We start from the raw sequence: 247,435 nt of genomic DNA on the forward strand, positions 1-247,435 counted from the left end.
TGTTACTGATGTGCAACACTTGGCCTTGTAGCTGAGCGCGGAGCAACGGGAACTGCCCAGCTGTTTCCCAGAACCGCCAGCAGCAGATGCTTAGCAGTGGAGAAAAAGGCCACACGCCGAATCATCTTGACTCGGTGTCTCCTCCCAGCTTCGGGAAATCAGCTGGGTAAGGGTTGGAACCCCAAAAGTTTCATCTAAGCTACTGTGTTTATTTGCTTTTGATCACACCGTCCCCCATGAATTTATTTAATGCCTTTAAAAATCCATTTTCTGACTGCCACAATGCGATTATGGATGGTATGAAAGAGTACTTCCTTTTGGGTGTGTTTGTTTTAAACCTGCTGCTTAATGACTTTGTTGGATGCCCCCTCAGCTTTTGTACCGTAAGAGAAAGTGAACAATTATTCTGTATTTACCTTCTCCATTCAGCATTTTAGAGACTATCATTTCCCTCTATAGTCATCTTTTTTTTTTCCCAACCTGAAGAGCTCTTATCTATTTAATTTCTTCTTGTAGTGAAGCTGTTCTGTGTATCAAAAAAGATAAATGTGGGCTTTTTATTACTCCTCCTCTTCTTTTTTCCTCTCAGACAAAAGTGTCAAGCAAACCTTATACAGGAATGCCATAGTTAAAAGGTTCTTTGGTGCCTCTTTGTGCCAATATAATTAGCTTTCAGCTCTTGGAAATTGCCAAAAGCTGCTGAAAGGAAGTGAAAACTTTGGGTTTTTAACCCTCTCCAGTTTGAGGTTGCATTCATTCCCAAAACTAGGTAAGAGCACGCAGCAAGTAAACAGAAGTGTCTGGATTTGAAGTTCTCCTTTGCGGCCAAAAAACCTTCAAACTTAATACAGAGAAGTGGAGTCAGTGCAAGGAAGTGACAAAATTGAGACCCGAGCAATCAGGAAGTTCAGTAACTCAGTCTGCACTGGGCAAGGTCAGCAGTGCTGAACAGGAACAAAGACACCAACTCCAGCGAGAGCGCAGTATTTTTTTTTACTACTTAGTCCAGAACAAGCACGGTATCTTCTATTACATGTAAATCTTCAGTGACAGAGGAGTAAAAGGGAGAGCATGTTTTTATTTTAAATGTGTGTTCCTATCTGGCATAAATACTCAGTTTGAGAGAGGCAAATGTCTTCAGATACAGGCGCAAGCATCTGCGGGGAACACCTTGCTGCCCTTCCAGTCCAGCAAAGTCACACAGCTCTTCCACCTCGTGTGCTTTTTTCCGCTCCTGTCATATTTGAGCTGACTCTTCAAGAGTCTTGCTTGCTGCTGTGTCTCAGTTCTCTGGATTTCCCATCTGGTCTGTGCTGCACTGTGCTATCTGCTCCTGCCATCTCCTTTGTTTTTATGCCACTACACAGAGAGCTGGTCTTGCAAGACGAGGTTGCATCCCTGCCTACGCTCTTCCTGGAAACTTGTTTCTTCAAAACACCTATGAGATACCTCAGGATATGAGTCTTTGCTTCCTCTTCCTCATTATTTATCTTAAAAAAAAAAAATACATATATTGAAGAAGGAAAGGATCTTTGTTTTATTCTCCTGTGCACTTGCTTTTTGCTGAGTTTCCTTCTAACCTCACCAGTGCTGCTTGGGCCTTTCACGCCTCTCCTGCCTTGCTGTCTTGTTACCACCCACTCATTAGATCATCTCTGAAATTAGCTTGCGAGAGCTACAGGGCAGGGTTGATTATCTTGCCTCTTTCATGAGTGCTTGGGACAGTTCTGAGTGGTTTTGAAAAAATAGTAAAACCAACAAAATAAGCCCTTGTGCAGCTGGGGAAACCAAGGCAGGCAGGTCAGGGACCCATGGAAGGTGCTGGTGAAGGTCTGTGGCAGAGCCAGCAAGAGAGAGCTCATGTGGCACCACAGCTTGAGCTCCAAGTAGATAATTCTGTCTACTTCTGTAACTGTCCTCAATGATGAACAGTCATTGCTGTGAAATGTTGGATTTCTTTGGGGTAAAAAAAAATACATATATATATATATATAGCAAGGAATGCTTGTGATAAAATGGAAAACTTTTATTGCACAGTGTTGTCTGTAGTAGCTTTGGGGTTTTTTTGGCAATTAAATCATGATAAATGTACTGATGCCGTGAAAGAATTCAGTTTCAATCAGGTGATGATGATTATCTGTTAAGGTGATGTCAGGAATGTTTATATTAATTCCTAAGTAATACATCAGATTTCCAGTTTGGGACCACAAACTCAATTTTAGATGCTCTCAGCACAGAGTTAACGTCCCACAGTGTATTGTCCCTCGATATTCTGGAGACTGCCCCTGACTTTTTTTTTTTGAGACACAAGTTGCCATGCCAGTGGGTAACAGCGGGTGTTCCCACTGGAGTGAAATGATGCTGAAGGATGAAAAGTGACTTGCAGAGTGGAAATCGGAGACGGTTGGGGTCTACGCAGGGGCTGAAGCTCCCTGAGGCTCGCAGCAGAGTCTGCTCTGCTTTGGGTCAGGCACAAGCAGGATGTGGAGTGCAGGGTCAGGTCAGGTAAACTTTCTCTGTGGGAGACACTTTGAACTCTGTAAGGGAGAATTTCTGTTACAGGCGAGACACGTATATAGTAAAAAAAATCATAACTAGGTTCTGTAATGAAACAGCCAAGCGTGGCTTTCCCTTTATGATGAATCCTGTCAGTTCCGAGCAGGTCCCCAGTCTACATGTGTATTCCTTGTCATAAAATAAATGCTAATACGTAATAGATGAAGCAATGTTCACTTCTGAATTGGCAGCACAAATCTATGTACCCTAGACTAGGAAAATGACTTTCCTAACCAGTCCCTGTTGGCTCCAGTCTATTTAAAAATGTGTGGTTTTAGGTGTCAACTCTGGTAATGACACACTGTGTTTATGACACACTTCCTCTCAGAAACCCAGGCAGAAGGATGTAGTTTTCCTCAGAAGAAGCAATTTTTTTAGTCTGTCTTTATATTTTACTTTGTAGAATGTAATAAACCCCAAATCCTGCTACGTTGCACATTCATTTAATTCGCATTGTTGCTTTCCACATGGGTAATACTCTATTTTTTTTTTTTATAATGCCTTTCATCCAAAGATCCCAAGCTGATTTGGCCTGATTCCCAGGTACAGCTTAGCAACACTTAGCATAAGACCAGTAAAAGGAAGTAACAGGGAATTTCACGCGGTTCTTGGCTGCCTGTCAATTCAAACACATCTACAGGTCGGAGCATCCCCAGCCTATGAGCCCCGCGGCTGTGACTGCCTGGCACACATGTCTCCTGTCTCGGCCAGAAATCCCACTCCTGTTCCATCCTCCTCCCCCCGAGAACAAGCTCTGCTGTCTCCCAGCATTTATAAGAGAAAGATGATAAATCTTTATATGGGGAGAACTCAGTGAGACATATAGGGTCTTGGAGCTGGGGGATCCACCCTATTAATCTGCAGCTTGATCACAAACATGCATGAAGCCAGAGCACACACTTTTGGTTTTGTATCTCCCTGCACAGGTATGTGCATGATTTTAATTTATTTTCCTCATCTTCACATTTAGAGTAATTCACTTCTCCAGTCTGCTAAATTTATTAAGAGGGTTTCAGTTTCTTTTTCAGTAGCCAGAATGTTTTTCAAACTTTTATTCTGAGTGTTGTTTCTTCTTTGGACAGACTCTTGGACTTTGAAACCAGCCCACATATAGAAAACCTTGCCTGTCTGGAAACTTGTTCCAGCTTGGTTTGCTGTTCAAAGTGCTGCTTCATGGATTCATTTTATGTCTCCTCTGAGACATTTTGTCAGGATTTTGCTTATCTACCATTATTGCAAAATGATCCACCATCTTAGGCAACCAGTCATTTCCTCATCCCCTTTTTGTCGGTCTTTAAATCAAAATGGAAATTAAACGGTTATGCAGGCTGCAGTGATCTGGCTTTCACCTTTGGACCATGGGCAGTATTAGCTGTGCTCGCATAAAAACCCTGCAGAAAGAGGAGAGGTACTTGGTACCATGCACAGCAAAGGGTTAACCCACGTGTTGGGGAGAGGGGGAGAAAATCATGATGGTTGGACTCTGCCTCTTTGCTAATAGGCCTCTTTTCCTAAAGTGCATGGAAGACAGATGAAAATCTCAGAGTTGCCTTGAATTATTTTCCTGAGCATACAGCTTTCTCTTTTTGTGGTTAAATATGACAGCTATAGTGCAGTATTTATGCACAGTCAATAAATCAGCAGAAAGCGTGCTGCAGTCAGGGCATGTGTCTGTAGTCTATTCCTTATACTTCAGCTGAAAATGGAATTTTTGGATTCGCTGAAGACTGTGAAAAGAAATTCAGGTGCATGTCTCCATGGGAGCCTTACACAAAGCCTGATGGCCCACAGTATGTGGGATTTGCACCTCAGCTTCCATTACCACCTCCAATCTGCAAACCCAGACTCCTGAAAGGCAGGTTTTGGATCAGACTCCCAAACTCTTCCTTGTCTTTAGTGGAATGATTGCAGAAAGGAGATGGAGCCAGTGAAAGGGGCAGAAATCTTCAAGGAGTGAGGTAGGATTTTGTGGAAGTTTGTAGTGTAGTTACAAAATAACAAACAAAACCCAAAACAAACAATCAAAACCAAAAATCTCCCCACCCAAACAAACAAAAAAAAATAAAGTGCTGCTGAGAATTATTCTGGGAAATACTGGTTTGCTTTTTTTTTTTTTTTTTTGAGAAGAGGTAGTGGGGCACTGGCAGAAGCAGGCTGGCCTTTTCTAGTGTCTGGCTTAAGAGCAGCTAACCACTGACGGGTGAGAATATTTAGCCCTGATACAACACACAATACCAAAGGATTTGATTTTTCTCAGCTTCTGCCATCTTTAATATAATTCTCTATTCTCACTGTGCTGTATAGTTACTGGAGCTGTGAAGGAGAAGTTATAATTTAGCACAATTTCTTACCTTTCATGCCGGAGTTGAGCTGTACAGAAATATTTTATAGGAGAATTCATCTTTCTGGAAGGGACAGTATAGATCTGTGGCAGGCTAAGAGCTAAACACTTCTGAATTCTCACTGTGGTACTGAAAATTGCATCTTCTGTGGTGCCAAACAAGTCCCTTAGCTCTGGTGGCAGCCACTTTTCTGTATGATGGGGATGATGCCTCCTAGCTCATGGGATGGATTAATCAGTATTTTTATAGTGATTTACCAGTGGGCATTTCTGCTCTGGCTTGAAGCCTTTGAAATCAAGCAGGAAAGTCACCAGGGCAGCTGTATTACAAGATGAAGGTAGGGAGCCACAGAAGCAGAGGGAGGTTTGAAGGGTTTAGCTGTTGATCCAGATTTTAAGTAGATGTTTTTCTGGCTAAGGTATCAAGTGTGCTCCAAATTCAGATGGCTTATTGGTGCCAAAGCTGGCCTCCTTCAGTGCCTGAAGGAGCATGGCTAGTGTCTCACAGGTATATTATTTCTTCTAGGGAAAAAAACCACACCTCCTCCCCCCAAAAAACCCCAAACAGATGAAGCAATACAAAAGCGTTAAGAAGGAAGATTGTTAGAGCTAAAATCCTGTTAGAGGCAACATTTTGGATGTTAAACTGTGTTAGGACAAGGAATAGAAAAATCATAACTTATCAGCCCAGTAGGGGAAAAATACCGCTAATTTCTTTGGTCAGAAACTGACTGAAATGATTCTTCCAGAATTATGTTCCTTTTTACTGTGGGACAGAAGGTCTATACAAGAACTGTTTCAAAATATTTAATTATAGGAGAGTTTAATCTGCAGTAGCTGTTCTGATTAATTTCCCCATAGAGACAATTTCTTTAATTGTTGCAGTTGAAGAAATGTAGCTGAGCATAATTTCAATTAAAAACCAAGAAAACTTTCAATTCTATTGATGTGGCAGACATCTGCCGCCATAGCTGCCAGGTGGGCAGCACTGCAAACACAAATGGTATGGAGGGGCAGTAAAGAACCACTCACTTGATCTGCGTTTATGCACATTAGCAACCATAGTATCTGTTATTTTCAGGAATAAAAAACTCTCATTAAACTAAATAAATCTCTTGCATTGTGCCCAGAAAACTGCTAGACTTCAGCTCTTGTGGTGTCCAGCAGGAGCAGGCTCCAAAAGCCAAAATCCTCAACAGAGAGGGAGAGTGTGTGAACCTTGCCTGCTGCTGCTGCCCTTGGAAAGGTCAATCTCGGAAACTGGAAACAAGAGTTTCATCTTGACCTTTTAAGTTTGGTTGTAAGAGAAGTAGCTTTTAAGTATCTGAAGTGGAGGGGAAAAAAAAAAAGTTGAGGGTATGAACTTGTGATTGTTTAGCATTTTGTGTAGTCTGGCTTGAGGACACTTCAGGACGCGGAGCCTCTAGGTTGCCAGTTGGAATTGGCTGAGGTCAGCTGGAGTCAAAAGTTAGTCTCTGACCTCATCGGGGTGGTGTGAGAGAAATGCATAGGTGGCCTCGTCAACTTCTTGGTACAGGGACCTCGTGGTATCACCTGGCATCTTCTACCAACATTTAGTTTCCATTCAGTCTTTAGCAAATCCATTCCTCTCCAGGAGCTGCCTTTGCAGACTAACATGAAGTGGGAGAAAAATATGGTATCTGCATTTTTCTCTTATCTATAGAGATTTAAATCACATTTATTTCAGTCTGGCTCCATTCATGTGTACTAATCGCTTGCACGAAAAATATTTGTCTGTTTATCCCTCCTGGCATTTCTGCTATGACTGCTAAGATCCAGAAAACTTGATCACAGTTGCACTTGCACATATGCAACTTAGGGAGAGGGCCTGGATAACAGAGTGGAGAGTCTCTAACTTTGACAGTATTTGTTTCCAAAATGAACTGTTTTCAACCATGAATTTATCAATGTATGGTTCACCAAAATTAAATACATTCATCATGTTATCTGAAAAATATTTGCAGAAGCTGAAATTTTTGAAAAAGCAAACCGCTTTCTAAAACCAGTATAGAGACTTGCCACTGTCCTGTATTCAGATGTTGTTTTGGTGTGTTTTTTTTGTGACAAAAGGAACAAGTACATCCCTGAATTAAATGGCTTTACATCTCTGAGTATTTTGATGGAGATGGGTAATGATATCTTCACAAACGTTCATATTTTGTAATGCTTTATGATGGGGATTTTAGAATTCACCTGTGGTGGTGTGAAATAACAGTATTGTCCAAATGCTTCACAGAAACAGTGAAAACTGAAACCAACTTTTTGCCTGTTCAAATGAATGGCAAAAAAAACTGCAGAAAAAGCCTTTGAATGTAAGTGTTGGAAAATATTATTAGTTACTTTATTTTAAAACTAAGATTCATGTTGACAGTGCTGCTTTTGTGTTTTTTGGACTCGATCCTGGAAGCAAACAAGCATTTATGAGCAGGCATAGTGCTAAATATTTTCCCAGTCTCATTGTGCTGCTCCAGTTACAGTGGGTAGTGGTTGCTGAGGCCTGTGTGCGCAGGGCCCAGCACGGCCGGCTCCAGGCCTGAGCCCTCCGGTTTTTTCCTCAGAGCAGGACACCTTGAGCCCTTCTTTTCAGGCTTTTTTCTTTCTTCACCAGTAGGAGCTAATGCAGGGTTTCACGTGTTTTCAGGTTTGCCACAGGTAATTTGTAGCCGCCCTGCCTTCACCCAGGTACGTGGGAGCGCGCTGGGACGGTGCGTGACACCTGCCCCCGGCTCTGCTGTTGGAAAATGGCCGTTACCTGACTGGAAAACCACTGCACATGCAGGGCTGGGGATTTAGTGCTCAAGCGAAACCTCTGAAGACCAGAAGCGCAACGATTGTGTGGCCGGGTGGTTAGCTGAGCTGCTGTGCTCGGTTCCCCGGGGCCAGCCTATTGCTCCCCTCAGTCGTCCCGGGCCGTGCGGGCACTGCGGCCGGGCCGCGCTCGGGGTAGGCCGCGGCGGGCAGGTGTGAGGCAGCGACTCGGCCCGGGGGGACCTGCGCGCCCCGCTGCCGTGTGGTGACTCAGCCGCGGGGAGAGGCCGCAGCGGCGGGACGCGCTCCGTGAGGCGGCTCCGCGGGGCGGGACGCGCTCCGTGAGGCGGCCCCGGGGCGGGGTGGCCCCTGGGGCGAGGGGCGGGGAACCCCGCGGCGGGGCGGAGCGGGACGACAGGTGCGGCGCGCGCGCGGAGGGGTCCGGCGGCGGCACCTCCCGCGTCCCCCCCTTCCACCATGAATATGCAAATATGGGTATAATTGGCAGCCAATGGCGTGCGCGCTGGTCACATGGTGCTGGTGGAGGCTCAGGGAAGAGAAGTTGAGTCTCGGCGAACACAGGCAGCTCAGTAACCAGCCGCAGCGGCCGGAGCGGGCGGACGGGCGGCCGGGCAGGGGGAGTGAGTGAGCCGCTCCCCCACCCTCCCTCCTCCCCGCAGGGTGCCCGGCGGGCCGGGGCTCTGCCTGGACCATGCCGATCCTCCTCTTCCTCATAGACACGTCCGCCTCCATGAACCAGCGGGCGTATCTAGGCACCAGCTACCTGGACATTGCCAAGGGCGCTGTGGAGATCTTCATGAAGGTGAGTGCGGGGCCCGGGGGGGCCGCCGCCCCGCCCGCCCCCTTCGCCCGCTCACGCCGCTTGTCTCCGCTCTCTCCGCAGCTGCGGGCCCGGGACCCGGCCAGCCGCGGCGACAGGTACATGCTGGTTACCTTCGACGAGCCGCCCTACTGCATCAAGGTAATAACCCCCCCCCGCGGCCGCCCCGGGCCCCCCGCGGCCGCCCCGGCTCCGCCGCGGGGCCGCCCTTGGCGTGGTGGCGGCGCAGCCCCGTCCGGCCCGGCGGCGGCAGCAGCAGCCTGTGAAGATGGCGGACATTTTGCTTTTGTATGGAGGAGAGAGGCTGAGGGCGCTGCTGAGATGGAGGAGGGGGGAGGAGGAGACGGTCGGGAGCGTGATTCACCGCCCCGGCGTGCCGAGGGGGGCGGGCGGCCGGCCGCGCTCCGCCTCCCGGCCCGTTGCTCGCCCGCCTCCCGTGAGGCGGCGGCTCCGGCGGGGGCTGCGCCTCGGCCTCAGCCCTCGGGCGCGGGTCCCGGCGCCTGTCGCTGCCGTTTTACCCCCCGTCAGCGGAGGTCGTGTCCCGGACGGGCTGCGGGAACACGGGGCTGGGGCGGCAGGCAGCGCCCGCCCGGCGGCGGGGGCAGGGGAGGCGGCGGAGCCCCCGGCAGCCTCCCCGCCGCCCCCAGCACGGCTGTGTTTTTTGGGACGGAGGCGCCGAGGGCTGTTACCCGCCTCTGCGAGGCAAGAAGAAGCAGCAAGTGTGGGTGTTGGGGGTTCCCCCCCACTCCTTTCTCCGTCTGTGCATTGTAACCCGCACCGGTTTTGAGTAAGGTGCCGGTCATTGCGACTCGGGTAGACATCTACATACAGGGCTGTGGTGAGCTGGACGTGGAGTCTGCCCGGCTGCCTCCTCTTGTCCCTCTTTTCACGTTCCTCAAGGTTGAGGCAAGTAGGGCCATGCCATTTATCATGTCGGCTGCACCACGAGGTTTTATGGCAAGAGGAAGAAAAATCGGGGCTCTGTGTCCCTTAAGCTGTAGCCTTCGACTTGCTAATAGAAAGGTCTAATTTAATTTAAAAATGTTCAAATGCAGCAGAAAACATCATTGCTATGGGAGCATTAGAATCCTCCTGAATAGTCCTGGATTAGGACGGTATCTGCAATGACTAATATAGTAGTTATCATAACTCTTGGGGCTTAGACCCATACTATAAAGGCCAAAAAGGTTCATATAAAAATTCGTTGCTGGTCATCCCACAGAAAAAGAGAGAGCCCTCTCTAGATCCCCCAACAGAAACTTTTTGAAGAGAAGTTGTAAAAATAATTGTGTTCACTGATGCTGTCTGCTCACATCTTTGATAATGAAGAAACCTAATCATCAAGAGCTATGAATCTTGGCTCCTTTCATCAGCTATACATTTACATAGCTAAAAAGTACAGCCTGCTTTGTGAAATGAGAGCAGTGATTTAGTGAGTCAGTATTTTTTGTTTGTTATTGCACCTTTCATTTCCTCGGAAGAAGGGGCAGAAGTCATCCTGTTTCAGTGAGTTGAAACCATCCTTTTTGAGTTACAGAAACCCATCCATGTTTGTTGCTGGATGCAAAAAACAGGTCTTTGTTATGCCACTGTTAACTGGAGATTTATTATGTTAAACGTTTTTTCTCCTAGTTGTGTGTCAGGTATTTTACAAGTAGACCTTTTAAGTTTGAGGAAGAAACCTTTCCACTGCAGTAGCAGTGAACATACTGGTGATTTAATAAAAAAAATGACTTTCCCGCTGGAGATCTGTGTGGTAATGCTACAGCTTATTACCACATATATACTCGGATGTGATGAAGAAGATCCTTATGTTTAATGAGCATCTCGTGTACATCCTAATGTGCTAATGAGTGTCTGATGTGTTCCCAGTTTTAGTAAACAGTAATTGAAATAAATGGGACTGTGTGATACCCATCGTAGTATTGAATTGTATTTGACGTACAATAAATAGCCAAGGAGAGGAAAAAAAAAAGTATTATTTGTGTAATGTGCTAATATATGTTCTTAGGAATTTATTTTTCTACCTTTAGCATACTGATTTTTAGATTGGACCTTTAAACAATCTTAAAATATTTTTTCAAAGCTTAGTAACTTATGTAGGAACAGGCTGCAGATCCAATAAATACATGTTTATAATAATTATGATCACAACTTTAACTACTACGTAAAGAATTCATGGCATAAATTAGTATGGTTAGGCTGTCATCCTGTCTCTTACTCGAGAAAACCTCACAGCAAGAACATGATTCTTCTCCCATCTGAAGACATTTTGTCAAGACCTTTTACTGGTATTTATGATGCCACTGTTGTGTTTTCTAACAACCATAGTTATGCCAGGAAAGCTTTCTGGCCTAGACCAGAAAGCTGTATGTCTTACAAAACATGCTTGTAAAAGAAATAAAATGTAGTTTCTTTGCTAGTGGTGCTGTAGTTAGATACTTTATATCTTTTGATTTAGAGAAGGAGAAACCGAAGTTTACAAGTAAATGTATTTCGCAAGTCTGCTGTCCGAGTATGCGCAGTAGTGATCGGTTTTGGTTAGTGGCTGCTCTATCTTGTTTCCTTTGCTTTACATTAATTAAATTCTATAATCTCACAGGTAGTTCTTAATGTTACCAGTGAAGCAATTGAGGGAAATAGTCTTGTGGAGTTGAGACCACCCAGGAGGTAGCGGCATTAGGGGAACTGCAGCTTGGAGTAGGGGTGACTGAGATGAGCACCTTTGGTTTGTTTGTTTCAGAATTTGTTTACCTGTAGCCTTAAAGTATTTTAAATCAACAGCGCTGGTTCACTGTTGATGAACAAAGCATACCTCAAGAAAACATCACACACACAGTGGTATTCTGCTAAGTGAAAAGATCCTGGTATTACACAAATGATTTGTTAAAATTTGTGAGAGATGTCGTTTTTGGAACTGTCTTCGGTATAGTTTTTGACATTTACAAGATGTGTGGCTCCTCTCCCTGTTGCTCCTGTTTTTAATTGTTCATAGCTCTGTGCTGCTTCTAAAAACAGGATTATTTAGTCTCAGAGTTTGTGTGGCTCTGCAACGGCATGTGTCTGAAGAGGAGGCAGGGGGCTGTCCTGGGAGGGGGGGACAGCAGGAACCTCAGCTCCTTTCCTGCAGAAAACGCCTCTCGAACCTTGTCAGCTGCTTGCTCCTGTTCCTTACGTAATGTATAGATGGTGATTTGTGACAGTAATTATGATGCAGCTGTTTACAACTCTTACTTCGCTTCCAAAATATTCTCCAATAAGAGACGAATATTTAATATTTTAAAAGCATGTTGTGAAATGTATAAACCTGTGTTGTCTGACAATGTCATCCTGTATAGGTCAATGGAACAATACTTGTAAGTTCTGTTGAATGTTGGGTCAGACTCTCATTTTATGGAGTAGGAAGGGAAAACCAGCATGTTACTTCATGAAGAATGAATGTTCAAGCTTATGTTTATAGTGTGCTTTTCCTCCGCTGTTTTTAGACTAAAATTGTAATAGGATGCTGTGAAGTGAGTCCGTCTCAGGTTAGTGGCATGTTAGCAACACTGAAGTGAGCCAGTCCATTCTGATTTGGGGTATTTGGCACGGTTGGGAAGCTGATGACATGTGTAGTAAACCCCCTTTGTAATCAGCAGCATGTGGCAGGTGTCTTATTACAATTAAAATGCTAGTGCTTAAATTTAGGTATTGAAAGAATTTACTCTCCCATTTCACCTGCTGTGTTCTTGTTTTGAAGACATTATATTAATGGGTTGTTAGAACTTGGGCCTTGCTCCATCCCAATCTGTGCTTTGACCTGGTGTTGCGGTACCTCCAAGACTTGTGGTTTTGTTTTTTCCTGAAGCAGTGGTGCTAGAGTAAGAATATGGGGAAAAGAGAGGAGTCCTCTCGCCTGTCCCCTTCTCCCAAGCATTTCCTTCTTTGCAGTGGTGCAGAAAAGAGAGAGGAAGGTTTCTGCAAGACCTACCTAGAGACTTCTCTGTAAATGGAGCTTGTAGCAAAGTCTCTACCTAAAAAAAAAAAAAAAAAAAAAAAAAGGCAAAGTTTAGCTCCTATTTTTTTTTTTTTTTTCCATTCTTGATTTTTGATAAGCCTCACATTCTGCAGTCTGTGGTCTACTTGTGGATTTGTTGAGGCCCAGAAAAAAAAACCAATGGTGGTTTTAGGTGAGGTTATTGATTAACTGGACTGCCCTATTCCCTTGTGACTGCTGCCTGGCTGCTGGCAGTGATGTGGCCTTTCATCAGTGCTTGAGGAATATTATTTGTGATAGGGTCATAGAAACATGGCTTTTGTTTTACATGCTCATGAGCCTCTGTAGTATGACCTTCATGAATGATCCGGTTACAAGAACTTATATTTACTCTGCCCAATCTGAAATGTATATTTTCCTCTTTCTGTTATGTGTTATACTGAATTCAAGAATCGGTGTGACTGCACTACAAAAATAGGCTTCCTGAATTAGAGTGCAGAAATATGTATGTAGCTGCCTGAGAAGTAGCTCAAAATCCTTAATACATACAATGTATGTGAAACGCTTTGCTGTTTGAGAAATGCAAACTGGGAGTGATAGACAGGATGCCGTCCAGTTCTGCTGCTGTTCCCTGCTGGTCTGAACGTGGTTTGGTGCTAAAGGACTCTCTTGTGGGAGCAGCGCTTGGCGATGGACTCTGAGCAACCTCTTCTTTTTCCCTGAAATTCTCGTAAGGGGTCGAGCTTGATGACCTTTGGTTTTTGTGTTGGATTGGGGTACCTTAGAGGCTGTAATAGGAATTTATAGAAGGCTCTTAAGTGTCTATCAAAGAGTACTCACTGTTTGTAAATAACGTGTTCATAAACTAAACTGTACTAAAATAGTGCTTCAAAACTGGGAGTTCATAAGGTCAGACTCAGAGAGACTAACTTCGCTATCTCATTTTTTCAATTGCACAAAAGTTTTTGCATGCATTTTAAAATTCTGCTTTCACATAGAAGCTGTGCTGGTGTAGAATGTAACCAAGAACCACTGACTCTGCAAAGGGGGGTGGCAAATGGAAAGGCTGTGCTGCAAAACAGAGATGTCAGATCTACTTGTCTGTTTCTGGAAGAAATGCAGTGAGAGCTCCTGACCCTGAGCTGCAAGGAGGAAGAGAAACCCAGCTGTGAAACCTGTCGGGTATGAGGCAAGTCTTCAAGAAAGCTGCCTGAGGTGATGGGAAACGCATTTGCTTGCATTTTAACTTCTGTCAAGGAAGAAAACCAGAGGAACACCTAGGAAGCTAACTTGTAGCAAATCCACAGAATAATCTTAAATTGAGTAGGCTTTTACGGGAACCTTGAGACACCAAAAGCCATCAGTTATACATGTTAAAGGTCTGTTTTCTGGCAAATGCAAGTACTTGGTGGTCTGACCTGCGCTGTGGAAAAAGATGTATTATATGAGCAGCTGGAAATACGGCTGGAGGTTTACAAGTTGGTAGTGAGGTCTGGAGGCAGAACTGCTTGGTGCAAGGCTGATAGCAGCTGCAGGGGCAGGGGGAAGCTGATACCGGAGGGATGCAAAAGGGAAAGAAAACTGAGCTAAATGGGAGAGGTCTATCTTTCTCTCCAGATATGCTGTAAATAATGTACGAACTTACTGAACCTACTAGCCAAGCATTATTGGAAGGGTAAAAAAAAATGCAGAATATAGTACTGAGGAACTAGATGAAATGTAGGTAGGATATGCAGTGTCTGCTCTTGGTAACTAATTCAGGAGACTATATTCTGTATTTGTCTGACAGAGATAGCCATTCATATTTTACCACCCTACACATTTTGAGTCAGTCATAGCAATATTGTTATTTCTGAACACCAACATCTTCCATTGCCTGTGAAGTACTAAGCAGAGCTCTCCTCTGGTCTTGTAATACATATTCCACTGTGCTTGCTTTGGGTCCTGTCATGGAATTTGTGTATTTTCAGAAGGCTGACTTTGAGCATAAGTGACTGGCAGGTTAAAGCCAACAATTGCCCTTCCTCTGTTAAACACAAAGAATTTAAGAAACAGAGGTCACTTAATTGTTTAAAGAGCACTCATGCTAATCCTGATTGTCTAGTTCTTTTTGAGGACAGAACAAAATCCACGTAATATTGTTTGAGAATCCCCTGCATCTTTCTATTTAACTGCCTTATCACTTAAGTCTTTGAATGAGGGATGTGATGTGTGCTCTGCGTGCATGCATGCAAAAAGGTACTTTTTTTTTTTAAATTAAGCATCTCTTTTGGAATTGGGCAAGTAAGCCCAAAGACAGTTAAAAGGTTCTTGTTGGTGCAACTGGTAGGGCTGTATTTTTTTTATACTGCACTGTGTGTGTCTCAAAATCTAAAAAAAAATTAAAAATCTAAAAATCTCTTTTACTAGAAACTTACAAATTATCAGTTGACATCTCTGTAGCAAGCATGCAATAAAGTATTGTTGCTCCTTTTAGCTTATAAAGGTACTAAATGGGTTTGAATAGAGAGCATCCTTTAAAAAGCACATTCCCTTTCTTGAGACACAACATTGAGTAGTGTAAAGCATGTTAAAATGCTTGTAAACGTGTGTAAGCGTGCTAGTCTTACTTCTTTCTCCCTGTCCTGAGTGACTGTTTCTTGCTGTCTGCCTTTTGTGAGTTGTAGTGAACATCTTTTGCAGGAACTGGTGTGACAAGGAGAAAGCACTATGCTAAGGAACTTTGTGCATAGTAATGTACTGTTGCCTTAAAAAACAAAACAAACAAAAGCAACAACAAACCACAAAACAAAAAAGCCCAAACAAAGCAGTAATAATCAATGTGATTAATTTTTCTAAAATAGGTTGGTCCATTCTGAAATTGAGGTCTCTTGTAAATGTTCAAGTTCATGCAAGAAGAAGGTGATTAAGTTTTTGAAAGGAATTGATTTTAAATGGAAGGGCAGTTCAGAAATAACTACTCCTTGGTAGATCTGATGGACTGAACTCTGCTTGGCTGTCATTTTTATAATTACTTTCGGAAGTTAGTTAAATACTTGAACTTGTGCTTTCAGCTGCTACCTGCTTTCACAGGAGGGGAGAGTCTGTGTTGCTAGGTTAATTCTTAATGAAAATATTTTAACCAGTTCTGTTTCTACAGGAATTTGCAAACTGAAAGCTTGCTTTTTTATCTGAAGTGGGTTGCTATTGAGGAGATGCCAGATGCTTTGAATGGAAACCAAAATCTGTTGTTCATAGCCACTGTAGCAATTTATTTTTTCCTCTTTTTATTTGGTTCTTTATTTGTTCTTGGACACATTCAAAGATGTAAGCCCTTAAGACTACAGGATAAACTAGACAAAAGTAGATATGTTTGCAGTAAGAGGCTTAACTCATCCTCAGTGCAAAGGTCACTTTTATTTTAAAAATAGAAGCCCAAAAAGTGTAATCAGACAGTTGAGTTGGATCTCTCTAGTTGTGCTTTTGTTGTGAGATCTGTGAGAAAAAAGGGCTTTGTGGGGTTGGTGGTTCCTGCCACGTGTAATCTTTGTCGGCTGCCTCCTCCCTTTTTGCGCTGTTAGTATTTGAGTTTCACATGTGAGGTTTCAAAAAATATTTCTTTTTTGTTGATACTTATAGAAGAACCTTGTAACATGGCTTTGTGGTGTACCTAAAAATATGCACAAAATACTTCCATGATATCTTGAAAATAGGCATTTGTTCTTTTTAGACTTAAAGAAAACCTAATGTGGTATTAAATGCTGATTCTCTCACACTGTAACAATAGAAAATGGTAATTAAGGTTGCAGACACTTCTACAATTCACCCTTGTATATTTTTCAAAAAAGCTTGCCAGAAAGAACTGTGGTTTGCAGCAATGGTGCAAGAATGATGTTCTGAACTTATTGTGAACACGAAAAGACAAAACTTAGTGCTCTCTCCTGCTGTGTTTTCGTATTTCAGACAGTTGGAATAAAATGGGGGGAAAAAGTAGTTTCTGTACCGTGCGACTTGTCTTATGGGGGAGCCATGTGAGTCTGAGGGCCCTGTGAGAAGATTCTGGATGTCTCCAGTCCTTAATGATTCTCTTCTTCACTTTCTATATTTTGAATGTTTCTATCACTGATTTTATTTAATAATGTAGGCTACAAAGCATCAATGGAAAGAACAATTGCTGCTGTTCTGAATTTTAAATGCAGATTGTTATTTAAGTAATTCAATTTTGTACATTTCGAGTCTTGGAATTTTTTCTTCCTTCTTAAACTTTATCCTTACAGTGTGACACTCAATAGGTAACTCTTTGTGCTTCTATCCCCCTGTCTCCAAAAAAAGTATAGCATGTAGTAATTTAAAGGAATCTTTTTGCTTTGCATTTTCCTTGCTAATTTTGGAAAAGTCATAAAGTAGTTGTGTAGTAATCTACTTCAGCTGTAAGCTGCATATTTTAGGGTTAAGGTTTTAGTCAGGTGCCTGTGAAAAAGTACATTCTTGTAATGAGACTTGATTATCGTGCAGATCAGAATCTGCCCATAGACTTGTATTGATCTGTGTATTCACGCTGCATAGTATTTGAAAGACAAGGTTTCTTTTGGTGTAAGATCTGGCATTTACAAGTATCTCTGAAACTTAAACTACTTGTTACCAGATAAGTAAGTTTCTTCCACTCCCCCCACCATCCCTGCCCTGTATTATTTTCTAACTAAAGGGCCAATCTCACATTTTACCCAGTTACAGTGATTCTTTGCTTGGGCTCCTAGGCAAGCTCTCCAGGAAAAGCAGCACTAGATATGTTAAATGTTGTTCTGGGCTACCAAGCAGATGCTTCAGAACTCCTTGATCTTGCTTTTTGAAGTGGAAGATGATTGTTGATTTGACTGTCTTTTCAAAGATGCTTTTAAACTCTTAAAAGTGTAAAAATAGTATTAAAAAACCTACAAATCTTCATAAGATGGATGTTGCTGAACAACTAAATTGACTGAAAACAGATCTATGGCATGGTTAAGCTGGTGTTGCTATGCTCTGCTTATAAGTGAGAATAATGCATTAGTATTGGTCTTCATAGCATGTTAGTGGTAGAGCTAGTAGGTTTTTAGGGCGGGGTGTGGGGGGGAGAAGTTCAACTCTGCATTGTGGGAAAATCCGCATCTGTTGAGGCAGAACACTTGGTGCCTTTAGCTGCTGCCAGGCATCCTGAGGGTGCGGGCTGGGGAGGGCTGGGAATGATCTGCTGGGCATGACCTGCTGGGCACTGGGATCCTCAGCGGGATGCCGGGCAAGGCGCAGGGTGCTGCGAGACAGCCAGTGTCTCAGGTTAGTCACTAAAGCTGGACCTGAGATGGTGTCGTGGTTTGATTGCGGGGTGACAATAAACTGTGGCAGATGTATTGTTAACCTCCTCTCCCCCGCTTTCTCCTTCAGCCCCTCCCTCTCCCCCCTTCCCACTAAGGACAGGCGATTGGGAGGGAAAGAAGGACAGAGAGAAGAGAGTTGGAAAAAATGAAAAATGTTTTACTAATGATACTAATAAAAATAGAGAAAATAATACAAAATATACAAAACCAATCTTGAAAGTCCCGGCAGCTGCTCTGGCAGATGTGGGGCCGGCACCCGAAGTCCTGGACTGGACTCTGCAGCCAACTGGAACTGGATTCAGTCTGTCACTAGGCCTCAGTTCGCAGGGACAACTCGCAAGGTCCTCTCCCAATGTCGGCCATAAGGAAAGAGGGACGAGATCCTCGTGATCTCCCACTTTTATATGAAGTATGACGTGAATGGGTTGGAATACTTTAGTTGGTCAATTTACAGTTCACCTCCTGCTTGCACATCTCGCGGGATGCATCGTTATCAATGACCTTGCATTCCATTGCTATGTCTACCAAAACATGTACCTAACTTTCAGGAAAACTGCAGTAGTAAGATGACTTTAGCTGACAGGGAAATTCACTGAAAGAGAAACTTGTTTTTAACAAAACCAGGACAGATGGTTACTTTGAATTGCAGGGCTTGAGAGGAAAGCTGGGACTTACTCTCCTCTAAAATAAAAATTACAGCAAAAAATAATTTTTTTAATGAGACTTGAAGTTGACATTATTTGCTAGACTAGTTAGTTGAAGTTTATCAATTTATCTTCCTTCAGTAAGTATATTAATTTAATTTTGATCTAAAGTACTCTGTTTTCCCCAGCAATCCCTTGGATAGCATTTCAGATGTGAAAAGAGTTGTTGATTAGAAGACCTCCTCTGGATTTGTTCCCTTCCTGAGACTCAAAGTAAACTTGCAATACATGTAGTGCCCTGGTGTGCTGGGCGAGTTCTGTGACGTGCTGTTGGAAGGAGAGGGGAGGAACGTGACAGTTCTCAAAATAAGCATCGTGTTGTGTTGTCTCACCTCTGGGCTGTCAACCTAGAGGATCATCAGTAATTTTCTTCCACTTGATTTCCAAAAAGGTGCCATGAAGAATCCCTTGAAGGACTGATTACACACACTCTGCAAACCTCTTAGCTATTCCCTTTATTCCTTGTGACTTTTCCAGCCATGCTAGGGGCAGGAAGGGCCAGGAGGTCAGAGCTGGGGGCTGACTGGCATTGAAGGTGTGTTCGATAGTCTGGAAGAGCAATGGGTGCTATGGGTAAATGTAGATTTGTGATTGAAACCTCCATGTTTCAGCTGTTGCCCTCTCTACAATGTTTGTTTTAAATGCACCTATAATGGTATTTCTAAAATGACTGCTATGCTGCTGAACAGAAGCACATAGCCTCTTGTTTAGCTTACTGTACTAGAGCTGCAAATAGTATGATTACATCTGTGTTTCCTCTCCATTAAGCTATTGTGTGAAACGCAGGTCTAGTTCAACTCTGTGCTGAAATAGCCTAGCTGATGGAGTGTTTTTTCAGAAATACTCCTTTTTTAACTGGATAATGTTCCTTTATTTAAATAACAGTGCTTTTTTAAACAAGGTGATACTATGATCTCTCTGGTTTTTATGCTTTCCTTTCTTCATGTGTAGTCTTTTCATCCTTGTGCAGCAAAAAGTGTCACGAGTGTAACTGTCAAAACACATGAAATATTGTTGACCAAAAAGCTAAATCCAGAGATGAATTAAAGCAGGAGCAGCAGGTAATAAATAAAAGGTAGTGTAGGCTTTTAATTTTTTTCTTGGCATTATTATTATCCCTTGATTCCAAGAATAATTTCAGCTTTGAGCATCTCTGTTTGACATTTCTAACAGGTGAAGGTGCTGCTAAATGCCCACATTAACAGAAGGCCCCAGTACTCATTTTGTAACTGGAGCCTAAGAGCCTCTCTATTAGTGTTTTCCATGGATACTATGGTTAAATATTAATACGAGTTGTTCTATAAACATCTTGAATTCTTGTTGATGGAAAAGCATTTCTAGATCTTGTTTAATGTTGAAGTCATCTTAAAAGGACAATGAACCACATGACATGTTCTTCCTTGCACTAAAGCCGTTTCTAGTTGTGTACGAAAAAATAATTTGAGTGAGGGGAAGAGAAACTGTTTTTTATCAAAGTGCATAGTCTGTCCCAGAGCTGGAGAGAAGAGAAGGATGGTGGTGCCTGGAAATGGATGGAGATGGAGGCCAAGCAGAGTGACAGTTTCTGGTAAAAAAATCTGGTGTCAAAATGTCTCAGTTGAGTGGGATTAAAGGAATCATCTACTCCAGTGTCTTTTTTTTTTTTTTTCCTAAAGATGTATTTTTTCCTAAAGAGGTATTAAAGCAGTTTATGCTTCTCCATTGTTCTCTTTGAGATGTTTTACCTATATTAAACTTCTATGACTATATTTTTATTTGACTGGGACTTGAACAAGTGTTCTTTAAAAAAATAAAGTGTATGAAAGGACACTGGATTTAAAGAAGTACGTGACTCCTAGGTTTTGGTTTGAGTGTCCTACAAAACCAGCAGAAATAACCTGACAGGAAGAAACAATTGGCTCACTATTCACAACACTTTAGCCTTAAAACGCTAACCTGCTGCGCACTAGCTCTAATATAAGGAGGACCAAGTGATGCTCTCGCAGAGTCTTCGTTGTACTTTAATACTCTGGGCTTATTGAGGAAGTAGTTTAAACTTGTGAATTTACTATCCATTAAAATATTCCTCAGATGAGAACTGAGAAGGTGGGTTTTTGTTAGGCTGGTCTTGGTAAACAGCGATGTATACCTGCTTGAGCAACCCAGCCTTGCTTCTCTTGTGCCTGCAGTAGCATCATGTCTAAGCTTTACCCTGGAATTCTGTTCCCTGTTCTGCTTTGCAAAACCAGATTTACATGTAAAAAGCTAAAGATAGGCTCCCGTGGCTTGTTAACCGAGATGTATTTGTCTTCTCATCCATCCTTGCCCTAGAATCTTACTTTGTTACAGCAAAGGATAAGGGGTAGCAGCTGTGTTTCAAACCCTTATCTAAGGCAAGGGGAGACTGGAAGAGCAACGAATAAAAATAATAAATGATTTACTGTGTGCTGGAGAGCCTAACACAGTGATAGCAATTGCACACAGCTGGCTTGGTCCCATCAAACCTTCCTCCTCTCCCCATGAGCTTTGCGTGAGAGCAGGAAGATGTGCTGATGTACCTCCAGCAGCACTCGCTGCTCCTCCAGGTCCAGGCCAGCAGAGCTTGGACCCACGCTGGCTCATTGTGTTCAGCCCTGCCCTGATGATAAGCTGATTTCAGGCCTGCATGCCAGTATCATTCTGTGCTGGAGGGATGCTAATCTCGTATCCAAGAGGTGGGTGTTGTGATGCTGTCCTGTGCCAAGAACAGAAAAGAATTGATCTTGTGAGTTTCTTCACTAAGGGCTGTTTGATATTGTGCAGTGACAGCACTGGGATGTTGCATAAAAGTAACTAGAGCACACAGGTACTGAAATGAGAGAGGAGTTATTCTGCTGCCAAGGTACAGATAGAACCTGAGAGCTCTGTTGCCTCAAAAATGGCATTCATGAGAGTTTGGAGGGGAGTCAATGTCTGTAAGCGTCTCTTAGAGCTGTTCTTTCTGCCCCATTTGCACAGTGCAGAGAAACCCTTGTGAGGATGAAATTAGGAGGTGATGCAGGTTGTGTGGTGTTGACTTATTTTAGGACTTTTAAATGTTAAATAAAAATATGTACAATGTTTATAGCGTAGTCAGTACCTTTCTTCTACTGTGCACTGTTTCTAGGTAGTACATCCCTGAACATCAAATAAAAACTGGGGGCGGGGGTAGTGTAGGCATTGACTCTTCTGTACCGAGAAGCAGCGTTAGGGCACATGCTACCAGGACCTTTTCTCCTCTCCCCCTTTGCTAAGTTTTCTCATAGCAAAACTGGGTTGACCAACATTAGTCTCTCTGCTAGAATTTCTATTCCAGAGTTGCTGAAGCTGGGGCAGGGAAGCTCTTGGTTACAGGGGAGGATATTCAATGCTGCAGAACCCACTGAGAAATGCTGGGGCTGTGTTCAGGAGATGACAAAAAGGCGAAGATAATTTGGTATTTGAGAAGCAGCCTCTGGCACTATAGAGTGTTCAAAAGAAATATCTGCTCCGTTCTCAGACATGAACAGATTTGAATGGTGATCACGTGTACAGTTACCAGTGAACAGAAAGGTAACTTAAAAATTAACCATTCTGATGGTTTGGAAGTCAAAATGCTCTGTTGGTTTCACTGTCTTCAGACAGTACTCATAAATTCCACAGCAGGAACGGTTTCAGATTTCAACAGCTGGATTTTTTTCTTACCTTATTTTTTCCAAACGGATGTCACTGACAACCCAATATGCCACATGCATGTTATCCTGAGCTAGTCTCTGTTTTCCTAAGGTGGATGCATTTAATGATAGCTTGAATTATTGAGAAACCTAAATACTTCAAACAAGTTGTAATATCTAAAAATCCAATTCTTCTTTCTAGGGAAACATTAGCAAAGCTCTAAAAATCTGTATGTTTAAATAAATATTGAGTGCTTACTCTAACACAGACTGTTGTGATTGGCGTACTAGGTTGCAAATGGTCTTTTTACTTGGAAGATTATTTTTAGTTATGTTAAATTTTTGAGTCAGATCTGAAAGCAATCCAGTGAACAATAAACTCTCCAGTTCTGTCTTTTGGCATGGCCTGTAGAAGCACTAAAGATGAAGACTTGCAGCCTCAAAAGCACCGGCTCCCTGGATTTCATGGGGCTGGCGAGATGGGGAGGGATTGCTTTGGAGCTGCAATTGTGCTCTTATGCCCAGTCTCTGGGTCTGCCCCTGTAGGCTGACTAAATGGGGCTAAAAATAATTGAAAGCAACCATGCTGCCTAAAAATGTTGTTTAAGAAAAAAAAAATACAGTAAATGTGACAGGCCAGTGTAGCTGAGATTACAACACATATGTGTACACATATTCAAAACTTGGTAATGTTTTACTTGTACTTTGATATTTCTGTCTTTTGTGTGATAAAGGTAGTGTGTGTGGGGGGTTTGAAATTTTTTTTTTCCTTTTTTTTTTTTTTCCTCCACTAGAGCATTTTACAAGATTTTCTTTCTGGCCTCTTGCAACTGGAATGTCCTTCTGTTGCTTCTCTTAAGTCTTGAAGGTCTTTTTAAGCTACTGATTCTGAACGAGATTTTCTTTTGCTGCTCAACTCAGTTCCTTTTGATCTTCAGTTAGTTCTGGTTGGTGTAAATAAGACCTTCTCTTCTCCACTAGGTTTTTCACCTTGGCATTTGTCTGAATTCTAGATCATCTGGGCCTGTCTACTGCCAAAATAATCTATTTTGACCTTACCCGCTTCTTGAAGCAGCTGAAATGCTTCTCTAGTTTTATGGTGAAATAGAGCAGGGCATGGATTTGTCCCAAAACTAAGTCATCAGAAAAACATGTTACTTTCTAAGTACGTTATTTTTTGTGTGTGTGATTTACTTGCAAAGGCTGAAGCCAGGAGCTGGAAGGTGGGATGCTGCTTCCAAAGCTCAGGGTTTTGTAGGATGATATCCAAAGCTTGCAGTTGTCAACACAACCGCCTAAATGACACTGCAGTTTTGCCTGTTCTTGGCATCAGCAAGGTGAAATTTTTTGCTTATAGTACTTCTTTTTTCTCCCCAGCTATCTTTGAAAGTCTTTTGGTACGTGTGTACAGGCTAAAATTTTTTGTTCAGGTAAATTATCAAAGGAGAAGCTGGTAACATAGTGGCAAGGTAAAGGCTGCTCAGATTGCTATTAATAAATTCTGCACATAAAAGCAGGAATGTAACATTGAAGATGATGAGGAATTCCTCTCAGTGTTAGGACTGGCTCGTAAACAACTAAAATAATGTTTAGTTTTGACTTCATAATTACTGACTTAGAGAGAATACAGATTTTTTTGTCAAATATGTTTGTGTTTGACACTCTAATGTTGTGGGGGTTTGGTTTTTTGGTTGGTGGTTTTTTGGTCTTAGTGTTTCTGCTGGCAAATGGAAGTAGTGCTACATAAAAGCAGTACTTTTTCTAAGCAGCATTAGTTTGCAGTATTTTGAATTTAGGAAGGATTATTATTTAATCGCTTTAAAGTGCTTTGTTGAACTCATTATGCATATGCTGTGTGTTACGTACTTGACTCTTTTATTGCCCTGAGAATGATCTTGCTGTATATATGGAGAGGAGAATATGCAGATTTCTTTGGTGCTTGAGTTTCTGTCCCTGAAATACATTTTTAATTATATACATTGGCTTGAGTTTTTCTGGAAAAAACATTTTACAGAAGTAGACCTTGTTATTAATTCTGGTGGTTTTGATTCAGGAAGCTTGTTTTGAAGTAGATAAGGTAGAGAATGTGGTACATTAACTAATCAGACATTTATTTAAAATTGGATATGGAATTAGGAAATCTTGCATTTGCTGCCCTTGTTCTCTTAATGAGAAGTTCTTCGGTATTACTCTTTTTATTTAAAAGATCCTGTGAGAGGCTGTAAGATGAAAAATAATTTTCTTAGAAGGCAAACCAGTGGTGATCAGCTGCTCCTTGTACCTTCAGATTATTTGGTTATGCATGGGGAAAAAAGGCATTTTGTATATTTTGTATTTGTATTTCATATTTTTGTATTTTGTAGGCAGTTGACCACATTACAGCTGCATCAAACACAGTAGGAGTTGAAAGCCAAGCAAACGTTTTCAGAATGGGAAAACAGCAGCATCTCCAAATATCAGTGAAGAATGTTACTGTTTATTTTACAAAGAAATACTCTTAAATTCATTAGAGCTCAAATCAAGAGTTGTAATCTGAGAATAGTGTTTCCTTTGTAAATGTTTTATTCCCACATGTGCTTTTGCAACAAAGTAACTCAAAGAGCAGTCTTTGGAAAACACTTTCTCAACTACAGCCTGGCAGTTCCCGAGGAGCTGGACTCAGTTTGACAGGTGTTTTTACCAGACAAAATGAAGCAGTTTCACCGACATCTGAGGTTTCATAGGATTCATGTAAAAAGATTTTTATAATTGTTCACTTAAATCGTTTTAAGACAAACTTTTTTTAGGATAACGCAGATCTTCTTGTAGGGATTTGGTGTTCTCTTACTCAGAAAAAAATGATCATTAACTAAGTCACTCTTCCTCCAAAGCAGTGACCCCGTGATTGCACTTTATTCCTGCCTTGGGCTGCGAGTATGTGTGAGGAATTGCTGTGGCTGAGCCGATGAGATGCTGTATTTTAAGCTGTGGTTAGGAGTGGGTGTTGATGGTGTTTTATTGAGAATTACCCAGCTGATCCAACTGGACTGTTCCTTTGAGCTTCAAGTGCGGTTTGATGATAAAGCTGGGCCAGTTTGGCTGAAAGTCTGTTCTTTCTTTGCTTGATTGCAAGGTTTTCTGTCTCCCATGTACTTCTCTAAAGCTTGAAGAACTGGTTCAGGGAGCTAAACTTGACCAAAAAGTGTTTTTGTTGTATCTCCGTATGATAATTCCTCATTCGGAAAGGAAACCCTCTTAACTTAGGCCTGAGAACTCAGCAGAGATACAATCTCATTTTTTCCAAGGCCTCCAAAATTTCAGGTGGTGATACTGAACAGTGATTTGGTTCTGTGTTCTGTGGGATGTTTGCAGCTGCTCCATGGAAAGCTGTATGTTGGGCAGTAAAGGACAGAAGAGGGTAGTTAGAGGGCTGGCATGAAGTACCAAGGAGGGCTTTGTAATGCAGCAGTAACAGAGGGTGCTTGATAGTTTAATAAAAGGCATGAACTGAGCTGGGGAGGGCTGGGCTGGGAGGAAGTACAAGAAAAATGGAAAAGTTGAGCAAGAGTCATGTACTATTAAAAATAGCTGATTATGGTATATTTTTTTTTTCCCCCTACTAAATTGATATGCTTGCATGCTTCCTGCTTGGGGCAATTGTGAGAAGGGGAGGTTATGACCAGGGAGCAAAGATGGTAGTCACTCTTACTATTGCATCTTTATTTTTCTTCTTTTTAACTGTTGCTGCTAGGTTTTTAACTGCTGTGTTAGTACACGTTGCAAGTGCATCCTTTCTTTCCTTCCAGTCTCAGTTTATGGAGGGGAATGGGTATAGGTCAGAAGAAGCAGTACCATTATGCTGCTTGTATCTTGATTTTATTATTGCTGTTACTTTGGCAGCTGCATTTCTGATTTCTAAATTTGACAGTTTTGTCTAATAAAATATTCACATGCTAAATCCAAATCCTTCTATTAATTGCATCATGTCTACAGCAGTTTTTATGATAAGCGATGGGTATTTGCAAATTTTTTTCAAATGCTGGACAGTGTGTTTTGTGAGTCTCCTGTTGTCGGCTTAACGGTATGTTTCACATCAAGTTGTGCCTACATGGATTAGGTGTGTGTAGCATGTAAGTGATGCAGTGTATCTATTGATCAGGAATATAATGTAATTTTTGGTGAGAAGAGATCAATGACAACTTACAGTCGATTGCAGATTCTTGCTAAAATAACTAATAAGCTTTTTTTGTTTTATGTAACAGGCTGGATGGAAGGAAAACCATGCAACGTTTATGAATGAACTGAAAAATCTTCAGGCTTCAGGACTAACAACCCTTGGTCAGGCACTCAGGTCATCGTTTGACTTGTTAAATCTCAATAGATTAGTGTCTGGAATAGACAACTATGGACAGGTAACAAATCTGTTTATAGTCTTCTCTCTTTTATTTTTCTGTGTCTTTTGAAACTATAGGGAGGGATTTTGGTGGTTCAGGTTTGGTTTTGTGGTTTTTTTTCCTGTTTTTTTCAAATGTTGGATAGCTGTGTGTTAAAAATCGAACTGTGAAATTTTTTTTGTCTTTCTTATTACGTGTACTGAACATACCCTGGAATATACTAGCACTTTTTCCCTTATTGGGCTACAAAGGAAGCAGTCCTATGAACGACCCTGACCATAGACACACAGTTGCTGTATGGGAGTATATACGATGGATGGCAGCGAATCTGCTTTGCAGTTTTGTGGTGTCTGTAGTGAGCATCCTGACTTCCCCTCTTCCACATTTGAAGGACCCAGTTAAAAGCACTCTGTTTCTTGCCCTGCTGTTGTCATGAAATTCTGAATTTTTTGTATTATTACCAATTTACGTACTGCTTTTGTGGGCTAGAGGGGTTTTGCACCATTACTGGAGGAAAAAAGACTAGTAATTCTAAAAATGTTTTTAGGGTGTGTGTGAATGCCCAGAGTAGCGTACCTTGTGTGGTTCTGTATGGCTCCACACCTACTGAAAGAAAATGACAGGATTATTTTGAAAGATTGCTCATCTTGCTGTTTATTTTATAATGACAAAAATATAAGCCTGTAACTGAGTGTTAAGGTTACTCTTGGCGTTCCTGTGCTTTTGTTTCTAGGGAAGGAATCCATTCTTTTTGGAGCCATCTATTTTGATTACTATCACAGACGGAAACAAACTGACAAATACCGCTGGAGTTCAAGAGGAGGTAAACTTGCAATAAATTCTTTCAAGTTATGATCTTGCAAGTTGATGCTATGCTGAAATAAAGATGTTTTTTTCCTGCTAATAGTACTTCTGCTTCATTAACCTGTTTTATAGAGAACAGAAACTAGCTATACTGTCATTGCCCTACCCCTAAATTCATAGCCTATATATGGGTTTTCAGACTATAAATTAGTGGATAGGAGAGAAATGGGGTCCTTTGCAGAGTTGCGAATGAATTTGGATATTATGTTTTTAGATGGTTTGTCAAATACTTGAAGATGTTCTTAAATCTTTTTTGACTAGCTTCATCTTCCTTTGAATTCTCCTTTGCCTGGAAGTGAACTAACCAAAGAACCATTTCGTTGGGATCAAAGGCTGTTCGCTCTGGTGCTGCGTTTGCCAGGAGCTGCAGCTGCTGAGCCAGAGCAGCTCGGGAGTGTGCCCACTGATGAATCCGCCATCACACAGATGTGTGAAGTTACAGGAGGTAACTGGATGTTACTGATGGGTTCACATTTGGCATTTGCCTTAAAATATTTCTTTTCCTTTTGATTCAACTTCACCTCTTGCTTTTTTCTCCATCTGAATTGGGGTGTGTGTGTGAATCTGTGTGGTGCTTTTTGTGCTTAAAATATTTCTTTTCCTTTTGATTCAACTTCACCTCTTGCTTTTTTCTCCATCTGAATTGGTGTGTGTGTTTGAATCTGTGGGGTGCTTTTTGTGCTGAAGGAAAACTTCAGAATAAAACAATATTCCTATTTCAGATCTTGAAGGTGGAAAGCATGTTCTTAATACACCAGTAAGATGGATTGAAAAATTTCTTAGATTGTCCTTCCAGAGGTTCGCTTTGCTCAGTCATGAGATTTTTTTTTTTTTTTTTTTTTAAATTTAAATGTTGAATTGAGTAGGACAGGTAGTTAGTTCTACTGCAGGGCTAATAAGCTAAATGGAATCTTAAAAGAACTAATTCTGAAGCCTGTCCTGTGGGATGTTGATCAGAACTTTTTTGTTTAATTTTTGAAAAAAGTGTTGTGTGGGAGGGCGAAGTTCAGGTGTGTACAGGAGTTGGTAAGGTTTGGGTAGACAAAAGCAGATAAACTACATTGTTTTGGTGAAATCAAACGTTCTCAAGGGCCTTTATGAACTTGGACCAGCCTGATTTAGCCTTAATGGCTTTTTTTACTAACGAGTAAAAGCTCAGCAGATTGGTGTGGTGTTTTGTTTAGGTTTTTGATGGGGTTTTTTTGTTTGTTTTGTTTGGTTTTGGTTTTTTGTATTGCATTTGAGAAGTATTTTTCTTTTTACATAAACTTGTACAAAGTTTGGTGTTTTGAATAAGACCGGAAGATTTGGCAGTGTGACTTAAGTAATAAAACACCTTTGATAATTAAGATTACTCCAAACTTGCTCTCATATTTTCCCTGTGTGATTTATCTCTTGAATAGGTCGTTCTTACTGCGTTCGGACACAAAGAATGTTGAATCAATGTTTAGAATCTCTAGTTCAAAAAGTCCAAAGTGGAGTTGTTATTAACTTTGAAAAGTCAGGACCAGATCCAGCTCCTATTGGAGAAGGTACAGTAACTGTTGTGTTTTTCCCCCCCCCCAATATTCAAGAAGAAATGTTTTGTATGCATGCAAATGTCTTTAAGTGTCTTTGGTGTTCTTGCCAGCTTTTCACTGTGGTGTACAGGATGCATTGAGTGCCTAATATATTCTAACAAAACAAGCTGTAAAGCTTATGTGCTTCAGTGATGGTGCTCTAGTATCTGTTTAAATGCCCCAAATCATAACAGGTGTGCTGTTCATAGCTTTCGAGTAGTTTTATGTTTATGATCAGTCTTTGTTGTATTTTTACAAGTGGTAGTTTGCACATATTTGTATGGATGATCTGCCTGCTTGCTAGCTCTGCCTTTTTGGGGGGCTGAGGAAAGTGAATGTTTGCAGGAAGTAGTGAAGTTTGAATTAGTGTTGTCAAAACTTGGTTTTAAAATAATTAAATCCAGGACTAGTTTATTTAAACACTTCAACCTCTCTAATCTCAATGCTTAATCGTCTGTACATTTTCATTCTGCTAATTGATGACAACACAGGAAGTTTCAGTTGGACGTTCTCAGGTGTAAGTGAAAAATTGTGTGCAAAGAACAAGGAATTGTTTTGCTAGCTGTAAGTGCATAACAGGGAAGATGCACTCTTGATGTGGAGCAGTTTTTCACATTTGCCGAAATTCATGGCTGAAAGGAAGGGGAGAGAGCTGATCAGTTCATATTTAGGAAATGAGGATGTTCCCGGACTGTCAGAAACATAATAGCTTTTAGGTTCCTCTGAGCATCCCAGCATAGCCAGCTTCATTCCTCCTTTCATTTTTGAATCGCCTTTTTCTTGCTGTCTTTATTTTCTTCTCCTTTTGCTTATTTAAATGTAATTTTATTGGAAGGCTTTGCTATAATGCTGCGCAGGACAGCACCTCAACAAATTCCTGTGTCTCTGTTGGCCCAGATGTTCTCCTGTGTGGCAGAAAGACGGGTGAAATTTGTGTGCTTGGTTGGTTTGTTTTTTAGTTTTATTTTATAAAGACTGGAAATGCAAATTATCAGTCTTTACAGGTGCAGCGGAACTAAAAATATTAGGCTTGCTGTTGTCTATCAGTTCTGTGTCAAAGTACTAAGCTTAAGCAAATAGTGTTTTCCATAGTATGTGAGTATTCCTTGGAGGACAAATTATCTAATGGCCGTGCCACAGGAGTAGAAAGGTAGATGTAGGAAAATGGAAAGTGTTAGCATTGTTTCTCAGATGATGCTGTTCTACATTTTAATATATAGGTTTTATCAACTGCTGAGGTAAAGATCTGTTTGTCTTGGAAACAATTGTAATGAAACATCGTATTGGTTGCTAGTACTTAAATTCTTCTAGGAGAAAAATGCGTGCATGTAGCTTTTTATTTTCTTTTTTTTGTTGTTATTTTGCTTTGTTTAAATTTTAGATGGACTTGTTGATTCATCCAGGCCCATCAATTCATTTGCTTCTCAGCCGTGGCATAGTTGTCATAAACTCATTTATGTCCGGCCTAACCCTAAAACGGGTGTTCCTGTTGGGCATTGGCCAATCCCAGAATCTTTTTGGCCTGATCAGAATTCACCAACACTGGTAAGTAAAGTAAGAACTGAAAAAAGGATTCTACACCTAATTAAACAGACTAAAAATGAATGCTACTGTAGTTTTTTACCTTGTTCATTGATGGGATCTGACTTTGATTTAAAAGGGTAATTAAAGCTGTTTTTAGCGCAGAATGGTATAATCTGATGTAGATACTGTATGCTGTGATGTTTTTTGCATCTGGAAGGTTTATTTCCGTATAATTAATTTGGTAAATGGATTTTAAAAGATCATAAAATTTAACTATAAATTACTTCACACACCACAAATCATAGTGAGCTAATTAAATTTTAATCAAAGATTTATAAAATGCATTTACATGGAAAAAAAGAGTATTTGGTTTTGATAGATCAGCCATGTTTTCTCTGCTAAGTATTAGTTTGTATATGGACTCTTCCTTCACTAGCAGGAAGAATTAAAACTGAAACACAAGAGCTACCCCATCCAGAAAATTAGGAGCAAACAGCATTAATTTCTCCTTTTCTTAGTGAAATGATCATACATTTGGCGTGCCTTACTGGGCCTTTCTAAGCATCTCTTTTGTTAGGCACATTCTGTTTCTGTACTTTGTAAGTGCTCAAGGTACAGTCCGTCCGTTCCCCAAACCCTCAATCCAAGATGGGGCAGGGGGGGAATCAGACTTGCAGGGAATATCTTGTGATATCCTTTGAAGTGAGTGCAGTTTCACATTTGTAATTCTGGGAGCATCAAGCTGGGAAGCCGAGTTGAAGTTTTCTTTAAACTTATCTGTGTTGTTATAGCTTGACATATAGGCGTTTAAATGTCAGTAGAAATAGTTGAATATTAAGTGTTTTTTCTCTCAATGGGAAGAATGTGTGTATCAGTGTGTGGCCTTTTTTCAAGTTAAAGAAATATTTAGTTAAGCTATATTGTGGGAGCTCGTATCTTTTCTCTTTAAAAGGAAATTGTGGAAACTGAGAGTTTAAGCCTATGGGATGGTAAAATATCTGCTTATGAGTCATCTTAATAGAATTAATTTGTTTACCATAAATGCCAGACAATTGATATGCTTTTCCCCCTTCCTTTTAGCCTCCGCGCACAGCTCACCCTGTCGTGAGGTTCTCCTGTGTTGATTGTGAGCCAATGGTGATAGACAAGCTTCCTTTTGACAAGTATGAGCTTGAGCCTTCACCCTTAACACAGTACATCTTGGAACGAAAGTCTCCCCATACCTGCTGGCAGGTATTTGCCCTTTATTTGATTCTAGAAATGTAACGGTGATCCTAAGGTACTTCAGTCTTGGTAAGCCTGGAGAATTGGGGTCTGGTTGCAGCCTCTGCAGTTGGTGAGAAGAAACATACCAAGGTTTCAGTTACCTCCTTTCTAACAGAATTATCAGGAGTCAGAGTGAGTGATCCCTCCACAGGCTCATTTAATTCTGTTTCTAGGTTCATCCCATTTTGCTAAGAAATGTGTCCCACAGGTTCCATTCTTGGCTAAATCAAAATTCTCTGTAGGCTTCCATTTGCTTACAGGGAAAGCCTAGCACTGGTTTCCATCATTTTACCTAATCAACAACTGCAAATAATTTCCACTAGATGGCTGAAACTGCTAATGGGAATTGGATGGAAGCTGTTGATATTGTTGACTAGACTGGCCTTGAAGAGGTCAAAGTTCTGTTGCTGAAATCCTTTTTCACGTGCTCCTTTTGTGATTTTTGGATAAGTGACTTGTTTTTGTATCCTCTATAAAATAAGGCTTGTAATTCCCTTCTCAATGGTGCTCTTGTAAAGAATAGCTTAATATGTACACCAGCAGTCTGCTTAATATGATACTTTAGCTGGAAAGATGGGTTTGGACATGTCCGTTTCATTCCCCTAATAAATATTACAACTTAACTGAAAATACAACACACATATTCAGCATAAAAATTGAAGTTACTTTTAATAAGCTAATTTCAAAAATGTCCTTTTAAGCAGTCATAGGTACATTATTTGCCTAAGTTATTAAACTACTCTGCTGTTTTTCAAAAATTGCTTTTCTTCCAGCTATATATGAGACACTTACAAACTAGATAAGTAGGCTCATTGTCATAGAAACTATGTAGCAAACCCTGTTCCTTATGCTCTATTTCTTTTTTACTGCAAGGTTTACTCTTTTTTTTAGGAAAACTGATTGGTTAGTTATAGGTTATTTTGACTGTCTCATTAAGGATATGTGCCATCTTTATCCTGTTGAAATAGTTATTTGCATGTATTGCTTTTCAAAGTTAATATCCTCATATGTATACTTTAAAAAAGAAAGAGTCAATGCTAAGAATGTTGGCGCTTGGCATAATTAGAAGATGTTTCTTGAATACTTGTTTGTTTTGCTTAACTCTTCTGCTTAAAAAGCTTCAGTTTTCTTTTATCAGTGTTGTAAATTTTAGTCATGGTATTTCATGAGTCAGAAGACTAATTTCACATTGGTTGTTTTTTAGCATACCTTCAACAAATGTCTCCTATCCTATTTTAAACAATTTCAAAAACTTCAGAGTATCACTTCAAAGGAGTTTCACTAAAGAACTAAGGATTATACTGCGAAGAGCATGTGCACACTGAGGCATGCGTTAAATGCATGTCACAGTTTTGTGACTGGGGAATGTTAAGTGTGTGTACATCCTGATGTGTGCACCCCCAAACTTGGCTCTTCTTGATAACTCGTTGTCTTAATGCAGTTGGATTCAGAGTGATTTTAATTTTGAAATGCCCCATGCTTAATATTCGTCTTATTCTTCTAACACAATATCTCTTATTATTTATCAGGTATTTGTGAGTAGCAGTGGAAAATACAGCGAACTTGGCCATCCGTTTGGGTATTTAAAAGCAAGCACTACTTTAACCTGTGTAAACCTCTTTGTGATGCCTTACAACTATCCTGTTTTACTTCCGTTGTTAGGTAGGTAACACATTTACATTGGACGGCCAATGCAGCTACTTCAGAGTAAAAGAAAAACAATAATGGTTGGTGTTCTGCCTTAGTTTGAGACATTATAAAATAATGGAGATCAGAGAGTAGAGAATGTTGCAAACTCTTTAACATAATTTGGGAGGAGAGGATTTTCATACCCCCTCTCCCTTTTTTTCTCTCCAGCAGAGGAGGAGAGCTACCTGCTTCCAGTGCATGTTTGATGCTGTTCACCTCCTAGACACGTAGCCTCTTCCTTAACCTGGAGTAAGCTTCAACCTCCATTCTTTTCCCTCATTTAGGGTGTGGTGTATCCAGGTTTTGCAGTTGCTCTTGTAGCAGCTGATTTTTTACTGGAAGATCTGATGCAGTGTTTGTCATGGGTGTTGGGAAGAGGGAATTCCCTGACGCAGTTTAGAGCAGTAAGAAGGAATTGAGTGGTGAAACAGTCTACATTTCTTCCTTGCCCAAAGGACCAGTGTTTGGTTTTGTTTTGTTTTGTTTTTCACTCTCACAATTTAAATTACTTGCTACAGGAAAGATGGTATGAAAAGGTGCTGTGTCAATAGCTGCCATAACAATTGTGGCCATTGGGGTTCTGATGTAAAGGTAATGGCAGAGAGAAGAGTTTCCTGGGGTGCTACAAACCCTTTCAGTTGCAGATGCTGTAAGGCTTTTTTGGTTTTGGTTTTTGTGGGTGTGTTTAGTGATAGAAAATAACAGTGGAGATCAAGAGAATTAACATTGACTCTTACTGTCTTACACAGCATTTTTATGTTAATTTCTAGAAAAAACCCCACAGTTCAGGAATGCTTTTTCATGATCCTGGTTATTAAAAAAAAAAAAAAAAAAAAGAAGAAGAAATTTGGGCTTGCTGATAATTTAAATGTCATATAGTCATCTGTGTAGCCTAATAATTGTCCTAACGTGTGAAAGTAGGATACTTCTAGACTAATTTAGAGTTTCTGTGAGTTTGCGTGTACTGAATTACTGCATCAGGTCCACTAGCTGAAAAGCCATCACTGATGCTAAATTGATTTCCCTCTTCATTTTGATGTTGACATCTGCAGTTCTGCTGTGTCTTCCCTCGCAGCTCGTCTTCCCCCTACGTTTTTTTGCACGGGCATAAAGCTCTTCCTACTCTTTTGAGAAAGCCATTTTTTGGTCTATGTAGTTCTGTTCTGCAGTTTACTCACCTGGTATGCCACATCTTAAATTTCTGAAGGCTCTTTAAAGGAAAATGCAGAGCTTCCATGTTGCCTGAGCTGTAAAGCAGATGTTTTCTCTAGAACACAAATTCCATACTGTTAATACACATACACAAAGTGTTACATCCAGATCTTGTACCAGGACTTTGTTTATCCTTGGTCTTTAAGGCATGGTGGAATGAAGTTTTGTGGAATATACATAAAACAGGAAAGCAGATCTGGCCCGTTTTCTACTTAGCAGTACAGAAAATGGCTAAGATGATAAGCAGCATTTGTAGGTGTTTTTAAAAAAAAATTGAGTCTGTGTTAGTCTCTGTGGTAGGTAGAGGTTGTTTCTAACCCTTCCTCATGTCTGTCTTAGTGCATACCAACAGTGGATACTGATGGTTCAGCAGAGAGCTGATTTGCCTGTGTAAAACCAATCTTTCGTTGCTCTCACCCAGATTATAAAGGATGTGAGAACACCCAAACCCAGAAATCTGCTCTGTTCAGCCACTACTACCCGTACTGGTGCATCAGTGAGGTTCTAGTGGCTGCTGCCCGATGGTAGAACATTGTGTTGGAGGACAGGACTTGTGTTGGGGCAGTACTGCAGATAATCTCTCTCCCTTCCTTCTAGTGACTCTTGGAGACAAATCCAAAGCCACTTTACAACTGTATTATTTGTAATCACTTGTCAAGTGGCTTATGTGTGTTCAGCTTTGTAAACAGATAGCGAGATGGTTAAGAAATTTTTTTCTTGCATTTTTGTGTTTCTTCTGCATTTTTGAGCAGGGGAAGTTTTAATTCTGTGACTGGAAAATAATGTAAGAGACAGGTAAGATAGGCATGCGTGAGGAAGCTTGCAGAGCAAACTGAAACAAGTTGTAATGGTGTGTGACTGAAGAAGGTAAATTGTACCACATCCTGTAGATTGGGTGATTTATATCTTGGTTTCTGCAATAATGGATTTGGCAATGATGTAGCCTCTCCTAGCTTGTAACATAATGGGTCTGCTTTTAGAACGTGCAGCTTTGTAAGGAAAGGAGCCAGTTACTGAGACTTCATAAAACAGTGAAACCGCACAGTCCATGTATTAGCCTGACCCACATGCTATGGTAAACTGGTTGTCTGACAAAATTCCTGGTCTCTAGATGTTTTGCAGAGGTGAGACAGACCATGTGGGATGTGCTGCTGCAGCTGAGCAGCTCCCTATTGCTCTCGCGGGAAAGGCTGGGGAGGCATCAGGACCAGCTGGGGTTGGTGGGCTGCAGTTCTGGTCCTTTTGGTCAGTGGGAGGCAGGCTTCTGGAGACAGAACTTTACACAGATACTGACAGACTTTGGTGCTGAATATGTTTGGCCCATGGATTATAGAAATTTCCTCTTGAAGGGCTGTTGGCTTTATCTGATGCTAGCAAAGCTATTGTGCTTCAGACATTCTTCTATTTAGAAAAAATTGTACAGCCACGTTCATAAAGTAGATGTCAAACGAGGGGTCAGAGCGAGAGCTTAATACCCTTTCTCTGTGAGTCTAAATATGCAGAAGGATGAGCATTTAGAAAACATCTGTCCGTGAAGGACTGCAGCATGGATGGTCTCCTTTGCTTTTACAGGCTCCTTGAGAGAACCTGAAAGTAATGATTTTATGTACTGGAAACCAAAAGCTGCCTTTCTTACAGATGTGGACACAGCAAGCTGTGGCACTGGGAGGGAGAGCCAGACATTTTGCATCAGTAGAAAACCATCACCACAATAGCTTTTTTTAATGGTGGACACTATTTTGCATTGTAGTGCCGTATTTTTGGCGAGGTTGTTTGCAGGGAAGGATACTGCTTTCCATGAAGTAACATCCTGAGTCTCAACTGCTTACAACAAAGGGCTGTCTCTATTAGTGCAGAGAAATTAGAAAGCTCAGAGAATTACAGGAGTCAGCAGGGAATGGTGGTGTACCTACTCAGGTGGAATTTATTGTGAGTGGTGATTTAAACAAAAAAAAAAAAAAAAAATCTTAAGTTTTTACTCCGGGTTACATGGTGCAAGTTATCGCAACTAGACTGTTGCATGAATGGTTCGTCTAATTAGGCTCCAGATGAATTACTAAAATTACCTGCTGACCATTCTCTCTCTCATGCTCTTTTTTTTTTTTTCCATATACTTTTCATCGAGCTTGAAAGTGCATCAAGCTCCCGTACATGGTACTGGCTGTTAAAGATGTATATTGGTATCCTGTTTGTCACAATTTGGTTGTTGTGTACGTTAATCTGAAGTGGATAAAGACTTTGCAACACGGTTTTAAATTAACTGGTCTGTCTGTAGTTTTACCTGATCTCTTGAATTGTTGCAGCTTGCGGCCCTTTCCTAGTGGTTTTTAGTACCATGTTCCCAATTATCCAGCGCTTTTAGCTTCCTCTGAGTTTAGAATCAAAAAGAATTTTGCATTAAATGGACTGTACAGAGAGTAGTATCTGAAAATGAATAGATTAAATTAAATCTCCAAAAGTTTGGGACTTAATCTGTGAAAGACATAGTTAACTGGGTTACTGTCTGGTTGCTTATTTACATAAATGATTGATGATGTGCAGCCCAGGGCACAGTGGAGAAAGTACATTTCAAGTGCCTGTGTTGCAATCTGCTGACCATGTGTCTCAAAACTCTTGTGACAGAGGCAGGTAAGATGTTGACGCTGATGTTCTCTCTCAAACTTGTGGCTGTACCACCACAACCGTCTCCCTTTTAGAGGGTCGAGTTCCTCCAGCGAGTTTGTGCTGTGGGGAGGCTGTCGTTTTAAATAGACAAATCTTTGAAGATCTACTTAGATTTGAGAAGTTCTTACTTGGATAGTGAAGATCAGGGAGTGGTTCTGCATTCGAATTCTCAGACTACAGCTCTGCTGTGGATTAAGAATCGTAACTAGGTGAGCGTTTTGAAGGTCTGTGCCATTCAAGAGTGGCCGTGCAGTTGAACTGTAGGGGTTATAAACTGGTGCAGCCTTCCCAGTGCAAGAGCTGAGACAGTAATAAAGTGCTGATAAGTGGTTTAAGGTTCAAGCTGTACTCATAACCAACTCTTTAAAATATTAGAACGTACTATAATACCAAACATTTTCCTTTTTTTTGTTTTGTTTTGAATTTTGGGAGAGTGGTATAGTTTAACTTCTATTTTGCTGCAAAAAGCTAATAGGCCTATAAGATAAGAACTGTTCTTATTTTATATTTGCCGTATGTCATGATATCATCACGGGTTCTTTTGGATAATAGTGCTAAGTGTGTGGTATATTGAGATTTTAAATGGAGCTCTAACTTGTCCTCTCAAACTCCCCCCACTTCCTTCAGGCCATGAAAGAGAACAATTAGCATCTGTAGTGTGGATTTTGTGTGATACAGATTTCATTTAGATTGGAAAATACCTGTAATTAAGTGTCATTTGACTATGAGAACTTGGAAAACCCCATCTTAACATCTGTCCAATTTGTGCAGAATACCACGCAAGTCAAATTTTCTTCTCCAAATACATATTCCTGAAAGCTCAATCTGGAGAAAACAATTTTCTTGCTGCATCTGTCTTTCGCACACCCTCTTCTGTGCACCTCTGTCTCTTGCAGCTTTCCTCAGTTAATTTTTGGACATCCCTTTCCCCAATCCTGCAAATCCTTCTCTTAGCCTCGTTTTGCCAGCATGCTACAGCCTTGCTAAGGAGAAACTTGATCTAAACTGGTAATTCATAATTTAAAATGACAAATTGCAGGATATTGTGTTCATTTTTGATGTTTAGAGATCACTGTCACAGTTTATAGCATGCATGGCAAATAGGTACATGCTTCAACTCGGTGGTTCCTAAACGGCCGTATGCACAACTGTAGTGCGAGCAAGGGGTTTCTAAAACAGTGTCCAAAGGAAATAATCTGTCTGGTTGCCCCTCTCTTAAACAGCAGCAGTTTTTGTAGCTAATGACTGTCTCTTGTTTCTGCCTGTGCGAGAATTTGTTGCTCTGGCAGGAGGCAGCCAGGGCTGTTGTCAGCGCAGTCCAGCAAAGCTCACCAGAAGGGTTCCCTGCTCTGATTTTTTTTTTTTTTTTTTTTTTTCCCCTTTGTTGCCCAAGAATGTGTTCATTGGAGACCAGAATTCATCATACAGCCTAAACAAAAAATGGAAATAAAAACGAATGAATGTTGTTGGTTTGATCAGATACAGGGAGTCCCTGATGATGCAAGAGAGAGGCGAGGGGGGTGAAACTCTTACCAGGTGGATCTGTTGCACCTTCCATGCTGCTAATAGTTGCGTGCGGTATTTGTCTGGTGTATCTTGTAAGTTTGTCTCTGATGAGGACTTGTTCTGGATTGTCTACTGCAGCTAGGACTGGGGATTCACAATCCTTCAAACCTGAGGTTAAGCACAGTTTTTATGGGGAAGCCCCACTGGGAGATGGGTGGAGGGAGATGAAAAGTGGGGGGAAACTCGGCACATTTTGGATAATGCTGGTGGTCTGGGACTATATAATTGAAACCTCCTTTTGTTGTTTTCCTTGTTGCAGATGACTTGTTTAAGGTTCACAAACTTAAGCCAAATCTGAAGTGGCGACAGGCTTTTGACAACTACTTAAAAACAATGCCTCCCTACTACTTACTGGTATGTTCCTTTTCTCATTCCATCCTGCTGGGCATAATGGCTGGTGTGACCAGAGTCCTGTGCATCATACCTCTTCCTAGTACATTTTGTTTACTTAATTATGATGATGTTTTAGGTAGCAAACATTTTGCTTTGCAGAGGTATGTAGATCAGGTCAAGAGTTTTTAAGAAATAAATAAATTTCTAGTAATACTGAGTAATAGTAACTTTATTAAGATATTAAATGTGTTTTCTGTTCATTAAATATTAAATAAGCTTTGATCTAAAGTACTTTAGAGTCTTCAGAGAAAGTGAAATTGGCATTATGTTTGTAACTTGATAAAGAAAATGCATATTTGTCTGTTTACTAATGTGGGGTGAAGTGCTAGAACTTGGGAAGCTGATGCTAAGAGAGCTGGCTGGGCCAAACAAAGGAGGGGGGAGGCACCATGTCACCTCTTACATGTAGCTTGGACAATGCACCTCAATATGGACTTGCATCATCCCGGCTATTCTGGTACTGAGCCTTTGAGTGGAAATTGCCAGCGGCACCACACTGCGTGGTGTCGTGGGAATGTGGCAAAATGTCCATTGCGAGCTAGTTAGACTGCCAAACTCATGTCACACGTTATCTAAATAGACTTGAATTTTAGTGGCCAAAAGTGGAAAAGCTAGAGCACTAATCTATGTGCCTTAGCTTCCTGTAATTGATCTTATAAATTTTTTTTTAAAGACTTATTCTCTTACTATTGTGTATTTTGTTTTCCTTATAGCCATTAAAGAAAGCCCTAAGGATGATGGGAGCTCCAAATCTGATATCAGATAATTTAGATTGTGGACTTAGTTACAGTGTTATCTCTTACCTTAAAAAACTCAGCCAACAGGTAGTATTGATAAAACCTTTGCCATTAGAAGTGCGTTGCTATTTAGTTTGTGGTAATCTCATTACAAAGCAGTTAATCCCTGTGGGAGTACATATGGGTGTACAGCGTAATTGAAGATTGAGCATTTCCACCACGAATATGGATGAATCCAGAGTGGTTCTGTAGCCAGTGATTGTGCCTTCTGTAAGTGGAGGGGAGTGCAAAGGAGACCTCTTCAGCTATATTTTAAGTATCTGCTAGACCTTTAAACTCTAAAGTTTATCACTAATTGGATGTATGACTACTCTTGCCATTGTTCTTCCCAGCTGAAGGCAGAGGCTTGCTCTCAGTCTCGTGTTTGTTTCCATGTGTGCCTCGGCAATGTGTATGTTCCCCCAAAAAGCGTATGTTCTCATTCATGGGGAACTAAATCATAGTTCAAGCTTTCTATCTGAGCGTCCTTTTTCCTTCAGGTCAAATCCATTCCATGTGTTAAGAGTGACCTGGTGGGAAATAGCCCTAGATACCTTTTTCTCTTTGTCAAGACTGCCGTTTCAGGTGTAACTGTCTGAAAGCCGTGCCTCCGTAGCACGAATGGTTCTTAAAACAGTAGCTTAATATCTGGAAGTCAGTGGGGAAGCAGTGCAGCCTTTAAAATTACCAAGAAAAAAATCCTCTTCCTTAAAGAATGCACAAAATAAATTCCAAAAGCCCCTGAATGGCCGAGCATCTATCTGGCCATAAAACTTCCTGTGGTATTTCGGTAACTTAATGATATGCAAATTCATATTATTTATCTGCAATATGGACTTAGAATCGCTTGAGATGGCTACTGTGGTTTTCACAGACATTCTCGGCACGTAAAACGTTGTAAATGTGTTGGATGCATTAATAGCTCCTGTATTAGGGACGAGCAATTCCAGAGTTCCGCTGTGTTCCTGCCGTCCTTAAATTCGGGGTTTCCCACGGATCATGAAGCAAACTCTGCAGAGGATGAGATCTGGGGAAAGTGGGTTGCAGTCACGTGGGGGTTGGTTGGGGTTTTTTTGGAGGTATTGCAAGTGTGTGAAAAATCTTACTTTGAATACAGTTAAAGCTTAATACAGTGAAATTATCTGTAGCTATAATAAGAAGTCTGTGCTAATGACAGAAGTAATGTGTTTTTGGAAACTTGCTGATGAAGTGAATTTCTTTTCTTTCACAACTTCTTGTTGCAAACATATACTGCAAACCTTAGTTCATAGGTTGTTTCAAAAATAAAATCTGGAATTATGTTACTGTATCTAAATAATACTGTTGTTATAGATGCAACTTTACAGTAACCTAAGGCATCCCACCTTCCATTTCTTATTTTTTTTCCCTTTAAAGATTATTTTTCAGGGGCACAAAAGAGTCGCAGACCTGCAGCAAAATCAGGGCTGTTCACAGACCTCCTACTGGCATATAAATTTAGATACACTGGCTAAATATTTTTTCCATATGCTAGCACTTTAGGATTTCTTTCTTGAGATTTAATCTATGTAATCAAATATATCCCTGGGTAGGTAGTTCTCCCATTTGTTAGGTAGCTGGGAACTAAATTTGTGGTTTTATTCTGTTAATGTACTGTGTGTTTTGTACTGGAAATCTGCAATGCCTGCTGATTCTTTAACTTGTGGTGTGATTCCATTTTAGACAAAGATAGAGTCGGAACGGATAATAGGTTCAGTGGGTAAGAAAGTTCCACAAGAAATTGGAATAAAAGTGAAAAATCACTCCAGTGGCCTCTCCTTGGTACACAGTAGGGATTTTAAGCAACTGCTGCAAGGGATCACTGGGGAATCTCCACTGAGACTGGCGGAAATGAATGTAAAAGAATTTGCTGGCTTCCACATAGGACTTTTGAACAAGGTAAACAACGTAGTGATCTTGTATGATTAAGCAGTCAATCTCATCTATTTTAAATGGGTAACTTTTATGGACTTCATGTAGAAGAAGGAGGTACCTTCACGCTGAACCGTGAAGAGTGCAGCATAGGCATGAACAGTAAGAAGAATAATTGCAAGTTTTTTGCGCTTGATTTTGGGACACTGTTTGAAAATCCCATGGTAGTAAACAAAGGTTACTGCGTTTTAAGTGACAATCTCTGCAAAAGACAGTGGTGTTCGTCCAGGAATTAACATGCTTAGTCTTAACGGAGCTTAAAGCACTAATGCCGAATAAGGTCTCGTTGAGAAGACAGTTACTCAGTCTGCTGTATCCAGTTACAGAGCTCTGAAGTTACTTCAGAATAATTTTCTTTTAATAGTTAAAATTATTGCAGTTCGTAAAGGAATTTCTCTGTGCATGAGAACTGATGGGTTAACTGAAAGTTATTTGTTTTGTTATAAAACTAGGATTTGAAGCCACAGGCATTCAGAAATGCGTATGATATTCCTCGTCGCAGTCTTCTAGACCAGCTAACTAGAATGAGAACCAATCTTCTGAAAACACACAGGTTTATCTTGGGGCAGGATGAAGGTAAGGAGCCACTGTTCTTCATCAACAGTTTGGAGAGAGTACAGCTATTTTTGTTATTCCCTGAAGTAGTATTTTTCTGTCCTAGATGTGGGAGCAGAATGGGACATTGCATCAGTTGTTGAGTCAGTCAGTGTCATTTTCTTGACTCTGAAGGGGAAAGAAGGAAATTTTTGCCTTCTGTCGTGCAAAATGTCAGACTTGCTTTGAATTTTAAAAATAAGTTTCATGGGAGACCTTTCCCATCCATTGAGGTTCAGTTGATATGGTTTTCATAGCGATACTGGCTTAAAGCAGAGAGGGGGCTTATTTTATTTTACCCTTGTTAGGTGCTGGTGGTGTAAAGATACAGTCGTTAGCATAGAGATTAAACTTGCTTATTTTTCATTCTTCTTCTGCCAATTAAGCTCAGCTCTTGCCAGCCTTATTTCCAAAATCGTAGTCTTCGGCTCTTCCTCTGTGGTGAAAAGAAATAATTATTTCTAGTTCTTAGATGCTAACACTTGTAACTGAGATGTGCAAACTTTGTATTGCCTTAGTTTTAAGGTAGACTAAATTAGATCTCTTGCTGTGTTGCAGACAGCCTTCATAGTGTTCCTGTTGCTCAAATGGGAAATTACCAGGAATACCTGAAAATGATGCCTTCACCCCTTCGGGAGATTGACCCAGATCAACCAAAAAGACTTCATACATTTGGCAATCCATTTAAACAGGATAAGAAGGTAGGAAGAGCCATGCTGTCTGCTGTGTCTTTATGTTTAGCATGGCTTGAAATAATTTGTGAGTACAATTTCTCTCCCACAACTGCAGTACGTTACTGACCTGTGTAGCTCTTCTGTCACGTGTGGAAAGGAGCTCTATCTTCCACGTGGTCCAAGAGAAACATGTAAAGAATCCTGCTGATGTACAGAGTGGCACTGGTCCGCCTCTGCTTACAGTGTACATTAGGTATCTCTGTTCTGAGAGCTGTGAAGTTGAGAGCCACCTGAATTTTAACACAGAGGGACTTGCTCCATCAATGAATTGATGAAACAATTTCTATTTTGTACTGTTTTGGTTTTGTTTTGTTTTTAAAAAGTGTTTTCTTTTCAGGGTATGATGATAGATGAAGCAGATGAATTTGTCGCTGGGCCTCAGAATAAGATTAAGCGTCCTGGAGAGCTCAATACTCCAGCATCACTGAAGAGGAGGCGTAGCATGTCGCCACTGTTGAGACGGCCCCAGTCACCGCCGGTCGTGACAAATCACGTTGGTGGGAAAGGGCCACCATCCGCTTCTGGATCCCCATCGTATCTGAACCTCAAAGGTGTCCCAGCAAATAAAGGTATAACAAGTTGTAGTACAGCAGCCTGCGTGGTCACAAGCGGGAATATCTGTGTAAAACAACAACAGCAAAACAAAAACACACCAAAGAAAAGCTTCTCTGTGCTTTACAAGTTGATTCAAAAGGGTGTATCATGACGTACATATGCTTTATGTAGGACTGAATTTCTTTTGCTGGCCTAGATAAACAGGCTGCTGCTATAGCTAATGAAGTCTGGAATAAAAAGTAATTTTGAACTGTTTTAAAAAAAAAACAAAACTGAAACCTATCACCAGGACGGTTTTGGAGGAAGCAGGGATTTCAGATCAGCTTTTAGTTCTCATTTGTGTGTTCTGTGGTGGGGAAGGAAAGTTACAATATGGTTGTTTTCATTTCCCACAAATACTAATTTTCTCACGTGCCTATTGTAGCAAATGGAGTCAGAAGAAAACTCTGTTAGCTGGAATTGGGGGAAGGAAGGAAAACATTAGTTTACTTAGAAGTCATAACACTGCAATAGGAATACAGGAAATGGTGACTTGATGATAGTGAAACGGGATGGTAACAGTCCAAGGTATTGCCTTGGTCACATCAAAGGAGAGTTGTTCAGCACTGTCGTATTGCTAAACGGTACTTCAAACAAGGAAGCTAACGGAACTATTTCTGTTTGGCTTTTTGATACTGCAGTTATGCACTAGTAAGATACATATTTTTAATTTGTAGATATCAATAACAGTATTGTCCAAGATGGTAATGGAGAGAAGAAAGCAGAAGATGGTCAGTCACTGGAAAAGCAAATTGATGGCTTGCCTGTGCAAATGGCTTCTTCGGTTCCAGCTGCTTTGGGAGAGGATGAAATGTTACCGAATGACTTGGACTCTCTACCTGTTGAATTCAATTGTTTAAGTGAAGATGGGTTGGATCATAAACCTGATACCAACGCACTTGTTCGAGGGCCTCTAAATTACGGTGTGGCTGGAGATGACCCAAAACGAGTGATGGAGTCTACTTCTGAATCTGTGCCAAATTCATTTAAAATAACACCTACGATGCTGGAGGGAAACAATGCTGATATCAAAATTAAGGTGATGAAAGAGGTTCGCAAACCTGGAAGAAGTAAGTTGTGTGTTGGTTTTTTTTAAATTATTATTAGTATATTGTACACAGTGCTAGAGAGGAGACTTTTCCTTGAAGTAAAGAGCTATTTTCAATACATGTACAACGTTAGATTTTGAGTAATTGAATAATTTCTGATTGCTTACATATGAACAATAGAGGGTCAAAAAAAGGAAGAAAGTTTTTACATGCTGGGCAGGTGAGTTGAAGTTTAGACAGCAGTATTTAGGAAGCTGAGTGTCAAGTGTCCTTGTTTGCCCTTTAAGACAGGTTAACTGCTATAAGAGGTACCCTGTGAAAGCACCTTTCAGAGGTTTTGTCTTTGTAGCTCTACAAAGGTGTTACGAATGATCTGATGACTCCAGATAGACTTTGCCTTATACTGCGCTGCTCCATGCAGAATACCACATCATCAGTATCAATTCAAATTATTTGCGTCACCTCCTCTCTGTGCATAAAGCTAATAAGTGTGAAACTCTGGGCTTTGTTTTTTCTTTTGGCTGTTAAGTCTTATTCAAAATGCATTTGCAAGACTTATTTTTAATATATAGGGTTTTTTATCTTTTTTTTAGATTATGAAAAAATTTTCTCTCTTCTTGAGGAGGTGCAAGGACCTATGGAAATTCAGAAGTATTTCATTGAATTTGCTATCAAGGAAGCAGCAAGGTTTGTATAGATATAAGCGATGCAGAGTCATAAATGTTACTTTAGAATTATGATAGTAAATCACAAAATTTTCCAGTACTAGTATTTTCTGTTTTCCTTTTTGACATATTTCAATTACTATGGTTGGTTTAGTGGTCAAACTACCATTACATTTTTATGGAATTTAAAAGTAAAATTGGAAGACAGGTCATTATTGAAGACCAACCCAAAATTTGGGTGGGTTGGGGAAGGGTGGCTGTATTAGATTTTTCTGGTCATTCTAATGCTAGAAATAAAGCAAACCCTTCCATATCGGAAACAGAGAGCACTGGTGATGTGATTTATAATGGCTGAATAGTTTTGAGTTGTTGAAGTTTATTTTTGGAAGAAAGAAATTAAGTTATGTGCTCTCTCTCTTCCTTAGGTTTAAAAAACGGGTCTTAATACAACACTTAGAGAGAATACTAGAGGAACTAGAGTTCAACAGCCTACCCAACAGAGTTAATCATGTCAACAGCAGATAATAATGTACCGGCCAGACGAATACGGACCAGGAACGAGTTTGCTGTGCCACAGAAGAGTGGAAGAGGACGTAGCTGCTGCCCTCACCATCTTGGCAGCCAAGCGATTTTACTGTCACAGTCTGAGAAGAAGCAGTGGAGCTTTAACTTTAAGAACCTCTATCGGCAGAAGCTGGGCTATAACCTTAAGGATTTGCTATGAAAGGTGTGGCTTTTTTCCTGTGGAGGGTGCTATTTGCTCAACAGGCTGAAGAAAATAAGCATTGCTGCCCCTCCTGCAGGTGATGAGAATTTACTCAGTTGAACGCTGTCGTTAGACATTTACGTGCTATAGGCAGCAGGTTGCACTAAAATGGGGCACTGTCAAATGCACACACTGTCTGCATCGTGGAGAGAGCCCGTGTGTTCCCAAAAATAAAAAAAAAAAAACCCTCCCAGAAACACCCGCACTGGTAAAATTGCATGTGGCCACCACAGAGACAAGGGTCTCGTTCCCGAGAACTGCTAGCCATGCCTTTAAACTTGAGATTCAGTGTAGATTGAGAGTAAAGAAACTGCTATTGTGTTAATGAAAGCTAAAGACAGCCCTGTGACTGTTACCCACCCGATGGTCACTAAACAATCTACCTCAGACTCTCTTCTGTTTTGTCTGCAGACATTATGAAAGTGCACCTGAGGCTTCCCAGGTCCCCGACTTCAGTTCTCTTTCATCCTGTGAGGAGGACGGAGATTCTTCAGGTGGCCTTGGCACACGCTGTGCTTTGGAAGCACTAAAAGGAAACGCTTTTAAAAACGTGTATTTTAATGTTCATACAAAAGAGATTATTTTGAACAGTATTGTTACCAGATCACTAATTTGATATTTTAACTGTATAAATTTTTTTGGAACATATGTATATATAAAATAAACCATTTTATTAATTTTTAATAAGTGCTAATCTGAGGAGTCTGTAGCGGGCAGCACTGAGTTCCTCCAATTGTCTGTTACCAACAGACCGTTGATATTTTTGTAAAACCAGTGAGTGGTGGAGCTGTACTGCAGCAGCACCTGATCTGCACGGCCTCAGACACAGCTCGTGGTGGTAGTTGCAGAATGTGTTTCTACCCTGGAGCACCTGCCCCATCCCTCAGCTCAGCCTGTGTGGGGTGCACGTTTTTACTCAGTATTAAAGGCACAAAGTTCCAATTTACCAAACCCTTGGTTACCTGAGCTGGTATCCTGTTCTCCGTTCCTCTTGCTATATTTTGTCCAAAGGTAACTTTATATTTCACAAAACATACAAAGAAGACTGAAGCACCTGCATGTAATTTTTTTTCCTTTAAAGCAGTACTAATAATGTGCCAGTCGCAAGCAGCTCTTCTGATAATTGTGTATTTTCAGTTGTTCACACGTAACATACTCTGATCCTCTAACAGCTTTCTTCTGAAAACAGGTTGAAGTTGTGCTCGTGTTAACTAGCTCTTTACCTCGTACTGCAAATATCCTTGTGATTCTGATTCACCAGCCAACGCGTAAGAGGCAGGGAAACATTTTAGCTGGTGAGCCTGTACTTCTCTGTTCCTACTGGTATTTTTAGTACTAGCCAGCCTGTGAGACATCCTTTCCATCTGCCCTGAAGCAGTGGCCTTGTCTTTCTGGAAGATGCAGTTTGATCATTAGAATTACACCAGCGAAATTCAAGAAGGAAATAAAATCCAGCAACAGCAAATCTCCATCACAGTATTAAATGAATGAAGTGGCAGGGGGAAAGGCATTACTATAAATGTGTCCTAATTCTTTTCTTGGAAGTAACTTCTATTCGTCTGTATGGTTGAGCATTTAAAAAAAAATCCAGAAATACCTTGGAATGATACAAAAGGGGGATTCACTCCTTTGAAATTGTTACATGAAGCTGTGAGTCACCATGATGGACCTCCCATGCCTAATATTGGACTCTTAAAGGGGAAATTATTTACAGAAGGTCAGATATATCGTGCATACCTTGTTTTAAAATGGCCTGGTTGCATGCATCAAGTTGCATGTAATGTGCTATTTCTGAAGTCGCAGGTGGTAAGAGGAGACAGCTCTCTTCTATCTAATTAATGGTTATTTAATTTTCTTTCCTGGTTCCAGAGGCAGTGACTTGATCATAATGTGTCTGAGCAGGGGCTGAGTTTGTAACTCGTGACCTTGTTAGTGTGTAAACCCACTCTTTTGATGTGACGCGATTGGCTGCCAAATGAGCTACAGGAACCTGGTGACTTAAGGTGGCCTCCTTAGAGTTAAACCTGGCGAGAGGGGTCAAGGACAACAGGAAGAGGTTCTTCAAATACATGGCAGATAAAACTAACACCAGAGGCAATGTAGGCCCACTGATGAACGGGGTGGGTGCCCTGGTGACAGAAGATACAGAGAAGGCAGAATTACTGAATGCCTTCTTTGTCTCTGTCTACTCTGCCGGAGGCTGTCCTGAGGAGCCCCGTACCCCTGAGGCCCCAGAGGAAGGCAGGGCAATGGAGGAGTCTGCCTCAGTTGATGAGGACTGGGTTAGGGAGCAATTAAGCAATCTGGACATCCATAAATCCATGGGTCCAGATGGGATGCACCCGCGGGTGCTGAGGGAGCTGGCTGAAGTCATTGCTGGACCGCTCTCCATCATCTTTGCCAAGTCTTGGGAAACGGGAGAGGTGCCTGAGGACTGGAGGAAAGCAAATGTCACTCCGGTCTTCAAAAAGGGCAAGAAGGAGGACCCAGGCAACTATAGACCGGTCAGCCTCACCTCCATCCCTGGGAAAGTGATGGAACACCTTATCCTTGGTGCCATCTTAAGACATATCAAGGATAAGAGGGTCATCAGGGACAGTCAACATGGCTTCACCAAGGGGAAGTCGTGTTTGACCAACCTCATAGCCTTTTATGAAGACGTAACAAGGTGGATTGACGATGGCAGAGCAGTGGATGTGGTCTACCTTGACTTCAGCAAAGCATTTGACACCGTCTCCCACAGCATCCTCACGGCAAAACTGAGGAAGTGTGGACTGGACGATCGGGTAGTGAGGTGGACTGCAAACTGGCTGAAGGAGAGAAGCCAGAGAGTTGTGATCAATGGGGCGGAGTCTGGTTGGAGGCCTGTATCTAGTGGAGTGCCTCAAGGGTCAGTTCTGGGACCAATACTGTTCAATATATTCATCAATGACTTGGATGAGGGAATTGAGTGTACTATCAGCAAGTTTGCTGATGACACCAAGCTGGGAGGAGTGGCTGACACGCCAGAAGGCTGTGCTGCCATCCAGCGAGATCTGGACAGGCTAGAGAGTTGGGCGGGGAAAAATTTAATGAAATATAACAAGGGGAAATGTAGAGTCTTGCATCTGGGCAGGAACAACCCCAGGTTCCAGTACAGGTTGGGGAATGACCTATTAGAGAGCAGTGTAGGGGAAAGAGACCTGGGGGTCCTGGTGGACAGCAGGATGACCATGAGCCAGCACTGTGCCCTTGTGGCCAAGAAGGCCAATGGCATCCTGGGGTGTATTAGAAGGGGGGTGGTTAGTAGGTCCAGAGAGGTTCTCCTTCCCCTCTACTCTGCCCTGGTGAGACCTCATCTGGAATATTGTGTCCAGTTCTGGGCCCCTCAGTTCAAGAAGGACAGGGAACTGCTGGAGAGAGTCCAGCGCAGGGCCACAAAGATGATTAAGGGAGTGGAGCATCTCCCTTATGAGGAAAGGCTGAGGGAGCTGGGTCTCTTTAGCTTGCAAAAGAGGAGACTGAGGGGTGACCTCATTAATGTTTATAAATATATAAAGGGCGGGTGTCACGAGGATGGAGCTAGGCTCTTCTCAGTGACAACCAACAGTAAGACAAGGGGTAATGGGTTCAAGCTGGAACACAAGAGGTTCCACTTAAATGTGAGAAGAAACTTCTTCTCAGTGAGGGTGACAGAGCACTGGAACAGGCTGCCCAGGGAGGTTGTGGATTCTCCTTCTCTGGAGACATTCAAAACCCGCCTGGACGCCTTCCTGTGTAACCTCACCTAAGTTTTCCTGCTCTGGCAGGGGGATTGGACTAGATGATCTTTTGAGGTCCCTTCCAATCCCTAACATTCTGTGATTCTGTGATTCTGTGACTTTCATTCACTTTTGGAATCTTACACCTCAGAAAATGCACAGGAAAGACAAAATAGCCCAAGTTCAAGCAGTGAAAATTTTCCCTCACCTCACTGTTATTTTATCTGAATAAACTGACTTTGGATCAGAATATTAGAGGGGAACTAGACTTGAGTCTTCATAGGACGGAAGATGTACCATCCTCGCAGGTCCCCGTCAGTGAAGAGGTGAAGAACAAGGAGCGACAGTAACCCAGCTGAGAGCGCGCAGCCCTGCGTCCCAAACGGAGCACAAAATGTACGTTGCTTCCTTTGGAAACAGTAAACGCTCCGTGACTGTGTTAAGGAGAATCTTAACGGAGATAACTCGCCGTGAGACAAACAACCATGCTGGATGCAGGTGGAACCTGCACGGAACAAACACAGGTTTTGAATGTCACGCCTCACTTTGGCAGCAACTGGGACAGCCCGGAGCGTCGCGCCGGTGTCCAGCCTGCCCTTCCCTGGGCAGAGACCGTGAGCCCAGCAGCAGCGGCTGTGTTACCGAGAGCGCGGCTGTGTTACCGAGAGCACGGCTGTTGTGTGTGCCGGAGGAGGCTCCGCACAGCGGGACTGTGCCCGGGCAGCGGCTCGGGAGACAGCGCAGGTCTGTAAATCCATGTGGATGGAATCGGGAAAGCTGGCCGTGCTTTGCTCCAGCTTGTGTTCCTGAGGCCTTATCTAAGGTTGAAATAATGTGGCACAGTTAAACTGCGATGTTTAGAAATTGGGAAGGGGGAAAAGATCTGGCTTGCTGTGGTTCCTGTAAGGAGCATTTTTTAACAATCTGAATTAACAAATTAAGCGCTTCTCTTTCTGCCTTGGGTAGCAGAGCTGTGTGGTACTTTGGATACCTGAATCCCTTCCACCTCTTCCATTTCCTGGACATCTCTTAACCAGGCATCCTCTTTGGTTTTTTTCCCTTGTAAACACCAAGGAATGTTCCTAAAATGGGCCCATGGCCACGCGGGTCCCAGTCCAGTCCCGGCCAGCAGGCATGTGCGGGGCGCTGCTGCCCGCAGTTTGTGCACACAGCGCTTTCATGATGGGCAAGTGTTTTCTTGCCCGGGTCTAACTAGCATTAGAAAGCGATTGTCATCTTCCAAAATAAAAGCAGCAGAGGCTGTAACTGTGCTATGCTTGACATTGCAGTGGTATCTCCCTTTACAGGAAACTATAAAAAACCACTCAAATGCTATTTTTTTTTCCTGTTTTTCTTTTCCTGGTAATTTTCTCCAGATTCTGCCTCTAAACTGGCTGGCTAAAATGGCAGCAATGTAGGGTGTTGAGCTTGTTTTCTTTTGTTCTGTTATTTAATATTTACTAAGAAGCTTCTGATGGAAAAATAGAAGTGGAAATGCATTGGCTAACAAAACCAATGCTAAACAACAGTGTTTGATACCAGCGACACGGCGACCTTAGCAAATGGACTCTAGAGCACTTGTCTTGAAGAATATGCAACCTAGATAAGCTGAAAACAAGGCCAAAGACACTAAAATCTGGCAGAAACGAGGTTTGGCAGAGATCTGAAGGAAGGATGTTAGTCACTGGATTTAAAAGGAGCTGCTGCTTTCAGGTCTGCAAAAACAAACTGGAGTCTGTCTAAAGCAGAAAAGGAAGAAACTGGAGAAGGATAATGCCTTGGGATTTAGGAAAAATCTTGTGGCCTGGAGGAATCATTAAGCTTCACTTCTAAATTCGAATCTTGTGATCATTTTGGGGAGGTAGGACTAAACCAAGAAGGCTGGACTTGTCTGCTTTTCTCCATTCCTGTTCAGCTGCAACCTTGTGTGTTGTTTCATCCTTGAAAGCAGACTGTTGGCTTGGCTTTAGCATTGGTGTTTTTCTTCTCTCGTTCTGCGTTGACAGTGTTTGCAACTGTCTCTTGGTAGTGGCTAGAAGCCCATGGCAGTTTTTTGGGAACCCTGGTGTTGTCCTGAAGCAGGGAGCGTGGGCAGGGGCTGTGAAAGCTCCTTCATCTGTTCCATTTCAGAGCCTGCGTGAGATGCTTCTCAGGGCTGGTAGTGCAAATCTCGTCGCTTCTGCAGCTGATTACTCAGAGTTCAGAAGAAGAAAGCACCAAGGAAGGAGTTAAACCGTCGGTACAGCCTCATGCTAAACTCACCGGAGGGTATTTTCATATGTGATGGAAGAAAATAGAAGAACATAGCTGCCCTGAGGTGGCAGCCACGCGGGTTTGCCAGGAATGGTGACTGCTGGTACCGCGTAAAGAACATGAAATCACCCTTTCCTGTGAGTTGGGAAGCTATCAAAGAAGCCACATATTTCTTCAGATTTTTGGATTGGGCTAAAGCTCTTAAGCAATTTATGGTGAAGTCCAAAAGAACAATTTGGCCTGGGAAAGGCAGTGGGAGTGGAAAACCCTGATTGGATTTTTGCTGGAGATTTTTTTTGAGAGCTTGGGGAAGTTCATGTTCACATCTGCAATGGGAATTTCATGGCTGTTTCCTAGTCCTGGATCAGCTCCAGCAGCACTGGAAGTAGCCGGATCCTTGGCATTTATATATGCTTGCTGTCATCTTGATCACTGTCACTCCCCTAATCCAAGCAGTCTTGCATAACATCCCTTAAAATACTGGGCACCTCTGGCAATTTGCTGTATCCCAGCGCTCTGCTTGCCGCTGCTGAGCAGCTGGTAGGAGGGACAGAGCTATTTGCAAAGCGTCCTCACGGTGCCTGCCCGTTTGCAAAATGCTCACAGCGTTGCGGTGTGCTGAAACGGGAGGAGAGGTTTATAAAGCATTTTTGGTAGTCAGAAAGACAAAGCTCTGTTTGCATGGTCAGCCTGTTTCTCATCATTTTCTCCAAAGTACACAGGTATTTTAATGTTACATTTGATTTGTAAATATTTGATAGGTAGAATATATCAAAGAGAGGTTCAGCCTTTTGTAAAGGATGGAGGGGAAAGGCCTGCTTTCTTTCTGAATGGTTGCTGGGTTTGTGGAAATGCACATCATGTTTCTTGAGGTGGTGGTAGTGGTGTGAGCAGTTACTGTCTGAGCGCCGTATTTCAAGCTTAGGAACCTGTTGGTAGATTTGGGGTTCGTTTGTAGACGCTTGAAGGTGTTTTGATCAATCTGCGCTGCTGTAGTGGCTGCCTGGTGTCTGGGTTGTGGGTGCCTCAGGATTCAAGGAGTGCTTTCCTAAGTAGGACAGAAATAAAAATGAGCCCTCTTCCCCAAGACTAAAATGTGATTTAAAAAAAAAAAAAAAAAGCTTTTTGCTGATTGCAGATGATTATAATGCAGCTGCTCGACAGTGACATCCCAGCCATGGAAAAATAACATTGGTTCTTTGAGCTGTTTTCCAGTCTGTGCAGTGTATTAAAATCCTTCATGCACAGCTGGCACATTTAACTTTGATTACGTTGTTGAAGTGACTGATCTGAGAGCAGCCTGGATCCCAGTTGCTTGCAGAATTCAAAAATAAGGTTGTTCCAATTCATCTGCAGTTGGTTATTTTGGAAGAGAGACAAACTATCTCGAGTACTTTTAGGGCTGCTAATTAAAGTCTTGTGGCACTACTCTGAGAGTGTCTTTAAAGATGGATGGAGGGACTTACCCAAGGTCGTGTAGTGTGTCGCTAACAAAGATCATTACAAAATCCATGCCCTAATTTGGTCTTGTACACCGAATTATTTCCCTGGTGTTGAAAATCCCACTGCAAAACAGCCCTCTGGCTGCTGGGCCGTCGTGTCGATGGCTCTGGCCCGGGGAGCCGGGGCTGGGATGGGACACGCTGAAGTGGGTGCGTTTTGCTGGATTTGCGCTTCTGGGGCTGGAAAAAATCAGGAGCTTGGAAAGAGGGACGTAGGAGAAGCTGCCCAAGCCCGTAGGTGCTTGTGGTGGTACTGGCCCTGCTTTAAAGTCGAGTTCTGGCTTCTGACCTGAGCTGCTCTGATGCCTTTTCTTTCTCAGCCACGTAAAAGTGTATTTTTAAATTCTGTTGGCATCCCTGGCTTCAGCACTCCTCCCTCTGCACGTGAGCAGCCCGGGCACGGGAACCGCTGTGCACAGTGGTTACTGGAAGAGGCGGCGGTGGGGGCCTGGTGAGCTCTGGAAGAAGCTGTTTCAAGTGCATCACAACCAGCAAATCCTCCCGCGGGAGCGTAGTCAGAGAGCAGGAGCACAAGTGTGTGGTGCCGGCTGCGGGCAGGACGTGCCGGGGCTGGGCACGGGGAAGGCCGCTCGCCAAGCGGCCACCCGGCGGTGGGTGAAACGGGGTGAGACCGACCGCTGGGAACCGGCCCTGAGTTCCCCTGGGGAAAGACGGTTTTTTCACGGCCTGGGCTGTGGTGGGAAGCGCTGGATAACAGGCTGAGCCGCGGCTGGTTGAGGGATGGCTCGTTCCAGAAGCGCACGCAACAGGACCCCGAGGTGGCTCTGACCTCGCGGGGTGGCCGAAAGCTGTCCCTTGTCTGTCTGATGACTAAATCCTGCGTTCCTGCAGGGGTATAGAGCAGGTTCTGCTTCCCAGGGTCTGCCTGCACCCCTGGGCTCGGCGTGCCTGCACTGTCAAGGTGAGGAGGAGCTGTGAAAGCGTGAAAATAAGAGGGGCTGCTCTCGTTGTGACAAAAAAAACCAGCCAGAGGTTGAAAATACCAATGAAAGCCTTGTCCTGTTCATCCCCTGGCACAGATGTGTGGATGGGGAGCTCCTCAGAAGTCAGAAAGCTGCACCAAGACGGAGTTTTGGGGGAGGCTGTCAGCGTTTGGCCGGGGTCGGTGCCTCGCGAGCGGGTGTCGCGGTGCCGGCCGTCTGCTCCGCGCCTGAGCCGCCTCTGGCGTGACTCGCCTCTCTCCTTCCATCCTCCTGCCCGAGCTTGTGCGTTAGCCGATGTCTGCTGAGCATCCCATTGCTCCGCTCCCCAGAACGCGGTGGGGCTGAGCCTCGTTTCTGGCCCTTTCGAGCTCTGCAGTTCCTGCTCGAGCAGCGAAGGCAGAGCGCGGCGTGTGCCTTGCACAGCCCCTGAGCGCCGTCCGCACCGTGCCGGGTGGGGAGGGGGCTCAGCCCGTCCCTGCCAGACGTTGTCCTCTCCTCGCAGCCCTGGCCAACCCAAGCATGGCTGGACTTGCAGCAGACCTGAGGTTTATTAACCAGCCCCGGGCAGAGATCTGTATGTGATGGGGGGGGTGCAAACCAGGTGCAGCGCGGTGGTTTTGGAGAAGGAGGGAGGATTGTTTGGTCCAGGCCTGTGGGTGCCTTGGAGGGTCTGGTCATATTCTGGGGAGCAACAGCTTTGTGTGGACATGGGGAAGCGAGCTGCTCTTTGGAGCGCCTGCTGAACAGGCTCCTCCAAAACTGCTTTTTGATGCAATTGTCTTGTTTTTTGTACTTCTGCAACCAGGACAGGGGAGTAAATCGCTGCTTCAGCATTTGCTGTGCACACCGGGCACTGTTCCCGCGTCCTGTGCTGCCACAGAGACTTCCCAGGGATGGGATGCTGGGGCAGCCAGGGGCTCGGAGGACATCGCTGCTGGCCCTGAACTGCTCTAAATATACAGCAGAAACACCTTGAGGGGAGAAGGGACAATTTTATCCTCCTTTCCTCCTCCTCTTTTTTTTTTTTTAATCCCAAGTGAAGTCCTCGTGCAGCACGGCATGCCGCCGGCTTGTCCCCAGGAAACCGGTTCAGCCAGCACTGGTGCGGGCAGGGAGGGCGCTGCCAGCGCCGGCTGCTCCGCTCGGGGTGCGACCTGGGAGCAAATAGGCACGTCTGTCTGCGTGTGGGTCTGTGGGTTCCCCGGGACCACTACCATAGAATGAGCTGTTGGTTTGAGAATCCAAATGTTACTTTTTTTTTTTTTTTTTTTTTTTCCTCTCTCCCATTTCCTTTTGAAAGGGCCTGGTAAGCCCTGACACCGCACGGCCTGGGCTCCCGCCAGAGAGCCCTGGGGCTTGTGTTCCTGCTCGCGCTGCCAGGCTCCCGGCTGCCTCGTGAACTCCCGTTTGCCTTTCTTGGCTGGAAAAAGGATTAAGTTGGCAGGACAGGAAAATTAATCAGCTGCCATTTTAAGGATGTAGGTTTTGTTGCAGTCCAAAGTGTTTTGAAATGACATTCTATCACCGAGACCAACCTGGGGCTGATTAAAAGGCTTTTTACCTGCCGGAATACCAGATTTATTTCCGCCGTGGTGCTCCGCCAGGTGATTACAGCTTCAAGGTGAACCTCAAGGCCAAATGAAAGGAGTGTTTTACCTTCACTGCTAGTGGGAAAGCTGGTACCAAATTTTTATTTTCTGCTTGTTTAACGTTCAAAATCGCCTTTCTTTGCCCTTCCCCTCTGCGCAGGCAGCCTGCCAGCTTGGCACGGGCACTGCTGGGAACGGCAAAGTGAGCTGGGGTGGGCGATGGGGGAGCTCGGGGCAGCGCCGTGACCCCCGGGTGCTGCGGGGTGAGCCTCAGCCTTCCTGAATCATCTGGTGGAAAATTGTTGCCTTTTGGTGCAGGTGACCCCCAAAAAGGAGCAGTAACGGTGCTGCTCTTGGAGTGGGGGGTGCCGGATCCATCTGGAGCATGTCCCTGTACATAATGTCCTTGCTGAAGGTGCTGGAGATGGAGAAGGGCGGCTCTGCCACAGCACAGGGAAGAGTGAGGGAACCCGAAGCATGGGAATAAGGAATAAGTGATAAGGAAGCAAAAAAACCATTTTGGAGCAGAAAGTAATTGCCATTCCCTGCTGTCTCCAGGGACGGTGCTGTGTTGGTGCTGCAGAGCTCTGGGAAGCAGCCATTAGCCACCAGCTTTCCCCAGAAAGCTTTAATCCAGCTGAACTGGGAATACTGGGCACACCAGCCTCACCCCGTACTGGTCCCCCAGCTGCACTTGGCTTCCCAGCACCTCAGCGATGGCTCCAGCACGGGGGGGTGGCACAAAACTCCTCTGCCGCTGTCAGACACGTGTGAGCTGGAGTTATTTTCACAAGTGATGCTATGGGTCAGCCCTTGCTGAGCTCTCCCCAGGAAAACAAGATTTCTGCCAGGTGTGCTTCCAGTCCAGCCTCTGACACGGGAAGGGCAGCAGCAGTGAACCATCTCCAACACAAACCGTGGGTGCCGTGTCCTCACCTTGTGAGGGTCTAAATGATTCCTGCCCCCCACCTCAACCAGCTTGAAACAAACAAAAACTTCCCACTGAACTCTCACTGGCTGGTGAGGAAGTGTAGAAAAAAAAAACAACAGCGAAATTAATACAGATTAAATTTGCTATGCCAGCAACAAATGCAAATTATCAGCATTTTTTTTTTGGTAGTATTCAACACAGTAGAAACATCACATCCTGTAGCCAAAGCAATTCACGGCATTGGTGGCAGCAAACGCACGCTGGGCGAGGCTGGGGGATCTTTGCTCTAATCCAGGAAGCTCTCGGCACAACTTTTGTTTTGAAGAAGCGAAGCTCACCTGTGATGCCTGCACATTGCAAGGTAGGCACAAGGTGGCTTTGGGAGCTGGTTAAGGTGCCCCTTCCTTAAAGTGCTGATTATCGTTTGTTTTACACCCCCCTGTTCAGTGCTATAGGCAGCCGAAGGGCGAGCCTGCTGCTCGCTGGTGCAATCACAACAGATGCTGGAGTTAAGCAAACTCCTCCAGTTCTTTGCTAACACTTCAGATGCCCCCAACAGAAAAGCAGAACAGGGCGCGAGGGGTGACTCTTGCTCGAGTCCAAGATTTTGACTATCTTTCTCCAGCCCTGCGAGCCAGCCGAGCGTTTCCCCCAGCAGCTATTGCAACACCAGACCCGGGGGCTGGCAGGGGATCAACACATGGTACAAAAGCCTTTACTGTGGTTAAACAGAAGACAAGAAAATATGTTGGAGCAGCCAGATAAGCTGAACAGGAATCTCAAAGGCAGGCAGACCCCCAGGCTAGTAATTTTTCCATCCTAAACATTTTGCTTAGCTACTTGGAGTGTGCTATTTTGATTCTGATCTTATAGTCAGGAAGACCAGGCCAGGTAGGCACTTTCTCACAGAACTGCTGTAATTAAGGCAAGATCACTTCTTGTCGATACAGGGCAGTCACTTGTAAATATTCAATCATCAGGGATTTACTGCAGCAGGCTCCAGGGTGGTCAGAAATAAACATATAAACTCCCAAACACTTCAAGGATATCAATTTTTATTGGACATTGCGAGATCAATAAGAAAAAATAAGTTGTACAGCTTTTTGATATAACCATTGCTGCTGAAGAGTAAGGCTACCTGTCACGAGAAGACCCGATGCAGCCAACAACGTGTTTCTAGCAGGACCCGCTTGGAGCAGCGGGCGATGTTCTCCGCTCACCCCATCCTGCAGCAGCACCTTCTGCCTCGGGAAGGTCCATGTAGCCTTACAGTAGCACAAATGAGGCTTCTTAGCCATGAGGGGTGAGCAGCCCCGCTCTAAGAGACCCTCACCGCCAACCACACCGCAGGATCAGCCTGGCGCGGCGGTTACCGACCTTCTGCCTCCCCCAGTTCTGTCCTGTGCCTCACGAGTTCACCTGGCTGACGTTCGGCTGCGTCCCCTGTGCAGTGGCTGCCGCGCAGCAGCCCCGTTCCGCAAGGAAACAGCTCTGTCTGCAGTGGAGCTGACCTGATACTTGCTATTTTTGAGGCCTTTGGTGACAGCAGCTGGCGTGAGCTGATTTGTGACACCAGCTAGGGGGGAACCAGGACACTTGAGGAAGTAATCCAGCAGCTCAGGCGCTTTCAGCTGGCAGAGTAAGCCTTTCCAACCAAACCCAGACGCTTACGAGTGATTGTGGAGCAGCAGCTACGGATATTGCTCTAGCACTGGGGCACCCACTCCATAGGACGGGCAGAGCTAGAAAAAGAGGCTTCGGTTTACACAGTATTTTTGCTAAGCTTTTTGCCTTCGACAGTTCTCAGCAGTTTAAAAAAAAAAACCCCACAAAACAAACAAAACAGGTGCTAGGACAAAATGGCAGCCGTTAGACATCTTCAGATCAGGCAAAATTCTAGTTGGCCCCATCAGTATCTCGAACTACCCCCCTTTGCTATGGCAGGTAGGTGAAATGCCAGACCGAGAGAAATTTTAGCATCAACTCAGACCCTAAGGGGAGGCCAGAATTTAGACGTCAGTGAGAGTTAAGGACCGTATCATCTGTCCTAATACATGAAATCAAGACAGTAATCTTGAATCAACTGAGGGCTCAGCTGACAAAAAAAGAAATCAAGTTGAAAGGCTGTGTTGGCAGAAAAGGGGGTGGTTGTACCGCACCCGGGTGACAACCTGTACTGTCCCAGTGCCAGCAAACAGACCTGGCTGCTGCACCCGACCCCTGGACCGCGGACAGAACGGGTATTTCTTATTGACACTTAAATACTTCTCATAGGAGATGACTCAGGAACTTGTATCTGGTGCCATTTGGAGGTACCAACACAGTGTTCAGCCGCCTGATGAACATTCCCGTATTCGCAACCAAAGAGAACAGAAATACAGTGGGTGAAGGAGCTGAGCGTGCTAAATTATCTATGTGATCAGACCTGAGCTGCCTCCCACCACAGGCACCACAACCTGGGGCAACACAGGACAGTTTACATTTAAACGAAGGAGGGCAACAAGGAAATAATGTGATAACGAAAAAGTAGGAGAAAAAAACAAAACAAAACTAAACCCTTCACACAACTATTTTTCAGCATTGTAAAAAAATAAAAATGAAAGCAACCTTTGTGACTTCCCGTGCCTACACCCTGCAGGTCTCCTCAGCGTTCCAGGAACAGGAGACGCTGCCCCTTTTTCTACTGTTAAGTGATGCAGTGCACACAGTATTTCTGAAGGAGTTCCACAAACTGTAGTGCAAGCAAACTGAGAAAATAAATAGCACTCAAACATTCCCTCTTGTCAAAGAACATTAATTGCAGTAAAAACTAGCTTGCTTTTTGTTTTAACTGAAGTTAAGTCAGCTGCAACTTGTTTTAATATATGAAAATTTGAAGATGTGTTTCAGAGCATAACTGTAGAATAATTTACACTGTGTTGCCAATTCACAATTCATTTTCATTAACGGTGTACAAAGAAGGTCCTTAGTTTATATATATATACTTTATAAAGTCTGGAAGATCAATATAAATACTGCTCCAGAAATTAAAAAAGTGTTTACATCCCCGACTTGAATATTACATCTCAGTGTCCTGGATTATTATTATAATCTGTAAAAGTCTTAGCGGCGCAGAGGTTCAAGTTTTCGAAATTTCAGTGATGAGCTGGATGACAAAGCATCTTGGTTTGAAGAAGAATTCACTGTGTCTGGGGACTGGAACAATACTCTACCACGATGATTAAATACATAAAAAGACGGATGGTTCCTTAATGTGTCAAACGTCCTTCAAAATAAATGTAAAAAGTCAACATTAATACTGCTTTAGAACAGTTTAGAAGAGTCAGTCTAGGGACAGCAACTTTTACAAACGTGGAAATACAATTTTTGAATCCAGAACTCTTCCTAAACCAAAATATGGAGGAAATACAAAGCCAAGCGTTAAAAATATTGACTGCTCAACAGGACGAGGCTTCCACCCCCCAGCCAAACCTCACTCAGGGGCAGGCCCGGGGGTCACTGCACACACACCTACCTGACATGCCAGCCTTAGTTCGGCTCTCACTTGTGTTAATGCCTTGATGCTGTTTACTGTCAGCTTTCCGTCCCTTTCTGTGCCTGAAGCTCAGGGGTTTAGGTAAATGCTATGAAGTATAACAGCATCAACTTGTTCACTTCCCATACTGCCCTGTGTTTTGGGGAATGGCTGGAGAAGCCATGTCTGCCCATCCAACTTCATCTCATTTTCAAAATGTCAATTCAAAAATCCCTTATTTTATTAAAATCTTTCAGATATTCTGTCTTGAATATTCAAATAATTCAGACTCTTGTAAAGAAGCAATGCGAAACAGAGGGTGGTGAGCCCCACATACTGCCCTGTCGTCTGTGAGACCATCTCACAACAGCAGTTTGTGAATGATCACAGAGCTCACACAGACATCTCATTCCTCTACCAACTCTGCACAGCAGAATTTTGGATGAGGAAAAGAAAGAAGCCTGTCTAATTTGTTCCAGTTATCTGTCTTTCTCTGAAATTCAAGACATTGCTGGCTTTCCCAGGTGTGACTGTTCCTCTCAGAGTTACTGTCTACAACACACATTTACAAAGACCCGAGCTATCCCAGTTTGTAGAGAGAGTAGCAGATACATGTTTATGAAAAGAAAAAAAACATACTTATTTTTTAGTTCTGAAGTGGCATCCATGTCTCTAAACTCTCCTGCGATGTGTACTATCCCATAGCAGGTAACCGCAAAGGCTAACAGAGTCTGAAGAACTATCTGTAACAGATGGAAGCACAATGCAACATACACGTTACTGAATATTCTTAATATTTTTTTAAAAAAATATCGCCTCTCGAACAGTGTCTCTTGCACTTTTCATTCAGTAAGTGCTTTACAGATGTGGGCAACTCAACAGCAGGGAAACTGAGGCACGGGAAGATTAAATACCCCGCCTATTTAGCACGGCAGAATGGTGGCAGAGCTGAGAAGAGCTTCAGCTGCCCGACATCGGTCTGCGTTGCATAAATTGAATCGATTCACAAGGCTCCTCAGCAAGATCCTTAGAACAAAACACTGTGTTCTTGTGCACTTAAGGATCTAGTTCTCCCTCTGAGAAACAAGTTGGCTGCCAACACACGCTGTGCAGCGGTGGCAGCTGCAGCTCGGTCCTAATGCCATGCCTGGTCGTCATGGGTATTTGATCTCCTTCCCTTCCTGATTAAGCAGAAATGGAACAAATAATAATTGAAGTGGAATTTAAAACCCAAGCAAATAGAACAAATAAAAGAAAACTCCTCCTGAAGCAGGTCGTGCTGAGATCAAACGGGCACGCAGCCAGACTGGATAAACGAATGTCAGCCAACAAAAGCCAGAGGGAGGAGGATGTTTATGCTGCAAAGGAGGAGGTGAACACAAAAGCTCTCTGAGCTACGTTCAGGGGATTCCTGGACAAGGTGCTTCGGGGTAGCTCTAAAGGGGAGGGAGGGCTGGACCTGGGGTTTGCTCTCTCTGATAGATGTAACACACCGCAGGAAGTTGGGATAGAAAATATGGTTCTTTTTGATGGAAGGAACTCGAAAGAAAGTGCAATTTAAAACCTACTTTACCCTTTATTCTTGCTTAGAGCATTAACAAAACAAAAAAGCAAAAAAAAAACCCCACCAACCAAAACCCAAACAAACTAAAAGCAACTGAGACTAAAATATCCACACAGCACCAAACCTTCCAAACTTTGCAAAAAGTTAAACTTACATCTATGGGCAACGTTTCATCTTCCTTTTCTGTTAACCTCATATAAGAACGATCTACAAAACAGAAACACACACACGCATCAAACCCTCCGCACAAGCAAACGAACGCAGGAGCGACACAAACCCCCCGGCGATTCGCTGCGGGGACGTGTCGGTCCCGCAGCCACGGCCGGTCCGGCCCGGGCAGCCCCCGGGGAACGGCGGCGGGAACGGCGCGGCTGAGGAGCGAACCCGCGACCCGGCGGCCTCGTCCGTCCGTCCGTCCGTCCGTCCGTCCGTCCCGGGGCTGCGGCGCCGCCCGGGCCGAGCCCCGCGTTCCTCCCGGGGCGCTCCCGCTCCGCTCCCCGGTCCGCAAGGGCAAGGCCGCCGCGGGGATGGTGCCGGCGATGCCGCCGCGGCCCGGTCCCCGCCCCGGGAGCTCCTCCGGCGGGGCTGACCGGGCCCGCCGGGCCTCCCCGCTCCGCAACGCCGCCTTAGGCGGCGGCGGCGGCGGCGGCGGCGCCGGGCCGGGCTCCCCTCCTCCCCCCGCCGCCCGCTCACTCACGCTGCGCCGCCGAGAAGGCCGCGTGTGCCAGGGCGAACAGGCCGAGCCCCACCAGCCCCTTCCACACCGAGGCGGCCGCCATCGCCGCTCGTCCCGCCGCCAGGGGCGCCCGCCGCCGCCCCCCGGCGCTCGCTGATGGCGTCACGCAGGGGGCGGTGCCAGGCGGCGCCCGGGGAGGGGCGTGGCTTGCCCGGCGGGGGCGTGGCCGCGGGGCCGCTTTCCCACGCGGGAGCGAGGCCATTGAGAAAATCCGACAGGTCGGGGCGGGACCCCGGGAGACGGGTTTGTCCCCTTGCGGGGGACAGCTGAGGTAGGAACGAACCGCAGCGGGCCAGGCTGGTTCCCTCCCTGCAGAAAGCAGAGTGTGGGGCCACTAGGAGCCTGGGGTAATTACCACTTTGCATGTGTTTACACTCAAAACTTGAGGAGGAACCCGTGCAAAGAAAAATGGTGTCGAGAGATCCACAGCGTCTGCAGGGACAGACACCCCAACCTCTGGCCAAGCAAGGCGTGGGGCAAAGCAAGGAAAATCCCCGACTGTTTTGCAGGGCCAAACCTCCCTCCATTCACCTCCCTGCATCCTGAGGCTTCCATGTCCCCAAGGCACAAAGATGAAGGGCGCAGAAGCAATTCTTGAGGGTGTTTTCTGTAAATCAAGCTGATCGCTGTGGCATTTATTGCAGCCTTCACCCCACCAGCTGCACAAAACCACCCTATTTCTTGGTAAACAGGGTGGGAGGTTTATTCTGATCCCAATTCAGGGCTGACTGCAGCTCCCGGCCCCAGCCGCACACCTTGGCACGGTGTGAAGGCACCATCTCCCTCCAGGTTTGCCCCGGCTCTGGGGAGCAGCGTGGGCAGGTGCTGTCCCCACGCGCAGGGCCGTGTCCCCCCAGCAGCCTGGGCGGGCTGCAGCACAGCCCCCCGAGCACCCCACGCACAACCCCCGGCAGCCCCAGCCACTCCCGTGCGCCGCTGTGCAGAGCCATGGCCTGTGCAAAACTTCTTCCTTGCAGCAAGTCTGCTTGGGGAATTTCTGTTCCTCTTGCAAACCTCCCTGCATTCTGGAAACCTTTTCCCTTAGAACCCACTTTTGCAATCTGCTTTTTCCCTTGCAACCCCTTTCCCAGCACTCCTGCAAGCCTTCCCTTGCAGCCCTCTGTCCCTTACATCCCCGCGACCTTTGCAACTCGCACCTCCCTTCACAACCAGCCGACCTTTCCTCTTGCAAACCTTCCTCTACTCGCTTGCAACACGTTCGCGAGATTCCGCCTCACCTCCACCCCAACCCGCCCCCCTCCGGCTCTTCGCCTTCAGTGGTTTAAAAAATGAAGTAAACGCCCTTTTTCCCCGCGGCGGGGCTCCCCGCAGCCCGGCAGCGCCGCGCTCCCGCCCCAGCGCCGTCCCTATCCGGGCTCCCGGCAGCGCTGTCCCCGCCCCGCAGCGCCTGCGCCCAGCGCCGCTTCCTGGTGGTGGCGCCGGGGCCGGGGCCGGGGCCGGTGCCGGGGCGATGGCGGGGCCGGTGCTGGCGGCGGCGGCGGGGCTGTGGGCGCGGGGGGCGGCGGGCGGGGAGGTGTTGGCGGCGCGTCCCGGGGCGCTGGAGGAGGAGATCGTGTCGGAGAAGGCGGCGGAGGAAAGCCACCGGCAGGACAGCCTCAACCTGCTCGTCTTCATCCTGCTGCTCACCCTCACCATCCTCACCATCTGGCTCTTCAAGCACCGCCGCGCCCGCTTCCTCCACGAAACCGGCCTGGCCATGATCTACGGTGAGGGGCGCGGGGACCCCCACGCACCCCCCTGCCCCGTCACCCACCCGCCCCTGTCCGTGGGACACCCGTGTGGGGAGGGATGAGCCTTGCCCTGAGCACTGGGAGCCCCGTCCAAACCGGTCCCGGGGCTGCGCTGGGCCGGCTGGAGCGCCTGGGTTGGTGCCCAGCCACCCGCTGCCATGGCACCACCAGCCGGGACCAGCAGCCCCATCGCTCCCTTCTTCCGTCCCTGGTGGCCCCGTGGTCAGGGGCTGCGGCAGGGCTTGTTCTGTGGGTGTCCCCGTGGGTGTGCGGATGGGGGGGACACACCGTGCCCCCTCCCAAAGGCTCCTCTCTCGCTGGCACAGCCGGGCTGCACGCCCTGTCCTGGCTTGCTCTGTGCCGAGCGTTATCAGAGTGTTGCTGGAGGGAAGGTTGGTTGCTCTCCAAACCTGAGATATCAAGGGCTCTTGAGGACAGTGTCACTCCAAAATCGCCAGCCGTGAGGAGCTGGTTGGGTTTTCCCAGGCTGGTTTTCACCCAGCACGAGTGAGGCTGGCGGGGTCGGGGGCTACCGTGTGCCAAGCGAGCTCGAAACCATGCCACCGAGCACCGGCAAGTCCTCCCCTGCTCCAGGGCTGGGACTGGGGACACTGGTCTGCGTAGACAGGCTTTGTGCTGGTCAGGACCCTTATGTCCCACACACTGAGGCCAGAGGTTGTGTCTCCACCCCATGTTTAGAGCACCTGAATTTCCATAAGCTGTCTGAGAAGAGTGGAGAGGCCATATGGGGAGATGCTCCCACCCTTTGCCATGCTCAGGGGCCCGGGGGACCAACAGCCATATGTCCCGCTGCTCGGGGACCTCAGGGACAAGCTCCTACTTTTGGGGTTCCTCCTCCTGCTGTGACAGGACCTCTTGGTGAGATGCCCCATATGTGTTACGACAAGAAGTGGAGTGAGACTGTTGGGTCAGGGGAACAGGTCCCTAGCTGGTTGGATTTTAACGGTGGCCTGTGATTTAGTGAGGTGACATGGAACATGAAGTGGCCTGAACTATAGTATGGAGGTGCCATACGTGGCTCTGCCCGGGTTATCTAGTATGACTTGGAGTTCAACCAAAGTAGGACTGGGAGTTCTGCTCAGGGAGTGATTAACGCAGCCGTGGATCTTTATCTAGAAAAGACTTGTTGAGTTTGGGATTAAAGTGTCTTCTGCTGTGGGTAGTGTCTCTTCTCTGTGCTGTCCTTGCTCGTGCTGGTTGTGGGTGATGTGTGACCAAGCGACGCGGCCGAGTCCCCCACCCAGCAGAAAGCTTTGCTCTGAAGGGTCTGGCTTGAGCCATTCACTCCCGTTGGCTTTCGTGATCCTAAGTTTCAGTTAATTGGAAGTGTCCTTCCAAATGAAGGGGTGGAGACACCCGCGTCAGCCCAGAGGCACAAAAATACTGCTCTGCCTTTTCGGATTCCTGCAAGCCACGGGGAGGTGCAGGCGTTGCTGGGTTGCTGGCCTGGCAGGGGTGCTCACCTCCCCGGGACGGGAGCTGTGCTGTGGGAGCACATGCTTCCAGCACGGGAGGTTGTCCTTCTCCTGCCCTGGAGCTCGCCAGCACGTGGACTTGCTATTCCTTTCGTGCTTTCCAACTTGCTCTCAACCTTGTTCTTCTTCTCCTGGAGTTTTCTTCGTCTTGGTGCTCCATTCTCCCTGACCCACCTGAGTGCTCCCCTTGTTCTCAGAGGATGACCCGGGTCGTTTTTCACCTCCTGCCAATCTGTGAACTGCATCTTTTCTGTCTGCTCTTTTGCTCGTAGGGAGTTGTTGGCGAAATCCATAACATCACCCGTCTGGTCGTGCAGAAAATCAGAGTTTTTCCCGCTGTTGAGGTGTTCGGCATTTGCTTCTCAGGTTGTGGGAGCTGCCGTAGGAAAAGGGATGTGTAGTTTCCCAAGGAGTGGTGAGATGCTGTTGTTTTACAGCGACAAAAGCTGCAGGGAGCAAAGCAGGTACCACTTCTACTTGGCTCTTGCCAGACCCCTGCGATGCTTTCAGCCCTGGGGAAGTCTGCTGAAAATGTGGAAGGGCTGTGGCAGGCAGGCTGCAAAACAAACCCTGAAATCTGGGCAAGAGAAGCAATTCGTAAAAGCTTGTCTTTTTCTAATTTAAAAAACCCCAACAACTAAGTCAGATAAATCTTTTGCATACATCTCTTCTTCCTGAAATACATCCGAGTTTCCTTGGTGTCTGTGTTTTTACTGTAAGTTATAAGCTCTTGCTCCGGGTGGATTTATATCTTACAAATCACACTGTCAGCTCAGAGTTGATGTTCAAGAGCGAGATGCGGGCTGGAGTCATTTCATGGTGTTTAGTAGCCCCTAAACTTAATTTCAATGTTTAAAATGAGGTTCCCGCACCCAAGGCATTCAACATATAGGACGATTAATTAAATAGTCTTGTTTCAGTTCTTCTCGAGGTCTGATGGTGGTTGTGGCAGGAGCTTCTCTAAAAGTTTAGTTTCCTTGTACTTGTTCCCCCTTGGCCCCTGGATTGCGTATGTGTAAATTGCTTGTTGTCAGGATGTCTTCACTTGCCTACTACATTTTTCTTTCCTTTTGGTGTCCAGATTAATGCTCGCCTGGGGATCCTGTGTGCTTCCATTGTTGTTAAGTGCTCGAATGGTAATATATTAGTCTTCATTTAAAACCTTACCTCGGAAATGTTCAACAGCACCTAAAAAAAAAAAAAGCCCATGGGCTTTTGTTCTTTTTAATGAAGTTGGGAGAAATGCAATGAGAATAATCTCTTGCACTTTGCATAAAATAGCTCAATTAATTTACTGGCTTTGCCTTTAGCTTCTCTACTCCTTGCAGCTTTTGGCTGGCAGCTCCCTTGGTGTCAGGTTCCTTCTGCTCTGCTCCCTCCCAGGGCTCAGTTTTGTAAAACTTTGGGCTGCCAAAGCATGTCGATACTGGCAGAGCTGCTCGTGGGTTGCTGCTAGGATGGCCCTTCGAGTGCCAAGAGAGTTTGAACCATTTCCTACGAGAGCTTCAGAACCAGGAGGACCTACATGGTCCTCTGGACTTGGTCCAGGTAGCCTGAGCCCAGGACTGGGTGTTGGTGTCTGAAAAAACTTGCTGTCCGAGTCGGGTTTGTCCCAGGTGCCTCCAGCGAGCATTGTGAGGTGAGGGGGGTTGATTTAGGGATCCAGTGTTGGGCAGGGGGGTCAGTGGGGGTGTCATCTCAATGTTGGCAGAGGAATTGGCTTTAAGCAGAGCAGCAGCACAGTTTGCCCGTCAGTGACTCCGATGGTGTCTCCGCGTCAGGGACATTGCTGGCAGGTTCTCGCTCGGTGCCCGGAGCTCTGTGTGCGGGTGTTTGTTTGCATGGGGGCATCTTTTCCAACCCTGGTCCATAGAGCTCTGGGAGCCTCCCAGGCAGCGTGTTACAGGGCAGGATAAAAGGGCTGATTTTTGAAGCCCCAAGCGCAGTGGCCTTGGCAGATATTGTAGGTTTATACGTCCTTTTTCCCTTATCTCATTCCTGACCAGAGTGGGAATTTGGCTGCAGCCGGAGTGTGGGGCCGGGAATAGCTGCCCGGGTAAGTGAGACAGCGAGGACGAGCCGGGGGGTTATCAGATGTAGCGCTGCTTTGGGACGGGGATTAAGAGCCGAGAGGTGGGTGAGTCAGGATCCCTTCTGAATTCGCAGCAGCGACGTCCGTCTGTCCCTCCTTCCTCCTGCAAAGCCGCCCACCTCAAAGCACCGAGCGTGGGCATCTAAAGGGCTCGCTGGGTGGGTTTCCAGCTGAGGAAAGCCAGGCAGCTCCTGCTGCTGGAGGTTTCTGACCCTCACATGAAACTCTAAAATAAACTTTTTTTTTTTTTTTTTTTAAATAGTTTTTAAAAGCCAGCTCAGGTCGCTCTGGAGGGCTGCAGAGCGCGGTGTACCTGGTGCTGCCTGCTCCGTAGAGTGGAGGAGCAGTTGTGAGGATGGATGAGCTCTCCAGTCTGGCTCACCTCCCTTCCATCTGAATTCTCACTGTAACTGTTTAAAGCTGCTTAATAGAATCATAGAATCATTTTGGTTGGAAAAGATCCTTAAGATCATTGATCCCAACCATAACCATGACCATGAGCCAGCACTGGGCCCTTGTGGCCAGGAAGGCCAATGGGACCTGGGGGGGATTAGAAGGGGGTGGTCAGTAGGTCAGAGAGGTTCTCCTGCCCCTCTACTCTGCCCTGGTGAGACCTCATCTGGAATATTGTGTCCAGTTCTGGGCCCCTCAGTTCCAGCAGGACAGGGAACTGCTGGAGACAGTCCAGCGCAGGGCAACGAAGATGTTGAAGGGAGTGGAGCATCTCCTGTGTGAGGAAAGGCTGAGGAGCTGGGGCTCTTTAGCCTGGAGAAGAGGAGACTGAGGGGTGACCTCATTAATGGTTATAAATATATAAAGGCTGAGTGTCACGAGGATGGAGCCAGGCTCTTCTCAGTGACAACCAACGGTAAGGCAAGGGGTAATGGGTTCAAGCTGGAACACAAGAGGTTCCACTTAAATTTGAGAAGAAACTTCTTCTCAGTCAGGGTGACAGAGCCTGGAACAGGCTGCCCAGGGGGGTTGTGGAGTCTCCTTCTCTGCAGACATTCCAACCCGCCTGGACACCGTCCTGTGTAACCTCATCTGGGTGTTCCTGCTCCGGCGGGGGGATTGCACTGGATGAGCTTTTGAGGTCCCTTCCAATCCCTGACATTCTGTGATTAACCTAATTCTGGCACTAAACCATGGCCCTAAGAACCTCATCTGCATGTCATTTAAACCCCTCCAGGGATGGTGACTCCACCACTGCCCTGGGCAGATGGAAATGACTCTCTGAAGCTCGTTGTATCCCAGTGAAGAGTTTCGTTTGTCTCCTGTGGTACCTCAGGGGTCATCATCTTTGGGGTGAAAGGGGGCCTGGGTGTTTTGTCCCCGTGCTGCGGTGCCATGCATCCCCCACCACATGCTCACGTAAGGACGTGCTGTGGCATCTCAGTGTTCTTGACATCCTTGTCTTCGTTTCCATACTTTTATTTCCAGAGCACTGGAAGATCACAGGAGCTAGGAGGCTAGCAGAAAAGTGAGCCAAAGGATTTGTGTGTCCTCTGTTAGCCATGCTGGTGTGAAAGCAGCTCTCAGATGCTCTGCACAGTGTGGCATTCCCTGAAGCACCTTGCTGGAGCTGAGCGTGCCTGGTTGTGCACCGAGAGACCTTTTCTGTTGCTGTCAGGGCAATTCTGCATCAGTGGTGCAGTGCAGGATAAAGCCCCAAGAAGACAGTGAGCCCAGTTGACTGTGCAGGGCTTAAAACCATCAGTAGCTCTGTGAGAGCAGCTCAGCTGCGCTGCAGAAGTGCTGCATTTGACCAGGGGCTGGGTTTTGGGTGCTGCTCAGGGATCTGTCAGGCTGGTCCCTGAGATGGGACATCAGTGTCACTGGTGTGATGAGTTAGCAGCGGTGAGTCTCTGCAGCCGACTCTTCTGCCTCTGCTCATGGCCTGGATGCGTGCTTGGGTGGCCCTGCTCTGCATGGCATCCCCTGGGATGGGAGGTGGGGGCTTTTCTTCAGAACGAGCAAATCTCATCCTGGAAAACAGCTGTCAAAGGAAGAGAAGGCAAAAAGCGGGCAGCAGATCGGGAGCTCGCTGCAGGAGATGCTGGATGTGCTGGGACCCCGCCGTGTCCTGCCCAGGCTCTGCTGCCATGAGATGGCAGCGGAGGAGGAGTTTGGTGTTCCCTTCGGTCAGGGTTGTGCCCTGCCTGTAGGAAAGCTCAGAGCAAGATCTTAATTAAGGCAACAGCAAAGAAGTGGTAGCGTCCTGGGAGACAAACGGAGAAGCCTTCCAAGTGTTGCGGTCTCTGTTTTAGTTCCCACGTGTCTGAAAGCTTTTCATGAATGTGTGGTTCAGAGATGGGTTTAAGATCCCAGATTTCTGTGGCGGCTCAGCGCTGCCTTAATCAAGGAGTTTCCAAACCCTTTTGTGCTGAAGGCTACGTGGAAAGCTGTTTTGTGGGACACCCCTCCTCCCCAGCCTGCAGATGTCGAAAAGCTCTGCCCAGAGAGTGCTTGGCACACCCTGCGGGTGAGCAGGAGCTGGAGGAGCCTGCACCGTGTGAATGCCGCTAATTTGGGTGCAAGACCTCGGAACGCAGCTCGTCAGCTGTGTTGCAAACGAAAAGTGGCGTATAAACTGCTGACTTGCAAATTAACCCCACGATACTCCCGTGCAGGAGCGGAGCCGGAGGCAGCGTTGGCTGCCCGGGGCTGCCCTGGGGCTGCTGCTCCTGGTGCAGAGCTGGAGCTTGCAGGGGGTGAGGGGCAGACCCGGGTGGTCGGCCTGCATTGGGAAACTTCCACGTTTTTTATAAAATGAGGGTCGCTGCTATGCGCTGACAAGGTTCCCAGGTGTGGGAGAAGGCTGTATGGTGCTGCAGCATCTTAGGAAGAATGCTTGCTGTCCTCAGAATGTTGGTGACGGTTGCTTGGTACCTTTTTTGATCCCCTATGAAAACGAAGGGTTTAATGTATTTCTGTAGTGGCAAAACGTGATGCCATCAGGTTTCCAGGTGTAACTTACATAGTTCAGGCATGTGAGCAGCGCCTTGCCCAGGTCCGCAGCTGTGTGCCAGCAATGCCAGTGTGCTCACCATCAGAAAACCAGTGTGCCCTTGATGTCAGCCGTTTGCTGCACTAGGGTGAGGGTCTGACTGATGGCTGAGTAATTAAAACCTTCAGGACAAGTCCATGCCTGGTGGTAGAAAGTCAGCATGAGCACAGAGCGTTTCCATGGCTCACGAGAGGATGAGGATGTTTTAATATTGCGTGGGCAATTATTTGGATGGTGGTTGTGCTCAGCAGCTGAGCAGAGGGTCAGGATGCTGGAGTGCCTGATGCCACATCCGTGCTCAAGGAGATTGTCCCGGGAGTTTGCTGTGGCTCATCTCACCGATGTGTCTCTCCCCAGGGGTCCTGGTTGGTGTGGTCCTGCGCTACGGCATCCACGTCCCCAGCGACGTCAACAACGTGACGATGAGCTGCCAAGTGCAGACCAGCCCTGCCACGTTGCTGGTGAACGTCAGCGGGAAGTACTACGAGTACACCCTGAAGGGGGAAATCAGCGCCCAGGAGCTCAATAACGTCCAGGATAATGAGATGCTGAGAAAGGTAAGGGGGTTGGTGACTAGAGAGGCAAGTGATGCTCCCCGCTCCTGCCATGGGGACGGGTCCTGTATCTGCTGCATTATGTGATTTTAATTTTTAACTTTGGTCAGATTGTAATCAGTTATAAATTACAAGCTGAACACAACATAATGGAACTCTAGTTTCAGCTGAACTTCATTTGAACTGCGTAGACTCTGGGCTGTGTCTCCAAAAGATCCCAGGCACATCCCATTGTTCACCCGACAGCATTTCATCTGGCCAGGGTACAGGGTTTCCTCCATATATTTTATATAACATTCTTCTTTGTGTTTTGTCTTGCAAGGTCTTAACAAACCATTTTACTATTGTATTTTTTTTTTCTTCTTAACAGGTGACTTTTGATCCTGAAGTATTTTTCAACATTTTGCTTCCTCCAATTATATTTTATGCAGGCTACAGCTTGAAAAGGGTACGTGCCTTTACAGCACCTACGATTTTAGTTCCTCTGCCTGCAGAGCATTTTTAATACTTGACAGTGCTTTAATGCTTGCTCAGCAGGCCAGGGCGGCGGAGCTGGATACACTTTTCCCCAGTACATGTGGGATTGTAGGAAACAGGGCTGAGAGTGTCCCAGTCCATCTGGTCCATCCCCCTGCCCCAGGAAGGGTCAGAGACTTCAACCATTTCCAGCATGGGTTTGCACAGGGGTTTTTGGGGTCAGCTGGGCCATTCCGGGCATCATTACTTTCCAAACACATGGGAGGGTGGGAAGTTTTTAGAAAGCTGCAGCTCTCTGAAATGCTGATTTCAAAGGAGAGGGAAATGATCCTGTTTAGCTTGTGGGAGAAGGAAGGAGGAATGCTGCTGGGTTAGGACATCGGTTCCCAGGACCTTGTTAAATACACGGGTACAAGAAAATTATATATTCATGTTTATTAATGCTGCATGAACATCAGTTTACACCGTTGTGGTGGGCACTGTTCAGCCATGCATGTCCAGCTTGTGGTGTCTGAGCTAAGGTCCAATTCATGACGGACACTCTGTGGGTGCTTGTGCGGGCTTGAAAGAAATTGTTAGCAAAATATAATTCAGCATGGTTTTTTTTAATCTCCTCTTCCTAGAGGCACTTCTTCAGAAACTTGGGATCCATCCTAGCATACGCCTTTCTCGGCACTGCGATTTCCTGCCTGGTGATCGGGTGAGTAGCTGGAGCCCGCCTGGTTCTTCTGTGGGGATTTAAGCCGTGCTGGGAGGCAGCGCTCTGAGCCCGGAGCTTCAGCTGCTAATCCCAGCCCTGAAAGATCACACGGGCTCTCTGCACCTCTGCTTGGCAGCAGCAAATAATACCATTTACTGTCCAAACTTTCGCTGGGTGGACGGGGCGATTGCTGTCTAATTGCATAGTGCTTTCTCAGCATCCCATACAGAATATTTATGTACGTGCCAAGGAAAGTTTCACACTTCTCTGAAAATTGTCTTGAAAAAACAGACAGTAGCTTGAAGTTATTAAAAGCACAGCTTGGACAAGCATGAGACACAGGAGGGGCAGGATCGTAAATGCATGTCCTGTCCTTACTTGCTGGAAGCAGGTGCCCAGCGAGCACAGATTATGTTTCAAATTATTTATCCCTCTGTGCAGAGGGAACGAGATGATTCCTGCTCTGAATAGCAGCATGCAGGCTGGCGTAGGGTGTTTTCCACTGGAGAGTCCGGTGGATTCAAGCAAATTCAGCATCCGCATTATCTGTTCCTCGCTGAAAGTTTCAGCTGTTTCAAAGTCAGGCCAAGGTCATCCCACTGAAATGTGTTAATGTGAAACACTGCAAAGCCTGGCTGCTGCTTTTCTTTAGCTGTGTTATGCTCGTGGAGGAGTTTCGGTCCTGGTTCCTCACCAGCACCGTGTTTGTGGTCTGCTGTGGTGGGTGCTTTGGTGTGCGTGGTCCTGGGGTTCACCAGGCACAGCTCACACGGTGCAGTTCTTCCGTGTTCCTGCGTTTGGGTAACTTTAGGGGTTAATCTGGCAAATTCAGGGGAATCGAGCCCAATGGAATGTCGTTTTAATGCACTGCAGAGATGAGTAATTGCCTCTTCTAATCACCAGCTCTGTCGTGTATGGCTGTGTGGCGCTGATGAAAGTCACTGGGCAGCTCGGGGGAGACTTCTACTTCACTGACTGCCTCCTGTTTGGTGCCATTGTATCGGCTACTGACCCAGGTATGTTCGATGGTTATTTTTTTCCCCTCATTTTACCTACATTTTGATCTGGTTTGGGTTGTGGTGAAAGGGTGAAGAAGGTCTGAACCCCCTGCAAGTTTCCGCCTGAATTTTGGAGTTTAATTTATTTGTGACATCCTTAGAGGTGAAGTTTGTCTCCATGCCTTTTTATTTCCTTCCAGTTACATGTGATACACCTTCCAAACCTCTGCTTTCCTGAATCCTTGTTTGCAGTTTTTCTAGGCAGTTTCTCTCTCAACTTGGCTGGGTTTGGGGACAGGTTCACTGTGTCTGCCATCCTGTGCCAACAGCTGATGCAGAACAAGATGTGTAATGTGGGGTTCAGCTGATAGTTTTAGTTAGTTTAGCGATTTCCTTCAGCTTCCATTTGGGTCGGATTTTGAAAGGTACTAATCTAATTTAAAGTTGATCTTACTGAGCAGTACTGAGGACAGTCGTGACATCTTGGTCTACTGATGCACTTTATAAATCAAAACTATTGAAAACATGCCCTGTCCAATGGAATTTTACTTAATTCACGATTGCTTTTACACGGTAGCTTTTTATTTGCATGTTCCAACTTCTAAAAACAAAGGACCTCAAAAAGACCTCTCTTTCCTCCTGCCCTTGCTGAACAGGGCTTAAATTTCTTCTTTTGCAGCCTGGCTACTATTTGAGACCAGTGTGGTGGGGCTGCGGGGTGGCAGCATCGCCCACCTCCCGATGTTACGGGAGCTTTGGAGGATCTTTTTAAATGCAGATATTGGTCAGTTTTGCTTGGAAGGGAGAGATTGCACACCTGGATAAGCCAAGTCTTCTGCCCTTTTCGAACAAGTGCCAGGGGCTGTCGTTTCCAGATGAACTAGGACTTTCACCTGTTCATCTTAACAATGAGTGATTTCTGTTTTTAAAGGCAAAATGAGGAGCATTGTATGTATATGCATATATGCAAGAATAACGCTGCAGAACATAACCTGCAGCATAACGTGGCAATAGCCACATCTGTCTGCCAGGTGGAGATGCAAGATGTGTGTTTCCCATGGATTTTTAATAATTTATTTTTTTATGTTTCCCTAAGATTTGCCAGGTAGTGGTGTGGTTATTACTGCTGACATTCTTACTAAAAAAACCCCAAAACTCTTTAAAAATAAGCTAAAATTATTTTGCAGCTTTTCCGAGCGTATCTTGGGTGGGTGTGTGTTCAGGCCACAGGTTCCTTTAGTGAGGAGTTGTTCCCATGTGGCTGTGAGGTCGAGCATCCTCCCTGTAACTTGCTGGGGTGTCCACATCGAGAAGGGGAACATATTTGCAAAGCGGGGAGCACCTCCGAGATGTGCTGACGGTGTGGTAGATCTGGTGGCAGGTGGACAGAGGCCAGGCAGGGACCGTAGATGGAAGTGATGCTTAAAAACGCTGCGGATGAGCCGTTGGCATCGCGCCCCTTCTTCAGGCTTTGAAATAGGAACAAGAAGATTTCACAGGAGAAAACGGAGCATTTCCCTGTGCGTAAATGGATTAAACCCCCGTCAGTGTGTACAGATGAGTCCCTGAATGCTGTTTTACATGACTTGCAGAGTTTATTGGAATAAGCTCAGCCCTCCGCAGCAGCCTGAGCTGTGCATGATGCACCATGTGTTACATCTTGCTTGCTTTAGATGTTGTGATGTTTTTGCAAGGCTGATACACAAAACCTGCTGCATTTTTATTATTAATGTCTTCTTGGAGCCACTGGATCGCAGAAGGGCTTGAGGGTACTCTGATCTCTGCCACGTGGCCGTAAATCACAAGAATCCCCCAGCTGGAGGTGAGCCGGTGCCTGGCTTTCTCCAGTTAGGTCTGAAACATTAACACATCTGTGCTGGCATTTCCAGTGTGTCAACCTGTGTTGAATCCAAGTGTTTCTCTCAGAGTATCAGGGATGGAAGGAAAAGACAGCTGTTGTCTTGGACAAGGCTGCATCCTCCTGGCCTTCTGCAGGTGGAGGAAGGCTCTCCCCAATGCTCCAAGCTAACAGCATCCCAAAAGCTCGTGTCAGCGTGGTACTTGTGGTCCAGCCCCTGAGCTCAGACCCTCAGGAAGCTCAGAGCAGAGTTTGCTCATGATTCAATAGAGCTAAAGCCCAGGATGGGTTTTTGGAAAAGGAGGCAAATGATAAAGTAAATCCAAATCTCAAAAGGCAGAAGGAAGAGTGCCAAAGGGATCACAGGGGGCGGCTGACACCATCACAGCAGAGTGGCACTGACATGCGGGAAGGCAGCTTTCTAAAAAGGGGCATTTTGTCTTTGATTACACCAAAATAACAGCACCTTTTTGAATGTCTCTCTATTTTTCTATTTGTCAGTGACTGTTCTTGCCATATTCCATGAACTCCAGGTTGATGTTGAGCTGTATGCCCTTCTCTTTGGCGAAAGCGTCCTCAATGATGCCGTTGCCATAGTGCTGTCTTCGTAAGTGTGTTCTGTTTTTATTTTTAACTGTTGTATATGTTACATGTCAGGTGTTGGGGGGCACCACCTGGCCTTTCTTCTGTAAAATAGGAGCATTGATGTTTGCAAGTGCAGATTTATATATTAAGTGTCCCGAAAAGCTGTAGTGACCTTCTGATGCATCTCCTCATTGCAAACCACAGCCTGGGATTGTGGGTTGTCCTTACAGCTTTCTCCTGCATGATGGATAGTTTTGTTTTGCTTTTATGGCCAGCTCACCCAGCCAGAAGGAGGTTTTTTATGTCCCTCTGAAATGGGAAAAGCACCATGTCTGCTTTTCAGCCACAGGATTCCACTGAAATCCCTTGCTGATGGCTTTGCTCTTACCTGCCTTCCCATCCACAAATGGCTGCTTTTGTTTAGGTGGAAATAGTTGGTAAAGCAGCTGTTTCCTTTCTCTCCACACTTTCTGTGCATCAAGAACATGGTATTTCTTACAGCTCGAGTTAATACCCTGGATTGAACACATGGGAAACTTGCTGGCTTTCCAAAGAATCTTTTATATTCTTAAATATTTTATGTCCTCTGCATCTAGGACGTACTTTATCTGCGTTTTCACTGTGTTGTCATCACGGGAATTCGTTTGGCAATATATAATATCTGCAATGGTGACAGGTTAACATATAGCTAAGACTCATGCAGAAAATATTTCTGGAAGACTTGTCACTCCGGCGTGCTGGTTGCGTGGGTTTTACTAAGGTGGAGGCAGCAAGTAACATATTGTGAGCTGTGTATCTACCCGCATGAGTTGTATTTACCAAACTGAATGTTTCTGTTGAGGTTTCTGGAACTGTTTGTGTTGCTCGCTCTGGCTTTTATGCTGGATTTGTCACTGCTGGCGCGAGAACAAATGCTGCACATCCAGGTCGGGTTTAAGAAATGATCCAGAGTGAGGAAGGGATGGGATGGGATCTTCCAGCCTGTGCTGGGAGGTTCCGGGTGGGAGTGGGTGGGTTCAGCGTCAGAGTAATGAAATTTGTGATGGATCTCCTCACACGTGGGTGACTGCACCATTCACGGTGATTTGCCTCTTGCGCTGTTTCAGTACCAGCTTTGTAGCTCTGATTTCCTGCCTTCCTCTTTTCTCAGGCTGAGTTCTATCCATTCCCCTGCCCTGAAATAGGATAATTTGCACCAAAACAGCAGCCCCGAGCTGCAGGCAGCAGTTATTTTGCCACAAGGCTTTTGTGCATGCCAGCCCGGCAGCATGCTGACTTCCCAAGGGCTTCTCCGCAGTTAACCCGAACCAGTTTTAAAGCTTGTCGTGGTCTTTGTCCTCACGGTCACTGTCAGCGGCATCAGGCAGCCCCGGTCGGCACAGCGGGTATCGCTCAGTGCAGGTGTCTCAAGGGCAACCTCAAGTCACCCGGACACAAGACATCTTGGGTGCAAGGAGGAGGTGAAGGCCTCGTGCTCCAGGGACGAGAGCTCCTCCAGGAGCAGCCCAGAACTCCTACTTATGGTTCCTCTTTTTAAATTTAGTTTGGTGTTTGCTGCTTACACAGTGGGGGAACTGTGTGGGGATGGATCTGCTCCCGCAGTCAGAAGACCTGCTCCCTGGTGTAGGAGGTGCAGATGGGTTGGAAGATGGAGAATCGGGGGTTTCTGGGCAGATGGGCTGTGTTGATGGAGGAGCTGGTGGTGGGTCCCACCTCATCCCGGAGGTGAAGAGGGGCTCCAGCCGCAGCCGGCTGAGCGCGCGGGTTTGGCGGTTGCCCTGAGAAGAACCATCAGCTCCTTGCACGTGGCGAGGGCGAGCGCTGCGGGCACCGTCCCCGCGCCAGGGGAGGATGAGGAGCTGGGACTCCTCTGTGCTTCCTGCTGGGAGCTGGGTGCCCCGAGGCTCCTCTCCTCCCTGCTTTCAGTCACAGAATCATAGAATCATTTTGGTTGGAAGAGACCCTCAAGATCATCAAGTCCAACTGTTAACCTAATACTGGCCCTAAACCATGTCCCTAGGAACCTCATCTACGCATCTTTTAAACCCCTCCAGGGACGGTGATTCCACCACTGCCCTGGGCAGCCTGTTCCAATGCCTGACAGCCCTTTCTGGAAAGAAATTTTTCCCAATATCCAACCTAAACTTCCCCTGGTGCAACTCGAGGCCGTTTCCTCTCGTCCTATTGCTTGTTACTTGGGAGCAGAGACCACCCCCCTCCATGCTCCAAGCTCCTTTCAGGCAGTTGCAGACAGCGATCAGGTCTCCCCTCAGCCTCCTTGAGGCTCCCCGAGTCCCGCACAAGCGTCCATCCCCGTGCTTGGGGCGCAGGTTTGTGCCATTCTGCTCCTGCCTCGTGCTGGCCTGGCTGGGCTCGGGGCAGGGAGCTGGTTGTAGGATGAAGGGGAATTGAACCCAGAACCGAAACCGGCGGTGGACAGCGAGGTGCCGGGGCTGCGGTTTGGGAACGTTTACCCTAGCAGAACCTGTACTTGCTTCTTCTGAAGGGAGGTTTCACGGGGGCTAAAGGCCCTGGGGAGCCCCGTGGGCAGGGAGAGGGAAATAAACCACACAAAGGGCAGCTGGTAATAATGTCTGATTAGTGATGCAAAAATCAAAACCGGAAGAAAAACTGTAAGAAGTTAAAACGTAAAACCAGCATCCAAACAGTCAGGTATAGAGGGGAAACAAAACCAGGATGGGTTTAAAATAAACCAAACCTCCAAACCCCAGAATAAGAACACATCGGGGAATGGGAAGTAGAGGATGGGACTGACGAAAGAAATTAAACCACAGGTAGAAATTTGCAGCTTGCAGTGTAAAAGGTGATGCCGAAAGATGAAATGTATTAAAAACAGGGAAGTTTAGCAAGGGAAGTGACCCGTGATGTGTTGGAAAGGGGAGGACTGTCACTCATGTTGCAGAAGAATGTTGGTGTGTAGTTAGGGGAGGAAGCTGTGGGATTTGTGCACGAGGCAGAACCTTTCCATTCCAGCATAACTCAGGAGGTTAAACAGCAACTGTTTGAAGTTCACATCCAAGAGTTTTATCAGAGGGACTGCTAACTAGGAAGTTAATGTTTTCGGTAAGTTTACACGGAGGAAAGCTAATAAGGAGTTTATATTAAAATGGGGTTTAGGAGGTAGATAGGGAACCCCTGTATCTCATGCTTTCTGAGTAAATCAGTGGAATGTCTGATGCAAGGCTTGGGAGTGAGGAGGGAGCAGATTCAGAGGTGGGATCAGTGTGGCAAAATGATTTACCATCTCATCCCAAAGATCTGCTAGAGTTTGATGGACAAAGATAAGCAAAGATAACAGCATTGTTGTTGTGAGCTGGCACCGTGCCATTTGACTTGCTACCCTGTGGTATGTCACTTCAGAACTCATGGCAGTGCACATTCAACGTGGTGCACATTAAATGTGGTAAAAAGGCATCACTTACAGTTCTCCAGGGGATATTTCACGGCAGCTGCCTCTGTGGAGTCCACGGAGAAATGTAGGCTGCCCACTCGAACGCTCTGTGGTCCCAGAGTGCCCAACTGTATAGAGAGCTGATGCCAAACCCCCAGAATACCATCACAAAAGCTGAACTGTCACCTAGCACATGCATTTGCAGGAGATAATGCAGGAGAGGGCTTTTGGTCTGATGCTCTAATGTCCAGAAGGAGCAGATGCAGAGCTGTGCCGAGGAGAGGGGGCTGAGCTGCAGAAAGCCGGTCAGGGGCGAAGGGGACCCCAAACTCCCCAGGACAGGACAGACGCGCTGCTGCTGTGACCACGGGGAGGGTTGCAGTGTGACACTTGGGTTTTGTCTCCCTGATTTCTCAGGCTCGGTGTTTGCAGCCATCGTAGTGCTTTGCAAAGCTCACGTAGCACCGTGGAGATGCCTCTCCCTCCAGACTAAGCATTGTTTTTTTCATGTCTGTGCTTTTCCTCCCTCTTTCAGGTCAATTGTTGCGTACCAGCCAGCGGGTGACAATAGCCACACGTTTGATGTCACAGCGATGTTCAAGTCTATTGGGATCTTCCTGGGGATATTCAGTGGATCTTTTGCAATGGGAGCAGCTACTGGAGTTGTGACAGCTTTAATATCCTTTTTGTTGATTTTTTCCAAGTGCTTCTTTTTTTGTCTGCACCCAGACCTAGTGTTTCATGATTTTTTTAGCCTAAATTAATGAAAGTCAATGTGATAGCCTTTTTAAGGGCAAGCTATGTAGTGTTGCTGCGACACACAACTGGATTTGATATCCTCTTAGCCTACAGCTTCTCTCCAAACTGTCCTTAACCATCTGCAACGTCACCAAGTTCACCAAACTTCGGGAGTTCCCATTGCTGGAGACCGGCTTGTTCTTCCTGATGTCCTGGAGCACGTTCCTGCTGGCCGAGGCGTGTGGCTTTACAGGCAAGCTCCAGCACAGCCCAGTGTCCGGGATGGAAACCGGCAGGGGTGATGAGCCGGTTGAGTTTTCCTTCTCCCAGTATCGATTGCAGCTGGGGCTTTCCCTCTGCTTTCTGAATTTTAATTATTCTGGGGTTATCGCATTAAGTCTTCTACAGTATTGAGGTGCAGCTCAACTCCCTTTTCATGCCCAGGAGTCTAACGTGATGCTCTGCTCCCCAGGTGTGGTGGCCGTGCTCTTCTGCGGGATCACGCAGGCCCATTATACCTACAACAACTTATCTACAGAGTCCCAACACAGAACTAAGCAGGTGAGAACTCCTCAGCCTCCTTCAGCCTCTCTGAATTTCAAATTCAATATTTTTTCCTTCCCTCTAGCCGGAATTAGGTGCATCTGTCTTTCTACAGATGGATTTTACTAGGGTTGCTTCTGCAGAAGTATTTATTGTGTGATGGATAGGCTAACATGTTTTTCTTCTTAAACCTCTGTTATGTCTAACTCACTTTTAATTTGTTTTTCTCTTTCAGTTATTTGAGCTTCTGAATTTCTTGGCAGAAAACTTCATCTTCTCCTACATGGGACTTGCACTGTTCACCTTCCAGAACCACGTCTTTAACCCAACCTTTGTGGTGGGGGCTTTCGTATCCTTTGGAGCCCATTTTATAAAACAAGACAAGAAAGGGAGAGGTGCCTCTTTCCTAAGTTATGTTTTTCATTCAAATGTGTGGGGCTTTTTCCAGTCAGTCTAGCTTTATTTTTAAATGGAGATTTCTCCCATGTGGTGATGCCTTTGCTAGTTATTTCAGGAAGATGGAGATTCTCTTCTCAGCTTTTCTGTTTGGTGGTTGATGGGGTTTTTTTGTTTTGTTTTTCCTGCCTTGTCTCCTTTTGTGGACACTTGAAATAGCTGCTGCAGGGACTTGGTGTTCGATGCGAACATGGTGTTGAAGCACCTGGCTTCGTCACATGCCAGCGTGGCACCTGGAGTGGCTTTGCAAACGGGAACTACCTGGTACAGCTGTTTATTTCCTCTTTTCTCTGCTATTCCATTTGGTTGACCCTGAAAAAAAGCTTTTTTTTGGTCAAATAGCACAGTTAAAGCTACAGTAGATGCCTCTGAATGATGTCACGAGAAAGGATTTCCCCTTCCGCAGGCTGATGCTAACGGAAACAAGCTATCGGCCCTGGTGTGTCTCAGAAAAACAAAGATTTTTAAGATATTTTTTTCATATCACAGGGAAACCAGTTCATATGTGCAGAATTTTTTTCACCCTGTGCACTGAAGCAGGTTTATATGGTTAAATAAAACACCGTTATCTTTGTCATTGCTGGCACATGGGTTTGCCCCAGGGTCTGCTGAATTCCTCCAATGACCTTTTGCAGGGTTGCAGTGGGGTAAAGGGAGTGAAGAGCAAGGAAATGCCATTTGGGTCATTTAGATTGAAATTTTGGGATGTGCCTCTTTGGTAGGAACTTGGTAACTCGCTGATGAAATAGCTCATTCATGAGAGAGTTCATGAAATACGTCTCTTATGCAAATTCGTGGTGTTCAGGAAAGAACATAAAAGCTGGAAGCATTTTCCATATTATTCAAGGCTGCGCTGCATACTGGCTCCAAGATTATTTTTGCCATCTGGGTGCTGACATTAAAAGACACAGCTTCAAAGATAAAAGCAATATGAAGGGGCTGGTGATTCTTGTATCTCGCAGGCTATGAAAACAGGAGTATTTAATTTTTTTTTTTTCCTTCTCAACTGGCACCACTTTCATTTTGCTGAATAATCTCTGGGAACGGGACTTGGCTCAGAGCTTCAAATTCAGCTGTGAAGTGTGGTGTGCCGGGGAATATCAGAGTGGTTGTGGTAGCTGTGATAACTTGAGCTTTGCAGAGGGCAAATCATTCTTGGGGTGGAAAATGAGCCTGGCAAGGGAGAGCATACAGTGGGAAATAGTGTTTTTTCTCTCCTCTCACTTGTCTAACCTGCCCTCTCATCATTTCTCTTGTTTATTTGCGCTTGCCTCTCTGTGATATTCCCGAATCATAGTACGTGCTTTGCTTCAGTGAGACATTAGTGTGCTCTTCCTGTGCTGCTGTAGCACTCAGAGCTGGGTTGTTGTTATTATTATTATCATCATCAACATCATCTCACCCGTAGGACTGGTGTTTCTGAGGCTCCCCAACATTTCCGTCAGGCAGTAGAAATTTACTCTGTGTGTGCAGAGGTGGGATGTGAGGAGAGACATAGGAAGAGCAATTTCCTTAACGTCTGCAAATACAGCTTGCTATCTTTCTAGGAAGAGCTGCCAATATTTACCCACTGTCATTTTTACTGAATTTGGGAAGAAGAAATAAGATCGGAACAAATTTACAGCATATGATGATGTTTGCTGGTATGTTATCGCATCCTTGCTTCCGACCATGTGGTCCATCTGCACTTCCTCACCCCTGAGCACCTGGAAATATTCCTTATTCAACTCTAAAACTTCTTTCGGGCAATGTCTGGAGAAGGGGCTGGGCAGGAAAGCGATCCCTTGGGCTCGCCTGTGTGTGTGCCCCAGGTCTGAGACGTAGCAGTGAGCTCCTCCTGCCCTGCGCTTGGGTGCATGCCATGGGGCTGGAGGAGGGTTTGCCTTTCTGGGCTGGGAAAGAGCATTGATAATTTCAGCTTTCACCGCATATGCTTATGCTTAAATAATCACTGTTAAAGCCCCGTGGTCTCCACCGGTGGTGGCTGTCAAATAAACCTTGTTCAAGGCCAGGCTGGACGGGGCTCTGAGCGACCTGATCTGGGTGAAGATGTCCCTGCCCATGGCAGGGGTTGGACTAGATGAGCTTTGAAGGTCCCTTCCAGCCCAAAATATTCTATGATTCTGTGCCCCATCAGAGGGACAGGACCGCATGTGGGGCAGTGTGATGTCCATCCTGGGTGGGGGCAGCTACCTGTGCCGGGGGGTAACGCAGCATCTCCGCCGTCCCTTCCCCGCAGGGCTGCGAGGAGCCATGGCGTTTGCCTTGGCCATCCGTGACACGGCCACCTACGCCCGGCAGATGATGTTCAGCACGACGCTCCTCATCGTCTTCTTTACAGTGTGGGTTTTCGGCGGAGGCACCACGGCCATGCTGTCCTGCCTGAATATCCGGTGAGCGCGGCACATGTGGGCACAGCACGTCCTCTCCCTTGTTCTGCTCTTACGATAAGGTGCTCGGTTTTAAGAGACGAGAGGAGATCATGTGCTTCTCCTCCAGACTGCAGCACCTTTGGTGAAGGGTTTAGAGGGGAAGCCGTATGAGGAGCTGCTAAAGTCACTCAGTTTGTTCAGTCTGGAGAAGAGGACACTGAAGGGAGACCTCATCGTGTCTACAGCTTCCTCACAAGGGGAACGGAAGGGGCAGGAGCTCATCTGTTCTCTCTGGTGACCAATGATAGAATCCGAGGGAATGGCAGGAAGATGTGCCAGGGGAGGTTTAGGTTGGACATTAGGAAAAGGTTCTTCACCCAAAGGGTGCTGGACACTGGAACAGGCTCCCCAGGGAGGTGTCACGGCCCCAAGCCTGACAGTGTTCAAGAAGAGACTGGACAACACCCTCAGAAACACGGTGTGAACTGTGGGGTGTCCTGTGCAGGGACAGGAGTTGGACTCGATGATCCTTGTGGGTCCCTTCCAATTCAGGACATTCGGTGATTCTATGACCTACCCACCTGGCATTGCTTGTGCTAACCCTGTGCTTGTTTTCTCCTCTGCAGAGTTGGTGTGGACGCAGATCAGGAGAATGTGGTGAGTTCAGCAGCCTCTGCAGAGGAATTTGCATTTGTCTGTGCCGAGGTTACATCGAGACCCTGTGAATGCCCCTCTGTGCTCTGCTCCCTTCCAGCCGTAGGAGGGTTTTTAGCTCCTCTGGTGAATGAGTTTGCACTCAGTGGGAGTTGTGGCTTTTCTGTGCCCTCTGTGGCAGTCATGAGGCTTGCTTTTATTCAGTTTGAAAGAAGGGCATAGAAGTAATGCTGGACTGTTTAGTCAGTCCACATTACTGCTGCGATAGAGTCCATCTCTCCCTTGCTGGATCTGAAATAAATATCAAAATGTGCATGACATGGAGACTTTCTGCCTCTTCCCAGCATCCAGGGAAGTACAGAAATGCTATTTACTGGCCTATTTTGTGTAGCATCTTCCTTCCCGCTTTTACTCGTTGGTACTGTCGACCTTTCTTTTGCCCCCCAGTTTCCTTTGGGTTGTTATGTGACAGCCCAGGAACCACTGACTGTGCTGAGATAAATGCTGGAGCCCCGTGGCGCTGGGGGTTTTCCTGCCCGGGAGCTCCGAGCTGTCTCGCTTGTGTGTCTGCCTCGGTTGTGCTGTTGCTGCGGCTTGAATTGATTTCAGGATGGGTTCCGCACCTTGGAGGTTCATTTTATTCAGAACTATTTTCTGGGATATTCACCTTCTGAAGAGAAAGTGTCAAAGGCTAAAGGCTGCCCAGAGCCATAAATCTGAAAGCCAAATTTCTGTGAAATATGTAATTGTATTCATAGTTCCCTCCAAACCAAACAGTTTTATGTTTTTTCTCTGACAAAAAGGAAGCGAGGAGTCCCCTAACACGTGATTATTTGCACACAAAAATCTCAGGCGAGACTTGATGGAGGTTGGACCTGTCAGCCACTATTAAATGTGGTGTCTAGATGCAGCCACTGGCTCTGAGGCACTTTAAACCTTGGGGCCAGAAACTGGAAGGCTGTAGCAGAAAAATGGTCACCCTGTGCTTTGGTACCACCTCCCTAAGGCTGTCATACGCTGCTAAATGCAGAGTGTGGTGCTGGCAGCACCTTCACCCTGTCATGGCGTGAATGTCCTTATACTCAGTGCAACCCAAAGGTTTCTTCTGAAGAGGCTGTGGGAAGGTTTCTCTCTTCTTACGTCCCCATGGGGATAACCAGGTGCCCCAATGGGCACTCATGGTCCTGAGGAAGGTCTCGGCACGTTGTCCTGCTGCTGTTTAACATTTTGCTCTCCCGCAGGGTGTCCCAGAGAGCGAGAGGAGGAGTACGAAGGCAGAAAGCGCCTGGCTCTTCCGCATGTGGTACAACTTCGATCACAAGTATCCTTGGCTGGTGGTCAGATCGTGCCGGGCCAAATCCCGCCTGCCCGAGCAGCTCCATTTCCTCAGACCGTGGCTTGCTCCCTGCTTAGCAGAGGAGCCAGTGTTTGCTTTCCCATCACACTGCTGGTTTTTGATTTTCACCTCCTTGTGGCTGTGGCTGTCAGAAATGGCCATTTCCACCCACTGTTAGCTGGGCATACAGCGGCAGCTGAGTTCAAAGCTGGGCTCTCCAAGGCTGGAAGCCTGGGGGGTCCTCGATCCCGGTGGCAGGTGGGCAGAAAGGGCAGAGCATCTTCTCATTTGTAGCCCACTTGCTGGACCTGTGCCCCTCCTGCCTTGCAAATACTTTGCCGTGAATCAGTGGTGGAGCAGTTTGCCAGGAGAGGCGCAGGGTGACGGGACGGGTGATGCTGCTGAGTTTTTTCTTAGCTGGACCAAGTCCTGCTCCACTCATGTCCCGCTGTGTTTGGTTGAATTAAAATTGCTCATCCCTGTAATATTTTGTGCTTCTAGGGACTTGAGTTTCTATCCTTCCCTTGACTTCCTTGAGACACGAAGTCCCTCGCCGCTGCCTCTGCATCCCACCCCTCGACTTACTGACATGGCCCTGTTCCTCTTTCTTCCTTAACCCTCTCCGTAGCTATCTGAAACCTCTGCTGACGCACAGTGGTCCTCCTCTGACCACCACGCTCCCGGGGTGCTGTGGGCCCATTGCCCGCTGCCTGACGAGCCCGCAGGCGTACGAAGTGAGTCCATTGGTGTCTTTTCTGTCACAGTGTTGCTGGAGTTTGACCTGTTTACATTTCTGCGTAGCTTTTGGATGCTGCTCTGCAGCATTGAGCTGGGAGCCTGTGGGGAGATCAGATAGTGGGGCTGATGGGTGAGCTAATTCCCGTGACCGTTTTGGTTTTCCAGCTGACTGTTTGGTCATGAAGGGATTTGTGCTGTATTCAAGGTGGTTCCTCAGTGAGTGGCTCAATGAAGCTGTCATGTTTTCATTCCCCAGGCCCTGCGGGGAGGACACCATTTCCCTGTCCCGTGCTTCTTTGCAGCCTTGCAGCTGAACCATTTCTGCAGCCCCTTCAGCTGCATTCATTGCAGCCAAAAAGGATGTCAGCATCGGTTGGATTTGATGATCTTGAGGGTCTCTTCCAACCAAAACGATTCTGTGGTTCTATAGGAAACGGCCTCAAGTTGTGCCAGGGGAGATTTAGATTGGATGTTAGGAAAAAATTCTTCATGGAAAGGGTTGTCGGGAGTTGGAACAGGCTGCCCAGGGAAGTGGCTGAGTCACCATCCCTGGAGATGTTTAAAAGACGCATGGATGTGGTTCTTAGGGATATGGTTTAGTGCAGAGTTAGGTTATGTTTGGCCTTGATGACCTTGAGGGTCTCTTCCAACCAAAATGATTCTCAGCATTAAGTTCCCTGCACAAAACAAAGATGGCTCTGGTGGGTCAGCAATGCGATTCCTATGGTCGTGGGTGTTTTGGTCCTGTTAAAGCTACTCAAAATTGTGTTCCCCACGTATCTGGTTGTGGCATCACAAAGAAGAGCTGAAAGAGCCTTTTCAGGCAGAGGAGTTAGTGCATCGCACGAGTCTCCTGGGCTCGGAGGTGTGTGTGGCACACGTGGTTATGGTCATGGTGCAGGAGAGTCTGCGATACTGTGCTGCGATCTGTTTGTTCACCGCCACTGTGTGATTGCAAACATAGCTATTCAGACAGAGTTAAACAACATTTTCCTCCTGTTTGTTGCCCAGAATCAAGAGCAGCTGAAGGATGATGACTCTGACCTAATTCTGAACGATGGGGACATCAGTCTAACCTACGGGGATTCCACCGTCAACACCGACTCGGTGGCATCCAGCGGCACGTCGCGGCGGTTCGTGGGAAACAGCTCTGAAGATGCGCTCGATCGGGAGCTGGCTTTTGGGGACCATGAACTCGTAATCCGGGGAACGCGTCTGGTCCTTCCCATGGACGATTCGGAGCCGCCGTCAAATGTCCTGGATAACGCAAGACATGGTCCAGCATAAGGTTGCTCAGTTTAATTGACAGTAATATTTGCATATATGATCAAGAAATATGTACTACCTAAAGTCTAATGCATGTCTCAAAAATGTCTAAGCTGTATAAATATTATTTATATGGTGTCGGAAGAATATAAATATTCTCTGCCAAGCACTTGTAAAGAACAAGCTGCAAATTTAAGTTAAAAACTGTGTTGACTGCACTGTGTAGGTTGGAACTGTTTTAGCGTAAAAGTCTTTTGCACACAGTGAGCTTCTTTAATGTGTGATTTGACAATGGGTTTAGTTCCCAGTGGCGTAAGTAAAGGAGCTGCCTCTCTGTTCATCTTTTGAACCTGGGAGAGGAGGGTAGGGAGGTGCTGGCAAGCGGTGGAAGTCGCTTTCTAGTCAGATGAGGATTGTTGGTTTTTTTTCTTTTTTCTTTTTTTTTTTTTTTTTTTTGTCTTTGATGTCTGGATAGTCACGTTTGAAACATCAGTGAAAAATCTGCCCTCAGACCCTCTTGCCAGGCAGCGGCCGGTGATAAAACTTGTTTGCTTTGTGGTAACCTGAGCTGGGATCTGGAGATTTTCCACTTTTTAGTGACCCTCTGCCCAAGCCCAGCTTTAGCGGGGTAACGGCAGGTGCCGGCCAGAGCCGATGGCAGGGACTGCGTGTCTGGCTGCTTGGATGGGAGCAGGAGCGATGGTTTGTGTCTGTAGTCACGTTTAGAAGGAAGCGATCCCACAGAAGCTACACCAGGCGTGCACAGATTTTTAGGGCTGAGTCCATCTTTCGGTTGTGGCCCAAGCAGCTTTCTAGACCCAGCCGTCAGATCCTCAATGGGCGACTAAGTTTCACGTCTGGGAAGTGACCGTGTCTTTGTGCGAGCGAATCTCTTCTCCTGCAGTCGCAGACGCGGCTGAGATGTGCAGAGCTCCCGCAGTCGCAGGTGGGGCCGCGGAGCCCGGCCGACCTGGAGCACAAGCTTTATGGTGACAGACTGACACGGTACCTGCCGACCTCTGCGGAGGTGTTGGCACCCGATGGTACTGAAGGGGAGTTGTCCGTCCGTCCTCCTGTATAGTCAAAAACCATTGCACTTTGTTTAATAACTCCTTAGCATGCTGTGTGTCTGTAATCCCCACCCCATCTCTCTCATGTCTTTTACCATTTAATGAGAAACGTTTGTGAGTTGATTTTTTTGGTTTTTTAAATTTTTATTTTTCTTTTCCAAGGAAGAGCACAGAACAACTTGCCATTTCACACTAGTGTTAAAGGATTTACTCTGTAGTTGTGGGAATGGCTCAAGATGCAGTGAAGTTGTTAACCCTGACATCCTTCTTTTTCTCCTGAAAAGGGGGAATCACAGAAATTTACTGTATGTAGTTTTATTGTCTATTTTAGCTGCAGTTTTGCTGTACAAACCTTTCAGGGTTACCGGTGCACTACAGGCCCATTCTGGAGTTAACCCTCTCCAGAGGGCTTAAACAGGAGTGTTTAAAAAGAGAATATATGAAAAAGAGCCAGGTGAGTCGGAGCACTTACAGCTCCCATTAGCTTTCCTTGGAACAAACTGCATCTCTCAGGATCCGAACTTGAGACCTCAGAGCAGTTTCCCCACAGCTGTTTTGCTCAGCACCACCTGACAGCTGGAGGAGACAGAAATACTGAATTTTTGCGTGTATATGTATAGTTGAGAAAATAAATTTAAACTTTTTTTTTCTTTTTTCATTTTCTCAGGTCTAAGTAACATTGCCTTAAATTTACGGATGTGAAACAAATTATTTTGGCAGTTTATCCCCAAGAAAATGCTTTCTGAACAAAATGTGGAAGTGTTGCCATAGGACTCCCCTAGAAGGGGGTAACACTCTGTTTATATTTACATAGGGCATCTTCCTTGCACCGGTAAATGGCAGTCTCGCTGTTAACGTAGCTGTTGGATTAGCGCTAGCCTCTTTGTTTCCTGCTATGCAGGAATTCCATTAAGTGTGCATTTTATATGATGTCTGTAACTTAACTTCATGTGTTTAAAAAAAAAAAAAAATAGGTACCTGTCAATTTTAGGTTTACTGCATCACTTCTACACCCTGTTTTTTGTTTGTTTTGCCTTTTTGAAGATAATAAGATGATAAATAACTGCCTCTTGTTTTTTCCTGTATAACCGGACTATGAATTCAATTTACAATGCTCACGTTGGTGCGGTCGGAGGTGCAGAATGGTTCTGCGCCCCTCGAGAGCCCCCGGTCCCATCAGCCGGCCCCGTGCACCGGTGCAGCGCAAGGGCAGCACAGGGCAAATTCCTGTGAGGTAGCCGAAGCGAAACACTGTACCGTAGCCTCGGTAGCGTTCCTCTCTTTCTCTGACCCTTCAACGTCAATAATAATTTATCCGCTCTCTTTAGGCTTGCCAACAGATAACCGTCAGCCTCGGCTTTTGACACCAGTGACAGTTCGGTTAGTACATTAAAGAGAAAAAAAAAAAGTTAACAAATGATGATTTTATGGGTTACCTGTGAACTCTTAAGATCCATACATAATATAACCAGGAATGCTTTCAATAGTCTTGGTGAATGAATGAATCTAAGCTGAAATTCAGGAGTGATTTAATAAATGACTCTGATTCATCCTCAGCTGATAATTCTCTTTGTCCTGCTGCAGCAGAGAATACATGAGTGCCTGTTATCCAGACGCAGAGCCCTGATGGCTTGTGTGCACATGAAGTTAAGGGTACCTGGGAGAATCAGGCCCCAAGACCTTTTGCCAAATAGATATGACAGCCCCGAGGAGGCAGTTTAAAACTCCCACAAAGATTTAGAGAAGGTGCCCTTCTTCTGTAAATTGAATTTTCGTGGGTTTTGCACATGAAAAAGCATTGCAGGTGAGGTTATGATTTTTACTAGTACTGTCAATTTGTGTGGTAATGGCATTAACTCCGTAGTTGTGGTGTTCGTGCAGCTGATCTGTGATAGCCGATGATCACTATTGGACCTTCTGTTTACACTGACTAAATCCTTTACTGTTGCGTTGTACTGTGAAAGAAGGATTATGGGCCTATAAAAGATTTTTTTTTTTTTTTCTGAAATTGTGTGTACCGTTTCATTGATTCACACGGAAATAAATCTGTAGCAAAGTGACGATGTGCCACTTGACCTTCTCAGACCAGTTTTGTTCACGGCCTTTGGCCAACAGGTGCAGGTGCTGAACCCCGAGGGCTGGGGGGCAGCCAGGCTGGGGGACACACTCCTGCCCGTGTCCCCGCTCTTGAGACACAGCCCTGGGGCCACCCTCCCGTGTGGGAACAGGCGCTGGGGAGCGGAGAGACGCTGATGTCTGCTGAAAGCCGCTGCAGCTCCTGGGCTTCTCTGCAAGCAGCAAAACCCAGAGGCATCGCTACTGGATGTTTGCAAAAATCGAGCCTCCTAAGCTTTTGTGGGCTTTTCTTTCTCGTGGTTTTGTTGAATTTGGGCTCGTGGCGACGGCTCTGCCATCCTTTGGAGGTGATTGTGCCCTCTGTTTGCTGTCTGTACCCTAGTTTTGGTGCTATGGGCTGTCGGAGCAGCTGAAGAGGTTTGTTGTTTAAATGCTTTATGATTCTTCAGTACAGAGGGCACCTCCAAAACTTCAGGAATCTGTTTTTGAAGGCTTTGACTCACAAAGGAGAACCTTCATCTTTTGAATGGAAGAAGGGACGAGGCAGATCGCTGCATTCTCTGGGGAGGGGACTTGCACCACAGGTAGGTGTGCAGAGCCACCGCTTGCTGAATAGTCCCCATTTTATTCTGTTCAGTTCAAGCTGATGAGATACAGCTTTCAGTCAAGCTACCGTACCACCTGGCCACGCTCATGTGGGGATCAGTAAAGTGCTGGGAAATGGGCCAATGCTGGGTATCTACAGCCTAAAAAAGAAAATAAAATAAAAATAAATTCACAGGACTGTTTTCAGAGGAATCCTGTATTCTCATACCCAAGGCACAGACAGCCCCACACACTTGGTCTTCCAGCTCCATATCATGCTGGGGAAGCGTTTATGTGAGGTGAAAGTTAAAAAGTAGCAAGCTTTTGATTCTTCTTGCTTTCTCATTGCGGCCTGCAAGAAGCTCTTGTCCTCCCTGGGTCCTCTAGATGGCAATATTGGGAAGGACAGTCATTGTCCATCACCGCCGTGTCCCTGCAGGTCCAGGCCGCGCAGAGGTTGCCAGCCCACCCCTGCTCCAGGGACCCTCTCCAGCCCCTGCCATGCTCACCAGCCCTGACACACGACCCAGCTCAAGCTTTTATCTGCAGAAAGGAGAAGAGACCCTGTTGCAACACCAACTGGTCTCACACCCTGCGTCCCTTCGCAGAAGCCACCACCTTCTCAAACACCCAGGAGCCTGGAGGCAGCTGAGGTGATCTTCTGCTCAGAGACTGTACATCTGCCCTGCATCTTGCTTTCCACTTTAAGACCAGCTGCTTGTTGGCTTTTCTCTTTTTAATTTTTTTTTCTTTTCCCCTATTAGGCTTTCAGGATCAGGAGTTTAAGGCCTAGTGGTCACAGGCTGGTTGCAGAATCATTTTTAGCCCCTCAGAGAGGAGCTACAGCCCTTGCTGGAGCTGCTAACAAGAATCAGAGGTGGTTCAAACCCCCCCACAGCATCAAGCCTGCAAGAGCACATTCTTCCATGGTGCTCCTTGTTCCAGGCTCCCCAGCTCAGGCATCACCCGGGCTTTAAGCCGTTCCTAGCACTGGAAGCTGCTGTCATCTGCAGCCAATTTGTGGTCACGATGGCTGTTTGCACTGTTGCAAGAGGACTTTTCTCTCTGCTTGGCACCTGCTCGTCACAGCCCCAAAACAGTGTTTGTCACCAGATGTGGGGAGTGTTCTGGAGAAAATATCTTGGCGAGATTAAGAAAGAAGGTGGGCGTGGAGGTGCCTTGTGGATGCTAGTGAGCCCAAATATAGTCTTATAATACTAAATTGCAAAAAGTCTTTTGGCCACATGTGTCTGTGATTGGAGACTAATTGGAAGACGAAGCAAGTAAAAGACAAATAAAGAACTGGTGTCCTTGCTGACAATCATAACAAAATCTGCCAACCCAATGAGAGAACCCAGAGGCCATGGGGAGTATTTGTGTACTGTGTCCAGTGCAAGCGTAGCAACACTGCCCAGTGCAAACACTGCGTGCCCGCCGCTTTCCATCTCTTCTGCTCTCTGCTGAGCTGGGGGTGATGTGGGTGTCAATATAAAGGCATTTATAACTCACCTGGTGCCTTCAGCCACATTAACATCAGAAGCTACTTTGCACCTTGCTGGGAGGAGCAGCACTGGGGACAATCTGGCTCCCAGTACCCTGATTGCTCTACCATGGCTAAAAGGAGAGCAGCACAGCAACGCGGTGGGACTGATGCCTCTGGAGGCTCCTGGCCTTCGGAAAAGCCTGGTAAGTAGTAAGGCAAAGCCTTGGTGTGTTGGCCACTGCAGAGGTGAGATGTCAGGGGTGAGTCTGTGACTGGAGAGCCCAAAGCTGGGGAAAAGCAGAATTTCAGCCCGTCACTGTTCAGTGTTGCAGGATGGTACCAAAGGTGTGCCAAGGTCTCAGAGTGGAGCAGAGTGCGCTCTGGAGTTGGCTCTGGAGCATGTTACTTCGGGACATGCAGCCCTCACAGTGCCCATATTGGTGCTTTTCCTTACTCCAGCCCATGCTGGGCACTTTAAGCCTGGGTCAGAGGCTATAAGATCCCTTAAAGACTGCAGGAGACTCTGTACGGTTCAGGGCTCTGGGGTAGTAGAGCCTTGAATTTGTTGTCCAATATTTAGACATGCATATATACAAAAGGATTTGGTCTTTATTAATTGGCCTTTCCTAGGAAATTCCAGCAGCTGTCCTTCTCCAAGGGGTGCCAGCGATGCTCCAGCCCCAAGGAGTCCATATAAGGTTGCAATCTCCTAACCCCGTGTGTTTCGCAGAATAGTGTGGTCATAGCTACTTTTAAGGATACGTGTGAACATTGCTGCCCTTCGTGTATGCATAAGCTCCCAGGAATGCAGACAAAGATAAAAAGTGTATAAATTAAAGCTGTCGGCTTCATGCAGCATGTCTGCTCTTCTACCCGCAGCAACAAGGTTAGTTAGTCTAGCCTAACCACTGTGCTGAGCTGGGAAGGCACCACGGTGCAAAGGATGCTTTGGGAATAGGAAAATACCAACTAGCCGAGCATCAAAGCATTTTGCAGTGTAGATGTACCTAGGCTGGGTGAGCAGCAGAAATATTTTCCCTTCCCCTTCTTCCTCCCATAAGCAAAGCTAAACTACAGCCCAGAGCTGCAGGTACCCAGCAGCTGCCTCTGAGTTCTTTTTGTTCGTAAGGGACTTCTGTGTCCTGCATTCTGCCTGATTCTTCTGCCAGGGACATCTTCCCCCTCCTCCTCCTCTTCTCTGTTTTTGTGGTGTGGTGTCCCCTGCCCATGACTGGCTCCTGCTCTGTTCATTCTCCAGACACAGCAAGAGGAGTTTTTGACCCCCTCAGTGCTGATAGCAGTTAATGTCCTATAACCCACTGACCTCTTCCCCCATGCCAGCTGCAACCCTTTTGCCTGATTTAGGATGAGCTCATCACGGAAAATTAGTGATGGGAGCCACAGTAGAGTAGGCATGTTCTGCACCTGCATCCCACCTACAGCATCTCCCTTACCTGCCCTGTGGCACTGGCCTGTACCAAAATCCACCTTTTCTGCTTAGTACCTTCCTGGGCATAACTCTAAAGACAGCTAAGGACAGTATGTCTCCTACATCCCTGCAGCATCCTCATTCTCCGCTGTGCCTTGAAGTGTCTCGTTTGATGATGGATGGCTAAATCTGCTCTTCTGTGATACGGCTTCCGCCTAAAGCTCCCAGAGGTACAAGAGGCAGGAGAACAACAGATGCAGCATTGCTTTCTTTTCCCAGGTGGTTAATATTAATCACTAGTCTTTTGGATGTGTTGTGTGAATTCTTCCAGCCTCTGAAGCTTTTGAGATCTGTAATAAGAGGGAATTGGAAATGCCTCTGGATCTCAGTGACAGAAGGGCCAGATTTAATACAAACTTCTTCCCTTCTCTAGATACTCTGTCATATTGTTTAGTTTTGGAATAGACATGGATATTTGAAAGCTGTTTAGCTAAATTGCATCTCGTTGAGTGGTGTCAGGTGACTACTTGCATTGGTCCCAAATTCTGAAGGTGGAAAATCAAGGATTCCTGTGACGAGGCACATCAAGTGATACAACACTGCAGATGCACAAGGTATGTCTGGGTTATGTTTCCCACCCTGAAACTCCAGAGCTGTATCTGCTGCTCACATGAGAATGTCCAAACTGTTACAAAAGGCAAACGAATTTCCCTTGTGACTTCGTTTCTGCTCTGTATGGTCTGGTTCACCAGCTGGAGATTTGTTGCTGAGATATTTGCTGTCGATAAAATGCCTTAGCGCTGGGTCAGATGCCTTAAAGGGCTGAATGCTATTGTCCTGCTAGAGAGAAGCCAGCACCATTTGGCACAGTTACATGGCTAAACTCAGCTCCCATCAGTGACTCGTTGCTTCAGCTGGAATCTTGTCTGTGCTCTGATGGCAGAGCTGATAATGGACCGATGGCACTCGTGACAAGGGTGTAGGGGTTGAGAGAAAAAAAAAAAAATCCCTGGAAAAAATGCATCATCCTGGCTTTACAGATATTTAATTTGAGCTTCCATAGCCAGCACCGAGCCTCAGCGATGCTTGCAAGGCTGGATTTCGCTGCCCTAAGGAGGAGATCCCAGGTGGGGGTCAGGCTGTCATGCCCAGGGGCATCGCAGCAGTTGCGTTTGCAGCAGCGCAGAGCTGGACGGGGTGCCAGGCTCTGCTGATCCAGGGAGTGACACGGCAAATCTAACACTGCAGGGGCACCAAGATCGGAGAAGGATGCATTCGCACCCTTGAGCCGGGAAGAGGAGTAACCACTGGCTTCCCTGCAAGTGGATCCGACCTCAGACACTGAGAAGTTGGGGATTATGATCCAGATGAAAGTCCTGGGCCACAACAAGTGGGACAGTTAATACCTGGACTTCTGTGGCTGGCTGTGCCCCTGATGCAGCAGAATGAGTAAAGCCGAGGTGCGGTGTGTAAATATTTATAACCCAGTTACCAGGTTTCGCGTTTGGCCGGTCCCTCTTGGCTCCTGCTGCTTGATGTTTGTGGCTCTGAGTTGCCAAGGACACTCGCAGGGTTGCTCAAGGGGCAGAAACCTCTCTGAAGGGAGCCAGGGACGTTGCTGCGGCTCTTCTACAAGGCAACAGGGCCAGCGTGGCAGCGCCCGGAGCACCAGCCGACTGGTTTTGGCAGTGAGATCTGGCTCTGGCTGCTGTCCCACCACAGCAGCACCCACTGCACCCACCCAGCCCCTGCGTCCCAGCAGCTCTGGGAAGGGACACAAGGCACTGAAGAGCCCCCAAAACTCAGTCTGGCACCGTTTTCCTCGTGGGGAATGGCTCCGTCAGCCCTCACTGCAGTGTGTTGCTCTCCTGAGAGAGCTTCGGTCATCAAAATCTAAACAGCCTCTGCAGAACTCTCACATTCTTCCTCAGATCCAGCATCTTTAATGTCAAATATTTTTTCCCCGCAGTTGGTTCAGTTGCTTCTTCTGTTCCCAATCCTCACTTGAGCTGCTGAGAGGAAAAAAAATCTCAATCTCTTTTTACTGAGGATATTTATTTCAGTTTGGAAGTGGCAGGAAGACAGCTTCTCTATATCCATGCATATATCCGAGATCTTTCTCTTGGGTCTCTTTCAGCTTTGACTTCAAACCATCTTTAAATCACTTTTCTTCAGCAGAATTCAGCAAAGAAGTGAGCGCTCTCATTTTCGTGTAAGAAATGATTCCCAGAAAACTTGGTTTGAACCAAAGAGAACACATCCGTGCTCCCTTTGTGCCAACTGAACTGAATCAGCTGCAAATCCCATCTGAACGGGAAGGAGAGCAAAAGTCCAGCAGAGTCGAATCTCCTCCAGAGCCGGGTATCATGTCTAAAATCTTATGGTAGAGAAAGCTGCCCGACAGCTATTTACTGCAGCTCCTTCAGCACACTGAGCTCAGGAAATTGCATTCATAATTTCCTTAGTGCCAAACAGTTTGTAATTTTCCCATGACTATTGCTTTTTTTGTTGTTTGTGAAACAAAGCCTTGGAAAAGCACACACAGATTTACTTTTTGCCTAACTATGAAGCTAACACGAAGTGTATAGTTTAAGGGGATACTGTTCACTTGATTTGTTTGACATAGGAAATTAAAAAATTGTTTGGCATAGGGAATTAAAAAATCCCAACCTTATATGTCACTAAGCCTTCTGTAAATAGCTGTGTAATTTTAATACAAGCTTTTTTAGCAAAGGGAAAATTGCTCTTACAGATAAAGTAAAAATGCTCCTATAGCCAGTTCTGCCAGACACCAGGAGCAAACAGAAAAAGCAGAAAGGTGTGATCTGGCTGTTCTGTGTTATCGTCAGCGTGGGCATGAGTCGTAAGTATTAATATGATTCCCAGTGTGTTTATATACAAGGAAAGGACTTGACTCTGTCTTAGCCAGAGGCACTTGGGTCTGGTGAGCTGGATCCGTGGTCACATCCGTGTCCTTGGACAAGCTGCTTCATTCTCCACTTTGCCCCTGGGGCAGCCATGGGCGCCATGGGGGACGGTATAGGTTGGTACCAAATTTAAGCCTCTGCATAACTTCAGATACCATTAGCTATCTTAGTAAATAAGACTTTCACCAGCATTAATTGTGAGTCACACCAAATCACTAGGCAAAGAGCCAGCAGAATGTTTATTAAGACTCCCCAGCTTGAGGCTTTTCATTCAAAGGGATGTGGCCACGCTGAGAGCGGGGGGTGGAGGGGCTGGGGTGCGACCCCCGTGTCCCATTCCATGTCTGAGCAGGGCTGTGGTGGCAGAGGAGGTTTGGAGGCATTCTTTGCCGTGATGCCACGTCTCCAGCTCTGCTTTTTGAACCTGAATCTTCTCTACAGGGAGCTTTTATGTCTGAAAGCTTATCCTCTTTCTACCTGTCTGCTGTCGTGGCAAAGCTTGCATTTTAAACAGAATTCATGCCACTCAGAGACTTTGATAACACACCTCCCTAGGAAACATGTGGAAAGAAGAAAATTGCTATTATATCTTTTTGTACAGATGTGAACCCGAGGCACTGTGAGACAGGTGAACCCCTCCAGCCTGGCGATGTGGACAGGGCGAAGTCAGCCCCAAACCAGCCCAGCAAGGGGCTGCAGGCGCCCAGCACAAATGCTCCTTTCTGGAGTATGTGCCCAGCATAGCCAGCAGCCCCAGAGCCGGGCAGGTAGCGCCTGAGGGATCAGTGTTACGTGATTCAGCCAAAGTCAAACAAGAATCTTGTACCAGGATGAAGAATTTAATTTTGGTTCCCTGAGCTGTAGGCTGATGCTGTAAGTCCCAGCCCATCCTCCGCCTATCACTTCTCATGTTCATTGCAAACATCTAATCTGCTTGCATGTGTTTCTTCATGGTCCTCAGCTTTCTAATTGATTTGATTTTAGCTGCAGACTCAAGCAAAATTAAATTTGTCATGCTTCAAAAACCTCCTCTGCTATTAAACCACTTATTTTACTTATGTTACCCTGTGGGTACGTTGAATTATTTTTTTTTTCCTGAGACTAAAATCTAAAGCTAAAATTAATAAAGGAGTCTAATTTCAGTCTGATGCCTGGAAGCCATCTTTTAAATCTGGAATATGAAAATCCTGGTGAGTCTGACACCAACGAAAAAGACCACTGTTAGGGTAATTATGTATAGTAAGATAAATATGTTTTAGGTGTCCATAACACATAGCTTCACAAATTCCCTTGCTATGTTAAAAGTAAAACCTTATATTATACCATCACTTTGCCTCACTGCTATTAGTATCCTTTGCTTAATGTCTTTGGATATGTATCTACCCGGTAACTGATAACTGATAAAGACCAAGCTGAGCAGCAAATAAAGACCAAGAACCAAACCTTGTCTCATATTTTATCTTTTTTACTTATGCAAATACTCAAATATTTGAAGGATTTCAGTTTTGTTAAACGGCTGGAAGGGCCAAAGTCTGGAGACACTTAAGCAAGTTGTGACCCAGCAGTTGTTGAAATCAATGGAAACTTGATTTCAGCAGACAGTGGCTGAAAAATTTTAGTCATAGCAGGAGTACAGCAGGAGCAAAGTGATTTGTTTGCCCAGACTATTCCCCATGCTTCAGTTTGTGGGCTCAGCTCAGGATTAGACAGGGTTTACACAAACCATGAGACCAGACGGGGCTTCAGCAGGCAGCGGGAATGGCAGTGGCACCCAGCGTACGAATGCGGACGGAAATGCCGGGGTTCAAATGACCGTGGAGCAGAAAACCTCAAGTCCTACCCTTGGCAGAAAACTCGGTGTGTTTGAATAACCCCCTGCGGACTGCAGATAAAGAGCTGTGACCGCTGCCAGCATTCCTTGAAAACTGATATTGTCGCTGGAAAGATGGTTGGAAACCTTAGTTTCTGTTGCCTTTTCAAAATGTAGCCTTGCTGGGGCCGGAGACTCAACAGATGGGTGCATTTTTGCGGGGCCCTGGTACATCATATTTATAAATGGGAGTCACCTTTGTAATTTTCCATGCACGGGAGGAGCAACTTGTACCAGCAGAAGCATTTTGGCCTCTGCCAAAGGACACCAGGAGGGCTGACGCGGCTGCTCCTCTTGATCTGATAGCTGAGCCATCCCTGCAGCTGCTTTTTAAAGGTGGGAACAGTCTCTAGCTCAATCCTCTCTCAGTATGTGGATTCCAGTGTCACTCAGGAAAAGCCGAGTAGCAGTGATGCCTCGAATAACCCAGTCACTGTAATTGCTCATGGGCTTATTTGATAGCAGACTTTCAGCAGGTGATCGTCCAGTTTTTGGAAATCTCTTTTGATCTGTTGATCCAGGTTTGCTGATGGTATCATAGGGCTATGCTACAGACATATTTTGACACTAAATGGTAGAAAGCTGAGTAGCTTTATGCATGTCATCCAATACAACCACAGCCCTCTGTTGTGTGTCTCTGTTTTGCCCACTAAATCCAGGAGAACTTCCTATTTCATCCTTTGCTGGTTTACACAGCCACCAGTGAAGACAGATCCACTGATGCCGCTCAGCAGCAATTTAACCCCTCACTCCCATGCGTGTGTATGATTTCAAAACCACACTGATAGGAAGAATTACAGTGGATGCAAAGACGGAGAGCTGACTGATGCCTGTTTTTTGCAGAGGTGTGCTTGGCAGCCTGGCTGCTCCCCACTGAGCATCACAGCTCCCCTGCAGTACACCGCCGACAGATTGTGATGCTCTCGTTTGCATCAACTTGGAAAGCAGCACCTCCTGTGTTTAAACTCCATGGAAAAAGGGTTTACATCACTAATGTTTTAACCACACCATTATAAACCCCCCCCCAGCCCCACCCTCACTTACTCCCCATGAGGAATGACTCTGACAGTTTCAGCTTTTCTGTTACTTTGCCTGCCTGGAGACTTTTTGCTAATGGCCTACGAGGTAATTAACCACTCGCAGATGAGCCCCAGCTGCCTGCAGGGTGGGGGTTTGTTTTGGCCACAAGTTATCCCTCCAGGCAACAAAATGGTGGGATGATTCAGAGGGCTGGAGATTTGCTGTATGTCTTTCCTTGTTTTTCTTTCTTTTTCCCACCCCTACTTTTCTCTTGGAACACCTCACTGCAGGACACTCTGTCTCCCTCCCTGCCTCTGGGGCTAAAAACAGCCTTCAGAGAACACAGAGGATGGCTTGAGGAGTGAGGGATCAGCTTTGCAACACAACTCTTTTCCTTCCAGTTTTTCATCCAGGAGCCCTGTGTGGGTCATGGGTGCTTTATATGCCATTGGGAAAACAACCAGCCCAAGACAGGGCATGATTCTGGCTTCCACATGGAGTCATGGACAGTCAAATAGACACTGTGGGAGCAGCATGGGAGCACCCAGCACGCGTGGCTGCCTCTGCCAGGAAGGTTTCCCATTCTTGGAGGCTGGTGGGAGGGGGTGGTTGTGTCTATACAAAGTCTATCAATTAGGCAAATAATGTGGCAGCGACCTCAGGGAATCGGTGCGGATGAAGGGTGATAAGGTTCATGATGGTGCCTTGTCCCCAGAATGGCTGTGTCCCTCAGACTGCAGTCCTGGAAGGAAAGAAAGAGCCCATCCTGGCTGTTTTGGACAAAGGGGCAATGTTACTTGTGGGAAAGGAGGTGTGAGCGGAGGGGGTTAATGAGGGCGAGTGGTAATTGCCCTCACCTGGAGCTGAGGAGGGATGGGGCAGCTTTGTGCATGGGGGAGAGAGCAGGGGGGCTCCGAAGGGCTGTGTGGGGAGGTTGTCCCTGCTGGTGTGGAGAGCAGCTGTGGCTCTTTGTGGTCATGATGTCCCACAGACCACAGGTGAGTGTCATGTCCCCTCACATGGGCTGGTCGATACCACTGTCAGACCTGGCCTGGGCACACCATGTGTGGGGTGGAAATGGCATGTGGAAACCAGGAGGGCAGCCAAGCCCACCCAAGGGGCACCTGAACCTCATTTTGCATGAACTCACCCTGAAAAATGCGCATGGCTTCCTTCTACAGAGCATCAACTTGCAAAACTGGGCTCCGCTGTGTGGAAGACTTTCCTCCTCCTGTGACTGCAGAGTGATTTAATGAAAACAGCGTGGAGGCCTGAAGGATCGTGCAAAACACGTCTCTTCTCACCGGTATGGACAAGCCCATGCTCTGAGGTGAGCCCTTTGCTTTGGGGTAGTGTCCTGCCCCGTGGGGCTTCTTGCAGAGTGCTTGGCTGCAGAGTAGCCTCCCTGCACAGCTCTACAAGCTCCACTGTTTCCAAATAAAGTTTCCTAGCCCTTATATTTGAGTGAGTAATTCAGCTGACTTGGTTTTAAGTGCTTCTGCTCATAGTTCATTTTGTTTGCATAACTAGTCAAGGATATATCGGACATCGGAGTCCTTTATTTTTGCTTTTAAATTTATTGTGTTTGCCAAAAATCAATGTGCACAGTAACTGATTATATTCCTAAGCAAGCAATGGTGATAGCATGGGGTTGACTCAGGGTTGTCTCAATGCTTTGAAATGAGTTGTGTCATTCTTGAAGTTTATTCTTGTTTAATCCAATGCTTTGGCAGAAGTTTTTATAGCGCTATATTGTATCTGTAATATGGCAATGCCCGAGTGCCTTTTCCTTGACTCTAGTTGCGTGCTGTCCTTGCTCTCTAAATCATAGCCTGTTCTTTTCCAAACAGAATAAAGCTGCTGTTGTATGAGGTTAAGGGTGCTTAAATTCTTCTCTGTCAGGTACACTGGTCACTTTAAGTCTGCAGATTTAAGTCCAATCCTGCAAACACTCACTTGCTGTTAGGAGCAGCAATACTGAAGATGGGGTAGCATAGTTGCTCTGTGCCGTGTGCCTTTGCAGAACTTTATTTTGTGGATTTTTCTGGACGTGACTTTGTGCCCATGGGACTGGCTGAGGAAGCCAAAGGGGATCTGGAGGATGGAGCAAGTGTAGGATCAGGCCTTGAGCTACAATCCAAGTAGAGCAATGAGTTGCTCAAGTAACAACTCACTCTGCTGTAATCAGTGAGAGGCATATTAAATAGATCAATTTGTTATGTAGCTGCTACACTATTCAGCCGACAGACATTGCCTTAGAGTTGTTTTTGATGGTAGCTGGTGTTTGGGATTTAGCAGTGAAAACTCGAGTTTGTATGTAGAAGGCATCTAATATTTTAAACAAGAGGCAGAGGATCATGACGGTAGCCTGATGATGCTTCCTGCAGATATAGGATGCTTGTTATGCTGCTGGTGACCTGCAGGTACCTGCCATTGGGCTTATTGGCTTACTAGGGCACTCATGCTTCTCCAGGATGTACAACAAAGTCGTGCTCCTCCAAGATCCATCTGTGTAGATGAGGTTCTCAGGGACATGGTTTAGAGGTGGACTTGGCAGTGTTGGGTTAATGGTTGGACTTAGTGATCTTTAAAGCTCTTTTCCAACCAAAATGATTCTATGCATTAGGGACAGTCCTCAAATACTCCTGTGGTGGCGGGGGCACCGACTGGTCTCTTGTGAAGGGGCATTAACTAAGCTCCACCAGTACAGGTGCTCCTGGACCCTTGTTAATCCCATGTATTCCTGCTTACTGCCAGAAGAAGGAAGGTTCCTTCCGTTGAAGGAACAAACCCTGCAAGAGGCGGCTGCAGAGTAACTTGCCCCAGTGACATTTTCCTACAGCTGTGCAACGCCTGTTTTGTCTTTATATCCCAGCACTCTACGGTTCGTGCTTCTCCTGGAGCTCTCAGCTTGATTTATCTAATTGGAAATGTTCTGTCTGAATGTTCCCATTCTTGAGAGGGTTTGGCCTCTGTGATTTCATATGAGTCCTGGAGCTTTGCAGCTGCAGTCACACAAGCAATATCATACTTTGGGAGCGGGGGGCTTTTGCTAATGTGCTTGTTGGTCTGATTGCTGGTTACAGACAGCTATGAGAGAAAAGCTGTTTCTGAGGATAACTAAGTTTTATGCTTCTTGGGAGAGCTGTTGGAAAAAGAAGCTGGAAATGGGTATTTGGATTCCTTTGAAAAACAAATGTAAACTTCAGTCCATAATGATAAATAATGTTGGTCTTTCACATCTGTATTTTAGGCATGCCTAAAGTTGCTCTTGGCAAGTGGTGACAGTCTGAGCCTTGAACCTTAAGGCAACCCAATGTTCTCATCCCTGCTAGGAATGTTGTTAATATGGACGATGGGGTGTTGGAAGAATCTGTGGGATTTACCTGTTGGAAGAACGGAGGTACACAGAAATACAATTGTATTTGTAAAGAGAGTGTTTGCTCTCATGCAATGTTTTTGTTTTACTAAACAAACACAAATTCCTTGGTCCAAGTATAATGATGTGCTTTCCAGGGAAGCTGGTGATGTATCCAGCATCCCCACCAGGATGTGCAGCCTCTCCCACCATTAGTCAGAAGCTCTGTGCATCTCCAAGGCATCACAAAAGCCTATTTTAGTGCAAAAGATCCAACCCAAGCACCTTCTGTTAAAACCCAAACTAGCGTACTTGCCGGACCACATATCCAATAGCAGAAGCATGGAAGAAAGTGGGACAAACTTGGAAGATGAAAGAGCAGAAAAAAAAAATGGGACAAGGGATGGAGAAAGGAGGCGGGGGGGTGGGGGGTGGGAGGGAGAACAGACTTGAATGTTCTCAGATTTGCCTGGTGTAGTGCAGCACAGATTTGTTTAAAAATAGGAACAACTTGCTACCTGAATAGTCCTTTTTCTCATGTCTGCTTTGAAGAAAGTACTCTTCTTTTCGCATAATTTTTGCTGTGCTCTCTTCAGCTGGGTTCCTTCCTTCCCTGCAGGCTGCTAACCTGAAACACACCCCTTCTGTTTGTTTTCTGTCCTGGAAATTCTGTCTATGAACAACAGAGCCGCCCAGAAAAGCTTTAGCTTCGGGACAGGGCAGCTTGGACAGGACGGGAGGCTGACAACAAATCCCCCCACAAACAGCTTTTGTTTGTGCCACACTTGTCTTGCATGAAACGGTCTGGTAGTGCAGCTCCAAGCACTTTGGGGGTAGCAGGGCTTGGCTCAGCCCGCTGAGTCCCATGGGTCCCAGTAACAGCGCTTTGCAATTGGGGGGACGCAGGGCAACAGGTCTGCTGGAGAAGTGCTGCCTCCAGTTGGGTTTTCCCCCCATGGACTGTGTGGGGACCCTGGGAGGAGCAGGCTGTCCCCCCTTCCAGCTGCTCCCTGGGCAGGAACCGTGCTATTGGCTGGACTAATTTTTTTTTTTTTTTCTTTTGAAACGCGCCTCCCTGCTATAAGTGGCAAAGCAGCCGCTGTCCTGCCAGCTGGACACCCCAGCCCAGCCACACTGCCCCTGGACCGACGTTCGCCCACATCCGTCCCACCAACGCGGAGGTGCCGAGCGGAGCTGGGTCCATCCCTTCCCTCCTCCCGGCAGCAGCTCCCGGGCTCTCCGGCAGCCAGTAAGCACATTCCGCTGTCTCTCGCGCTCGAGCATCCCCTTGCCAGGCAGGGCAGGGATCATTTCAGCATCCCGTGCTTTGCAGATCTTCGGATTTTTAGGGCTGGGTCTTTTCTCTGCCTTGTGACTGCTCTGCTGGGGAAGGGTTTGTGAGTGCGGGGCTGGGGAAACGGGAAGCCTGTGGGTGTACGATGTACTTCTAAACCAGTCTCTCTAGCAAGCAGTTTCCTTGTGGATCACTGAGTTAAAAGAGGTAGTTTCTGAGGTTATAGGGTGTTTTGCAGGTGGGATTTACTTAAATTCTTGCTTCTGATTTCTCTTGCATCCTCTTCTTCTGATACACGTGTTTTCTTCTGGAAAGTGGTGGCTTTTAAAGTACGGGCAGCCACTGGGGTATAAATACAGGTATAAATTTATCTTTGCTTTGCAGCCAAGGGGGTGTTTGGGGAGTGTTTGCAGTGGTACAGAGCCGTGTAAGAACTGGCAGCCGTGTGTTTTCCTGGGCAGGTGATCAGAAGTGCTTGTTTGAATTTCTTAATGACAGCTGGGGAGGAAATAGCTAAAGCAGTGGCTGTTTTTTGTGGGCTCTCAGGTGATGTGATGCTCTTGGAAAGTGGGGATTGATACCCTCTGAATTGTGGGAGCCGGCTGGCAGTAACAGAATCGGGAATAGGGAAATGCAAGCTTGTACCTAATAGTTATTACATCTTCCTCTTTAATTCTGTATTACGGAATACCGGGCAGTTGCAGAGTGTCTGACAAGCCACACTTGCAGCTCTCCCCATGTGAATGCAAACACCTTTATCTTCATACAAATACTGCACTCCATATCTATCTAGATTTGTGGAATCACTTGCATGAGTGAAAACTAGTCACACATGTGTTTGCAAGACGGGTGTTTCTGTCATTGATATTTTCTTTAGTAACTGGTCGAAAGATAAGTTAATGTGTGTGACTCTGGTCCAGTTCGTGTTGTGTAAGCATGAGCTAATCTGTGGTTTAGAAATTGATTTGTCTGCTTTTTAAATCACTGAAATCTAGCACTTGAAAGGGGGGGAAATGATTAAAACAATCCACATAACAATTAGTCTTTTACCTTGTTTTGAGAGGAAGAGTGGGGTTTTTTTTTTTGAAAAAAACAACAAAAAGCTTCCAAAAGGAAACTGATTAAATTCTTAAGCCATGACGTACAAAGCAAATCACTGATCAAGCAACCAAATATGGCTTAAAATTTAAACTTTATTTTTTAATGATAAAAGCATTCACATAGTTCACTTCAGTGACAACACCCTCCTGTTTTCTCACCTCCCTCTCACTGCAGCATTCTGGAGTACAAACCAGTTCTTAATTTCTCCTTAAAGAGTTCAGTATAAAAAAAAAAATCTTTCTTGAATAATACCTGCTAGAAAAATGTGGGTTAAGTGTTTTGAGCCTAATACCACAAGTGCAAAAAAATTGCTCAGATTTTGGACTGAGGCTCTGAGGAACCTGTTCTGGGCTGGGATTTTACAGCTGGTTTCTGACTTGCGCTGTTTTTGGGGAATTCTGGCTGGGGGAGGTTTGCGGGACTGGGGTCTTGAAGTGTTTCAGACAGGAGAAGTTATTCCCTGCTGTGAGCGATGGCTTGCCTCCATGTATGCTGGTATGATTCTCTGCCTGGATGTAAATAATGGCAGCTATTCAAAGGAGGCAACATTTGGGGTACTCAAACACTTGAAAATAAACACTCCCTGGCCCATCTTGGCTGGCCTTTATTTCAGAAACAACCTTTCCATCGAACTGTACCATGAATGGAAAATACAGACATATGGTACGAAGCAGCTGGTGGGAGCCCTGTCAGGTCCCTGTTTGTTGTCCTTGAACAGGGGAACGATGCTGTAGGATGCACTTCATCTCTGATCTAAACCCACATCACATAACGTGACTTACAGTCCACACCCATTGCACTAGGAAATAACAAATCTTTCGGTAACTGCCCTCCAAGAAGCAACGTGCTTTCTTTTGTGTAATACTTATGTGAAAAGAAGGTTGTTGCATGTTGTAGAATATGCCACAGCCCTTTCTGTGCTGTGTGCATGCTGGTGGAAACTTGTGCTCCTTTGATGCAGTTCTTGGGTACCACGGCTGTGATGATTTTCCTCATCATCTTGGGAACACACACTTGCTGTCAGTATATGCAGGTCCTAGCCCTGGTTGGGAGCTGGGACATGGCTGAGACTTCTAGTGCTTCAGTGGAGACAACTAATGATGTAAGCCAGCAATAATACTGTCCCCTCAGCAGCAGTCTGTGTGAATTATGTCCTTTTAAGCTTACTCCCTGTCCAGCAGATACACTGGAGGGTTTAGGTGTCAATTCCTTAAAGAACCTTGGAAAATTCCTCTGATCTTTGCTGATGAGTCCACCCTATGTTTATCACTTTCCCTTTTTGTGGTGCTGCTTAGACCTGGAGTCCCAGTGGCATTACATGCAGCAAGGTAAACATCGCCACCAGCAGCACGCAAAGTTTGCTCAGGCTTTGGGGATGCTCCTATTAATAAATCAGAGCAGCTTCCTGGAGAGCAATGGGCAGGTTCTGGCTGGTGCCCGGCTTCCCCTGGGGCCACACCGAGATGCAGGTGTCACCAGCAGATGTGTGGAGGGCTGAGCCGGTGTCAGCCTCTCATCCTTGTGGTCCTCAGCTATCACCATCTTGTGACCTGCATGTGGGAGTGCAATAATGTCTGTACAATAAACCATTCTAAATCTGATCTGTGATTTTATTATAAAAAATGCATTGTAAGTACTTCAGCTTGACTCACTGGGATCTTTTTTCTTTTTTCTTTTTTTTTTTTTTCTTTGTTACAAAAGATGCAGACAGGAAGAGTAACAAAGCAGAAGTGTTTGAGATCAGACACTTCATGTCTGATTTTGGCAGAGGGAGTGTGGGAGGAAGAGAAGAGACCTCATGTTTCATTTAGATACTCTGGTTTGGAGAGGATTTGTAAGCAGATGGCTCTTGAGACACTGGGACTCTAAAGGCTTAAATGCTATTTATCTAAACGCATGCTTCCACTTCTGCAGCATGGCCTCAGAAGGACCGCGCCATATATTCTGGTTTCAGTTCTTCTACCCCAGAGTCCAGGCAAAACTCTGTCTGCAGCCGGGTGTAGGAGCAGAGGCGCTGGGGCTTCCCCGGGATTCAGCGGCAGGATGCAGCCCAATGTGTTTTGACTCCCTGCGGTGCTTTAACTGGGGCTTTTTGTAGATGGGCAGCGCAGAGCCAGCTGTGGGGATGTCACCCCAGCTGGCTTCTGCAGGGATGAATCAGAGCCAAGATGCTGAGGCTGGTCTGTGGTGAGCGTTTCTCCCTCCAAGCCCTCCGCCTGTGTCCAAAGGGAATGCGCAGGCTGAGCAATAATACTGAAGAAATTTGGGCTCTGAAATGATGTGCAATTTGGTGGGGTAAAGTCCCTTAAAGAAGGATTATGGTGCAGGGCACTAGTCCTGTGGTGTCTAGAGTCGGTCACAAAGTTGGATTAAGATGAGTTCTGCATGCTGGGTGGGTGCCGCTGAGCCTGGGGGTGGCTGCCAGGAAAACAGAGCCCTGTCCCAGCTTCTTGCCCTCGGTCACAGGGGATGTGGGTGCTGTGCATATCATGTGCTCACCCTGCCCAAGCCCGTAGCCGAAAAACCTCTTCTCCTACCAGAGACTGTCCCATTTGCTTCTCTAAGTATTTCCCACAAAGACTTTGCTCCAAGCTGCCATGTGGAAAGCCACACAAAAGCGTTCTCGGCGGGGCGGCGTTCACCCTCCCCACGTGTCCCTGCAGTGTGTGCTGAAGCAGAATTTGGCCCTTGATGCTTTCAGAACCGTTCAGGTGTGTGTGGTGCCAAGAATGCTGCCAGAGCAAATTGCTGCTGTCAGAGCAAGAGAAAGCGGTGTCGTCTGGGGAAGGGACGGGTGGATGCTCTTGTGCTTCTCCAGCTTTTTCATCTCCCTCTGAGGAAACAGCTTCTTCCCTCCTGGCAAATAGGGCTCATGTCCTGTGGCAGGATAGGGCTAAAATGACAGTTTAGGGCTCTGGAGCTATTCAAAAGCAAGGCAAGGATTGTGTTATAGCCACATGGGAATGGGATACACAGGGTCCTGAGGAAGCACTCTTTCAAAAAAGACCAAGTTAGAGTGCCTTGGAAAAAGCTGGAGAGCCAGGACAGGGTTCCTGACAGCAAGGGAGCTGCAGCCCAGGGTGCAAAGCCTGGTATTTTGCTGTGCGCCTGGCTGGAAACCTTAAGGCAGAAGTTACGCTATTGGTTTGGATGGTGTTGCATTATTTTTGTAAACAGGAAATTCAAAACCTCTTGACTTCATGTTGGTGTTTTCGGAAGACCCACTCGTTCCATGGTTGTGTCAGATCTTTTTTGTGTTTCTTGAGGTGAGCCTGGCAACTAATTTGGGATGTGTCTCTATCTTCTGCCTGCTTGGCAGAGCTGGCTATTTGGCACATGAGGAGACAGTCAGCAGCCATTAACTGTGAGGGACTAGAAGTGCTTGGATTTGGCTGCATTTGTGATCTGTTGGGATCAAATGCAGAATACCAGTTGCCACCCAGACCTCTCATGAAGAAAAGGAAAAAAACTTGTTTCAGGCAGTTGACTCCCTGCTGGGAACAAGAACTGCAGGGTGGCCTTTTGGCTTCCTTGTTTCTAGCAGCTTTCCACCCCTGGAAAGGGGAAACCAAACCAGAGTGGAAAAGAAGATACAAAATTTGCCCACAGGAGGCTGAATGACAGGTATAATAATTTGAACCAAAGGCTTCAGAGCCAGTTTACTCGTTGACCTGCAGAGCTACAGTGAAATGAGTCTGTTCTGGTGTCCCTACTGGGATGTAGATGGGAGGAAAACCGGGAGAAATAGGGGTTTGTTTGTTTGTGTGTGTGTGTTTGTTTGTTTTGTTGGTTTTGTTGTTGCTGTTGTGGTGGTGCCTTTTTTTTTTTTTTTTAAGATAAAAGCTTTCCCTCCTGGAAAATCCTCCCACTTGTCTTTAAGACATCGGAGACCTTAATGCTTTATGATGCTTTGAGATAGAGGGAGCTTCAAATCAAATGATGTCTGGCTCCAGTGGTGTCTATCTGCTGAAATGATGGGTTTAAGAGACCCGCTGTTAACAAGCAATTGTGTGTGCTAGACGAACTGAGTGACTCCTGTGGGGAGGCATGGTTGGTACAGACCTCTATGATACACTGATTTTGCTTCAAGCCAGCTTTAATACCAAAGTAGCTGCCCCAGCATGTGAGGGTTCATGTCTTACACCAGTGTTTAAGAAGCAGAGGACTTCAGAGCTTCTGGCTGAGCAAGAATTGCTCTCCACTGTTTTGCTTGGCCAGAGACAGTGAAAAATCCAGTCAGTCCTCCAGAACTCTGACTTACGAGCCAGTGTGCTGGATGTGCCTTTCTTCCTTTGCTGAGAAAAATAAAGTGGTTCATCACATAAAGTGGGTCCAACCCACAGTGGTTGTTAGTTGGTTTTCCTGCGGGGAATTGGCTCCCAGCTCTTCCTCAATGCCTTCATTGGGGAATATTCAGTTTTCACATGCTTCCAGTGGTCTCTGACCAAAGATGTCCTTAAGAGTAACTACAAAACCACCCTAAATATAGCTCCCCCATTGCTGATAGGATGCTGGGGTGGGAGAAAATACTGTACTTTCTTTTAAAGAAATGCCCCAAGTTGTGGGAACCATTCTGACTTGGCAGGCTACTTGCAAGGCATTTGCTATTTGTTTAACTTGGGACTGGCTGCCCCTGGCAGTTGTTACCATCAGCCACCTTTCTTATCTGCTCTTTTCTATAATAAACATTGGAGCAAAGGTTTGGAATTAGTCACTTCTGAGGCACTGTCTGCCTTTCCAGCTTCTGTCTTACAATCTCATTTTTGGACTCTTGTGCCTTTTCCACTTCATTCTGTGCCTCTTGTCCCCCTTCTCGTTGCACTGACATAGCAAAGAGCTCTTTAAAATACCCCATAGGTGTGACATACCCCATAGGTGTGACATCCCCAGGACTATCTGCATCCCAGACATGCTGCCCTGGGACAGCTCTGTGCACTCATGCTGCTGCTGGGTACTACAGAGATTTTTCCAGCATGACTTACCTAATCCTGTGGATGGGCCGGATGAGTTGTTCTGGCTGACATCTCTTCAGACAAACACCCCGCGGAGGCAGCATCAAGATCCTGAGTGCATCCTGAAGGCCTGGCACCGTGTCCTGCTCTTTGGTACAGCATTAACCACGGGGCAGTAGGTGGTTTGAGGGAATGCAAAGGCAGACAGCATCTCCAGAAACACAGGGCTCTGTGGTCCTTGTTCAGAAATCTGAGTAATTCTGATTTGCTTCCACTTTAAAATTCCCCGGTCATCTCTAAGTGTCGTCTTCACCTGGTCTTGCCTCTGACAGTACTGTAGGAGAGGCAGTAATGAGCAGTCCAGGCTGCAAGAATCTCTCTCTGTCTCTGGTCTCCTCTCGCTTTAAAAATACACAGAGCTATATATTTCACTCAACACATGCAAATACTGTTTCCTATCTACCCTTGCTCTGCCGACTGAAAGCCAGTCACGCTTCCCTCCGGGACAGCCTGCCAGGTAAATGCCACTTGCTGTATAATGAATTTCAGTGCTGCCTCTGGAAACGGCCTGGGTGGCAGCATCGGAGCAGGACGGGAGAGGCACAAAGGCACTCGGTGGGGATGCAAATCTGTTCGGTTCTGTCCGAATTTGATTTGTTGGATGCACAAGCATGCCGTCCACCTCTTGCTGTAATCTTCCCAACTATCTTATATCAGTATCGCCATAATGATTTTTAGCTCAAAGTGGAAACTGACTCTGGATCTGTCTGTGTGGTGGGATGGGATACCTGTTTCAGCGGAAGATTGATTTGTGGCTGGAGAGGACTGCAGTGTCCCTCTGGTTATTCTGATGTGCTGGGGGAGGGTGACACCCATCCGGTGTCTGGGATGGCAGGAGGGTGCCATGCAGGGGCATCCCTGGTGTGTGTAAGCAAAGACCGTGCCTCACCACCCCCTTCTCGCAGTTTCACAATGTGGGAGTCTGGCCCAAAGTCAGCTTTCCCTCTGCCCTCCAGTGCCAACACAGCCCATCTCCATAGCAAAGCCCGTAAATACCATCCCCTGCGTGCTCGTACCCCAGGCTGTGTTGGTGCCATAATGTGGTAAAGCTCTCTGTGTACTTCACTAGCCACTGAAACAAACAACCAATAAATCTGTTATAAAGCAATGAGTAATTTGTTTTGGTTACCAGGGAGATCGCCAAGTGCAAATTCAACCTGAAATAGCGATGAGCTCATCCTCGCTGGAGCAGCCGGATGGAAAAGGAGCCAGCGCCAGAAATGCTGTCTGCTCCACCGACATTTGGATGCTGCGCGAGCCGTTGTGCCAGAGAGATTTTTGCCTTGCAAACAAGATTGAGCAGGGGATGGTGTGTGAAGCTGGTTGCTGATCCCAGTGTTTTGTAATTCCTGGAAGCATGATGGTGATGTTCCTGGTGGGCTGGGGAGCCCTGGAGGTGTGTTAAGGTGCTGTGGACACGGTCTCCTCTGCTGTCTCGCACCTCTTAGAAGCCCTTCCTGATGCAAGCAAGGATTGTGGGGAAAACCCAGATGCTTGACTTGTAGATAAGGACTAGTTTTACACAGCTGGTTAGATGGGTGTTTCTGGTGGGCAGAGCCTCTCCCCTGCTGCTGCTCCAGGGGCTGGAGCAAGGACTTGGAAAAACCTCACCCTCTTCTGCAACATACTTGGGGCAGGAGCTCAAAAATTTGTGCTCTGCTATTATTTCACCCAGAAGTGTTCCAAATTTAAACAAATCAAGGCTTGACTTTTGAAGGGCTGATGCTATGGGAGGATTCGGCAGCTTTGTCTGTCTGTCTGTCCATCCCTCCAGTTTCTCCCAGGAACAAGCCCACAGGTGACACTGGGTGACAGGAGGACCTGTGCTTGGACAGCCACTGCGGTCACCTCCTGCCCGGGCACAGCGAGCAGTGTGAGAGCAGCCACTGCAAGCAGAGAAATGGACTTTTTGTGCTCTGCCTGGGACGTGGAGGCTGGACTGGAAGGAGCTGGCATGGGGCTGCTGGCTGTGCCATGCTTGGTCTTTTTGGCAGCCTGGCCAAAAGGGGTCCAGGCAAAGCTCTGGGAGCATCCTGTACCTTTCTCTGCTAACGTGGAGATGTTTCCAGGTGTACTTGCATTGCATGAATTCATATTTTCTGAAGAAATAAAGTTTTTAACTACCGAAGTCTATCTGTAGGAGGAAGCACTGCCTGTCCCTCTGCACCAAGGTGCTACAGGGGGAGGCTCACAAAGGTGTGGCAGTGGTCTCTGCTTCTCCCTTTTCTTGGTTTTTGCTCCCCGTTGCTGAGTTATCAAATACATGAAATGATGTAGAAATAAATCACTGTATTGCCTGGCAGCTATCTTGACGAAGCAATGCATAAGCCACCTCCCAGTGGCCCACTGATGGATTTCACCAAATCTTTCAAGACATAGTTACCAGTGGGAAAAAAGCAGATAACAATTATCAGCAGCACAAATGCAGACAAAAGCAGAGCCCCTGAAATGTAATCCATGAACCTGCTCACATGACGTAAAAACACTTTTTAAAAAAAATCTATTAACATCTTGGCTTTCTGGAACAAGGGATGAAGGTTACATCTATAAAAAGGGCATTGGTTTCAGCAGGGTTATTTTTGTATTTTGGAAGTTTTTTATTATAATTTTACGAGGGTGGAGTGATTTGTCTCTATGTTCTTGCAAGTCCCTTCTAGGCCTGTGGGTGGATTTCTTCCAGCTCCTCTCCGGAGCCACTTGGGAAATGCTTTGGTGACACGACCGAGTCCCATCAATTCAGCCATCAGCGCTAGGGAAGGGCTTTATGAAACCTAATAGCTGGAGCGGTTTGGCATTTGAAAGAAGGCGATTTTAATGTGAAGAGTTATTACTGAGTGAGATTTTGGCAAAAGAGCCATGAGTTAACCTACATGTGTCTGCCTTTTAGAGCTGGCAGAGGGTCGGTAGTGTGCTCCGCGGTGTGCCTGGACCGTCCCAGTGCCTGGTTTTGAGTTGTGTGACTGCTGCACATCACAGCCCTGTGTCCTGCACCCACGCTGTCCGTAACCGAGCTGGCAGGCAGCTAACAAACCTACAAATGCCACCATGGCATTTTATCTTTTGCTTTCAGCAGCTCTTTGGAGATGAGGCATGGCACGTCTGACATGCGTCTGAACGATTTGCAAGTGATGTTGGATATTCCTGTGTCGCCTCTTTTCTGTGGGGTGGAGCAGTGCGTGTCAGTGTTTGGGGTTGGGACAGGCACCCCTGCAGGTCTGCGCTTACTCTGTTCCCCATGTCCTCCGCCAGCAGCATGTCCCCACCCCAGTGTTTCACCTCCTTCAAGGCATGTTTGCTTTTTGGCTGTTTCTGGGCAACAAAAACACTGCTGTGCTCTGCAGATCCTGGATTTGGCCAGGACCAAATCTAATCTTGCACAACCCTGGTACAAAGCAGGCAAGGCTTGCTACTGGGCTTGCTCTAGCGCAGCTGAGAAGAGAATTTGGCTCGAGAGGTGTAACTTTATCAAAGGGACAGCAGAGTCCCTGCTCTTGTAGGAAAAGTCCTCGGTGATTTGGAAGCCTCACCCTTTCCCCATTGTCCCGCAGCATTCCCAGCGGGACACGGGTGCTTGTGGGCTCTCATGCAATGCAGCTGCACAAGCTGGTTTCAAAAGAAAGCAAACCACTGTTTCACATCTGCTTTAGCTTTTTGACAGTTTTCTCTGGCACTCGTGTGCAATTAGCACTGCTTTTTTGTGACATAGAGCCGATCCTCTAATAGTTTTATTTGGACAGTAGTTTGACAGCTAGCAGGAATTGTATTGAGAGTAACTGTTTCTCTCTGCAGACTGTGTTACTCGTTGTCCCTGAATTTATTGTCTCACTGCTACTTGAAAAAGAAAACAAAATCATTTTCAGGCTTGGATCCAGCCACGGCGCGGAGGATGGCTTAATCAAACACATAAGTGATCGTACCAACTCCAGTTGGTTTATTTCCGTGTTTAAAATCAAGCACTCTTCTAAGTACCTTATTTTTCTTATTCCAATGTTTGTGGTTAATAAATGTAACAGGCCATAGACTTTGCCTGTTACTCCAACAGTGAGCACTGATAGAAGTGCTGTAATGTTCAGTGCTGCCGTGAGACCGTGGGTGGGAGCATGGGAGAGGAGAGGGGACCTCCTCTTGCCTCCGAACACCCCAGCCTGTCCCTGTGGATGTGGGGGATGAAGGTATTTGCTGTTTCAGCAAATGGGAGGCAAATTAAATTCAGCAGCATAAATAACATCACCTCCCTGTACTGCTTTGAGATGAACTGTCTCTTGCCGAGTATTAGTCTACTGATCTTAATATTTCCAAAGACAACAAAGCAACTGAAATTTTGCTAGGTTACCTGAAAACTAGAGTGGGAGGGTGTTGAGGGGAGGTGAATTCCTCTGCCTTGCTTTTTTACCTTCCCTTCTGAAAGAGCCTCCATCCTGCAGATGAGGACACTCAGCTGGGATGTGGCAAACCAGGGCAGGGCTCCAGCCTGCAGGCAGAGCACCATTCTGGGCTGGGTCTCTCTGGTTTTGACTGAAATTGAATCCTAACCCTGATGAAAGATTTAAAGATATTTGTTGTGGTGGTGAGGTGTGTGTTTGTTTGGTGTTTTGTTTTGGTTTTGTTTGTTTGTTTGTTTGTTTGTTTTTTAAAATTTGAATCAGTGTTTTCTAACCGACCCCCATGGAGAATGCTTTTTATGTAGTCCTTGCCCAGCTCTGACTTAACATGATTTCCAGGGAGACCCAGGATCCTTATCACTTTATGAAAAATGAGATTTACATTCCTGTATCATATAGGCACTTTGAAAATATTATCCCAGAGTCTAGAGAAATGGCTCATACATTTTAATGCTGTTATTAGAAACTGAATTGACAACACTTATCCTCAGTGGAAATGGCTGTGCACCTTGGGGGGAAAAAATGCAGAAAGCACTGGTGGAGACTTCAGAGAGCTCTCATCACCCTGAGACGTGTGTGGTTTTGGTGCAGTGTTTCTGCTGAATGAAAAGAGCAAGGTTTGATATATGCCAGAGAAAGGGGAAAGCACAAGTGTGTGAGACAGCAGTGGGGCTCAAAGCAGCAAAACAGCTTCTGGGCTGAAATGCAGAGTGCACCCAGGCCTTGCATGGTGGTGAGGAAACGTGGGCTGCTCTGGGCTTGTGTGTCGCAGAGTGTTGTGGAGATGTTGCACACAGGTGCTTTATTTGTTGTCTTAATAAGCGCAGAGGAATCAAGCTGCATGAGTGCTGGCTTAATCTGGCATAGGAGCAAAGAGCTGTTGAGGTGCTGAGACTGGTAAAGGATGCCCTTGGGAGGAGAAGCAGCAAGGAACTGCAAGAAAAAAAATCAGGTTCCTTTTAAAAGATTATTTATTTTGTGGTAAACGAACTTGAAAGAACCAGCTGATGTCTGCTCCTCTCAGGGCAGCTAGCCACCGAGGAGGACTTCACATTTGGCTGCAGCGCATTGAGGTTCTGGAGCTGTTGAGCTGGGAGTCTCTCGCTCTTGAGCATGGAGGGAGGAAGAGGATCATGGCTGGCAAAAGAATACTTTATCAGGGCTCCATGGTCTTCTGGAAGTCTGGCTGACTTCTCTGGTTTTGTCTGAGTCCTTAGTCTCTTGGAAGTCAGTTTGGGAAAGAGCAGCCAAGGCAAGTTCAGTAGCATCGGTGTGAATGGCCTCCTACTCTGGCAAGGGCTCCAACTTCCCTGCAAAAGCAGAGCCTGGCTGAGCAGGGTGATGGGGGTTGTTAAATGAACTGGGCTTTAACAGAGACTTGATGGGATGTTTTGCAAAATGTTAGTGTGTATGGCAAATGGCGGCTGAAGTCAACTCCGGCCACAATCTAAGCCTGAGCAAAGGAGAAAGTTAAACGGTGTCTGTTTCAGCAGAGGAAATGTGTGATGATGCGGGACCCATGCAAGGCGTCTTAGGCTGCACCACGGCTCCATCGGACAAGTGGGTGGGTGCTTGTGGGCCTCCTCCCCTCCCTCTGGTGGGTGTCTTCTCCTTGGCTTGTCCCGGAGGACATCCCCAGGCTGTCCTGGAGCATGTCCCCTGGCATGGCCAGCAAGTGCCCCTGTGATCTGGTGCCAAAAAAGCAGCTGTGAATTTGAAGCCGCTCCAAGGGGGAGGGTTTTCACTTCTCCTGCCCTTGTTGTTGTTGGTGCAACGTGGCCCAGCCTGGATGAGCCTTCGTTGTAAGTGTGGGCGCCTTCCTCCATTTTAAAGCACACTGAAGTTGGAAATGAAATCAAACCCTCTCAAAGCAGAGGTTTCTGAGAATAACTTCTGTGACTAATCCAACCCTGTCGGCCTCACTGGAGGAGACTTTGCAGCTTTGTTTTTCCTTGTGAAGAATGCTCAGCATATGTCCTGACAATTAGTCAGAGTGCCCAAAAATACCCATCAGCCCTGCAAGCTGATCTCCCTCGGCTCTCGGAGCCAAGACAGACACCGGATTATGCACTCTGGGGCTTTGGGGAAGGTTATTTTTAAAACGGCCACATAACAAGGGTGATTTGGTCCTTTCAGCCACCAGCACTAACAACTGAAGGTGTCGATGGCCAAATGCTAATCTTGCTCCAGGCGACTGTCCTGTGCCCAGGGTAATGGGCTGGTTGTCCTGCTAAACACATATGCTGGCTCCTGTCAGCTCTAAATCAGGACTCGGGGCCTGTGCCAAGTCTGGGCAGTGCTTTGATGGTGTGCTGGGTGCCAGGGAACCTTCCCAACCGGTATGCCACCGCTTGGAAGGACACGTCCTTCTCGTTGAAGCGGTGGTCTGTCTTCACCCTTGGCTAGTCAGCGTGCTTCTGCCCAGCCTTTTCCTGAGAAGCATTTGCTTTACCCATCTCTGACCGCCTGAGCTGAAGTTTTCTATCCTCAGTGCTGAGTTTCTGGAGGGTATTTTGGCAGAATCACAGCCCGCCCACAAATAGCCCTTTTTTTCTCCTCTCCTGAAAATGAAGCTCTTTAAGGGGAAACACCCAAGCTCCTTGGTCTTGTAGAGCATCACTTGTGTGGGCTTTTGGCTTGGCCCACTGTGCTGTGGCGGCAGAAGCAGCAGGTCTGCAGAGCCACCTGCCCAGCAGCGTCCTGGGAACATGATGTTTTGGTGGAAAACATTGCACTGAAAGCGTTCCCAGCCTTCAGAGGAAGAGCTCAGGCATCGCCTGCAGCACCTGTCTTGTGAGTCCTTCTTGCAGCCAGGTGCTGTTGAACGAACACCGGAGGATGGCAGGGCTGCTGGAAACCTGTGTGTGGGATGCTGGAGAGCTCAGGTCGTGTAGCCGATGTCTGGGTAGCTGCTAATTTCTGACTTGTTGTGGGTAGATTTGCAGGGAAGGTGAATGACCCGGCTTTCAAGCAGTGATGCAAGCTAATAGTTGAACTTCCTTCTGCACTCTCTCCACAGTGAGCTGTTTAACTTCACCAGGGGCGAACATCGCTCAGCCAGCTGCTGTGCCTATGAAAAGCATAATTGAAAGCAATTAGGAGTGCAGAGAACATAATGCAGGTTATGAAATACTGTTTCAGTGGTGGCTCACTGACAACTTGGTGAAGCCCTGACGTGAGCATTTGTTGTGTGGGTATGGTAGGATTATGCTGCTGTGAGTGTTCATCAGACCTCATCCTTCCTGGAAAAGACTGCCTGGCTGGGATCAGTGTGGTATTTATTTGACAGGGACCTAAGTTACTTTTCTCAGCTCTGAAGCCAGGGTGAAGCCATGGGGGAAGAGGTGAATGCTGTGTTTGAGGCTTTTTAGCCCAGTTATGCACTTCATGCTCTTACAGAGCATCTGAATCAAACCAGTCTTGGCAGTACATGTGAATCTTTCTCCCAGGAAGAGCAAAGGACATCTTTGTGTCCCCCTAGGGTTGGCCAATGCCCAGGCGCATTCAGACCTGTTGTTTCTACCTTGCAGCTCATGCAAGGGGGTTGCGGGCAGCCTGCCGAGCCTCCCAGCCCGCTGCCTGCACACTCACAGCTCCACGGACTGAGTTGAGGCAGAAGGACATGGGAGTCAGAGCTGGAAAGAGAAACACGGCCCATGTTTAACCTCATGCATTCAAGACAAATACTTTTGTCTTTCTAAGAGACTAAAAAAAAAAAACTCTGCAGCCTTTTGGGACTGACTGTCCCTTTATGATCTTGTACTGAATGTCTAAATCAAACCGTAGGGACCACAGCAGGCACTCCTTGCTGCTGGGAGGTGTAGATTTGGCATCTTCTCAATAATATAACCATGAGCCACAGGGAGAAGGGAGCAGGGATTAGATGAATTGGACTTTCTTGGTGCAGGTGATTCAAAGCCACCCCTAATCCTGCTGCAGCATCTCCTCACCCCAGTTCTCACCAGTGCCTGTATGCCCTGGGGCTGCTGCTGTGGGTCTTTACTGGTTCCCTGGGCCCCACTGTGCTGCAGCTCCTGTTCTCCAACCCCAGCATAGCCAGGAGGGGGGATCAGGAGCTGAACAAGGCTTTGGGTCCACAAACCAGCTCTTGATTTATGCACAGACGTTCCCCCCCAAGCCTCGGTGTCACTTGGCTTTCAGCAGCAGCCAGAGGCTGCCATGTCAGCAACAGGTGATGGGAAGAAGTGCCAGTCGGGAGCGTGTGTGAAGGGGACCCGCAGAGCAGATGGCAGCAGGGAAATAAATTTGGAGCTGCCATGGGAATAGTCCTGGAAACAGTCCAGCCTGTGCATAGAGGCAGCTGGGAAAAACTCAGTTTATATCTCTTCCCAGTTTTGCTATTTTTCAGATGCTTTATTTCCAGCTCTGCTATCTCAGGGCCATTCTTTCCTGTCTGTTAGTACACCCTCATCCTTGTTTTTTTCGCTCTTTTTATCTTTCTGTCATTTCCCGCTTTTGTTCTACGCATGTTATATCTGAGTTCATAGAGGGTTACTCAGTCTGTGTCTGCCTCTTTATGCATTTATTCCCAATTCTTCTATCACTACCTCCACAGCTGATCCTAAAAGCTTCCCCTGGCACTGCAAAAGGCTCAGCACACAGATCTGACCCAGCTGTGGGCTGGAGTTCAGTGAGGAAGAAAGGAAAACACCCTGTGTGCCTTCACCATGTGCTTTCCTTCTCCATCGTCCCCTCTGAGCTGGTTGCCTGGGGCCTGGAGTGTTTGTCCCCTCTGTCACTGCAGTGATGTCCTGGCTGGTTTTGCTCTGGATGTGAGGACATCCGATGTGAACCAGGGTGTGTGTCTCTGTCCTGTGTTCGCCTGAGCACCTGCAGGATGCTTCAGGGGTGTGGAGTCACATCCTTGTGTGCAGAATGGGGAAAATGAGCTAGCTTTGAGTCTTTTGAAGTGTTTTTGTGATACTGAACTGTGTGTGTGTGTGCCTTTTTTTTTTTTTTCTCCTGCTGTTTGAAAAAACTAGGTGGGAACCCTCCGTTTGGGTTCAGGTGTGGTTGGGGGTGGCACGCAGGGTCCCTGGCTGGGGGGTGAGCAGGGACCATCCCCTGGCAGCCCTCTCAGGTCGGTCTGCAGTCACAGCCCTGCTGTGCCTCTCACCAGTGCTGGGTGCAGGAAGCACACAGGACGCTGAGTGCTGGGAGAGCTGGATCAGCCCCAAGGTGTCAGTACCAGTCCCCAAACCTGCCCAAAATTTCAGTGGCAGTGAGGCTGCTGCCTCCTCCATCCCACTCATGGACCAGCCACAAGTGCAAAGGCAGGTTCTTTCTTAGAGAAAACTCTATTTGTGTTCTCTCCTCTTAAGCCCAACTCCTTTCTTGGTTGGTTTTCTACAAACTCTGTCTTTATATTAAAAAAAAAAAAAGTTTTACAAAATTATTTTGTTTAGTTTCTGCCTCAGAAAAGCCAAGTGATGTTTAACTGGAATTTGCAATAGGTTGGGCAGAAGGAATGCTCTCTGCCGTGGGAGAACATGCATTGCAGGCAACCTAGGGTAGATTTTAGATTAAAAAAAACCCCAAAACCACAACACCTGAATCTGCTGTACTGTTACTTGAAAAGAAGCAGAAGGTGCAGCATTACCCTAAGAGGTGGGCACGTGCTCCCCTCTTGCTTGTACTTACTGCTGCCTCCTTCTTTCTTTGATGACGGTGACTAATAGTTCACCAATGCCTGGGTTATACCAACTTTATTTAGGACTTTCTGCCTGCTGAGTGACAGCAGGATGTGTGGGCAACCCGAGACACTCAGACCTTTTCTGGCAGGGTTGTTAGGGCAAGAAAATACTCTGGAAACCACAATGTGAATCATTTGTCTATCCGAGTGGATGACACTATGGCCCAGCCACGCCACTTCGCAGTCAGACCTGTGTGGTGGGCTCAGTGTGTCCAGACCAGCTCCCTGGAGTCCTGCAAACCTACAGGACAGGTTTAATGTTAAAAACATGAAAACCCAAGCCTGCGTGCCCTGTGCACTCACCGACATGTCTGTAGCACTCTTTGCTCTGCGATCCGTGGGTGCACGGTGTCTGGCTGGCAGAGAAGTGCTCAGACGATGTTGGCACATCTCCTTTCTGGGGCACCTTCTCCTTCCTGGGGGTTTCTGCTCCCTGCCATGTTTCACAGGGCAACAATATCCCTCCCTGGCACTTGCGCTACACCTTGCACCACCAGCGTGTGTAATCACCTGGGCTTGTGACGATGAAGAGGGGCTTGGGGAAGAGATGTGAATTGCCCAAAGTCATATGCCTAAAACCAGCCAAGAAACCAAGGGCAGCCCTGTCCTCTTACCAAGGGCTGTTCCCCAGCCCATCCCTGCTGTGCTGGCCCAGGAGGCCACAAATTCAAACAAAATGGCCTTTTTATTACAGACTTGCTCTGGGGAATCATCAGAGGCTTTGCAGAGTGAGCTGTGCCATGAAATGCTGGTCTGGGGAGTTTCATGGTGACTCTTCATGGACATCGGCAGGCCTGGAACTTCCTCATGTTTTTTGGCCATGCTTTCCTACTCCCACCTCCTCCAGCCCATGCCCGTTGTCATGCTGTAAACGGACTTGCATTTGTGCACGTGAAACATTTTGATGGCCAAGTGTCCGTCCCAACTCTCTGCATGCCTCTGCAATGCTGTCAAACCGCTGCTGAATTGCAGCCGCCCCCGGGTTGGGACGTGGCAGCTGCCGACGTTGCGCAGCAGTGCTATTCCGCCTTTTAGGACAGGGAGCAAAGGTTACCATTTCTAATTGAAATACGAGGGTATTCTGGGGGAATAGGAAATGCCTGCTGGGTGGGAGGGTGACAGTGCTTTGTGCAGAGAGCTAGAAAGGAATGAGAATGGTTAATGGTGCAAACTCTACATGCATTGCCAAAAATGAACTCATGTCTGTAAATATTACACTGTGCACAGCAAGATTAGCACAGGAAAATACCAGTTGTTAGGGTTCCTGTTACCATCTGAATTATGCAAACAATTTGCTTGAGTTTATAGATGAGCTGGGGCAGAATAACGTTGGGTTTTTCCTAGCCAAAGTGTTTCAGAGCGCTAGTATTTTAGCACATTTCCCAGCCTCAATCTGCTACACAAGTGGATCCATGCTGTGCTCTTTTGGGATGGCATGCTGCCTAGTGTGGACTTTTCCAGGATGTGTTGGAAACTTGGAGATGTTGGGATGCTGGTGAGGTGTTGACCAGGCATTTATGTTACCCAGGGGCACTAAGACAGGGGTGAAGGCTCCAGGGGGTCACCAAACCTGGGGCTGGGGCTGGATGTTGTGCGTTCCCTGCCATGTGCGTGCGATCGAGGGGCTCTTGGGACCTCTGCAAGTGGGAGGTGGAGATGTTCCCAGATCCTGGCTGTATCAGGGCCACTCGAGCTGAAGATGTTGACTGCTGTTTGGAGGCCAGACACCACCGAGATGGGCTCCCTGGAAGGAATGATAAACATTGGCTCTTCCCAGTGGCCGTCAGGGAGGTTCACTGACTTTCCCACGGCCGCGCAGTGAGTCAGTGTCGAGGCAGGATTAGCAGCTGGGTGTCCCTGGCCCCTGGCCCTGAGCGTGCACCGACAACGACCGCATGACCTGGAGCGAGCGTGCGGCCATGGAGCTGCCGCAGACTGCGCGTCCCTGCGGGAGCGAGCCCTGGGCCAGAGCTCCCTCTGCTCCCCGTCCTGACCTGGGTGGGAACAGGTCAGAGCGGGGGCCTTCCAGGGAGCTTTGTGGACACCTGAGTAAAGAGGACAGAGACACGAGCCTGTGCTCTCTGTAAGCCACGTGCTGAGGAATGGGCCCAGCCATAGTGTTAGATGCTGGAAAAGCCCCATAATCATGAAAGCCAGCTTTCTAAGTGCTGCTCTTCAGGGACTTGCTCCCTTTGGATGGTTAATGCCTTGAGCTTCCTCAGGGTAAAAGCTGGAGGAGGACCAGTAGTTTTACTGGCAATAAAACTTCAGCATGACCCCCATGTTGAAGGCAAGTCTAACCACCTCCATCAAGGCATCTTCTGGTACTTCTGAGGGCTCTCAGCTGGGTCCCCAGGGGTATAACCCATGGCATTTATGGGCCCCACAGCCAGGGGACAGCCCCTTGCTGGTTCCTAGGACCGCAACCCCCCCTGGCTCTCGTGGGGCTGTGTTCCACCTCTTTCCTTCAGCAACAGCAGTGCAGAATTAATGTCAGGTCTGTAATTTAGCTCAGGACTGTTATGAGACACAATCTACCTCTAAAGCCAAGGCCAAATAGTACTAGCCTGGGGTCAAGTTCCTGAGGCACACTCTGCCTTTGGGACTAATTTGGGTGCTGAGTAGCCAGGCAGGTATTTACACGTTGCCTACAGAGACCTAGAGATCTCTGGATCCTATTCTTCTCCCTTGGATCACCTAAAATGGTAAGAATTTTCCAAGGGGGATTAAGGTTGTGATCTCTGGGGAGGGGAGTGGACATCTGGTAGGAGTCCCATCCATATTAATAGCCTCCGTTTAAATGTATGTTATCAAACGGGGCAGCTCCTAATCAGCCAAGAGACTGTGAACTCTGTCACCTAAGGGGCTGCTGGTGACTTTGGGCTGCTGACCATGGCTTTCCACAGGCACACAGGTAAAGTGGATGTGCTGCCAGGAGTTGTGGGAAAAGCCCTGTGTGTGCAATGCCTGGTAAATGGGGAGGAAGGTTTTGCTAACAGGCTCCTGCTACCCTTTGAATGCGATCTTAAGCCTCAGCAACCTGCAGCTGTAACTGACGATAGCAAACGAGCTTATAACCAGTGGTGCTGGGAGCACGGCAGTGGTGGCGGCCTCGTCTATTTTGTAAAATGCACTGGATTGCTTTTGTATCCGCTGCTGTGGGGAGGCTGGGGCTCAGCTGTTACTTGAGGAAGACTGGGTGAAAACGGGGGATGATGCTATGGCAGTTGTGCAGTGAGCAGGGCAAACCCGGGCTGTAAACCCAGGTGGTTTGCCCTGCTCTGGTGGGAGGTTCCTGCTTGCTCCCTCCTCTTTGTTTTTGTCTTGTAGATGAAATGGGCTGACCCTGGCCAGTAATAAGAAAATGTTAACTTTTCCTTCCCATTAACACTGACAGGAATCTTGAGAGAGTGTTTTGTGTGTCCCCTGTGGTATGCAAGATTTATTGTGTCTTCCCATCTGTGACTAATCTCCTCTAGCCCTCCAGTTGCAGACCCATCAAAAGCTCTTCAGGATTTTTAAAAGCTTATCTGATTCTTAGAAGCTAACCATGTCTGTGTGCATCCAGCATGTATTTACAGCCCTAAATCACAATTAACCGTGGCAGAACCATCGTATCTCTTGATGAAACGTAGCCAAGGGGTGGATGTTTTAGGGAGTTTGGCAAGTTTGGGGCACAGCTCCTGTGGGCATCAAACCGAGCTGCCGTGCACCAGGAGCCAGGGGACAGTGGTGCTCAAAAGACTTGGTTGGGAACACGGAGCCTCTTCAGAACTGGGGAGGAAAGTCAGGGCATGCTGTTTGACTTCACGCTCAGCCTCCCAGGACGAGGCACGAGCGTGAGGCTCCTTGTATGGCATGTAACTGCTTAGGATTCGCTTGTGTGACACAGATACATGTAAGGCAAGGTACCTTCCTGGGTAGAATCTCACTTCTGTGGTGTCATTTTGAAACATCTCAAAGGTGTTCAAAAAAAGCAATACATTGAATTAAAATGTAGGAAGACATTTAACTTCAGCCCACGAGACTGTCTGATCTTGCAGCACCCTTTCTTTATACTTCCAGCTGTATCTTTCTTTTCTTTCTCATCTTCCTCAGGGTGGGTGTTCTCTGGGGCAAGGACCCATGGATTTGATTTCGTGCTGTAATATAAAATTCCGAAGTGTCTTCTAGCAGACGCTGTGGTTGGAGTGCTGCCACCAACAAGTTACAGCACAGTGTCTGCCCCCACGCCCCACGGGGAGCCCCACTCTCCATGATGGCTGCAGTGGGGTGCAGTGGGGTACAGCAGTGCCTGCCCCGGGGTGTGAATTCCCTGCAGCAGGAGAAAGGCTCATGTTTGGCTCTTCGGGGCACCTGGGCTTGAGAAGGGCATCCAGCTACCGAGGTGGGGGCAGATCTGTGCATAGCTGGGAACACATTTGAGGAGTTTCAAAGGTCAAAGCTTAAGGCAGCCACAGTGTGAGTTACCTACTGAACAGGACACTCTCTTAGCCAGTTTGGGGTGTTTGGAAAGGTTTGAACTTCACTGCTTAAACTCCGTCCAAGTGCTCAGACTTGACTCTAAGCAGTGGTGCTTTGCACACTGGGAGCCTTCTCAGCCTTAGCTGAGCTCAGTGTTAGGTGCAAAAGCAAGGCTGGGGGAAGTGTTTGCAGGGCTGGAGCGGTGTGTTTTTTAATAGCACATCTCTGCTTCACTGGGGAACTGTGAAGATTTAATAATGATTGGGATGTGCTCAGACGTGGTGGCAATAAGACCGCAGGGAATGTTTTTGGCAACTGCCTGAGGAACTTGGAGCTGTTCTTGTTCTAAATAAAGCAGCTTCCATTTTATCAACAGACTAATTTTTGAATTATAGAGTATGAGACTCGCACGTGCTCCAGGCCAGCAATGGGAAAGCACAGCTCTCCAGTCGTTACTGCCAGTTCTCCCAGCAGAAATGACCTGCAAGTGATTTCTTTCTCTCCTTGGTGTCCAGGGCAGTGTGCCAGTGACCTTGAGGTGCAGTCCTGAGCGTCGCTTCACATTTCGGATTAACGGGACCCTTCTTTTAAGGGTATTCCCTGGTATTTATAGCAAACCATGTGACATTGCACAGAGAAATGCTGAGAATAGTAGCTCAGGTGACACACCAGGGGATGCCAGGTCCTGAGCTGAAATCGGCAGGTGTAGCCAATGCCTGGCAGTACGGGGGCTGTGTGTGCTCAGTCTGCTGAGAAAAATAAAACTAAAAATAAACTGAAAAAAAGAAAAGCAATTGCACTTTTCCTTCCATATTGCCATTCAGCACGCAGCTGTGTGTAGCATAGAGGGTTAACACCTTCAGCCTCGTCTTATTTCCTATGTAGCAGAATAGTCTGTAAGGTTTAAGTACAGTTTCCCTGGTTGTTTATAGAGCCCACACTTCAATTTCTTCCTTGGTGGTTTATCACATTTAAACATATTCCCCAGAGACATTAGCACACATCCTGTGCTAAGTGCTTTGCTTATCAGCTATGCTTGAGCTCCCTGTGCAGAGTGCTTGGGTTTCATTTGTTGTGCACGCCCCTGAGATGCTGCCTTGCCGTTGCCTGAACCAGCCGAGGGACCATGGGAGACAGGAACCAGACGGGAGAGGCAAGGGGTTGCGTTAATGCAATAGCTTTTGTGGGGTGGCATGTCTTAGGTCTGTACCCTCCTTTCCATCCTAAAGCTTGCCATGCTGCAGGGTGCAGATGCAGCCCTGATTGTGCCCGCTGGCAGGGACAGCCCTGGGACTGCTCCACAGCATGATGTCAGCATGACTTAAGGTGCTGGTGGAAGCTGGTGGAATCCAAACATTTGAGACCTTTGCAAGGTGGAAGGCACGGTTGTCCAAGGGCTGAGGGGCTGGCTTTGAAAAGCAGCAGATGCTCTTCGGGGGCAAATGGCTAACTGGCACCTCTGTGGTCAGGTAAATGTTAGGGTTGAATTCCAGTGAGTCTTCATGCCAAATACCCTGATACTCGATAAGGCCACTGGTCTGGCCAGCTGCCCTCGAGCTGTGGCCAGATCCATCAGGGAGCTACATTTAGACAGCACCCTACCAGGGCTGGTGAAAGAGGAACACCTTGCTTAAAGGCAGGTTCATTTCTAGAAGTATTGCTGGATTCTGGAGCTCTTATTTTTATTGAGGGTCCTCTAGGCTATGTAAGGATGGGCATGTACTGCACTTACCCCTCTCCTTGGCATCCTGTGCTCTCTCTTCTCACCTGCTTCTCTCCAGCAGATCTCTGCATGGACATCAGCCTGGGCCAGAGAATAGTTCCAGTCTGTCCATACTTTTCCTCTGTTTTTAAACACCATTGTGTGGACCCAGAGTCAAGCTGAAACAGGGTTTGGATCAGTGTATATCCTCCGGGTATGTGATTCTTCTGGGGCTAAACAGGAGACACTTGACCAGGCTGTCAGCTTGGAGATGCTGCAGTCTGGTGGAAAGGTGCCGCCAAAGAAACTGTGTTAAAATAACTTCCAAGCTAAACCAGCTGCATGTACTGCTGTCATTTTAAGCCTACCGCTGTGAAAAAGAAGCACGAATATTCCGTGCTTACAGTTTCAGTGGTTAGTTCGGCGAGTGGCCACCCTGAGCACAGTTTTGTGTCTGTGTAGCATGTTCGTACCCCTGGTGTGAATCCCCGCCGTGTGCTCAACGGCACCTGCGCAGCTTGCACAGGGAAGCTCTGCAGCCTGCGCTGAAATAAAGGCCCCAAGGAAGAGCGAGGAGGAGTCCTGGTTTTTCCATATACCCAGTGTGTCCTTAGTTTCATTACTCGCCTATTTTCCAGACAGCAAAACATGGTGGGGTTGATATATCTGGAAGATCTGGAAAGTTAAGCTGTGGGGATGTGGTGTAGCTGGAGGATGAACAGGTTACTTAGGAATTAAACATCTCCAAACCCATGATCTGCTGCCAACCAGGCTTTAGAAGATGTATTTATTCGTTTACAGAGCACGTAAGCGATCTGGTAGTTCCAGCACAGCTGCTACTGGTGCAGGGCCTCACTTTGGCACAGATCAGTGGCTTTTGGGGGGGCTGTAGGAGATGGTCTGGCTGACGTGGGCTCTCAGCATGGCGTGGGCGAGCAGAGGCCATGAGCAGCCAGCACGTCTGCTGGGACAATGTGTTCGGTGCATCTTCATTGCAGGCAAGGGGATAGAGGTGCCTTTCCTGGGTCTGGAGCAGGGATGATACTGCTGGGGGCAGAAAGCTCCTGGAAAAGCTGGATGCAAAGTCATGCCCTGGCTTATGTATGAGAGGGGCTTTTTGGCCCCCGAGATGGCACAAGGCAGACAGAAGCTGTCCTGTCTGCGTGTACAGCCAGGCCCAGCGTTAACTTGTCTGTGGAGCTCCAAAGCCGCTGTGATAAATGTGTCTCACGTTAGCACATGATGCGATACACAGGAACACAGGATTATGTTACTCCCTGAGCCATATGCTCACGATTACGTGTCCTCCTTGAAAGCAACCCTAAACCTGAGATCAGGAACGTTTCGATACCATTTGCCCTGGACTCTGTGCAATTGCATTTCTTCTAAATAAAACCCGCTCGCTTGATAAAGCTCCGCAGAGCTGGCGGTGCCTCACATAGTTTCCACATTTCCCAGCTGTTTATTTGTTTCATTTACTTGAACCGGCACAAACGCAACCCTTGGTGTGGTTGTCAGCAGGACAGGGCTGTCTCCTGACCTTGGCAAGGCAGCGTTTCCAGACCTCAGTCCCCATAGAGAGCAACTCCTGCCAGCTCAGTCTCTGGCCTCTTGTAAATTTTAGGTGAAGGGTGTGGATTGGATTTTAAAAGCTGCGAAGTAACAGCGTGAGTCCTGTCTCTTGCCCCAGCATCTCTCACTGCCCACCCAGCAGCTTCCCGAGCCCAGAGATGAGGCAGAAGAGCTCTGAAATAATGGCAAAATGTTCATCTGCACCGGGACCTCTGCTGCACAGCCCCGCTCCTCACCGGAGCCTGAAAGCTCCCGCGCCAGGGTGGGCATTTCTCACGCTGGCAGGTTGGGCCTCGCAGTTGGTGGCACATCCAGAATTACTGGGATGCGCGAACATCCACAAAAAAAAAAAAAAAAAAAAAGCTGTGTAAACAGGTCCTCGTGCTGTAACAACACGGCGAGGACTGCGGGTGAGCCCGATGGGGTCTCGCTGACCCTCCCTTGCTATGAGGGCACAGCCCGGAATGCCGTCCCCTCTCTCCATCCCGTACCCCAAGCCCTGTTTCAGTTTATGAAGCTGCTGTGCTGGGGCTTGGAGCAGCACGGCTGGAACAGGCGGCCCGTGGTGGGGTGGTCTGAGGTGATGGAGATGCTAACGCCTCCCTCGCCCTGCCTCACGGCAGGACGCAGCAGCAATTTATATTGCCTGACCGCCTCCTCTCCCTTTCTTGCTCTGTGCTGGTGCTGCAGGTCTATCAGGAAAAGAATAATTAAATTTCCTCTTGGCAGCCCCGTTGCCGGACTGCTGCCGCATCTCCTGTCCAGTGGCGGATGGTGCAGGAGGTTCAAGGCTGCGTCCCGGGTTGTCGGCCGTGCAGGGGACGCGGGGGCTCAGCAGTTGCGGGGGCTGCGGGGCCATGAGCAGCCGGGACAGGGATGGAGCTGCGTTTCTGGGACTGCACGGGCTCGTGTAACCTCGTTAGAGCTCTTGCAGCCCCGTCGCAGGAGTGTTGCTCTGAGGAAGGGCGTAGGGAAATGGAGGCGTTAGCAGGAGTGGTCTAGGAGGCCGAGACCGGCCGTGCAGGCTGGGGCGGGTGTCTGGGGGAAAGCGTGAGTGTGCACCTCCGGCCAAAGTGGAAAATCCTCTGGTCAAGAGCCCCCGCACCCGCTGATGTGCTGGCTCCTGGCCATCATGCCTTGGCAGAGCACTGCGGGCATGAACTACGAGGTATCTTTACATGTAGGGAAATATTTTCTTGTTGTGTTTTGTTTTTTTTTTTCCTTATGACTTTATATGTGAAAGCCCGGTGAAAAGAGGCAGCTGGAAGCTGCACAACTATCCAGCACAAAAGGCCTCGGAGGGCCGCAGCTGGCTGCGGGCTTGGGCTGGAAACATGGAAACTATTCTGCTCTGCTTGTGGTTGGCGGCGCTTTCCGCGCACAAATTATGTGGTGCCTCAGCCAGGACCTCGCTGAGGTCTGCAGCGGGCCTGGCCCCAATGAACTCGGTGGCTCTCAGTGAGTGATTGGGTATCATTATCCTTGCTTGACGTGAAATATGTAAATAAAACAGTCTAGTCTCCTTCCTCTTAAGAAGGTGATGGGGAGAGGCTGGGGTGGGACTCTGCCCTCCTGGCCAGCAGCTGCGCTCCCTGAGCGAGCAAACCTTGCAGCACTGCGCTGGCAGCAGGGTGCACCCCGCGAGGCAGAAATCTGCCTTTCTGTGCTTGGCCAGAGCCCATCCTGCCTCTCTGCAGGCAGAAATCAGCATTCGTATCTTGGATGGCTATTAAGGGAACTGAAAATATTTGCATTACTAATGCATTCTTATGCTGACTGCAGCGGTTGAGCACAGAACAGCCAGGAGCCAGCCCATGTGGTCTTACTCGGTAGCCCACATTTTTCTGGGACTTCATGGCTCCTTCTCTCTCTGCATCCTAAAATACAATTCCTGACCTGGGAGGGGACATCCAAGCTGCCTTCTGTAGCAGGTGTATGAGTTGGTGATTGCTGTGACCAAACCCAGGTGGTCTACTGGGGGTGGACCAGATGACGTTTGAAGGTCCCTTCCAAGCCAAACTGTTCAATGATTCTATGATATTTCACCAGCCACCCTGAGCGTGATGGTTCTTTAGCCCAACCCAGACCCTGAAGGCAAAGCTGGAGGCACCTGGAAAATGCTAGTGCAGTTGGTAGAGATCTATTGTTTTGTTTGATGGTGATTTTTTTGTTTTTGTTATTGTTGTTGTTCCATTTTGGTGGGTTTTGTTTTGTTTTGTTTTAAATAAACCACTGAGCTGCCTGATAGAAACATTGCTGACACCAAAGCTCTCTACCTTGAGGAGCACGATACCGCTGCCTACTCATTGCTGAGCCATCCTGATACCTCTCATTTGCACAGACCCAAGAAGCTGAAGCAGTTCCCAGGTCTTCGGTGCTCTAATTTCACCCTCGTTCCTTTAGGAGGGCCTGGCAGTTACACGGTGGGCACCATGTCGGAGCGCTTTGACTGCCACTACTGCCGTGACCCGCTCCAAGGGAAGAAGTATGTGCAGAAAGAGGGCCGCCACTGCTGCGTCAAGTGCTTCGAGAAGTTCTGCGCCAACACCTGCACCGAGTGCAAGAAACCCATCGGAGCCGACTCCAAGGTGAGCGCTGAGCAGTTAAATGGGTGATGAGGCAGATGCTGATTTCCCTCCCATTTGTTTTCCCGGCCCTGGTGTGTGAGGTTCTGTGTGAAAACAAGTTCTTGTGTGAGTCCTGTGGCTGGTGGGGCATGTTCTCCTTGGGCGAAGAGCCAGAGGCTGTGGGGCGCTGCTGCAGGGATGCTCGCGATGGGCTGCTTGTGCACAGGAGCTCATTTCAGGATCTAGATTCAGCCACACGAACTGCTGCAAATGCTGAATTGTCCCGAAGAGAGCACTGCAGGTTCTCCAGCCTGTGTAGGGCGTGCAGAACTCTCATCTTCTGGCCAAAGAACTCGGGAACCTAGGGACTAATTTTTGTCAGCTTGTGAAATGCTTATTGCTTCATGTTTACAGCATTAATAATATACACCTGACCTAGGGGGAGCTTGACAACCAGAGAAGCCCTTGCTTAAAGAACTTCAAAGCTGCTGCAGCACTTTCTGCTACTCCAAAGGTCCGAAACGAATGTGATTTTAAATAATCCCCTTGTTCCAGCGAGTTTGGTTAAATGTTCTTCCCTTAACTGCTTGCAGATGAGCTGCACCTCCAACCACTGAATGCGGACAGGCTTAGGAACTAACAAATCTATTCTTTACTGCCCAGGCTGCTGGGATAGTAGCTTGGTTTTAGTGCTGCTCAGCAGGAGAGAAGGGCTTATTGCTCACCCCATCTCCGTTCATTCCAGGAGCTGCATTTCAAGAACCGTTACTGGCACGACAACTGCTTCCGCTGCTTCAAGTGCTACACGTCCTTGGTCAATGAGCCCTTCATGCTAAGGGAGAACAACAAGGTTTGGTGTAGCACCTGCACGGCCACTGCGGATGCGCCCAGGTGTAAGGGCTGCTTCAAGCCTATTATTGCAGGTACTGGTGCCAGGGATATGGGTACGACAGCCGAATTCTGCTCCAGGGCAAAACCACGGTGATTTATCAAGCCATGGAGGCTGCAGATGGGGGTAGGGGCTGGAGCACCACAAAATGGTGCAAGTTTTGACTTGCTCTCACCTGTCCATTTTATTGAAGTGCTTAAATGCTGCTTTGCAGTTAATCCTCATGTGGGTAGTTCACTTTAGTAGTTAGTCTCCAATCCTTTCTACCAAAAGCTTTGCTCTGTAAATCAAGGTCTTCTCAGAAAGGCTCAGGCACCTGACAAATATTTTAAGAAAATCTAGAAGGCCCTGGCTAAAGTCAGATACAGAAATTAACAGCTCAACCCTTGTCCACATTACAACTGAGTCTCGGACATAGCTATAGACAGGTCTTGCCTATAGGTGTGTTACATTGTGGGGGGTGGGGAGTTTGTCACAAGCCCCAAATCCCACGTAACGAGTTATTTCTGTCCATTGTAGGAGACCAAAATGTTGAGTACAAGAAGATGGTTTGGCATAAGGACTGTTTCACTTGCAGCCAGTGCAAGCAAGTGATTGGATCTGGGAGCTTCTTCCCCAAGGGTGATGACTTCTACTGTGTCTCCTGCCACGAGCACAAGTTTGCCAAGACCTGCACGAAATGCAAGAATGTAAGTCCCTCTGCTTTGCCAAGGTGGCTTCCAGGGCCAGCCCTCACATGTCTTCCAGAAGCTGGGAGAGTAAACCAGGAGTCAGATCATGCTGGAGCTGTACTGATGCTCACGTTCTTTCCTTGAGATAGCAGTGCAGCCAGCTGATGGTGTGTGACAGAGCTCACGGTTCTGCACATCACCGCATCCGAGCGGGAACTGCAGGCTTGTCTGACGGCAGCTCTGCTGAAACCAAGTGGGCACTGGCCTTGCACTTGCTTTGGGGATGGTTTAAGCTCCATAGTATTCAAGCAGTGTATTCAAGCAGTAACACAATGTTTTGTAAAATAGCTAGTTTGCAACTTTTGCAACTGATTAGTGTAGAATTGCAGGGTCACTGCAGGTAAAATAAGCTATTATGAAAGCTCCAGGCATGCAGGATCTCAGGCTATACGAACTGAAGTGTGCTGCGCTATTTAACTCCATGACAAAACCCTCCTACCCTACACCCCAGACCCGCATCACCTCTCTTCCTCCTCACCCATTCTGAAACACATCTCTGCCCTTTGCCTCCCAGCCCATCACTTCTGGAGGCCTCACCTACCAGGAAAAGCCTTGGCATTCCGAGTGTTTCATCTGCTCCAACTGCAAGAAGCCACTGGGCGGGAAGCGCTTCACAGCTGTGGAGGATGAGTTTTACTGTGTCGAATGCTACAAGGAGTGCGTTGCCAAGAAGTGCGCTGGCTGCAAGAATCCTATTACAGGTATGTTGGATTAAATGCAGCTTTTGAGGGCGGTGGGTCCCCAAAGACGTGCAGCTCAGAGGCCGCTAACGCCAGTAGCAGGTTTAGTGTACCCCAAGCCAAATCCTAGTAATTTATACATGATTTAATTATAAACCATGTGCTCTTGCTGGATGGAGCCTGAGTTAGTAATGGAGCTCTTCACCCTTTGCACACCTCAAATTCACTTCCCTCAAAACTTCCCAACTAGAACTGTTCCCACCTCTATCTTAGTCTAGGAACCTTAAGTCTAAAAAGAGCAGCGTTTTATTGCCCCAAAGTGACGTTTGCTTCGTTTCTGATGTATTTTACATGTAATGGTTACTGGATTACAAAGCTCAGTCCTGAAATGTGGGCGGTCTGCTGCCAGTCCCATGAGACTTGCATTTCATTCCGCATTTTTGAGCGCAGATCCGAGCCCCTAACAACCAGGCAGGGCTTTTACCCAACCTGTTCTTGCTCTACCCCTTGATCTTTCCTTCAGCTTGACTCCTGGAAAAAGAGATCCAAGCGAGAAAGCTTGTTCCAGACAAGCCACACAAGCCTTATGCTAAGCTGCCTGTTCTCTAAGCACAGTAGTACTGAGCAGCAAACAACATGGTTCAATTGCAATTTTTGACTAATATTTTAGGCACATGAATACAGTCTGCAAGAGTACAGAAGCACAGGAGGCAGTAAGAACAGGATCTGCTGTTGGGTGGGCTAACCCAGCCATGGGAAAAGCTACTATCGCCGTCCTATAATTGTTTTCTCTCCTAGCAGGATTTGGAAGAGGAACCAGTGTGGTTAACTACGAAGATGAATCCTGGCATGATTATTGTTTCAAATGCACAAAGTGTGCCCGTGGTCTGGCCAACAAGCGCTTTGTTTGCCATAATGGAAAAATTTACTGTGCCGATTGTCCTCAACGGCTGTAAGGAGCAGACAGCAACTGCTGTAAAATGGATTTTAGAGCCCTGCTTTCCAAAACAGCCCTGGTAAAGAGCAGGTTTTTGCATGTTAAGAATTCTAACTTTTTTCCATTTCAGCATAAAAACTAAAGTAGCCTCAATATACTGGGTTTGATTTTGAAGCTTCTGCAGTACAAAAGCATGTAGCCTTGCAAAAATCTAACTTTGCTTCCAAGTAACTCTTAGTGTAAAGGCTTGAAGTGCCATTAGATTTAGCATTAGACATCCACATCCTACATAATCTACGTGTGGCTTAAACTAAAACAAAGCTAGTTTTAAACTTGTCTGGTATATGTTTAAGCTTGGCACTTAAGTAGGCTTGACAAGGCATGCACCTTGAAAACGGAGATGCAAACATTGCACCCGGGATCAGAGAGATCCAGTGCTATGCTTTTACCAGTATAGGTACCTTACACACATCACACCATTAATTGCAACAAGTGTACGGAATGGCTTCATCTTACATATAACGATGTTTTGGCAGTATGATTTAGCTTTAGTTAAGTTTCCATAAACTTGTTTTAGACTTGATTTCCGCATGGTTTGCCCAGAAGTTTTGCTCATCAGCTTTTTTTACATAATTGTTTAAATGAGGCTGTCTATAAAAAATTATTAATCCATTAACAAGAAGTAAATCTTTCAACAATGAGAAAATGCACATGCATTTAGAAGTGCCTTAAAAACAGCTCAGACAATGATAGCTCTCCTATCATGTCAGTGTATGTTTTATGATGTAATAAAAATGAGACTAGTGCCTGCTTGGAGTCCCACAGTCTGGAAAGTTGTTTCTTTTTCCTTTCATTTTGCCATCGTACATGACTGACATCTCTTAGAGCTGAGCTACTAAAATCAAGTCTGATACATTGATACTGGCAAGGTAGAGTCAGCTGTTCTGCCATAGTGCCCTTAAGTATCTGAGGGCCAAAGCAACAATTTGCATAAACTAATTATTTTTTTTCTTAATATATGACTGACACCAGACCATCTGCCAAGAACACCCTGTGTGAAAAAGCCCTTTAGAGAACACATGTGTAGCCACCATCCATACACAGCTCTACTATTACCATCAGCAACTTGAACACTGGTTTAAGGTGGCTTATTCTTTTTTTTTTCCACAGCAGTGGTTGATGATAACATACAGAAATATTTATCAACTGGATGCTGCTCCAGCCATTCCCTTTTGTTCATAAGCACCTACCAGAAACAAAGAAACCTCACACAAAAAACCAAGACAGCATCTTGCTGTATTCTCAACAGCCTGGTTCCACTGCTCGACTCGCTGTTAGAACAGAAAGGTGCTGGTGCTACAAGGCAAAGGCTTAGAGTGAAAAGCAAGTTAGAGAATTCAACAGTTACCAACACATCATCAGCATGTACAAACACAGCCAGAGCTGAAGGTGTTACTAACAGACACCTTCCCAAACACACAAACGCCGTCGCCAAAGAGGCTCCTGGTTTTGGGAACGTGCAGTGTGGAGCAGCTGGAGCAGCACCGGGGGCATCTCAAGGCAGGTTGGCACAGCCAGGGCTTGGAGACCCCTCCTAAGGGAAGGTTTAGCATTAGAGAAATAAAGCATTGTTGAAATGCAAAGTTTATTTAATGGTGTGCACATATTTACATAGAGCTGTAACAGAACATTCAACAAATAGTATGAGCACAGGAAAAAAAAAAAAACAACGGCATATTTTTCGTTAGAATGATTGTCTCTGCCAGAACGAAACCGCTATCATACAAAAATACATTTTTCCTTTTACCTAAGGCACTGCTCTAAAGTCTAAAACAGTTCTACTGTATTCTGAATAGCAAACAGTGAGAGTAAGAAGGCGGAGGGTTTCTGCGATAACTGCGATGTTGAGAAAAGAACACATTTGGATCCAGCAAAACCATTTGCATTTAACCACTGAAAACACAGCTGCTGTTTGGGCGATTCATCCAAACTGAAGTATCAGCCAATGGTTTACAGCAGGATTTGAACCGGCTATTCTGTACAGTAATCACTTACCCAGTATATCTGTTACAGGAGACAGAAGAACAAGACTGCATTAGTACTTTTAGTAGCAATTTGCAGAAGATGCTTAGTTAATCTCTTCACACTGTAAAAAGCAGGCAAGTTTAGGTTAGAGAAATTACTTAATGCAGGCTTTAGGGGAAGGAAAATATATATGCAGCTTGCAGATGCTGTTATAAAGCCAGAACAGGAACACACAGAATAATTAACATGAAAAAACATGACTTCAGTGGTCTAATATTGTTATGTACACAATAAAATAATACTTCCATGAGTGTAGATAAATAATTCAAAATGAAAACATATTTAAAAGCATGACGAGTTAAACTGCACTATGACAGACACACCTAGGTACTCAACATTTTTGTAATACATTAGTGCATATGCTGTAAAATGTTTTGATGTTTTCCAACAGATTAAAACATATTAGCGATGGTACAATAACGCATTTTGAAACTGCCAATATTTTCATGTCAGAAAACATGAAATTTTTCTTCTCCATTCAAAGATATTCAATTTTGTGTTTTTAAATAGCATGTGAACCAAAAACTAACAGCATTTTTCTAGAACATAACAAAGGGAGTTCAGCTTCAACACACACTGAATGAATCTTTCATTTCATCAAGTGCCATTTTAGGAATATGCAAAACCTGGCCAGTAGCTAACTGGGGACCCTCCAGTGGCACATGGCTGTACAAGATACCGATACGAAAACTTTTTTTAAAAAAAAGACTCAAACAGGTTACTGTAAAGACTGTAAAAGGGAAACGAGTGATATTTAAACAATGAAATCTTATCTAACGATTAGCTAAACGAATGGAAAAGAAACATCAGCACAACAGCTTCCCTGAAATGTTTCAAGGTGCAAATCTAGAAGTTTGTCATCCCTCCCCTGCTGTTTTGTTTTCTTTTTTTTTTTTTTCAAATTTGAAGATGGATAAAGGTAAACAAGCAGCTTTTCAAAACAAGGCCTTCGGTACTTGATAAAACACTGGATTACTGAAGTGCAATCAGATTATTTCCAGGTCTCTAGTGTTCACAGTTCTGTCCAAAGAGAAGAAAACATTTAACCATCATAACTGGGTGTATTCCACATACATCTGCCATCACTTGTCAGAGTCTACATCCAGGGAGCGAGCAAGGAATGGTCCAAAATCAGCGCAGTAGCTTTTCTTTTTTTTTTTTACATATGAATATTAGTTTCCCAAGTTATGTACGGAATTCTTAAACCATACTATGTCTAAACATTTTCAAGTTCAAAATTAAAAGGCAACAAGCTAATGATTTTGACCAGAGCAATATGTGATCAGCAGTATCACATTAAATTTCAAGGAAAGACTCCATAAGGCTGTGTCCATGGGACTAAAATTCATGAGACGCAGAGTGACAGAGGAGACTCGGGAAACAGTTCAGTCTAGAAAAGTGCTACACTTTAATTAAAAAAAAAAAAAAAAATGCTACACATCACTTAAAGAAAACTTGGAGGCAAGTCTTGGTTTTTTTTCCACTACCATTCCTTTCAAGTGTTCACGCAGTCATTTATCTCACGGAAAGAGATCTCCTGCTGTGAGTACGTCCATTTGGGGCTTAGCTCCAAACCAGAGAAGTTTAATCTTTACATAAACTAGCTTGCTGAAGCCTCTCTGACACACTACGTTGTGCTGCATAAGGTTTTGGCTTCTCAAGTATATGTGGTTTCAGACAGAGCCCTGCTTCCTTCAGAAAATTCATAATATCGTGTGTGAAGCTTTATTACTCCTCCCAAAATGTAACACAACCATCTGTGGAATTTAAAGTTGGTGTTGCCCCACTCCGTGAAGCGAAAGACTATTCTACAGTAAGCAGAGAGGAGAGCTAACACCTTGCCGGAGCCTGGAGAGACCTTGTAAGACCATGCAGGCCAGGATCAAAACGTTACAGAACATGCCTACGAGTGGAAAGGTCTTGTCTGCAGAGTTACATCAGACACCTTTTGAACTGTTAGTATCTTCAAAAGTAACATGTGCCATTTAGGACATCTTAGAATAAGCCTAAAAATACAACACATGGGCCTGAGTGTTGGTGGGAGAGACAGGAGCTTCACAGGGGCTCAGCTGTGTCTTTGGAAGAGCCTTAACGTTGGGCCTTCGCTGCTGCCTAGAGCAAGGCCCTAGAAAGGCATCGGTTGGTGACTCCTCTTGACAGAACGCAACTTAGAACCACTACCAGAAAGAGGTTTTCCTCCGGCCTACGCAATGGAAAAAGTGCCTTGAAAATAAGAAGCTGAAGTTAAGGCAAGGAGAGTAAAATGCAAGGAAGTTAATTATCTAGCCAGAGGAAGAGACAGAGAGGGAAATCAGCTTAGATTACCTGATGAAGCATCTATAGGTTTGGTCAATGAATTCACTGCACCATCTTCCTCAAAAGCCAGTTTGGGACTAGAAGGTATTGTAGCAGCATCATTCAAGTTTTGGTTACGGTTATCAGCAGAGATGCTGTCTGAGCTCAGTCTGGTTGACTTGGAATGGACTCCAACGTCAATAAACTCCTCAAAAGTCCATGAACCAGATTTTCCGTTCAGATTCTGATTAAGTCCAATCGTATGATCAGCTTCACGAACACCAAACTTCACTGAGTCATCAATAACCATTTCTTTTGCAGGATGGCTAGGAAAAAAAAAAAAAGAATGGATACTTATATTACAATTTCTGGATGTTTAACCTTTAGACTGATTACAGGCCAGCCAATTAACAGCCTGTGTTCTCTGCAAAGCACTGAGTATCCTGAAGGGAATTCCCAGACAAGCTCCTCCAGCTGCCACATGGATCCCTCCTCCAAGAACCAACGTGGACGAACAACTCACCAACATATAGACACTTTTTACTGTACTAATAGCTCTCAGGTAAGGTCCGGGGACAGAAATTTGATATAAGAAACCAACAAGTTTAAAGCTCCGCACCATTAAAACCCTATTTTAGTAGTATGCATTTCTCCTTTTTAGTTCAGTTAGGTCTTTCTACTGAGCCTCAGAAGACTAGTGATACTTAAAATGGATTCAAAATCTAACCCCAAATCAGAGTGATCAATTTTCATTCATTCTTAAGAAAATCATGAAAATGTCTTCATGTTCCATCACTGGAGGGATAAAACAAATTTGTCATCACATTAAAAAGAAGAGTTCACAATGTCATTTCTAAATCATTAGCATTTAGATGAGCAAATGGAACAGCAACAGAGGACAGATTTTCCAGTAGTAGATGGAAATACTTTATGTTCAGAAAGATAAAATTTGAAATACTAAAAAAAATTCGCACAAAGGGATGCTTTTGTGTTGTAGTCGGTGCTTCAGTGCAACTGAAACTGTTCTAGAGCTTTCTGCAGGTTATTCTTCCTTTTCAGTGTTGTCCCTCTCCTTTTTGTTTAATGTTTTGTTAACGAGAAGAACTGCTAACCACTTCAAGGGAAGAGGTTTCAAGCCAATGCTGTTCTTTATGAGTAACGCTGCCACAATGCTGGCTGCGCGTCTCACTTTGCAGCAAAGCCAGTACCGTTAACATGGTGCCATCTAAACAAACAATTATCCTGAACTAACAGCCTCTGCATGAAGCAGTAAACTGACATCAGGGTAAACTGACATCGGGCACACGCCACGTGCCTGGAGCAAGCCAGACAAATACCACAGAGCTAGCAGGGCGCAAAAATTTGATGGAACGCTCCATACAGCACTGAATTTAATTTAATCACAGAGAGGGGTTTCTCCTGTAATGGATAACTGCTCTGATGGTAAAGCAGCCACCTACACAGACTCACCTGGAATCCTTTAATTCAGTAGGAAGCAGAGTCTCCTCGTCACTTTTCAAATCGCCTCCATTCATAAACACTTCGTTGGCCTTCGACTCTGACACATCTTGTTCTTCAGGTTCTGTAGAGATTGAGCTATGCGCAATCTCTAAAAAACCCTCTGCCTCTCCCTTCACCTCCTGGGGTAAGTCAATGCCATTTAGCTTTCCTAAAAGTGGGGTGAAAAAAAGAAAGAAAAAAAAGCTTCAGCAACAGAATCGCTATTCTAAATGAATAAAATCCGAGTCCCAAAATGACCTTTCCTAGCCAAAACTCAAGGCACTTGGCTTCAATACATTCGTTTGCAGACAAGCTGCCTATAACAACATGAAATTTGTTTTCTATCTTTAAAAATATACTTGTAAAATTAAAGCATGCTGTCTGCATTTCACTCCCAAATCTTTTTGCATTTAATCATTTTGGCAGTCTCCTGTGGTATGGAACAGTCAATGATCTACTCTGTGTTCACGCAGAGAGCCTCCCTGGCATTTCAGGGACTTGTGTCTCAGACCATCACAGTGTTATTAAGTGATTGACATTTTTAACAATGCTTAAACATCCCTGAGACACTGACTGCCACTTAAACCTGACTCATCAAGTTTCCTTACCTGGCTGATCGGTCTTCTCAAGACCCAACTCTTCGTCCTCTTCAATCTCCTCTCCCTCCACAGCCTCTGCCGCAGACTTCCCTTCGCTCTGCAACTGAATTCCAGGGCGTTACTCACAACAGCTCACTACCACGCAGCGTTTCACAACGGGTTCAATCCCAGCTCCCATGCAGGACTGTTCTTGGCCCAGCTGTAAAGCCACACAGGTCCAGAGGCTAACGGGCAATCAGGTCACCCAGTAACACGTGCTGTGCTGAGCCACAGCCTGGGAAGGAACCTGTGGGATGCACTTCCATCTCCTACCTACAAACTATTCCTGAGCTCCTTTTCCCCTCATTTCTCCAAGGTGTCTGCTAAACACTTACTGATTTTCAGCTATATGAAGACTCAGTCTCTGAATGTTCAGAGAAGAACAAACACTCCTCAATATAATACATGTAATTTGCCACAAACCTTAGGTCATTACATTAACAAAAATACATCCAGTTTACTGTACCAATCCAAGGAGCGTCCAAGATTTGCCTTTAGGAAACAGATGAAGCCAGGAATTTAAGTTTGCTGGGGAAAAATAGCCCGAGAAGAATGCATACAGTTTAATAAAAAAATCCATTACTAAGCACTGCTTTTTTTAACCAATCTGTAAGCAATAGCACTACATCACATTGCTTCTATATGCCTTGAACAAAAATGCATCAAAGGCTTTTTGGCGAGAACAAGCAAAGTAGAAAAACGTGTGCGATGGGAAGCTACTGAAATTTCTTCTGGTGCAGCAGAACTTTGCACTTCATGTGGAAGCTTGTCTGTGTGACGAGAGCAGAGGAAGACACGATCCAAGGCAAAGCCTTCTCTGAGAAGGGCCTGTTCTGTCATTATACAGATCCAAACAAGTACCTTGGATTCGTTTTGATCCGATTTTCGCGTTCTTTTCATTATTTCTTCGATTCTCTGTTAAAACAGGGAAAATATTTGCAACGATGCACAGAGCTTTATATTTCAGCATTTTGGTTTAAATTTTAATAAATCATAATATATTTTCATTTTTTATAAATTTACTACGTTTTTTACCGTTTTAAAGCTCACAAGCCAGAGCTGGCTTTTTAATAAAACACACTACTTCTATTTAAATGCATCCGAGACTGTTTGCCTGTTTAGTTCAACACTTCAACTGCTATTCTAGGCTGAGAAAATTCTCTGCTTTCAAAACAGCATACCTTTTTTCTTTCAAGCCTTTCCTGCATATTTTGCTGCATAATTCTCTCTCTTTCCAGCCGCTGTCTTTCAGCCTCTTCTTGAGCTTTTGCTTCTGCTTCTTCTCTCTGAAAATAAAACAAGAAAAGAGAGCACCCAGTGCACAACTCATTCCCAAAAATCAAAAGCAGAGCTGTTACAGAGATTCTGGTTCAACACAGACAGGAACATCAGACAATCGCTATTTAATATTAACATACATTGCAGCTAGATGCCAATTAACCAGCTACCGACATGAAATATATATTACTACGACATTCAGAAACTGATCTGCAAATAAAAACAATGTGCATAGCTATATTGTCATTATGCAAATGTTCTGGATGTTGTTGAGCTCCTCAGAGTTCAAACTATTCTTCAGGACAATGATTTGTCTAAGAAGGATAATTTATAAAGTAACAACACAGCAATTAAATTCTATATGTGGCAACGTTAACTTAAAAATCTTGGCAGTCAGGTATTACTACCAAGCTACTTTGTGCTGAGCATCTTCTGCTCCTTCTACACTGGAAAATCTTTTCCAGTATGACTGGAAAGAAGGCAGAAGCATAGTTAACACTGAGTAATTGTTAAAAACCTCAACAAGCTTTTAAAGAAATGTTCAGACATATGTCAATGTGATCCACGATACTGCTCTTCAAACACAAAGTTCGTTGTAAAACTACTTTAATTTTCAAGGTTAGACTCATTTAAAGAAAATCCACTTTCTGCAAAACAGTTCCCTTCAGTTAGAAGGATTCATTTGTAAAGGTACACAGATATTTGCTGCGCAGGACTATTTAGCAACCAGAAAAGCAGACTTGGAGACACTATCAATGTTTCAGAGCAAGCCAGATGACCTTCCAGACAGACCATCTCCTTGTCATCCACAGCAGTAAGCTGGTAAAGTGGGCTCAGTACAAACATTTTATGTATGCAAAACAGCATCCCAGATGGCTAAAAAAAACCAAATACATCTGCTTCTGCCCCACACTTGAATTTATCAAATGTTGGGGAAAAAATAAATAAATAAATCACAGACTAGAGCAAGGAGAGGACTTCAAGGAATTCTCAAATCCATCTTGGACAGGGTGAATTCTGCTTTACATCATTCCTGACGGATTTGTCAAAAACATTCTGTGAAAGCAAACCAAAGACAAGCCCCTGGGAAACACATCAGCCAGTTGTGCAAGGAACACAGGTGGAGCCTACAGATAAGCGGACCTGGTGCTGAAGCTCTGCAAGTTTTTCCTGCTCCTCCTGTTCTCGGCGGATCCTCTCCTCTTCTGCTTGTCTTTGCTGTTCTTCATAAGCCAATCGCTTTTCTTCCTCCTGCTTGCGGAGCTCCTCCTCCTGCTGTGCTTTTTCCTCAACTGCTCTCTTGGCCGCTTCTTCTTCTCTGATTCTAGTGTTTCCAAGATACAGATTACCAACTGGATATTTATTTCTTTAAAAGTGTGCATGCACATGAGACAGGCTAGGAAAGCAAGGAAAGTTCTAAGGTATCCAATCACAGAATAACTGTGTAAAGATATTTTATGGTGCAGATTTACAAATGCCACCATCCAGACTCGTCAAAGGAAAAAGTAGAGTAACCTGTAAGAAACTATCTATGTGTACATAAATGTTCTTTGCTGATGAAGTCAAGGCCAAGTCAGGTTGCTCCAGAAATTGAATGTTTGATAGAGAACTGGATTAAGTGACAACTATTTAATAAATACCACCTGCATCCATGACATGAAGCTTTCAATCACTGTCAAACATAAATTCAGTTAGATTTTCTAAGAAAACCTGTTTCTTCTATAGTACAAATTCCAGATATATGGGAGGTGTACACTGTCAAATCATGCAGATGTACACAACAGATCTGATGACATCATATTTCTGATAAAACACCTGCAGCAGACTGTATGTAAGTTTATGACACCTTTATACCCTTGAGTGGAAAAAAGACAAAATCTAATGCTCTGTAATGTTCACAGAAGCACAGAGAGGTGAACCCTCATCAGGAATAAAGTTAGTCAGCACAAAGCTAGCATTTTTTTTTTAGCAACTTCTATGCAGTGAACCAAATGTACACTGATTTATCACCTTGAATTACTTGGCTGCAACATTTCTGATCCAGATTTATGTACCATCAAACCACTGCCTGAGTACATCGCAGGAAAGTTTAATAGAGAGAGAGGTTAACTATTTCAAGACAACAAAACAAATACAAGTGGTGCAAAAGGCACATTCTAATTTTTAAATAAAAGCACCAGTGGTGACTGGAAGGAAAAAGCAGCAGTGATTTGCACAGGGCCCATGCATTACATTTATACTGAAATAGAGGTTAATGATATACACAGCAACCTGGCCCATCTCGAACGGTGCTAATGCCTGTCCCTGCTGCAGGAAACTGCATTAAGATTTACAGGATCTTACATTAATGCTTAAAGAAAACACATACAGCTGAAGTGTCCGCTCTAACCACACCCCACCACCGAATCATCCCTTCCTTCTCCTGAACTGTTACCTTTCCTCTTCCTGTCGCTGAATTCTTTCTTGGTCTTCACGCTCTCTTTGCTCCCGTGCTAGACGTCGTTTCTCTGCCAAGATTTTAGCAGCTTCTTCAGCCGTGGTGGTCCCTGCTACTGTTTTGCTCCCTGATTCTGCAAAGGTTAAAAGAAACTGCTGTTAAAAAGCCCCAGTAACTTAAAATTAAGAAAGACGTTATTACTGTGAGATAAGATTTTTCTTCTGGCCAACTGGCCCGCTATCTTTTCAATCGGTGCCCGTCACTCATCACTCAGCAAGTAAATGCTGTTATCTACAGGCCCACAGGAGCCCAAGGAGAGTCCTAAAGAGCTGCAGAGCCACAATATCTCACTGACGCTGAAATAACAACTCATTTCAATTACACCGACCCAGCCATATTCCAGATGATACAGTTAAAGATATTCTCCAATTACCATAGTACTTAACGTATTTCTAAAAAGACACTTTTATTCTGTAACACTTGAAAGAAAACTGTAAAAATCCTGCTTTACGAAATACACAACTTCCTTCTAATAAAACTGAACATATGTGACCCTAAAGAGGAAATATTTTTTAAAATGTCTCTCATTTCATAATGTTTATATTAATGTCTTTATATTTATGGAGTATCTTAAGGTGGAAATAATCACAATGTTATCTGGCCCAGAAGGCACATACTAATGACTTCAGTAATATAATATTTCTACACATTTTAGCAACAGATCCATTTCCAGGTTTCATGGAGATGAAAACAGCTCCAACCACCAGGTTACCAGATATTCGTACAGTCCTGTAGTTTATGTTTCTTCATGTCCTGCCTGGTGCTATGATCAGAGATATTATAAATTATAGATATTTGTCATTGTTATTTATATAAATTATTAATTAACATTAGGGAAAAAAGACCCTTGCTATCCAGTTGCTCTCAATATATATCGAAAGAACTCTGATTTTTTTCAGTTATTCCCACTCTCTAGAAATATTACTGTTTCAATGCGGCTAAAGAACCGATAATCTGAAAATTCAGAGAATTAGCTCTTGGTGTCAGTAGAGCAATAGCATCATAATGTAGGTGAGGACCTGCCTTTCGTCAATATTTCACAAATCAGCACATATATGTTTGCTTAACATTTATAAAGCCTTCAAGCCAAGGTAATTTCAATGACCAATGACACTGGGGTTTCATCAGTTATTTTGCTTCAGACCTGAAGACAAATCATTCAAAACGCAATGTCACCATTAGGAACTTTAATACTTGAAAAGCTGCTTAAGCCCCATGGACATGTAATCACTTGCTGTAGCCAGAGGGTGTAATTACACAGAGCACATCCAGTGCAGCTGAATTATGGCAGCGGTTTGTGCATAAAAATTGTTCTTGCAGTCCTAGGAAAAGCATTCCCACATGGAGGGCAGTCACCAAGAAGTTTTCTAGAATTTAGATTTATCCAATGCTGAAAAAGCAGCACAGCCCCAGGACGTTCATTGCCTCTGATTTGGGTAAAAATGCAGTCATATCGGTATAAACAAGGATCAGCCACGAAAGTTCCAAATTTGAACTCAGTCAAAAGCGGTTCGTTCTCCTCCTCCTCATCCCTGAGCAGGACATATCAGCCCTTTGCAGTTCTAAGAACCACCAGCAGGATCTGCCTACTCGAGACTTGCATGTACCACGCGCTTTTCTTCCTACATTCTGCAACGTTTTTTTTTTTAATTTAAAGAAAAGGTGGGAGGTTTCATTTACTGTTGCCAGTATACAACCACGAAGAAATCAAAATGCCTCCCTTCTCCTCTACCATTTGAATGTCTCGCCAGTTTAGACTGGTCACTTTTCACAGCAGAGGCCACGTTCTAATGTGCACTTGCACAGCAACCAATGCAGCAGTGCTATTTTAACGCTACTGGAATTTCAGTCGTATCAAAACCGTTTGACATTTTATGTCGGGTTTAACCTATTTCCCCCCTCAAAACTGAACCTAAATAAGACAATCCTCAGCAAGAAGCCTAAAGGTTTTAGGCTTTTAGGTTTCAGGTTTTAGGGCTGAAGCTTGAAATACGATGAATGTCTGGTATAAAAAACGATAGAAGAAAATTAGTCATAATGATTCAGAACACCACAGATATGGAAACAGCAGCGGGCAGAAAAATAAAAGAGAGGGTAGGAGATCTCAAGACTATGGGGGATCTTCCCTCATTGCATTTTGACTTCTGAAGCTTTACTGATGTTTTCCATATGGTTACATCAATAGTGGTTTCATCTCCATGCAGCCCTTGTGCAGTCACTTTCCACAGGGCAGGACATGGGACTTCCCAACACGACTGCTAACATGCCTTAAGAAGATTCTGCCAGCATTCCATGCCGAGCTCCATTTTCCTTGTACTCCCACCGTCATTCCTGATAAGAACTGTCTTTTTCTCAAACGACTTTTTTGTGATGGAAGGGGAAAGAGGGAAAAATGCAAGAGAAATGTCTCGGAACAATTGTAAAATGCATCTACAGGACTGACAGCTGAGCCTTTGGCCTTATTTAATTCCAGCCTGTGGTTTAAGAGCAAAGAGGCACTATCAAGACACTTGCAGCCCTCAGGAATACAGGCTGCCTTCAGGCCGTTCCTCTCTCACAATGTTTGGTTGCCAACTGAGTAGGAAGGACGCAGAAGATCTGTACCTTGTGGAGAGGTGGAAGTTGAACCTCCTCCTTTTCTTCCACTAATCTATGATTTTTATTTTAGAAGATACCGAAGAATATTACACAGACCTGCTATGTGAGGAAAAGCTGGTGTCAGTTCCTCACTGGACTGTTATTTTCCAGTTTGACAGCAAGAACACAAACATGCTTGTGTTGTATTATTAGTTGGATGGAGGGAAGATTCTAACACATTTCAAGGAAAGTAATTTATTCACAATTAATCTAGGAATCACATTCCAAAGCCTTCACTACCCAGATACAAAAAAGTGAGGCTCTGTGACAGTTTATTACCTATCATCACGCATAAGGTGAGAGCTCATGAAGGAGCACTTCCTATGCTTTAAGTTGAAACGAGCCTTTTAACTCTCAGAGAAGCTGCGAAAGGCTGCTGCCAGAAATGACAACTGCTCCAAGGCACTGAAAAATAAAAAATGTTTTACTGCAGAACAGTATACTTTAGCAGGAAGACAAAAAAACCCCAAGACAAAAGCTTGATTGTTGTCTATCAGCAACAGGCAATCAAGTTCAGTTTGAAGGAGAAGAGATGGTATGAAGATATAAGCACATGAAGCTGAAATTAGGTTGAACCTACAAGACCTAAAGGCTGATCTGCCACATGCCATTCACTGGTGTGTTTTGACTTCAGAAGCTGTCTGGAATATAGTATTGCACCAACCAACAGGGTGAACAGACGTGTAAAATGAAAATTGCCTTGAAAATTAAACGCAACTTTTTCTTTTTAAGAACAAAGATTTTGCCTCACTTTGCAATATTACAGTGTACCAAAACATTTAAAGAGATATATGAAATAATCTCTAGGTTGAAGAACACGGCCACTACTTCCTTATCTTACATGTGTCAAAGAAAAAGAGTTTCACCTAGCCCCATTATGAACCACTAAAAACGTTACTAGTGTGGAGATTACCAATAAAATAAAATGGAAACAGATAATCTGAGTTAATACAGTTCCAGAAGTCGGTGTAGAGAGGAGACAGGTGGAGCATTCTAGGAACAAGGAATTGTGTTCTTGTTCCAGAACTACTGGAAGATACAGAAATAGGACACGTTATGGAGGTTTCAACCAACTGATGCCATTGATTACAATTGATTACGCTCCCTTTGAGGCATGCAAGACATTTATCACAGTAATACAGCACGTTCTGAAGGACAGACATTCTGGCTGCAAAGATGAATGACGTGACACTGCAGATGGACCAGCAGCTTCATACAAACATCCACATTTGACTACAACATCCAGGCTTCCTTCTAGAGGAACATCCACTGAAAGAACTGTACCACAGGTGAATTCTTCAGCTGACTGTTTCACATCCAACATCGAGCAGTGTAAGGAAGAGCCTCAGACATCACAGACAAGTGCAGCAGCTGAGGAGTGCACAACAGGAACCGCACATGCAGCATGTATATGTTCCTACTTACCTTGTGTCTGAAGGATTTTCACCCCCAGTACTGCCCACTGGCTGCAGATCAAACTCAAGAGATCCCTCCTTTTCCTGGGAAGTCTCCCCTAAGTCCCTCTCCACAGAGAATTGCCCACCAGACCTCACCAGAAGGCTCTCCCAGATTTTGGAGCTGGCAGATGACATTCTCCCAGTGAGAGGGACATGATGGAAAGGACTAGGAGACTAATTGCTTACCCAGTATACGGTTCTCCTTAATCTACCAAGATAACTTCTCAGTGTGACCTGTGCACTGCCCATTTCTTCCTGAGACAGCAATGATTATATATTCACTGGAATTGAGACTCCTAGCTTTGTGAAAACTGGCTTTCAGACTGTGATGCGCTAACAGCTGATTTCTTCCCCCGAGCAGGTCTCTACACAACCAGTTTTAAGAACTAACAACTGGACTGAAAGACCTTTGTGGAGTTTAACTATTGACTTTGCAAACCTAAGCTAGTAGATTCTTCAGCTAGCATGGCTGAAGTCCAAAAGGCAAACAGGATTTCTGCTTTGCTTAACATTATAGTACAAGCAATAACATTGAAAGCTATTGACTTAAATCTCCAAGTCAAATAAACTGACTACTGCACTAAAATCCACAACCAAAAGTCATACCATGTAAAATTATTGTATAAATAATCAGCAAGGAACAACTTCTGCCTTAAAGTGTCCCACCCCCCAGTGGTCTGCCTCACAATGAATTATTTCGCCAGTCCCAGCACACACCAGAGATATCTTCAATAAGAGTGTGTCAGTCCCTGAGAAACACTCACCTTCTTTGGTCTTTGTGCTAGCTGCTACCGCATCCCTGTCCAAGGCCAGTGAAGCACCTTGTTCTTGTCCTATTCCTTCTGTGCTCTTATCCTTTGGTTTGCTCTCTGCTTCAGTTTTCTTTTTGGTAATGTTTATAACACCTGGTGTGAGAGGTGGACGTTGGATGGGTGCCGGTTTAGAGACTGGAGTAGGAGATGGTGGCCTTCGTTTCGACACGCTAGGCGAAGGTGGGCGAGTCTTTTGCCTGTTGAAATAAAGAATATTTTTCATGGTTGACACTGAAAACCTCAAACAGACAACTGAGGACAGTCTACTTTGGTTAGTTTACATGACGTACCTCACTTTTAAAAATAAATATACGCACAAACTACTGTTGTCTTCCTCAGAAAACTCAAATAGAGGACTCCAAAATAGCCTGGGCACCTGGACTCGCTACTTGTGGGCTAACATCAAAACAGGTCTGCTAGCCCTCACTTCCATCTACTCCACATCAAGGATGAACCCTGTGATTCCAACCCAAGAAACTTCCTACACTAATACACGCAGGTCAGCTTATTCAGAAGCTCGCAGGCTTCCTGCGGGTTTTAGTGCACAGACTGTACAGAAAACCAGGGTGGTTTTTGTCTGCACAAGAGACAAACGTTCAAGTAAGAGCTGCATCCCTACTGTGGAAAAGAGAAATTGAACCAAAAATGAAATCCTTATGGGTATAAACATGGCATAGCATAGGTCATCCAAATTCTAATGGCACAGCTGCCTTGAGACTGGAAGCATCCTTCATTTTGTTCTCAATAAAAGAAGACATTTACCCTGGGCGCATACCTAACTGTAGAAGGTGATGGAGGACGCTTCACCAAATTAGCAGGAGAAGGGGATCTTCTACGGGCAGACACAGATGGCGAGGGAGGGCGTCTTAGCCCAGAGCCTGGGGATGGTTTTTCCATCTCTGATTTCTAAGAAGATACATAAAACCAAAATAAAGCTTAGTCTCTAGAAGATATTATGGCAGAGGAGCTACTACCACAACACACACATAACTTCCCAACGAGATGTACTTTACATTTCCTTTATGTTCCAAAACATAGACCCAGTCAATATGCTACCTAGATTAAATTTTGGGAACCATAAGCAAATGATGTATCTTTAAGATACCATGGAGATCAAGGACCATAACATCCCAATTCGATTTCAATACTGTGTTTTTTAAGCAAAAGCTATTACACATTTCAATAAGCAAGCAAATTGTTGAAACAGGATCCCAGCCCGAGCCGTTCCAAACCCCCAGACTAATACAAACCTAATTGCTGTGGATTTTCAACAAACCTGGGTTAGATCTGGTGAACTTGCATCTGATGAAGACACAGAGGACTTCAATCTGTCGATGCTACGACTGCGCATGGGCACTTTAGGAGCTGGGACTGGGGAGCTGATGGAACTGGCTGAAGCTGAACGAGGACAGAGGTGAGATTCTATAAAAGTTAGGAATTTGACAAGACAAAACGAGAACCAAGTGCACAGCATAAGAACAGGAGAAAAAGAAGAGGGAGAAAGAGAGAAAGATTGTGTGTGTTAGAAACCGTACAGAGCAACACCACAGGCAGTGCACATTGCAATGGGTCACGGACACAGACACCACCACCACACGATTAGTACTTTGGAAGCAACAGCACCAAGAATAAAACCATTTTGAAAGGAGCAGTCTGGAGCAGATAAAAATAAAATGCTTTTCCAAAAAAACCATCAAAATTTGCAACACACCAGTGTTACTTTAATTTTAGTCAAGCTGCATCTAATCACAAATACATCTGTTTTCATGGCTTAGCATCTTTTTTTACAAGTTCTTCACGACAGGTTCAGATTCTAAGCCTCTTTCCCCCATATTCAAGGAGGAAATATTTTTTCTTTCCAAAGAGATAAAGCAGCGTTACTTCACAAGCTTTTGTTGTGAAATAAGCATTGGTGCAACATTATTTTACTCTACTTTTCTCCTCTGACCCCTTTATTACTGTATATGTGTGCCCTTTATCCACATTAACAAATCAAAATAGGTGGTGTAAAAGAAAACTATCAAGAGAAAAAGCTCAACTGTTAAACTAAAATACCATTCCTACCTGAAGTGTCAATCTCTTCACACATAACATATTGAAAGAAACTGTATCTTCTAATTACTTTTTTCACTAACATCATCATAGATGGATAAGCATACATACATAGATGTAAAAATCTACTTCTGAATCTAGATGTTGGATTTTTCTATAGTCTGAATAAATTGTGACAGATGCCAGCAGTCAATTTTGTAACTTTATGGAAAATACATTTTATTTTTATATTTACAGCTTTTGTGCAAGGAGAACTGCATTCTGTTTGTGCATAGTTTGTACCAAAGCACAGGTACTTTTCTATGAAATGAAGAAAGTAATTTTAAGTAAACTGATAAAAATGTAAAAGTTATCTTTAATTCGGCAACAGTGAATGTCACATGCTGTCAGTAATGGTGAAAAGGATGGTATTTCCCCACATGACATGAACTGAAAGATTCATGGTAAAATAAAAGTGGCACATACATAGGTGTGCAAAAATATGACCACTGACTACAAACCAAAAAAGTAAAAACTGATTTTTACACAAGGCAAAAAGTGTAGAAATGTCACCATTACCAACAAGGACCAAGTTAAGTGGCATAAGATCAAAAATAAAGATGGAAGAACATATTTAAAAGGAAACAAGCAAAACTGGGAATGCAAGTTGTAAGGAAGAGAGGAGAAAAGACGCCACATTGGTTCCAGATATGCATTTACTGGGCCATTCTTATAACCACTAACAATTGTAAGACATGTGGGATGCAGCTGACGATGTAGAGATTCTTGTGCCAGTACTAAGCTGAGCCACAGTGTGGGCTTATCAGCTCAGTCTGGACCAGTATGAAAGTGCTTGAGCGAGCCAGGGTTTCTCTACAATGTCTTCTCCTTCTAGTATACCTCTACCATCAGTTTGAGTGAAGCCAGCTCAGGGCTCCTTGCACTCAATATGAAGATAATCCCTTTGTCATGTTTCCACAACAGTTTCTCCCCCTAAAGAAATTTAGGCTTTGCACTTATTCCTTTCAGCCTCCTTTGAAATTCTGTTTGTCTGGGTTTTTCCCCTTCCATTGCCTAGAACTGTTCTCTGAGCAATAAGTCTCAGATTCATTCGAGGGTACACCCAAATACAGATCCCTGTCAGTTAAAAAAAACACAACAAAACAAAAACACAAGCCCCAAAATGAACACCAGCATCTGGTTCCCTGCAGAGCAAGTCAACTGGCACTGGAGTTTAAAAGCCAGTATTACTCTATGGTTTTGTAAAGTAAACAAGCAACATTGCATATGATTGGTTATTACTGAACAAAGAAAACAGTATATAAGTATTATTATGCATAAACATGTATTAACTGTCTGATTCATACTTCAGTGTAGCACAGTTAGTGACTACCATGTAAGTTCTTGCTTGAAGAGCAACTGCACAAAACTTTCAGGCTTTGCTGCCCTCCGGTTACCTGAAGGATCTTGTCCATCAGCCGACAATGCAGCAGCACTTTTACTCCTAGCTAAGGAGGCCTGCGTAGGGGCGAGGAGGCGACTGATTACACTACTGTCCAGAGGACTGAGCTGGGAGCGACGAGCTAAACGATGGGGAACAAATCAAAAAAGGATCCAACATGAAATCACACAATGAAAAAGACAAGCGCTACTAAGCAAAGGAAGATAGTGAGCATCGTTGCAAATCTTAACAGTTTTGGAAGAAACATACTCAATTCGTGGAGAGGGAAATCCAGACTAATGGCACAGAAGGGTTAAACGCTGCAATCTCTTATAATGTCCTTGGTTTGATGTGCAAAGACTGGCACGCGTACAACAGAGATGAGTGCTGAAGTCAGTCAAAATACGAAGTTTTTGACCCAGCTCTTCAGAGCTACATCCTCTAGATTGCAGGAAAGGCTGTTCTGACATAACGAACAGCAGACTTGTGAGTCAAATCAAATGGTTCTCATCAGGCAACATTTGCGCATACAAATTCACACAGACAGCACCCATCACCCTCCCATACAGGAAAGATTCTGAAGCAGAGTATCATTTCCACTGCTGGCGACAGCTGCTGAATAGGAAAGTTTCAGAATTGTTAACTCAAAGGGAAAAACATGTTAGAGAAGTTGCTAGTCTTCAGGTTTAGGAAGAGTTCCTAGAAAAGAGGTTATTTGTAACCTAGTGGGAAATACACAGACCAAAAGAGACTGAAGTGACAACAGGTTTCCTCCTTCATTTGCATGCACAATGTTTAGGCCAGCAGCAGGAACAGAGAAGTTGCTTTTAAACAGAATAATGAAAGAGAGCTTAAAAGGCAAAGGTAAGATTTAACTAAGAAATGAACATATCAGTGACTTTTTAAACTATATTTTACATTTAAACCTACCAGCTTTCAAATACTTCCCTCTCTCAAGTAGAGACATTTTGCTTTCTGCTTATGGTGCCATTTAACAAAGTCACAGTCTTTCTTGGGGGATTTCTTTTTTGTCCAAAGGGAGAAGTTTAATCTCTACCATTTACAATTTTATCTTTGCCACTGAATAACTAAAAAGCCATTGAAAAGTCCTAAAAACTCAAGAACCAAGGAAACTAGTGAAAGTAAGCCTATCCAAACTTTACTATGAATGGCTTTAAACAGAAATATTCAGCTTTATGAAACAACCACCTGTTTTTTCTTCCTTTTTCACTTTTTCTAGTTCTTGAGAGGGATGGGGTTTACTAGTCATTCTACTCAAAGATGTGCTCCTCTTCTTTTCCGTTCCTCCTAGAGACCAAGTGTAAGGAAGATTATTTTTAACAAGATATTTCCATATATTATTTTCTAAACTGCCATCCCCACGCTTTGCTTTTGCCCAGAAATCAGCTAAAACCACCAGACTATCATTACAAAGCACTATTTTCTCATGAGCTAAATGGTCTGGCTACCATCTGTCTACTCACCCCCACCCTTTCACATTTCAGAGGAGTAAGTCTGGTTTATAGACACAGCTACCCATATCTGGCATTGCAATGTGTGCGGCAATATTTATGCCACAGCGCACAGACGACATGCACAGCAGTGAAAGCCTGAGTAAAAACTTTTATAATGAAACTGGGATGTGGTTTAAAGTCAACTTCAAATAACCCATTTACTGTCTCCCAATTCTCAAAAGCAACTGTTTTCTAGCACCTTTCTGTTCCACCTGCGAACCTTTGAGGGCTGACTGCTGAGAATGTAGAGGAACTTTGTTATTCAGTCTGTTTAATGAGGCACTTCTCTTTGTGGTACCTGGAAGTGAAAGCGCATGGATTAATAACGTGGAAAAGCCTAAAACTCCCCTCCAACACCAGCCCCACTTCCCTAAGATATAGAAGAGTAATTAAGTTACTTTATATAGTGTGAATCCCTCAGAAGCAGGAAAACTGGATCAGGGAAGAATTACTCAATGTAAAGCATTATTTCTTATATTCCTGTTTGTTACTGATCACAGCAGCAGGATGCCGGTCTTAGCAGACCTCGTTTGAACTACCGCGGCCATCCTTGTACGCTTTTAAAAATAAATGATTAAAAAAGGCCATTGCTTATATTCTGTATGAGTAAAAGTGAGAAACAAAGTGCTCAGCTCAGAATTAACAAAGAACACAGCTGATTAAATACTCCACTGATCCAGGGAGAAGCGTCTTTCTCTCAGTTCCACATTCTGCTCCTCCACCTTCCCAGGCACATACATACAGCAGCAAACTGCTGAATTCTGTGACTGTAATGTTTGAATTTAGCCATCATTTACCAAACAGCTGTTTCTTTTTGAGTGACAGATGAAGAGCACAGCACGGCTCCAGCTTGCTGGGGTGAATCTAAACCAGTCAGTCGACCTCTGTATCACTGGAGTCCTGTTCAAATTCCTTGTATTTCAGGCCACCTGAGAATTTTTCCTCCAAAGCGAACAAGGATTCACAAAGGGTTTTCAAAGTACGACACTAAATTTGAAAGCAATCCCAATTAGTTGATAATTAACGGCTTCCTTTGTTAGCGGCTTAATTTGTAATTTCCAGCCCTGTTTCCGACTCATACCCAGAGCTGAACCCTGCAGACACATTCTATATAAATATCATTTTAAATCACAAGCAGCCTCCAGTGACTCAGAGCCCCTGCAGCTATGCCACGATGGATATAGTCACCGATCCCCTAGCAGGCACACAGCATACGAGTTTTTCTGCTGCATCACCTTCAAACATGAACCAGCAAAATCACTCTTAGCCATGTCCATCTTAGGGATTCTTCTAGCACAGCTCATTTGATTAAGGTTGTAGATTGACAGAACACTACAGTGTAGAACTATTTGAACTTGTTTTCATATTAAGCGGCTCTCAGCTTATTAATGCTTTTCATCATTTTCAGAAAAAAATACAACATTTGGCATAAAGCAAGCTCCTATGAAAGATTGGGAAGATTCCCCACAAAGAAATCTCAGGCTAAAACAAGCTGATGTGTGCTCATGCAAATATTTTTTTTTAACAAGCAGATTAGGGCAATTCCTTGTGTTTCATCTTTTTTTTTTTTTGATTTGGAGAAGGGAGATTGCCATGATTTACAGAATGATCATAAAGTAACATTCTATAAAGTCTGTTTCACATTTCCTCTCTGTGAGTAATTTACGTGTATTGGGATGGGGCAGTGAGGAGGAGGCAAAGACTCACACATACAGGTTTTACCAGAGAGTGGGAAAACCAGAGACTCAGCCCATCCTCTACAACCCTGTCAAGACTAGTTGGGTGATGCACGTTTTAAACACGACACGCTGCAGTCAGGAGCTTCGTCCACCCTGAAGTTGCAATTCAAAATGAGACTGAAAACCACAGATACTGGTGGAGGATCTCTAGAGTGCAAAAACCCTCAGAAAACCTTAAAAAATAGACAAATCAAAGAAATAGCTGGCTTTCAGGCCGTTTCTGTTCCTTGATGGGCACTGGCACAGCAGGTAACCCAGAATGCTTGCAAGCAGTTTGAAAAATGCATAATCTGAATATCAGTATCAACCTTACACTACTTTACCGAGCTAGAAAATGATGTCAGAGTTGCACATTATGGCTATAATAAATCTAGAACTCGAGGTGAAAACAAAACAACCTCCTGCCACGCAAAACACTCCCATAGATTTCAAGAATTTTTCATGCATCTTTCTCTACTTGGTTAAGGCAGAATTCTAATATTAAAAACAAAGTATGTGTCTGTAGAGTACAGGACTAGCACAACCAAAAGATGTCAAAACTACATTGATTTTTCCTTCCCACGGTCAATCAAATGACTGAAGCCGTCTAACAGAACAAGGCAAACTTTATTTTTGTACGATTTTTATTTTGCTGAAATTTTAGGGTGTGATTTAAGGCATGCATACTCACAAAGATGATGTGAAATGATTTCTGAATCATCATTCCCCAAGATTCGACTTTAGTAAAACAATTACGGAAATAAAATTCAAAAAACCAGCAATCTTTACCGTTCCTCTTCTCCTCTAACAGAGATCACATGAACTGGGTCAAAGCCCTGAACAGTCCAGCTGGATTAACAAATCGCATGAAATGCATTTGAGATCAAAATATGAAGTGAGTTACAGAGCAAGGGAGGAAGAGGAGTATCATTCCACCTCCTGTCTCCTCCCAAGTAACAGCTGAGCAACACACCTGCTCCCAGCGGACACACAAACACTTACTTCGATCAGAAGCATTTAAAAGCGCTGCAGATGACGACAACCGTTTATTCATGGCAGGTTCTGCCTGTTTGAGGTTTGCTGTGGAGGTAGACCGCTTGCTGGCTGTGTAAAGAAGCCATTTAGAATTTTAGAATTCACCGTCACATCCCAGGAAGAACCTTTCACATGTCGCTGTGAGCTCACTTTGGAAGTGTTGCATCCTGAAAGCTGTCCCCACTTTTGCTTAATGAGGAACAGAGATATTGTTTTTTCACCTTTGAACAGACTTGATACAATTAGCACTGGTTGTAATGTGCACAGAAACATGCATTTCATTTTAGTGGAGCGATGCCAAGATTTTAGGCATATGTGTGCAAACAGGTGATTTTTTAAAGCCTGCGCTCTTGATGTGTAAAGACAAAAGCTGCTGAGGGTTGTGTGTTGTTACCAGACTGGCAAGACAGAGAAAGTAACAACAAAACCTGAATAAGAACAATTTCTTTCTTTGTTCCTTCCACATTGGTATGTCAAACCATTTTTCAATCACTAGTTAACAAAAACAACACGAATGCTTTTGGAGGGATAAAAGCAAGTCCTGAGGAAAGGCAAGAAAGCATTCCTATTTCCAATTACTTCCCAAGGGTTGCTTTGACTATTTTAGAAATTTCAGGCTTTTTTTTTTTCAAAAAAGCTATTCCTTAAATTCATGTTTCCTTCTAGTTTTCTAACTCTTCTGAAAAAAACTGCCACAAGAAGCATTATTTGTTGTAGGTGTATACACACGCATATGTATAAAAATCACATCTTATACATGGCAAAAATACAAGTTTACAACAAGCCAGATAAATACTTGTTTTGTAATTTCAAATATTGTACTTCCAGGATGAACACTACTCCAGAGTGTGAAAGCCTTGGAAAAGCATGTACCTGTTGCTATGGAAACTCAATAAGCAAAAAACCAGTAATGCACACAAAGTAGTGCAGACTACCATAATAAACACCAGAAATTCTATACATCAAACACAAGTAATCAATTTTGCTTGCATAGTGGACAACAAAGATGATTAATGTGAACTCATTAGTGCATAAGTAGCACAGGAAAAAGTAGCACAGGAAAAAGCAGCACTACTCACCACAGAGGCAGCATCTTTTCCCTTTGGCCAGCATACTATAGCGGCTCCTTATAGCAAGAGCCAAGACACAAGGATTCCTATGGACAGTCCTGCATCTGACTTTTGATAGATGTACCCAACCCAGGCTTCCCGAGCCAGGGGCCTCCCGCAAAACCATGGCAAGGGAAAACCAGATTTTGGAGCTGAAGGTATTGAATCTAATTAAAAAATGAAGATCTGAGCTTAGTAGACACTTTCCCAACACAACAAAGAAAACCCCCAAGCAAACAAAAAAGCATTTTATGAATGAAGCCTGACTACTGGGATAACTAAAACAGCCTTGAGAGGTTTTATATACAAAAGTCAGGAAACTCATAATTCATGTATTTGGGTGTTTTCAAAGGTAAAGACTACCCTCTAGCGTCTGCTCTTAAAAAGAAAGCCTGGCTGCTGCCGGAGCTCAAGCATGCGAGTCAAAGGCTTTCAAATATCGTGGAAATGCTTCATACACATTTCTCTTGGTTCAAATTAGCACTTTCACGAAATCTGAGATTTGTTCTATCACCTAAGACCCAGAGAGCAGAAAATTAAATCTTGCCTTGAGGAAAACTCCACTGAGCAAAGCAATTGTTTTCCAGCAAGTTTACAAGTTCTGGAGGTGGGCTGTGCTGTTTAGTAAAGAGACAAGTGATGGAACTTCTACTTGAAGATTCAACAGAAAAAAACGACAGTCTATATATGACTGTTCAGACAAAAAACCAATATCAGTTCCTATTCTACAGGGAAACAGCAGTGCTGAGGGCATGAGCTAATATCTAACTGATGCCTTGACTGAAAGAAATCTTATTGGTAAATGGTATTCTTATGGGTATTTGAATTTTCTTTTTCCAGAAAATTTTAAGATCTTAAGAAGTCAACGGTTTTTTGATCAATACATTTGCAAGTACACGATCAGATGGCCTCAACTTTTCCCCTACCTCAATCACAAGACAGCTTCTGCAAACCTGAAAGCTTTGAACTATTCACTAGGGAAAAAGCTCTACAAGACAGACAGGATACCCTTGAGTAAGGTAGTCTGGTTACATAGGTAAATTACTCTGGTATTTTGGGGGGGAAAGTTAAATTACTTACATCAAGGGATTCTAAATGGAAGAAGTGCAGAGCATAGTATCACTCAATATCAATCGTCTGTATTGTTTTTACTAGAAGGGGGAAAACAAACCAAAGCAGCAAAGCCAAACACAGCGTATGGCCGCCAGGCAGCGAGGCTGGCAATGGGGTACGGAGCTGGGAAACACGGTTATCTTAAGAAAATAATCATTAAAGAGCAACTCTCAACCCAGCTTCTGAGTTTCACTGAGAGAGGGAGCTGGAGCACTGCTTATCTCAGGCTGGATAAAATTAGGCTAAATAAAATAAGATTACCTGTCTCTTAGTTCCTTCCAAAAATTTCTACTAGGACAAGAAAGCTCTTCATTTAGAAAGGAGAGACTCTGGCAGCCCAGTTCTACTCTGATAGCACGTCTCCACTACAGATGCACCTGAACGTCTAGTTTTGCTTCACAGTCATCACTAAACCTCCCTCATTTCCAAGGACTCTGCCATCGGGGACACTTTATCACCCAGCCTTGCCATTTTTCTGGGCAGACCCACCCCCGCACTGACAGCAACGCCATTCATATCACATTGGACGCGGGGGCTTTTATCAATTTTTAAATTTCAGGCCATTAGCAGGGTATTTGGTGCAGTCTCAATGAGTCCCATTCTGTCCTTGATGTAGAATGGCTGATGGTTGGTGAAATGTTGCCTTTTTTTATTTTTTACTTTCCAGAGCACACTACCTCACCCACAAATGCTGTTTTACCATTTGATATTCCTAAATATTACTGCTGACACAGCTGGTTCATGGAAGATCATGTCTGGTTCTGTATGTTTTTCGCACAGCAATATAATAGAAAAAGAAAAGCCTTTAGTCCTAAAATAACACAAAGAATATTTGAAATTTGTTCCCCTAATGGTCTTCATTTTAAGAAATGGAACCTTTAATCCCAAATCTGCCACAGCATCCGATGGTGGAGAAATGGCATTTTACTGAAACTTGCTCTAGACATGCTGTTAGAGAAGGTGCAGTTCTCGGCCACAATGATGTCGTGTAGCAGAGGTCAAGTGGTGCCATTTTTCAGAGTAAAAAAAAAAAAAGGTCATGGTTGTCTTTCCAGCAGCTATGCAAATATAAGGTCAAATGGACCAAATGAGGATTTTTTTCTAGAAAGTCAGCTGGACCTTGGCATCCTGCATGGTTTGGTTAGAATTTAAATTACAATTATGTGAGGAGCTCCCACAAAGAAAAAAAGCTAAGAATGATCCTGAAATAGGAATAAATAAGTGAAGTGTGAATTCAACCCTGATTCCACATTATCCAGCCCAGGCAAGACATTGGTAGGTTTGAAACCCCAACATAAAATCAAACAAATTTAAAACAGTGTGGATGCACAAGTGTCTTAGTTGAACACTACATTATCTGTTTATCTCCACAGTCAATTTTTTCAAAATTGGTGCCAAGTTATCCAAATTGATCTACTGTAGCCAAACATATCTGCTCCTCCTTGTAATGTACAAGGTACAACTGAAGTGCCCATTTTTATATCAGGAGCATATTTGTTGGAAGAAACTTTATTTTTAATGAGCACTGAAGATCTTCCTCCACAATCAAAGGACAGACAAGACTCATTCCCTCACATAAATTAGGAAAGCACAAAGGATAGTATTTTGTTATGAAGTTCAGCTTTAGATTAGGTAAGGTAGAAAAGAATGGAGGAGGAAAAAAATAGTGCCTTCTTAAACATGTAAAGCAAATGTGACTTCCAAATGCCATTTAACCATGAAACTAGGTAATGTGGAATACAGTAATTGGATTTATATATGTATCCAAGAAACACATGTTAAACAGGTAAACCAATCCAGTCAAACTGGCTAATTTTGAAGAAAATTAGGGATTCATGCTGTGCAGAGAAGGGGAAGAGAGAAGTTAAATAAAATACACATGGTTCTGCTGTGTTGCCAGAATAAGCCACAGTAGTTAAATCATACTCCATCAGACTTCGATTGCATTTTCAACTCTCATATTGTTAGCGTTATGAGGCAGCTGTATTGAATTAGTAATGCCCTGAGCATGCACAGATTTTCAGAATTCAGATTTAGCTGGGTCTCAGCTGAGAGCTATCATCTTAAACTAGCTACAAGAAATAGTTCTGCTTATTAAACATATAGCCTTGACAAATGTGTCAGTGATCCAAAGCATTTCTATGAATGGCTCAGTCTGCGCACTGACAAGTGCCAGAAATCCATTGAAAACACATTTAATATATAGAATTGTGTTCAGATAATTGGACAGATCTGATTTTGCAAAACCTTTCATGGAAAAAGCACGAAACTGCACAAAGGACCCATTCCCTTTCACAGAGTTTCAGCAAAATATTTGATTTTGCGAATGTTACTTCAACTGCTGGTAAAGCAAAGCAAAAAGAAAACAAACCAAGCCCTAGCATGTACTTTTTGCAAATTAGGAAACAATGAAAGAGTTTGAAACTGCCCTAAAAAAAACCAACCGAGCAAACAAAAAACCTCTTAGACTACTGAACCAATTCATATTCAAATACATACCACTAAGAATTTATCTTCTCCCCCGTACTGTATCCAGACATCTTTGAAAACCCAAATGCACATATCCTTTCCCTGAAAATTCCCTTGGGATGCCATGACTTAAGCTGAAGTTTAATTAGCTGGGAGGGATAGTTAAAATGTAGGGGACTGCTTTCTACTTAGGAATTGCATTTGTTGCACAGCTGGCCAAGATCCAGGAAAAGATCGCTCAGAAGACGGTTTTCCTTAGTTTCAGAGAAACAAGAACTCAAGTTTAAAAAGTTAGTAGTGAGTGTAAAACAACAGAAAAATAACATTTTAGAAATCAATACCACCAGTTCCACCTTCATCTGCAGCCTGTTGTTCTGTAGAAGAAGAAGGTTTGTAAGCTAAGTCACAAGGTCAAATAGCAAACAATGCAAGTTCACCAAAAAATGGAGATAATGGATATCATAATGATAATTTATAACAAAGCACTTTCAAACATGTTATAAATAAACATTTAAAAGTCAATGCTCAAGCTGACAGAAGAAGACACTACTAAAACACACTTAGTATTAATTCCACCAATTCAGAAGATAGGTTGAATTGAAGCAATTTTGTTTTATTTTATTCCTGGACAATAATTTATATGAAGTTTCTTATTGGCAGGGTCTTCCAGTTAGGTAGTGGATGAAAGGATCCCCTCCACTGCAATCCTGATTTGCTGGTCTGATTTCAGAATGTTTACAAGCAGAAGCAGTTAATTGTGTGAAACAGTCTGAGCTCAAATTAAAGTGTTAAAATGCATCATCTAATCTAGAATAGAATCATAGAATCATTTCAGTTGGAAGAGACCCTCAGGATCATCGAGTCCAACCATAACCTAACTCTAGCACCAAACCATGTCCCTAAGAACCTCGTCTAAACACCTTTTAAACCCCTCCAGGGATGGTGACTCCACCACTGCCCTGGGCAGCCTGTTCCAATGCCTGACAGCCCTTTCCGTGAAGAATTTTTTCCTAATATCCAATCTGAACCTTCCCTGGTGCAACTGGAGGCCATTTCCTCTTGTCCTATCACTTGCTACTTGGGAGAAGAGACCAACCCCCTCCATGCCCCAACCTCCTTTCAGGCAGTTGCAGACAGCGATAAGGTCTCCCCTCAGCTCCTGTTCTCCAGGCTGAACCCCCAGCTCCCTCAGCTGCTCCTCATCAGACTTGTGCTCCAGCCCCTCACCAGCTTCATTGCCTCCTCTGCACTCTCTCTAGTATTTCAATGTCCTTCTTATGATGAGGGGCCCAAAACTGAACATGGGATTCAAGGTGGGGCCTCACCAGTGCCAAGTACAGTGGCACAATCGCTTCCCTAGCCCTGCTGGCCACACTATTCCTGATACAAGCCAGGATGCTGTTGGCCTTTTTGGCCACCTGGGCACACTGCTGGCTCATGTTCAGCCGGCTGTCACCAACATCCCCAGATCCCTCTCTGCCAGGCACTTTCCAGCCGCTCTTCCCTGAGCCTGTAGCGCTGCCTGGGGTTGTTGTGACCCAAGTGCAGGACCTGGCACTTGGCCTTGTTGAACCTCATACAACTGGCCTCAGCCCAATGAGAACCTGTTCTCTGAGGAGCTCAGACACTGTCCACTTCATCTCCTTACCCATTACAGGTCATTCAAATAACCAGTTAGCATTCTGTAACTCTAAGCGTGTGTTTGAAACATGTTACACAGAATACTACAGCACAACTGGGTTTTTTCATTCTGTTTATCGTCAGTCTTAGCACACCATTACATGTACTGCATCTGAAGGACTCTGAATTATTTTCTCGTTACAATTACCCTTATCTGATGGTTGGGGGCTGGCAATGCGATGCTGCCAGGTGTTGTATTTCCATGTGGCTCTTCCCAAAGTCAAAAATGGCTCTGAGCAGCATTTCACGGCAAGTATGGATATGAATCTTTCCCTAAGAGCTAACCGTAACTCCCGTTGTAAGATCCAAGATAGGAGAGGATGCCCAGGTCCCTGTGAACAGTGCTGCACCTGCCAGTGTTCATACATAATATTCTGTGATTTTAGCCATGCTAGAAAAGGTGCTGCTTACCTGTTTTGCTCTCTGAATCTGGAGTTACAGACCCTCCCCATGACCATCTCTTCTGTCGTGTTTCCAGTCGCTGATTCCGTTCCAAGGTACGATTCATAACTGCTTCGTATCGCTCCTATCATCAAACAACACCTCTATGAAGTTGTATAACTATAAAGCACATCTATGCCAGAAGACAAAATATAGATTTTTTTTTTCCCAATATGATTTAAAATCTGTTTTACCTGTACTGCCTGATAACAAGCTTTTTTACAAAAACTATTATGCAAAGCATGCTAAGGGCAATTAATGGTTTCAAAACGCTGCAGACATGATTAGGTTGAGCTAAAGCACAGATAATCTATTCTACTCTTTACTTAAAATAGCCGCCAAACAGATTTCCTGTCCAGTAACCAGCACTACTTATTTTCTAAATAGAGATGAACCCCAAACTGAGCAAAAATAATTGCTTGCCCTTAAAAATACTTATATGCTGAAGTTATTTCTAAAAAGTGCTAAAAATTCTCCACTATAAAATACCAAGTATAAGGTTACTTGTATTTTCAGAGAACTATATGAACACTGACCCAAGTCTTAACGGATACCGGCATTAATACAGATAACGATGAAACCAGAAATAGCAAGAAGTTAAGCCATAAAAGACCTATCAACTCCAGACCCCAACTTCTGACAGGACAAAGAGGACTAAAAGCAGCTTTTTCTTCCATCTCGAAGACTAGTAACTGCTAATGGGGGAACTTGAGCTCTTGTGCATAAAAATGAACTGTAACCACGCTAGATTGCTTCTTCTCCATAACCAGCCCGGTTTCCACACGTGTCAACAACAGATTTCTCTTCTGGAATAGTCATATCCCCAGCGATCTTTTGAAGCAGTATTTACTGCTGATACATTGCAGTAAGATGCCAAGGGGACTCATTATCCAAACATTTCTCCCTCATGAGGACACAAGAGTTTCACCTTCTTTCAACATCATTTCACAACACAAACTAAAAAAGCCGTGGTATGTAACAAAGTATACTTGGAAGAAAGGGAGGAAGGATTCTGTTCATTAAAAAAAAAGATTAAAGTTTTTGTTTGAAATACAAAGCTTAGCTTCCCCTCTGTTAAAGAAACCTGAACTAGACTTTACCTAAGGTGCCAGAGTACCCAGACATTATGTAATCTGCAGATGGTATTTCCATGGAGGTATCTGCAGTGCGGTAATTCTTCAAAGTCATAGTAAAGACATAGGTTTCACTTTACAAACAACAGAAAATCAGTTATCAACTCAAGACATCAATATAATATGTTGCACAGCTGTACAAAATAATTGAGTAACTGTGAGCAGACCAGTAGCTCATCCTTAGCCGTGGCTATGTCTTCAAGACTCTCTTAGGCAGAGAACCATTTCTTTTTCCACAGTATTTGCTATGGTGCTGCTTCTTCTACTTTATCTAAGGAAGGTGATTAAATGAGACTTGGCTGAAGTATCAAACAAGAGTGTTGAAGACTGTGTTTTTATGCACTTCTGTCTACTAAATTTACAAGTGTAGGTGGTATCTTGCTGGCAAATGTTGCCCGAAGATAGCTTAGCTTCTTTAAAAGTGATTATTTTCTAATTTCAGAGTACAGAAATCAAGATCCATTTTCACTTTCTGGTTGAAAGCAAGGTTTACAGGTCAAGTGCACACTATTTTCCCAACTGCTGGATTCTTCATGTATAACTCTCTACGTACAAAGTCATCTTCCTCCAGGGACCAAGTAAAAGACAAGATTAACACCAACCAAACACTCATTGGCTAATTCTTGTCTTCCTTGATTATTCATCCCAGTGGCCACTTAAAACATATCCACCATCCTCAAAATTACGTGAATAAATGTACTATAGGCTTAGGGGCAACATTTCTTGAAGCATAAAGGATGCTTTTTGCTTAAAGTAGTTGCTTAAAGAGGTGATGCTGCACTGGACCACAGTCGAGGCCCACCCAGACATTTCTGCTTGTTCTTCAGCAATGTAAACTATTCCATGAAGTTCAAACAGATTATCAATCTGAACACACCCAGAAGCCAATTACAGATGACCAAACACCAGTGTGGAATACTGTCAGCCAAAAAGGGTAAAAAAAGATGTATGGCTAGAACAACGTAATGATGGCTGGACTCCAAGGGAACAGCCAGCCAGGCTTACAGGCTCTTCATCAATGACCCACAGCAAGTTCTTAAAACTAGCTTACAAAAACACATGTGCATGTCATGTTTTTACTGCTGACACCCTGGAAAAGAACGCGTTCAGAACTTGCATCACATTTAATACACACTAGCAGATCTACTCTTCAAAGGGGATGACGTAACTTCATGTATTTATTTCTACTCTCAGCTTCTATCAATCTTGCAACGAACTCCACAACTCAAGTACTGCTCTGCTGGTCCACAAGCAGTCAAAGCAAAGGCAAGGAGTCAAGCGAGAACAGTCAATACACAGCTCAAAGCAGCAAATGGTAACTACACAGATAACATTATCAGCTGCACAACATATAGTAACAAATTGTAATTTAGAAGAACTGAAAGAATGTGAGCCTCTTAGGCCACAGTGGGGCTCCCAGGAACCAAAACACAGAATTAAGAAAAGTCTAAGCTCTGTCACTCACACTGCTTCGCAAACAGAATCTACAAAGATCACTGAAAGGAATCAAAAAATCTAGGAATATGGCGTGAATTGGTTGCTCATGTGAAAAATAACCAGTGGCCAAACAGCAGCCACAGCTCCTGATGGCCTGGGTGCCTCAGGTATAGCTAAAGCTATGCCTGGGATGGGGATGGAGGACCTGTGCCTATATAGCCCACTGTACAGATATGGAAAATATTTTTATGTTCTAATACATTCACCACTTCCGTAACTTTCTATTTCAGTCCAGAGCATGGTAATGAAGGAAAACAACATCAGAGTTTCTTTAAAACACTAGAACTTTGATGTGTAGTACCTTTTCTTCCTCTATTTTTTGTTTTCTCTTTTCTTCTACTGCTGCCCTCCGTTGTTCTTCTTTCTGCTTCTGTTCTTTTAGCTTTCTTTGCCTTTCTTCTAACTGCTTTTCATACTGGAGTTTTGCTTTTCTCTCCTTTTCAAGGATTTGTGTCTCTTTGGCAGCTGTAAATTTTTAAGAAAAAATTAAAATCAAACTTAACTATAAATTGATATTACAATACAACTTACAGGCAAAAGGCTATCGAGCAAAATTATCACCACTTAAAGCTAAAACATACAGCAAGATTAGATCACAGTGCTGGATGACACTGTGCCTGATGACTGAGGTGTCTAATTCTGTCCCCAGGTTGGGCAGGAACTGGAACCTTTCCTGACTCCACTGTCAGGACAGGCATGTCAGGATATGCATAAACCTCACGTTAAGCATACAGTTTTCTTGGCATCATAATATGTAAGTTGAGCATCAAAGGGCAGAATTTTCTATGTCGTGATTTTCATTTTTTTAAGAGCAAGATATGATCAAAAGATTTAAAGCACTGAGTGACAAGATGGGAAAACCCCCCAGTTACTGCACCCAAGTTCAAAATAGTTATGTCACCATCCTCCACGACCTCCACCTAGGAACAGCTGGGTGTAGTTTAACAGGGAACTTCAAGTCCTGTGACAAAAAGCCACTGGATACACAGGGGAAGTATCTTCTGTGGCAATGAGCCGAGAGACCAGGTAATTACACCAACAAAATGCATAGGCAGGATCTACATCTAAGGCCCCCAAAATACTTCTGAATTTATATACGTCCTAGTACTATGCTCTCTCCATGTTAGGATAACACAATCATTCCTGTTGATTTGTGTCTTTGCTTTTATGTTAAGAAACAAACATACAGGTCAGAAAGACAGCATCCCTCACAACTGGGAGACCGAGAGCCAGGAGTGCAGGGCCCACTGTGACCATCTCCTGCTGCACAGACGCGCTGATTCCCCTCACAAACAGCATAAAGTCAGGCAAGAGTTTTATGCTCTTCTCTAGGTCTCAGATTCTTTGCTAAGATAAAGCGTATATTGCTGACACTTTAATCCAGGAGTCATTTCAGCATGCTGGGAAACAAGGGGAGCAGTGTTAAAGACAATCAAGCCATTCAACTATCTACATCACTTTTGGTTTTCTCTGAATCAGTGTTTCCCACACCTCAGTCTTCAGGGATATAGGAAGCAGTTCTAAGCTAAAAGTTATCATTTCAGAAGGCTTTCAATAAGAAATTGTCTAAATTTGCTTGGTGGTCACTAACAAACGGAAGGTCAGAAGTGACACACAGCTTCAAGAAGCTAAAAATCTCTGGAACGTTTCCCTCTCAAATCTAATACTTCTGCATTCAGGTTCACAGACGGTCACTGATGCAAGACCAAGAGCAGACCTCGTCTCTTGTCCCTAGCCAAGATGAAAAAAGTGACTGAATGAGGAGTAAGAGAGTAAGTTATTCCTTTATCACAAACATTTTAGGAAATAATATTTTAAATGAAACATGAAAATACCATGTTGTTTTTCCCGCTCTTCTCTGCGTTCCCTGGCCAGTCTTTGTCTTTCTTCTGTTCTTAGAGTGGAACCATCTATCACTGCCAAAAGAAAAATTGAAGATGTAGTTGTCAGTTATTTTGAACCTTTAAATTTAAACAAAAAAGATCTGAAGTCTTTATTATGAAAAGGAGTATGGAACTTCCTGAGATACACATACCACCTGCAGTCTATACAGAGATTAAAGACATCATTTGAAAACTTCATAGGAAGCCAAATACCCTCCTTTTTCCCCTGTTCATTTCCTCACAACAACCAATCCACTGCTTTTAACAGGTGCAGCAGAAAGCAGACACAAGATTGAGAGGCGAAATGTATATGGTCAAAAGAAAACCTGAGCTGAAGTCAGATGTGTAAGAACATATCCCTGTTACAAATTCAGCTCTGATCCTCATTCTTGTACATATTAATTCCTATGATCAAGAATCACAGGAACCTAGGAAAACTCAATCTGAGAACAGATAGTTCACCCACCGTAACAAATTCAAAGCGCTGCAGGATAGATAGCTAATTTGCAGGCTAAGCAGAACCAAGACTGCTTAAGTCTCTGCAGGTATAAAAACTTGAATTTCAGCAACAAGTGAACTGGTCACCTGACCAGAGCACAGACCAAAACCACCCCCAAACCAAACACAAACAAAAAAGCCCCAACATATATCTTTGTTGTTATGACCCACTGAAAAGACAGGTAACGTCATCAACTGCATTCTGAGTGAGTCAAGAGCAAAAGTCTGTCATAAAAAACAGACCTTCAATGAATCTATAAACCATCTACCAAGTGCTTTATGCTCTGATGCCTCCTGAAGAGAGAGCATCAAACTTCTTTTTAAAAGATGTTTTATTCATTCCCTACTAACTCTCCCTTCTGAACCCAGTACTTCATTAAGAACAATGACCAGTAATTATACCTGGTTTAGTTGCTGTCTTTATATTTATTGAGGTCTGGACCACAACAGGGCTAACGCCACTTTGGCTTCTTCTTTCTTCTGCTATGGCTTGGGCTGCAGCAACTGTGAGAAAGAATCATTCCATAGTAAGAAAAGCGCTACAACCAAACCTCATGAAATAAATATCTAAAATAAATACACAAAATTATATTCAAGGATGCAGATCCTTTTATTAAACAAGTAACTTAGGACTGCTCAACTTGTAAGAAGAAAAAACTTGTCAAATAAGATTTCAGACCTGGCACAGCTGTTCTTTGTAAAAACAACAGTTACAAACCCTTATGTTTAAAAATGTGTAGCAAACGACTATAGAGTTTAAAAAAAAAATCAAACTTTTAAAATAACTTTTCTAAGAAGAAAAACAATATTTAGTATAGTTACGAGTCTGACTTATACTTAATAAAAACTCCTTGCTACCACATGTATATTTGCAGGCTGACCACACAAATGTAGTAGTTGACTGACACTGTTAGAATCATATTCCAACGAGACTCAAACAGGGAAAGGTTTATGAAGATCTTTCATTATTTCATAACATGAAACAAAAAGGATTAGCTGCATAAAGTAAACCACTGAGGAATGCTTACAATGTATTTCTAAAATTGGATCTGCAAAAGTAAGCTTGAATTATAAATTAGACTCCAAAACAGTAATTTAAGCATTTGTGCAGAGACCCATTTACCTTACTTGAGTTTCACTAAGGTGAGTACAGTGAACTGCAGGGCGATGACTCCCAGTTAATCACACAGAAATGAAATGCCAGCAATATTAATTTCACTAAATAATGAAACTCATTAAGACGTCAGGGAGACTAATTTACTGTGTCACTTTCCATGGATTTTCTTTATTTTGGTATCAACTTTCACTTTAATTCATCACCTTTGAGGGTGTGAAGGTGAAGCATTACAGGGAAAGCAGGCAGGGCAGCCTGACAGCATCGCCCCACTGCCCTGCGCAGCTCTGGGGTGTCCTCAGAGCGCTGACACCTCGTCCCCACCTTGGCCGACACATACAGGGACATCAACTTGGTTTTTACAGAAAAGCCCAACTTCAGGGGAAGCAACAGAACACACCACGCAACCAACCAAACACGAGAACGCAGAGGTCGACGCCTGTTTTAAATGGAAAAGGCGATCCACAAAAGTCATGTGTAACGTGCCGTGATTTCAACCGTAACATGAAGGAAGAATGGTAGAATTTGGTGTTATGTTTAAAAAAAGATGACACGGCTTTGTCCATGAGCTCAGGCTTCCCTTTAATAGAGTAGTGCAGAATGTAAAGGAGGAAGGAAGAGTCTCCCTCTTCTCCATCCATTGCCATGACAACTAGTTGTGTCATGGTAATAACCCTCCCTAAGGCTGTGCCCAAGAACAATCACCTCAAAGTGTTTAATCCCATGTGATGCCAGTGATAAATGCAGATTACAATACTTATTCAGCAACTCTAAATTGTCACCCGCAGCTGTTGCCATGTCTTGAATTAATTTTTCATTGCAGCACCAAACAAAAGTCTTCCTGGGCTCCATCCCATACATCTCTGAGGCTCTTTTGGAACGAGTCAGAGAGCAGATATACGGCGACATGGTAAGATTAGCAATCGGCAAAGAGAACTGCTAAAAAAGGGCTCACTGTAATTTCACTATGTAGACCAGAAGTCAGTCAAAAAGCTGATTTCGTACACTGTTGCATGTCACATGGGTGGGAATCTAGCCCAAAAATTCACAAAGCGGAGAACAACAGAATTATATATTCTCAACACAATTAGATGTGAAAATAATGTAAGGAAAACCAGCCTACTGCAGGTTTTTCTGACAGCAAAAATATATAGCCAGGGCATTTCTACCCAATGACACCTTTGAAGATCACAAAGGCTGCAAGACCATAAGCTCTTTCAAATACCATTTAGAGTTAAGACAAATACAGAAACCCAGCTGCACCTTTTCTTCAGTCTCCACCAGCAAGGGAGGACGTCAGCAGGCGTCTGGGCAGCCTGACCCAGTTCAGCCCAGTCCAGCTGGGAACTGAGCCCAACAGAATAAATTCACCCTACACCTACACCAGGTTTAGTTAAGACCAACACTGGAATTTTGCTTCAATGCTCAGAAACTTTAAGCACACAAGTTTCTGTAACAATGTTACAGTAAGAAGCAAGCTGCTATTTAAACAGGTACAATATTCACCTTATTTTACTTGCAGAAGTATTTTATTATTAGAAATCTCGCTGAACAAACCAGTCATAATGGATGTAGGTGATTATGCATTTAATTATTCATTAAAAAAATAAACAAACACTTGAATAATGTTCATGATTAGAAGGCACCCTTTTAAAAAAATGTGTCATATCTGCAAAGCAATTAGTTCATCTTAATTAATTAAGGTTGCAATAAAATTACTTGAGGTTCTATAGAACAGGAAAGTGGGTTACAGAAACAGGACAGCTTGCAAAGGACAGAGTTGAAAATAGTCTAGAAATAACTAGGGAAAGGATTTTGTATGTCAGGATTTTTTTGTATGTCAGTTAAAATATTTATGTTCACTGCTTCAATGCTTCACTATTTGCATAGAAACAACACACAAATTGGAAAGTACCAGATTTAAAGGCACTAGGAAGGCACCTTTGTGCTACACAGAAGCAACCCATTTAACTAACAGAAAGTTAGAATTAAAGGTGAGCTGGGGAATTGAATAAAAGATTATTAAAAGGGGAACAGCCATCACATTAGGTATGTCCCCAAGACGTGTGAGCTCAGCTTCACCAAGTCACAGGTCAACTGGCAGGTTTTACGGCCCTTCTCAATTTTACGGTAAATTTACAATAAGAAACTGTGATTTTCAAAATCCACATTCTACTACAGTAAAAGAAAATGAATTGCGTACTGTTGTACTCCGCAACCTTTAAAAAAATAGATACAATGACGAAAGAAATATTAATTGTTAATACATTTAAATATTCTTAGGCACAGATGCCTGTATGTTTAGCCTAGTTTTCCACAATGAATGTAGCAGTCTGCTATGGAGCGAAGCTCCACTAAAAAGAATTTTCCTCAAAATCTAACTATCTCTGTAAAATAAGCCTGACACTTCCGTAATTAATCAGAATATCACAGAATGGGAAACCAGTTAACAACACTTTACTACAACCTGTGTCATGTGCCACATTACTGGAGGTGCCTTCATGGACATATGCAGCAAACCTCCTGCAGAAGAAAAATTCTCTCAGAAGCAAATTAAATCTCATTTCTATCCTGAGCTTCCCCTCCCACTGTAGTCAGTAAAGGCTTTCACAATCATAATAGTGATCAGCATAATGTGTGTGCTTATCTACAGTAGTCTACCTTTAAATACTTGAGCTAAAATTAATAAAAGTACAAGCCATGCTTGTGGCCAGTAATAATATTTACATTCGTGCATAATAAAATAGGGCTATTTGGAACATAAAATGGTTAGATAATTTGCAAAGCAGTTTTCCCTCTGCATCCTCATCACGGCTCAGCACTATGTGTCTGGCCAAGCCTATCGTGGATAAACCAAACCAACAGAAGCACCAGGAACCGGCCGCTACAGGAGGCAACGTGCCAGGTGAAGCCGATGTCCCTCTGCACAGTCACGGTCATGGTCATGGTCACGGTCACGCCGACCATGCAGGTGCGGTGGCGCCTCCCTCGCACTGGGCACGACGGCGCTTCCCTTCGCCGATCAGGTTTCCTCCGTGCCCTGAAGAGACCGGTGCTAAAAATAACACTTTATTCCTATTTCAATCCTTGCACTGAGTTAATACCCTCGGCCCTTGCCAAGGCTGTCAAAGGACCCACACAGTTGCTGTTCTTGGTAAAACCTCATTAGGGACTGAACTGGCTCCATCCCTTTACCTTGCAAGGCTTAGGGCATCCATTCCATCACCTCTCCCACTATTTTTGACCCTTCCCATCGAGAACTAGAAAACGGAGTAGAAAGTGCTGACTTATACAGCAATCCTTCTGGTTCTTCTGATTTAATGACTTACTATACAAAGCAAACAAACAAAAAAAAATCCCAGACTAAGCTTTTGAAAGGAAGGTTAGAAGGTCTCCTGAATGTTAAGCATTTTATGTAAGCTTAAAGCAGGTAAAAAGAAGCCAATAAGCAACATACAAAACAAAATGAGTTTGAACTTCCCAGCAAATATCTCTATTTTTATAGCAAACTGTGTCATATCTGCAAAATGCCATTTTTGTTTGTCTTGCTCTACTACAGGCAGCTGTTTGTCTAGCAGACAGTCATCCTTTTCACTGCCATGATCCTTTTCCTTTTAATAATTTTTGTACGTGCTCTCAGGAAAGCCGGAGGAAGTCAGCATTCAAGTTTGAGATTTCTGCGCAGCCTTTTAAGCTGATTTCCACTCACTAATTAACACGGGTTAAGACAAACGGATGCAAGATCATATGTTAGATGCTTTAAAAATCAGGTTCTGGTTTTACACCATTACTTCTTGTTTAAAGGACACCAGAAGAAGGACGCACCCTCACATAAATGGGCGGACAACACATTCTAAAGATGAACAGAGGAGCCCTCCCTGTATGCATTCCTCTTTTCCCTGCCTTCCCCCTTCTTTCTGTGTCTCCCCGTTGATCGTCACGTCCCATCTTTGGGCTGCAAGGACTGACAGGCTCCACAAGCAAACACACCAACCTCCTAGTAGGCATCTCCTGACAGACCAGCTGGAAGGCAGATGGTTCTCCTGTTGTGTCTGGGCAGCCACCAGATGGGAAGCACACAGATCTCCAGAAATCAGTACACGCCGTCTCTCAGCTTCAGCCAGCCAGAAGGGCTTCCTGGTGTCTTATCCTTATTCCAGACTCTTCACACACTTTCATTCTATACTTATTTCCTGCACAGAATACCCATTTTCTTACCTTTTTGTGCTTTCCTCCCCTTAAATCCATTTCTGCAGCTAGTTCTCTACAACAATCAGGTTTTCTTCCCAATGTTCAAGGCAGTTTAGGACAATTTCTTCAGTTCATCACAAGTATCGATCCCACTGGAAAACTGCTTGACACAACCATTCCTTTGTATGTGTATGAATTAGCAGCTCCTCAAGTAAGTATTTGAGGCATGTTTGCAAGAATGTAAGTTCTTACTTATCCTTAAACATCCATACTCAGACTGAGAGCTGGAAATATTAAGAAAAAATTAACATCATTAACAAAACACTACTTATTTCTTACAAGGAAACCTAAAAAGATATGGCTGAAGCAATCTCAAAGGCACGTTACCATATTTGTTCAGCCTTGGGCACACTCAGAGAGGCACCAGGAAGGTTGCTGGTCAATTTGTGGGTGGATGTCTGCACACTTTTCCCTAGGGGAAGCACACAATCTAAACCAAACTTGAATGTAATACAAGCATAGACCAAGGAGCCAAAATTTGTCCTTAAAAGAACTGGCAGCCACTTCCAAAAACTTTCCACAGTCAGGCATGCTCTAACATTGTCCAATAGCCACAACAGGTGGGTACCATCCTGAGTCTGAACACCAGTGATATGTACTGTGAATGCATCTCGTATGGAGGTTTTACTCATTCCTGTTCTCATTTGTATTTTCTTATTTTAACCCTGCTCACACTGCTTGTCCAAGAGTTATGCTTCTCTCTACTTCATGGGAAAAGCAACTGACAGCACAATGCTTAAAGAGGAAGAGATGTCACCAACTCTTGCAAAAGCCATCATAAGGCGGGTAAGAAGCACTGCCTGTACCATGTACACAGGGCTGGCAAGTTAAATCCACCCCCTTCTCTGGAAAAGGAACCTGGCTTCGCAATATGGGGCTCTTTATTAGTGAGGTATGTTACTGTTCACCACCTGAAAGAGATGGAACTGAACCACAGCAGATAGTCTGCTCTCACTCACTGGCTTTCTGCTGCCTTCATTTTCACCTTTGCTGCTCTCTCCTTCACCTTCCCAAAGGAATGTGAAAAGACTTTGCATTCTGCACGATCCACTTGTCACCCTTTTTTATTTAAACCAAATCTTTCACCAGTCTCTTTTGATACGATACCATGATTTGTACAAAAAGGTCCTCCAAAGGGGACACTTCTCCAGTCCCCACATTCCCAACTCTCTCCAAGCTTTAATGCAACTCGGATCATTCCCCTGCTCTACCTGACATTAGTTATTAATCTGTTTATTGCATTGTGCTTACCAAGCTTATCTGCACAGTGACCTTTCTTTGGAGCTGATGCTTCCTACATAAAGGATATACGAGCCTTGCCTTGCAGTCCCAAACGTGTTCTTTAGCAAACGGCCACGCGTTGCTGTTGTTTCTCTGCTGTCTAGAAACACAGTCTGAGTAAGACGCAGCCACAGGGAAGCCAGAGGTTTGGAAAGGTCGGAACACTCATTGTGTTTCTCAGTGAAGGAGCAAAGCACTAAGGTATTCATTCTCCACCAGAATTCTCCACCAGAAGACATTAAAGCTGCATTTTAGATGGAAAGAGGATATTTCTGCACAAAGTTTCTGTGAGTTGGCAACTACAAACTCTTCTCACCAACTGCAAAACAGACAGAAATTGCTTTCATCCACCTTGAGGGATTTATTCTAAAGATATATTAGACACTGACTGTAATGCTGATGCAATAAACCATGACAAAGTCCCTTGTGAACCTTCCCAAGTGTAACAGAAATCAGTATTTACCTGTTTCTGCATAGTGCAAATTCCGAAATATCCTTATACACTGGACTAAAATGAAAGCAGTTTATAACAAATATGCCCTTACATCACTTAAAGTGGATTCACTGTGAAATGTAGTAGTTGCACGACATAACATATATAGGTGTATACAAATTAAACACTCCAAACCTGACTAAATTAGAAACAGATTTTACAGCTACAGGACCAAAAAGGCAAAATGGTGGAGTTTTAAACACAGAGTGGAAGATCATTAGTCCCCACTCTGCTGTACAGATCATTTACTTTCTTTACAACCACTTTCCAGTGCCTCAGGCTCCTGAAGAACATGAGGAAAAAAATAATTTTTTAATGTGTTTTGTCCCTCACATTGGACTGGATTAACAGATGTTAGGGCAGTCCCACTTCTAACCTACTCTGAGCAGTTTAGTTCCTACTGTAATTCCAGCTCAAGCGTCAGCAGAAGTCAGACAGAAATCAGCTACCTCTGCTTTACTCCAGCTCTGGAGGCTGCCCTTAAACTGACTCCTGCTCACAATCCTGCACGGCCACTGCGAAAATAACTTCAAGACAAACTCCTGCTCTCTTCTCCTCTTTCACATCTGTTTTCCCCATCGTATTATTTCTTTGTTTCATATTGCACTGTTCCTAACACTGGAAATCAGCTAACTCCTTTCCCCCTTTTCTGAGCAGTCCACTTTCTTTTGCTTGCTGAAGCATGTTCTTGCAAATGCTTTTGTCCTCTTCTTTGCAGGCTGGCTATTGTTTAATACACTCGGCCCAAACAATGCCAGCAAAGAATGCAGCCTAGCACTACAAGTCACAACTAACTTGAGACAAACCCTGTGAAAACAGCATTTTGAGCTTTCTTTAGATAGAAGGATAATAGCTCCTTCACAGGATAGCAGTGAACACTACTGCTTTTGCCTTTTACACTTGATGGATTTCTTACGGCAACTTCAGAGCTCATTCAAACACTGTCTCTGCTTCAGAAGAGGATGGAATGTGTCAGCATTTACCCCCTAGAGACCAGTCTCCAGACTCGATTCACTCAATACCACCATGCACCAGAACAGTGCTGTAAGACACTAGCAGGTCCAGTGTGTTTAATGCAGCAAACTGACTGCTAGAGTGGTACAAAATGTAAAAGGAATTGAACTGCAGGTTTTCTTAACATAACTAATTAAAAAATGAAAGCTCTGAGGCATTCCACTGCATGTCCTGTAAGACCTCAGCAAAGTAATCACAAATGCCCTGAAGTGCTTAAAGAATGGGTAAGAGAAAAATGACAAACGGGTGTGAAAACCCAAGCAGGATAAACGGGCAAAAGAAGCAAATAGACGATGTGTTTGCTTAATTCACTACGTATTGGCAGAAAAGTCTTTCAGAGAAATGTGAAATTGAGTAAGGTGGCACTTGCTGAGCTGATCTGGAGACGACTGTCCTTGGTTTTGAATGTCCAGAACACAACTTATGTATCACTGATGAACACCGTGCTGCAAAATTATCTTCCTTTAAGAAATTCTCTTGCCGAAACTCAGCAGAGCATAAACTTTCAATTTAACAGAATGCATTTATTTTCTTTAAGTATAAAGATCTCTACAGGACTTCTATATTATTGTATCTAATCATTCTTGGACTTGGGAAAGGAATTGTAACACTTGGAAGCTCTAAAACACTTGCCCAGAGGCGGCGATTCACAGGCCACTACAGTATCTTTGCTCCCTCCCAAGATTCAGGTCACTGCATTTAAACAGATGGTGTCTGTAAATTAAGAGCCAGTTAAGTACTCATAAACCAGTATTTTAAAAGTTCTCTATGAATTATGAAGGTAAAAAACACTATGAAGAAAGGCAGAAGTACTCTGAGCATGGCTAGTGTCTTCAAAGGCAACTTCAGCTGTGGATCCTTCACTTAGAAAGCAGAAGTTCAAAACTGACTGAAAAATGAAAATAATTTAGAAGAAAACAAATCTCAAACGACCTGGCCAGGCTTCCCGAAAAGCAAATGCTTGTGTGGATTTACGCACACTGTGAACACCACAGGGACACGGGGCGGGCGGCTGAGGTGTTGTGCAGGGCACCTGAGGCTGCTCTGCCAAACAAAAACACCTGGAGCAACATTTGATTTTTCTTCCCTGAATCCCACGCTCCAAACAAGTTAATCACCAGCATCTAGAACATTTTTAATTATTGGACAAGAACGTGCAAATACAGAGAAAGCATATAATCAATTAAGAATTAGCTGGTTGCAAGCTGCATAATTGGAAGCTAAATGGTGCTAATTTATTTGTGGCAGGAATTTGAAATCCCCAGTTTGTTTTTGAAATATCACTTATCATCTGGTAAGTCATATTCAGAGATGTCATTAAAATTGCATGCTCAGAATTGTATGTATCAGGGTATCCTTTCACAACAGGACTGCAAGCATCTCCAGTTAATGAATCAAGTTTGGAGACAGACAGCAGCATTTGATACCCCTATGATTATGACTAACCCAGCGTATTTCTTCCATTTATCTCATAGTAACCCAGTGCTTTTCTTCTTAACTCGCTTATCACTTTCAAAACCTGAGAATAATACCATATCATTACTTTAAATATTCCTATCCGCTTTCTTTTTGAAAAACACAAGTGTATAAAGAAGCAGCAGTTCTTATTCTAGTCACATTTGGAGGCTGTGCACACTCAGGGACAGCACAAGCCACAGTATCTCTGGGCTCTCACCATCAGAGCTGTGGTCCTTGCAAGTCGTTATCTGTTTAATACTTCCATCTGAACTGAAGCATGGAATCCAAATTTACCTTTTGTAATTTTAACACATGAGGACATACGTAGAGAATGGAACATTCTGTATACAAAATTTCCAAAACATGCTGTACATGCATACAGTTTTGATATTTTTTTTTGTTACAGCTAGGAGAATATATGTCTTGAATACATTTGGAGAAAGCTCAAGAATTTAGTTTTAAATTAGAAAAAAACTTTTTTATAAATCACATACAATTGGAAGTATTCTTCAAAATGTTAAGTGCCTAATAAACAGCATACATCTTTATGAATCACCATGAAATTATCCCTACTCTGTACTATTGCATTTCCACAAACAAGAAGAAAATGAAATTAGGGCTCATAGCCGTTACAATTACATTAAGTACTCAGCCCAGCTTGGGAACATTCTCTCTCAGCACTGGGATCTACATGAAATCCAATTTCTGTGCAGTTCTTTGCATTTATCACCTTGGCACCCTGTAAAGCAGTGTCAATGCTACTTCCACGCAGGGAAAAAAGCAGCATGGAAAAACCTTAAAGACCTTCTCCAAAGTTATCAGGAGTTTGACAAAACAAGAAACTGAAGCCAGACTTAGTGAACAGCAGCTGAATGCCCGGGTCACTGGGCCACCTTTGCTCCACAGATAGAACGTGCGTGAGTGATTTGTAAAAATACCACCAGGACAGACAACAACCGAACACTGAAGATGCTTTTGCTGTAACACCCCCATGCTATCAGAAACCTGGCAAAGGTTCCCTTGTGTTACTGCTTCCCAGACAAGTTTTGAAGTCCACCTCTGCTCACACCCACTTTGTAAATTCCTAAGGCTTTTAAGGATCCAAATTCAAAAGTAAATTATTTCTTCCAGCAAGCAGTTCTGACACAGAGGTCATTGGTTGTCCAGCTGACAGATGCTTCTGGATTCCAAATCTTTTTCTCTAGACAGTGCTCACCAGCTTCTGCTGTGGGACTCTGCCACCAAGACTGCCAAGGGGTTCTCTAATACTTCCATAGGTGCTGGTACGAAAAAGTGGTTTTAAGTTATGTTTTATAACTACTACCTAGAGACCAGACAAACCTGCACATGCTCCTCGGCACTTGCTTGAGCAATGAAGTTCCACTATTAGTTATCCATCCAGCCTTCTTTTCACGCCAATTCTGTGTATTCTCGTTTGGTAAAGAAGCTACCAGGAACTGTGCTTCAGGCAAGACAGACAAAGCCAGACAGCATCACTTACACAGGGAGGAACAACTGATTAGACAGAGTGAAGCTGTTATTTTATTAGACAACTTCCGACTGAATTTGGCTTGGCCACGCAGGTCATGGGAATTACGCCTGCAGCTAGATTTGTTGGAAAAGACATTTTATTGTTGTCCCATGTCCTGAGACAGGTTTCCTAAAAGATTCTCTAGATCTTGGAAGGGAAAATATAGCGTTTTAAACAACCTTCACATCAGTGAATCAATAAATTAGTGGAATACCTAGCAACAATGAAGCCAAGCTCTGGCAAAAGCAAATACACAATCTATACCACTGATACTACAAAAGACAGGATAGGAGATTTTAGTATTGCCATGAAAATGAAGATAAAGCAATAAATGTAGGCCACAACAGCTTAAATTATATGTATTTTTATATTACCCATACCACTCAAGAAAAACCCCACTTACTGGGTAAACCACAAGTAACGGTCTATGCTCCTCTTCTCAAATCTTAACAAGCTCAGCACTGCTTATGGTATTAGGAGCAAAAATTCCTCTTTATCCCTGAGCGATGACAGCAGCAAGCATAGATCCCAAGAATGGAGTAAGAAACTGCCATTTATGCACTGCTGTGTTACAATGTACAATCACAATTAATTTCTAGTGTGAAACAACATTCATGCATCACAGATAAACATGTTAACTAGCTTCTAATTGTAGTAGCAAATTCTGCTTTTGTTGTCCACCTAAAGGAAGTAAGATTGGGCAGGTGTGCAAGAGCAGAAGATTTTTGCAAAGGAATCGTAGAACTGACACAGCAGGCATCATTTGGCCTGCAGAATCTTAATTACAGCTGATACTCAAAGAAAGAGAAACACCTTTTCCTTACCTCAATACGAGCCTGAATTGGCAAGAAAAATATTCCCTCTAAACTTATCACAATGGTACAAAAGTTAGTAACAAGCAGCACCATGGGATTCTACACTTTCAAGGCCTAAAATAATTAACAATGACCCATCAGCCATAGATCAAACCAGTATCAAGAGGCTGGTAACAGAGAGCAGAATCCAACAGTACCTTGTAATAAGGACCCACAAAAGGCACCTATACAAAAGGTATATATACCTCCTAGTTGGACTATCAGAAGGAGCTGTGGTTTCTCAGCAAGATGCCACCCATTTATATTTATTGGCCTCAAATGTGTGGTTCCCAACCACGAGTTCATTGGCAAAGGACCGGAGGTACTCACAGCACTGTATTTGTTTTGTGTAGATGTTTGCTGTCCAGATTGATGAAGATGGCGAAGTACATAACTGCCCATAAATCAGCATAAACTGGTGCGAGTTTTCTAGTTAGCAGGTATTTTGGAACTGAGAAGCTCCCCATGCAGCCAACTGGGCTTAGAAAGGCAGAAAGTCACATCCCTCTCCAAGCCTGCCAGATGGTAGCACGGGACCAAAAGAGGTTCCTCCTCCTTGTCTTTTTTTTCTCTACATCTTCTCCGAACAGCTGCGGTATCAGACTCGGTTGCTGCTCAGGACTTCTCCAAACATCAGCAAATACAGTGGCAATTATCTTGCAAATTCCACTGTCAACCACTGGCTTGCAAGGATGGTTTCTAAACACCATTTGCTTTCCCCAGGGAGCGAGGGAGTGCTGCTGACAAGAAGTCAGGAGCAGAACCGCAGCGGCCTGTGCACTCACAGGCAGTATTGCTTCAATTCACATTAGCAAAGAGTTCATCTTCTAGCACGTAACTGCTAAAAATGCATTCTATGTAAATTGAAGTTTAGATTCTGGTTCAGTGACTTCTACCCCCTCAGGGAAAAAAAATTCAAGGTCTAGCCTTTCCAGGATCTAGTAAGGGTTTTGTTAGGTTTTGTTTTTTTAACATGATGTGCACATTAGAACATGTGCATAATCTAAAGAGAGATGGAGCTGCCTGCTTCAAGGAACATTTCACCCCTGTTTTGGGACTCAATCTAGGTCATGACGGCTGTCAGCAAACGTGTGTGCCCTCTGATTTAGAAAAACTTAGGAACCACAGTTTAAAGCATCCAGCACACAAAAGAAAATTCAGCAGTTCTAGCAGCGAGGAGGAGGATCAAACAGACGTGGTCTGTGCAGGTGAGAAGCACTATCTTTTGTTAGATCGTTATCCTTCTGGAGCACTAGATTGTCTTAATTTTGAAAGAGAAATTAAAAGTAATTAAGTAATATTTCTGACACACTACACACGGAAGAAAGACTGCCAGATGAGAGTTGTGCATTCAGGACGTTTTGCCAGCACCCTTCTTTATGTAATTACACAGGTACATTCAAAACAATCATGCGAGAGGCTGTCAGAGTAGTTCTTGTACATAGTCCAAATTAGTTAGTTTAGATTAAAAAACGATTTTCTTTGCTTATTGTTTTTTTTAGTCTGGGATAAGAAAATATATACCTTTTCTAATGGCTCACCTACAAAGCTAACGTGTGGAGATGCGCCATGAAATTATGCTTGGAACATATATCACACATGCACATTTCAGAGTATGAGATTATTAAGGACCTTCAGTATAAATAGGCAACGCCGGAGGACTAAATCAAAGCAGTTTCTTTAGCCCTCTTAAGACATCAGTGAAAAAAAATTTAAAAAAATCAAGGCATTATCAAATCTTTGATGAAGAATGAAGGCCGCTGCCTCTGCCTTCTGCAGTCGGGGCTCGGAGCAGCCACCAGACCCATCGCTCGGACGAACCATCCGGAATAGCTGCCAGCACCAGAGAAACCGAGAAGTTCAGCCCGTCAAGAAGTGGTGAAAAACGGGCGATCCGTGCAACCGAGCCATCCTGCAGCCGCCCCTGCTGCTGCCTACGAGCTGCGAGAGGTCCCGAGTCAGCAGCCAACGCCGCCGGGGGGGCGCGCAGGACGCCCCGCGGCCCCGCCGGGCCGGGCGGCGCGGGAGGCGGGAGCGGCGCCTCTCCCTCGGCCGGACACAAAGCCCGGCGGCCTGCGGCGGCCCCGCGCCCGCTGCCCCTTCCCCCCGCCCCGGGAAAGCGGCCGGAAGGCGAGCGGGGGGTGGCACCGGGCCCCGCCGGTGCCCTTGGGCCGCCGGAGCACGGGGGTCTCCAGACCGGGACAAACCCCCTCACCCCCGTTTTCCTCCCGGCCCGGGGCCGCGCCGCCGGCTCTCACCCATCTGCTCCCGCAGCCCCTTCAAGGAGGAGGAGGAGGAGGACGACGAGCAGGAGGGGGGGGCCGCGCCGCCGCCGCCCTCCGCCATCTTCAGCGCCGGGACGCGCGACTGCCGGCCGGGCAGAGGGGCCGCGGGAGCGCAGTGCGCAGGCTCCGCACCGCCCGGCAGCGCCGCCGCGGGGGAGGGCAGGGCAGGGCACGGCAGCGCCGGCCGCCCGGCGCCGGCCCCTCGCAGAGCCCGGTCGGCCCGGCCGCTCGGCGGGGCCGGGCAGGGCCGGTCGTGCCGCGGCGTAGCGAGGCCCGGGGCTGTCCCCCTCTGCGGCGGAGCTCGGGCGGCGGTGGCGCGAAAGGCGCTGGCTCCCGCTTTCGTCTGGGGGCCGCCTGGGGCGGCGGGTGCTGAGCGCCCGCGGGAAGCGGCGGCGAAGCCGTGGAAACGGCCGCTCCGCGGGAGCCGGCGTGGGCCTGAGGGCCACAGCGCCCCGGGCCCCTCAGAGCGGGACACGGCCGGGGTGCGAGGGGGGCTGTGCCGGCTGTCAGCGACCCCACGGGACCGTGGTTTGGGGGTGGTTTGTGGCCCCATGGTGATTGCGAGCGTTGCCCCGCCATTAACGATGGTGATGAATCGCCTTCTGATGGGGAGCTCTCAAAGAGAGAATCATAGAATCATTTCAGTTGGAAGAGACCCTCAGGATCATCGAGTCCAACCATAACCTAACTCTAGCAGTAAACCATGTCCCTGAAAACCTCATCTATGTGTCTTTTAAACACCTCCAGGGACGGTGATTCCACCACTGCCCTGGGCAGCCTGTTCCAATGCCTGACAGCCCTTTCTGGGAAGAATTTTTTTATAATATCAAATCTGAACTTCCCCTGGCGCAACTCGAGGCCGTTTCCTCTCGTCCTATCGCTTGCTACTTGGGAGCAGAGACCACCCCCCTCCATGCTCCAAGCTCCTTTCAGGCAGTTGCAGACAGTGATCAGGTCTCCCCTCAGCTCCTGTTCTCCAGCTGAACCCCCAGCTCCCTCAGCCGCTCCCATCACACTTGTGCTCCAGCCCCTCGCCAGCTCCGTTCCCTTCTCTGCACTCTCGCTAGTACGTCAGTACTGCCCTCTCAGCCAGCTGTCTGGGGTAATAAGCCATTATAAACTGTCTGCAAACTCACTTTTCCAACAAAAGAGGCTCAAGCAAAGGGAAAGCAGGCTAAATCTTCAGATGGTTCACGAAATCTTGATCTCAGCATGGACGGCTGGGAATTGGAGGTGGTTCTGTGGAGCTGCCTTGCTGTAGCAGATGCGGTGTTGGCCTGAAGCCCTGGAAAACATACATGGCTGGATGGGGTCGCAAGGGCTGTAGGTGCCAATGCTGCTGGGTACTGCAGATAATTCACTCGGCTTGAGTGGCCGTGGCTGGAAGGTGAAGCACGTCCTGCGATATATCAGTCCTAAGAAAACTCAGGTTCACTGGACTCAAAGGAAAACAGCCACAAATGTATGAGTTGGGTTGCACCCGCTGCGTGACTTAGTGCTCACTGGCTTGCGACAGGGCTGGGGGTTAAGTCCTGTGTTTCAAGCACCACTGCTTTTGAACGTGTTTCCAAAAGATGAGTGTGGTAGGCGTGAGGTGGTCCTGCCAGAAAAAAAGTTACTCCAGCCCCATGGAATGAATTCCCAGATATTACTGCTCTATGTGAATTTGACTTTGTCGCCTCGTTGTTATTTTGCTGCCTAGTTCATTATAAATGAATTCTGGAATAGTCTCTTCATTTTGCTGCTGGGTTTGTGCTCTGGGAAGAGTGAAAATGGAACAGCATCCATGGCCGTATTAAAGAATAGACTCTTTGAGCCTTGTGCAGAAAACTCCCTTTAAAATAATAAATGTAAAGTTTACCTGTCAGTGGGCCAAAGAATTATTCCCTTAAATGGGAAGAATGCAGAAAAAGTAGCAGTAAGATCTTGTAGTATTTCAAGAAAGCAAACAGGAACTGTGGAAAAATTCAGAGCAGGGCTCCATTTTGACTTGAATATTCGGACCACGGACTTGCCCTGTTCTTTGTTTCTTGTTTGTTATATTGGCTTTCTCCCCTTTAGCATGTGTGTACAGAGAATCTTTTGTCGTTGTTTCCTCTCAGTGTTAATAGAATGCCAATTATTATTGTTACTTAAAACAAAAGGGCAGCTAAAGGGGAAAATGTCCTACACATTTGGTGCCAAATTTCCCAAGTTTGTGTTTACAATACATAGTAATAATACCTTGCATTTATATAACGATTGCCATTTAGCGATCTCGATGTGCTTTATACATGTGCTGAAATTAAAATTCACCATTCCACTGAGAGACATTCAGACGTGTTATCCTCATTGCACAGGTGAGAGAACTGAACGCTGAAATCAGAGCCTCTAGTTACCTTATGAACAAAGCAGCACAGCGAAAAACCCCAAAAAACAAACCAAACCAAACCAAACCAACAACAACAAAACAAAAAACCCAAACAAACAAACAAAACCCACAAAAAACCAGCCCAGATTTCTGGACTCCTTGTTCTGTATCCATGTCTTTTTCCATCTTCCTTTCATCAGCAGCTATCATAAAATAAAGTACAATAGATGTGGTACAAAAAAAATGGTCAGACTACCTGATAGAATGTTATTTTTATGTTTTTGCAAGTTCCATAAGTAATGTGTTGTTGTGAGGCTGTACTTCCCATATATGTAAAAATAAAGTGCTTAGGAATGTTTGAGGTGCCTTTGAATTTTGATTAGGTTACATATATGTCCCTTAAGTTACAGAATTTCTTTAACACACTGTGCATTAAAAGGGGTCAGTGTCTATTTATCATTTTTTTTCCTCTGAGAAAAATGAGACAATTGGCATGGGAGGAATTGCTCTGCTGAAGGGAACACTTACCAATGGAATGGTGAGATAAAATGCATTTTCAAATGAGATGGCATTTTCTGTTCTTTCCATTTCAACAGACACATACACAAGTGGCCTCAGTGCTTGCAATTTAACAGGCCTGATATTCTGCACATGCAAAGCTTCAGAGTAGAAGGTATAAATTACAGGAAGGGAAATAACCGTGTGTTGCACACTCAGTATATTTGTGGTGGAGCAGTGGAGGCTGTAAACTTAAAAAGGCAAAGCACATACAAATTCATGAGAGATAAAAGGACTCTTGAGGTGAAAGTGGGGCATCGTCCCTTGCCCACATACATACTGCTTGATATGCATAGCTTTTATCTTTAGGCACACAGGAACACTAGCTGAGAAAATAGAACACATGGAAAATGTGTTCTAATATATTTTTCTCTGATGAGCAGTTTAGGAATGTTTGAGCTAATGTTTCAGCAGTTGTAGCTGTAACTTCCATCTTATTTCCTGTTTAACCTTGTTTCACAGATTTGCAGTTCAGTCGTGCAATTACTGCTTATGCATTTTTAGTGGAACTTCATTAAAATTTTGACCTTGTGTGGCTTCAGCAGCACTGGCAATCATCTTTCAATTTTGCAGCATTTGCAGGTTTGATTGCAGTAGCTGATGTATTCTAATCCTTTAAAGGCTGTCCTTGTTTCCATTGTCCCTGTGGAAAAGGGAATAATTTAATTTTACAGTCATTTCTTCTGTCCTTTTGGTTTTCATGTGATAGTATCTGACTAATCTTTCAAAAATGTTTCAGGCCAAATCACTGATGGGTGCCTATTGGCATTATGAGATGAAAATCAATAGAGCCCTGGCACTGTGTGCAATTTGAGATTCCAGGGGTTTTATGTTACCTGTTTCAGTTTAAGAAATACCAAACTTAGTCAAAATAATAGTAGCTGAAATTAGTCAGTAGAAGGTTGCACATGTGGTGACATAGACACACACAAACAAAAAAATAGCTCAGAATATACTTATGCCTTTGGTAGATCTGGGGAGGATATTAGAAAAAGAAGCATCCACCCATTAATCTGTTTCTTACCCTGTTTCCCGAAGTATCCAGCGTTACACAGTACTAGATGTTGTGCTTGACTGGACTGAGTCTGAGATTTGCTAGAACAGTTTTTATATTCTACTTCAAAAAAACAGCCCCCAGATCCTAATCACTTTGATCACTGAAGTATCTAATAGTAAAACGTTCATTTGTACTCAACTTCATTTATAAAGGAGTCTCGCTGAGTAAGAGCTAAAACAAGACACCAGGGAAATTAGATGTATCTGTATATTTATATCCATGCATAGGAGTTTGAAAAATTATGAAAAAGTATTTCAAGGTGTTCTAAATCCAAAAACGTAAGGCATATATTGTGACAGATTATAGTGGGTTTCCTGTGGTGAATGTAACTGCCATGGCCTATGGAAAGAAAATGAAAATTATTGTAGCCATCCAACCTTCTTTCCAAATGGCCTTTAACTGCACATTCTTGTTTATTGCTCTCCTGCTGGGACAAGTACCTGCAACAATCTGTGTTACTAATACATCTATATTCTAAGGACCTCATTTCTCTGTCTTGGCTCAAGTTGGCTTGTATTTACCTAGGTGAATAATTCCCTAGATGTAAAGTTATCAGACAATGTTGCTTAATAAAAAAGATACAGAATCAAGCCTTTAGTTTGTCTTTGGTCCAGTATGTGTATTAGTTAGCTGGATGACGAAAGGGAAAGCATGCCTATAACATTTGTATGCACTGCTGATATGTTGGGGTACAATCTTAGAATTCAAAATTATCTTGAAAATTAGAAATACAGTCCAGGAGAAAATGAGGAGAAATAGGGACCAATGCAAGGCAAAACATTTAGACAGGAATAATTAATTGCAGAAAGACAAGACAGAGAACAGCTTGCTAAGCAGCAGAGAGCGCAGAAAATATCGGGGATGTCACAAGCTGAGCATGAGTCAACAGTGCCAGGGTATTGTGAAAAGGGAAGCGCCCTGCACGAGAGGCCAGACAGACAGAAGGACCCTGGACAGACAGAAGGACCCTGGACAGACGGCGGTCCTCCCCGCAGCCCAGCAGTGGGACAGCACCAGCGGAGTGGGCCACTGTGCTAGAAGCTAACAAAAATAATGAGAAGATGAATGAGGAAAGTTAAAGAATTGGGATTTATTTTTTTAGTCTAAAGAAGAGGCAAATGAAGGGTGATAATCTGCTTTCTTTGAAGCAGACAGAGTAAAAGAAAACAGACTTGATTTTAGTCAGGGAAGATCAACGTTTCATTTTAAGGAAAACATTATCAGGTAGAGGTAGGAAGCACAGTGGGACAGATCGCTGGGGAAGCGGTAAAGCTCCAACAGAGGAGATCTGTGGCTGGATGAGCATCAGCCCAGCAAGGCAGGTCTGATCAGAGGGCAGGAGCAGGTTCTGCCTGAGCTCTCTTCCAGCTCTGTGTTCCTGTGACTCTACAACTCCTCTTTGTGGGTTTTAGGACTACTGCCTAGAAAAAGTATTCAATGCAAGGACTGCAGAACTGCCTTTTAAATTTAGACGTAGCATACTAAGCGGTGACAAAAGATGAAAGAGTTCAAGGGAGGGCACTGTGATCACGGGGCTACCTTGGGTACCTGGCAGAAAAGGTCCGATGCTTCAGTCCATAACACCAGTTCTGTATCTTAGATCATCCTTTGCTGTGTGACAGTTTTGTAAGGACAGGATGACCAATGTATATAGAAAAGAATAAAGTGAGAGAGAGCTTGTAATACATGTGGAAACAGGTTCAGTCCTTTCCTGTCTGCAATCCTCTGCATGCCCACTAGTTCTGATTTCATAGAATAACACCTATGTGTTGCCTTAGCATACATATTCCCCATGAAATCCAAATTTTAGTTATTACTGGGGTCCAAATAGGGCTAGAGAAGTCTGTTCTCACCATCTCATGTCTTTTCAGCATTTACGTATCTACTTTTTTATTCTATGGCTTTCCGCCAAGCAGAAGCTGTCTCTGAGGGTGACAGTTACTGTATTTATGTGTATCTGTGTGGTAGGTTGAGGACACTGAAGATAGCAAACAAATAAGGGTAAATAATAAAACTTGAGCTCTTGGGCCAATTTTGTGAAGGTGACTGCTTAAACAGTGTGTGTAAAAGCTGCATCTATTCAGCTAAACTGAGATGCTCAAGTGCCCACTGCCTGTGTAAACACCTAATGCTGTTTGCATTGCCAGGGTCCAGGAGCCTGCAGCAAGAGCAGCTAACCAGAGATGGCAGTAAGCTATTAATACTCCCTGCCCCTAAGAGCCTAAATCTCATCCAGAATTTGTTGCAGGATATGTAGAGTAGCTGGGTAATTTTGCAAATGGTTTTCTTAAATTTACTTCTGTCTTGTCCTACTCTCAGATTTGGAGCAGTACGTTTCCCAAAGAAAATATTAAAGTGAATCAGCTCAGTCAATTTTCTTAAGGCATAAATCCCATCGCACTGAGTCATTGTACAAATGCTGCACTGGCTGTGCAGATTCTAGCACTTCCCTTTGCCTACAGCCCAATCTGGTTATTATTACTGAATAATTTGAAATTACCCAGATTTTTTATGTGATTACTGTCTATGGCACTAAGTAATACAATTCCAACAAGCTACACACTGATATGGTAATCCTTATCAATTCTAACACCAAACAACTTAATCTTATCATCATGTGCTGATGAGATAATATATTCCAGCAGTGGCTTTTTATGAATATTGTATTGTTCCAAGTGGTGTTGAGATAAAACACCATTGTGGAGAGTTACAGTAGTATGCTAACAGTGCTGTGCATCTGACTGCGAGGACATCTTCTGAAGACTCTTAGATGACTCCTCAAATCTATGTGATGAACTAAAAATCCTTCTGATTGATCCCTGCCTAGAAGTGAGTATTTGAGAATACAGAATAATTTTTCAGTTATCTGAGCATGAAAATACTTCTCAGTAACTCAGCTTAGACATTTTTCTTTCTAATAGCTCAAAGGTAGGTTCTTTTGAAAGATCAGTTTTCAAAGAAGTCTCCTTGGACAAAAAGGGACAACACTCAGTCATGCTAATTTTATTATGTATAAAGCTCCTTGGCAGAGGACACTCCTTGATTAGTGCCTCACTGCTTTTGGAAAAAGCAAAAATAAAGCACAGGTTGGAGTGAGGATGAGGAAGATTCTTAGTGCAAGGATGGGAGCTGTGACTGACGTCTTTACTTTCCTAAGTTAATTTAAGGTGTTTGCTTGGAGTGGCTGTGCCTGCGGTAAGAATGAGATTTGTCAGGGACAGCTCCCATTTCCCAAGCTCTGTGTAGATCTTTTGCTTCATAGTGCCACCTGCTCTTCCTAGATTTCTGGGCAGGCCTAGATTTCATGGCCTTGTTACATGATCTTGATTCCCTGTGCAGCTTTGGTATAGGCAACGTGCAGATTTTGCTTGGCTGTTCCCATGCCAAAGCACAGCGAACCGCAGCCAAGTAGACCCCAGCAGTGATGGTTGCACCACCCGCTCACAAAGGGGAAGAGGAAGAAGAAACTGCTTTCTAGCAGCAACAAGAAAACTCCACCAAAACTCAAAAATCCAATAATGATTTTGTTGATGCGCTTAATATCTGGAGCTACTTTAATCCAAATTTCAAATCCCTGCAGTATTTTGGGATTTACCTACCTGAAAATCCCTCTGTCATGCCAGTTGCATCTAGCTGCCATTCCAGGCAACTCATAAGGAGACCCTTCCCTTACACATAAGGGTGGGCACTCACAAGTTGTGCTTTAGGATGACTGTGACCAATTTGCTTTCCAAAGATGCTCTTGGTGTGAGGTGGATGCTGTTTTAGGGCTGCACAATAACAGACTGTATGTGTGTTTGGCACAGATAGGTGCTGGCTGCATTCACCACGTCGAGAGGCTGTGGTTCCATTTCTTGTCTAGGAGTTATAATCTGTCAATTCTGCTGCTGGATTTGCCTCTCCCCATTCAATTAATCCAACTTTATCAAGTTCAATATGGAGTAAAAGCTACGGGTGCTATTCAGCAGTATCAAGACAGACTTTTAGCTCTTGGATTACTTAATCAGTTTTTAAAGACCAATTTCATACTGAAATAACGCTTGGGCAAACAGAGACTTACTTTTATCAGAAAAGTATTTAGAGAACAGGCTTCAGCAGTATAGTCGTTACTGAAATCTGTGGTGCTCCTTCCTGATTTGGCTTGGACGTTGCTGCTTTGGCAATTCCCACTGGCTTCTTGCATGGCTTGGAAAGACCTTGGTGTCACAGGCTGCTTTTCCATAGACCCTACCTTGTCCTGCCATGAAACAGGCCCTCTGCTCCCGGCCGGCTGAAGGGACTGAGGTGGGATTCTGCAGATGAACTCGGCAGGGACAGCAGGACGGCCCCTGCCACGGTTTGAGACTGGAACACTGTGAAGCTCCTGTATTCCAGCACAAAAAAAAGAGGGCAAGGAGATAAATGACTCCAGTGTTTATTTGTTTTGCCTAAAGAAGCTTCTTTGTAAGCGTATTCCGCATGAGTATTCTTCTGTCCATGTAAAATAGATCCCTTGTGTCTGAATTTAAGTCTCTGTATATTGTTACTTGTGCAATGGCTTAGAAATACTTTAGAAGCATTATCTAGGAGCTTTTATGACTTCTCTCACATATTTCCTCTGCCTCCGTGCACCCATACACCCATGCCCACAGAGTGGGAGATGCAGGGTCAGATTCTGATCAGACTTCTGCTAATTTTATACATACAAAACTCTCTTTATACTTTTTTTTTGAAAAATGAATTTAACTCCAAAGTCAATTGTGGACCCATTAGACAGCTCTTGGTAAACACTGGTCAAACAAGAGCCGTGCTGCTGAGCACCTCAGACTCTCAAAAAATGATAAGTGCCTGGATTTGGAGTGGAGAGCCTTAAAACAAAAGCATCAGCCCATCCGTGGCCAGTTTCCCTGCCTGGTGAGGTTCTTTTGTGAAATTGCTGCTAAGGAATCACAGCAGTGCCATTTATTCTGGAAACTGTGGATTGCATTGCAGGGACAGCCATAATGTATCGTTAGCATCTGTCATAAGCAAGTTTCATGCTTTCCCATTTGGATTACTCTTCATTTAAATCTCTGAATGGTGGCATGGAGCAGGAAGAGAAGGGGCAGATATTTTTCCTTGAAAATTTTCTTATTGTCTCTTGTCTGAAAGGTAACCATTCCATAATTCCTTTGGCCTGACATCTGTATTTACCTTCACTTTTGTGAAGTCTTCAAGAGTAAAATCTAAAGAAAGCATTTCAGCTTTGAAGCAATAAACCAAGGAGCGCTTTACTGTTTGGTAAAAGCAGAAAGAGGATATGTGCTCTGTTTATGAAAAAGGAAATGAATTAATTAAAATTAATATTATAAAATGGTCAGGTTTTAGTAGACAGGCAACAAGATGTCCCTGACTAGACTCTGTGAAGGTGGAATATGTGAGGCCTATGATACCTAGAGTTTTCTAAATGAGAGACACAAATCATGCAGTTGCTAAAAGCATGCCAGTTCCACTTTGCATGCACAGCCAATCAGTTATTACACCCCCCTCTAATGTAATCAGTGATGTACTTGGCAATTAGGCCGCCAGTGTAGCTGTCTGTAATGAGCGCTGCCTCTGTTCTTTGTAGCATTGTGAGTGTAAAATAATAGGTAAGTGCATCATGATGAGTCAATTGATGCTGTGGATAATGGATTCAGCAGCATGCAGGATTGTAGCCCCCTGAGAAACCCCCTCTGTCCAGTCTGTTACCTTCTAGCTTCTCATTTACTTACATCTTTGTGAAGGACAGCCAGATTTCTTTCTTCTGAAGGTCCAAGGACCAAACTAGCAAGGCGTTTTAAGATTTCTGAAATAAATGAGACATGGGAATAGCAGTGGGGATCCTTTAGATAAATTTTGTGGCAGTGCTGGGTGATCATATAAGTAATATTAACCCCAGGAGAACCCTCCAGAATACCTACCATAATTCCCTCTCATACCCATGCACAGTGAGCCATGCACAACAGCCACCAAGCATCTGAATGTCCAGTAGCAAGCGAAACAGCTTCAGTAAAGCATTGAGCACATTCTCTAGCGAGCTTTTCAGCAAACTCTTCAATCTTGGTACCCTCCAACCCTCTTACCCTGCTAACAGAAACCTCTAGGGCTCTTATTTTCTGGGAGTTGACAGCTGTCAGCGTGACTGCTATTAGAAACAGTTGTAGAAGTGCTAATAGAGTTTCTACTAGTTTATTTGCCATGACATCTGCTTCCACACATGAAGGTTTCAGCCTCAAGTCAACAGCGATGAGCACTAAGTGGTTTGAAACCGTGTGGTAAGTGGCCTAGTATAAATTATTGTGAATACAATGCAATAATACCCATATGATTATTAACTTGGCTGCAAGTTTGTTGTTGAGGTTGTGTAGTTTGTCCAGTGAAGAAGAAAGAGGGAGAGAAGTTTGAAAAGCCTTGGAGATTCTCCTCTGCCTTACTGTGGTGATGCAGCACCTGCTTTGGTATCTGAGATTCCCAATTTCAAGGTGTTTTAGCACTGCATCGAGCAGGCGGCTCACGCAGGCACCCTTTGGAGCTTGCTCTGATATGGGAAATGAAAAAGAAAGAAGCACCCAGTGCTTCGGTAGGTCTGAGCATGAGGTGCTTGCTTTCCACCAGCAATTCTGGTTCTTCGTCTTAGTACGACAACAACCTGCTCAGCCTACCAGGACTGTAGCCTTGTCTTTTCTCAGGAGGAGACCTGGGGGCATGATGCTTAGAGATCCTGCACCCTGCTGACTCATGGTGGTATTGGGGCTGTGTATCTTGTATGAAAAGAAGTTGTGACAAGTCCTGCGATGACAGAACTTCAGCTGTGCAACTTCTGCTGGCAAGGGAGTGGGAGTGCATGGGGGCGGGAGGGTTTCCATTTGAAGTTTCCATTTAAATACTGATGTTCACTGGTTATTACTGTGCAGTGGCATCTGAGCAAACTCAATTATTTTGCTGTTCCACGGCTGGAAAAATAACTACTGTAGTTGAAACCTCAGGGTAATAAGTGTTGGCAGCTACTTACTTTTCAGTGGTAGTTCCTTATCTGCTTAAAGGTGACGCCATGAACCTCAATTAGGTAGTGGTTATACAGTGCTTTGAAATTATAAGACACCATCTACCTTTTAAGTATTATAATGTTTCTATAACACATTCTAACAAGTACATGCTTCAGTATACAGCAGCACACTAGGCTGCAGGCCAGAAATGCTTCTTGGTGAAATAATCGAGGATTTTGTGTCCCCATGACACAAGGAAATCAAGGAAAGTCTCCATCAGTTCTAAATTTACAATGTATGTACCTTGAAAACATGGATAGCCCAGCTAAGTAAATCAAGCATGGTACAAATAGCTGTCCAATCTAACAGTAGTGGGTATAGTGCAAAACCTATGTACAAACTGGTCAGACAGCGAAGTATTTTGTAGAGCGGGAGTGGAGGAGCATGGGACAGGTATAGCATCATGTATTTCCAATTATTTACTCCAATATCCAGCCCAGGAGCTCCTGATTGCTCCGAGTATGACTCTGCAGTGCTATAGATGTTCTTTTATTTTCATACTTTGGAGAGTAGGATGAATCTGACTTCCTCATTTTGCTCTTCAGCCGATGCTGCCAGTGGTGAATAAAACGCGTTGCTAAATGAATAAGTCATGAAGTTTTTGGGCTTGGGCCACTAAGCTGTCTCTCTCTCCTTTGCACGCGAGTATGGCAGATATGTCAGCCTGGGGATAGAGTAACAGCTCCAAAAGGCTGCAGTGAAACGCAATCTGGTTCCGACACAACGCAGCCAGTGAGGCCATCTGTGGGAAGGAGCACCCAAAAAGGTAACTGGACAAGACTGATAATCCCCAGCTCAGCCTCGAAAACTCAAAGCACCCGGCCTAGCTGTGGGGGAGCTTACAATTTGCAAATTCGAGTGGCTGTGGCACTGAAGTTTTACAGTGATGGCAAGCATTAGTAATAAGGATATTTAGTTTAATATTTCTTGACCAGGGTCTGCTTTTAGTCCTGGGTCTTTCCCTGGTTCATGAAATCAGTGTCTGTGTGCGGCTTGGCCACAGCTGTCACGGAGCAGGACGCCCTGGTGTGGTCTGAGCCCTCGGCTGCGCAGCCCTCCCTGCTCAGCGGACAGGGTGCCCTGGCCGTGTCGTACCAGCCCTTCTGGGCTTAATTCGGCAGAAACCTGACCCCGTGGAAGGGTTCTGAGGGCACAGCTTCCCTCAGCGGTTAGGCAAGGCGGGTGGATGGGACTGCAGGGATGGGGACAGGGACACCGTCCCTGGCTGCAGCGAGCCGCTGGCTTGCCTCTGCTGTAATCCCACACTCCCTCATGCCACTGGCTTCTGTCCAGTCTTCCCCACGGCTGGGGCTCTCTGTGCCTCACACCTCGGTTCCCACCGCAATACCAGAGAGAACCGGGATCGACGGGTGAACCACTGACCAGCTGGGCCTGGTGCGTGAGGTCCCAGAGCTGCAGAGAGGCCGTGTGCTGTGCGGACACCGAGGTGCGCAGATGAACAGGGTATTTCTGCTCTGCATAGCCCACCACAACAGTCTGGCCTCTAAATGCCTTTATGATGTGGTTTCTCTACCTCTATTTGTGTGCCTTACATTGCACAGGTACCTGTCCAAGAGGGAAGGCTGCATGGTTTCATCATTCCTTCCCCTGTGCCCTTCATTCCCCTCCTTGGCTGATGTAAATGTGGAGTTTTGATCCCCGTCACTCTGGATGGAGATGTTATGGCAAAGCAGGTTTCACCATGAGGCTCCTCCACCAGCCAGCTGACACATCCCAGCCACACGTGGCTGTGGTGTTCCTTGGCCAGGGGGTACTTCTGGTGGAGATCAGCTCACAAGCAGAGGAACGTGGGCCTGAAACTAATACAAAATTAAGCTTTTGAAAAATTAAATGAGGTTTGTGAGACTGTAAAAAAAAAAAAAAAACAAACCAAAAACCCTGCAGATAGGAGCACGGACTGGAATAGGACAGAGAGATGGGACTCAGAGCTGGTGGGAGATGTGTTGCATCACCTCAGTGAGACGTAGCTCACGTCACCATCATCTAGGGATGAGGATCAAAATGGACCCTATTGCTTTGTCTAGGCATCATTCTATTATACAGTTTGTGATATGGAAATGTTTGGTAGAATAGCACAGAGAGCATCTTTTAGATATTCAAAACAGGTTTAAAAGAACAAATATGTCTCAGAACTAAATGCTTGGTGCCACCTGCAGAAATAAAAAGAGAACTACTCGTTCCTGTTTGCTGCTTTTCTGATAAATATCTCATTTCCGGAGAAAAGTGGTACAGGTGTAAAGCTGTATTCTGCATTCAGATTTCATCCTACTTTCATGGGACAGTTTTCCTTAAAAGTGTTTGACATAGTACAGCCCTTAAGAAACCATTCACTTGAACACACGGCTTGATTGAACACTAGAAATGAAATAAGGTGCTTGCCTGCGTGGAGTGACTAAATGTAGGAAACAGTAAAGAAGGATGCTATGTAGCATCTGATCTGGAATTTATCTCCAGCAGGCTGTAGCAGAACAGAATAAATCAGGAATTATGAATGCTTCATGTGTAGTGGAGGGTGCATCAACTGCAGACTCGTTAAAGCTGGTAGTTTACTTACCGCTGTGTTCCTGGAAACTGAATAGAAAGAGCAATTACCACCTATTTCCGTAATGACAGCTACGGGTTGATGTTTCTCTTCGGTTTCCCAGCCAAAGCAATGGGCTGCATGTCAAAACTTGTACTTGCAAAGGTGAAGGCCAGAGGATTTGAGGCGAGCTGGATGGTTTGTGTGTCAGTGAGAAAAGGAGTCATCTAATGGTGTCCTGAAATAACAGGAGGACAGACCATCTTGAGCATAGGCCGTGCTAATGACACTGATTTGGAAAGTGTGAATAGGAGAAGCCCTGCTTGGTTTTCTTCCTCTGTGTTCAACAAAACAAGGCTCAGTATTGTAAATATCTGGCTTTTGTTTTTGGCCTCTCTTCCCAGTGGGACCGATCCAGCGAGGCCATGGTTGTTACCTGCTATAAATCAGCTGAACATACACACTTGTGACTCAAGCAGAGTCCCCTCCCCTTCAATTGTCACTCCTCATGTACAAACATTAAAGCAAAATTCAATTAGAAACGAGCTGGGAGAGCACAGTTCAAAGCTAGCTTGAGCTCCCAAATGCTCTGAGCAGAGCAGATTCTGCTTTCAGAAAGAACATTGTACTGGACATGTAGGGAAGTCTCACATTTAAGCCTTAGTCTTTTCCCTGAAATGGGACAGAGTTGCCTTTTCCTTAAAGCAATGCTACTGCAGCTGGTAAATAACAAATGCCTTCTTTACCTAAAACCAAGGCTTAATTTTTTTCTTTTTTTTTCTTTTTCTTTTTTTTTTTTTTTTCTGAAACGATCTTGTTTGGCACAGCACAGCTTGTTCTGCTGAATAGTTATAGGGTTTGGGCTTTCACATACTGGAATTTTGGTATCTCTTTACAGCAAAAAAACCCCCAAACCTCTGTATTACAATAGTTCTAGGTGATAATTAATGTAAACTAGTGTAGAAGTGTGCATCAAAACCCAGTATAGCCTCTAGGCATCTTATGAAAATACAAAGATAGCAAAAAGCTTTTGTCCCTTAAGTCTGTTTTTCCTACTCGGGCAAGACTGTTAATGTCGATATTATTTCAGAAGCATTTCAAAACATAAATCTGAATTTTATTGAAGAACTTTACATGTTCATGAAGATTTTTATTTTTTAGGGCTACTAAAATGCATCCTTTCTCTTGCCTGAAGACTTCACAGCAATTACACAACTGAAAATGGAATGATTCTGAGAAAGGTCTTGAGAAGATCGCTGGGGTGGTAGTATTGATTTTACAAACACACAGTGCAATCCTGTTGCTATTTTTAATGGTCTGCCTCAGCTAAAAAAGGAAAAATATCAGGAGATGTAGAAAATGTGAAGAGGAAGTACTGCAGAGTGAACCCAGCGGGTTGCTCAGAGAGGAAATGAGTCAGGCAGTTGCCAAGTAAAGGCAGTTGCCTATTTACAGAGGAATTAAAAGAGTTAAAGGTGTGTCTTATAAAATTCCCAATCGATTTTTTTCCGAGCAGAGTGTGGATGGCATGCGGATGCACTGGAATAAACGTGCCTGGATCAAACCGCTGAATCGCCTGAGGTTTGCCCTGTGCTGATGGAGAAGAAACACAGTCAGCCATGGTCATGGAGAGGAGTCAGAAGCCACAGGACAAACCCAGTTCTACGCTCAGCAAACACTGGCAATGTGGACACTGTTGTGACCATGGTCTGGACGTTGCAGGCAGGGAGAGAAGCCCTGTGGCTGACCACCCCCTGGACCCCTTTCCCCTGCCTGATGGTGAGGGTGCGTTGAGTATCTCAACATTGTTGAAGAACACCCAACCTCTCTGGCCTTCAACCATTCACCATCCCTCCAACAACAGGGTATCATCTTATTTCTCTCCGTTTGAAGACTACTTGCAACCCCAGCCTGGAGGAACTTCTGGTGGGAAGGGATAGGAACGGCTTGTTTTTTCAGCTGGTGAAATGGGGAGTCACTGGCATCTGGTGGCAGAGTTTGTATGTGTGGTGCATGCTATCTGCACGAGAGGAGCACCAAAATCACCAGCATCTTCAAGACAAGCCACAGAGCAATGTTTCCATCTGCCAGGCTCTACCTCTGCATGACTGTTTTTCCTTCTCGCCAGATACATGTGGTTAACTAGCTGGAACGGAGAGAAAACAAAAGCTCTTCCTCCCACTCACATCTAGTACCCAAAATTAATGGGCAAAATACATTTCTCTTTGGTAGGCAAGAGACTAAGTAAAGAGACTCCTGGTATTACTTGGTAATAAAATAAAATGTAGTAATAAATTCCAGCCTATAAGACATGTTGCAGAGAAGGGCTGCTGCCTCTTAGCAGCTCAGTCTGTCCTGGGGAACCAGGACGTGACAGTGTGTGGTCCTGTTAGCTGGTGACAGGCCCTGCGTTTTGAGTCTCTGACTGCACAACTAGGGCTAGTGTAAGTAGAGGGAGAAATTTATATTGACTTAGGTGAGATATGGATCTCAGCCTATTACGTTTAACTGCAAAGCTTTTACAGGGTTTTGGTTCACATCTAGTGAAAATGTTATTACCACTTTAAGAAATTCCCCAGCCACAGAGAATGAGAAAAGCAGCAGTGATGTGAGACACTGAGTTCAGGCTGTGGAAAAAAATCTCTGCTATGACACTTATTTATTGGAGTTTCTGTGTCATCCGTACTTTCCTAGCAGAATAGTTTACATAGTTCAGGCAGCTCTGAGTCCCCAGCTGGATGCAGTGGCTATGGAGGAAATCCTGCCACTGATGTGCTGCTCTCTCTTCCACATCTGCAGCTGTATGTCCGTGGGCTATTCTGGAACAAGATTTCTTCCTGTTAATTTTGTCTGTTTTCAGCCTCAGCTGACTGTCTGAAACACAGGGTGTTTCAAAAAGATGACCCCGGTTTCAAAGACATAGTGATTTCAAATTGAGTCCATCTTTTTGAAACACCCTGTATTTAGTCTGTTATCACTGCGGAACAGCCCGGTTTTGGTGGCTCTTGGAGTAACTGCAGTTTTCTTATTTTTGGCTAGCAGCATCATAACCATGTAGAAATCTCGGGTCATGAACAGTAACTTTCCAGCCTTCAAGTAACTTCTAAATGTTGGTGTATCAGCAGGCTTGGTATCAGGGTTTTCCTCCATTCACATGCATCAAGTGAAGCTGCGAATGTGGGAGAATTTAGGAATCCCAGCAGGACCTCCCTTTGGGAACACCACTGATCAGAAATGCCCTTCCGCACAGTTGGTTGAGGAGACTGAACAGAAAGGGCAGGAGAGAAAGTCCCATTGCCCATGGGGAGGAACAGCCAGGGATTGGATCCAGGGCATGTGTCCAATTCCAATGGTCCAATCCAAAATTTAGAGCAGGGGATCCTTTTTCCTGAAACCATGGCTGCTAGGCATGAAAAAGTTAAAGAGAAGAATCAGACTTGAGTAACCTGAAGGAAGCTCCTTCTACAGACTATCACAGAGGTCTTCCTGAACTCCTGCCTGGACAGCAGTGTTTGGCTCAGAGGAGAACAATTACTCCATCATATTTACATGAAGATCACTAGGATTTTAGCAAGGAAGGGGAGATTTAAAGTGTAATCTGGCACAGACTAAAGGCACAGTATTTGTAATTTTGGTGATCTTGTGCAAGAGGGATTCTGTCTCACTGGCACAAATTCTTTTAAAGGTGACTTTAAGAAATACGTGAGCCCAGCTTGCAGTCCTTAACTTTTCTTCCAGAAGGTTTGCGGCTTGTGAGAGAACGGCAGTGGAAATCAACCACCAGACAGTGCTCTCGTTATGTTTGTTTTTCTGGTTTTTTTTCCTGCACTGTACATGTGCCCAGCATCTGGGCAGGTGCATATTTAAAAAGCAGCCGAAGGAGAGGTGGAGGACTCACCGATGCTGCAGCTGAGCTCTCCTGTTCTGCAAATGGATTACAGAGTACCGTGAGCCGTGCTTAACAGCCTTTCCAGTCTCTTGGGCTCATACATTAAGCAGTAAAGTGTAGCTGACAGGGACGCAATCCGTGTCTTGTTCCAGCATGTGTCAGCTTGGCACATGTCACCTTCTGCAGGGCCGTGTGTCTGGCTGGCCTCTGAGCTCACGCTGCTGCAAGCCCCGAGGAGATGAGCTCACGTCACCCTCGGGGGACAGCAATGAACCCTGAGCAAAATCCACTCCCTGTCTCCTGCAATTCTACTATTTATTTCTTTTGAAAAATAAGCAGCTTTCTTCTTTTTATGCTGCTTCTACTCTTGCTTCAATGACAGCATTTTCTTTGCAAGAGCCACCTGCTGTGTGCCCAGGAAAAGGCTCATCAGCAACACTTGTGTGGGGCAACAGTGACATCCAGTGGTCCCCTGTCAGCCCAGGATATGCAAACATCTGCGTGCATCAGCCTGCCGGGGTTCAGCTCGGACTGGGTGATGAGTGAACTGGGTGTCCACTGAAGTCAATGGATGTTTGTTACTTCTTAGGATTTGCTACTTCTTCGGGATTTCACCCTGAGTAATTACGACCTTGCATGCCTTGGCCTGGCTGTAACGTGATTACACCTGCGACAAGAAGTTGCTCAGAATAAGATATAAATGAGATTCCGTAAGAAATATTTCCTCCAATGTGTCACGAATATCTTGTAAAAGAAATGCTATGTTAGTGGCTTATCTGCGTAACCATTATGGTATGTGACTGTAGGTCCTTCTGCTATTTGTTGCATATTTTTTGCTGTGCTCACCTAGTAGCAGGTCTAGTTAGGCTGAACCCTTACTCTAATGACTCTTCGTGCTTCTGAAGCTGAAGTTTAAAGTCACAGAGTTCTGCAGGTAAAAAGTGTCTTGGGATGTATTTAATTAAGTTTGTTTTGCAGCAGAAAGAACCACTGCTTCTCCTTATTGCCTGGTAGGCAGATGCCTGGGATTGAGGCTCCAGTGGGGAAAACTCAAGAATTCTGTGAAAGTGGAGAATATCCCCTCCACCTCACCAAGTCCAAGGCCCTGTGCCTGTCAGTCCATTCTCCAGGACGACCTGTGCCTGTGTGTCTACAAGCATCCCCTTTTCCTGAGGAGGTGGGGGAAGCACCTAAGGCAAATGTGGCTTCATCAAGGGCAGCTAAATATGATCAAGCGCTTCACACTAGCAAAGACAGCTGTGACAGAGGTGGGAGGGCTTGATCAGAGTCCCCATCAGGGACTCACATTAGTCTTTCGGATATGTTTGAGACTTCTGATCTGTCCTGTGCCCCAGACAGAAGTGTGGAAAATCGTCTTGTGCGGAGCAGTGCATCTGAGCTTGCTGTTTCAGAGCAGACCAGGTGTCTTTAATTGTACCACATTGTGGAGACAAGCCAAGTTTAAACAGGTCCTTTTAGAAGCTGTCTTCATTTCACACAAGTTTTGCTACAAATCTATCTCTCAATCTTTTAAACTCCTACCACAGCCACTCGTATCTATAATACCTCAGCTTTCCTTCTCTTTCCTTTTTCATTACTTAAATGTCCCACAGTGTGAGTCTAATACAATATTAACCACTGAAGCCATAAAGATCCTGTTCCAAAGTCTCATAACATCAAATTACTTCCAAGGCAATTTTAATAATCCATAATTCCAGAGAACTAGAAGGTGACACTACTAATAAAATCAGTTATGAGATTGACATTGTAATTTGTGTCTGTCTCCATGCTGCAGTCACCCTGGGGCCATTAAGCCAGGCAGTGTAGGTGTGTTGCATGGAAGTAGCACTCTGTCCCAGCAATTATGTGTTGTGGCTGTAACAGCAGTAGCGGACTGGATCGATGAACCACCTGCTAGGTGCTGCAGGGATTCATGGGTTGCGCAGAAGGTTCTCTGCTTAATTTGCTGTGAGAAATGTCGGTGAGGCTTGTTCCTTGGGGCTAATGCAATGTTTTTGACAGGTGAAAGGCCAGAGCTGAGCCAGTCCAGCTAATGGAGAGCCATCAGGAACCTCCCACGAGATGCAGTGTGCTGTGGCCATGCCCCTGGCACAAATGTCTGGAAAGGTGCTTGGCTGGGGGGAGAGGAATAGCCCTGAGCTCAGTGCCTGGACACCAGCTGGGGATGCCCTATGCTGGGAGACTCGGGAGGATTTCAGGGGGGGAGCAAGACCAAGAATAGCTGCAAAACAGATGCCCAGATGCACTTTGTACAGCTGCGTCTTTTGGGTCATGGAGAAAAAAATTAAGGGCTACTAGGAGCAGATTAAGGGCTGCTAAAAGCCAGCAGGTACTGCTCGTGTGTGGTTACGTGAGGTGGTTGGTACCTGTGGGCAGCGGCACGCTGCTCCCACTGCTCCGGCTGTACTAGCTGCTGAGCAAAGTGGTAGCAGCACCTCAGCAATCGCACAACAATGAGCTGGATCCAGGCGGATAAACGACTGGGGCATGTTTTCCTCAGTGAGGGATGCACAGACAGACATTCCACAGACCGTGCCCAGGGAAATCTGCTGGAACAGCCGGAACCGAAAGAGAGCGGCCGTGATCCTGTTGGACGTCATGTTCTGGAAGTTCACCCAGCACTTCTGCCGCGTCGAAAGGCGATGTGAGGTGATGGCCCAGCAGACTGCGACAGACAAGGTGCAAAATGTTCACTGACACTAGGTTTCTTTCACGTTTTCGATTTGATTAAAATTCCTACTACTTCTCATGTTGAAACATAAGCAAGAAAGAAAAAGGAAAACATTTTTCAGAACACATTCTTTCGGGTCACTCAAAATTCTTGTTCCAATTTGAATTTTTAAAGAATAAATCTTTTCAATAAAAAAATGAAATAGATTTTTTTTTCCCTTCTAAAAACACCTACTTGGGATATTTTGACAGAACAAAACATATGTCTTCCTAGAACCAGCCTGCAGTAAAGGACCTGAGTAAATCTGAAGGTGTGTTTGTGTTCTTTAAGTTGTATTTCTTGAACGCCTACAACTTCATAAGGATTTTACCCAGGTTTCTAAAAGGCCTACTACAGGATTCAATAGAACATGGTAAAATAAAATTCTCCTAGATTTGAAATTAAAAAGGAGTGAAAAAAGTCAATTTTGTATTAAAACCAATATGTAACCTATAAGTTTGTTTGGCCTAGCTGTCAGCTGTCCCAGAAAACACTCCGTAATATTTACATCCTTCAAGGTTTTTGAAAGAGAAGATTAACACCCTCCTAATCTTTTCTTGACCTTGTTTAGTGAACTAATCTAATATTTTACTATAAAATTTGCAGGATGATGGTTTGTGATCAAGGATGTTATTGACAGCTTGGTGTCCCAAGGGCAGTTCCAGCCCCGGCTCCGCCAGCCCACCCTGCAGCCCGGGCTCTGAGCTGTGTGGCTGCGCTTCTGTTTTGAAGAAAAAAACCCAACTATTTTTAGTTGAAACTTAACACTGGTTCCTTTTCCTGTTAAATATTTTATACTGTTTATTTTGAACAACAGTGGTCTGATTGTTTCTCATTCAAAGGACATGTATTTTGGGTCTTAACTCCTTTTTAGTGGTGCGTTATCTACCTCAGGGGAGCTGTGCAGAACTGCTTAGCTCCATTGACTAGAAAATGTGGAGAATATTTGCACAGCCTCTCTGCTTTCAGGAATGAGTCACTGATGACTGAAGTAAATAACAAAAGCTGAGGAAGTGCGAAAATACTCCCATCATTATGCACGGTTTACTTTAGAGACCAAATGTAAATGTCCAGTGGCATAAAGAAAGCTCAGTCCAATTGGGAGCTAAAAATCCTCTAAATAACCTTCGCTGATGCATAATGCAGGACTGAGGTGTTCTGAAAAGGGAGCCTTTTAGTTAAAAATTATTCAAGAAGGTCTTGGGCAGCCAGCAAGGCCAGAAGGTTTCATAGAAACTGTAAGCAGCTGTTAAAGGCACAAGTATACGAATCTTTTTGTTTTGTTTTAGAATAAAAATGGCTGGTTGAAAAACATCCTGAAGAGTCAGCCACCCACATTCTTTCTCCAAAGAATCAAAGATTCCCAGCTCACAGGCTTTGAGATGTAATTACAGTATGAGGAGGTTTGGAAGAGCTGAAAAGTCACCATAGCAACCTCCTGGCAAAAATCTTCGCACATCCAAAGTGGAGCAAAATTCCTTTTTATCTGAACAGCCCCAGTGAGTCTGAATGTGTTCTGTCTTCATTTTCTGCTTCTCTTAATTTCATTGTACTCCTTAATCACAGAGTTTTTTCCTGCTCTGAGTCCTAAATGTCCTCTTCTAAAACTTCCCAGGAAAGTTTTGACCGGAAATGGATGCAGGATGCTGGTTATTAGATCCGGCTCTGCCTGCCACTTAGTGTTAAAGAGAAGATGCCCTCACATGGTGTTCCAGACCCTTTGCAATAATGTCTAGTGAAGCTGAGGAACAACTTGTGTTGAATAATTTAAAACACCAAACTGAACTGAAAAACAGGGGAACAGACAGAAGATGGAGGAATTGGAGAAAGGGGACAGATAGACCTTCCCAGTTGTTGCTCTGGGGTTGTATTATAGCAAAAACTCCTTCCATACCATGATGCCATGGTATTGGTTTAATGGGTACAAAAAGCTGACAAGTACAAAAAGATGACTTGTGAAGCACCCACCCTCCAAAAGTCATGTTCAGCCCCATTCTTGAAGAAAGACTCCCCATGCAAGAGTTTATGTGAATACTAGAAGCTACGCAGCACAGATTTGACAAGACAAACAGTGCATGCTGAGCAATTTCCATGAATATAATCTGCCCATAAGAGAAAGAAAACAAAACCTGCTGGCCGAGGCTGGCAGATGGCAGGAGGGTGCTCAGCTGTGGCTGTGCTGGTGCTCAGGGAGAAGACAAGGCAGGAGAGGAGTCCCTGGATATGCGGCAGTTTGGCTAAGGGTGCTGTAGTAGTGTTTAGGGGAGAAACCTGAAGTCTGGCGTCTTTATACAGGGGTAACCGAGAGAAGGAGACATATAGGTGAGGAAGAAGGTGAAGATGGATGACTAGCTTATTTAGGAGAGCAGAAGGGAGGGACACCTCCATCCTATTTGGAGACCCGAGCAAGCCCTCCAGGGCCCTGTGCAAACCATTTTGTCCCTCCAGAGCTAACTCACAAAATTCAAGACCCGGTCCCCAGCTCAGCGATAGCCAGGACCATCCTTCCCTGGTGCCACTTACTCCTTGAGCTCAACTCACAAAATCTTTCTCAGTAGCAAGCAATATTTTCTTTTTTTAAACTTGGCAATGACTGATTAATATCTTGCAGGAGAGAAGAAAGATACTTTACATTACAGTGCTATATACTACAAATAGAGGCTAGACAGCTGTTGTCGGAAAATTACAACTAATGTTCTTTAGTGCAGCCACTTTTGAATCAGAAACAAGGGGAATTCTTCAGTTCAGTTGTTTCTTTCTAATTTCTGTTTTATAATGCTCCATGCTCTGGACTTTGCTCTGGACAAAACTTAATACAACCCTGTGACGTATCACAGGCTGGGAGCATAGTGATTTGCTTCTTAAGTGTTATTGCAAAAGTCAACAAATCATTGCTGGACTAATAAAGGAGAAGGCTGGGAGCAAGGATTTGTTGTCACAGCAGTTATTCCAGGACCGAATAAATGTGGTTTCAGAACAGAAATCACTGAAAACATCACAACATCCCACCTGATTTTCTCTTCATATTTCTCTTCACCAGTCTTTTGGCATCTGAGAGAAGAAACAGTGCGGAGCTCTTGGCAAAATCTACCTTTATTTCTGTGCTGCACAGGGAGGTGAGTTTTGATGACAATGATGTTTTTAGGAGAAACTATGAATCAACTGAAATATGTAAAGAAGTCCTGCTTAGGTACCACAGGCTGGGAACATAATGATTTGTTCCTTAAATGTCACTGCAAAAATCAGCAAATCATTGCTGGAGTAATAAAGGAGAAGACTGGGAAAAGGGAATTGTCATAGCAGTAAATGGAAAACTGGATTAAATTTCCCAACTTCATAAGTTTTGTAAAAGGCAGTTTTAAAAGGAAATTGAGAGAGTTGTTATTAACTCAGTTTTAAAATAATTTTCTAATGTTCATTTTACACGTCTGGACAGAAAGGGACAACTTCCATTCTGCCCCAGGCGAGGGCTGTGTCTGGTGTGAAGCCAGGTGACTCCATTGAATGGAGTTTGGCCGACTGGGACAATCTGGGGATCTAGTCCATCCCTTGCAGCCATTTTACATACATCGTTGTTAGTTGAAGATTTAATCCGGTGTGGTCCCAAACCAAGAATAAGCCCTTGCCTTTGATGCCCAGTGAAGCGAGTAGAGAAGGCAGAGCACTGCAGGGGAGCGTGCTGGGCGCTAGGAGTGAGCTCAGGGCTCTCGGGTATCGACACTGGCTGCCCACTCAGTTGTAGTTGTTAACTACAGTCATCCTTGAATCAAATTTAATCAAACTGAAACACAAAACAGGACAAACTCCTCCAGTTCAGAGTGGCATATTTGGTTTTTAAGTGTTCAGTGTATGTTTATACCCCAGAACTAACCTTTCCCCAGTTATGAGTATGTTCCCAATTAAACTGATGAAAGTTTGTTTGTAGACAAAGCCCAAAGGTGTGACTGTGCTGCCTGTGAGCAGCCTTGTGTCCTGCTTCTCCGTGTGCCTCTTGCCCACTCTGCTGCTCTCCGGTCTCCCATCCCAGTCTCCCATCCCACAAGAGTCTGTGGGGTATAACAGTGGCTCAGCACATCCAGCTTAACCTCACTGGTGGGGCTTTCTCTTCTTATTTTCCCCATATCTGTAGGAACTCCACCGCTTTGCATGTGGACTCCTTTTGTCAGAGCACATTGAAAGCTGCTAACAGGTTTGCAGACCTGTTGCAGATGCACAAAACACGCGCAGAGAGCGCGATCACGTGAACCTCATCTCTTAGAAACCAGCAGAAAGCAGAGGGTTTGTGGACCTGTGACCTTTACAGAGACGCATGATCTGGTGACTCAGCTCGGTCATGGGGAGCGAGGACCTCTGGGCTCCTGTGCTGTCAATGCCATTTCAGCAAACCACAGAAACCACTTTGAATTTCTCAGCCGAGTGTGTGGTAAGGGAGTGATCACCAACATCTTTCTTTCAGAACATGCCTAAAGAATGAAGAGGTTCACATGTGGCCCTGGGCAGTACTGTTCTCACAAGACTCTTCGCATCTTGATGGTGGCTGCTCATCTTTTCCTCCTGGCAGGTACAGTAATTCCCCTCAGGATTAACCATAGGGATGGTGCTGCCAGTAGGGTGTGGGCATCCCCCAGCCCAGGGCATGTCTGCTGGTTCCCTGGTTTGTGCACACACAGGATATCTATATAGGAGCCCACTCTCCTCTTGTTCTGCCCAGTACAGCAGTTGTTCTTGCTCTGGACCTCTCCCTTCTCACTGCAATTGGTGCTTGGGGTCCTTGCCTATCCCTCAGCAGACGCTGGCCTGCAGACCTACAGGTCTGGGCATGATGCACACCCTCTCCTAAGATGCTCATTCAGTCTGGGCCGCAGATGAGTCACTACCAATGAGAAAATATGGCAAGGAGTGAAATGTCAGATTTTGGTTGCATCACCAGTATTGTCCACGTTTGGAGGTGAAAAGCCTCTTGGTTTTGTCATTATCCACTTGTTTCTGTCCTGGGTGTTTTCTGCATTTCTGTATGTTTTTTATATAGTTTTACTTTTGGTCACTGTAAAACAAGACCTGTGCATTTACTCACTTTGTGGTATTCTGGGAAAAGCACAAAGCTAGTGGCAGAACTAAATCCCCCAGTAATAATTCACACCCTGTGTCAAACACAGTATATTGTGTGAGTCAAACAAGCTGTGCTTCATGAACACACTCAGCACCCTTTTGCTCCACCATAAATTCCAGCAAAAACAATAATTAGTTCTATGTTCATGTTTGTATTTATTTCTTTGACTTCTCCTCAAGAACAATGCAGGACATGGAGATAATTCATGCTTTTAAATGCACCCTGTTGCACTGGGGTCACTTCCAGCACACAGTGTAGTCGAGGAAAAAATGAGCTCTTTCCAAGTAAAGCCTCCATAATAAAAAGATTGAATTAACACCTAGGTCTTGCCAAATTTACCCACTTTCTCTCAGCTTTGGCCAGAAGCTCATAGTGTATCTGCTATAAGACACTGGTGCTGTGGTCACTCATGGGATGGGTGCCAGTTGTCCTAGTCGTACATCCCTCAGGGATTCCCATCTCTAGAATAAACCCAAAGGAATTTGCTTCTTACCCTTTTGGTCCATGCAGCTGCTGGAAATTATGACTGAATATGGCTGCTGCATTTTCTTGTGCTGTAATGAATTACTCACTGCTTGAGCTGTAATTGAGGAGCTACAGCCACCTCTCTGCAGCCCTTAAAGCTCCACCATGGATCTCCTCCTGCAGTGCCAGCACTGGCCATGTGATTTTATGGGCTTGTTCCCACTAAGGCAGGGGCTGGTGTGCTGGTGGAGAGGTGCTAAGCTCCTGACCCACCAAATGGACGTTATACATTGCTGTTCTGAGTCCTACGTATTCCCACCCAAGGGGAAAATAATTATCTTGGGTGCAAACCACCATCACAGGGGAGTTGCAGTGGTGGAAGCTGGATCAGGATGTGGGTGCATGCTCCACAACACGCTGAGGTGTTCAGTGGAGCCAATTTTAAGAGCTGAGGCAGACATGAAAGATAGCAGAGTGTTGTTATGTGTAATAGAAATATTCACTTTATGCTTCAAGTGCACATGGTTATGCTAGGCCAGCAATGCACCCTTTATGATCACCTACAGACAACTAGACTCTGCGGCTGGATTGTTTCCTACTTTCCTCCAGTTTGAAGCATGTGAAGCAGATGGGGAGAAGGGCCAGCTACCTTTGCAGTCCCTAGTGTCCATAACCTTTGTTAGAACTGCAAATAGTCACTGGAGATTTGTTGGTCAGGTTAGATTTGAGATATTTATAATACCTGATTTGCATGGCTGGCAACCAGGTTTTGGAAACATTTAAATTCTTTTGAGGAAAATGCTGTAGAAACGGCCCCTAGATGTGGTTATAAAAGACTCAACATAATGGCAGTTCTTACCTAGAAGAAATATATCTTGAATTATTGAAGCACAAGTGAACACGTGAGTGTAATGGCAAGTTAAAGATGCAGATCACCTGCACAGGAGGGGTCTGGGTTACAATTTGAGTCTGATTAAATTTTACCACTCTGATGCTGTATGTGGGGCCACCTCGCCTGCTACAGAAACCCTTGGTTGGTGGCAGATGGAGCTGGTGGAAAGAGTGGCTCCTGCCTACAGTGACTTGTGCTGCTGTCTAGATGTGTTGCCAGTGTAACAATGATGCTCGGTGGCTTTGTGCAGCTCCACGAAGGTTCATGCCTGGGGAAGGGACTTGGTTGTGGCTGGTGGTGACTGCAGTGGGACCCACTGAGTAGGACACCATGGCAAATCCAGGAGACAGAATGGAGATGCATGTCTTAGCATTGCACTGAGCTGCTTCCCATCTAGAGATACAACAGACACTTAACGTGGAGTGCAAAACCCAGATAAGCAGAGTGAAAGACCCTCCACGGCTTGCTCCTGCCCCTGCCAGACTGCTCCAGGGACTGAGGTTGGCTGAGTTACAGCCATTGCAGCTACTACTCTGCTACTCTACAGTCAGAGCTGGGGCCACATGTGGGCAAGTTACTCACTGCCTGTGTAGGTCTGCGGTCAGAACTACTCAGGGAGGTTGCCTCTGTTGCCAAACCCTTTTGAGTAGGTTGTAAAGATATAATGGGATAATTTAAAGGAATGAAGAAAACAAGATGCCCAAACAAATTATCCGGAGCCTGAGAAAAGGACAGTCCTTATAATTTTTATTTTAACAGAGACATTGACCTAAAAACTAAAGGTCGAGGCTGTGATATATCACTTGGGAGTGATACCTGCAAACACCTTTTTTCCCAGAGTGTGCCAAACCAAGACCTTTGCACTGGATGCCCTTACTGATACTGGTTCATGTGTACCCTAGGCATGAATTCTGTGTTGATTCCTATTTGGCACATCTTGAGGACTCTAACTTTTCCATTGCAGAATTAAACTCATATTCTCTTTACTGGTAGCATGAATGGTCTCAGAATTACATTTCAGAGGCAGCAGAAACCAGAAATAGAAGAAACTCTTAATTAAATCATCATTCAGGGAATTACCCAAATGATGGTCATATTGCAGCTTTTTCTTTGGAAGTGACATGTTATTTCCCATCTTCACCCTCTTTCCCAATGCTGTTTGTTTACAGAAACACATTATCTGCATGGAGAAAGGCTGGATTTACTGGGAAGGAATGATAAGTACGTGTCTCTGATCAACTACAGCATCCCTCAGCTATGTCAGTTCACTGTGTGCATTGATCTGAACCGGACGGCCAACGTCAGCTCTTGGGCAGCATTTTCCTATGACACTAGCACCACCTCCACTGACATAAATGACATAGAGCTTGGACTCTCTGGGGAAAACAAGCAGTTGAGACTGTATCTTTTTGGCACCAGACGAGACATTAAGATTGATCTGGCCCTTTTTGTGTGGTACAGTGTGTGCTGCGTGTGGGACAGCAGGAAACAGCTGCTGGAGGTCTACTGCAACGGCAGCCTTGTGCATACCGAAACCCTCGGCAGCGCTGAGTGCCTGAAACCCAATGGTAGCCTGGTGCTGGGTCACCTGCACAAAAGAAAGGATGGCTTTATTGTGCGGGTAAGCAACAGTTTCATCGGCAGCTTGTACTACTTCCAAATGTGGGACCGTGCGATGAGTCAGGAGGAGCTGCTGGACTGCACCATGGGCAATACCGTCAGCTGGGAGGAAGAGCACTGGAACTTCAGCAGCATCCTTCCCATTGCGGATCGTCACCTGCGCTGCGGTGGGTCTCTGCAATATTTTATCTTCTTGGGGCTTGTGTGTTGCTGGGGATCACACATGGATTGTAGAGAATTCTCCACTGCTCAGGACAGTGAAAGGGATTGTCAGCCTCACAGTCATTGCTGCTGTGGTTGAGACCAGGCGTGTGCGGGGCTGCAGCCATGCATAGGACATTGCCGTGCATAGGACTCACTCTACACAGGCTCGTCTTGAAGCACATACAGAGGTTGTGGATCAGGCGAAGCTGGCAGGGGCAGGCTCTGCCACCAAAATCCCCCAGAGGCTGCTGGCAGGTGGCATCTTTTAGATGAACCTTCTAGTGGTTCATCCTTCTGGGGCACCAACCTGCTCCTCATCTGGTCTGGCACTGAGCAGGGTAGGTTGGACACAGAAATTTTCTTCCAATATGTTTAACAATATTTAACTAGAACCATTAGTTAAATGATAATAATCACTTTTCCACAACACTCCTGTCCGTCGTGTGCCCTAGACGGATGTTGCTCCATTGAAAAGCACTCTTACCAGTATTTTGGGTTGTCTCATCGTTCGATCCTGATGTCTGTATGTACTAGACAGTATATAAACTACACAGTATTAAAACAGAGGACGAAGACTGACTAACTGACTGATAGACAAATTTATGTAAAGCCAATGACATGCCACAATGGTTAGGGGCTCCACAGTAATAGTGAATGCATCTTTACAAATCCTCTGTAAGCTGATGGCTTCACAGGGAAAGCAGAGGCACAGTATGAAGGAATTAGTCATTTTTGTGTCCAGTTTGAGAATCCAAGGAGCATCCTACCAGACAGCACGTCTCCGTTGAGCGGAGCACTTTCCCATCTCCTGCTCCGGGTTTCATTGAACCGGGGCCCAAGGCAATGAGAAAAGCATCAGGAAATCACTGACTGCTGCTGCAACCTGGCTCAGAGGGATTCCCCCACCTCTCTTATTGCACCCCCCCTCGCTCTGCACCAAGGAACGCAGGCACTAATAGCAATTACTGTGAATTACAACCTTCCCATCTGCCTCTTGGCTCCCTGCCTCACTGCCTTTACCCAGGCACTCCTCTTTCTGCACTGCCTCTTGCCTGAGCTGTGCCCCCACTCATGTCCCTGACCGTGGAGAGGGACATGATCTGATGAGGAGGGAGGAGGAAGGTTCAGTTTCCCTTGGCCAATTAACACCTTTGCCCTTGGGCTCATTTGCTCTGTGGGAAAGGTGTGCGCTTGGCTTGGCAAGGAGATGTGAGAAGCTTAGTCATGTTTGCTGATGAAAAGTTTAGCACCTGAAATCAAAGCCTGTGCTCACTATTGCTGGACTTTGATTTTTCAAAAACAATAACCTGGATGAATTTGAGCAGCTTTTTAGTGCAACAAAGCACATTAGAGGGAGGCTTTCAATGGCCAAAGAATTTTTTTTCTCCTCTAAAGCAGTTCCCAAGAAACAGGGGGGTTTTGTCTTGTTAGGATTCTCCAGTGCAGCCTGAATTGGACATTCAATCTGGAAAATGTTGGTCCAAATATTCAAAGGTTATTAGCAAGAAGAAACAGCGGTGTGACTCACAAGTGATGAACTACACCAATGGGCACCGAGGTCAGTCTTGCCTACGGTGCCATGAACTGCTGGGTCCACAATGGGAGAGGGGTTACTGGAGTCTGACATTTTCCCCAAGAGCAACAACTAAGACGCTGTTGTGAAGTCCTAATTATAGAGACGTTCATAAAATTTAATCGTGTTTGAGAATCTGTCATATGTCAGATCTTGGCAAGACCTTTGCTTCCACTGTAAATCTACTCCTTACTTTAATTAACTGAAATTTATGAGCTTGCTATTGCACAGAGACATGCTGATGATACACTAGATAGGGATAACAGTGAATGGTGTAAATACAGGCTGAGATTTATGGCCTCTGTTAGGTAGAGGAAGCTGCACTTGGCTGTAGTTCATATGGATTGTCTGTACGGGGTCAGACATATCGAGTCTACAGGAGAATATCTGGAGCATGCGTATAAGAAACAGTTGTGCCAAAGTGTTTCTCTATAATGAAATATCACAAGGAAGTGGCATTTCAATGCTGGTGTCATGACTCACATTGTTACACTCCATAACAATTATTAGCTGCAAGGTTTGCTGCTCGTGTTTATATATGTTGTCTATAGACTTGTGCATTGCTTAGTTCACCTTGGCATTAGACAGTTTATGCAGTCGTGCTGGGAAGCTGGGCAAACTGTTTTGTTTAGGAAATCCTACGTTACTTTTGGAAAGCCAGGGCTCATTTAGACAAAGTGAGTGAAACTTCTCACATGAGTGTAGCAGGAGGCAGCCTTAAGAACATGTGTTGGCTTTCTATAAGTGATATAATTATCATAGTTATTGCACTGTCTTTGCTTAATAGCAGGAGTAAAGTTATTGTTCTGCCTTTGCTTTTTTACCAGAGTTCTTGAAGATGACCCTTTATTTTCCAGCTCAGTTGGACCTTTGCTAAAAGTGTAGAAGTAAAACTGTGTTCTCATCCTCTCACTGAGTCAGTCTTCATCTCTTCCTCCTCCTACCTCACCCACACACTGCTTTCTGATTTTCTTCTTAATTTTAAATAAACTGGAAGAGGGATGAATATACGATATCTGAAAATGAATGCTAATAACATATAAATATATTTATTACAGTTCTCTTATTGGTTGGTCTAATTTTTGCTGCTCTTCTATTGGAAATCATACATATTTATAGGAAGCCAAATAAGCCATTTATTAGATTACCAAATCAAAGTCCATGACTAAGATTTCAAAAATGTCAGTGGCACAGTATTTTTCTAGCTTCAGATCTCATCTGTCATCACTCCTTAGCCCTTACTTCGTGAATGGAATTACATGCATGTTAATTAGAGCAAATGAAGTTACAGGATGCAGGTGGCTAGTCCTACACCTGCCTGCTGGTAATGATCCCTGACATGTGAGGATACACAGATTTTTTTTTCCTTCAGGTGATAATGAGAAAGAGAAAGATATAAATTGGAATCTGTGAAATTGTAATTATGCTTCATTTGTCAGGATATGAAAATGGTATTGTGAGTTATATTCCTGATTAGAATGTGTTTGGGTTTTGTTTGGCCATTTCTCTATTATCTTTTTTTCCCTAGCAGATTTTTCTGATTCATCCTGGCTGACACTGGCTAACATCATACATTACCCCTGAGGCAATGGTTTTTGAAGCATTACACTGATAACAACAGGAACTGAGTGGAGCCTGTAATCACTCAGCTATTTGCAGATTCCTCTTATCTGGAGAGGATCTGCAGCACTGTAACAGTCAGGAGGACAAGTTAAACCCTAGGTGTACAAACAGTTTTGTTTATGGCTTGGTAAATCAGAGCCTAATATTATGTCTATATTTCTGTGAGGAAAGAAAAATGAATTTGTTCCAGTGATAGGGTATGTCTGCTCAGCATTGGCCCTTCTGTGTTCTCATCACACTCCCTCCATGACAGCAGTTCTTAAAGCTTCTAACAAGACACTGATTTTCTATTAGCTTGAAACCAGGGACAAATTATTTGTAGCATCACACTGGAGCTCACAGAACCCATCTCTGCAGCTTCACACCACAGGAAGGCGTACAGATTTCCACCAGAAGTTTAAGATATGCGATTAAAGTCACTGGGGATGCTGAAATATCTGCCTCTCTGCAGGACTGGGGGTCAGGTACTCCAGGTTTTGTTCTTTTTATTCTCATGGTAGTATGTGTTGTGAGGATGGAGAGGGCTTGGTACGCACAGGTGCTGGAGGAAAAAAACACATCCCCTTAGATTCAGGTCCTTCCGTTTTCTTTAGAGGAGTTGTTTTCCTTTGTCTCTAAGGCTTTGCTTTTAATTTACTAGGTACTTTTGGCTTCTTCTTTTCTGCATCTTCATGTGCATGTCAAACAGTGTTAGTGGCTATTGGTAGGAGGTCTGTGTATTGAGTATCTAGGTCTGTCTTGCAGCTAGATGATCTAAGCCTGCGGATCTTTACTAAATAAAGAATCAGCAAATACCCATTATGTCAGGTCATGTTTCTGACCTACTGCAGGCAATGGATTTGAAATGGCAATGTGGCAGCTTGCTCCTGGACTTGCTAGTTTTTTAGTAGAAGAGTAAAGTAGAGTTAGTCCTCTTTTTTTTCCCAATACTTTAGTACTATTTCAGAAGCAAAAGGCCTGAGTGAAGAGATGTCCAAATGAAAATCAAATGATTCAACAAGCACCAAGGGAAAAGCAGGCTTGCCATTTTTACAGCTTTCTATAGACCCTGGGAGCATCAGGGACTGTGCTGCAAAGAGCACTGCTGTGCAAAAGCAGATTGCTGCACAGTTTGATCTTTGGAACAGCCTGTGCATCCTTCCTGCTCCCCATCCCACTGCCTCCCAGTGTGGAGGAGCCTCCTGGCTCAGCTCTCTGCCAGCTCCGAGTGTGCTGCCTCTGCTAATGGTGCTATAAGGGCTGAAACTGTGGTTTCCTAGACCACGAGAGGACACCAAAACACAGACCAGCAGCTCCAAGGAGCATTTGGAGGCTGAAGGTCTGGGCTGCAGACTGAAGAGTTTGAGCTCAGTCTGCAAGAGCCAGCCTTGGAGAGATGACTTGGAGCTGGACTTCCAATAGTTTTATTGTCCTCAAGTTCATGAAATTGGAACTCAGAAATTGCTCTGGTTTGACTTTGTGCTGAGTGCACAGCCTCTGGCTTAATGAAAAGGGTAAACTTGCTTGGTTTTTTGTCTAGGAAGCAGAAGCTTGTGTACTGTAACATGCCTGTTCAGAAGGAGCTGTTGACTTCAGCTGTCCTTTCAACTTCACAAAAAAACTTGAAGCCATTTAGGATAAAAATAGGAGGCTTCAAGTTGTTAACAGCCCCTGTTTCTGTTATTGTCCATGGATGTACTGCCATTGATTTGAATGGATCAGAGATGGTCTGTTATATTTTAGGCATGGGTGATTCTTCTTACCTGGAACTACAGTAGAGAAAACAATGTTTAATGAAGCATGGCCTTATTCTACTTGTTTCTGACCACACCCCTTATTCATAGACATTTGGCTTTGTATTCATACATTAAATTTATTTCTCTTAGTCAGAGCTAGAATGTCAAGTCTCTGACAGTCATATGAATGAAGAAAAAAATACAAATTACCAGCATAGCAAGGAAACAGTACCTCTAGAGCAAAATGTTGTGATCCTGCTTTTCTTTCATCAGCGAGGCCTGTAATGTTATACGGTGATTTGGTTCACTGCAATTTCTTGTAGTACACATGACAAACATCACCTGTTTTGTCCCTGTCTGCCTGGTGATGTGGCAGATTGCATGAGAAATGCAAAATTCATATCTGGTTTGACAAGCTGATTCACTTCAAGGAAAATCAGCTACGAATGAATTCTCAGAATTCTTTACTTTGAGAACAACAGGCAGGATGGCCAGCATTTATAATGGGAATCCTTATGCCAGGTTATAATTAAACCAGAGACCATGAGTATCGATGTTCATCTCACACGCATTACTGCATGTTAACCCACTAGCCTTCAGTGTTTGACAAATGCTTTTTCTTGAAGGCTGGCCCAGGTTCCACGAGCAAGAAGGGAACAGAGATGTAACTGCTCTTCAACACAAGCAATGAGAAAATATAACTTTGGTCTTCCTTGCGATCTAAATTCTGCAAATCTTTCTTTCTCCCTTGTAACATTGTTGTCACCTCTGGAGAAATGAAAAAAAACCAACCAACCATGCACAGCTGTATTTTCCCCCTTTGCCTTCACCCGGCAGAGGTCTGTGGAACAACAACAGCTCTTTGTTACGACAACATTTGCTGAAGGACTCATACCTCTCTCTCACCTGGACTGTGTTCTTCCTTACACTTTTGCCACTGTGGGTTCTTAGGCCTTTTAATGTTCTTTTCAGCAGGCTTGAGTGAAGCATCATCAACGACGGCTCTGACGCTGCCCCCCTTACCTCCGACCAGTAATACGGATGGTGCCATTCCATGTAAGTGCTAAACAAGGCCAGTTTAAATGCTGACATGATCATCAGTGACACTGACTGACACCCTACCCGTGACAATTTAAAACAGTCACATGTTTAAGCTGTTTTACGTCAGCAGATCTTCCTATCTCTTCCTATGCATTCTTAGCAGGCAGTAAAAGCCAATTTAGTGCACCCACAAGTATGAACTACAACTTGTTTGTTAAGCTGTGATAACATGACCATGTGTTTGAGCCCTTAGACTCTTTGATAAATTTTCTAGCAATGCAGCAGTAATTTAGACTTGGACACTTGGAGTCTGGGATTTCCCCAAGAGCCTCAGTGACCATGGGAATGGGAAACAAGATTGTGGTTCAATGGAGGGGTGAGGAGATGGGAAGGGCTGCAGGCACCTTCTGTGCAAACTACAGGGTATATCTCACTTATGTTCTCCTCTTACAGTCAGCTTTTTTAAAGTTGATGTGAACTTTTCTCTTTTCTACAAAATGGAGAGACCTCCCGATTACTATGATGCAAGGAAGCTTCTTGAAAACTGGGTGAGTAGCTTTCTTTTCTCATTCTCATATATTTCCAGCAAGTATCAGATGATGGGGACAGCTGGTACAGAATGCAAACTGGTGGGACAACACAGGAATAAGTATCCACGTAACAATATTGTGGCGTTTCAGAATCATGTTATCCAACGCATATTTAACAGGATAAAATTGAATTCTGAAGGAAGGGAAAAGTGTTGACATTTTGCAACAATTTTTAGCCATTTTAATCAGATTTTAGAATTTTGATGACAATTATAAATTTACAAGTAGGTCTAGATGAAGTATCGATAAATCAAGTTAATAAAAATGTTATTGTTTTATTTCCAGTTTAGTATAATATTTACTGGAGAAGAATTTGTTGTGACAAACTTTGAAGTCAGGTAAGCCTCTAGCTGTCTAGTGGTGTCACCTTGACTCTCTGTTCTTCAAGCGAAATTGCAGCCAGGTTCCAAATACCCATTTCACAACTGACCAGTCCCGTGACAAGGGTGTAAACCAAACCCCCAGATCTGTACAACTGCAATCATGTGGAACACCCACATTTTGTTTACTGGGCTTATTAACCTGAAAATATAAATCTTGCCTAATGCAAGGCAGGTAGCTGCTGCCAGTCTGAGACCTCATCTTTGGCCATATCTATCGGTTCATGATGAAGATGAAACCTTCGCTGCTGCTGCAGTGAGTCAGATGGACTGATGTACCTGGTGCACCATCCTGGCAATTCAAAAAGTACAGAAATTGGTACTTGCAGGAGATAGAAAACAGAGCAGAGTGCTGGTACCTGCAGGGTTCGTTCACGTCAGTACCACTGAAGCCCAGTTTCAATGATTCCACGTGAGGGCAAAGGAGTTTCGGGGGCACATCCATCCATGGAAGGGCTGTCTGGTTCATGTAAGTAGGTACACACTGGCTCCTGCGTGGCAGTGTCTAACAAAAGGATATTACAGTTCCACAACCCTGCTCAGAAGGAATGGTTTGTTGCACAAGACTGCTCTGTTTCATACCTTTTAGCCTAATCCAGCTGTATTCATATCCAAACTGCGAGCAGCTGAGAGGGGTATTTAGCAATTCATGAAAGTACCGCTTGTACACACATGGAGTTTTACCATTTTATGCATATTTTCAATTCCTGCCTTCTTCTCTGACTTCCACAGTTACTGCTTGCTTTACAAATGACAGTACAGTAACACTCTGCACTGTTTATACGGGCTGAATCTGACTGAGGAAACCGTCAGAGAAGGGTGGGTCCCATTCTGGAAGAAGTGTTCTTAGTCAGGGTGTGTATCTGCTACAGCACTTGATTTTGGCCATTTAGGTAGATATACCTATGCTGAATTCAGGATTACTTCTCTGCTGCAAGGGCTGGCTCACTGTGGTCACGATGCTTTTTTTTAGGTGATAGCAGAATGGGGTATGTTATATGCTTACTATGAAAGAATTATTCTGTTCTCTTTTGCTTGCAGGGGTAATTATCCACAAAGCAGTGTCTATAAGAGGGCTCACGTACGTAATTTGTTATTTTCTGATTTAAAAACTTACTTTTTCTTATCTATGCATGGAGGATATAGTAGTTGCGTGGTCTAAATGCTGATACTACTGTGTTTTGTTGAAATTATTAAATATTGGCCTTCAATCTGGTAGGTGTACCCCATGTAAACAGTTGGGCTGGAGAGCCACTGTGTCTGAGTAGATCTTGATATGTTCTCTGCAGACAAAGGAATGCTGGATGTGCCCAGCACTATCTGCAAGCAGTCTCCTTTGCAATAGCCTTCTGGTGAGCACACTCCCTGAGCAGTGTGAGAGAGAGATCCACTTTGCATGAGGCAGCATCAATGAACTACGATGTTCTGTTTTATCCTGATGCACCTCTAGAGAGCCAGGTTCCCAATAACGTTTAAAGCCACAGGCTCCATTTTAAGGAGCACACTGAGTTTCTGCTGTTTGCTTTCCTTTAAATCCAACTGGCACCAGTTGATTCTAACCAGCTTCTAACTTTTCGTGTCCCTCTGTGTGAACTGAAGATGAAGGCAAAGCAGATGTCACAAAGGTAAGACCCATGGTTATGAACTGGGTTCCCACAGTTCATATTGATTTCATTTTTAAGGTGAGGAGAAATTACACCCCTCCTCAGCTGTTTTAGTTTCAGAGTAATTGTAGAACATTTAGTTGTATAAAACAGAAAAGCAGGTGTGGAGTCAGAACCACAGCAATGGTTGAATTGGGGAAATGTGTTTGAGCATCCAAGGTCTCCCTCTCATACCCTGTATCTTTGGAGGCTCAAAGTGCTTCCGTAGCAAGCTTGGAAGTTTATGCTGCACCATAAGAGCTAGGTGTGAGCAGTGTCCTTCCCTGGGGCCAGAACTGGGAGTGAACACTGCCCAAGAAGGATGCCAGGATGAATCCTGCACCTCATCTGCAGGAAACCCTAGTTACCTTCTGACCTCCAGTCAGAAGAGGAAGGGGAGCTGGGTTCCCATCACCTTCAAGAGGTTGCTGGTGTTTTACAAAGGCCATGTTTAGTGGGGAACAACTGTGTAGAGACAAGAGTAAGCTGGAAACACTTGAAACATCCCAGTCCTAAGGCAATCTCACTTGTTAGCTCTCAGTTAAATTAGAGGTCCATTGAGGTGATCCATCCACAACTGAGGGCTGGATTCTTGCTTCTTTCTGCTGTGTCTGAAGCCACTCAGAAAGATACAGTCTTACCCAGCCTCCTAAAGTTAGCAAACGTAGTTATCCAGGAGAATAGCCATTTAGAAGCGAAAAAGCTGGAATCCAGTGGAGATACTGAAAGCACTTAGTTAAATCTCAGTTTTCTGGGGAGCCTTGGAGTCTGCCACCTCTGGACACAGGGGTACTCAAGCACCACATCATTTTACAACTAGCTCACTTCAAACTTTAAAACATGGTTGAAGAATGCTTACTTGTCACAGAGATGTTGCTTTGCCAAGATAACATGATTGGGAAACCTTTTGTGATATTTACTATGAAACTATTAAAAGATTCTTGTATTCCCAATAATTTGTACTTCAGAGAGCACTTTCAGCAATAAGGTACTGGTGTACATAAGAAGTGGGATCTGGTGACATTTGCCATAGGACTGCTCTTATGGTGAACAAAATACATACATAAATTAGCCAATTCAATGTAATTTTCTGGGTTACTCCTTAACTTTGTAGCCACTTATAATTGTGAAATGTTACTAATATGGTAGCCTTGTTTGTGTATTATATTTGTAGCTATGTCTGTAAGGCTATTATAAAGGCCACATCACTTGAAATACAAGAAGTGCTGCGTCTCAAGATTAAACAGTTGTTGAATGACATTTATGAAGAGGGACCATTATCCCTATGTGTGAATCCCAAAGATGTGGCTGTCAAGCCAATAGGTAATACTTTATTAAAACCTCACTGGAAATCACATGCTTTGTAATTCTGGCTGTAAGTGTTTTATCAAATTTAAATTTTGTGGAGAGGTTAGGCTAGAAAACATCCTTACAAGTAGCCAGACTGACCTCATCCAATGCACAAGCTGTAGAACATCAAGCAGCGACAGCAAGATCAAAAACTTGGGTTCCAGACAAACAGAGTTCAGCTAAAACCTGAATCCTGGTGCCAAGGCAGGTCTGAGCACCTCTGCAATGAAGGCAAAGTCAGGCTGATGTAGCTCCGAATCCAGGAGCCCCTGCTGATGGGCAGTGCCCCAGAGTCTGGCTGTTGCGGGAGACTGGAGACAAACACCAAAACCAAACCCATTGCTGACATTTGCTTCATGCCAGCGCATATCGGATGAAGCCCCAAATGGCAAATTATGTCTTTGTTGGTTTGGCTACGATCTCTTATTGGTCCTTAAAACACAGGAGTAAGGCAGAGATGAGAGCTAACAGACTGTACCTGAAATTCGAAAGCATTATTTTATACTGAAGACTTACAAAGGATCAGCTGCAGACAATAAAACTACAAGCCCAGGGGAAAATCATTGATGGAATAATGAGGGGCAGTCGGAAAGCACCTTCAGATTAGAGAAGCCTGCAGGATGTAGTCCTTAAACATGGTTTGTGATGCTGGGAAACAAACACTTTACCTGAAAACTGACCTTATCAGCCAAAAGAGAAGAAGGTCATAGAAGAACAGATGAAATATTTAAGCAAAATGTTTTCTTGCAGCCAATAAACTTGTAAAATACTCCTATCCAGTCTGCAAATGACAGCTCATTCTCATTAGGAAAGGAGGTCCAGAGAACAGCTGGGTCCCTGGGTGTCAGGAGGGGTCTTCTTTTTGACTATTAAATATTTTTAAAGAGCTTTTATGTATTTCTTCCTCAGCACTAATGGATTGTCCAGAAAGCTCTTCACACACAACTTACAAAGGGAATTATTCCTGGCCGCTAACGAGTCCAGCTACCGAAGTGGAGGTCAGCTGCTGGAAAAACCCCCTGCAGCCTGCTCGAAGGAGTTGGTGAGTGATGAGACCATCTCATTTGGGTTCTTGCATGGGAAACGGGAGGGAGCACCAGGATTTGTGTGGTGGGAAAGAGGACGGCAGGCTGTCACGGCATGCAGCATTGCCGTGACAAGGAAGATGCGAAGTTTCCAGGGGCAGTCCTGCATGGGCTGCAGGAAAAGGGAGTGTTGCATCATTTCCATCACCTGCAGCAAGTGCGAGCCAGCACGGTAGGAACCTGACTTTCTGCTTGAACGGGGAGGGGAAACAGATGCACTGTAGCATTTTGTGCCATCCGCTCATGGCTCCCTGCCCTCCAGTACCTCCAGATGCATTTCAAATTCCTCTGGCATTTGGGCTCTGCTCCCAATCTGCTAAATGAGCGCTAAGTCAGATCTGGCTTGCAAGCCAGTTTTCAAAATTAGGCTAATTAAGTACATTCTTAGCTACGTAAATGGGAAATATGAGGAACATCAATGATTACATATTTTTTCTTGTAACAATGTACACTGTTTTCATTTTCCAGTGCAATTAATATCGAACTTGAGCAAGCTTTTTGGAAGAAACCAAATATGACTGAATGTAAATTACTGAAAGAACTTCCAAATAATATTTTAGACCTCCATGATATCATGATAATAGAAGGTAAGGTACCTTCTGTACTTCAGTAACATAGTGAATCAAAGTAAAAATAGCTATACTCAGATAATGCTTACATTGGACATCTGAAGAACTGAAGTGGTTTTATGTGCATCCTACTCACATTAATGTAGATGAATTTTTCAGGTGCTTCAAAATTCTCTAGCTAGCACTTTGAAGATTTGTCTCAAATCCTACACTTAGATTTAGAACTAAGTAAATAACCGATGAATAATGCAGGATTTGCCTGACTATACTCTCTGTGTTACCACATCAAAATAGTTCATAATATCTCATACAAAGAAGCACAAATCAGTGTATGGAACCGAAAAGTTTGTGCTGTAATTCCTGAAAGCTATAAGGTGATATTTACCACCTGATTATATATATATTTTTAAGCTATGCCAAACAGAGCAAGTTGTTTGAACAGTGAACAAAAACAATACCATAGCTTATCCACCTACTCAGCAGTGGCATCAAATAACAGATCGTTGAAAGATATCTGCAGTTCCATACAGTCTGTCTGACTCCCAGGGTGTAAAACTCGGCTTCTGTAAAAAAATTATAGAAGGATGATGAGATGATGAATGGCAAATTCAACATTTCCAACTATACCATTCAGAATTTGCTTTTGCTGCTATACCAGTCAAGCAGCATTTGGGGAGAGAAGTGGATCTTGTGCAATTTTGAACTCATGAATGCTTGTAAATGTGACTGAAGTTAAAACTAAATATTATTTACAGATAAACTTGATAATCCAAAAGCAGGTGATAAGATTCTTATGAAAAGTACATTGTTTTCTTCCTTTGAAATACAACCTGAGATACCTAGCTTTTACTTTGAAGTTTTCTACAGTTTCATTGACATGTTGAGGGCTTATCAACTTATTCTTAGGACACAATTTTGTAACAGATCAGAAGCATTGTGACCACATGGAAAGAAAGGGGAAGCAGACTAACTTCTTGCTTTAACATAGAGATGTATAGCTACGTAGCTAGACATATAGCTAAGCCATATACATCATCTGTACTTTTTTTTTTCAGAGAATGGACAAGATGTTGTACAGCATATTTTATACCTCTTGCCAGGTGCAACACTGCATATGGAAGAATTAGAAATCATTGCAAGTAAAGTTGCTGATATCATAAAGCTTCCAGATATGAGCACGACACTTGCAGAGACTATATTGTATATACTAAACTATATCTTGCTGCAAGAAATAGAAGATCAGAATATTAGAAAAATGACCAATAGGTAAGTAAGATAACTTGCCCAGAAGTGGTTTCCTAAGCCAATGGAGTAATTCAGTCAGTCTATTAAAATATCACCACAAGAGTTAGCAATTTCTGTACTTGGATCTTTAAAGTCTTTGTGGTTCTTAGCAGTAGAGACTGGTTATCGTGTCGTCAAAGGTGCTTTTCCCAGAACCAGTTCTGCGAAGTCACCATCACAGAGTTGTTCTCCACGAGCATCTTGTCTGGAGGCAGACCAAGGAGACGGCCCAGCTGCCATCTCCTCTCGGAGCTGATCTGCTGGCAGGTCAGCCTGGACACACGTGTCTGTTCCACCAGCACACCGGGCCGGAGTGCTCTACCTGTGCTCATAAAGAGTTTTCAAACATAGCTGTTCAATGTCGGACTTCAAAATCTGTAGTTAGGATCTCATCTCCATCATGTGAGTCTCACACGTGCTAAAATTGAGGTTGCTAGGTAACTTTAAAAACAACTCTCTCCTTTGCTATCTTAAAGGTAACTCAACTACCTGTTTTTGTAAAGCTTCTGTTGCTGAGCAGCGCACTATTCAGAAAACTATTAATACTGCCAGCCTTTACAAAGGCAAATACAAGTACACAGAGTTTACTCATTTCTGATTTGGGCAAGACAGCTTACCCACTTCTCACTGCATGGTCTGAACATCCAAATAGGAAAGATTATTCTAGTTTGCACTGGCAAATCCAATGCTAACCAACAGTGTAAGAGATGCAGTGCTCATCGTATTAAAAAGTCTTTTAGCATCTCTCATTTTAAAGACTGTGCCTACCTGCATTTTTTTCTCATTTAATGTAAAACAGTATTTTAATCAGAAATATTGAAGGAAGAAATATCAAAAGCAAGAAAGTGGAATTTTTCACTTAAGCTCTAGGTGGGGCATAGACTATGCAACAGCCCAGTAGCTTGTACTGGACAACTATACATTGCCTTTTCAAACTCAGGAGGAATAGCCAAAAATATCTTAGCAAATCTGCTGAAGAGAAAGCATTGAGTAGCATCGTGATCCTTTGGGCTGTATGTTCCCTCTTCAAATCTACTGCACTGCAGTGTGGGGAGTGGGGGCTGTGATAGCTGCCAGCACCCAACACCTCTGCCTTCTGAAGTAGGCTGTGGGGCTTTTTTAAGTGAAATATCCATTGCTTTGAATTCTCCTCCCATAAAAAGTAAGGTTTTAGAGACAAGGATGATATTCTAATAGGCTCTGGATTCCTGATCCTTAATGGAGATGGAATTGGTACGTACAAGTTGTAATTAAAACATCTTTAGAATTTTTTATGGACAGAAGAATCTTTGGTATATGAATTTTTCCATAAATCAGACCTCAGAAGAGCAGAACCACTGTGATGACAGTTGACTAGTGCTAGCATGATGTCCTCACAAAAGCTGATACCTGAGTAAAATTAGATGATTACAAATAATCAAATTAGCAGGTTTTACAAGTTTCTGCCTTTGAGATGAAATGCAGTATTTGACTGGGTGTGAATTTTGACTCACGTCTTCCCAGAGCCACCTCGTGTTGTCCCCACAGGAGGTTTCTTCCACCTGCCAGACTTTCAGCCTACTGGAACATGCTAACTCAACTGCTTGCCGTCACCCGAGCCTGTGCCAGACAAAATGGCATCTACCCCAAAATGGACCCATTCTGCTCTAGTGATTGCTCCTTGTGATCATAAATCAGAGCAGAAGCTTCTAGCTGATTGTCTCCTGGTTGCATATTGTGACGCCAGGAGAACATTTCAAGAGATGAAACTTTTTTTTTTGTTTTTCCTTCTTCTTGCTGTTGCTCTTGGTAAAGTATCCTGAAGGCAACTGAGGGGATAGGCTATAAGGTGACTTACAGAGAAAGAAATACATGTGTCATTACCACTTCCTTGGCTTTGCTTGTGATGCGTCCGAACCCCAGCATGTTTGAAGGACTGGCCTTTGGCGTTACCTCCTACCACAGAGGCGTGGACCTCAAGGTGAGAGCAAAGTATCACCTCGGGGACTGCTGACTAAACCAGACAACCCTCCTGCTATTTTATATGGTTGTTGTATTTGACCTGAGGAAGGCAGCTCTGAGCATGTCATCTCTCCCTCCTGCAGGTCGATGTTCAAGAAAAGCCTTTCAAAAAGGCCTTGGCCTCGGTGTTTTTGCCAAAATCACTGAAGAAATTCCTTGCGATTGAGCACTCTGACCCACACAAGCATCCGAAGATCCAGTTTAAGTTTTTTGGCACTACTTCACTCTTTGCAGTAACTACGACTCCTAACAAACGCTAACATGGCAGTAATGGGTTCAGCTGTTCTTAGTGTGTACAAAAGAAAAATCCCAATAGCGTCATCTGTTCTGGGCACATTTAACATCAGACTGATGGAGCACTAAGAAATGTGCAGTGAAAATGTACCCAGGCAGCAAAACCTTCGCTGTAGCAATGATGCTCTGAGAAGTGTCTGGAGAGCTTAGACTTTTTGTTCGCTTTCTTGTAGATGATGTTTTATTCCAATACTGCTCTTCTGTAGGAAAAAAAACCATGCTCTAATCTTCCTCTGATAGTACGCTCTTGCTTGAGGAATATGCACAGTACATGTCAAATATCATGACAGAATTTCAAGATTTATGTCTCCATTGAAAGTATAAGAGCACTGATATGCGGCATTTAGGACTATTCTAGTATTTGCTGTTTTCTTAACTCGGGGGGCGGGGTGGGTGAGTAGTATTAAAAACAGAGACATTTATTTTAGTATGATGAAGCATACAGTGTGCTGAGCAATGCTTTGCACACAGAAGCAGCATTCACAACTGTGTCTGCTGTGTAATGAGCTTAATGATGTACAACTGGATGTTTTGATGTACTGAAATGATTATACAGTTTTCTCGGTCCAGCTGATGCATCTGAAATTCTGTTCTGCTTCAGCTCATGTGGAGACTCTCCCTGAATTTGCAACTAACTACATCTGCTAATGAAGTAGCAAGTGGCTAAATTACATGAGGCATCCCATGGTGTTTAGCTGATCACCATTTCCAAGAAATACAATTTTTGAAAAATGGATGCAGGGAAGAGCAGGATTGCTGGTAACTGAAATGACTTGGAATTCTTTGCATGTGTATATTTTTCCACTGCAGGATGACAGTTTAACAAAGGAGAGGCTGAATACTTACGTTGTGAGTGCCAGCATTGAAAACACATCAGTTCAGAACCTTAATGAGCCTGTGACTATTACTCTTCAGCACAGAGACCAAAATATGGTAGGATGTGTTCATTTCATCAGAGACATGTTGAAGTAGAGCCTATTTCACTTAGCCTTACAACAAACTGGCAACAGGACAAATAAGCTTAAAACATTTGCTGCCTGACCTCTCCATGATATATCAAGCAAAACTAACACAAATAGATTGCAAACCCAGGGTAGAATAAAATTATTCAGTAAGCTGAATTTAATTTAAGTTAATGAGAGCTGGAAAATGCTGCTTTCATGGCAAATTACTCTTTCCGTTAAGTTCTAGCAAATAATATATCCCCAGAGATTTCATCTGGGTACTCCCTCTCTTCCGTTATTTTTACTCCACCAGGCCACGTGGCATCTCTCAGATTTTTTTCCTCAACCTTTAAAAAATATCCTAATTAAATATTTAATGATATATCACCCTAACCTGCATCTTTGGCTCTCTGCCTAATTATACTTGACAGTGTACAGATCACACACCTTAACAGCTTATCTGGTAGAGTGGCTTCCTATAAACTACGTGCTTTATTAAACTTTATTAATAGTAAAATAAAATGAATCTGTGCCTTGGGAAAGTTTGGTGCAGCATTATGAGTAATAAACTAGAATGACCCCAAGAGAAAACATTGCATTGAATACCCATTTAAATCTGTTCAGTTGTTTGCAGTATGCAGGCAAGCTTTATTGTCTCTTAGGTGTCTCCCCTGCCTGGTTTCAGAGACAAAGAGGAAACACTGAAATTCTAAACCAAAGGTTTTCTTGTGTTTGTTGTTATTATATAAAATCTCAGGTTGTTATTTTAGGTCTTAGTCATAACGTTTGAATTTCACAAGTAATTCAGTATGACATCTCAGTACATGAAGCCAATGAGATTAGACATAGGAACTGGTCTAAGCTGGACAATTTGTCAGAGTTTCTGCTGTCCTGAAAAGACTACAAGATACAGAAAGACTGGAAAAACTGGGAAAATCACTGACTCACAGGACTTCCCCTGATAAAGGGGAAGGCGAAAACTGGGACCCTCTCTGTGCCATGCATGAGACGGCCGATATTTCAGCTGGTTCCCAATGACCAAGTGTCCACCCGCCTCTGAACTGTTGGCATTTCCAGTGACCTACAGACCTCATGCAGCACCACCATGTGAATAATTGCAGAGGTCAGTGGGTTTTCTGGTCAAGGAGTACAGAGGAAATCAAATCAAACTGCCTTAGTTATAAACCCTGATTACAGCAAGATGCACTGTTTGCAAATGCAGGTGGCATACAGACGTACTGAATAAATGTCACAGCCTCCTTTTTCTCTGCTTTCAGGGTAATGCAGCAGTGCACTGTGTTTTTTGGGACTTTCGGAAGAACGGTAAGTGCTATTTACAGACCTGCCACGCTTGCTCTGTCACCAGCCTCACAGACTCTTTGGCTCCTTGACATTGCAGCTTGAAACTTGGAGGCTGTCCTGTTGAGTCTGTTGCTGGTTTCCACTGACATCGATACCCCAGTAATCAGTATTACTGCTCGGGAATATGTATCCAACACTGTACAATGGTGCATGTACATGAATAAGAAGACGTAGTCTAAGAAAAAAGCAGAAATGCAATGAAACGTTGGATGACTTCTCACATTTACTTCAGGGGAGTCAGTAGGGGCTTTGCTGTGGTCAAGTCTTGAATATGGCTCAGATAGTCAACAGACATAGAAAGATAACTGTGTGTTGCGTTAACTCAGAACAAGCAGGAGAGGTTTTCTCTGCAATTATTGCTGTTAGAACGTATATCTATTTTTGAACTCAGAAGCTTGGCTTCTAAATATGTCATACATGTCACATAAATAGGGCCATAAATTTAATCTTACCAGGAAAGATCTGGCTCTTTTAATGCTACACTCTGCCTAAACAAATCCTTTGCCCTGTAAATATTTCTTGCCTTCTGTATTTCCACACCCTGCAGCATGATCTGGTGCAGTGCAGTTTTCCTTACCTTCTTCCTTTCTCTGTGTGCAGGCATGTAAATTACTTCAGAAATTTCTTCATTCCACCAAAGGCTTTCATCCAATTTTTGAGGTTCTCAGGCAACTATATAAGATGTGTTCCTGTGTGAAATCTCACTTGTCTGCTGCTAAATGACCCTGCAATCTGTACTAACTTGAGCTCATATTCACACATTCTGTGTGTTGCAGAGCTATAAATGACTGAGCATGACTAACTCTGCTTAAAAATCCCTTTTTCTCTATTACACAGATGGACTGGGTGGTTGGAATACATCGGGGTGTGAAATGGGATATACAGATATGAATTACACAATCTGTTTTTGTAACCATCTTACCCATTTTGGAGTCCTACTGGTAAGTACTGTGTGCATCATCTCCAAAAAAGTCCCATGGCACTAAACAAAGTCATCGCTAGTTTTGGGGAGAGATGGGAGATTCATATCTATACAAGCTGTTAGATATCTGCAATTTTGCCAAAATCAGTAATAACAAACAAAACAGTTATAATAACTTTTATAGTATAAAGTCCTCTAAATGTCACTTGCTTCAAGGCAAATTCATTTTACAGATGTAGTTTCTACTTCTTTGCAATGTAACTTAATCAACGTTAATGTGTTATTTGCTGCGCTGGAAATACTGTGTTAAATTTATTACCTGCCGGTGGCTACTAATGACATTGCATCTTTCTGAAAGTTTTATCTACGCTCCATCAAAAAGTGAAGTTTAATATAAATACGGGGAGAAATGTCATTAACTATCGTCTCTTATTTCTCTGTAATACAAAGAAAACTGCCTCTAAAAGTTGAACATGAAAAAATGAGATGACTTCCTGAGAATGGGCTGCAACAAACGCAGAGTGTTAGGCAAGTTCAAAGTGACCTTAAGTAGCTTAAAGTTGTCTAATCCCAGTAGGGCACAACCTGCTCGGTGGGGTAAGGCCATCCCTTTGCCTTGAGATGCTTGCCCAGATTCGCCCAGAGAGCAGTGCCCTGGTCCCAGAGAGGCACAAAGCCCTCCCTGGTAGTAAATACGGGACTGCTACCGGAAGGAATTCAAGTGTTACAGGTTACAGACAACTTGCTCAAGTTTCCATTCAAGCAGAGAGAATTTGGTCTGATTTTAAGATCACACTTCAGTGATCAACACAGTTACAAGTATTTAGCAGCAGCACTGATTGTGCATCAGAGATGCTGGTTGCTTGTCTGAAGTTTCGTCAAATAGAAGCAAAACTGTGGCAGGGAACGACAAAATCCTCTCAATATTACACCTGACAGCAGCTGTGGGGAAGCAGGGCTCAGGCTCCCAGCTGATTTTTGCAGAAGGAGGCGCTCTGGAGGTGGAGGATCCTCCCACATCCAAGATATTTAGCAGGTTTGTGCAGTTCCCAAGTGTGGCAGCTGCCATTGAAACAAAGTAGAGTTTCTCCTACAAAGCAAGGAATAATTTTGGCAAGATCCTGGAATCCTTGTGGCATTTGTGGTTTCTGAAGTACAGCTTTTCTAGCTTCACAACCTATTACTGAATACTTCAAATACTGCATATTTTTACTAGTTTGGACATTCTGTAGGACTATATAATAAGAAGCACATAAAAATATTAATGGAAACCCTCCAAAAGTAGCAATAAGCAAAACAGAAATCGATTTCTTTATCAGTGTGAAAATGTGGAAAGCAATTTTCTTTATCTGTCATGGCAAACAACTGTGATTCTTTATCTTGTCACATAGGACTTGTCCCGGACAGAGGTAGATATCACACATGATGGTGTATTAACTCTGATAAGCTATGCAGGATGTGGTGCTTCTTCCCTTTTTCTGGGTATAACACTGGCGATATATCTAGCCCTTGAGTAAGTCTGATGCTTTTTCTTATATAATTTTTACTATTTTGGCAGTAATGAATTTGCAGCAGCTATCAAAATGTTCGGTAATATTTGATGCTGTGATGCAAGGGAGGGAATACTGAGAGCTGATAGTATAAATATTGCTTTATTTGTGTGACTGTGGTGAGAGGGATTCAAATGCTCATGTTTCAATATAAGCACTAGTCTGAACTGTTCAGCAACTTCTATGTTCCTGAATTTGTCATTTCATCAATTTACCCATGGGCATGGGTAAGATATCATGTCAAGAATCTGGAATATTCTCTGCATATGGACTGTACATTGGATGATATCAACAGTATAATATGGAAACTTTTCTCTTCTCTTGGTCTTTCTTGTGTTTAGTCTTTTTGGATAGGTCTCATTTTATATCGTCTGTGCCAGTAGCTCCTGGCATGATGGGGCCCTAGACCTAGGTAATGGGATACTTTCATAATCCAATAATATTGCAATAACAATATTATCTAATATCTGATATCAGTAGTAAAAACATGATGTCAAGTCTGTCTCACCTCCACCAAGTGTGAAAAACACAGCAGGTCTCTCTGTATATAGAAGCTCTGCTTTTTCAGGCTGGGAGATCTGCTTCAAAAACACAGTAGAGATGTGCTATAAAACATTAACGTAGACATAATTTATGCTACAATAAGCCAATTTATGATATGACGAATACACATTTGTGCTACTTTGCCTTGGTGAATGGACCCAGCACAACTCATGCACTCATAACCTTGTGGCCTTTCCCCTTCTTTTTAGAAAGCTGCGGAGAGACAACCCTTCGAAAATCCTGCTCAATCTCTGTGCTGCATTGCTGATGCTGAACATGGTCTTTCTCACCAACTCCTGGCTGTCCTCGTTCAACCAGCCGGGTCTCTGCGTCACCGTGGCCGTGCTCCTTCACTATTTCCTTCTTGCAGCTTTCACCTGGATGTGCCTGGAGTCTGTTCACTTTTACTTGGCTCTTGTCAAAGTTTTCAATGTTTATGTCCCCAAGTACATCCTAAAATGCTGTATGGCTGGCTGGGGTAAGTAAGCAGATTTCTTCTCCACTTTTGTGCTCGTTAACATCTCTAAGATAGGGGCATATTTGCAAAAGTAAGTTAGGACCCAAAATGCTGGTTCAGCTGCTGGAAAAGGTTTTTATCACAGGCACTAGCTGATCCAGAGCAGAATTCAGTCTGTATTTTTTGATTCACCACTAGATGCTGTTCTAAATGGGTTTTTAGGCTTTTGAATAGTGCGCAGCGTATGATCATCTCTATCCTTAGATTTAATGTCACAAATAATCTTGGGGGCAGCCATCCATGATGGTGTTGTTGACGGCAGCCGTTCTCAACAGAAGAGCCAGAACCGAAAGAAATATAGGAAATGGGAAATGAGTGGAAGGGAACTCTGATAACACACTGTCTGGGAAACGTCTTTCTCTATCAGATCTTAACACAAAATGCTGTGGTCTGCTTATCTTTTGACACTCTGCTTTTTGTAATAATCAGTTCGTTTTATTTTACCAGATTGGATCCCTTCTGGAGATGTTTGAATACTCACAAACATTTTGAAAACACAGATATTTTTATGCCTACTCATTTGTAATTTATATAAATAAGGAGATTAAATCTGCTGTGCCACACATTTAATGATACTCATTTCAGAAGGGGCTTTAGGGGGAGAGTTTGGTCCTAAGGTGTACATGTCTGCTGTAATTACTCATCAGAGATTATCTGACATCGTTCCATAGTCTCCATTTTTTCTTTTTACTCTAAATATTTCTTTTTCTCTTGCCGTCCATATTAGGAATACCAGCTATTATAATTACTATTGTGCTCATTATAAATAAAGACTTCTATGGCAATGGTTCACAATCTGAGAGCAATCCATTCAGCAATTTGTAAGTACAATACTTTAAGCTTTTTGATGGTCACCAGAGTATCTTAAAGATACAAGAAATAACCAAAAGGCAACAACTTCTCTCTTGCTTTTGTCTTTTCTTCCCCACCTTAATCCTCTCCTTTTAGTGGTTCTGGTTCATTTGATCATTTTGGTTGTATGGCTACTACATGGAGTGACTCTCACATCAGTGGACTGGGCTTGAGGACAGGGAGGGCTTCTGCCAGTCAATTCCATTTTTACTTTCTGAAAAAATCTCTTTCTTCACGTGACATTAATTCAGCCTGATGGGACATTTGTATATGCTCCTGCATGTTCTAGATTTTTGGTAAAACCTAAAGGCAGAACAATTGCTCTAGTATTTTGCCCATTTGCTTCTGTTTTTTAAATGTCAATTCACATCACTGTCTCTTCATAATTTCAAATTCTTTTATTAAATCATCTCAACCTCCTCTCTTCTCCAGTGGGAAAACACTGCATTCTTTCATCCCTTTTTAAAGGGCTTTTATAGCAAAGAATGCTTCCATTTTTTTGCCTGATTTCTGTTTAGCACAATCTGATCACTTATTGGTGAAGATTACCTGGAATATTTGAATTCTATCCTCTCAGAAGGCAACACACACCCATGACTCCTCAGAGGGAAAGTTGCTACCCACCTTTAGCAAAAAGGCAGGAAAACTCACTAATTTATGTCTGAGGAAAAGCTAACCAGTGCTTATCTCTGTGCTATACTATTGTTTAGACTCCTAATTAAGTTGTATTTAACTCTGTTTTCCTAAGGCAATGTGTCTTCATCTGTATACATTATTAAGTTGTGAAACAATCATCAGAGTTATCTGAATTTGTCAGAAATAAAGAAGTCTCAAAGTTATTTGATTTCTATAACATCCATAAAAAGGCAAGTGGGGAGATTCTATGAATGTCCTCACTGGGGGAAGGTAACAGGCATTAGGGAATGCCCCTTACTGGCTATCAGAGACACTTATTTTGGAAACCACGCTTCATTAGTTTCACTGCTCACAAAACTCCTTATTGAACACAAACCTCCCTTTCTTGCAGTTGCTGGATTCAGGAGAACGGAGTGTTTTACATCTCCGTTGTGGCCTACGTCTTCTTAATATTTTTGATGAACACAGCCATGTTCATCACTGTTCTCTTTCAAATCCACTCTGTGAAATCAAGGACACAAAAGAGATCCAGATTCTGGAAACAAGGTTTTCTCCAAGACCTCAAAAGCGCTTTCAGCTTGATGTTCCTTTTGGGCTTAACTTGGGGCTTTGCCTTTTTTGCCTGGGGAGCAGTAAGGATATTGTTCTTGTATCTCTTCAGCATTTTTAACACCTTGCAAGGTAATTTCTGAATGGAGTACTGTTATAAATACAGCAGCTTAGGTCTGTGGAATAGAAATAAATTTGTAACATCATGTAATTCAAACATGGGGGAAGAGGATTGCTCATGTAGCTTTGTGTTACACTCTTCAGCTATTTTAATAGGAAAGCTGCATTGCAGTGGGATGATAGTGTGCAGATATAATAGCATTGCTATGATAGATATGCTATTAAAGACACAAATTCATGCCTTTGAAACACGGGTCCAAATAAATGCATCTTTTTAGGAGCTGGTACAGTCCTTTCCATCTGGGCATAAAAATGGTTGACAGAATCTACAGTGACTTGCAGATTATTCTTATGCCAAATCTGCAGAAAGCTCTTCCCATCAGCCTCTCACATGCACAAAGGACTCAGTGCAGTTCTGGGCCAATACGATGCTGGCCCAGGGACCACCTCTCTGGCCATAAATAACATACTGGTCACTGAGTGCCGTACAAAAAGTTTAGAAAAAGGACAGCAGGTTGGAGAATCCACCTGAAAACCACTGAATTTTTTTTCTTACATCTTTAGGGTTCTTCATCTTTGTGTTTCACTGCCTAATGAAGGAAGAAGTAGTGAAGCAGTGCCGAGTACACTTTTGCTGGGGAAGATTTCGTCTGAGTACTTATTCTGGTAAGCATTGAGGGGTTTTGTTTAGCTTGACTTGTAAGTCCTTGCCTGCTACTGCTGTCACATTTGTTCTACATTAAGAAATAGGTCACTGTTCAATAGTTTCCTATTATTTCTGCATTGCATTGGATAATTATTCTTTAATAGGTCTTTATCCTCTTCCACTAACTGCTTACATGATATAATGATGGGGTGACAGCATGCAGTAAAAACCATAGATATCCAAAAGAGATTTCAGCTTGGTCTCTAATTATGTACATGCCATTCAGTGTTCCCTTATATGAGCTATGTTTTTGGCGGCATTGCAGTCTTCATAAAGCCAAGATTCAGAAATTTATGCAGGATATTGGACACACTAGTATCTATTTTTATGCACAGGAGCTCGGTTTGCTCAGTGTGGGAAGGAGAAGGAAGATGTAATTGCTGTCTTGGGGTATCTAAGGGCTGGTTATAGAGAAAAGACAGACTCTTCCCAGAGGTGCACACCAAGAAGCCAAGAGGCAATGGACACAATTTGCAGCTATGGAAATTCCCATTACTCATAAGGAAACCTTTTTTTTTTTTCAGAATGAGGGTAGTTAAATAGGTCACAGTGGCCCAGAGATATGGTGGAGTCTCTTCTTGGAGAGTCAAAATTCAGCTGGATGGGTGCCTGACAAACCTGGTCCAACTCTGGTTGGAGTGAAGACCCCCAATGGTCCCTTCCAACCTAAATTATTCTAAGATTCTGCTGTCTCCCAGCTCAGCAAAAAATATCATGGGCTGTGGCTCATTCTGGGCTACCCCACTGATGTTGACTTTTCACAGAAATGTGGAAGAATTTAACAACTTCAGTACCTCTGTGTGTCTTTCAAAATTAGTCGACATTACGAATGTTTATAACAAAGGAGGAGCTAAATCAGTTGGTTTAGTTTTTTCAGGAAACCAGACTAAAAATCCCATATTAATGCATATGTCCTGCACACAGCAGTCCTGGGCATTGTGTGCTGCTGAGGAATATGTAGCTTTCCATTTGCGGAGGGGGAATTCATCAAAAATACTCTAAGTAGCACAGAGAGTGTTCTCCCTTGAGCAGGAGCCAGCTTCATGCTGCCTGGTACAATAAGGGTCCTCTTCTTTGTGTACCACCTGTCTTTTTTGGCATCACCTTATCCAAATGAGTATGACTGGATTTGGTGCCTAAAGGGGAAACAGAAGACTGAATTGCTGGTATCCAGCCCCACCTGCACAAGTTTGACAGAGCCAGTGTAAAAAATAACAGCAGGAATTGTGCCTTGTGCTGCAGAGCTTCAAGGCAGGTCCAAGGATGGCACGAGAAGCAAGAACAGACATTTCTCCTTCACGGTCTCTAATAGTTTGAGATATGACACCCATACAGAGTTTTATTCATGTGTCTTCCACACTCTGATTTCAGACTGGAGTGGGTCAGGTGCAACTGCTGAATCTACACCAAGGCATTCAAACCACAAATCACTGTCCCAGGCTTTGTGGAGTCTAAATTCTAATGGAACAAGTTCAACTTCCAGTAGTTCAGATTTCCTTCCCAGGACTTCTCCGGATATAAATTTTAGGATCGGTAAGAAAAACAGTGTGTGCTGCACAGACTAGAACGCAACAGGTTCCATATAGTGACTGTCAAATCCCAACCAACGGATATAAATAGGAAACCTTTTGCTGCTTTGTGTCAGACTTAGTTTGGCACAAAGCTACATTACAGGTGGTTTTTGCCATACTAAGGAAAGTATGAAAGGCCTTAAGATCCTGGTATGGCTCTTCTCCAAATGGAAGACAACTCTCTGCCCTGGGCCAGCTGTCTGCCATTCCAAGGCACCTCTTTACAGTTAGGGAGCACTATGGTCTGTCTCACCCATTCCCCAAAGAGCAAAGATCTTTGGGATTACAGAAAGCCGAACAAGACCGGCTGTGAGCCTGATTAATCCAGAAGAATCCCAGCAGGAGGTTTTGCCCTCCAAGATGGAGAAATTCTTGCAGACCCGTATTCTGGAAAAGGAACGTCTTTACAGGAAATCTGACCTAAGAACCAAACCAGGTTGGTTTTGGAAACATGCTGATTTCTGTAATTTCCCCAAAGACATTAAATCAGTGAGTTCTGCATAGACAAGTTTCTTTCTAAATATATTAAAACGACCTCTTATAATGGAAAATTTTCCCTAATTCTTTTCCATAGCTGAAGTTCATTACAACCCCAGTGCTATACCTCCAGAAGATGGTGAGACCAAACATTCTTGTTCACAAAGAACACAACCCATGGAGACAGGGCTGCACTATCCACAGAAAGCAAGATTTTTTCATTGATACTGAATTTGTTTTCTTCTGATTATCTAATGATGGTTCTCTTTTGTTGCATGGAAAAATAAACATTAAATAATTACTTCTAATGTACAATGAGCACTCTGAACACAATCACAGAGCTAAAACATCCCATGATTCAACTCTCTGGGCTTCAGTGAAGTGGCAGTGCTGACCACATAAGGATTTGGTCCCCCTGTATTCCAAGATTAACCCTCATGTTAAACAGGGACTAGAAACATTCTCTTCCTCATCATTAGTCCTTCTCATAGTTTGTCATCTTTTTTTTTTTTTTCTCTTTACACCCTCCTGCCATCCACCCGCTCCCTGGTTCATCTGAGACTTATGCTCAGAACTTAATACCCATAATACTGAGTTTCAAGTCTGGTGGCTGACTGTCTCAGGCACAGATTTCTAGTTTCCTCAATCAGTATCTTTCCTTACTTTTCCCGAGATGGACTTTAATCACCTTATAGATTAAGAAATCGGACTCAGCTTTCCAAGATCTTCCTTTCAGTTGTATGTTTTAGTTTCAGATGTGCTGGCACTGCTGACTTGGATTTAGATCTCTTAAGAGATGTAGATGCATGTTTCAGTGTTTGAAAATGTTGCTCAGTACCTTCAAATGGAATGTGAAAACAAGAAAAACTGAAATTCCCACCTTTAATGGGTAACCATGTATGCAATATAGGTTTCAGTTTACCTCTCTGAAAAAAGCTCAAACCAAACCAAAACTCAGACAAAAAGAAACCCCAACAAATAAAGCAAAACAGAACAATAGCAGATAAAATCCTGCCATGTTTGGAAGTAGCGAAGAAGACCTTTGCCCTTTAGTACTACTTTCCCGTGAATTGAGCAGAAGGTAAACTCCATTTCATAACATCACAAGAGGGTCTTAACTTTCCTCTCCTACTAACGAGGGGCTTTCTTTCAGCAAATGTGTTTGAATCAGTAACTTGCCTGCTCAATCAAATCCTAATTTCAGTTTTGAATGCCTTTCTCTGTATCATTCAAGTAAAGATTTTTTGATGATTGCTAATATAGTAAAATACCAATGTGTACTGATGACAGAGAAGTAAAAAAATATAATAGAGTGATGTCTTAGAGATGGTGTGTATGATAGCAAATACAAAAGGTTCTTTCATTCTGTGAGTAACTCCCACACAGCAATTAGTGAAAAAATGAATATTTCAATGTACAGTAGCTACAGCCAGCCTACTTGAAATTTGACAGATCACCTTCAGTTCCATGGCTTTCTGGGAGAGAAGTTAGCATGAAAAAGATGCAAACAGGTTCTACCTCTTACCCACTTGTTTCTAACTTGAAATTACTTTCAATGAGAAAGAAATTTAATATAAAAACCAGTTCAGTATGTTGGATACTTGAACTACCATCCTCTGCTTGTATTCTTTATTTTCATTCCGCAATCTGCTGCTGAATACAAAGGGGGTCTCCAGCGGAACTGGAGATTTAGTCCTCCCCCAAGTTCCATTGACATCAGTTTGTCTCTGCTGTGATATTGGTAAGTCTGGGTGGATGGACAGTCTGACCCTGTGTCCTTCTCCACCACCCTGCTTTGACCTTCACTCTTCTCCTTTGTGCACTAATTCTTTCTGCATACACTTTATATTAATAGGACAGAAGGTAATTGGCTTAAATTTAGACTAGACATTAGGTAACAATTTCTAATTTTAAGGAATAAGTGGTCAAGAGAGCATGTGGAATTGCCATCATGGTAGGTCTTAAAAAACACTCATAGTGATAAGGCAAATATCTGCCAGAATTGGTGTAAGTAAAGTTGATTTTGCCTCAGAGCAAAGGATGGACTGGGAGATCTGTTGAAAGTCTTCCCAATTCTATTTTCTATTACTCTAATGTAAAATGAAAAGGCAGCAAAAGAGGATCAATGTGAGAGCAACATGAGACTGGCCTTGTCTCCTGCATCCTGTGATTGTTTTGTTACATTCCGATAAAAGACGCAATGTACCTTGTTTTTCTAAAGTTTTTGCTAAACGCCCGCATAACATTATTAAATAACTAGGAGCACAAAAATTTGGATAAAAACTGGAAAAGCAGTGAGAAAAGTTCTGAAATACTTAAGGCTTCCCAGGCTGCCAGAAAATTTCTGGAAATGCCATTTCTTGGGCAGATCCATCTGCGTGGTTCCTGCTTTGGAGGTGTAACAGTGGGAAGAAGAGAAAGCCGCATGGTGTGGAGCAATGTCAAGTCTCCATTCTTCCTATTTTTTTTTTCTATTCAAAAAGCAAAATCTGGAAGTAAATTTTTAAAAACCTGTCAACTTGCTGATGTAAAATGCAAAGCCCTATTTGTTCTGGGGAGGCGATGAGCTCACTTCCACTCCCTATCATATGCCTAATGGCTTCTCCAGCTAAACAGTGTATCATTTATGTTTCAAGCATGGCATTGTTTAGGTTGTCAGCCGGAATGAAGATGTATAATTTTCTTTGGGCTGAAATAATATCTTCCGCGTCGGCACCATCACACTTGCTCTTCTCCAACGTATCCACACTGACGTTCTGTCACAGAACTGCGTGTTGATGGTTTCCACGGGGAGAGGACACGCACAAAGACAAATCTAATAAAAAATTGCTACGCGCTTGTGATTCACATTCTAATAATTTTAAGCGATGGGAACAGCTTCTGCATCTCTGGCTCGAATGTGACCTGACAGGCAGCGGTGCTTAAATGATATAAATGCATCCTCCTCCCTGCGGTTTTGATTGTATCAGTTGACTTTGCTCGCTGCCTGAGAAAGCAGTGATCTAAAAGCTCCTTTGGTTTCTAAGTCATTCTCATTTACTTCTAGATTGCTTATTTTTAGCAATACATGCACCAGGAAATGTGTGCTCTATTTTAAACCAATGAAAGGATTTCTGAAAGTGTATTTGTCTATGAAGACAATTATTTCATGTCAGGTCTCGGTGGGTTGTTAACAATAGGTTAGACAATGCAGAATAAATAAAAAATGATAGTAAAATCACTGCAGCAGCTGTGGTGACTCAGGCAAAACATCTTGCTATTCAGACGGGCACAAAACTGCACCACCTTTCCCACCAACTAAGCCGGTGGGTGCAGATCCAAGGTCTCAGCACATCACCCAAGGGTCCCTGGAGACTCTTTATGTCCCCACATGGACAAGTGGCTAAAGCTGCCTTCTAGCTCTATGTATATACAGCGCTTTGATAACCATGTGATATAGATAAACATTACATAGGGTGGCAGTTAAAGGTCAGTACAGCTTAAGTTTTTTTCTGACAGTTTATGAATCTACAGTAGCGGTTAGCAATACAGGTTAGCAATACTTACACCCCAGATGTATAATTCTTTCTAAATGTAGCAGGCAGTTATTACTGAGACAATGAAAGAAATGTCATTATGGGAAATGATTTTAGATTAAAAATCAAAATACTGGGTAGATAATTACCTATTGCATAAGATGAGTGCTAAGTCTTAATGCACAATACTCTGTGCTTTTAGTTATCAGAAAGTATTTAGCATGTAATGGCACTCTAATGGTTCTAAATTAAATGTATCATTTAGAGTTTCAAGGATGCCCAAAGAATTATGCTTGCTATATTACTTCATTGCCTGATTGCTCCTGTAAAGGAAGAAATTCAAGGATATATTTCAGTGGATTTTTTTCCTCTCTTTTCTGAAAAATGACACCAGTATTTCAGTGGCAATCCTCATACTGAAACTGGCTGAGGAAACTCCTGGGAAAGGAGGCTGGAAGGGATGCAGGAAAGAAGAACCAGGATCAAAAGCATTTAGAGCCATTGATTAACGACAGCATTTGAGATCCCATGACAGGCAGACAAAGTCCCAGTAACTCCACTGAATAGTCTGGACTTAGACATTTAGACACAATCAGAAGCTATTTTCTCAGATTTTAACCACGAAGACATCCATCCTGTTGCTGTATCACCGAATGCTACTCCTGACAACTCATCTAAACTGACCTTCCACCTTCATCACACTGAGGGCTGGGATGGTGTTATTTTTGCTCCTAGACATGTTGATAAACCTTGTTGTATTTGAAAGTGTAACTGTATAGTTCATCTTCAGTTCCAAAAACCAGGGAGGCAGTTCCAATCAAACTTTAATTCCCTGAGTCTCAGTGCCTGCAGAGCTCCCTCTGCCCTTGGTGTAGAAAGTAGGTGAGAGGGAAATAGAACCAGTAATAAACCAATGTATTTTTCTCTTAAATGAGTAGTTTTTGACAAGGAATGGTTATACTCGGCTATGAATGTGACACAGCCGAAGAAATTGTCATTAAACTGTCCTAAAAATACATTTTTCCTTTTAATAGCTCAGTAATTGTTTTGTCTCCAGCTGCTGAGGACACTGGGCAATGGTAAAAAATCAAAATACAGGGTAGAGAAGATGTTCCCACTTAGTGGTGAAAAACATCAAGACTGACAGACACTGAAAACACATTCTTGTGCTCACAAATGAAGAAATCCAGTGCGAGCAGTGCCCTCTCCATTGCCTGACATGGGTACTCCCGAAATGGATGCCTGGTGAGATGGGGGGTGACGTTCTCTCTGTTTTGGGAGGGATTCAGATGTAGCACGTGGAAATGACTCATTCCCGTTCTTGCAGTAGGACAAAGCAGAACTGGAAACAGTCCTGGATGTGTCAGTAATCTGCTCTAAACATGGACCGCTGTCTCCAACATCGATGCTCACTCCAGGTGTGCATTCAGGCTTTCCCATTTAATACTTGCCTGCCTGAGCATGCGAAAATGGATTGGGAACAGTCACACCAGCCATACAGCCCATCCGATGGCTGTCAGATAAAAGCTTCATTCTTACTATTGACGTGAGTTATAGAATCATAGAATCATGGTTGGAAAAGACCTTTAAGAACACTGAGTTCAACCATTTGTCCCCTCATCTTGCCATTATTTGTCATGCTATGGGGAATTTCAGTTTAAAGAGAAGACACTAAAGCTGCAAGATAGATGCAAGTCGGAAACAAGGCAATTATGCCCATCCCTCCCTGTTGTCTCTAGAGCAGGGATTCTTCTTCCCAACACATAGGTGGCAAAGCCGGTTTGGAAAACACTAGGAAGAAAAAGATATTTTGGATAACATAATTCTAGTTATAACTGCGGCGTCTAGCTTACAAGCTAGAGTTGTTAAAGGACTCCAGGTTAGGACTTCTTGATGGAGGACCAAAAAGTCTTCCTTCATCTTTATGTCAAAAGAAGAGGACTTAAAAGGAAGGCTACTGAGATTTGCTGGAAGGGAAAGATTTACATTGCTCTGGGCAGATTGCTGGACTTGAAATCAGTTTTCTACCTCCAGGGATGAGTAAAAGGAATGTGCCCGTGGTGACCCAACAGCCAAGTCCTGCTCTGTGGTGAACAGTCTGGGCACATGGACAGCAATCAGGCAAATAGTAACCTGAGAAAAGCCTTTTATAAGAGAGGATGCCACAACAGAGCCTACCAAAACTCAGGACTAGGATAGACAAGCTGTTCGGCATCTCTCTGCCGTTAACACCCAAAGAACATAAACGTCAGTTTGCTCAGCAGAGAGGCAGAAAGATACATCAGCCAGCAATAAACAGATGGCAAAATTGCTAGGAGAGACAATTAAAGCAAGGGTCGAAAATGAGTTTGAGGCATAAAAGAAGAATCAAGGCAACTAAATAGTTCCATGCAGAAATGATACAAATAATGACCTAAGAAAGTGAGTTAAAATAATCCTAAAAAAAGCCTATGCTGGCTAATATAGCTGTAGCTCACTGTGTATCAGTTTTGTGCTCCTAGCACTCTAGCTACAAAGGATTTTGACATATTTGTATAAATATCAACTCTGCACGACCCATGTATACTGAAATAATAAAAATGTGCTACACAAAATAATTATAATTTTGGCAAATCAGTTTCTTTAATAAGAGTTAAGATTTTGGCTGTTTTCTCCACATTTTGGCTTGGTGCAGAGCAAATGGTTCTGAAAGAGATTTTTCTGAGTGGGTGACACTATGCAGCACATGGAAATGACTGAAGTCAGCAGTCACACTGCATTAAAACAGAAAATTTGCATTAAATATACAGTTAAATGATATACTCTTGAATATTTTACTTGGGGGCATTTTGCAGCATGGAGTTCAATAGGAACATTCATTTTCTGTGAATGTTTTGTGTGTTTTCTGGTATTTTAGACAATAGCCAGAATTACCCAAATTGCTTTTCTCTTTACCATGAGACAGAGCTCTAAAATAACGTCTGAGAGTTGTTTACTGTTTGGAATAATGAAGCCATTGTCTTCCTTTTCAGCTGGATTTGCACAACTGAAAGCTATCAGAATCTGTGTTAAAAACGTGGTATATTTTTTCCTGCCTGATTTCTACCCATTACACCAATGAAGGGCACATAAAATTGATGAACAGACACACTGATTACCATCATAAACAAATCTGATGTTTACTATCTGTCCTTCCGTCTTCTTGAATTTCCTTGGGTCTAGAAAATGTTATTGTGTGTGCTTTTTCAAAATAATATTTTTCATCTCCTAACAATCAACCAAGACAGTATCTTATGCTCTATAAAGAGAGAACCTGGCTGACCAGCTAAAACCTGCAGTACTGCAGTAATGCAAGGACTGTAGGAAGAATTGTGAGAAATGAAGGAGCTCCCTCCAAGGCGGGAGAACACTGGGAAAAATACAGTCTCTTGGTAGAAAGAGAAAACCAAGTAGAATTTAATGTTGCTGTGAGCTGGGTTAGACATATATACTGTGATCTATTAGAAAGTAGGAAAAATGTGTCTGTGTTTCCAGGTAATGCAAGCTTCTAAAGTGTTAAGCATCAGACTGAGCATTCAGGTCCACAGAGATGAATTCAGTTTGGAATAAATAGCATGTCAAGTACCAGGAGTAAACAGAATTTTAAGCCCTTGACATTTTCTGCAGTTGCTTTCATCTGTGGCACATGTTGGTGCCCTCAAGCGGTTTATGGGTTGGGAAGTCCATCACCTTTCCCTTCATACCTGAGTCACCCCCTAAAAGAACTGTTGGGAGCATCTCATCACTCAGAGGTCTCCAGTCCTCTGGATGATCTCTTACACTGAGGGGTATCGCTTCAGGTCCTCTATCCTGCTGTACAAAATGATCAAGCGACAGAATAAACCGAGCCTCAGATTTCACATCATCAGCCCTAATCTCTGGATGGATCTGGAAGCTCTGGGACTGTGAGAGGTTGAGATCTATGCTGCTGGGTGAACTTTGGTGCACCAACCATTCTCAAGTGCAGCTCAAGACAATTGACAAGTTTCTTTCAGCTAAATTCCAGTTTCAGCTAATCACCTGATCTTTCATTCAGATGCCACCATTGAGCATTCAAGACTTGGTGCACAGAAATTAGTCCCAATGTTTGGTGAAACCCTACTTCTCCCATACAGGAAATCTGAACATTTTATGTAACTATCTGACATTAAGCTGTCATAATCTGCTACACTTGCCGAACTCTATATTAAATATAATGCACAGTACTATGCCCGTGTGGGTGGACAACATAATCGGGCATCCTCAAAGGCACCTAAATCTGTGAGCAACCTACATAGTGTGCATGCATTAAAGGACGTATTATGGTTGATCGTGACAAGAACTCCTCTTCTAAAAGCACTTCCAAATAACACAAGTGGAATTTTTAACCCATGCATCCATTTTGTATCAATGACTCCTCTTTCCACCTGGCCACAGCACTGCTCTTCCATCTGATCTACCATCTGGTCTGTCACCATCTGATACCTATGGCATGGTTGTGCTTGCAAGGATTAGGACTGGGAGAAGGAAAATTAGACTTTTCATGTATAGTACTTTGAGGAATTTTTCTTCGAGTAAATGAAACAAACTTGATTTTGTGTGTGTGTGCACAGCTACAGATAAAGGGACTCGGCTACAAGATTGCTTTTGTGACTTGAGCAAGGTACCTTCTCCACTCGAACATCGCAGCTGAAGAATGTGGAAGAAAAAATACTCCAGCTACCAATCTTCATTTTCAAGGCATAAAGCTCAGTTCTTTGACATCCTTTCCACTTTCTTTATTTAGAAATGAGACCTTGGGTTTCTTCATTTCTGGATATTCAACCCAATAGGTCACATTCCTCATACCTTAACCTTTATTAAAGTTAGTCAGAGGTTTAACACAAAGCAGTTTCCGATTTGACTGTTGACTGATCTAAAGATAAGAAAACCCATAGTACTAACAAGTTTGACTGAGATTGCATCATGAAAAGTTATTTTTCTCCCAGAAAATTTGGATCATCAGTTGTACCATCCAGAGCCAATGAATACATGGATTATTGAAAGCTAACAGCCTTCCATGCAGCAACTATCTATAAACCTATTCAAACTTCAGCATAAGTTGTGGTTTTGATGGCAATGAGACTGTTTCAAGGGACAAACATAAGACTTAATCTAAGTATTAGCAGGATTACGGCCATACATTTCTATCTTATATTGGCTTTTGGAAGGTCACTGCATTTCTGTGATGGAAATGCTAATCAGAGCATAGACAAGCACAGGCTGTCTCTATGGCTTTTTCAACAAATACTGTCTATATTCTGAGATATTTTATCTGCCATTAAAGTATAATGTAGAGTTTTAAGTTAAATTAGTATATTCTATGCTTACCTGTACTATTGAGAAAACTATTTCAGGTTTTCATTTAATTTCCTTTTTAGAATATTTTGAAAAATATTAACAAACAT

The 247,435-nt window shown here is 44.3% G+C and overlaps 5 protein-coding genes across 18 annotated transcripts; 3 read left to right on the top strand and 2 right to left on the bottom strand.

The window, feature by feature from the left end:
- The first annotated feature begins 8,229 nt into the window (after positions 1–8,229).
- Positions 8,230–47,039, top strand: LOC135993471 (integrator complex subunit 6-like). Of its 6 annotated transcripts, none has more exons than XR_010606876.1 (19): positions 8,317–8,489; positions 8,571–8,648; positions 26,409–26,558; positions 27,274–27,363; positions 27,666–27,849; positions 28,808–28,936; positions 30,345–30,508; positions 31,568–31,720; positions 33,283–33,415; positions 39,144–39,238; positions 39,991–40,101; positions 41,755–41,970; positions 42,456–42,579; positions 43,156–43,298; positions 43,669–43,900; positions 44,603–44,995; positions 45,568–45,661; positions 46,065–46,442; positions 46,817–47,039. XR_010606876.1 is itself a non-coding variant. In XM_065643365.1 (18 exons), the coding sequence occupies exons 1-18, from the start codon at positions 8,379–8,381 to the stop codon at positions 46,162–46,164; spliced, it is 2,700 nt and encodes an 899-aa protein (XP_065499437.1). In that variant the 5' UTR covers positions 8,230–8,378; the 3' UTR covers positions 46,165–47,039. The 6 variants fall into 6 exon arrangements, 4 of the variants coding, with proteins under 4 accessions (XP_065499437.1, XP_065499438.1, XP_065499439.1 ...); XR_010606877.1 differs by having other exon boundaries at positions 46,065–46,366; XM_065643365.1 differs by having other exon boundaries at positions 8,230–8,489; positions 46,065–47,039.
- Positions 47,040–58,402: 11,363 nt separating this feature from the next.
- Positions 58,403–63,380, bottom strand: MMGT1 (membrane magnesium transporter 1). The gene is made up of 4 exons (XM_065643317.1): positions 63,140–63,380; positions 62,597–62,649; positions 61,518–61,621; positions 58,403–60,629 (listed from the first exon to the last, which is right to left on the bottom strand). The coding sequence occupies exons 1-4, from the start codon at positions 63,378–63,380 to the stop codon at positions 60,467–60,469; spliced, it is 561 nt and encodes a 186-aa protein (XP_065499389.1). The 3' UTR covers positions 58,403–60,466.
- Positions 63,381–64,634: 1,254 nt separating this feature from the next.
- SLC9A6 (solute carrier family 9 member A6) lies at positions 64,635–91,341 on the top strand. Its single transcript, XM_065643345.1, has 16 exons — positions 64,635–64,905; positions 71,882–72,081; positions 72,449–72,526; positions 73,179–73,255; positions 74,159–74,271; positions 76,613–76,718; positions 80,644–80,785; positions 80,994–81,099; positions 81,319–81,407; positions 81,625–81,738; positions 83,377–83,488; positions 84,085–84,238; positions 84,844–84,874; positions 86,113–86,192; positions 86,836–86,941; positions 87,957–91,341. The coding sequence occupies exons 1-16, from the start codon at positions 64,650–64,652 to the stop codon at positions 88,230–88,232; spliced, it is 2,040 nt and encodes a 679-aa protein (XP_065499417.1). The 5' UTR covers positions 64,635–64,649; the 3' UTR covers positions 88,233–91,341.
- A 13,844-nt stretch (positions 91,342–105,185) lies between these two features.
- On the top strand, positions 105,186–135,889 carry FHL1 (four and a half LIM domains 1). Of its 3 annotated transcripts, none has more exons than XM_065643244.1 (6): positions 105,186–105,278; positions 131,673–131,857; positions 132,582–132,759; positions 133,245–133,414; positions 133,971–134,157; positions 134,935–135,889. In XM_065643244.1, the coding sequence occupies exons 2-6, from the start codon at positions 131,702–131,704 to the stop codon at positions 135,090–135,092; spliced, it is 849 nt and encodes a 282-aa protein (XP_065499316.1). In that variant the 5' UTR covers positions 105,186–105,278; positions 131,673–131,701; the 3' UTR covers positions 135,093–135,889. The 3 variants fall into 3 exon arrangements, with proteins under 3 accessions (XP_065499316.1, XP_065499314.1, XP_065499315.1); XM_065643242.1 differs by lacking the exon at positions 105,186–105,278 and adding an exon at positions 124,328–124,445; XM_065643243.1 differs by lacking the exon at positions 105,186–105,278 and adding an exon at positions 124,328–124,445 and having other exon boundaries at positions 134,938–135,889.
- An 827-nt stretch (positions 135,890–136,716) lies between these two features.
- Positions 136,717–184,209, bottom strand: MAP7D3 (MAP7 domain containing 3). 7 transcript variants are annotated; one of them, XM_065643234.1, is made up of 21 exons: positions 184,089–184,209; positions 170,237–170,338; positions 169,289–169,369; positions 167,755–167,918; positions 164,794–164,908; positions 163,056–163,076; positions 157,979–158,080; positions 155,458–155,556; positions 154,954–155,052; positions 153,761–153,886; positions 151,549–151,694; positions 151,048–151,178; positions 150,225–150,469; positions 145,304–145,439; positions 144,013–144,193; positions 142,773–142,877; positions 142,453–142,506; positions 141,562–141,655; positions 140,924–141,122; positions 139,484–139,779; positions 136,717–139,381 (listed from the first exon to the last, which is right to left on the bottom strand). In XM_065643234.1, the coding sequence occupies exons 1-21, from the start codon at positions 184,174–184,176 to the stop codon at positions 139,362–139,364; spliced, it is 2,604 nt and encodes an 867-aa protein (XP_065499306.1). In that variant the 5' UTR covers positions 184,177–184,209; the 3' UTR covers positions 136,717–139,361. The 7 variants fall into 7 exon arrangements, with proteins under 7 accessions (XP_065499306.1, XP_065499307.1, XP_065499311.1 ...); XM_065643235.1 differs by having other exon boundaries at positions 155,479–155,556; positions 163,044–163,076; XM_065643239.1 differs by having other exon boundaries at positions 151,549–151,670; positions 163,044–163,076.
- Positions 184,210–247,435: the final 63,226 nt, after the last annotated feature.

The sequence above is a fragment of the Caloenas nicobarica genome, chromosome 12, assembly GCF_036013445.1.
Source record: "Caloenas nicobarica isolate bCalNic1 chromosome 12, bCalNic1.hap1, whole genome shotgun sequence".
NCBI lineage: Eukaryota > Metazoa > Chordata > Aves > Columbiformes > Columbidae > Caloenas > Caloenas nicobarica.

Bases quoted from the DNA above. Each gene is read 5' to 3' on its own strand.
- LOC135993471 (XM_065643365.1), top strand. From the start codon at position 8,379: ATGCCGATCCTCCTCTTCCTCATAGACACGTCCGCCTCCATGAACCAG. The intron at 39,239-39,990 runs GTATGTTCCTTT...TTTTCCTTATAG, and splicing joins TGCCTCCCTACTACTTACTG to CCATTAAAGAAAGCCCTAAG. The intron at 42,580-43,155 runs GTAAGGAGCCAC...GCTGTGTTGCAG, and splicing joins TATCTTGGGGCAGGATGAAG to ACAGCCTTCATAGTGTTCCT.
- MMGT1 (XM_065643317.1), bottom strand. From the start codon at position 63,380: ATGGCCTCGCTCCCGCGTGGGAAAGCGGCCCCGCGGCCACGCCCCCGC. The intron at 62,650-63,139 runs GTGAGTGAGCGG...TCTGTTTTGTAG, and splicing joins GGCCTTCTCGGCGGCGCAGC to ATCGTTCTTATATGAGGTTA. The intron at 61,622-62,596 runs GTAAGTTTAACT...CATCTGTTACAG, and splicing joins ATGAAACGTTGCCCATAGAT to ATAGTTCTTCAGACTCTGTT.
- SLC9A6 (XM_065643345.1), top strand. From the start codon at position 64,650: ATGGCGGGGCCGGTGCTGGCGGCGGCGGCGGGGCTGTGGGCGCGGGGG. The intron at 72,082-72,448 runs GTAAGGGGGTTG...TCTTCTTAACAG, and splicing joins ATAATGAGATGCTGAGAAAG to GTGACTTTTGATCCTGAAGT. The intron at 86,193-86,835 runs GTATCCTTGGCT...CCCTCTCCGTAG, and splicing joins TGGTACAACTTCGATCACAA to CTATCTGAAACCTCTGCTGA.
- FHL1 (XM_065643242.1), top strand. From the start codon at position 124,424: ATGGCTTTCCACAGGCACACAG. The intron at 132,760-133,244 runs GTACTGGTGCCA...TGTCCATTGTAG, and splicing joins CTTCAAGCCTATTATTGCAG to GAGACCAAAATGTTGAGTAC. The intron at 134,158-134,934 runs GTATGTTGGATT...TTTCTCTCCTAG, and splicing joins CTGCAAGAATCCTATTACAG to CAGGATTTGGAAGAGGAACC.
- MAP7D3 (XM_065643232.1), bottom strand. From the start codon at position 184,176: ATGGCGGAGGGCGGCGGCGGCGCGGCCCCCCCCTCCTGCTCGTCGTCC. The intron at 164,909-167,754 runs GTACTACACATC...GTTTGATGATAG, and splicing joins AAAAAATAGAGGAAGAAAAG to GAGCGATACGAAGCAGTTAT. The intron at 153,887-154,953 runs GTGGTTGTTTCA...CCCATCGTTTAG, and splicing joins GAAAAAGGAAGAAAAAACAG to CTCGTCGCTCCCAGCTCAGT.